The sequence below is a fragment of the Meriones unguiculatus genome, chromosome 3 (assembly GCF_030254825.1).
Source record: "Meriones unguiculatus strain TT.TT164.6M chromosome 3, Bangor_MerUng_6.1, whole genome shotgun sequence".
Classification (NCBI taxonomy): Eukaryota; Metazoa; Chordata; class Mammalia; order Rodentia; family Muridae; genus Meriones; species Meriones unguiculatus.
This window is the reverse complement of record NC_083351.1, coordinates 175,094,760-175,371,791: the sequence shown is the minus strand read 5'-3', so window position 1 is coordinate 175,371,791 and position 277,032 is coordinate 175,094,760. Positions and strand designations below refer to the sequence as shown.

The 277,032-nt window shown below is 45.1% G+C and overlaps 3 protein-coding genes and 2 pseudogenes across 4 annotated transcripts; 2 read left to right on the top strand and 3 right to left on the bottom strand.

The window, feature by feature from the left end:
• Positions 1–25,673: 25,673 nt before the first annotated feature.
• C3H4orf36 (chromosome 3 C4orf36 homolog) lies at positions 25,674–31,631 on the top strand. Its single transcript, XM_021657478.2, has 4 exons — positions 25,674–25,888; positions 26,386–26,519; positions 30,578–30,732; positions 31,125–31,631. The coding sequence occupies exons 2-4, from the start codon at positions 26,455–26,457 to the stop codon at positions 31,256–31,258; spliced, it is 354 nt and encodes a 117-aa protein (XP_021513153.1). The 5' UTR covers positions 25,674–25,888; positions 26,386–26,454; the 3' UTR covers positions 31,259–31,631.
• Positions 31,632–47,502: 15,871 nt separating this feature from the next.
• On the bottom strand, positions 47,503–53,141 carry LOC132652915 (calponin-2-like; annotated as a pseudogene).
• On the top strand, positions 52,223–73,381 carry Slc10a6 (solute carrier family 10 member 6). 2 transcript variants are annotated; one of them, XM_060381049.1, is made up of 6 exons: positions 52,223–53,471; positions 62,889–63,007; positions 63,458–63,546; positions 67,764–67,939; positions 70,823–71,083; positions 71,306–71,443. In XM_060381049.1, exons 1-5 carry the CDS (start codon positions 53,140–53,142, stop codon positions 71,058–71,060), a joined length of 954 nt encoding a protein of 317 aa, XP_060237032.1. In that variant the 5' UTR covers positions 52,223–53,139; the 3' UTR covers positions 71,061–71,083; positions 71,306–71,443. The 2 variants fall into 2 exon arrangements, with proteins under 2 accessions (XP_060237032.1, XP_021513155.2); XM_021657480.2 differs by lacking the exon at positions 70,823–71,083 and adding an exon at positions 72,674–73,381 and having other exon boundaries at positions 52,224–53,471; positions 71,306–71,463.
• Positions 73,382–78,789: 5,408 nt separating this feature from the next.
• On the bottom strand, positions 78,790–236,877 carry Ptpn13 (protein tyrosine phosphatase non-receptor type 13). Its single transcript, XM_060381048.1, is given in 49 exon segments — positions 78,790–79,382; positions 79,384–79,458; positions 81,759–81,821; positions 82,566–82,781; positions 84,858–85,195; positions 86,441–86,531; positions 88,426–88,574; positions 90,421–90,509; positions 91,938–91,975; positions 97,007–97,086; positions 97,739–97,876; positions 98,461–98,554; positions 101,577–101,638; positions 102,951–103,021; positions 105,813–106,023; positions 106,119–106,290; positions 107,677–107,835; positions 111,173–111,350; positions 112,585–112,937; positions 114,462–114,560; positions 114,675–114,889; positions 116,794–116,956; positions 117,629–117,714; positions 118,728–118,821; positions 120,456–120,584; positions 121,458–121,915; positions 125,688–125,819; positions 125,971–126,078; positions 126,472–126,561; positions 132,414–132,470; positions 134,232–134,326; positions 134,469–134,883; positions 138,833–138,995; positions 142,390–142,572; positions 143,940–144,092; positions 145,003–145,141; positions 146,682–146,835; positions 147,642–147,816; positions 147,934–148,008; positions 150,872–151,091; positions 155,017–155,104; positions 155,634–155,729; positions 168,530–169,087; positions 177,858–177,945; positions 180,359–180,544; positions 183,173–183,238; positions 187,147–187,325; positions 200,087–200,206; positions 236,747–236,877. Coding segments are annotated over 48 exon segments (7,506 nt in total). The 5' UTR covers positions 200,202–200,206; positions 236,747–236,877; the 3' UTR covers positions 78,790–79,232.
• Positions 236,878–249,341: 12,464 nt separating this feature from the next.
• On the bottom strand, positions 249,342–249,788 carry LOC110539427 (large ribosomal subunit protein uL15-like; annotated as a pseudogene).
• Between the last annotated feature and the right edge of the window lie 27,244 nt (positions 249,789–277,032).

Here is a 277,032-nt window from a genome sequence, read left to right as displayed (position 1 = left end):
GGTATCAAAGCGAAAGGATAAGGAAAGCCCACGAGAAACCCTGTGGAGGAACGTGAGAGTATCGGAGATAAAGAAGACATTCTGAGACCTAGAAGCAGCGTTTGTGCAATCTTAGACTTCTCAAAGGCCCGCTGGCTGCGAGACAGTAGTATTTATTAAATGCTGCGAGACAAAACTGAAAAGCTTCGGACCTGTAATGCTATACCTAAAATTCTGAATAAACGGTCATCTAAAGTCCGCTTGTCTGATCGGGGCTGTAATGGCTTCACTTGCGGAAACAGCAGGTAGAGACTGGGGAATGATTTTGAGATAAAGGCCAGCCTGGGCTACAGAGTAAGATCATGCCTCAAAGGCAGAAAAAGAAAAGAGCCCCCCACAAGGAGAGCAACGGAACCAGAAAATTTGAACACAGGGGTCTTCCCAGAGACTCATACTCCAACCAAGTACCAGGCATGGAGATAACCTAGAACCCCTGCACAGATGTAGCCCAAGGGCAGCTTAGTGTCCAAGTGGGTTCTATAGTAATGGGAAGAGGGACTGCCTCTGACATGAACTGATTGGCCTGCTCTTTGATCACCTCCCCCTGAGGGGAGAGCAGCCTTACCAGGCCACAGAGGAAGACAATGCAGCCACTTTTGATGAGAACTGATAGACTAAGATCAGAAAGGAGAGGAGAACCTCCCCTATCAGTGGACTTGGGGAGGGGCATTCGTGAAGAAAGGAGAGGGAGGATGGGACCAGGAGGGGAGGAGGGAGGGCCTTATGGGGGGATACAAAGTGAATAAACTGTAATTAATGAAAATAAATATTTTAATTATTAAAAAAAAGAAAAGAGCCAAGCCTCTAGTCGAAGACCTAGGAAGGTAAGCATGAAGATAAGGGGTTCAAAGCCACTCTTAGTTACAAGGTCATCCTCAGTTATGATAATGAGGTGGAGGCCAGCCTCAGCTCTTCGGAACTCCGCCTCAATAAAAAAAAAAAAAAAAAAAAAAAAAAAAACAGCAGCACTCTGGGAGGTAGAGGCAGGAAGATCTCTGTGGGTTCCAGGCCAGGCCAGCCAAGGCTACACAGAGAAACCCTGTCAGAAAGACAAAACAAAGAAGCACACACACACACACACACACTCACATACACGTGGGTGTGGTTGTATAATAAAACTGACACATCTGGCCTATATTCTCAGAAGATTCATCACACAATCTTTTTTTTTTTTTTGAGCTGGGTATGGTGGGACACACCTTTGATCCCACCCGAGGTAGGTGGATCTCTGAGCCCAAGGCCAGCCTGGTCTACAGAGTGTGTTCCAGAACAGCCAGGGCTCCGCAGAGCGAATCCTATCTTGAGAAAACAAGCCAACCCAACCAACTAACCAACCAGCCAAACAAACAAAAAACAACAAAGGAAAGAGAAATGGGAAAATAGATGAGTTACAACTCAGAGTTGAAATCTAAGAAACTGAAATACTAATAAGAGGGACACTTGGGGAGGAAGGAATTGAAAATCAAAACCGGCACAGAGCATGAAAATGTATTTGTTTACTATGTACTTATTTATTTTGTAGTGCTAAGGATTGACCTTGCATTCCTTAGGTAACCAGTCTACCAGTAAATTATGCCTGAAATTTAAGAAATGGTAGGACTAGTCAGTTCCAGGTTAACCTGTGGTTCATAGCACAGCCTGGGCTCTTCCTTAAGAAACCGGGGAACCCGCTGGATGGGGAGGGAAGCCGCAGTATCTCTCTGGTGCCCTCTATTGATGAGGCCTGACATTGCATGAGCTGGCAAAGAGAAAGGGTCACCAGCAAGGAGAAGAAAAATGGAACCAAAAGGCACTCACGTGCACAAACTTACATGCACACATACATACTTGTAATAAAAAGAAATCTCTTCCTTCGTTTGTTTTTGAGAGACATCTGTGTAGCCCTGGCTTTTCTAGAGCTCGCTGTGTAGACTAGGATAGCCTTAGGCTCACAGATCATCTTGCCTCTGCCTCCTGAGTCCTGGGATTAGAGCGTGCACCATCATGCATAGCAAAATAATAATAATGATGATGATGAATTGTTTTTGGTTTTTCAAGATAGAGTTTCCCTGTGTAGCCTTGGCTATCCTGGATTCACTTTGCAGACCAGGCTGGCCTTGAACCCACAGAGATCTGTCTGCCTCTGCCTCCCTGTCTGCTGGGTTTACGGGCCTATACCACTGCACCCAGCTTCAAATAAATATGTATATTTTAAAAGATTTGTACTTTATGTGCATTGATGTTTTCCCTACATGCATATCTATATGAGATTGTTGGATCCCCTGGAACTGGAGTTAGGCTGTGTGGGTTCTGGGATTGAACCCCGGTCCTCTGGAAGAACAGCGAGTGCTCTGAACTGCTGAGCCACCCTCCAGCCCCAAAGTAAATATTTCTAAAGAATCCAGTTACATAGGATCTCAGAATGTGGCTCAGTGGTAGATCGCTTGGCCCTGGCTTCAGTCCCCCACACTCCTCAACTCCCCAAAAGGTGCATTTGCAAGAAGGCAAGCGTTATCTGATTCCAGTTACATAAAATGGCCAGAACGGTGGAATTCACAGACACAGAAGGTAGAAAGGCGGCTGTCACAGCCCAGGTAGGGAAGAGAAAGGAAGCTGGTTGCTTAACACTGACAGAATTTCAGTGAGGGGGGACAGAGAACGTGGCGGAGCTGGGTAGTTGCACAGGGTTGTTGCACAAAATCTGAATGTGTTTCGTGACAAGCGGTTAAAATTGTGGTGGGCTGTTCTTTCACGGTAGTCCGTGTTCGAAGCTCTGTGGCTCCGTAGCCAGTACCAAGCACCCCCCACAGAGGTTAAAGGGATAAACTTTAAGTTTTATGTCTCTTACTAGAAGTTTAAAAAGTAAAAAAAAAAAAAAAAAAAAGTTGCTTGAACACTGACTACTTTGAAAATTACATTTACTGATTGATTTTGTGTCCCTGAGTGCAGGTGGCTGCTGTGGTGAAATATTACCATCACGGCAAGAACGGAAAGGGCTGATTTGCCTTACAGTCCCAGGGCAGGACGGGGAGACTGGCAACAAGAGGCGGACAAGCTGGGACAGAAGACCAGCAGACAGGCCCCAGGTGGGAAGCAGAGAAACTGTGAGTCTTTGCACTCTCACAGCCTCCCCCACTTGACACACTTCCTCTAGCAAGGCCACGCCTCCTAGGCCTCCCCAAAACAGTGACAGCCACTGGGGACCACATATGAAATACCTGAGACTGGGGAACAGAGGGCCATTTGTAGGAGTCAATACTTTCCTTCCACCGCGTGTGTCCTAGGGATTAAAGTCAGGCTTGGCAGCAGGTGCCTTAACCTACTGAGCCATGTCCTTGTCCTGGGCTCCTTGGCCCTGTTTTTTGGGGGGTGGGCTGGGGGTGGGTGAGAGGGAGTTTCCTATAGACTGGCCAGCCTTGGATTCCTGCCTCCACCTCAAAAATGCTGAGTGGAGACACACCTCACCATATCCAGACACTGCTTACTTTTAATTTCAGTTATAGTTCTGCTAGATGTTCTATTTCCCAGAGCCTAAGGTGTAAAACTAACCTCTAACAGCCTGAATATATTTTTTTCCCCATGGAGACAGGGTTTCTCTGTGTAGCCCTGGCTATCCTGGACTCACTTTGTAGACCAGCCTGCCTTCACACTAACAGAGATCCGCCTGCCTCTGCCTCCCTGAGTGCTGGAGTTACAGGTGTGTGCCATCACACCCAGCTCTGAATGTGTGATTTTAATGGACATAAGAGAAAGGAACGATTAATGCTTATGAATCAATGCACACATAATGAAGAGAAACGCAAAACCATCATAACACTTGTTTTTGTAGCCGCTCCTGAGGCTAGAGTCTCGGAGCTGAGACTTCCTCTTCCACAGCTTATTTCCTTTCTCTCAGGAGTCCGGCCTGTTTGCTGGCCTATGAAGTGACCGAAACTTTAAGACATTGCATTTTTAATTCTTTCCTGGCCTCCGGTTTGTGGCACGAGCTTAAGATAGTCAAGCGGTACCATCATCTTCCAAATTCATGGCTATGTGGCTGTATCCTGGTGGAATTCATGGGGCAATAGGTTAGGTCGGCCAACCTCAGAGTCGCCAGGACGAGAAGGAATTTTCTGGGCGGACTGCTCCCAAATAACTGTCCCTCCTGGTCTCACATCCTGGTTTCTAGACCTGTATGCTCTTCCTGTGGAGGTATTGGCTGTAACTGCTCCGACCTAACACGAACCCTGAACCTCGGTGATGAGTCCTGTCTTTAAAGGGGTTGTCACCGCTAAGGTCTCTCTTCAATGCCTACTTCAAAAGCCCCACCCCAAACTATAGAGTATCCAGAAGTGAGGCCTTTGAGAGTTGGTTAGGTCATAGAGTCAGAGCCCCCGAACTTGGGGTGAGCATCAGTTACGTAAAAGAGGCTGGAGATGTCCTTCCCTCCTGCAGCACTCAAGGACAGAGTGGAGAAGATTGAGGTTGTCTTTGAGGCTGGTGTCTGCCTGCCGGTGGCAGATAAGGCTCTCAGCAACAGCCGTAGCCTGGCCACCCAAGATTGTTTGGCATGGAGAGGGTGTTATGTTGTTGGCTACTAAGACAGCATCTTTGCAGGGAGTCTCCTTTGGTGAGCGCTCACGAAGACATAAATATCTTACCAAAGATATATCTTATCAAAGTGTCTTTGCTAAGAAAGGCCCATTGACACACCTCCTGCCCCTACTTCTTTGTCCCTAAACCTTCAGGTCTTCCTCTCTTCTGACCATCTGGCCAGCTTGTTTCCATCTTTACACAAACCAATAGGAGGTTTGCTTCTGCCTTCTCTTTGCAAACATAGAGGGGCTTCGAGGACCAATTTCAGTGTCATAAACACACATCAGAAGTGCATTGAGTTCCGAGGTGAGATATCTCAATGGGGTTGGCTGGACCATGCTCCTTCTGGGGGCTCGGTTCAGTGTCTGGTGACTTTTAGTAAGCCTGGGAGTATGATGGCTTGAACACTGCTCTGGTCTCTGCTTCCATCAGCACATGGAATTTTCCTTAAGAATCTGTCTCCAAATTTCCCTCTAGTATAAGGACAGCTGTCATTGGATTAGAAGCTGCCCTGTCCAGTGTGACTCAATGGCACCTGTAGCGATGTCATTCTCTCTCTGAGGGGGCCACAGTCACACATAGGTGTGTCCTGAGCCACTGGGGGAATGGACTTTACTGTGTGTAATAGGCAGGCTTCCCTTCGGCAAAGTCAGGGTCATTCTGGCCAGGGCTTTGTTTGGGCCCTTTGCAGAGCTGTTGAAGTTTAACTAGAAAAAGCTGTCTTTTCACGTCGTAAAATCTGCTATATATTTTTATTACAGTTGCCTATTTATCATACACTTGTACATACATGTGCGGGTGTGTTCCACAGCAGCAGGTGGAGGTCAGGGGGCAACAGGCAGGACTCCGTTCTCTCCTTCCATCATGGGTCTTTCTACCGTGTGGGTGGGACATGGAAACTGACCTGGGAAGCACGCATCTTTACCTGTTGAGCCAACTTGCTGAGCCCTCGGGATTTTTGTTTGTTTAGTTGTTTAGTTTTGTCTCTCTATGTAGTCTGATTGTCCTGCAACTCACTATTTAGATCAGGCTGTCCTAGAACTCCCAGACATCTGCTTGCCTCTCTGCCTCCTGAGCACTGGAACCAAGGCTCACACCACCACATCTGGCATATATATATATATATATATATATATATATATATATATATATATAATTTTGCATATATCTGTATATACAAAAATCTTCTTTTGTAAGCCAGTGTGTTTTCCAAATCCAACATTTTTCCTACCTCAGCCTCCCAATTGTTACTTACCCTTAAAAAAAGAACTTCTCTGTGCATGCCTGTGTGAGTGTGTGTTTACGCGAGATTCTTCCTGGAGCACAGGCTAGAGTCTATCTTTCTCTGCTCCTCTCTTCCAGGCAGCAACCCCTTAACTGGGCTCATGTTTTCTTGGCTAGGCTGGAAGCCACCGCCGGCTCCTGCTTCTACAGTCTTTGGAGCTGGAGTTACAGGCATGAGCCGGACTGGACCCTGGCTTGTCACAAGGTGCTCACCCGAGGAGCTTGTATTCAGGGTTGTTGAACAGCACTTTATTTATTTATTTAACATGTATAAGTTGTTTTGCCTGCATGTATGTGTGTGCACCATATGTATGCCGGGTCCCTACAGGAGTCAGAAGTCATTAGAGCCTTTTTAACTGGAATTCCAGGAGGGTGTGTGCCACCATGTGGTGCTAGGAACCAAACCTGTGTGTAAAAGGTCTTTTATTTCAATTGTCATCTCTGAGGCTTACTGCCTCTGTCTGCTAACCTAGGCCTGGTCCAGGAATCTTCTAGCCTCCGTATAATCTAACCTAGGCCTAGGATGTGTTCAGCCTCCGAGACTCACTGCTGAATAAGCTCGCCCTTTCTTGCTCTCTCTGAGCTCTGGGCTAGCTGGTTCAACTCAGCTGTTCTGGCTCCAACTCCTCTCCCAGCTGACCGATTCAATCTGGCTTCTCTCTCAGCCCATGAAGTGCTCTGCTTGGCCTCAAACTAACTCCAGCAATTTGTTCTGATCTTCTGGCTTCTTCCCATTCTCTGGCCCGTTCTGCCTTCCACCTCTCTCTGTAAAACTCTCCTGGCAAAACTGCCCCCTCTCTGCATTGCCCATAAAGTAGCTTCTCTTTCCCCTCTCTTCTCATCAGAGTCGGGATTATTTTATTCTATCAAATCTTCTCTGATTTGTCACTTTATTTTTCTGCCACTCAATTAAACACCACTTTCAAATATGGCTGCTTCCTTCTACAAACTAACTTTACCTTCATTGTTTGGGAATAAAGTCGTGTACCACCACGCCTCGACCTAAGCTTTTCTTTACCTAAAACTTGCTGTATACCAGGCTGGCCTTGAACTCAGATCTGCTTGCCTCTGCCTCCTGGATTAAAGGTGTGTTTGTATTCCAGCTGGATGACACAGACCTAGAAGGTCTTTGGATGTGATCTCTTGCCAGAGCACCTATGTTCTGAATTAAAATTCCTCTACACTGGAGTCCTCTGACAGAGCACTAAGTTCTCTTAGGCATGGAATCAACCCTCCATCCCAGGGATACTTTTTCATGGAGAAAAAAATTAAAACTATAGTTAAGACCTCTCTGAGTTCAAGGCCAGCCTAGTTTATACAGTGAGTTCTAAGACAACCAGGCTGGTGTAGAGAAAGCCCAGCTCAAAAATAAATAAATAAAATTTCAAGGAAGTTGATAAATTTTCACAGAATGGGGGGTGGGGTCGGAGGGAAGTCCCTAAATAGCTCAGTCAGTGTTGAAAATGTGGAATAAAAAGTGGCTCCTACTGCTAATAAATACGTATCGAATGTTGTTGGCACAGGAACAGTCAAGTAAATGGGAAGCCGGTGGCCACGTGGGAAGAGAAAAACAGGATCTTTCCCCCACATCAGGTATAAAGGTGGACAGACCACGTAGGACTTAAGTGTATAACAAATGTAAACAAGGAAAGACAAAGGAGTCATACCTCACTGCCCATCTATTTCTTTTTATTTACTTATTTATGTAATTAATTTATTCTTATTTTATTTTATGGTTTGTTTGTTTGTATGTGTGTGTGTGTGTGTTGCCTACATGCATGTCTGTGTGAGGGTGTCAGAAGCCCTGTAATTGGAGTTACAGACAGGTATGAGCTTCCATATGGGTGCTGGGAATTAAATCTGGGTCCTCTCAAAGAGCAGCCATTTCTCCAGCCCCTATTCCTGTATTTTTGATACTGGGTCACTCTAGCCCTTTCTGGCCTAGAACTCGGTGTGTTGAGCAGGCTGGCTTTGAGCTTACTGAGGGGTTGAACTCCTGGTCTTCTTGCTTCTGTCTCCCACGTGTTGAGATCTTTGGCCTGGACCACCATGCCTCACTCAAGTTATCTATGTTTCAAACTGAGGCAGATAAGAACATCTTAAAACCCAGCGAAGCGGGGGCTGGAGAGATGGCTCAGAGGTTAAGAGCACTGGCTGTTCTTCCAAATGGTCCTGAATTCAGCTCCCAGCAACCACAGGCTGGCTCGTAACCAACTGTGAGATCTGGCGCCCTCTTCTGGAATGTAGCCACACACACAGGTATTATATTGTATAAGCGTCCGGAGGGGTTTGATACCCTCCACATTTCTTAGCTAAGTCTCTCTTGGGACCAAAGCCAACAGTGAGTAGCCTTCCTGGCAATGAGCGTTGAGTATTCTCACTGGGAACCGGGGATGTGCGCAGCAGCAGGATCAATCAAGGAAAGAAGCAAAGCCAACCCTCCCCCCACCCCCCGAGAAAACCTTGCAAAATCTTTGTGCGAGCTCAGAAAGCCAAGGACTTCGCGCAGCTCCCGCGGCTCTCCAGCCCTCCAGCCCTCCAGCCCTACAGCCCTCATACCAGCTGGGAGATGAATCCGCAGCGCAGAGTTTTATAGGAATTGACTGTTGATAAGGCTTAGCTCCAGGCGAGTGACCTGTACAGGAAACTCACTACTGTTCAGAGCGAGAGCCTCCTGAGACTCTCCGTTGCCCGTCTGAGCTTCCATCCCGGCAGGCAGCCCTTCTTCGCCTCGGTTTCCCCAAACTGCTCTGCCACACCTCTGCTCCACGCACCTCTGCCTCAATAACTTTTAATCCTGTTCGATGCGAAGCTTCCTTTATTGGCTTTTCAAGACAGTCACATTGATCTAAGGCTGGCCTCAAACTTGGTACGTGGCCGCAGATGGCCCCTTGCTGCCACCTTGATGCTCTCCCCCCAAAAAACAAAACAAAACAAACAAACAAAACAAACAAAAGCCAACTTCCTATCTGGCCTCTCTTCCTCGCCACCCTTGTTCCCACACAGAGTGACCTTCATTTCTTCAACCGTGAGTCTCTTTATTGAGAGGACCTGACTGACTCCATTTTGAGCCTGGGCCCAAAGCCAGGCCAGAGTTCTTGCCACCGTTCCCCCTTCCTGCTTGATGAGTTCCTGAAAAAAACCCACAGGAGATGGGCAGCCAACCAGCAGCTGCCCTGACATCTGGCTGGGGGTTGTATGAGGTGACGGTTCCTTTCCTAAATCTGGAACATACAAGTATCCCTTACCATGAACCCAGCCAGTCCTGGCAAGGATTACCTAACCTCGTCTGGAAACCCCCTCACTGGCTTTAAAGGGAGCCTGTGGGCTCCTCCCAGGGTCATCATTTTGTAAAGTGGCCCACCCTGCGTGGAGGATTCTTGCTCTCTCCAAATAAAATTTAAAACAAACAAACAAACAAACAAAAAACACGCTTGCCGATTGCATGTGAGATTGGGGGCTTCCGTGCGGCGATTTCGGACTTAACATTTATAGAACCTGAATTTCTGATTCTCCTCACAGCTGCTCCATCCTCTCGGCCCTCAGACAGCCTGATGCTTGGGCTGTGTTTCTTGGAGCGCGCTCAGACACAGTGTCCAGCACCCTGGACAAGCATTTGACCGCAGAGCTTTGGGTTCACTCCCCACGCTTTGGAATGGGATAGTGTTTTCACTTTTCCGTAAGACATGTGCCTTACTTCTTTTTTATCTTTGACAATAGATTTGTTTTGGGGGGAGGGGGGAAAGGGGGGTTGAGACAGGGTTTCTCTGTGTAGCCTAGACTGACTGTCCTGGACTCACTTTATAGACCAGGCTGGCCTTGAACTCACAGAGATCCCCCTGCCTCTTCCTCCCTGGGATTAAAGGCTTTCGTTGCTTTTTAGATCTTGCCCTTAATTGTTTTTCATCACAAGTTCTACACCCATAGGAAAACAAAAAGCGCCCCCCTCCCGGCTGTTATATTAAAAAGTAGTCCTTGTCCCTTATCCAGCACAATTTTCCTGTCCTAAGAGACCACTTTTTTTTTCCTTAAAGATTTTATTATCTGGTGGACAACGCCTTTAATCCCAGCACTTGGGAGCCTGAGGCAGAGCAAGCTCCTGGACAGCTAAGGCAGAGACGCCTTATCTCACAAATAAAAAATTATTTGTGCTGGGTGGTGATAGTAAACTGTTGGGTTTAAGATTTTTTCCACGTCTGCTCTAGCTCCCAAATAATGAGTCAGAGACCAGTTATTACACTCATAATAAGTTTTGAAGCACTATAGAATATTGAATAGATTCAATATCCTAACCTGTCCAAGCGAGGCTGGACTATTTCCCAGCCTTGTGCCCTTCACCTGTCCTCTTCCCTAGCCACCTCTGCTCCATCTCTGCCCTCATGTTGACTCTTTCAAGGCTGGTGACCTTCTCCTCCTCCCAGCGTCCACCCGGCACAACCCCTCCCCCAACCGGGATTGCAAGTTCTGCCTTAACCTCTCCTGCTCAGCTACAGGCCGTTCAGCTCTTCATTGACTAATCAGGGATGATAGGGAACGGTTTTTACACAACACTGAGACAGGAGATTCTTCAATAGCAGTGACAGTGCCATAATCTGCTGGCGTCTAGCTCACTGCCAGCTCAGCGGCTAACAGTCAAATATACAGGGGCACACCTTAATCCAGTGTGAATGAAGGTCTCCTCTCCAGCACTCAGGAGGCAGGGGCAGGCAGATCTGGGTGAGCTTTGTCTTCAAGGTGAATTCTAAGACTGCCGGGGCTACCCAGAGACCCTGCTTCAAAAGCAATCAAACAACAACAACAAAAAATTTTATTATGTGTAATTATGCATGTGCCTGTATGTGAGCCAGTGTGTTGGAGTGCTGAGCAGCTAGAGATGGCTGATTCCTGCTGGGCTGGAAGTACATGCAATTCTGCGTTGCTGGATGGGGGAATCGAACCCAGGGCCCCTGGAAGAACAATCTGGGCTCTTCATCACAGAGCCATCCATCCACTCTCACACTTTTTGTTCTTATTTGGTGGCTATTTATGTGATTCCCTGCACACCTCTAAATCTAATGCTTATGTAGCTACTAGCTAGGGATGGAATCTAGCTTCCTCCGTGTCAAGTGCTATGCTACTGAGCTACATCCCTAGGCCCTGTCAGCTTTTTAAACTTTGGGAATTATGTATGGACACCCCCCACCCCCCCTACACACACAATGCTATCTAGATATCCTGGCAATAAAATCACAATTTTACACAAATCAATATCCATCTAAATAGTATTTCAAGTTGAGTCATGCAGTGTACTATTAGGCCGCTTCTGCGCACAGTTCCCTCACACTCTTCCACATGCTGCTCTGTTTGGAACGTTCCTTTTGTCATCTTCAAATACATCAGATCCCAAGAAATCACCTCAGGAATCCTGCACTCTCTCCTTTCACAAATGTTCTGACAGGACTCCTGTGCTCTCTCCTGACACAAATGCTCTGACAGGAATCCTGTGCCCTCTCCTGACACAAATGCTCTGACAGGAATCCTGTGCCCTCTCCTGACACAAATGCTCTGACAGGAATCCTGTGCCCTCTCCTGACACAAATGCTCTGACAGGAATCCTGTGCCCTCTCCTGACACAAATGCTCTGACAGGAATCCTGTGCCCTCTCCTGACACAAATGCTCTGACAGGAATCCTGTGCTCTCTCCTGACACAAATGCTCTGACAGGAATCTTGTGCTCTCTCCTGACACAAATGTTCTGACAGGAATCCTGCGCTCTCTCCTGACACAAGCACTCTGACAGTCTATTTCACAATCACTGGCTGGAGCCCCCTCGATGCCCTTAATGGAAGCCTCATTTCCTGGACCCAGTTCTTCCTCATTCGGTGTTTCCCCCTCATTTTGGAAGAGCACAAGTCTATCAGCTTTTCTCACTGCCGTGACCAAATACTCCACAAGAAGCGAGCTAAGGGAGAAGGGCTTATCTGGGCGCACAGCTTGAGTGGGTGCCCACCATGGTTGCCAGGTGCTGTGGTGGGATTAGGAGGCGGCTGGCTTCGTGGCTCCTGCAGTCAGGAAGCAGAAAGCATACAGAGGGTAGAACAGGATGTGAAACTTCCAGGCCTGCCCCTAGCAGCCCTCTCCGTCCAGCCAGCTTCCACTCCCTAAAGGGGCCCTGGCCTTCTCAGACAGCACTCTAACCGGGAACCGAACAGACACATGAGTCTGTGGGGGCCATTTCTCTTTCAAACCACAAGCAGATTCGGGAAAGGGTTCGTGTGGAGAAGCACATTGTGAGGCTTGTAGTTATCACAGTGTTTTTATTTTTCTTTAGTTCTTGAATGATAAATGCAGGCAGTCTTTCCCTGTGTGGTTTTGTCAGCTAGCACCTGGGGGCATGGCCTTTGGCTTCCCCCACCCCATCCCTCCCGTCCTAGTTAGGAGACCTTCACCATCAAGTGACTGAGACAACTGAAAGCAGCTTACATGGAAGAATTTGTCACAAGAGTGGAGGAGAGTTTTCAAACTGCTTGATTCATTGATGAAAGACTGCGTGTGCGTATGCGTGACACATTGACACATGCGTGCACGTGGATGTCAAGTTTTCCTCAGTTGATCTCACTTTATTTATGAGCGGGGTCACCCCGAGCGCCCCAGTTCTAGCCGGTGTAGCTGGCCAGCTTGCCCCAGGGAAACCCATCTCTGCTTCTCTGCCGCCACACCTGTTCCTTGTGCACTGGAGGCTGGTCTGAACTCACAACCCCATCCCACCCCTACCTCTGCCTCCTGAGGGCTGGGAGTGTGAGCCTTGGCAAAGAATTCTTGCTGTATTGTGTCTTGGTGTAGTTCTCTCACGCTCACAAGATGGCTGCAGCAGCCATCAGATGATGTCTGAATAGATGTGGCAGCGAGCGAGGAGGAGAAAGGACTCAGGAAGACAACCAACAGTGTTTACTACCTTCCAGGACGTGCTTTGCTTAATCATTGATCCTGACTTAATTACAGCTCCCCTGGTGGCCATAGCTTGAGGCCCTTGACTTTTCATTGACTGCCTCTCATCCTGCTAGTCTCCGTAGGACCCTGTAGAGAAGGCTTGGTTTTCCTTTGGAGCCCCCCTGGGAAAGCCTGCTCTCTGGATTGACTTTGTCCTCTGACAGTAAAGAAAGTCAGTCATCACTGGGGGTAGGAGAGGGTTGGCTGGCTTCAGGTTGTCTGGAAGCTTCCTCCCTAGACCTCCACCATCACACCAAGGCTGACATCAGGGGGAAGAAATGCTGAGCCCTGGTTTAAGCAGTGAGATTCTCCCTCTGTGGTACTGGGACAGAAAGTCAGTTCCTATGGCCTTCAAACTAACTTCAAATTCGAGAAGAGCACCTGTGTGCTTTCCATCTTGTGCCCTGAAGAACAGAGCAGTCCAGCTGTCGGGGAAGGAGCAAGCATTCAGCCGTGAAGGCAGAGGGAAGACACAAGACATGGATGGAGTCATGCTAGCTTGCCTTCTGCTGGTTTCAGGTCTTCCTGAGGGCTGGCTGCACCCCTGTCCCGTGCCCAGGGGACAAAACAGTTCTTCCATCATAAGTTCTTTGGTTTAATCTAGTTCTCTGGAAGTTATGTTTTTAAAATCAAGTCGCCTTAATTTAAAGAGTTATGATCGATGCTTGTAGACTAAGATTGTAAAACTTCAGTTTGTGACTTTATTGTACGCTTCAGTCTGATGTCTCTTTCCCTTATTATGAGGTCTTATTAATTTCGAATGTTATGGAAAATCTGAAGAATACTTTGGGAAGTGGACTTCAGGTGATGTAAGTAAAGCATAGTAGGAAGGTGAGTATTTCACAGGGTGATCATCCATGTGGACAGATAGGCAGTCCTATATCTCATAATTCTCCATTTGATAAAACCAATCAGATTAAAATGTGATTGGCCTTCGATACACTGCTGGGTGGAGTCTTTCAGAGCACATGGATGGTAGGCTCCCATCCTGTTCCTTCTCTTCTGTGGCTGCTGGTGTCTATCCTGTTCGCTTTCTGAATGAGAATTAAGCATCCTCCCTATGGTCCTCTTTGTTGCTAAGCTTCTTTAGGCCTGTAGATTTTAGTATGTTTATCCTATATTACATGGCTAATATCTGCTTGTGAGTACATGCCAGGTGTGTCTTTCTCGGTCTGGGTTACCTCACTCAAGATGATCTTTTCTAGTTCCATCCACTTGCCTGAAACTTCATGATTTCCTTGGTTTTTGTTTGTTTGTTTGTTTTTTGTTTTTTGTTTTTTTAAATAGCTGAGTAGTATTCTATTGTATAAATGTACCGCAATTTCTGTATGCACTCTTTGGTTGAGGGACATCTAGGTTGTTTCTAAATTCTATTATGAATAAGGCTACTTTGAACATAGTTGAGCAAATGTCCTTGTTGAATGGTGGAGCATCTTTCAACTCCACCCAGAAGGGATGGAAGTAGATGCAGAGATTCATAGCCAAACTTTGGGCAGAGTGCAGGGAGTCATATGGAAGAAGTGGGGGATAGATCGACATGGAGGGGACAGGAGCATCTCAAGGAGACCAACAGAGCCAACAAATGGGGCCCAGGGGGTTCTGCAGAGACTGATGGAGCAACCTTTTGGCATACTTTTAAAAAACTCTTTTATTTCCATGTCTTATGTCTTTCTCCTTGCTCTACCCCTATCCCTTCCAAAACCCCAACACTAGGTAGGAGAGAGAAAGGCTAGTAGGAGAAGGTGCAGTTCTCCAAGATGCTTCCTACTGCCGCTGCCTTGTTCTTTCTGGGAGCTCCTCCACATTCTCTGGGCTCTGGCATTTATCCTCTCTCCAGAGTCCTCAGATTTAAACTATCTGCAGCTGGCAAAGAGCTCCTCTCAGAGCCCGCATGAGTCAAATAGTCTGCTGCTGTGGACCATCTGAATCAGTCCCACATCCCACACCCCGGATTAAAACAAAAACATGTTTACATCTACAACATCAACCAAGGACCATGCATGGAGAGGACCTAGACCCCCTGCTCAGATGTAGTCCATGGCAGCTCAGTCTCCATGTGGGTTCCCTAGTAAGGGGAGTAGGGGCTGCTTCTAACATGAACTTGGTTGCCTGCCCTTTGATCACTTCCACCTGACAAGGTGACCTTGCCAGCCCACAGAGGAAGAGGATCCAGGCAGTCCTGATGAGACTTGATAGGCTGGGGTCAGAGGGTAGGGGAGGAGGACTCCCCCTTTCAGTGGACTAGGGGAGGAGGATAGAGAGGGAAGAGGAAGGGAGGGTGGGAGAGGAGGGACATGGCTACAATCGAGATATAAAGTGAATAAATTGTTAAAAAAATAATAAATGTGATTACCCAGGGGTGGTGGTGCACACTTTCAGTCTCTGCACACCTAGAGGCAGAGGCAAATGGATCTCTGGGAGTTTGAGGCCAGCCAGTTACACGGTGAGACTCTGCCTCAAAAGAAAAAGAAATTGAAGTTATTAGTAATTGCTGTGTTACATTAATGTATGAAAAACCACGGACTATCCACAATTACTGCCTCTATGGTCAGTATTATGTATCAACTCTGTGTTTCCTAGGTGATAGCTACATCAAATAGCAAGTTTCTCATAGGTAGGTAGGAAATCCGAAGTGCAGACACCAGAGGCCGTTGAGAGAGATGTTCAGGAACTGCAAACAGCTTGGGACCCAGACAACCAAGCTCTCTCACTCTCCTCTTTGATAACCTACCTCAGCCATTTTGCCCCGGTAATTCTCCATCGTCCTCATTTCTTTTTATCTATCATCTATCTATTATACATCATCTATCTATCTACCTACCTACCTATCTTAGCTATCATCTAGCTATTCTCTCTCTCTCTCTCTCTCTCTCTCTCTCTCTCTCTCTCCATCTATCATGTCATCTCTCTCCCTAGCTAATTATCTATGTCTATCATGTATCTATTATATATCTTTCTATTATCTATAATCTATTATTTCTCTCTCTGTGTGTAGCTATCGAGATAGGATTGCTCTATGTAGTTCCGATGTCCTGGAGCTTGCTGCATAGCTCAGGCTAGCTTCAAAGTCAGAGAGATTTTCCCACCTCTGTCTCTTGAGTACTAGAACTAAAGGCATGTGACCCCATGCCCACATCTCATAATTTCTTGGCCAGGCTGGGACTCCAGAACCAAGGACGTCCCAAGCCCCTGAGATTTGGTAGGAAGAATGGAACCATAAACACAGAGGCTAGTGAGTCCCTTGCTCTCTGCCACTTTGAAACAGACGAAGGCAGTGCTGGGCTCCGCCTACCTTTGCCCTCTCCCCACCCCACTCTGTGCCCAGCTCTCCTTGCCATGCACAGGCTCTGCTGACCAGGAGTGGCCCCGGCTGCTGAAGGCTGTCCTTCTTGTATCGCTGCTTTCGGGAGGGTGGGGGTTCTATTCATGACCTCTAACTTCTGCTTTTTGTCCTGGGGATTCTAGTTTCACCAACAGCAAACACATAGGATATAATGAATCCTCAGACAATATTTACTAAATTAAGGACCTCTAATTGAGAGAGAGACAGGCTTAGAAAGAAACATGAGAACAGATGTAGGGCACTGCAGTTCACACTTGTAACCCCAGCTTTGTGCTGGAATTCAGGCAAGCCTGGGCTACACAATGATTCTGAGCTGCAAATGGCTCTGTCTTAAAAACAGGAGGGGGGTACTTTAAAATAGAGAAATGAAAGTAGTTTGCTTAAATTCCCAGAGAATGAGAGGAAAGAAAACCAAACCAAGCAGGACATTAAGCTGTGTTCTTCCTGATGACACCCAAGTCATTCCTTTCACCTGCCTCTTCCCCCCTCCTACAGTCAGCTATTTGGCCATCACCCGTCCCTCTAGACACCACCACCACGTGTGCCCGTGTGAATGTGTGTGTGCGTGCACACAGGTTGAAAAGCTTGCAACCTTTTTGAATTGCTTAGTAAACTCCAGGCTAGCTAGGACTGAATCAGGAAGTCCTGTCTCATCCATGCCCAACCACCAAAAAAACAAAAACAAAAAACAAAAACAAAAAAATCATAAAGTTCAGAGACTCTTTTTTTTTTTTTTTCTTCCTACAGTGCTCTAGGTGGGTGGCCAGTCCCTGACCATCATCTCCCAGTTACTTCTGGTCTGTTACCAACCAACATCATCTGGAAGAGGATGGGGGCACTTATTGATAAAGATCCTGCTCTCGAACTGCCCCACACTGGCTAAATCCAGAGCCAGGGTCTGGAGGTGTGTTTCCTGCCTCACTCAGGAATTCAGGGCATCCAGAATTCATTCTACACTCCCTTACAGCCACAATCCCCTGGAGAGACAAGGAGAGGGAAGCTCCGGTCCTCCCCACTAATAAAATATTGATCTGAAGGTTGTCCCTTCCTGGCCCGTAGGATCTGTGCTCAGCTGCCTGCTGAGCTGAGCATTTCCTGGGAAATGGCCGTGTTCTCAAGGTCAGCCGGCCTGCACAGCCTCCAAGTTGACTGGGGCTGATGTCAGAGGACCTCTGTGAGATAGCCCTGTTGGTGAACTGAGTGTTGTCATGGAGCCCATCAAGTGGCTGTGCATGGGGCTGGTGAAGAGCATTCGCTGTGGACCCAGGTTCCGCTCCTAGAACCTGCATTGAGTGGCCCTCACCAGCCTATAACTCCAGCTCTGGGAGAGCCAAGGCCCGTTTCTGTATCTCTATCACCTGCATGCAAAACCACCAGGCAAATGCACATCACATAAACAATAAAGATCTTAAAAACTGGCTCCAAGAAGCGTTTAAACGCCAAAACAAAATGCAATCTGAACTTCAGAAGCCTGAGTAATGTTGGGAGCTGTCTTTCTGGGTATAGAGGACCCTTTTTTTTTTTTTTTTTTTTTTTTCCTGAGGCTCCTCTCAGGTCACGAGGCTGCTTCTGCTCCAACCCCAAAGCCTTGCCAGACATGCCACAGCAGTTGCCAGTTTTGTGAAGGACTGGCATCCAGATACTTTGACGAGAGTGCTATGGCTGTGTGGGATGGAGCAGGAGCCTGGCAGAGGGATGGGGGGGGAGGGTATGGCCTCCCCCTTGGGTTTGGACAAACACCTGCGCTCAGAGGTTAAGTCCCATGTGATAACATTGCAGCAGGGGGCAGTGTGCGAGGCCAGCGGAGCCCTGGAGAGGGTCTCTCAACCGAGTGCTTCTTCGTAACTCCACACTTCCGTTTCGTCTTACCCCACTCTGACCGGATAACCGTGACTGCCCATAAAATTGGCAGGGGAGTCTCTGGTGCAACAGTTTCCCATGTGTGCCGTCAGAGCACTCATTTGTCTCCCTGGTTTCTCTGACAACGGAGGGGAAGCCTCTGTTACTTGTAAAACTTGCTTCTAGGCTGAGCTGGAGCCCCTGCCTGGCATGAAACCCCTGCCAGTGGCTTGTAGAAGTGCTTAGGGTGTGCCTCTCTTGTTGGGAGAAGCTCAGCTATCCCTTGCCAGTGCTGTGCTCCTCCTTCTCACAGTGAGCCTACAAGTGTGGATCAAGGCCGCAGGTGAATGGTTTTCTTGCATCGAGGCAATTTTCCCTCATTCCTCGTGGCTTTACCTCCAGCTATTAGGACGGCAGTCTGCAATCTCACCTTTGAAAATCTTTTAAAAGTTTATTTTATGTATATGAGTGCTGTACATGCTTGTGTGCCTACGTGCCAGAAGAGGGCATCAGATCCCAGTATAGATAGCTGTGAGCCACGATGCACTTACTGGGAATTGAAATCAGAATCTTTGGAAGAGTAGACTGCTGTCGTACTTTTTAAAAACTCCTTTATTTACGTTTCTTGTATCTCTTACTCCCTACTCCACCCCAGTCCCTTCTAACACCCCAACACCAGGTAGGAGAGAGAAAAGGTTAGTGGGAGAGAGGGCACAGTTCTCTTAGCTGCTTCTTGCTGGTTAGGGTCATCATCAAGTTCCTTGGAGCCAGTCCAATCCTTGTTTCAGGAGATCTCCAATTTCTTGTTTCACTGCCTCAACAGCAACTGAGCCACAGGGGGAAGCAGGAGCAGCCTTGTTCTTTCTCTGAGCTCCTCCTCACTCTCTGGGCTCTGGCATTTATTCTCTCTCCAGAATCCTCAGATTTAAACTATCTGCTGCTGGCACAGATCTCCTCTCAGAGCCCACATGAGGCAAATAGTCTGCTGCTGTGACCATCTGAATCAGCCCCACATCCCCCACCTGGGACCAAAACAAAACCGTGTTTATATCTACAACAGTAGAAGGTGCTCCTAACTGTTGAGCCATCTCTCTAGCCATAGAAAAATGTTTTAAGGCCAGCCAGTGGTGCATTACACCCGTTATCCCAATACTCAGGAGACAGAAGCAGATGGATCTTTGCGTTTGAGGCTAGCCTGGTTTACAGAGCAAGTTCCAGGACACAAAGGACTACACAGAAAAGCCCTGTCTGGAAAACCAACCAAACAACCAACCAACCAACCAACCAAGAAACAGAAAGAAAAAAAAAAAAGAAAAATGTTTTAAAATGGCTAATTCTAGAGATACCTATTTTTAATTTTAAGTAAAAATAAAGTGTCAGGCACAGAGGTGCACACCTTTAATCTCAGCACTTGGGAGGCAGAGGCAGGTGGATCTCTGTGAGTTCAAGGCCAGTTTGGTCTATAGAGTGAATTCACGACAGTCAGAGCTGCAGGGAGAAACCCTGTCTCGAAAAAACAAAACAACAAAAAAAGAGTTCTTCTATCTCCACATCTTTGCCAGCATTTGTTGTTCTTTGCTTTCCCCTTCTTTCTTTTCTTCCTTCCTTCCTTTTTTTGAGACAGAGTCTGCCTATGTAGCTCTGGCTATTCTGGAATTCACTATATAGACCAGGCTGGCTTTGAACTCAAACCCACCTGCCTCCTGACTGCTGGGATTAAAGGTATGTGCCATGACATCCAGAAATTTATTGAAAAGTATTTTTTTTGCCAATTTTTATGCATATTCCAGATAATCCCTTCTTGTCTATGAGAGCTGGCAAGGACTTTCTCGTGTCCTATGGACCAGCTGCTCAGTTTGCTGAGGGTTTCCTCTGCTGTGATTTCATCCTGATTCTTGAGGCTCTTTTCTCCTTCAGTCCTCTTTGGAAACCCTTGTCTGTGACTGCATCTTGAAATGTCCCAAGTCTAGCAAGTTCAGTGCTTTAGCATTAAGTTAAGGTCTTTAATCTGTTTTGAATTGACTTTCCTGCAGAAAGAGAAAACTGAATAAAGTTTAATTATTCTGCCAGCAGATATCCAAGGCTTTTCCATTCCAATACATATATGTATATATGTGTATGATGTGTGTGTATAGTGTTTGTTTGTTTTGTTTTTTTGAGACAGGTTTTCTCCATGTAGCCTTGGCTGTCTTGGATTCACTTTGTAGACCAGGCTGGCCTTGAACTCACAGAGATCTGCCTGCCTCTGCTTGGCAGTGTGCTGGGATTACATGTGGGCTCCACCATGCTGGCTCAGTATGTATTGTTGGCTGTAAGTGTGCTTACTTCTGGGTTCACTGTTTTGTCCCAATGGCCCACGTGTCTGCTTTTGTGCTCACACCATACTGTCCTTGTCACTGTGACTGACTGTAGTTGAGGTTGGTACCGTGATATTTCTTGCAGTTTCTTTCTGCTCAGGATTGCTGTGGCCCTTTTTGTCTCCACATGACTTTCACATTGTTTTTTCTATTTTAGGAAGAACATCATTGGAATTTTGATGGGTTTTCATAGACTGCAAATTAGTCATCTTCACAGTATTAATTCTGCCAAATCAGGAGAACAGGGAGTCTTCCCATAACTCTTCTACTCTTGCTTTTTCATTGTCTTAAAGTTTTTATTGTAGGGTAGTGGTGGCACATACCTTTAATCCCAACACTCAGGTGGGTCTCTGTGAGTTTGAGGCCAGCCTGATCTACAGTGTGAGCATCCAGGACAGCCAAGGCTACACAGAGAAACCCCATTTCAAAAAACAAAACAAAACAAGTTTGTTTGTTTTAAAATTATGGCATCTTTAACTTCTTTGGTTAGTTTTAGCTTAGTCCCATTTTCCCCCATTGTCAGTTGGATACATTTTCTGACTTCTATCTTAGTAAGTTCATTAAGGATGCAGTTACTGTTTTTAATATTACTAGAATGTATTTTTTACACCTTTGTCTAATAAGAAGGCACGAAGAGTTGTTTTATTTATTCATTTATTTGTAAGAGCTTTCTCTGTGTACAAAAATGTGATAAATTTTGGAAAAATTTCCACATGCTTCTGAAAAGAGTGTTTCTGTATGGTCTCTGTGTCAGGCAGGGGAGTGTGTAGATGTCAGTAGACTTGACTGACCTGCGGCTTAATTTCTCTCTGAAGCTTAGTTTAGAAGACCCACTGAAATAGGAAAGTAATAGGGAAGTCATTCAGTGAGCTTTCTTTTTCCTGTAGCACAGGCTTTGACCTCACTCTACAACCAGTGACTTTGAACTTCTGATGTTCTTGCCTCCTGAGTGCTAGGATTAAAGGCAGACAGTATGGTGCTCGGTCTACGAGCTGCTGGAGGCTGACCAGGCCAGCACTCTACCAGCTGAGCTGTATCTCCCGTCCCCAAGGAAATGGACCTCACTGACATTTTGTACCTCATGTTTTTCTTGAGATACTCTTCTGTTCCCTCAGTTCAGTACAATAACTTCTTATGGTTTAAAGCCAATTACATTTATTTATTGTGTGTATGTGTGTGCATGCGGAGGTCAGAGGATGAATTCCAGGAGCTGGTTTTCTCTTTCCATCACATAGGTCCTGGGGACTAAAAGGTTTTCAGGCTTGGTGACAAGTGTCATTGCTTGCTACACCATCTCTCTGGAACTGAGGATAGATTATTAAAGTAATTTTAAAAATAAGATTTACTGAGCTGGGCCTAATGGCACACACCTTTAGGCCTAGCACTTGGGAGGCAGAAGCAGGTGGATCTTTGTGAGTTCAAGGACAGGCCAGCCTGATCTACAAAGTGAGTCCAAGATAGCCAAGGCTACACAGAGAAACCCTGTCTCGAAAACAAAACAAAACAAAGAACACATAATGAAATGAATGCACTTGCAAAGGACAGCGTTCCCAGTGTCCCCATTGGGTAGCTCTGTTAAGTCCAACTCAAGGGGCCTGATGACTCAGGCACCTTAAATCACACACACACCACACACACACACTTAAAAAGAATGCAAATAAATATTAAAACACCGTAATATTATTAAGGCCAGCAATTACGTTATAACCAAATGAGTCAATGTGTGCAGTATCTTGAGCAACATTTAAAACACGGTAAATGTGGGCCAGGCGTAGTGGTGCAGGCCTTTGATCTCAGGGGAGGCAGAGGCAGGCAGATCTCTGTGAGCTTAAGGCCAGCCTGAGTGAGTGAGTCTAGGACATTCAAGGCTACAGAGAAACCCTGTCTGGAAAACAAACAAACAAAGGGTAAATTCTAATCTTAGTTACTGAGTATTGTTTTGATTGGACACTCTTCTGCATTCCTCTTTGTAACTTCATGTTAACACTAGGTGGCAGCGGCGCTCGCTTAAAAAAAATGACTAATGCTAACTTTCTGAAGCACTAGCAAAACAGGAAGAGTGATGGGTGAAGATGAGCACACACAAACATGCAGAAAGAGGAGGGAGGAAGAGGAGAAGCGCGAGAGAGGTAGATCTTGGTTATTTAAAGTTAGCACATAATGGGATTCATTACATTTTGTTCTGGTTTGTTATCTTTTCTTGCTGTCCTTATTTATAAACTTACCCCTCCCCCCCTGAGTTTGGTATTTCCTTCCCTTCTCTTCCTTTTTTAAAAAATATTTTTCTTTGTTTTTTGTGTGCGGGTGTTTTCCTTGCCTGTATGTACGTTCGTGCACCGTGCTCACATAGTATCTGCTGGGGCCAGATGACCTCTTTGGACGGCAGCTGCAGACATAGCCACGAGTGTCGGTGTGGCGGCTGGGATTCACACCTGGGTCCTGAAATGGGGGTCTCTGGTTTCCCTCAAGACTCAGTTTTGTCATGTGATGTGTTGCTGGAGGCTGGCTTGTGAGAGGGCACTCTATGTCTTGCTGTGAGCTCTCTCGTTCGGCCAGCCGAGAAGATCCGTGGGTGGACTCTGAGGAGAGGAGATATACAGAGGCTCACATACAGAATGAGGGATCACTCGTTTTTGGATCGACACGGCTGCGCCCATCTTCCTGCTTTGATTCTTGCACTTCTCAGAGAGAAAGGTCCCAGAGAACGTTCCAACTGAGTCTTGAGGCTTTCGCTGACATGTCCTGCTCATTCCCGTTGCTGCTTGGTGTGGGACTTTGGATTGGGCTGCTGATGAGTCTGGTAATCCCCTAAAGACCCATTGATCCTATTCAGCAGGAAGTAGGCAAGAGAGATCTACAGCCCCTTTCCCTTCTAATCTCGCACCTAAGGAAGGGAGGTAAAGGTGGTTAAGAACCATTAATAAAGTTGGTTTGCTGAAAAATCTAAGCCTGCAGGGTCCTTTGATAGAGCAGTCAGGGCTCTTAACTGCAGAGCCATCTGTCCGTTATTTTATGTTTGGGTATTTTTACCTCATGCACGCCTGCGAACCATGTATATGCAAGCCTGCCACGGCCAGAAGAGGGCAGCAGATCTTCTGGAACTGGAGGTACGGTGGTTGTCAGCCATTGTGTGGGTCCTGGGAACAGACTCCAGGTCTGCTGCCAGCGACAGATGCTCTTCTCCACAGAGGTATCGGGCCAGCCCAGATACTATAGACCCCCACTACCATAAACAATGCAGTTAGAATCTCACATTTGGGAAGTTGCACAGGTCCGACTGTCCAGAGCACAACGGAGAAGCCTCAACCTGGGAAAACCGCCTTTGTGATCATGCTCTCTCCCCGGTCAGTGGAGTGTTTAGTATTCATCTTAATTATAAGATGAGGAATGGGGGCTGGAGAGATGGCTCAGAAGTTAAGAACACTCACTGTTCTTCTAAAGGTCCTGAGTTCAAGTCCCATCAACCACATGGTGGCTCATAACCATCTATAGTAAGATCTGGTGTGCAGGAAGAATGTTGTATAAATAATAAATAAATCTTTAAAAAAAAAGATAAGGATGGGATGGTGAGATGGCTCAGGCATAAATGCTTGTGGTCAAGCCTAAGGACCTGAGATCAGCTCTCAGGATCCCAGTAGTGTGGAAGGAGAGAACTGGTTCTTCCAAGCTGTGCTCTGACTAGCACACTCATGTCATAGCATGGGCACACACACACACGTATACACACACAGAGAGAAAGAGACAAAAACAGAGAGAGATTAATACATGTAAGTTTAACAATAAAAAGTGTATTTTCTTCTATGACGGATATTCTCACAATAAGACAACCCTATATGCAGTATTATCTGCTGTGTAATAATTACCCCAACAGTTAACAGATTAAAACAATGAACATCATCGTTGTTGAGACAGGGTCTCACATAGCTTGGTCTACTCTTGCTTTGTATTTTTTTCAATAACCTCAGGTTTCTGATCCTCCTGCCCCTCCCTCCTGTATGTGCTACCGCGGGTGCTGGGCATGAGCCTAGGGACTCTTGCTTGCTAGACCAGCACTTTAACAACAGAACTATTTCCTAGGTCTGCCTTAGTTTCTGGGAGCCAGAAACCCCAGAGCTGTTTAGCTGACTGTTCTACATTTGGGTCTGTGGAGTTTCCGTCAAGCCTGTATGTGTGTTTGTGCACCACATGCATGTCTGATGCCTTTGGGGTTCAGAAGAGGGGGCCACATCCCCAAGATGGCTGTGAGCCACCATATGGGTGCCTGGAACCAAACTCAGGTTGGTGGGTACACTGTGGTCTCCATTCTACATTAATTAAAATGAAGGTGGGGTGAACTGCGCTGCATCGCTCCCATAATCCATCAGGGCCCCACCCCTGGATAGCCGGTTCCCACTTGGGCTACAGATCCGGATAAGTCAAGCTTCTTTAGCGTCTAGTTTCTTGCAGGTGCAGAAGCACCTTCTAAAGACAAGCCTGCTTGGCAGTCCCTGAGGAGCTTCCCTCAGGCGGCTTGTCTCACATTCCCTCCTGTTACTTTTTTTTTTTTTTCTTCTCTGTTTTTCCTTTTGGATAATGGCTGAAGCCCGGGCATGCTCTCTCAGACATTCTAGGCTTGGGGGTGGATCACTACCCTGGTGTGTGTGTGTGTGTGTGTGTGTGTGTGTGTGTTTGTGCCCGTGTGCCCCGGGAGAATATAGTAGACAGGGCAGGCGGGCCATTGCTGTAGTTCCAGTCTAGCATTTGAGAAGCTGAGACAGGATTGCTGCAAGTTTGAAGCGAGCAAGCCTGTGCTACGTAGCGGTTCTAGGCCAGTCTGGACTGTCACATCATCAACAACAACAACAGAGCAGTGACAGGGAGAGATTCGTGTCCTTAACCCCAGTGCTGTCCCTGAGCTGGCTGTGGACCCGGTGCCATTCCTCCTCCCTGGGTGGAACCCTCCGCCTGTCTCACAGCGCCGTGTCCGGACCGACGTGTCCCCCACGTGGATTTCATCTGGTTCCTACCGTGGGCCGGAGACCCCCAGGCGCTGTCTGCAATCCCCACAACTCACGAAACCTGCCCACCCGACGTTCTCTTTGCTCTATGAAGTCATTTAGGCTCGGAGGACAGACACTGGGAAGGCCCTGGTGTTGGCACACGCCGTCCTGGGCTTGGGACCCCAACGGGTGGCTAAACGGAATCCTCCTCCGCCCACGCGCCCACCTCCCCCCACCCCTGTCACTCCAGTGACGACTGTCGCGCAGGACCCACACGGCCACCGTCCGCTCGTGCCGTGTGACTCCTGTCGCGGGCCGGCCGGGTGAGCAGCCCCAGCGCGCACAATGCCCTTTATTGACGCGGCGGGTGACGCGGGGCGAGCCGGGGGCCATGAGCAAGCAGGAGCACAGACAAACAGGCGCTGGAGCGAGCAAGCAGGCGTGTGTCCGCGGCGGGGCCCACGAGCGCCCAAGGCGCTGCCCTGGTGGCGGGGCGGTGGCCGGCTCGGCTGACCTCCCGCCGGGTACAGGGGCGCGGGGAGCGCGCGGGAGGGCGAGGCGGGCATTTGCTGCTGCACTCCGGCCGGGCCGGCCTGGAACTGCCAGGCGGGAAGGGCCGTGCCCTGCGGCTGGCCAGTGCGTGCTGGGAGAGGGAGGTTTGGAGGCGGGGGTTGGAGGACCCCCAGCCGCTGCTGCAGGCTCGTTGTTCCTGCCACAGCCACCAGGGCGCGCAGCTGAGACGATGGGACTCGGCGATGCCCGCCTACCATGCCAGGGCGCCGGCTGCCAGCTACGACCTCGCCCAGGGCGACCCTCGCCCGGCTTTCTCCCTCCATGTATGGTGGCCGTCCTGACTGAGCTTTTCACGTTCAGGGTTCAGGTCCAGTTTGCGATGTGCTTCCTGACACACACACCCCTCCCCGCCCCACACACAAATGCTTTCTCGAGACCTTTTTGATTCTTTGGCCCTAAACTATATTCAAATGAGAGCCGTTAATTGGGCCCGCTGCTGTTCTTTCAGGCAAAGTGAAGGCAGTGTCAGAAGCATCCCACCAGGCTCCCATGTAAGGAAACTACCGTGACACTCGCCATGGCGTATGGCCTGCCGAGAAGAAACACAGTACAAACCATTTTGAAAGGGAGCTGTTATAATGTGTAAGTATATGTGCATACATCCACACACACACACCTTATATGTAAACATTATATATGCATACATCAGTTATATGTAAATTATATCTATTACATATAGATATATAAACTAGAGCAGCATGTCTGGAGCTTGTGACGGGCCGGACACTTCTGTTCCCATCGAGTTATTAGGGTATTTGAAAGCGCTTCAAAGGATCTAATTTTGTTTTTAAAAAGTTACTTGAAAAAAAAATCACTTTTATTTTATGTTTATACGCGCCTCTTGGTGTGCGTGTTAGGCTTCAGCAGGTGCCAGGAGACGGGGTTGGAGTCCCTGGAATTGGCGTTCTCGGCCTTCCGAAGATGCCAGGAAGCAAACCCCAGGCTTTGCAAAAGCAGAGTGTGCTCTTAGAGGCTGATCCATCGTCTCTCCAGCCTCCCAAGCGGTGCTTTTCATAAGAATTCACAGGGAGCTGGGGAGACGGCTCAGTGGCTAAGAGCACTGAATGCTCTTCCAGAGGACCCAGGCTCAGTTTCCAGCACCTGCATGGCAGCTCACGACTGTCTAGCTCCAAGATCTGACACCCTGACACCTTCAGAGAGACTTGAGTATGTGAAGCAGGCAGAACTCCAATGCATATATAAATACAAACTTAAGGGGGCTGGAGAGATGGCTCAGAGGTTAAAAACACTGGTTGTTCTTCCAAAGGTCCTGAGTTCAATTCCCAGTGCTGGTGGCTCACAACCATCTATAGTGAAATAGGGTGCCCTCTTCTGTCATGCAGGCAGAACACTGTATAAACAATGAATTAATAAATCTTAAAAAAAAGAAATGCTTACAAACAGGGACTAGAGACATGGCTCTTGGATTAAGAGCCGCTTTTGCTGTGGCCAGGGCCTTGGTTCCAGATCCCACAAGGCGCCTCACAGCAGGCTCTCCAGGAGAGGCTGGCTCCTCTTCTGGAACCCAATGGGCACAAGGCATGCCTGAAATACAGACATATATGCAAGCAAAATACCTATGTAAAATGAAGTAATCTGAAACATTAAAATCTGCATACATACAGGGAGAAAAGGGTTTCGTTGGCTGCATTTCCAGGAAACTGTGGGAAATTTGGGCAGAGGCTCACTGCCTCTGTCTGCTGACCTAGGCTTAGTCCTGGATGCTTGCCACCACCACCTTTAAGCACGTCTGTAGAGTGTACTAAAGACACCTGCTGCGTAAGGATGCTTAGCTGGTGCAAAGGGTCAGCGCAGCTTCCTGTCCTCTTGGGGAGGCGGTGATCAGCATGGACTTTTCAGTGTGACGTCCTGAGCGCCAAGCCTGGTGCTCTCTGCACACTGTGTCATAACTGTAAGGCCTACATCTGTTTGTTTTGTTTTGTTTTTAAAGTAAATTGTTTTTATTTTGTGTACATTAGTGTTTTGACCGCACGTATGTCTGTGTGAGGGCATTGGATTCCCTAGAGCTAGTGTTACAGGCAGTTGTGAGCTGCCATATGGATGCTGGGAATGGAAACCAGGTCCTCTGTAAGAGCAGCCATCTTGTAGATGGTAATGAGCCCTCTCTCCATCCTCTGGTTTGTTTTTCTGAGACAGTGTTTCTCCCTGTAACCCTGGTTGTCTTGGAACTCACTTTGTGGACCAGGCTGGCCTCGATCCCGTGGAGATCCACTGGCCTCTGCCTCCTGAGTGCTGAGATTAAAGGCGTGTGCAGCTACCCACCTGGCAATGCCTACATCTGTAGCAAAATGCATACCTATTTATTTTGGTGCGGCTTGCAAATAATATGATGTATAAGACCTGCTTGCTGCCTGAAATACAGAGAACATACAGAGAACACATACAGAGAAATACAGAGAACACATAGTTTGCATTGCTAACATCACACAGTTGCACTCTGTGGTATTTCGATTTTTTTTTTTTTAAGATATAAGCTCTTATCTTAATATGTAATCTTCACTGGCCTGGACAAACTGGCCATATATACCAGGCTGTGTGTGTGGCCTTCCAACTTCTGCCTCTGCCTCCCACATGCTGGGATTAAAAGGCGCACACGGCTCTGCCTGGCTTTTACCTTTTATCCCTCTATTCTGGTTTATGACATTTACTTCTTTGAGTCAAGCAAAGTTTCCTTTTTAAAGAATACTCTAAGATGTCAGTGTGGATCCTTACAGGGCCACAGAGCTAGAGCCTCAGAGAAGTTAAGATTCATTACATTCGGCTTAGTTGTGTCAGTTGCTGTGTGTTCAGACCATGGACTATGGGAAGGTACAGTTCTAGGGGTAGTTTTAGCTGGATCAGGTGGCACAGCCTATAATCCCAGACACTTGGGAGGCGGAGGCAGGAGGATTATAAATTGAAGCACTTCCTAGGCAGTTAGTAAAAACAAACAAAAGAACAAAAGAAGTCACAAAGCACTCCAACTCCCCTCCCCCACCACACACCACTAACACAGTACAGAACTCTATGAAAAAAAAAAATAGGAAATGCTGTTTTTACGTGGGAATTGAAGCCAGGCTCCTGTGCACACTGGGTAAACAGTTCAGTGGCTGAGCTACCTCTCCAGATGCCTAGGTATTTCTTTATTCATAGACTTTGAGGTGATTTCTGTGTTTTCAATAACTTTTATTTAAAATATTCATTTGTGCATGTGAATGCATGTGTGTGTGTGTGTGTGTGTGTGTGTTCACACGCCACGCCACACCACACACATGTCGGAGTTCAGAGACAACTTAAGGAAGCTGGTTCTTCCCCCATCAGTTAGGGATCCTAGGGATCAAGCCTGGATCATCAATCTTGCTGCAAGCACTTTTACTGGCTGAGCCATCTCAAAGTCTGTGATCATTTTTGTTACTACATCATTGTGATTTTTTTTTTTTTAGTTTACGTATGAGCGCTCTATCTTCCTGTACACCTGCATGCCAGAAGAGGGCATCAGATCACATTATAGAGGGTTGAGAGCCACCATGTGGGTGCTGGGAATTGAACTCAGGACCTCTGGAAGAGCAGACAGTGCTCTTAACCTCTGAGACATCTCTCCAGCCCTGGAAGAATCTGTTTGTTTGTTTGCTTTGGGGGTTTTGTTGTTGTTTTTTGTTTTGTTTTTAGAACATTTGTACGAGTGTGGGGGTGGGTGGGCAGGAGTGGAGATCAGAGGACCATTTCTGGAAGCCATGGCTCTCTTCCCACCTTGCAGGTCCTGAGGGGTGAATTCCAGGTAGTCAGGGTTAGCAGCAAGCACGCTTACACTGAGTCCTACTTGTCCCTTTGTTGTTCTTATTTTATTTTAGATTCATTTATTTTACTTTATAAGTCTGAATATTTTGCTTGTGTGCCTGCTGGAGCCCTTGAAACTGGGGTTACAGATGGTTGAGAGCTTCCATATCCGTGCTGGGAACTGAACCTAAGTCATCTCCGAGAGCAGCCAGTGCTCTTACTCACTGAGCCATTTCCCCAGGGATGGGCCTCTCCTTCTGTTATGCTATCATGTGCACTAGGCTGCTCTGGAACTTAGTATACATTCTAGGCTTTCTCCAAACTCACTGCCCCCCTTCTCCCTGTCTCTCTCTCCCAAGTACTAGGATTATAACTGTGTCCCTCTACTCTCAGGGTTGGAAGTATATACTACTATAACCAGCTTGAGATATTTGGTCAGCCGTAAAAGATGGTGTAGTTGTGTGTGATGCTGAAAGCCTTTAGACCCAGTGCTTAGGAGGCAGAAGCAGGCAGATCTCTGGGAATTTGAGGTCAGCCCCGTCTACACAGAAATTCAAGGCTAGCCAGGGTTTCACAGTGAGACCCTGTGTCAAAAATGAATGAACAAATGACTTGTAGCTTATAATTTCTGTTTATAATCTTATTCATGGATTGGCTGGAATTGTAGGCTGCTGAACTGTGAACAGTTCATATTTTCTGGTCCTTTACCAAAATGTCTCTGTGTTAATTAATAGGTTTTCCTTCCTATTTAGGGTAGTAATTCTGGAAAATCTTCCATAAGCGAAAGTGGACGGACAGGTAGCAAGACATTGTATTTCACACAGTGAAAACTGATTAAATAAGTTCATGACATTTTGCCTCAGACAGGAACCATGGGACCTTGCAGAGCTCACAAAGATCTGGTATACAAACTTAACGAATGTAAGGTTGCCTTTCTTGGGAGAAATTGCGTTTGGTAATCCTGTGAAGCTCAAGAGATGTGAAACCAATACGGATGGCATGTTACCTTCAGTGCAATGTGAGTTTTCTTCTTTCTCCGTTTCCTTCCTTCCTTCCTTCCTTCCTTCCTTCCTTCCTTCCTTCCTTCCTTCCTTCCTTCCTCCTTCCTTTTCTCTCTCTCTTCTCTCTCTTGACAGGATTTCTCTTTGTAGACCAGGCTGGCCTCGAACTCACAGAGATCCTCTTCTGCCTCCTGAGTGCTGGGATCCCAGGGTGTGCGCCATCACGCCCGGTGACCACAGGAACTTTTAAGTTTGTTCTCTACCCGTGCCTCCTGTCTGTCCTCAGTCAAGTTGTCAGTTCTTCCGTAGTGTCTGCCTGCTGTGTGATGCTCAGTTTTGAGGGAGTGCTGGGTGAGGACGCCACTCAGATGGCTTCCTTTTCCTCGTTTGTTTATCTATTTATTTTTAGCCATCAGAGTGGAAGAGGAATGTGAATTAAAGCGTCTCACAAAGCTGAAGCTACAGGAGGCAGCACGGGAGGAGATTCAGGTGTCCCTAAGGAAAAAGAAAGCTGGCTTGAGAAGACCACTCCAGCCCAAGTGATCCCAGCTGAATTCGAACCTGCTTTTGGCATCCACGGGATGAAGGTCTCCGACTCTGTCGCTGTGTTCAGTGGATACAGTGGTGCCTATGGGTGACTGGCCTGGTGGACCCGGCAGCAGAGCCCTTGGGCTCCTGTTACACTCTTGTGTCATCCAGCAGCCCTCCCTGCAAGTAGATGAAAAGAGCGCCTGGAATCGAGTCATTGTGTGTTACCTGTTTGCTTCAGTGCTTACGTAAGAGTGCGTGGGGGAAGGACAGGCCTGGTGAGGGGGCGCTCTGAAGAGACGTTGAGCGTGTGTCTTTGAGATTTCAAGGAGCATTTCCAAAACAGAGATCAGAAAAAAAGCTCTCTTAAAAAAAAAAAACGATAAAACTGCAAATTTCCATCCGGTTAAGAAAGCGATAGGTTTCATCTCGTTTGCTCTACAGTTGCCAAATTTCAGTAATGTCTCAGTTATTCTCATGTGGCACTTTATTTTTATTTTATGTTATATCATGTGGTTCTTTATGACTTACTTTGCTTTCATTCTCCTGGGGAAAAAAATGTCAGCTCTCTCTACAGCGGGCCTGGATCGGGGGCCGCGCATGTGTGTGAAAGGGCCTGGAAGGGACAAAGAGGGCCTCGTTTTGAGGAGAGCTCATATTTGCAGAGTGGGGAACGAGCAAGTAACTGGAAAGAACCGAATGTGTATGAGCAAAGTTTTCTAAAATTTGAACACAATAAAGCGTATTTGGACACAAATGGCAGATTTAAGCACAGTTTCTTAAAGGTGGCTGGCTCAGTAGGTGCTTTAGGGCCTTCTCCAGCCCTGGCTTCAGAGAAGGTACCATGACACAGCAGGGCAGCATGGGGGTAGATTGTATGTGAGGATTGGGTCTCCTGCACCGGGAAACGGGAAAGAACACAGGCTCCAGGCTTGCTTGGCTTCGGTTGCCTCCAGCATGTGACTAGGTCAAGGTTAACTCCTCTTCCAAGTCTGTGTGCAAAGTGGTGGTGACTGGTTGATAGGGGTGTCGCCGGGCTGGATGAACAGCCTGGAACAAAGTGAGACTTTGTCTGGTGTTCGGCATTGGCGTGGGCACAGTTCCCCGTGCCACTGCAGTCTAGGTATAAAGGGCAACGTTTGGCTGACACTGCTGACCTTTGTGGAAACCAACCAGAACTACTGAATTTTTGCCAGAATGTCTGTTTTGAAGCCAGCTGTGGTATGGACACCCTTCATTCCAACATGCTGGAGGCTGGGGAGGGGGATTGTGAGTTGGAGGCCAGCCTGGGGCATAGAGTGAGATCTTGCGACTTTTTCAGTATGTGTGTATTTTATTTCAAAGCCTGGCCCTAGACTAGTGAGATGGTGGCTCAGATGGCCAAGATTTTGGTTGCCAAGCCTAATGACCTAAATTTCATTCCTTATGTCTCACATGGGGAAAGATGAGAACTGATTCTTGCCAGTTGTCCTTTGACAACCCCCCAAAAATTTATCATGGCATGCACATGCCATACACATACACATTTGTGTGACAAAACTTTTCTTAGGGAGACTCAACACATGTGTTAGGGAGCCCATCACAGACCAAAATATGGAATGATTGAAGTCCAACCTGGTGAACCAGAAGTTTTATTGTATTACTGTGGTGGGTTGAAAGAAAATGGCCCCCATGAGGCTCATAGGAGGTGGCACCATTAGGAGGTGTGGCCTTGTTGGAAAGATGTAGCTGTTAGGGAAGGTGTGTTACTGGGTGTGTGGGGGGGGCGTTCTGAAGTCTCAGATACTTAATACAGGCCCAGGGGGCCTCCACTTCCGGCTTTCTGCTGATCCAGATGTAGAACTCTCAGCTACCTCTCTGGCCCATCTGCCTGCATGCTGCCATGCTTCCTGCCATGACAACAGTGAACTAAACCTCTAAAACTGTAAGTCAACCGCAATTAAATGTTTTCCTTTTTAAGAGTTGCCATTGTCACGGTGTCTCTTCACAGCCATAAAACCCTAAGACAGCTACTATTTACAGGAATATGGGTGAAGGGTTACCTATAGGACCAGAAGTGACTCACAGACAGCTGTGACACTAAAGTCCACCCTGGCATGGTGAGAACCCACAAAAGCTGTCAGCCTGGAGTGTATTGCACAGTCTGCAGGCAGCTCAACAGTTTGGAGAATGTTCTTTCCAAGTGACTCAGTTGGTCTAGACCTTGTTGGCACCTGGTCTTGTCTCAGAGTCTTCTTTGTGTGTCATCTTGTTGAGTCTTCTGTGCACTTTGGCTTGTCTGTTCTGGAAGGGAGAAGCCTAGTGAATCTAGTTAGCTTCAGGGACTTCCTGAACTTTTTGTTGTTGTTGCTTACCTTCATACTTACGGAGTTTTACTGAAGGATGGAATGTTTCAATATCTCTCTATTTCTCACACTCTCTCTCTCTTTCACACACATGCATACACAGATGGGGGCAGGAGAGAAATACGTGAGCACTGTTATAGAGAGCAAGAAGCAGCCCTGATTGAAGTCCTGAGAGAGTATGTATTGCTGACGTGGGCACAGTCATGACAAGGACCAAGGCCACAGACCCGAGGTATCCCATGGCCCCAAGGGAAGTTGTCAAAGCCTTTCCCTTACGGGTCTGGCCTGAAATTGCTAAAGCCTTCTTCCTCTGGTCCACGTACAGTGTCTGTGGACTGCTGATCAGCATGCACAAAAACATAATTGTAATTTCATCTACCTTCTCCCAGGAAGCTGCGTGCCTCCAGAGAGATGCTCCTGAGAGCAGCTAAGCGCTCCCCCTCTCTGCACACAATAAGCACACGGAGATTCCTGGTTGCTTGTGTGCTGCCCATGAGACAGCCAGCTTTTCTGCACCTGTTCTTCGTGTCCTTGCAGCTCCTGGCAGGGCTCCAGGACCAAGGCACACTCTGCCTTGGCAGTTCTAGGGTATCTTTGTTTAAAACATGATGCAGTCCCTCATAATCACTCATCACGTCTTCCTCTTTTTTTTTTCTTATAATTTTTATTTCATGCACATTGCTGTTTTGCCTGTAAGTATGTCTATGTGAGGGTGTTGGATCCTGGAATTACAGTTGTGAGCTGCCATGTGGTTGCTGGGAATTGAACTTGGGTCGTCTGGAAGAGCAGCCAATGCTCTTAACCACTGAGCCATCTCTCTAGCCCACATGTCTTCCTCTTAAAAGCAGCCTACAGAATGTGTGTGCAGAAAGACCAAAGCCTGCGGTTGGCTCTCAGGACCTTCTGGGGCTCCTATGTGGATGGCGCCTCCCTCAGACAGGTGATGTGAGGCTTCTTTTCCTTTCTCTTTTCTTTTCGAGACAGGGTTTCTCTGTGTGGCCCTGACTGTCCTGGAACTTACTCTGTAGACCAGGCCAGCTTCAGACTCAGAGATCCACCCAAGTGCTGGGATTAAAGGCCTGTGCCATTGCTGCTCCTATTACATTAGATTTCTGTTCTTTGGTGTTGCTGTGAAAGTTAACAAAACATGTATCCTTTTTTTTTTTTGTCAAAAGTTTTGCAGCATAAAACCTATAATACCTTTTCTTGAGAAAAGATGGGATTTGAAGAAAATTGCAGTTCCTTATTAGCTTGAGGGAAAAAAATGTCTTCTGAAGCTGGCAGTCTTGTAATTACATGATATTTTCAGGCACGTGCTTTGGATCTCTTTAAAGTGCTTGTAGAAAAATAAAGACAGCATTGCAAAGTAACTCAAGTGAGGGTTTTATTTTAGGAAATATTTATTTTGTGTGTTTTACCTCCATGTCTGTAGCACACGTATACTGGCATCTCATGAAGCCAGAAGAAGGCATAGGATCTTGTGGTATTGAAGGTGCAGACAGCTGTGACGCTCCATGTGTGTGCTGGGGAACTGAGCCTGGGTCTTCTGGGAGAGCAGCCAGTGCTCTTAGCTGCAGCACCAACTCTCCAGCTTTTTATTATTATTATTATTATTATTATTATTATTATTATTATTATTGACGACAGGGTTTCTATGTATAGTCTTGGCTGTCCTGAACTCACTTTGTAGACCAGGCTGGCCTCCCACTCACAGCAATCCACCTGCCTCTGCCTCCCTGAGTGCTGGGATCAAAGGTGTGCGCTGCCACTGCCTGCTATTCTCCAGCTCTTGAGCGAAGGCTTTAATATTCTTGCCAGGCAGAAAAATCATAAGGGGGATAGGGATTAACAGGGGTGGGGGGGCTCAGTAAGGGAGAGAGATGGAGAGTAAGGCAGTGGGGTAGAGGAAGGGGTAACACCATCTGTGCACAACTGTGGCCACACCTGCCAACTCGTTTGTCTGAGGGTCCAGACGCCACCCCCACAAGAACTTGATCATAAAACCCAGTTGCTCAAGACAGCACAATCCCCCTTCTTCTCTTATTTATTTATTTATAGGCAGGGTTTCTCTATGTAGCCCTGGCTGTTCTGGAATTCATTCTGTAGACTAGGCTGGCCTCAAACTCAGAGATCTGTCTGTCTGTGCCTCCCAAGATGAGTGTCACCACCACCGAGCAACTACTTCTTTTTTGGACCTTGTTTTTTGTTTTTTTTTTCTTTTTAAATTTTATTTTATTTTATTAATTACACTTTATTCACTTTGTATCCCCCCATAAACTCCTCCCTCCTCCCCTCCCGGTCTCATCCTTCCCTCTGCCTTCTTCGCACATGCCCCTCTCCAAGTCCACTGATAGGGGAGGTCCTCCTCTCTTTCCTTCTGATCTTAGTCTATCAGATCACATCAGGAGTGGCTGTATTGTCATCTTCTGTGGCTTGGTAAGGCTGCTCCCCCCTCAGGGGGAGGTGATCAAAGAGCAGGCCAATCAGATTATGTCAGAGGCAGTCCCTGTTCCCATTACTATGTAACCCACTTGGACACTACACTGCCATGGGCTACATCTGTGCAGGGGTTCTAGGTTATCTCCATGCCTGGTACTTGGTTGGAGTATGAGTCTCTGGGAAGACCCCTGTGTTCAAATTTTCTGGTGCTGTTGCTCTCCTTGTGGAGTTCCTGTCCTCTCCAGATCTTACTATTTCCCACTTCTTACGTAAAATTCCATTCACGATGCCCGACAGTTGACAATAAGTCTCAGCGTCTGCTTTGATAGTCTGGAGGGCAGAGCCTTTCAGAGGCCTTCTGTGGCAGGTTTCTAGGTTGTTTCCTGTTTTCTTCTTCTTCTGATGTCCATTCTCTTTGCCTTTCAGTATGAGGATTGAGCATTTTAGTCAGTGTCCTCTCTTTTGATTAGTTTCTTTAGATGTACAGATTTTAGTAGGTTTATCCTATGTTATATGTCTATATGAGTGAGTATACACCGTGTGTGTCTTTCTGCTTCTGGGACAGCTCACTCAGGATGATCCTTTCCAGGTCCCACCATTTACCTGCAATTTTCATGATTTCCTTATTTTTCATTGCAGAGTAATACTCCATTGTGTAGATGTACCACAATTTCTGCATCCATTCTTCAGTTGAGGGGCATCTGGGCTGTTTCCAGCTTCTGGCTATTACAAATAAAGCTGCTACAAACATGGTTGAGTAAATGCCCTTATTGTGTACTTGAGCCTCTTTTGGATATATGCCCAGTAGTGGTACAGCTGGATCTTGAGGAAGCGCTATTCCTAATTGTCTGAGAAAGCGCCAGATTGATTTCCAGAGTGGTTATACAAGTTCACGTTCCCACCAGCAATGGAGGACTGTTCCCCTTTCTCTACAACCTCCCCAGCATGTGTTGACACTTCAGTTTTTGATCTTAGCCATTCTGATGGGTGTAAGGTGAAATCTCAGGGTTGTTTTGATTTACTATGTTTAGATCTGTGCCTTGTATTCCTGATCTCTCCAATCTCTCCAACTTTAAACATGAATGGATGTTGGATTTTGTCAAATCCTTTTTCAGCATCTAGGGAGATTATCATGTTTTTTTCTTTCAGTTTGTTAATATGGTGGATCACATTGATGGATTTCCGTATATTGAACCACTCCTGCATACCTGGGATGAAGCCTACTTGGTCATGGTGGATGATATCTTTGATGTGTTCTTGTATTCGGTTTGCGAGTATTTTGTTGAGTATTTCTGCATCAATGTTCATAAGGGAGATTGGCCTGAGAGTCTCTTTCTTTGTTGGGTCTTTGTGAGGTTTAGGTACCAAGGTGACTGTGGCTTCATAGAATGAGTTTGGTAATGTTCCTTCTGTTTCTATTTTGCAGAATAGTTTGAAGAGAATTGGAATTAGCTTTTCTTTGAAGGTCTGGTAGAATTCTGTGCTGAAACCATTTGGTCCTGGGCTTTTTTTGGATGGGAGACTTTCGATGACTGCTTCTATTTCCTTGGGGGATATAGGGATATAGGTAAATCAATTAAATATTGATTTACCTGGTCCTGATTCAGCTTTAGTAGGTCGAATTGATCAAGAAAATTGTCCATTTCATTTAGATTTTCAAATTTTGTGGCATATAGACTTTTGAAGTAAGTCCTAATGATTGTTTGGATTTCCTCATTGTAGTTATGTCCCCCTTTTCATTTCTGATTTTATTGATTTGGATGGTGTCTCTCTGCCTTGGCTAAGGGTTTGTCTATCTTGTTGATTTTCTCAAAGAACCAGCTCTTGGTTTCGTGGATTCTTTGGACTGTTTTATTTGTTTCTAATTGATTGATTTCAGCCCTGAGTTTGATTATTTCCAGCCATCTACTCCTTTTTGGTGTGTCTGCTTCTTCTTTTTCTAGGGTTTTTAAGTGAGCCATTAAGTTGCTTGAATGAGCTATTTCAAATTTCTTCTTGAAAGCACTTAGTGCTATGAACTTTCCTCTTAGCACTGTTTTCGTTGTGTCCCACAAGTCTGGGTATGTTGTGTCTTCATTTTCATTGAGTTCTAGGAAGACTATAATTTCTTTCTTTACTTCTTCCCTGACCCAGCTGTCATTTAGTAGCAAGTTGTTCAGTTTCCATATGTGTGTAGGCTTTTTGCTATTTCTGTTGTTGTTGAGGTCCAGCCTTATTTCATGGTGATTAGACAGGATACAAGGGATTATTTCAATCTTCTTGTATCTGTTGAGGCTTGCTTTGTGACCAACTATATGGTCTATTTTGGAGGAGGTTCCATGAGGTGCTGAGAAGAAGGTAAATTCTTTTGTGTTTGGGTGTAAGGTTCTGTAAATGTCTGTTAGGTCCATTTGATTCATGACCTCTGTTAGAGACATTGTTTCTTTGTTTAATTTCTGTTTTGTTGACCTGTCCTTTGTTGAGAGTGGGGTGTTGAAGTCTCCCACTATTAATGTGCGGAGATCTATGTGTGGTTTAAGTTTTATCAATGTTTCTTTTACAAATGTGGGTGCCCTTGTATTTGGGGCATAGATGTTCAGGATTGTTATGTCTTCCTGGTGGAATTTTCCCTTGATGAGTATGAAATGTCCTTCCCCATCTCTTTTTATCTTTTTTTTTTCTTATTCTTTGCATGCCTCATAACTTTCCCTTGAAACTTAGGTACTTGAAAAAAGAGCTAGTCCCTGCTTCAGGAATGCATCGTTCTATTTACTTATTTTCTTAGTGGCCTCTAACCTTACATCCAAGCTACCCCTCTCTTGTGAACCAATCCCAAGGGCTTGAGAGATGGCTTAGAAGAGCACTTGTGGCTCTGACATATGACCCTGGTTTGAGTTCCAGCACCTACATGATGTCTCTGGCTGTTCTGGAATTCACTGTGTAGACTGACCCAGAATTCCCAAAGACCCACCTGCCTCTGCCTTCCCAGCAAGCCTGGCATTTCGTTTTTGATTTGAATAATCCTTGATGCACTGACATCCAGTCCAGGAACCTAAGATTCTGCACAACAGGTATTACTGGCCTACTCACCTTAGTATTGAGCAAGACAGGTGTTATGAACCCACTCACCCTGCTATGTAAGATGGTCATGATGAACCCATGCACCCTGGTAAATAAGACAGTCATTATGAACCCACGCACCCTGGTAAGTAAGATGGTCATGATGAACCCACGCATCCTGGTAAATAAGACAGTCATGATAAACCCACGCACCCTGGTCAGTAAGCTGGTCACGATGAACCCATGCACCCTGGTAAGTAAGCTGGTCGTGATAAACCCACCCATCACAGTATAGAGTAAGATGGGCATTGTGAGCACAGGGCTGGTCATCCTGGTATCAAGTAAATAGCACCAAGGAACAAAACAAACCAGCGAAGATATGAAGGAGAAGTGCAAAGACCTGAGAGTTACAGACATGATTCTTGTCGAATCATGTCAAAGGGTGGGCAGCTTCTCAGGTCAGAGTGGTGATGCCACAGTGACGACAGGGAAGAATTTCCAATCCCGTTTTCTCCAAGGGGAAAATCTCCCAAGATTTCAAGAGAAGTTTCAAATAGGAAACATTTTCTTCAGTATTGTAACTTCTGGTAAGGTAGCAAAACTTCTCTGATATTCACTAATATTCCTATAAGCAACTAATGAAATTTATCAGAACACACATACACAGGAATTAAAAAAAAGTCTTATTATTTCTTAATTACGTTGTGTTTTGTACTGTGATGACATGAACGTTGTATATTTATTCTGTAGTCCAGCCTGATTGCTGAGTGAGCATATTTCTTTTAGGTTCCTGCCGCTGGCCCATCAAGTCCCACAGATGATTCTTCCAATCATTTCCTTGGAAACTGCAAATGTTTCCAAAGTCTACAAGTCCACAGAACAAAAATAACTGATAGGACTCTTGGTTTTAATTCCTTACAAAAACAGATTTAGTAAAGATAGTAATAAGATGGGCAGTGGTGGTGTGTGCCTTTAATCCCAGCAGTTGGGAGGCAGAGGCAGGTGGAGCTCTGTGAGTTTGAGGCCAGCCTGTTCCACAGACTGAGTTACAAGACAGCCAAGGTTATACAGAAAGACCCTGTCTCAGAAAAACCAAAAAGAAAAAAAGTAAAAAAATAAATAAATAAATATGAATTTGAAGGGTCAAGTAGAAATTATTTTTTATAAACAACTCACTCTCCGTAAGAGTAAATTTTATTTGCTGATTTAATTGTCTCTGAGGCTTACTGCCTCCGTCTGCCACCCTAGGCCTAGTCCTGGAAACTTCTAGCCTCCATACAATCTAATCTAGAATGTTTTCAGCCTCTGAGACTTACTGATGAATAAGCTCATCCTTTCTTGTTTTTTTTCTGGACTCTGGCTGGTTGGTTCAACTCAGCTGTTCTGGCTCAAACTTCTCTCCCAGCTGACTGATTCAGTCTGGCTTTTTTGAATTGCTCTGTCTGGCCTCAAACTCTTCCAGCAATCTGTTCTAATCTTCTGGCTCCTTCTCATCCTCTGGCTTGTTCTCTCTTCAACCTCTCTCTGTAAAAACTCTCCCAGCTAACTGCCTCTGAACTCCACAAACTGAACTCCACAAACTCAGCTCCACTGCACTGCCTTTCAACTCATTGACTTGACTGAACTGGCTGAACAGCACTGACTAGAACTCAGAGGTCTGCATGCCTGAGTGCTGGGATTAAAGGCATGTGCCACCATGCCTGCACCTAAACTCTTCTTTACCTGAAACTTGTTCTATACCAGGCTGAACTCAGAGATCTGCTTGCCTCTGTCTCCTGGGATTAAGGTGTGTCTGTATTCCAGCCAGAGCAGCCATATTGCTGGATTAAAATTCCTCTACACCTCTCCTCCTCCTGGTTTCCACTCTGGAGACAGAGAAATTTGCCTGCTCATTCTTTTTCTATGTTTTTTCGTGTATCCAAACAACACCATGATATTGTGATGTTGTGTAGAGGAATTTTAGTTCAGAACATGGCTACTCTGGCAAGAGATCACATCCAAAAATCTAGGATTGTGTGATCCAACTGGAATACAGACACACCTTTAATTCTGGGAGACAGGCAATCAGATCTCTGAGTTCAAGGCCAGCCTGATATAGAGCAAATTTCAGATAAAGAAAAGCTTAGGTCCAGGCAAGGTGGTATTCACCTTTAATCTCAACACTCAGGAGACAAAGGATCTTTGAGTTCTGTTCAGTCAATTCTGTTGAGTGAGTTGAAAGGCAGTGCAGTGGGGTTGAGTTTGTGGCAGTTCAGTTTGTGGAATTCAGAGGTAGTTTTACCAGGAGAGTTCTACAGAGCCAAGTTGAGGAAAGAACAAGCTAGACAGAAGTGAAGACAGAATAAGCCAGAGAAGGAGGAGCCAGAAGATTAGAACAGATTGACAATATTAGCATGAAGCCAAGCAGAACAATTCAGACAGAAGCTGAGAGAAGACAGTGTGAATCAGTCAACTTGGAGAGGAGTTTGAGCCAGAATAGCTGAGTTGAGCCAGCCAGCCAGCCAGAGTTCAGAAAGAGCTAGAAAGAGTGAGGTTATTCAGCAGTAAGTCTCAGAGGCTGAAAACATTCTAGGCCTAGGTTAGATTGTATGGAGGCTTAGAAGCTTCCAGGACTAGGCTTAGATTAGCAGAGGCAGTAAGCCTGGGAGATGACAATTAATTAAATCAGGTGAATACAAATTACTTTTACAACATTGTTTTTCTTTTTGGGGACAACATGTTGATTTACTAATACATAACAAAACAAAACAGCAGCAATAACAACAAAAACCCACAGTTTCTCTTTGCCTCAGTGGCAACTTAAAAGTTAGACTGTATTGTAGGTTTTTATTGTAGGTTTTTTTTCCTCAGTCATTTGATTTTGCCAATAAAGACACAGGAGCCGGATACTTGGTGACTGATAGCTCAGAGAGGCAGAGAAAGCACCCAGGTGACCTTTCTACTCAGCCCATGTTCTCAAAAGATGCAATGCTCCTTCCCTTAAACTGAATGTCCCTCCTACTTCCTGTGTGCCCCTCCATCTGTCCTCCTAACTTCCTTTTACACTCTGTTTTCTCCTATGTTCACTCCTGGTCAACTCATTGCTTGCTCTACCTCTTTACCTGTTTACAGTACTTTAATTCTGCTCACAATACTCAGGCAGAAAGCTCTTGGATTAAAGGTGTGTGCTGGGGCTGAGCCACACCACAGCTAGAAACAGGTTTTTCCAGCAAACATGGTGTGATCAAATATCTTGTGATGATTTTTCTCTGTCAATGCTGTTGCTGTGTTTGGACTGCTGTGATAAACATCTCAAAAACTGGCTTATAGTAATTTGTTTTTTCTCTGATAAAGATCAAGCATCTGGGAAGGGCCACTTTCTGGTTCATAGATATCACTGTCCATTGTGTTGCTATACCTGGAAGGCACTAGCTCTGGCAGTAGCTTTGTGACTTCCCTTTTACAAATAATAGAGATATCTGCTCATTTTTACTGTTTGCATGCTTTTATGTGTTTATGATGTATGTTCAAGCATGTACCATAGTGCATGCATGGAGATGAACAGGAGACATTACTGCAGGTACCAATGAAATCCAGAAAATGATGGGACCACACCATAACAACTTACACTGCACTAAAACTGGAAAATCTGAAAGCATACAACTTACCATAGTTAACAAGAGTGAAAAATAAAGATCTATAAAAGTGAGATTGAAGCAGTAATTCAAAATCTCCCAGCTGAAAAACTGCCCTGGTCCAAATGAATTCAGCCAGGCTTTTACCAGTCATGCAGAAAAGAAAAAGAACACTAGCACTTCTCAAATTATTCCATAAAATAGCAAAGGAAGTATATACCTCTAAACTATTCACGAAAATAGTATTCTAATTCTGATGCCAGACAAAACCAAGATTTGCAGACCAGTCTCCCAAGTGAACATAAAATTCTCAAGTTATTTGCAAAGTAAATTCAATATATCAAAAAGTTCTTTCACTGTGAACAAGCTAACTTTATTCCAGGTATACAGTGATGACTCAGCTTAAGCCAGTGAATGTAATTTGTCATGTAATTGTTCTAAATGTCAGATCCCATGAGCATCTCAGTAAATCCGAGAAGACACCTTTAACAAATCTAACAACCTTCATGATGAAATCCCCAGGGAGCCTCGACACGGAGGAAACACATCCCAGCTTAATAAAGGGTACACAGGACAAATCCGTGGATTTGCACAGAAATGCAAAGCGTTCCCTTTAACATTAGGACGAGGGTGCTCATGGTCGTCACACACGCTCAATACAGTGCTAGAAGTCATACCTAGAGCAGGAAGATGAAAGAGATGAGATACAAATATGGAAGGAAGAAACCAAAGCAGTTGTGTAGCTGACATGACTCTACCTGAGGCACCCTGAAGCACCCACGGAGAAACTCCTAGACCTGAAAGACATGTTCGGCAAAGTGGCAGGTTGCAAAATCGACAGCTAAGAACCAATAGTAAGCATACCGAGAGAGTAATCAAGGAATCAGCCCCATTCACGACAGCTGAAACAGGTGCTTGAAGCAAATCTAAGGAGAAGAGGCCCGCAATGAAACGGGAAACATTAAAGAAATTGAAGACGACACTGGAGAAGAACACCCCCGCTACAGATATTTGGAAAAATTCATATGGAAGCCTATTTTATAAGCTCATTGAAAATGCAATAAAAACCATTTTAAATGGAGATACTGGTCATGGCTAGATAATGCTCCTCCCAGAAGCCGTGAGTTATCAGATAATCTCAGTGTCAGGTGTGGGACACTTCCCTAGAAGCTGTTGGCCAGGGAGGTTTCCAAGAACAGTACAGGATAATGACGTTGCTCTCGGGTGCGTGTTGGGACTTGATAAGCTCCCCGTCCTGCAAACGGCACACTGTAGTCACCAGGCAAAGGGAAATCAAACGAGCGGAGCTGGAAGCTCCCATCAACCAGCCTTTGTGGTGTCCGAAGGGGTGTGCAGGCTGCTGGGCAAGGAAAGCTGTCTCCCATCTTGCCCAACTATGGGTACTTTCAAACTACAATAACCACCTACCAGGCAAGGCATGCTCCCTAGCATAATTGTGTATGGCTACTTAGAAGGTCACTGTCTTAGTGAGGATCACTATTGCCCTGAAGAAACACCACGGCCAAAGCAACTCGTGGAGGAAAGGGTTTCCTTGGCTTACACATCACTGTTCATCACGGAAGGAAGTCAGGACAGGAACTCAAACGGGCTGGTGGCAGGGTGGAGGGGCAGAGGAATCTGGAGGCAGGAGCTGATGCAGAGGCCATGGAGAGGCGCTTGCTCCCTTTGGTTTGTTCAGCCTGCCTGCCTTGTAGGACCCAGGACCACTAGCCCAGGGGTGGCCCCACCCACATTAATCACTAATTAAGAAAATGACATACAGGCTTGCCTTCAGCCCAGTTTTATGGAGGCATTTTCTCAATTGGCATTCCCTCCTCAGATGATTCTAGCCTGTGTCATGATGACATAAAATCAGCCGGCACAATTGACCCCTTGTCAACTTGACAAACAATATTTTGTTTAAGATGTAATCTTTCCTGTTTTTGCTCATCCCCAAGATCCTAGGTTAATAAATAGCAACAATGTAAAACATATTACAGACTTAAAAGTTCTACAGTCTTTACCAACTCAAACACTTTAAAAGGTCAGTCTCTCAAAAGCCATAATCTCTCTTTCTTCCCCCCCCCCCCCCCCGCTCCCTGCTCCTTTTTTTCTTTAAGACAGGATTTTTCTGTGTGGCCTTGGTTGTTCTGGACTTGATTTGTAGAGCAGATGGCCCCGAACTCTCAGAGACCCACCTGCCTCTGCCTGCCACGTGCTGGGATTATGGGATTAAAGGCATGCTAAGCCATGACCAGCACAAAATCTCTTAAAATCCAAGTTCTCTTTTAAAAATTTAAAGTCAACTGTGGACTCCTATAATATAAAAGAAATAAGCCAAGCATTTTCTTCAAGAGAGAAGGACCAGGTCACAATCTGAGTGAAACAGAACCAAGCTCCAACAATGTAAATGACTCAGTGTCCACTCACCATCTGGGCTCCTCCAGAGGGATTGGGACATTTAATTTACTTCTTTCCCGCCCTGCCCTCTGTGGCGCACACAGCCTGTCTTCTAAGTCTGGGCCAGCCCCACCCCGCCTTGGCCACAGTTCTCCGAGGTCATCCCATGGTCCTGGCATCTTGACAGTGCTGGGGCCTTCTGCTGTGCTTTCACCAGGAGCCTCTCCCGAGCTCTCTTCATGGTGCCAAGCCGCAGCCTCTCTGCATGAGCCCCTCAGCCCTGGGCCTTCCACCGCTACTGAGGCTGCCCCTTCACCAATGGCTTCTCCTGGCCTCTCACAGTGCCAGGCCTCCGCTGCTCTCCATGACCCCTTCCTGCTACGTGGGTGACTCTTACGCTGCCAAGTTCAGCTGCCATCAGGAGATGCAAATTTGGCTGCTTCTGGAACACAGACTCTGAGGAAACGCTTCCCAGAAGACTTCGAGTCCATGACGCTGGTCTCTTCCCAATCACGGCTGACCCTTCAGCCCCAGCTGGCCAGTATCCATTGTCCCAGAAAAAACAAAGGTTTTACCTATTGGTTCTGGGCCCCAGCTCACCAGAACCACACAGTCTTCACAGAAAGGACCTGAAAGATCCTTTGTTGCTCTCTGAAATGTCACCAGCCAGGCCTCTGTGATCTGCACTGTTCTCAACATTCTTATCTTCCAAGCTCATACAGACCAGCTATCCAAGCTCTCAGCCCTCAGTGAATTTTCTGTCCAAAGTCCCAACCTCATCCCATAATCCTCCCCAAGACAGCATGTTCAGAAACACTCCGCTGTCCTGGTACCAACGTGTCTTAGATTTACTACAGCCGTGATGAAACATTATGATGGAAGCCGGAAGGAAAGGGGTGATTTGGCTCGCATTTCACACCATTGCTCATGGCTGAAGAAAGTCAGGACTCAAACAGGACAGGAACCTGGAGGCAGGAGCAGATGCAGAGTTCATGCTGCTTACCGGCTTGTTCCTCAAGGCTTGCTCATGCGTTCTTATAGAACCCAGGACCACCAACCCAGGGATGGCTCCACCCACAATGGGCTGTGCCCTCCCACATCAATCACTAATTAAGAAAATGCTCTACAGGTTTGTCTGTTTTAGTCTTTTAGTTTTTCAAGAAAGGGTTTCTCTGTGTAGCCTTGGCTGTCCTGGACTGGCTTTGTAGACCAGGCTGGCCTCTGCCCCCCGAGTGCTAGGATTAGAGGCGTGCGCCCCCGTGCCCAGCCTATGGTTTAATCTTATGGAGACATTTTCTCCACATTTTCCCTCCTCTCAGATAACTCTAGCCTGTGTCAAGCTGACATAAGATTAGGCAGCACAGTAACCAACTCTTTTCGGATTGGATTTGAGCTCTGCTGGACAGGAGGGAACTCCTGCTTCTGAGCCTGGCTGTGAAGGCCATAGGCCCCAGGGGAGCCTACTGTCCTCGCTCTGCTAATTGGTTGCCTTGTCAAACTGCCTTTGAATACTCACCTTTCTGCAAACAGATTAAAGCTGTACCTAGGGCTGGAGAGATGGCTCAGAGGTTAAGAGCACTGGCTGTTCTTCCAGAGGTCCTGAGTTCAATTCCCAACAGCCACTTGGTGGGTCACAACTCTCTATAATGAAATCTGTTGCCCTCTTCTGGTGTACATGCAAAACACAACATTGTATACATAATAAATAAATAAATCTAAAAAGAAAAAAAAAAAAGCTGTGCCTATTCTTTTCCAGGAAAGCTTTTTACTATGCAGCACGTGGCCATTAATGCTGAGACGCGTAACTGCGCAGTGGTGGCTATCTGCACACGGCCTATACAAGACTGAGTCCTTGAGGCCCCGCCCCTTCCAGAGGGGCTTCAGCAGCTAACAGCCATGAGGCAGAGAGTCATTTTCTTTAGCGGTGTTGGCTCCGAGTACCCTCCCACTTATGCTCAAGCCAGCGATTTTTTTTCTCCTTAAAAACAGAGGTTTTAATTCTTTTTGGCCACACAGGGTATATCAGATGCGGGGGCCTCTGGGAAAGTCACGTGCAGCACTAGTAGGGCCGGGGGGACCCAGGGCAGTCCATCAAGCTGGTTTTCAGGAAGTTCAAAACCCAGAGGAGCCAGATAACGTGGTGCCTCAAGGGTCCCCCCTCAGTCCTATTCTCTTGTTCCACAGCCTCAGTTTCCTCACTGTAGCCTCCCCCATGCCTGCAGTATTTTACAGTGTTATCCCCACCCCTCACCCCCCACCCCTGCCCCTTTTCCCCGGCACTGGCAGGGATGACCACAAAACACAAAAATCCTGGGAAGGAAGGCAGGAAAGAGGGAAAGCCAGTCACAGATAGTGCTGGCCAGTCATGCCAGCCCCTCAGGAAGCAGAAGTGTAAGGATTGTGGCGAGGTCTAGGCTTGATTTCAAGCCACAAAACGACAGCCACAGTGAAAACACAGAAGATCCGCAAACCCACCCCCGATGGATAGCTCGCACCCTTGGTGTTCAGTAATCCAGGGACTCGCCCCATCATTGCTTCCGGTCCCTCTGGCTGCCTGGCCCTGTGCTCAATATTTGGGGTTTACACATTTGCCTCCGCAGACCAAAGGGCCTGGCTTTCTGGTTGGCATCTTGTGTGTGACCCATCCACAAGGGCGTGGAAGAGGTAATGAGCCGGTTGGTGACAGCCTTGGTGTCATAGATGTGTCCCTAAGGGCATGTTTGATGCTGTCATGCCCACCTGGTTGGCATACTTGTTGGCTCCCATCTTGAAGCTGATGGTGCAGTGGTCCATGGATGGCAAGGGTCCTTGGGGTCATAAAGATTTTGCCTGGGGCCACAGGCCTTCATAGCAGACTGGCCTGGAACATTTGTCGGTGCCCATCTGTAACCCAAAGACACACTGGCTGGCCTTCACGGTGGCATCAGCCTCTGGTGCTTGACCTCAGCATCCACACCGCTCTGCAGCCCTTGGCTTTGGCCTTTGCCGAGGTGAAAGGAGGGATACTTTCACCTGTGGTCTCGTTCCCAGTGGATCACACACAAAAAGAACATACGAAAGGAGGGGGACTCAAGCAGGGCTTCGGCAGCAGAGGGGAACGTAGGGCAGAAAAATAACTAACGTGAATTTATTATTTAAATATGTGAGGCTCTCAAACATTAAAAAAAAATCACCTATAAAACAAGCCGATCTCTATTGGAAGCTGAAAAAAGGAAAGTGTAGAAAGAAAGGGTGAACAGATTTTGTTGTCGGCACTGGTTGCTGGATCAGTCTCTCCTATTTTGCTTATTGGTATGTTTTGAGACAGGGTCCTCTTCTGTAGCTTACAGTGGCCTGGAACTCATGGCAATCCTCCTGCCTCAGCCTCCCTCGTGCAGAGATTAAAGGTGTTGGCGAGCATGCCCAGATTGCTTGTATATTTTAGCAAGGCTTCTGGGAAGCATTCAGAACCCATAACGAATGCTAGGAGGTAATCTTTGCTCTTAGGTGCACGAGTGTTTGAGCCAAGCAATTACTTCAAAGTAGAGAACAAGTTAGGATGCTATCTTTTCCCGTATATTCTTTCAGGATGTTTATTCGTTTATTTATTACATGCCTGCATTTAGTACCTGTATGTCACAGGGGTCAAAGGTTAAGGTAAATAATGACAGGACATGGCATTTAATACAAACTCATCTTCTGTCTAATTTCTGTAAGAACCCGTGGAGTTTTGTTTATTTTAATTTACTTCTATGGAGTTGGACTCAAGCCGTCAGGCTGTCCTGGAACTCACTGTGTAGACCAGGCTGGTCTCAGACTCAGAGATGCAGCTCCCTTGGGAGTGCAGGGATTGAAGGTGCAGCCCTCAGGCCCCATGTGTTTTTACTTATTTTCAGACTCTCAACTTGGAACTGGCTTCCAGATCTTGCCTCATTCACTAGCCCTGCAGGGCAGGCTGTTTAATCTGCTTGGTGGCCATTTCACTCAGGGTAAACAGGAGTCACAATGGCATCTCCTTGACATGGCCGCTGGGAGGACGAAGCGAGAAACGTGCAGTGCCCACGACAGGGCCCCAGGCACAGGGACACTCAGTAACTGTGCTGTTCTCACAGAACATGTGTTAAAATTTGCCATCATGCCGTCAAACCTGATACATTTCTTTTATGACAACATGTGATAATTCCCTCCTCATAATTCCAGCATCTAAGCAACTGTCGAGAATTTGTAGTTACAGTCTAAATAACGTATAATCTGGTAAACTGAGGCCAGAAAAGAAAGCTGGGAAGAGGAATAGAAGCGCTCGTCTGTGGGGCCAGTAGACGCAGGCTGCGTTATTTTGCTCCGAAGGTGGGTCGGGTGCTGTCCAGGTGACACGCCTCGAGAGATTCCATTTTCCACCTCTGCTGACTGGGATGGGCAGGTCGGTGCCCTCCAGACCTGGCTGGCCTTCTGTTTCTGCAGGTGCTGCTACCTGGGAGCTTTTGTTATTTGTTGTCCCTGCAAAGTTAAGAACAGATGGAACTTGTGACTGTCATGGTGACAGTCTGGTTCTCCGTGACCTTAAGCTACTCAGTTGTCATTCTTTAGGGGGCTACCAGAGTGAGCCACTGCTTCCTCATTTCAACTCTCTTTTCCTCTTGGTTATAAAACAGCGATCAGCAGTTCTTTCAAAGATGACAAGTGCTATAAAAAATGCAAAGAAGAATAAAAGAAACCGTTCAGCTAGAAGTAATCACCATTACCTTTCTTTCTGTTCATTTAAAAACAATGATGATAAAGGATAATAAACTATGTGAGTGTGTGTGAGTGTGTGTGTGTGTGAATTTTGATTTCTTTCTAAATACAGAAATGTTATGTGAACATGTTTTTGTTTCAACCCCAGGTGTGGGGAATCTGGTTGCTTCAGATTGTCTATAGCAGCTGTCGTCTGTCTCGTGCTCTGGCAGGGGAGTGATTTTGCCAGGTGAGGGTAGTTTATGTTTGGAATTCTTGGAACTCGTGAGAGGGTAGAAATGCCAGCGCCCTGAGAGAGGCCAGGGGTGCTCGGAAGAAGTCCCTGCTGCTACTTTTGCTGGTTGCTGAGGACTAAGATTAGACTTGTTAAATTCTAAGCAGCTGTTTAACAACTCAAAACAGCCAGAGGGGAAGAGAAAGCACTGGAGTAACGCAGCCTGCACCTGCTGCCCACACAGGCTACAGCATTCCTCTTCCCAGCTTTCTTTTCTGGCCTCAGTATACCAGTTTGTATGTTACTTAGACTGTAACTATAAATTCTCAACAGTTGTTTAGAAGTTGGCACCCCTAATCTGCAGGAAGTAGTCTGAGGAGATCTCTGTCCCCTTCCCCCTTTTATCCTTCCTTCTCTCCTCCCTCGTACGGGGGGTGGGGTGGGGAGGGATAGAACTTATAGAGTTTTAGTTATTTTAATTTACTTATATGGAGTTGAACTCAAATCATCAGGCTTGCCTGGAACTCACTATCTAGACCAGGCTGGTCTCAAACTCAGAGATCCATGTGCCTCGGGAGTGCTGGGATTATTAAAGGTGTGGCCCTTTAATCCCAGGGGGTAGGGGTTGGCGTAGGGAGGTAGGAAAAAGAACCCAATAATGTAACCAAAACCATAATATGTGTGTATGTGTGCATACATGTGTATGCTGTGTGTGTTTTCTGAGGAAGATTCAAACCGGGGCCTTTAACAGGCTAACCCTGCCCTCTACCACTGAGCTAGGCCTCCAGCCCGTCTTCTGTTTATGGTTTTAAGAGAGTTGGGAACAGTATCTTCATGCCATTTGATCTTGAATTTTTTCCCATAACTATCATAAAGTTTTTCCTTGTGAAAATGTTTACCTCTGAAATAGCCTGTAATATTTCACCATTAGTTGTGCCATAATTTACTTAGTCTCTGTTTGGACGTTGGATTCTAGGTTTCTGCTTTATAAACACAACGTCGTTATAGTTAGGAACACATTTCTTAGACACAGCACGGCTGTGGGTAAGTGTCTGCACCAAAGCACAAGCCTGCCTTCGCCAATACTTAAAGTTATTTATCAGGCAACCTCTTAGGCCCATAGTCACTGTAAGCCTGTCCCTTCGTGTTTTTTCTCCCAGAAATACTGTGTGGAGTTTCAGCCTGATGTGTGAGATCAGGAGACTGTCTTGCTTCCCTCAATACCTACAAGCAGGCAATGTTCGCCTCGTCTTATTTTTCAGTGCTGGGAAGAAAAAAAAAACCTAAGGCTGTCAGATTAGGGAAGCCTGTGCCACTGGGATAGACCCCTAGGTCTGGTGTTGATGTTTATTTGTTTGTTTGGTTTTTTCCTAGTCTTTTGCCGCTTTCCTGTGAGATATTAACTTTCTGTTTCTGAGGTTTAGCTGTTAAAAAGCTCTTGAATTAGCCCTTTTACCTTGTATACAGCCTGCCTTTTCTGTGACTGCCAATTTTGAAGTTTCTCTCTCTCTTGGAGGCTTACCTCTGCTTTGTTCTTGGGTGGGAGATGGTCTCTCTATGTAATTCTTGCTGGTCATAGCAGCTTGATGAGAGAACAGGCCGGCCTCTAACTCACAGGGCTCTGCCTGCCTTTGCCTCCAGAGTGTGGAATTAAAGGTTTCCACATTGGACCATTACCTGAGCCCTTTTTGCGCTTATAGAATTTTCTTTCTTTTTCATGTGTGTGTGTGTGTGTGTGTTTTTGCAGCTGTGCTTGCATGCACACGGAAGCCAGAGGTCAACATTGGACATCTCCCTCAGTTGCTCTCTACCTTATTTTTGAGACAAGGTCTTTCACCAAGGTGCTCACCAATTTGGCCAGAGCAGCTGGCCACTGAACTCAAGGGCTTTTCCTGTCTCTGCCTCCCCAGTGGTAGAATTTTTTTCTCTTGTGTGTGTGTGGTGGGTTGAGGCGGGGCCGGTAGAGCTGCTGTCAGGGTGTCTACTGTAGCCTGCCTTGATTTTCACCTGTGCTTCCCCTGTGTACACACATAACCAGCACGCCTCGGTTTTGTCACGGGACACGTTTGATAACTCAAGAACAAGCCACGCACAATGAGCCTCTCTCTTAAGGGAGGGGGGAGGGGTTGACAAAGCTTGCCTTGTTCCCGCTCTCTCTGTCAACACTACAAAAAGACCCTGCTGTGGTGGGAAGAGGGTGGCCGTCGATGGCTTTGGAATGTTGTTTCCAAGAACCATGGTGTCCTCGTCTCACTGCCCTCAGACCTGATTAACGTGGACGGAGAGCCTCCGTGCACTGCAGCAGAGGTGGCCCTGGCACCAAGCTCTCCGGGGAGTGCCTTTGCACAACTTCCAGGGCGTGTGTCTCAAAGCAGACCTAAGTCTCCGGAGGAAAACGAGAGCCGTCTTGAATTATGTTGGGAGAGAAACGAGTTTCCACATGTTTTATGAGACACCAGCAAGTGCTTAATGCCATTTCATTCTCGCAGGGGTTTAATCACCAGCTTCAGACACAGTTCCTCAGAGAAGTCACAGAAGAAGAAGAAGAAAAGGCCAATTGAGAGTCCCCTGAAATGATCTCGAGCCTCTACGACATTTTCCAGGCTGGCCTCGCTTCACTCTCACATCTGAAATGCCTCGTGAAACGCCGTGGGGCGGGGCTCCGTCACAGCTGTCTTTGTTTTCCCCCTGGCTTAGCCGTTCAGACTTCACAGCATTGCATCCCGGCAGCCCTGCTGGATTTGGAGAAACTACCGCCTTGGCATCTGGCCTGCTTCCCGAGAACACGATGCGATGTTGTCAGCACGGGCCAGTCCTAACCCTTGACGGGATGTTTGCCTCATTCCGGGCGCTTGAACACTCGGCGTAGGGAGAAGAGAACGGAAAGCACTGCTTGCCGGCACCTTGCTGCGTTCCCAGCCTGAGCGCGCCGCCCTTCCCATGTCACTTGGTCAGACTGGGGTGAGGGACGCGCTGGGCCAACAGCAGCCGCACGGATTCGCCACGTGCGACTCGGTTGCAGCGTTAGGAAACGTGTCTGGACGGACCTGCTCCTCTGCTCCCTGCGTTGCCGCTGTCTGAGACGAGCCGAGCGCGGACAGCGCGAGCAACTCCACCTGCCCTGCCCGCAGCATGGAGGAAGAGCGGCCCGGGGGACTGGAGGGCCATGGCAACCTGAAGCTTGTCTTCACGGTGGCTTCGGCGGTGATGGTGGGCCTGGTCATGTTCTCTTTCGGATGTTCTGCGGAAATCCGGAAGCTCTGGCTACACCTCAGGAGACCCTGGGGCATCGCGGTGGGATTGCTCTGCCAGTTTGGCCTCATGCCTCTCACGGCCTATCTGCTGGCCGTCGGCTTCAGCCTGAAACCCATCCAAGTCATCGCTGTCCTCATCCTGGGGTGCTGCCCCGGGGGCACCGTCTCCAACATCCTCACCTTCTGGGTTGATGGAGATATGGATCTCAGGTAAGTCACAGCAGGGAAGCGCTGCGGGGTTCTCTGGGAGTCAGGGTCACATCTGTGCTTTAAAAACAAAAAACAAAACAAAACAATCTTGCAATCTCTGGGTAGCCCTGGGTGGGAAGTAATACTAGGATCACGGAGTCTGTCTGGGCACCAGACTCTCTCTGCTGCCATTAGCTTCTGCTTTCTCGGGAGCCTTCTCTATCCTGAGTCGTGGGGCTTGGTTTGAGGGAAGCAACAATTTCCCAGGACATCACCAAAACTCCCACACAGCTAATGATAGCAATAGTGGTGGTGGCGAGAGACAGGGTCAGATCAGATTGAAGGCTGGTGGCCGAGAGAGACAGGGTCAGATCAGATTGAAGGCCTTTTCCTTTTCTTTTTGTCTCTTTGTGCCCACATCACTCTCAGCAGGTGTCTCCGGGAGATCCTTCTTGTGAAACAGAACGACTTCAGGAAGGCCTTCACGGCATCTGACAGGCATGGTTGGCTTGAATTGGGAGCACTGTGGAGCTCCCAGGATGACGAACTGTCCGCTTGCCTTAGCCTCCCTGAGGTTTAAACTAGAGCTTATTTCTATTTATGGGGTAGATGAATACTCCAACAGAAATTAAGCTTTATTATTTATTGACACCTTAATAAAGGTAAATGTACCACGTAATTTTGGGGTGAAATGTTTTGGTGGGAAATGGCATATTTGAAGAAAGCATAGATGAGTCAGTATTGGGAGGAAATGGAGGGTTAAAAACAACGGGTTTTCTAGATTTTTTTTCTTATAAATGCATTTTTACATCCTGCCCAGAGAAAACGCTCCATATAAATTTAAATCTTTGCATTTGAGGTTTACTCCATGATGAATGAATGAATGAATGAATGAATCAGCGAGTCAGCACCGATGACTAAAACGTGGGAGCTGACCTCAGCGAGGTCAGCCTCAGGTTTGGTTGCTGGTTCTCTCGCACACGCTGAGAACATTTAGTGTGTTGGACAGCTCTCACCATACACGGGGGCACGGCACACCTACGAGGTGTGCCCTTTCGTCGCTGACGTCTGAGACTTGAGGTCGTTCTGGGTAGTTTTGTGTCTGCACTCACCTGTCACAACTGGAACTTCAGTGGAGCGAGTGCCCATTATCGCTCCTCTGTCAGCAGTGAGACCCGGGTCCTGAGGGTTTCCGGAAAGAAGGGACAGTACTGTTCATGGGCACGGTGTACGTCTCGGCTTCGCCTTCTCTCCTGGGCTCTCATAATTGCCTGCATTTTCAGTATTCTGAGAGAATGAGTCAGGCTGGTTAAGGAGCCCAAAAAAGCAGAACAGGGCTCACAGCGGAATTCACATCTGGTTTACATCAGTTTGTAACTTGGGGAATTTTTTCCATGACACTTGGCAACACAACTGCATGGTCCTATGAGCAGAGGCCTCTCGCTGTGTTTTGAAACACTTCTGTTCTGGGAAAGAGACTATCATTACCAACACCCCTGATACAGCAGCATTGTCACAGAAACACCCACGAACAGCATGTGTGGAAGAGGAAGTCCATGTTGTTTCTTATCGCCAGCCCTATCACTTTATTTATTTTGCTTTTGTCGTATTGGGACAAGGTCTAGCATGGCCCAGGGTTGCTTTGAGGTTCTAATCCTTTTGACTCCCCAGTGGGTTCCCGGGTGCTGGGATTACAGGCTCACACCACCAGGACTGGCACCAACTCCTCAATCAGCTTTTTTTTGTCGTTTTCTTTTCTGGGTTTTGTTTTGTGACAGGGTTTCTCTGTGTAACCCTGGCTGTCCTTGAACTCACTTTGCAGACTAGGCTGGCCTTGAACTCAGAGATAGCTCTGTTTCTACAGTGCTGGGGATTAAAGGCTTGCCACCGTCACAACTGGCTTAATCAGCTTTTAAACTTACAATAAGTGAATTCTTTTCTAACTTTCTTTCTTTTTTTATAACGTGTGTGGCTGTTTACTTGTACATATGTCTCTGTACCGCGTGCATGCCTGGTTGTAGATGAGGCCACAAGAGGTCATCAAATCCCCTGGAACTGGAGTTAGAGATGGCTGTGAGCCACCCCATGGGGGCTAGGGATGGAACCTGGGACTTCTGGAAGAACAGCCAGTGCTCTCACCACTGAGCCAGCCCTTAGCCTCAGAGCTTAAATGTCGCTCAAAGTCACTTGTCTGAGAATACAAACACCTGTGCATGTGTGACGCAGAGCCAGACACACAGTAGGCATGCAGCGAAGGTTGGCTGCTTCCCCCTCTCCTTGGCAAGCACTCCACCCCTGAGCGGCCTCATCCTGTGCTTTTCCTTTCCCTAAATTTCGATTTTGAGTCTCACAAACACAAACAGTACGAAACAAATTGTAAGCCGTGAAAGAATATTTGCTTTTTCTGTTTTTGAGATAGGGTCGTTCAGTGTTGCCCAGGCTAGCCTCAATCTCAGTATGTAGCCTAGGCTGGCACTGAGCTCATAGCAATCTTTACGGAGATGAAATTTTTTTTCTTGTGTGTTTTGTTTTGTTTTGAGACGGGGTGTGCTTGTGTAGCCCTGGCTGTCCTGGAACTCATTCTGTAGACCAAACTGACCTTGAACTCAGAGATACTCCTGCCTCTGCCTCCAGAGGGTTTGGATTAAAGGCCTGTGCCACCGCCACCGGGCTCTAGAGGTGAAATTTTAAAGTAGGTACTAAAAGTTGGATTTAATTTTGTTTTAAAAGACTTTTATTTATTTTTTATATGGTATTGTGCCTACATGTATGACTGCCTGCCAGAAGAGGGCACCATAGATCATTCTAGATGGTTGTGAGCCACCATGTAGTCACTGGGAATTGAACTCGGGACCTCTGGAGGAGCAGGCAGTACTCTTAACCTCCAAGCCATCTCTCCAGCCCCTAAGAGCTGGATTTTAAATTTTATGGATAACAGGCTAATTAATGCTTTAATCTCAGAAGCAGTATCCAGCACATTGCTTCACAATAACCAACAAAAATCACGTTGTATAAAGCTCAGTGGCCAGGTGTGGACAGTCATTCTGTCCACAGTGCTGGAGGAAATCTAAGTGTGCTTAATCTTACATCTTTGTTTTACAAATGGGGAAACTGGGGCAAAGCTCCTGGAGATGATCCCTAGCGTAGTTTTGTGGCTTTCACTCTGCTTTGTTCGTGTGGCTTTTCGTGTGTCCATCTTAAGGGGGTGTTCCAGACTTGAGCAGGTGTCTACACGCTGAGCATGGCAATGCCAGCTGCCCTCCTAGGCCCCTGGCCTCCTCACCGTAGTCTTTGTCTCTCGGCCTGCTCTCCCCTCCTTCCTTCCTCCGTTCCCTCAGCCTACTAAGGCCCCATCCTCTTGCTGAACCTCCACTGTTCTGGCTTCCTCTTCTCCTCCTCGGTGGCTTCCTCAGGTTAGGCCCTAGTGAATCCTTTCATGGCCATTACTTGTAACTTCACCAGAGTTCTCTCCACATACAGTCTCTCTGTTATCAGCTCGTAGTAGATCAATAAAGCAGACTCTAACTGTAGGCTTTTTAAAAATTTTTTACAGTGAACTTAATTGATAGTGTTTGGCGTTTGAGAAAGTAGGGCTTCCTAAGCCCCTGCCCTTTTTCTGGGGTTCTGGGATGGAAACTGGGAGGGGAGATGCTTGCTGTTTTGGAGGCTGAGTTGGGCTGAGCACTTTCTCTTCTGTTCACGTGCTCGCTGGCATCGGGTTGCCCAGGGCTTGGAGGCCATGAGGCCCGTGAGGTATACCACATAGTTACTGGTGCCAGATTCCTTGTCATACCAGCAAAGGAGTTTGACAAAATGGCTGTCGAGGGTGATGCAGAAGTCGTCATGGATGACTTTGACCAAGGGGACCTGCCTGTCTGATGGAACAGGGAGCCTTGCTCATGACCTTGAGTTTCGTCACAAACATGGGAATGTAAGCCGACAGGGCAGAGATGAGTCTTTTGGCTCCATCCTTTGTGGCGGGGGGGGGGGGTGTGTGACCTTCTCCATGGTGATGAAGACACCAGGGGACTCCACAACATGTTCAGTACCAGCATCGCTCCATTTGATGCTGGAAGATGGAGATGGTTTTCCCATGGATGACAGAGTTCCTGCTTCCAGCCTTGACTGTGCCGTTGACCTCGCTGTGTGTGGACTCATATGGAAACGTGTAGACCCTGGGGTCGAGGTCAGTGAAGGGGTCACTGATGGCAACAATATCCATTTTGCCAGGTTTAAGACAGTCCTGGTGACCGGGAGCCAAGTACGGCCAAGTCAGTTCCCTCTGACCTTTACCCACGGTGTCTCTGTTGAGACTGGCATGACGTGAAATGTGGCTGACCCTGGAAAGAGGAGGAGCAGAGAGTCTGGCTTCCATCCCTGCAATCAGAAATTATAATCCTTCCAGCCGAGGACTGTGTCATAGGTACACAGTTTCGTAGCGCTCACTGAATCCATCAGCTTCCCCAGGTCTCCAGGTTTATTTCCCACGAATTCCTTAGATGCAAGTGGCCTCCAGCCAGAATGAATTATTCACTGTTCACTAAACACACCCTGGTTTTCTCACTACTTGCCCATGCTCTTCACATACCCTTCACTGTCAGCTGGGTAGATCTGTCTGCTCCAGTCATGGTATGAATCTCTTTAATCATTCTGGAGAGAAATGGACTGATAGATACAAAAAGCTTAGATATCATGTGCCAGGGCCCTCCTGAGCAGCCAAGCTGTTCTTTGCTGGGCCCTTTTCGGTGGTGGTATGGGGGGGGAGGGCTAGCTGGATGTGAGCTGACCTTGGATGGCTTCAGCTGGAAGACGACTTCGTTATTGTCTACAGGTGCTCTCTCTGTGTGTATGTGTGTGTGCATATGTCTATCTCTTCGTCTCTGTCAGTCAGTAGTCAGTCAGTCTGTCTGCATCTCTGTGAACAGTGGGGCTCATTCGCCCCTCCATGGGCTGGACTAGAAAGCTGTGTTGCGAGAACACGGATGAGGCCCTGGCAACACTTTCTGCAGTATGCTCTCCTTTCGATTAACAGATCCCTGCCTTCGAGGGGTAAACGGCAGGGTAGTGCCCCCTGCATGGCAGCAGGATACAGCAGCGACTGGCAGAGAAGCTTGGGCAGGCTAGGAAAAGTATCTTTGCTGCAATGTCTTCACTTTTGTTTTTTATGTGTGTGCGTGTGTGTGTGTGTGTGTGTGTGTGTGTGTGTGTGTGTAAGTGTAGCTTTGACTCTTGCCTGGCGCAATTCACCAACTGATCTTTCATCTACAAGGCAGGCAATAGGGCGCCATGTCTGCTCAAGTTGCTGAGCACCTTGGAGCGGCTGATCTCACTGCACCTCAGTGTCTACGTGTGCTTTGCTTTGTTGTGAGGTAGAATCTCATGTAGCTCAGGCTGGCCTCAGACTCGATTTACAGCTAAAGATGTCTTTACATTCGTAATCTTCCTGCTTCTCCCTCCCAAATGCTATTATCACAGCCATGGACCACCAGGCCTGGCTCTCCGCTCCCATATTGATAGAGGACTCTGGGCTTCTCTTTTATCTTGAGACAGGGTTTCTCTGTGTAGCCCTGGCTGTCCAGGAAGTCACTGTCTAGACCAGGATGGCCTCAGACTCACAAAGACCCACCTGTCTCTGCCTCCCGAGTGCTGGGATTAAAGGCGTGTGCTACCACTGCCCAGCTCTCTTTTATCTTTGAAACATTATGAAACACACACAATAAAATGTACCATTGGAGCAATATAAGTGGCACTAGGGACATTCACATAGTTACATACCATTCTGCTTGTGTCTCATGTTTGGCCCCTGGGAGGTCTTACATGACTCACGTGTATTTGTCATTTGGGGTCTGGCTACCTAAGCCGTGTGGGCTCACCCTCCTCAGAGATTCTCTCAGAATTCCATTTCTGATGCCGAGTGCTGTTCCATCATGTGGGTCCCACTTTCCCTGTTCACTCCTCGGAGGCCATTGGGTGGTTTCTCCTGTCTGTTTCTTGTTTTGTGACAGGTATGTACCCTGGCTGGCCTGGAGCTCAGTATGGCAATCAGGCTGTCCTCATCCCCATTGCCTCCGGCTTCCTGAATGCCGGGTTACCAGCGTGTGCCACCTTTGGATTACTGTAAATAATGGGGCATGGCATTATCTGTGAGCCAGCTTGGAGGAGAACTCAAGGGTAGATGTGAGCGGTGGCTCTACAAGCACCACAGAAAATAGATGAGAAAGGAACTTGAATACCCAAGTTCCTCCTTCCCCCGCCCTACTTTTCCTTTTTGAGATAGTCTGACTGTGCATACCTCTGGCTGTCCCAAACTCACCACGGAGACCAGGCTGGCCTCAAACTCATGAAGCTCTTGCCTCTGCCTTCTGAGTGCCCTACCCTGATTTTAATATTGCATCTGACTCTGTCTGATGGGGCTGCCCATTTGCCCTCTGTCCCATAATGCTAAATATGGAACTTTTGAGTCACCTGTTGGGAGGACTTGCAACTGTACCTCTTGACAGCCTCACTTACCAGAGGCGTCAATTTCTTGAGGGTAATTGTTTGCGTGTGCTCCGTGCCAGCGTGGTCCGTGCCAGCCCGGTCCGTGCCAGCCTGGTGGAGGCAAGGGCCCCGATAAACACGAGTGACACAGTGAAAACGTTGCCTACCCCGGAAATGAAAGCTGTTTATTAATGCAGCTCCAGACAGCTCACACCGCCTACTGGTACCAGTGGCGAGGTGTCCGTTGAGGCTGTATGCATGTGCCATTCCATCAGGAAGGATTCTGAACACGCGTGGTGGTATCTGCGTAGTTCCCTGGCCAACTCCGACCAGTGAAGTTTTCTTGTGCTTCCTTCCATTTTTCTATTTATTTATTTTGAGACAGATCTCATGTAGCTGAGGCTGGCATTAAACTTGAAACAGCAAAGGAGGACCTTGAACTTCCGATCCTCCTCTCCGCCCTTTAGAGTTCTGTGACCACAGGAGCGCAGCTGCCATGCCTGGTTCTTTTCTCTCACCAGAAGCTCTTGGCCCCTGGAGAGAGCTGAGAAACCACTCATGATTCTTCAGGTCTGATTCAGCCTTTGGCACTTTGGGATTTTGGAGAGAGAGAGCTGAGATTGAACCTATGCTAGTTACTTTTTTTTTTTTTTTAAGGCTATGACAAAATACCAGACAGAAGCAACTTAAAGGAGAAAAACTTGGTTGTAGCTCACAGTGTCAGAGATTTCAGCCCTTCATTGCAGGGAAGGCATGGCGGCAGGAACATGAGGGCATGGGGCAGAGGCTGTACAGATGGGTAGGAACCTGACATGGGTGTAAGATTTTTAGAGGCCTTCCCTAGGAGGCTATCTCTGTCTGCCTTCTTTTCTCAGGCAGGATCTTGTAGCCCAGGCTGGTCTAGGCTATGTAATCAAATATGACCTTGAACTTCTGACCTTCCCTTCTCTACCTCCCAAATGTGGAGATTCCAGGTACATGAAACCACGCCTGTTTTCGCCCAGTGCTGGGGATCAAACCCAGGACTTCTCGAATGCTAGGTGTACACTGCTGACTGAGGTACATCCCAGCCCAGACCTCCTCTTTCAGAGGCTCCACAGCATTTAACTTAGTGCTGCAAGCTGGGGACAGAATGTTCAAAACACAGCCCAATGGAGGGTCATTCTAGGTTCAAATGACACCGTAATGTCTTCGCTATCAGGGTAGAACGAACATTGCAAGGTTATTGTAAAAGTGAGAAGTGAAAAGATACATGACAGTTTGGGGCACCCAGCAAGCAGCACTGCATAAATGCTCGCCATCCCGATGGGAGGCGGCGCAGGGGGGCACCTCTGTGTGGGTATGGAGAATCAGGCTGTGACCGCTCCTCCGACGGTTTCCACAGAGGTGGCACACTGGTGTCCATTCGGCTAACCGGACTGTTGCCTCTCTTATGCAGGAACGGTTTCGAGAGCTGGAGTTCCTACTTGCACAGGCTGGAAATTAACCTTTGAAAGACTTCAGCCCCCAATGCAGGATGTTACCCACCGCCTGGTGGTGGAATGTGGGCCTGACTGTCCTCACGGGGAGGGAGTTCAGGATCTGCCTGTTTGCCCAGTCGGGCTGGACCCGTCCCATTCTCTGCAATAGCTGCGGATGGTGTCATTCTTTCCGGTGCGAGTGGATTCTTGTTCTATTGAAGTCAGAGAACGCCGGCAGTTCCCACCGTGTGGACAGTGAGGGACGCAGCTCGCCACATCCCCTGTTCACGCCACACTGGAATTTCTTGGCAGGCACGGGAAGGCGAGGCTTCTCTCCGGCTTGGCTGGTGTGTTGGCAGTTGGCAGAGCCCCAGGTCCTCTCTCGCCCTCTGCAAGCATCAAACTAAATGGACAATGGGATCGGGTGATCCCGTGGAGCTTGGGGACAACAACCTCGGGGAACAGGCTTTCACAACCAGGGAGACACCGAGGCTTGGCTCTGTAGTGAGGAATCTCACCCTTTTGTTTTTGGGGCTGACAGTGCGGGGGCGGGGTGCAGCATTCCGCACCCCACGCTTCAAGATTACAGTGATGCAGTGTGGAATTCCTTCCAGGACTCTGTAAAGAGAGAGCCAAGGCATACAGCATTGGTCAAGTATTTGGGAAAGTTCCTTAAGAACCGTCTCTATGGGAACAGAGAGTGTGGCAAAATGCTGGTCTTTCTCTAGCTTAGCAGGAAGACATTGTTTTTTGTGTTTTGCTTCTGGTGTTGGATGACCCCAGAGCCTACTCAGAAAATGATAAAATGGTTTTAGGTCTTATATGGAGTGAAAGATATGCAGGATTTTTTTTTTTTTAGAAGAAAAAGTTTGAAAAGGAAAATGTATGTGGAAATATTAAGCCTATATATATTTTTTAAGGATACAATTTAATTAAAACAGTCTGGTATTTGATTAGGAAAAACCAAAATTACACACCAATGAGTTGTTTGAAAATAAATTGAATAAATTTGGGCATTTAATTAATACGGGATAAAGGAGCCGCTTCAGTTTAGTGAGAAAAGTGTATGCATGCACTTGCCTTTCAAATCAAAATAGTTTCATGTCCTATACCATCTAAAATATAAACTTAAATGAGTTAAAATTATAAACATAGACTATCAAGCCATAAAGAAATGAAATATAGAGGTGATGTCTAGACGCCCCAGAATGGAGGACAACAAGGACGAGAAGCTTCGACGCCATCAAAGACCAACAGCTCTTTACTGTTTTGTCTGTTTGTTTTTTGAGACAGGGTCTCACTGTGTGGCGTTGACTGGCCTGGAACTCAGCATGTAGACCAGGCTAGCCTCACTCTTCCAGAGACCCTCCTGCCTCTGCCTCCTGAGTGCTGGGATAAAGGACTGTGCCCTCACATTTGGCCCACAACTAGGTCGCCACAGCAAGGACCAGGTTGTCTGTCTCTCATCCCCTCCTAAGTCCTTTCCTTTCACTTTCAGCATCAGCATGACAACCTGCTCCACCGTGGCCGCCCTGGGAATGATGCCCCTCTGCCTTTACCTCTACACCCGGACCTGGACACTTGCACAGAACCTCACCATCCCCTATCAGAGCATAGGTCAGTTCCGGGCTCGTGCGATTGAGTAGAACCGGCCGTGGCGATGGGGCCAATGGCAGATAAGGACAAGCCCCTGCATGTGCTTTTCCGCATCGCCTGAACCGGCCCTATCACCTTCTGCTTCTGGTCCCACTCCGTACACCTTCTGGCTCGGAGGGGTTGAGTAGCCCGGTGAAGACCATGGAGCGTAGAGCTGACACACTCACTCAGGCGTCGTGCCTCAGGGCACGTGCCTTTTGCTGGTGTGGTGAACCACCCGAGGCCCGTTCTCTCTGAAGAGGCGAAGTTTATTGAGCCCACAGTGTGTCTCCCACCATGTGACTCACAGTGGCCACACAGCACGTTTTTCCGGGCGCCCTCACTGGCTAGACAGGGAACGGAAGTTGCTGGGAAGGAATGAGTCGTTGGGGGGAGAGGGGACATTGTCTGATGGCTTTTGTTTCTTTTCAGGGATTACCCTCGTGTCCCTGATTGTTCCCGTGGCCTTCGGCGTCTACGTGAATCATAGGTGGCCAAAGCGAGCGAAAGTCATCCTTAAGGTCAGCAACCTCTCCCCCGCGCAGCACTCACCAGATGCAGAGACCAAAAGGCAGAACCAATGGGCTGTCCCGGCCCAGCCCTCTCCTGCCCTCTGGCTGGGAGCCCTGCTCTGTCACTCCCCTTGACACACCCCGGTTGGTGGCACCCTGGGAAACGTGATGCTCCTCGTGACAGAAACGCTAGGGCCTGCCATGGGCTGAGATGGCCAGGAGCTGTCCCTCCCTAGGCTGGGCACCTGTAAGGCTCCCCCCAGCAGTGAGCACAGTGGCGCCCCAGTGCTGGGGAGCATGGCGGTTTCCTAGCACGGGATGAAGGGCCATCTCGCCGGGCATCCCCAGGCACACAGCACTATAGTTGTCATTGGCACACACAGCAAGGGCTGCTGACCTCGTGAGGGACGCTGTGTGAATGAGATCATCCCCCAGGTGCAGAGGGGCGGCCAGGGAAAGGCGGGAACCCACACGTCCTGCCGCCCCTTGCTTTGCCAGGCTGTCATCTGCTTGAGAAACAAGTGCCAGACGACTTTTAAAGTCTCCTCAAAAGACACAAGGCTGTGCCTTTTCCTTCAAAGCTGAAAAGGGATCTCAGCTGCATTTTACATCTATAAGGAAATGAGCGTTAGGCGGTTACTTGGAGGTTCGGCCAAAGCGTCAGCTGGGGCTGTATGTGGTCTGGTCCAGCCGAAGCTCACGCCGCCTCTACGGGCTGCCTTCCCAGATGAGCAGCGAAGACGGGAGAGGGCAGGCGAGGGAGGCTGTGTGTGCGTGGGGCGGAGTGTACGTGGCTTGCACACTCAAGTTCTCTCTTTCTGGGCTGGACTCATGGGACGAGGCCCTTTCCTTCCCACACTTGTCACTGTCACTTTAAAAAGAGAACATTCCCCCCAGAGGGAAATGTTTCCCGAACGAGAGGACAGTGTGATTATGGAAACTGTCAAGTACTTTGTCGTTCATTATTTTTCTTCAAAGGGGCATTAAACGGCGACAACAATTAAAAAGCCTTTCTGCGGGCTTGTCCATGGAGAAGCCAGGGACATCTTCTGTATGTCAGTTTGGTTATCTGGAGAGAACAGGCTTCAAAGCTCCAGTCTTGACTCAGGCACGGAAGCACTTGCACTCCCAGTACTCGGGGCACGGAGGCAGGAGGATATCTCCACTACATACCAATCCCCGCCTGGGCCACGTGAGACTCTACTTACTGTCCTCCTGTCACCAAACAAATTCCTTCAGCATTTCTCCTGGATTGATGTTAAAATATATTAAGTAATACCCATGAACCAGAGCCCAGCGTTTAAGCATTGCTTGTTTTTATTTCTTTTGAGGCCAACGCTCACTGTGGAGCACAGGCTAGCCTCAGGCTCACGGCCCTGCTGCTGCTTCAGCTTCACAAATAGCTAAGAGTAGGCAGTGGGGACAGGCCTGATACAGTGTATCCGTTTGGGTTTCACACACTTTCCAGGTAACTCGCTTCTGAAGGCTTGCTCACGTTGACATTGCTTTTGATAGAGGAAGAGAGATTTTGACAGCGAGAGCTTTGGAGAGAGATTTCGACAGTGAGGGTTTTGTGTGGGTCCTCACTTCCTCACAGGGCTGGAGCCTGTGTGTGTGTGTGTGTGTGTGTGTGTGTGTCCCTGATTTACACCCACCCTCCACTCTATGATACATTTCTTGTTTTATTTCTATACGAGTAACTTTTGCATAATTGTGGCAGCATGCCCGACCTAAGCAACTTAAAAGGAGGAAGCTGGCTGGCAGTTGTGTCACTCAATCTGTGTTCACAGGGCTCTGTGTTCTGGGCCTGTTTGAGGCAGGACATGACTGATGCAGCAGTGTGTGACACAGAAAGCTGGTCACTTCCCAGCAGACAGCTGCAGAGAGGAAGACAGGCCAGGGCCAGGAACAAAACCCTCCCAGGGACCTGCACCCCAGGTGACCTATTTAGCCAGTCCTTGCTTCCTTAAGTTTTCAGGACCTTTTAAAATAGTGCTACCAGCCGGCTGCCTGAGCTTTAACACAGGAACATGCACGGGAGGCTTCCTATTCAAACCATAATAATTTGTTTCCATTTTCTTTAGTACTCCAGGGGCCCCTTTGGGTCTGCATCATTTCAAGTCAAGGCTGATATTGTAACTAAGGTCATCTTCCACCAATGGAGTCTGCTGTCTCCGAGACTGATAAGAGCTTGCTAAGATCCAAATTGCTCTAAGCATTCTGTGATCTCAACTATAGAATGTTTTGGATCTATGTATGTGTGTATGTGTGAATGTATGTATGAGTCTATCTATCTATCTATCTATCTATCTATCTATCTATCTATCTATCATCATCATCATCTATCATCTATCTATCTATCTACTTGAGACAGAGCAGGTGAGGTTTTTGTATGTAGCTCAGGTTGTCTTGGACCCAGGCTGGCCTAGCACTTGGGTCCTCCTGCCTTTATCTCCCGAGTGCTGGGGTTCTAGAGATGGGCCACAGCTCCCAGCCAGATATTGTTCTCATTAATCGCAAAAATAAGATACAGTATTCATGTGAGAGAAAACAGAGTATTTCCCTTCTTGTGTTAGCTCAGACTGTCTAGTGGAAACCAGTACGTTTTTGTTTTGGTTGAGAGGAGCAGGGTTCTAAGTCGTAGGTTGTGACTGGGGTCTCAGAGGGTGACCGTGGGGTCGAATGTCAGGACAGACCATGAAGAGTAAGTTACCAGAAAGGGGGTTTGCTGTTTGGGGTTGTTGGCTGCTGCTGTCATTTTCCCTCCTGAGGTGACAGGCTTGGCCCAGTGTGTGAGCTGGCAATAAGAGGTGGGTGGGGCCTGCTACAAGGTAATCATGGTGTGAAGGTGTCCCTTCTGGAAGGCATGAGTGTAGGCCTGAGGGCCTGGGCCAACTCCTGTGAGGATGAATTGTCCCTTCATCTTGTCGGTCACACCAGACTGTAAATACTGTGGTGACAGGACACCAGGCCCAAGTTCTGAAGGCATCCAAGAAGCCTCGATCATGGCCTTGGGTCATTAGAGTCCTTCCTGGACCACAGGACCTGAGTCATTACCTTCAGCATCTAATTAGCTTTAATTGTCAGCTTGGCACAGTCTAGCGTTATCTGAGAAGCCTCAGGTGAGGAATTTCCTGGATCAGACTGGCCTTTGGGGGTGTCTGTGGGGTTAGTCTTCTTGATTGATGCGGGGGGGGGGGGAGGGTGTCCAGACCACCATGGGCAGCACCAGCCCTGGGCTTTATAAGAAAGCTAGCTGAGCTGGGAGAGAGGGCTTTAGGAGTCCAGCTCCTGAGAGGCCCCATGTGCTCCAGGAGCTGGCCCTGTCACTGTCCCTACACTGGCAGCTCTAGCTGGACCTTGTGGGCGAAAAGAAAGAGAATGAATGAAACTGAGAAGGAAAAGTGGTAGGTTATAGGGGAGAACTGAAAATGGGATGGATTTGATTAAAGCTCATTGTAGGCAGGCACAGCATTCCCAATAAATACAAGGTGAGTTAAAACTTATCTTAAAGTCTTCAACAGTTCCCATGAAAGATTATTATTATAAACGTGTAATATATATATATATATATAATGTATATTTACAAATATGTATTTAAAAAGGAAAGGAAAGAAAGCTAGCTAAGCATGAGGCTGAGAGCAAGCTAGCAAGCAGTGTTTTTCTGTGATTCCTGTCCCCAATTCTTGCCCTGACTTCCTTCAGTAGTGGCCTAGGACCTGGAGGTATGAGCCAAATAAGCTCTTCTCTCTTCTGTGTGGCTTTTGGTTAGGGTGGTTTATCACAGTAAGCGAGAGGAAACTAGGATGTACCTGTACCAAGGTAGCTGCTCTGGACACCTGGTGTTATTTCTATTATTTATTATTTCCTACTCACATGTACTAAGTTTGGATAGGCTTTGCACCATTTCACACTGCGCCTGCTCAGGGACAACTCATGTGTTATCTTACTCTTAGTTGTTGATCTGCTTTGCTGTCGTTTTGCCTGCGCAGCCGGAGCAGGACCTGTGGGATTCAGCACCCACCGCATGTGATTTCAGGAACTCGCTGGGCATTGTGGGGGCACATTCCCAGCGCTCAGGGAAGGGAGGCGACTTTAACAGGAATTCGAGGTGACAGCCTCTGAATTCTAGAAGTCTACTGTCTAAACCTTTACCCTGTGCCGAGCTTAGCATCACGGAAGAGCCTCCATGTTGCTCACGTGCCCGCCTTGTTGCCTTGCTGTAGGTCGGGGCCGCTGCTGGTGGCGTTCTCCTTCTGGTGGTGGCAGTTACCAGTGTGGTCCTGGCAAGGGCATGGAATCTCCCTGACGTCACTCTCCTGATCATCAGCTTCATTTTTCCTTTGGTCGGCCATGTCATGGGCTTCCTGCTGGCATTCCTCACCCACCAGTCTTGGCAAAGGTACAGTTACACAACCTATAAGTGCCTTTAAGTTACATAAGGTGTGCGTGCCTGCCTTCGTTTGCATGTGTGGTGCGCATGTGCTCAGGACACTCAGCAGGAAGAGGGCGAGGAGCTTGTGGTAGCCAAAGCCACACAGATGGGGTTTGTCCTTGCGAGGGCTACTGTCGCTGTGATCAGACACCTTGACCAACACCAACTTGGAGAAAACAGGGTTTATTTGGCTTACATTTCCACATCACTGTTCATCACCAAAGGAAGTCAGGACAGGAACTCACACAGGGCAGGAGCCTCGAGGCAGGAGCTGATGCAGAGGCCATGGAGGGTGCTGCTTCCTGGTTGCCTCCCCATGGCTTGCTCAGCCTGCTTTCTCATAGAACCCAGGCCACCAGCCCAGGGATGGCTCCACCCACCATGGGCGGGGCCCTCCCGCAACAATCACCAATTGGAAAAATACCTCACAGGCCTGCTTACAGCCAGATCTTCTGGAGGCATTTTCTCAATTGAGACGCCCTCCCTTCAGATAATTCTAGCTTGTATAAAACTAGTTGTCACAGAGTTATAATTTATGAAGCTGGGATTAGGGCTTTGGTATGTCTTGCTGATTTCTGAATGGTTCAAGGCCAGCCAGGACTATACCGCAAGAGCCTGCCCCAACTATGAAACTGAGAAGGGTGGTGTGTGAATTCCATGGATCAATGGGAGGAATGAGCTTATCTTGCTCAATACAGAAATCATCGTAGGACTTGAGTGACTTTCAGGAGATTAAATCCTTATTCACTGTGCCAGGTTTTTAAGGAACTACTAGTTAGGCATAATACTTAAAGGGAATTTGTCTTTTTAAATATTACCATCTGGATTGCTGCAGACATTTATAAAAGTTGTACATCATTTAAATGGATACCATCCCACATTTCCCTGAGATGATTGTGCTCACAAAATAAAGACGGGAAATGACGAGAGGAGCTGGAGTAAACTTTCTAAGAGCCAATAGTGTGTTGTGCCAAGAGTCTTATTTGTGCTTATGGTTATTAACAAGGCCCTTTTACTTTGCTTGAGAACAGGATCTTGCTACCAGTGCTGGTGGCCTTGGACTCTGTCCACCTGCCTGAGCCTCTTGAGTGATGGGATTAAAGTTGTGTTGTGCCTGCACTCTGAGGCAATCTGTTCTAGAGTTAGCTCTATCAGATATACACACAGATACTGATATAATTGCAGTGCCAATTATGAAGGCAAAAGCGGAAATCATGTAAATATCTAACAATAGACACATGTTTAATTATGAAGCGTTCGTGTGATGGGTAGGAAGCATCAATCTCAGGATGTCGGACAACACTCCTGAGTGAATTTTTAGTTTAAAATTTTTTATTTCTACACTGTGTGTGTGTTGGGGAACAGAACAAAGAATATGGAAAAGTACTGGAAGAAATGGGCAATTTTCACCGGGGAAGTTTAGGCTGATTTCAATTCCTTTGTGTCTCCTGGGTGTTGTTTTTAACGAAATCTCAAACGTTCAATTTACCAACAAGACTTGGGAGCCAGGTGCTGAGGTGAAAGCCAGGTGCTGAGGTGAAAGCCAGGTGCTGAGGTGAAAGCTCAGAGAGGCAGAGGAAGCTGACGTTCCTCCTCGGCCATGTCCCAGAAGGAAGGCTCTTTCCCCACATTCTCAAAAAAAAACCCTCACACTCAACATCCCTCCCTTCTACTTCCTGTGTGTCTCTCTCTCCATCCTCCTTTCTTTTTACTCTATTGGTTTTTTTTTTCCTGTGTTCACTTCTTGTCAACTGGTTGCTTGCTCTACCTCTTGACCTAGGGTTGACTTTAATCCTGCTCACATAACTCAAGCAGAAAGCTTTGGATTAAAGGTGTGTGCTAGGGCTGAGCCACACCACAACAAGAAACAGGTTTTTCCAGTAAGCAATACAATCTCAGGGTTCACTCCTGGGAATATTTTCTGTTTTTCAGTAAGTGGATTTATTTTTAAATCTAGAGAGTGGCTGGAAAGTGGCTGGATTCTAAGGGCTGGGCTGGGCAGGCTTAGGGTGCTCCTAAGCTGCTCCCATTCCACCTGGAGAACATGGGACATTGCACAAGCACTGGGCGAGGCCCTACCTTGTCCATCCGGCTTCCTTCTTGTTGCAACTTGACAGGCGGCTATGACTATTCCACCAGTGGTCAAGTCCTTCTGAGAGGATCAGGAACATAACCAAGTTCCTAGAGGTAGAAAGTGGTTCAGTTTGCATTTGAACCTGGGTTTGTCTCCAAGGTCAGTAGTTAGGAGCATAGATTGTTGAGCGATGCAGACTGGGGACTGTATCTCCAGAGCAAGGAAGAATTCCTATGACAAGGTATCAGCTGTTCAGGCTTCCTCATGTCTCATAGCCAGACAAAGATGAGGCCAGAGGGAATTGCAGTTTCTCTGTGAATGGTCCAGGTTGAGCTAGGAAGTTTGCAGGAAGGATGCTTGGCATGACGGTAGGAGAAATGCAATGTGGCATGGAGCTTGCCATCCAGGAGTTTCCTTCTTGCACATTGCACCCCCTGTTGGCTCCATGTGGAATCCCAGATCCAGCCCAAGCACCGTAACCTCTCACTTCATGCATGAAGCCTTCAAGTTCCTAATAGACTGGAGCCAAAGGCAAATGCTTAGCCCAACGTCCAACTCCTGCCACTGCTTCCTTTTTCACTCATTTTTGGCTTCATTTCATATTCTGCAATAAAAAAAGCAGCAGATGTAAAAAAAAAAAAATAGAAAGTTTATTTCTGAACCTTTTCACTGAAAGCCACTTTTCTGGCAGCTGTTTCTCATCTGGAGGTTTTGGGGCTTTTTAGTTTGTTCAGTTTCACACCTCTGACTCAGTTTCCTATTCTCCTTTCCTCCAGTCCTCTTCCGCATACGGACTGGCTCGCAGCACAAGACGCACCTCCTGAGGAAGCCACGCTCATGCCTGTGCCTTCGACTTTCCTTGTTGGCACTCCCGCTCACACCTGTGCCTGTGCCTTCCCTTGCTGGCACTCTCCGATGCTGGTCACTGCGTTTCCGCAGCTTCTGGCCTCTCCAATGCTTCTGGGAGCCACTTCTGTCAATTGGCTGAGATTCTATAGCATCTTCTGGCCCTGACCATTGTTGCACATGGTTCTCTGGTGTGTGTCCTGTCCTTTCTCCTCTATCCCTCGGCCAGGGTTCTTGAGGTCCTCTTCCAGGGGCATCCTTGCCATGTATATGAGGACCCCAGTACTAACCGTCAATGAACAAATCCTTCTAACTGCCTGAGCCTGTAGCTTATGTTTGTCGTTATTTGAACGAACACTCAAGGATGGTTCTTTTTTGCTGGTTTGCAGCTCTTGAATCTTTTTCACTCCCAGATGCAGGACGATTTCCATTGAGACGGGAGCTCAGAACATCCAGCTGTGCATTGCCATGCTGCAGCTGTCCTTCACGGCCGAGGACCTGGTCCAGCTGTTTAACTTCGCGTTGGCCTACGGACTCTTCCAAGTGCTGCACGGGCTGCTCATGGTCGCAGGTGATCAATTCCCTCTGCACACCAGTAACCGATTTCTCAACGTCTTCAAGCCAACTTTGCACGTGCTGCTCTTGTGATATGTTTTTAGCCTGATACATTTGGGGATCATAAAAAATAAAGCCAGGACACTGTGATGTGGTGGGTGTTTCACAGAAAATGCTTAAAAGGCCACTTCAGTGAGATCTTATCACCAGAAGCAAATCACTTTACAGACCCATCTCTGGAGCTTTTTACGTCCCGTCTCACACTCAGAGCCTCACGCTTTCCCAAATGCTCAGTTACTTCCGTGATGCAGAGACTAAAACTTGGGCTGGGTGGCTGCAAAGCGTTTTTCAAATACAAACCATAGCACACATGCATAAGTGTAGACACAGTAACATTTATGCACACCTGTACGTACACATGCTACTCTCCTATCTGCTTAGCCAAATATGTATTACTCTGGAGGTAAATCCTCATGTACGGAAGGTAAATTACAAGAAGGTGTGATCACACATACGTACACATACATTTCTTTATATCGATCTTGGGGGGGGGGCACAGCATGACGGTGAGGTGGTGAGGAAGGCAGGGCAGCCGGGGGCAGGAGCAGAACGTTTCATGCACGCAGGGGCCTCCGCATTCTATCCTACCTGCTGAGGTAGACCGCTCGTACATATTTCATCTGCGCACCGGAAGCAGCGAGAGAAAGCACAGGAAGCCAAGCCATACAAACCCTCCGTAAACAGCGCCCCGCACCGGGCCCCAAATATACAAACCCATGAGGTTGTGGGGCACATTCTCATGCAAACCACCACATACACGGATTATCACCCACGGTCGGTGTAGAAAGGATGATGTAAGGAACAGCCGGGCCTGGGGGTCTCCTGTGGGTATGGGAAATATTTCTAGCAGAGCAAACGTTTGGTTCTGAGATCCAAAGTTTTGGAGAGACGTCATGCTGAGCGGCTTTGCAGCTACGTGCTAGCGCTCCTGCAAGTACGAGGCACAGCGAGCACCTCCCAAGCTGAGGGCTCGAGATCTGGTGAAGGAATCGCAGTTCTGGAGAGAAAGAACCACACGCCGCCCCTCCACAGCCTTCTCTTCTCCCTTCTTTCCCCGTGTTCCCACACGTACAAGAACCTCCTCCCAAGCGTGGGGGAGCGTGCAGCGACCCTCAACTGCCCCCTTTGCCAACGTGGTTTTTAACCCTGTCTGTCTTTATACCTAGCATATCAGGCCTACAAGAGGTGGCAGAAGAGCAAAGCCGGGAGGCAGCCCCCGGGGCGGCCGGAGGCCTGCGGTGACAAGAACCCCGGGGAGACCAGTGTTTTCCTGGAGGAAGGTGACGGCGCGGGCGTAGCCCTGGGGCCGCTGAGCTGAGCACCCGGCTTCCTTCCCGTGGATGGTGGGGGCCGAGGTGGACCGCAGTGAGCAGCAGGCGCCTCCCCGCGGAGCTGGCCTCCCGCTGTGGATTTTAACTCCAACTGCAGGACAGAGCGTCCCCGCCACCTCCCGACTTCCGGCAGACGCTTTGGAGCACTAGGGAAGAGAAGATGAGCTTCCACGACGGGACTCCCAAGCGATGAAGCATCCTTTAATAATTTCGAGGACGCGTGTAATGCCAGCGGGCTGGTTCCTTCTCCCGAGAGGGACAGATACGCGCCTGCCCAAAACGAGGGATGTGTGCGCATGCGCAGCCCCCGGGTCGCCTGTGCACCAAACCACCTGAAAAGCCTGGAGCCTGTGTCCTGGGTGCTCTGCCAGTCGATCGCCGACGGCTTCAGAGCATCTTAACACATCCTCGATACCTACCTCACTCTTTAGAACGGCGGCTGCACCCACGGGCGGCGTTCTACAGGACTGTAACTTATTCAGCTGCTCCGGATTACTGCGTCCTTTCGACCTGTGAAACATCTCATTAAAGTCGTGATTTTAAAAATTATGACCTACAACATTTTAATGCTCGTTTCCTTCTGTTTGTCCGCTTTCCCCAACCCCCCCCTTTTTTTCCTGAGATATATTTCTCTTGCCTTCTTTTAAAGACAGGATTTCACAGTGTAGCCCAGGGTAGCTTTAAGCTTTCAAAAATCCTCCCGCCTCAGCCTCTCCAATGCTCCAAACTGCAGTATGAGCCACTGTCCCTGGCCACTTTGCTTTCCGTTGGTGGAGGCCACCGCTCTCTTAGCTTTTGATTTCCTAGTGTGTGTCTTTTGTTTTTAAAACTCATTTCTTGGTGCAGTGTGTTACAGTTCTGTTTTTAAAATCTGTCCTTATTCACCTTTCTTTGTGTGGGGGACTGTGTGTGTGTGTGTGTGTGTGTGTGTTAAGGAGGCTAAGCATGCAGTGTCATGCATACAGAGGCCAGAGGCATCCGTTCTTTCTTTCTGCCTGGCTTGAGATGGGGGCCTCCTGTTAGTCACTGTGTGTGCCGGGGTAGTGCCCAGGAATTGCTGGGTCTCTTCTCTCTCTGCCTCCCATTTCACCACGGGAGCATGGAGATTACAGATGTGCTCCTGCATCTAGTCGCATGTGGGTTCCACGCCCCTAAACGCAGGCCCTTGGGCTTGAGAGAAGAATGCTTATCCAAGCCATCTGCCCAGCCCAAGACTTTCATGTTTACATGTGAGTGTTCTGCCTTGCATGTATGTACGAATGTGCACTATGAGCATCGGGTGCCTTCAGAGGTCAGACGAGGGATTTGAACCCTCTGAGACTGAAGTTACAGCTCACTGTGAACCACCAGATGGGTGCTGGGGACCAACCAGGTCCTTTCCAAGAGCAGCCAATCAAATGCTCTTAACTGCTGAGCCACCTCTACAACCTTGATTCCATCTCTTTATTTGGGGTCCCCAGGAAGAGCAACAAGTGCTCTTAACCACTGAGCCACCTCTTTCCACATATATGTTTATATTTAGGTTATTATACATCATATATCCAATCATTTATCTCTTCTATGCTCAATGATATGTTTCCTTTATATACATGTGAGGTACTTATGAGATACTTTTTATTTTTCATGGTATACTTTTTAATTGATTTTTATTAATTTATTAATTTTAGTGGCAGTAGGGTCTAAACCCAGTGACCCACAAATGCCAGGTAAGCCCTTTGCACAGAACCAGATACACAACCCTCTATATAAGGTGTCCTGATGGGACCCTGACTTACTTGGGACCTATTTTCATTTGTGAATTTTGCAGTGAGGAGGTGTGTAATCTGAGGTTAAATGTTTTATTCATTTATCTTGTAAATTTTCTCAGTATCTTTTGGGTGAATATGACTCCAATGAATCTTCAGGCATTTTTCCAGTTCAGGATATTTCTGTGGCAATATGGACAAACCCCTGACTAGGATTTACACTAACAGATACTCATGTTTGTGACATGATTGCTAGTTCCTAGCTGTTGCTTTACTAAAGCTAGTCTGTACCGTATTTGGTAATACAGGAGAAGGACAAGCAAAACAGAGCAGAAAGAGCTCCTTCTCTTGGGAGTTTAGCTTAGAGGTAGATAGACCACTGAGGAGGACAGGGGCAGGATAGCTCTGAGTTAAGATCCAAAGGAAGCCCCTTCCTGGAGATGTCCCAAGTGACTTGTGTGAGAGGCTGTTTTGTTAAAGAAAATGGTACATCTGAAGACTGCGCTGACAGCCACACCAAGCTGCTTGCAGGCTGGCTGCAGTTCTCAGAACAAAGGGGAAATTGGCAGGCTGATTACGCTTCGCTTTTTAACTCGAGACATATTGGAGTCATCTGGAAAGAGGGAACAGCAACTGAGATGTCTCCATCAGGTTGGCTTGTAGGTAGGTCCGGGATGTTCTCTCTCTTGATTAGTGACGGACGTGGGAGGGCCTCGCCATCTCTGGGGGCTGTGCCACCCTTGGGCAGGGATCTTGGGTTGTATTCAAGCAAACTGTGTCCCTCCACCGTCTCCGCTTCAGTTCTTGACAGGTTCCTGCTTTTAGTCCCTGCCCTGACTTCTCTCAGTGCTGGAGTGTGACCTGGGGCATCTAAGCTAAGTAAACCCTTTCCTCCCTACCATGCTTTTGGTCACCGTCTTTGTCATGGCAACAGAAATGAAACTAGGACACCTCATAAAAGTTTGACTAAATGCACTGCACTCTAGCTGGTGCAACAAATCACAGGCTCCTAAGAACTGGGCCTCACATGACACATGGGCCCTTGTGGCAGAGTGGGGATGGAGGCTGCACGCTGGCAGGAGGGAAGAGCACGCGGCCTTGCGGGGCTGGTTGTGACCCATGCAAACATCTAGGATACTGTGAGCTGAGGCTGAGGCTGGAACTGAGGCAGCCATTTCCAGGCCTCGAGGAATGGCTAGGGCAGTGGCGAAGCTGCTGGCTTTCCTCAGGTACAGGAACAATAACTTTGCTACTCTTATACCCTTGACCTCTATTGGCAGAGGTCATTCTCTCTGACCAATAAGGCAGGAAGCTTCTAGAAGGACCCAGATGGAGAGGTGAGGGGGGGCCATGGGTGATACATCACGGGCCACTTTCACATCCTAGGTTTGCTATTTGGAGGGAGGAAAACAGATCTCCCGCTTGGGTCAGCCTGTTTGGGTGCTTCTTAGTTACCTGCACTAAAACACAAACCAAAATCGGTACATTAAAACTGTATTGGTTTTCAAGTTGTCTTCAGGTTAACTAGTAATCTGTCAAACTTATCTCTAACACAGAAAGGTACCCTGAAGCTGGGCAGTGGTGGCACACACCTTTAGTGCCAGCACTTGGGAGGCAGAGGCAGGCAGATCTCTGAGTTTGAGACGAGCCTGGTCTATAGAGTTCCAGGACAGCCAGGGATACACAGAGAAAGCCTGTGCTGCTGTAAATTTAATGGCATGCTCTAATGTCTAGTATCAGCCCTGTACTTATTATTACTGCATTGCATCTAACCTGCTACCATAGAGACACAGACACCTGTTGTGTTTTAGAACAGCCTTACATAACTTGGGACAGGGCCGATATGAACCCTCTAAGCTACCTTTGCCGCCCAGCCCCATCCCAGGCTACCTCCCACCCATAGTTCCACAAATACTTACTCCACCATCCACGTGCTTCTTCCTCCACCTAACCCACGGCAGCTTCAGCTTCCTTCCTCCTTCTCTTCCTATTCCTCCCATGATCCTTCGGTCCCCAAAGCCATGCCCTTGGTCACGCCCACCTCCATCTGCCCTGCACAGCTTTAGGCCTTTAATCAGCCAATCAGAGATAATTCCTTAGGCAAGGTTACAACTGTTATTTTGAGGTATGGAGTGTCTGCTCATCTGGGCAGTAACCAGGTCTTGGGGGCATCAGAAAACAAAGCACCAGACCAACCCCCAACACCCTGTCTCAAAAATCCCATTATATAGGTATTTACAAATATCTCTATCAGGCACATCTACCAATGTTAGATACAAGCTAACTCATCTTTTGAGACAGTCTCACCAACCTGCCTTGGAACCATGTAGCCTGGATTGGCCTTGAACCCGTGGCAATCCTGGCTGGGTGCTGGGATTATAGGTGCCAGCCACCATGCCTGTTCTCATTCTGCAGTGCTCTTGACCATATACAGTGCCAAGATTAACTGTCCGCAGAATTCACAATGGTGTTTCCATATGAATGTGTAGCAAGCATTGGCCATATCTGGGCAACCCTCTCCACCCTCACCTTGCCCTGTTCCCACTCCTCCCCATTCCCCAGTAATGAGTGCTTCTAAGGGTTCTTTCCTTTTATTTCCAACATAAGGGAGAACTTATCTTTCTCTCCTGTTTTGTTTAACATGTTGTCTCCTGGCTACTTCCATCCCCTGGATGGTGGCAGAGTTCAGTGTTCTTGATAGCTGAGTGATAATCCAACTGTGTGCATAAACTTAAAACATCCACGGATCTGCTGAAGGCCACACGGGCTGTTTCTATATATATTATAGCACAGCTATAATGTATATCAAGAGCTATAATGAACACCCGTGTGCAGGCACTTCTTTTGGCGCTATATAGACTGGTACAGCTAGACCACAGGGAAGCTCGAGTCTAGGCATTTGAGGATGTGGCAGGGAGGTGACATGTGGCCCAGCCTGACTGGGTGCGTGTATCCATTCTGTGTGTGGCCACCTGCACTCTTCTGTCTCTGAGGATGACCTGGAGAGCTACTTTTGGCTCACAGAGCAACCATCAGCCTGGGTTCTTAAAAACGGAGGGGGGAGAGAGGGAGGAGAGAGAGAGGCGGGGAGTGGAGAGAGCCAGCCAGGCTGTCCGATTCCCGGAACTGTTACATAAACTAGAATCAATCATTGCTGAGGCACTGCATGCCTTGGCTGATGCTTCTAGCACACGGAAGACACAGGGCTGTCTTTACTGATCTGACATCTGAGTTCCCTGGCTCTGTGGCCTTCTTTAGCTGGCATTTTAACCACAATGGCCCTGCCAGTCCATGGGGTAGAGCTGGGGCCCAAATGAAGGCAGTGACACATTGCACTAAGCCTCCACTTGGCCGCCAGCCTCAAACCTCAACCTGCATCTTCCTCCCGGTTTCCATTTCTCAGCTACATTCTTTCTAGAAAGTCTCCTCCAGCGCTGCCCTCGCCCAGCTATGCAGGCTTCAGACGGCAGCTAATGGCCTCCAGCTGTGCCAGCTCCTGGCCCTCTGTGGCCTGGCACCTCCTGATACCAGTGGAACCTCCCCCTCCTTCCCCGACCCACAGTGATAGTGGTGGTTACAACTTAACCATGCTTCCGATTAAGGCGGGAAAGCGGATCGAGGACCCTGCAAGGTGTAGAGACAATTCTGAGGCAGGATGAGTGTGCAAACCTGTTCCCCGGTGGGGAGTCAAAGGCGCCGCCGTGACTGTGTGTAGCCTGCAGAGCCTCATCTCCTCAGGAGCGCACCCCAGCCATGGCTGTCCTTGTAAGATCAGAAATGCCTCCGACATGGAGCAGGGTGGGAGCAGCGCAGGAGGTCTGGGTGTTAGAGTGGGGTGGTGTGTGTTGGGGAAATCGGCCAGCCCAGTGCTCAGAGAGTCACTTCCTTCCTGAAAGATCGAACATGAACCCCAGGGAGGAGGTGGCTCTCTCCGACTCGCCTTGGCCAGCTGTGTATAATGAACACCTCCCATTTCAGCACTCCGCGGGGCACAGGGGCTGGGAGTGTGGTGCCACCCAAAGGTAGGGAAGAGCAAGTGAAACCCTGACCCCAAGGCAGCCCTTACGAATCAGTCAGGGCCTGTGACATGCCGCATGCCTGGTCGCTGGCGTGACCAGCCAACTGGGAAAGGGCTGACTGAGGGTCTGCACTTGCAGAGGCATGGAGACTGTTGAAGAGAACACTGAAGATGCCTGAACTGCTTGCCCATGTCTCAAGGTGTAGTTTATTTACAAAGTGAGATAATGCATTAAAAACAATGATTCAGGTACAAACAGGTATACGATAACTCGGTGTTCATGAAAAGTATATAAATATATTACAGGAAGTTGTATATAGTAAACATTAGAAACGGATACAGTAAACATTGCTAGTTTTCTTCTATGCCAATATTACTGTCATTAAAAGCTTAAATACTGGCTTCAAGTATCCCCTAGAAAATAAATCTACTTTATTAAAATACTGGAAATTTTTTGCTATAAACAAGATTTGGTACATTAAAAATAGACTAAGTGTGTCTGTAACAATGTCCGCTCTGATCAAATGCTGCTTCCGGCCCTAAGACTTGACTCATTCAGTTAGGGATGAAGGATTTTGACAGCCATCAGAGGTTAAAGTGACTGTAAAGCACAGCATCTTGACACAGTATCTTACAGGAACAGCCGCTCTGGAAGGACGCGGGACATCGCGGTACTGCAGCCTTGCTGCTCTCGTGTGAGTGGAGAGCAGGAGTCAGTGGGAGGCAGAGCAGGAGGCGAGTGGCGGGGAAAGGCCTGCTCTGCCTCACGGTGGGAGCCCCAGCCGTGCCTTCTGTTCTTCGGCCTGAAGATGAGTCAGGACGTAGAGGACAACCTGATAGCAGAAGACATACTGACCCTGTAGGGGAGGCAGTGGGAAAGGTGGGGGGACACGGATAAATTTTATTTGCATAATGTAAGTTTATACACAATAGGTGTTTGAGAAACTTGAAAAAATAAACTGTTTAAGTGCTGAATGTAAGAGTCAGTGTATAGAATTGTATAGTGTCATAAAACTATAAACAAAAAATTACTAGAAAGGAGAAGGGAAAGGCCCAGTAGGTTATATGGATAATTCTGGGTTGATAAATGTCCTAAGAAATCCTTCTTCCTCTAACCCTGCGTCCGTCCCCACAGCAGCTCACGTTCTAATACAATATTAGAACGATCACTTAAAGTGAGCCCAGTCATGCCACTCCCCACTCCAGGCCTGGGACAGCTTGCCTCTCCCTCAGAGGACGTCACAAGCCCTGGCTCTGTCCCCTCCCAGTCCCTCCTGTCACTCTGCTGCAGGGACCCACCCCTTTGTGGCAGCACTCTGCCCCAGGACTCCTCACATCTCAGCTTCAGCGCTGCTTCCTTTTCAAAACAACGACGTTTATTAGATTTGTTCTTCTACAGTGTCACACACGCATATAATGCTTTGATCCCCTTTGCTCCCCCACACCCCTCTCACTGACCCTGGTTATCACCCTCCCCCCCTCCATGTCCTTTTTGTGATTCACTGACTTTGACCGTGAGTTTGGGGCTGTCTACTGGAACCCAGAGGGCTCATCTGTGGGGAAACACCTGAAGGCAGGGGTTACTTTCTTTTTTAAACTTTGGACAGGGTCTCACCCTGCAGCTCTGACTGGCCTGGGCCTCTCTATATAGACCAAGTCGGCCTCAAACTCAGAGGCATGGGGCATCGAGCCTGGCTGGCGTTGTCTTCCTAATGGTGTCACTCTGTCTAGAACTGTAGCGGCTGGCTTCCTTCACTCCTCCTCATGCAAGTGCCCCTCACTCTCAGAGCTGCATGTGGGCCCGCCACACTCCCCTCCCCCCCCCCCGCCACTGGGGTGGCTCTGGTCCTGCAGCAGGTGTGTCTGGCTCTATGATGCGGCCGGGGCCCTGGGAGAAACTCCTGGCGCAGACCTCAACACACAGGGAAAAGAACAGCGCTTCCACTGATCAAAACAGTGTCCTGAACTAGCTTCGGCACGGCTGCAGATCAGCTTCACGTTTATGGAGCCTTCGTTTAAATCAAAACTGCACGACTGGGAAAGTAGGCAAAGCAAAGACAGCAATGCCAACGTTTTTAAGAGGCAGATAAATGGGATGTGGTGGACATGTGGAAACCTTTTTTTATCTACCTTACAGCCAATATAGAAAAAAGGAAGGTGGAGGGCCTTAGCAATGCTAGGCTCTTAGAACAGTGTGCTTTCTGTAACAGGTGGCTCAGCTGGGCGATGCAATCGTGCTCAGTTTCAGGAAAGAAAAGTGAACACAACAAGAGCTTGTGGGAGCTCCTGGCCAGTGACCGGCAGAGCCCATCCTGGCCCCACTGTGCTGCAGGCCTGCCTCTCCATCCCATCTGGGCTCCAGCAGCCTGCGCTGCCCTGCCTGCCAGGCTGGAGCCCGGGGAAGGCTGTGGCCCCTCCGTAGGGCAGTGTCGGCATCACTCCTACTCCGAGCTTCCAACACACATGGTCTGGGACCTCTCAGCAGACAGGCTAGGGAACCCCAGGAATGTGCCTGAGTCAACTCTTCCAGTCTGTGATCACAAATGTATGCCATCCATCATGCCTGGCTCTGTGTGTGTGTGTATGTGTGTGTGTGTGTGTGTGTGCGCGCGTGCGCGCGCGTGCGCGCCAGGTTTCTCTATGTAGCCTTGGCTGTCCTAGACTTGCTTTGTAGATCAGGCTGGCCTTGAACTCACAAAGATCAGCCTGCCTCTGCCTCTGCCTCCCTGAGTGCTGCCACGCCCAGCTCATGCCTGGGTTTTTCTGTAGTTTTGAGGATCAGACCTAGGACCTCCTGCTGTTGTGACATGTGACAAGCATTTCACTGAAGGAGCTATCTCCTGAGACCCGTTCTCCACATTTTAAAAAAGTAAAGGTAATATCTAAAATGATAAAGTCTAAAATACTTCATTATTTTCTGAATTGGCCCTCAGGCTAAAATAATGGTTCTTTATGACAACAGATGTTGGTTTTATGCTAGAATGTGGAAGAAAATCCTTAAAGAGAGAGAGAGGTTGCTGGGCCGTGGTGGAGCCTTCCTTGATACTCCAGGTACCAGGAAGCCCTACAGTTCCGGGTCAGCCTGGGCAGCACAGCCAGACCACCCCAGGAGGGGAAACACGCAAGAGAGAACAAAGACCGGAGAACAAGGTCTCACCTCCGTCTGCACCATGCCGTGCCGTTGCAGCCTCATGCAGCGCACCAGGTCGGAGATGTCGAACTGCAGGAACAGGGCGGGCGTTACACACAGCCGGAGGACGCACACGTGTGCAGCCGGGGAGGACGCACGCACGTGCACCCCGCACCCTGCTCTCTATGCTGCTGCTCAGAATTAGCGCCGACTATGTTGGAAACCTTCAACAGACGCTCTCTTCCTCTGAAACTTAGCTATTTTCTTACACTATGAAAAATACCGTAAGCCATTCCTCACACGCTGCTGTCCAGAATAAGATTCAGATCTTTTTACTTGAGCTGACACCTAACGGTCTACACAAGGGCAGACGGACTGCTGGGCCTGCCCCCCTTCAATGCTCAGTTTCTGAGAACGGCAAGCACTGGACAGAACTGCTTCATCTGCAATCCTTAAGAGACAGTGGCTTCGATCAGTGTATATGTGGGTAAATGCAAGACAGTTTGGCAACTAAGTAGGTTTTACACTTAGGTTAGAGTGAAAGTAAGTTTACACTGTTAATTGCTTTTTTTAGAACGATAGATTAGCATTTAATTTTCAAACAAAACGATTCATTTCTTATCCACAGGGAACACAAAAACAAAGCCCAGTATTTTCTCTTAAAGAGTGGGCCATCTTTTGGACCTCGGCATTTCCTATAAGCCTGGCAACAGTCGTGAGCGGATCTCACGGAGACGCTCAAGACCGTGAGAGGCGAGAAGGGACAGCGCCACAGAGCTTCAGCGCACAATTAGCTGCTGCACCATCAAACAGCAGATTATGTCTGGTACTCACTTCAAGGTCTTGGCTGATTAATCCTAGGACCACGTCTATGCATATGAGGGTCCCTGAACGTCCAATGCCAGCGCTACAGTGCGTGACGACCGGGCCTGACCGATGGATGTGTCTCATGTAGGAGATGAAAGTGAGCAGGTCGTCTGGCTGGGAAGGCGTGTCGTGGTCTGGCCAGGCGGTGAAGTTCAGATGGGAAATGTGCCGCACCTCTCCTGTCTGAGAGTGTAAACGTGAGAGTAAGCCACAAGGTCGCGTTCTTCCTAAGTCAGGGTCTCATAATGTTATTTTGATCTTTCAAACTTGGGTGGTATACTGGGTCAGGGCAAAAGGAAAATGGAAGAGAGAAAAAGGCGTCATAAATACCCAAAGCTGGGTATGGTGGTGTCCACCTAATTCCAGTGTTTAGACCAAGAGAAGAGGACGGAGTGCTTGAGGCCAGCTGAGGGGTACAAAGCAAGACTGTGACTCCAAACCACAGCAGCAATAGACAGAAAAGATGTAAGTGAAATACACTACCAACACCACTTCCTCCACTTCCACAGCTGCTGTCATCACTGCCACCGCCACCACCATCACCTCCTCTTCCACCACTACCACCACCACCACCTCCTGTACCACCATCACCACCACCTACTCCACCTCCACAGCTGCCGTCACCACCACCACCACCATCACCACCATCATCGCCACCACCATCACTGCCACCTCCTCCACCACCATCATAGTCCTCCTGTCACCACCACCACCTCCTCCACCTCCACAGCTGCCACCTCCACTACCACGGCCGCCACTGCCACCGCTACCACCCTCCTGGCTGGGGATGGTATTCCGGCCCTTGGGCACACTCTGCACGTGTCATACCTAGCTCGTGTGGGCTCATTTAAATAAACACACTGGCAGTGTTGAGTCTCAGAACCTTCATACCCGCTTCCCGATTAGGAGCCCCTCCTGGGTCCCCGACGCTTCATTATCTCCTTCAGTGTCTCTCAGGCCTCCCGGACTCAGTACTCACTGTTCAACCATTTCTTTCCCTGCTTCATTCCCCCTGTAAACAGCAGCATCCCACCCCCCAAGGCAGTAAGCGCCATGGGGTACGGAATGACTTTTTGTTTGCTGTTAAAATGCTCTACCCGGGGTTCCCAGGGCTGGAGTTCAAGCACCACGTATATATGACCAGATCACTCGGGGAACACTAAGCACTGGGCAAGCTTGCATCAGCCAAAGCATGGCATGGTACCCAGGAATGGAAATAATTTCCACATGTCAATTAGAGGCTTAGGTTTCCTAAGAGAGTAAAATCTGAATACTCTGTAAAATAATGAGCTATAAAGAAAATTCCCACACAACACATGATGCTAACAGAAATGAATATATATATATATATTTTTTTTTAAATAAAAAAGTGAAGAAAGGGACTGGACTGGGGACACAGCTCAGTGGGTAAAAGCTTTTCACGCAGGCATGAGAACATGAGTTTGCAGCCCCAGCATCTGCAGAAAAGGCTGGCATGGCGACGCCCCTTTAATCCCAGGGCTAAGGAGATGGAGACGGAGGAGCCTGGGCTTGCTGGCTAGCCAGGGCAGCTCAGTCTGCGAGCTCAGTATTGCGGGAGAGACCCTTTCTCAAGGAGGGTGGAGAGCCACACAGGAAGGTTTGAGCATCAACCTCCAGCCTCCATACATACTTGTGCAATACATACCTGCATACATCTGTGTACACACACAAGCGCACATACACATAGAAAGAAAGAAAACTGAAAGCAAAAGTTGAAGAAAGCTGACTATTGAGTCGCAAACATGGCACCACATAGCTCCTGTTTCTGTGAAGGGGAGCGCAGGCCTATCTCTTGAGTTCAAGGGTAGCCTGGTCTATAGAGCGAGTTACAGGACAGTGAGGACTATAAAGACAAAGCATGTCCCCCCCAAACAATCAATCAAAAAAAGAAAGTCTGTATGCACGCTGTTTGTTTCTAAGAAAGAATGACGGTCACACTGGAAGCTCCCATCTTTCATTCTAATACAGCAGCCACCAGGGGAAGCTGTAAGACGGCCACACTTAATGCTCTCCGGGATGCTGCTGTGTTTACAGGACCACACATTCCTTAAATCCCAGCACCCAGGGGCTAGGGCTCCAGCTTGTCTGTAGCTATGTAGCGGATTTGAGGGTAGCCTGGGCTACATGAGACCTAGTCTCAAAAATAAAACCACAGATGACCTGCTTCCATTGCAGCAGTCACAGACAGTGCCGGCCTGCCTTCTTGGGAGGAGCCAGCCAGGGAGGACCGCTGACTACCTGAATGTCCTCCAGGGCCATCAGCCTCACAGTGAAGCCCTTCAGCTGCTGCATTCTCAGGAGGGCCAGGCGCAGTCTCTCGGTGGCCATGGTCGTTGTGCCGAGGAGGCTGGGCCAGTAGCGTTGGCATTTGACCTTTTCTCCTTCCACCTCCTGAGTCATCATGGCAATCACTGTGGCGTGCTGCTCCCAAACCATCTGCCAGAAATCCCCGACCGTGGTGGGCAAAGGCCCCTGGCAGGCAATGTAGACGAACTCCTGAGTGCCCACTGGGATCCGGATGAAACTGGCATTGATGTATCCGCCGTCATCCCCAAGGGGCACTCTTGTGGTATCATCTGAGAATGTCCAAGATGAAAGAGTTATGTCACACACTGTCACTGCAGCCTTCACAAAAACCAGGGGTGAAAGGGCATAACAGCTCCTTCAGCCCCGCACAGGCTAGCGTCCTTGTGCTTTGACAGGGTACATTTTCAAGTGCATTAGTCAGTCCACGCTGTGCTTACGTTTTTATAACTCTATTCACTCCATGGGTGTGTTTATTGTTACACTGTATCCACACTGCCTGCATTTATTGTTACACTGTAGCTAAACTTGCTATACTGGCCCTCTAGAAGGCTTGCGGTTTAGGAATACAGAGTAAATGTGAATTACTATTGTGAGAACAGATGTAACTGAAAGTAAAAGTAACAAATTCAAGTAGCCCTTCACAGTAAACAATTAGAGAAGCAAACAAACATTTTTGTTATTTCTCTGTCGGAATTTAGTGCCAATTACCGCTGTCCTGAGATGATGGGACAAATACTGTCACAGAACAAAAGTTAGCACTGAATGACACTGTCCAAGCAGCTGCTGGGACATTATTGACAGATCTAACTCACGTATACCTGAGAGGGGGTTTTTATTTTATTTTGTCATTTTTGTATTACTTTATTTATTTGCGTGGTTTCTTTGGTGTGTGTGAGTGGGGGGGTGCCACAGCACACATGTGGAGGACAGAGGACAACTTGACAGGGTCATCTCTCTCCTTCCACCATGTGGTCATCTGGCTCAGCACCTTTCTTTACCTGTTGCGATATTGCCCTGGTCTCATTTTTATTTTAAATATTTATAAGTTTAACAAGTAGTTTTGGTGACAACCAAGGTAAAACCTTTAAAAATAGGTTTCAAAATTTATTGCTTGACTTTTCTTTCTTAGTTCATAGTATGTTTCCTTACAATAAATTTACTATTTTTATATTTATAGTTTGTTCCATTCTGACTTCACAATATAAATCTGAATGTTTTTCGGCCTCATATAACAGCTGCTACTTTTTTTTTTCGAGACAGAGTTTCTCTGTGTGGTGCTGGCTGTCCGGGAACCCACTTTGTTCTCTACTTGATACTGAACCATGATCTACTCCATTTTAAAAACTTTTTCTTTTTTTTTAAACACACGTCCTCTCTATGCAGTCTTGGCTCTTCTAGAACTCACAGCACATACAGTCAATGAGAGCCACATCAGAACCACAGAGAACACACCTCAGTTAGACCCACACCGGAACGCACAGGGAACACACACTTAGACGCACACTGGCACTCACAGGGAAGGATGTTTTTGTATCTGTTCTTCCTTCGGTTTTCCTTAGTCTGTCCAATCAGACACTGATCCAAAGGTTTTAATTCTTGAAGGTTCTACAAGTAACAAAATGGACACGAGGTTAGATAATCCAGTCAGGGAAAATGCTTCTTTTGTCTGTGCTGATCGGGGCTGGCCGCTGCTAACAAACAGAGTCCAGTTCAGATTCTCAAGTCCCTGCTGAGTGTATTAATACAAGCACCTCTGACAGGACAGGTCTCGGCCAGCTAACCGATAGACAGCACTTCTTAACCCAAGTTTTCACGTCGTTTAAGATGTCTATAATTCTAAAAGAAAAAAAATCTACAAAGGCGAGTTTGGCTCAAGGCAACATCTGGAATATTTTCTGGACAGTGTCATCTGTAGGGTCACAGACTATTGCTGCTGAGGACGGTTCACTGTGCAATAGTCAGTTCTTTCTTGTCATCCATCCCCTCACCCTGAAAGGCATCGCTACCACCTCTCGGGCAGATCTGCGAGGTACTGGCAGTGAGCAAAGGGACACTTAGCTCTCAGGGAACTTCATAGAGACAAACAAACATGGTGACATGCTTTTTAGAAATTATAAGATTTTGGGGGAGGGGAAACCATGGTCTACTTTAATGGTGCTGTGATGGACAATGATTTTAACTCCAAACCTTGAAGAAGATACAACTGTTTCTACAAAATGAGACTTATGGAGAGGAGGTGTGCACCCCGTTACTGATGGCCTATGGAACCGTTAGAGTGCAAGCACATAGCACATATGCCATTATGTCTGCATCTTTTTTATGTAAAAAGGTATTTCTACATGAGGAATGCAGGATATCATTAGAAAAATCAGCAGTTAATATGATCTTGTCAAATCAGTATCATTAAGATCCTCAGTGGGAAAACTGATTTATCATTAGATATGGTAAGCCCTTTCTAGAGTGGGGCGTAAGATGGAAGTAATTACAGAGTGGTGCTGGGGAGTGTTGTGGTTTGAATGAACACAGCCACAGGCCCACGGGGAATGGCACTATCGGGAGGTGTGGTTGTGCTGGAGTGGGTGTGGCACTGGGAGGGCTGAGTCTCAGATGTTCAAGCCAGGCCTGGTATCTCACTCTTCCTGATAAAGGTGCAAACTCTCAGCTCCTTCAGCACCAGGTCTGCCTGCATGCCACCATGCTTCCCACCATGACAGTAATGGACTGAACCTCTGAACGGTAAGCCAGCTCCGATGAAATGTTTTCCTTTGTAAGAGTTGCCCTGTACCTAGCCTATCAGGTCTCATCAGGAGTGGCTGCACCATCTTCCTCTGTGGCCTGGTAAGGCTGCTCCCCCCTCAGGGGGAGATGATCAAAGAGCCAGCCACTGAGTTCATGTCAGAGACAGTCCCTGTTCCCCTTCCTAGGGCACCCACTTAGGCACCGAGCTGCCATGGGCTCCATTTGTGCAGGGGTTCTAGGTTATCTCCATGAATGGTCCTTGGTTGGAGTATCAGTCTCAGAAAAGCCCCCTGGGCTCAGATTTTTGTTTCTGTTGCTCTCCTTGTGGATCTCCTGTCCCCTCCAGGTCTTTCTATCTCCTCGTTCTCATAAGATTCCCTGCACTCTGCCCAAAGTTTGGCTATGAGTCTCAGCATCTGCTTTGATACTCCACAGGGCTGAGCCTTTCAGAGGCCCTCTGTGGTAGGATACAAAGGAAATAAACTGTAATTAATAAAAAATAAAAAAATTACAATAAAAATATATAGAATTTGCAGCATTATAATAAACATGTCAAAGCTTTATAAAATATATACTTTCCTAAACTATACTATGGTTTGCTCAAAATATTAAAACCTAAAAAAATAAATAAATAAAAGGAGTTGCCCTGGCCCTGGCATCCCTTCCCAGCAATAGAATTCTACCTAAGACAGAATGCAACCGGAAGTTTCTCCTAACCTTGGGCCAGCCAGGACACTCCGTAGGTGCAGGAGCCACTCACCTCCAGCTCCTTAGACGGGATCCCTTGGTCAAGCAAGCCCTGAAGCGTGCGGATGGCGGCCTGCAACTGAGCGCCGGTGTACTTGCCGGAGGGAGGGACTCTGACCACTGGCAGGGCCGCCAGCTCCTCGTTAGTCAAAAAGAGATGATCTGTGAGAAAAGACCAGATGGCTCTCAGCTCTCCCTGGAGCCTACAGGGAGGGGCTTGTGTGAATGAGAGGCTCAGCAGAGCAGCTCGGCCGAGTGCCGATGACGGCGTCCACACAGCTTTGGCTACTGCACAGCTACCTCGCCACCGCTCACGTCTGGAAGGCTTGCGACTCCCAGTTAGTTACATGTTTGGGTGGAGCATGTGTCCTTTTTGCCTGATTTTAATGGCACTGTTTATATGAGGAAAGCCTGCCCAGGAGCCCTATTCCTGTGCATTAGATTCGAAGTGCTGCGGAAGACGGAGAAGCTGTCAGAAAGAAAGCCACCCCTCAGGAGGCTGCTCAGAACACAGGCTTCCCTCTTTCCTACCTTGGCACTCAGTGCCGCCAGCCGGATCTGGCAGAGAATACTCTCCTCGGGCTGGTCAGGGGTTGAATTAACCGACTACCCTGGAAGGACCTGGTCCAAGTGAGTATCCTCTGTGTGGACTGGTTACTACGGAAGGTCACTACCCTCCTGGCAGTGTAGATGTCTCACTCCTGCAGTGGTTAGGGCATGGTGGCGGCCAGCGTGCAGGAAGGAGGTAGTAATGCTGAGCACCACGAGGAACACAGCTGGGCCAGAGCCCTCAGGGAGCTCAGCGCCTGCTGGGCCAGGTTATCGGGGTGCACAGTTAACTCTGAAAGGCGGTGTGAATGCAATCTGAGCACAAGAGCTAAGCCAGTGTGTGAGCGCTGCAGGAACCCATGGAAGCGCTGGGCCCATCAGCCTACCCAAGCAGAGAAAGGGCTCGAGTCACTGACTCCTTTTAAAATGTTAATAAGTCATTTAACCCCAGCACCCAGGAAGCACAGATGGGCGGACCTCTGTGAGTTCAAGGTCAGCTTGGTCTATGTAGCAAATTCTGGGTTAGCCAGGGGAACATAGTGAGACTCTTGTCTCAAAATCAAAAAACAAAACAAAAATACTAAGACTTTGTGCTTAGTGTTTTTTTTTTGTTTTTGTTTTGTATTTTTGACTTGACACAAGCAAGGGTTATCTGGGAAGAGAGAACTTCGGTTGATTAAATGCCTCTCTCAGACTGGCACGCAGGCAGGCCTGTGTGGTACATTTTCTTGATTGATGTTTAAGGACTCAGCTTAGGGAGGGCAGTGCTACCCCTGGGTGGGTGGTCTGGGTCCTCTGAGAAAGCGGGCTGAGGAAACCATGCAGAGCCAGCCGCCAGCAGCACACTCCTCAGCCTTTGCTTTGGTCCCTTCCTCCAGCTCCTGCCCTGCCCTCCCTCAGGGATGGGCTGTGGTCAGAATTAATAAACCGTTTCCATCACAGGCTGGTTTCCGGTCATGGCGTGTATCACCTTGACCAGAACAGGCATCAAGTAACAAAACTTCACTCCTCATGACACATTAAGAAGCATGAAACAAGAGAAAACTAGTATTTCTCCACGGGTTCTGCTGTACAACGAAATGGTAGAGGACAGCGCCACTACACGCAGAAGAGGCTGGCCTTCAAGGGCAGCTCCTCCCTGCATTTCACACATTCCCCCATTTTAACCCCACAGAAGGCGTTACACAACAGCAAAATCATGACTTTCGCTTCTGTTTAAGTTACTATGCTTTGTGCTCTCCCTAAGCCACAGAGAGCTTTAGCCTCTAACTATGCAAATGATTTGGGTATGGTAACCAAAGTTGGTATTTATGTGATTTAGCTTCATGCATAGAACTAGAGAGCACATACATATGGCCAAGTAACATCCGTACTGTAAAAAAAAAAAAAAAAAAAAAAAAAAAAAAATTACTTAAAGCATCAGTTTTTTTAAAGAAAAAACTGGAAATAAAATTCTTACCTTTGTCAGAATCCTTGTGGTTTGTCGTCTCTATTAGCAACTCATCTTCCATAGATATTTCTTCCTGTGCTGCCTGCGTCAAGCTGTGCCTATGAACACATTCAGAATATTTTTGTCTCCACGATAATTGTAAGTATCACGATTAAAGTCACTTGTTTTCTCTGTGACAACTACAACGCTGTTACTCTTCCTCAACTAGGGAGACGGCTCAGCGGGCAAAGGTGCCATCCAGCCTGCTGACCCAGTTTCATCCCTGGGACCCCCATGAAAGGCAAAGAACTGGCATAGTTGTTCTCTGACCACCATACTTGTGATTTGACATGTGTGCTAACACACATACACGTGCACACACACACACACACACACAATAAGTAAATACATGTTAAAAATTAAAATAATCAGATCCAGTCAGGCCACGGTAGTACATGCTTGCTTGCTGTCAGCTCCTCGGGAGGCTGAGGCAGGAGGATCACCTGGAGTTGGAGGCCGGCCTGGCTAACGTAGCAAGACCTTGTCTAAAATACAAACAAAAATTAAAATAAACACAGAATCTCTAAAGCTAAGTAATTCCCTCCATTCCACGCGTCCTGAAATCCGAGGCAGACATGGAGTCAAGTGCAGTCAAGTGCACAGTAGCAGTTTTGCTTGCAGACAGCCTCCAGGTCTTTGACCCTGAGGCTGCATGGCTTAAAGGAATGTCCTAGGTCAAGCATGGTGGTAGACGCCTCTAGTCTCAACACTGGGGAGGCACTGAAAGCGGATCTCCGCGAGTTTAAGTCCAGCTTAGTCTACACAGCAAGGCCCAGGCCAGATAGTGAGACCTTCTCTTAAACGCAAGCATTTTCTAACATCATTGGTTTCATACGGTTTGAAATATTTTTACTGCATCTCATTTAATCATGTAGTGTTTGTGTTTGCAGGCATGCCACAGTGCACAGGAGCGGGGCAGTCTGAGGAGTCCTCTCTTTCCTGCCAACAGGTGGGTCCCCGGGACTGAGCTCAGGTCATCAGGCTTTGCAGCAAGCTCCTTTACCTGCTGAGCCATCTTGCTGAGCCCCTTTACCTGCTGAGCCATCTTGCTGAGCCTGGCTTCATTTTTTTAGCAATAAAAACTTAAAAAACTTGAAAGTACCAAAAAAAAAAAAGACAAAAATGAAACAACAACAAAAATACCTGTAATCAGCAACAGTCACCATTTTTGGCATATTTTATTTTAGACACTTTCTCTCTCTCTTTTGTTTTTCTTTGACCAACAGGTATATAATAAAGACATTTTCTTATGTCAAGAGAATCTCTGTGAATTTGAGTTCAGCCTGCATTATAAAGTGAGTTCCAAGCCAATCAGAATTATGTGCTAAAGTCTTATCTCAAAAAAATGAGAGAGAGACTTATCTATATTTAACTGTGAGGCCATAATTTAATCAATATTTTTATTAAAAAACAAAAAGCTTCATTTAATTAAAATAAAAAGAAGAAAGTGTTTACACACACATTGAAAAAGGTTTTTATTTTTTTACCTTTCACTGTTTACTGTTTCTTCACAGCCATTCATTAACTGCATTGAAGAGAAATAAAAATCAAATTAGTTTACTGTAATAAAACCAATCTCGTAAAGCTTAATTATTTTCTGTGAATTACTTTTTGTTGTTAATGCTATTATGCTCATGTTACAAGGACACATGGCATTCAATTACCATACTACGAGAAGTGGCTGAGGCGCCTTCTGTGGCCTGTGAAGTTTTGTTGGTTAATAGTAATTACTCTCTTTGCTTAACTTTAGTTAAAGTTATTCTTTACAAGAAAAGATTTACTTTATTTTAATTATATGTAGAGGAATTTTAATTCAGGACATGGCTGTCTTGGCAAGAGAGCATAACCAAAGACCTTCAGCTCCGGGTGATCCCGCTGGAATATGAACAAGCAGATTTGAGTTCAAGGTCAGCCTAACGTAGAAAAAGTTTCAGGTAAAGAAAAGTTTAGGTCCAGGCTTGGTGGTAGACGCCTTTAATCCCAAACAATGAAGGTAAAGTTAATTTGTAGAAGGAAGCACCTATGTTTGAAAGATGTCTAAATTCAGTGGCAGAAAAAGTGATGAATCAGAGAAAAACCAGAAGAGGATACACCTAACTCTCATGAAAGAGAGGGGATTGTGGAGTGGGGAGGGAAAGGGAAACTATCAAGGGAGCAGCACACATAGGGGAGACAGTTTTATAAAGGTTGAAGAGAGAAATTAGACTCAGGTGAAAACAGAACAAGGCAAAGAATGAGAAGGAGCCAGGAGATTAGAGCAGATTGCTGGAGTTAGTTTAAGGGCAAGCAGAGCAACTCAGAGGCAGAAAGAAAGGTCAGATTGAGTAAGTCAGCAGGGAGAGAAGTTTGAATCAGAACAGCTGAGATGAACCACCTAGCCCAGAGTTCAGAAAGAACTAGGAAGGGTGAGCTTATTCACTAGAAAGACTCAGAGGCTGAAAACATTCTAAGCGTAGGTTAGATTGTAGAGAAGCTGGAAGCTTCCAGGACTAGGCCTAGGTTAGCGGATGGAAGCAGTAAGCCTCTGAGAAGACAATTAAACAAGGCGAATAAAAGCTACTTTTACAATTATGTGTGTGTGCAGTGCATTAGTGCAGGTACCTCTGGAGGCCAGTAGGGGGTGTCAGATCTCCTGGAACTAGAGTTACAGGGGTTTTAAGAGTTTCAAAATAGGTTCTGGGAACCAACTTCTGAGCCATCTCTGTAGCTTTAATTATTCCAAAGTACACATTTCATCTATTCAAGTAACACTAATTTATTACTACAGATGGTCTGGCCCCAACTATTTGGTTTTAAGCATTAATAATCATGTGTGTGCACTGTATGTAGGTGTTTGTGTGTGTGTGGACGTGTGCTCATGTGTGTGCATGGTATTTAGGTACGTGTGTGTGTGTGTGTGAACACAGGCATGCACATAGAGGAAGCTACAGGCCAATGTCCCGTGTCTTCATTGGTCCCTCTCCATGTCATGTTTTGAGACAGGAGCTCATGGAATCCAGGGCTCATAAATTCAGCTAGGCTGGCTGTGCAGTGAGCTCCGGAGATGCTGGGATGTGCTCCCTTTGCTCTGCAGGGTACAGGCGCTCCACCTATAGAGTACAGGTCCTCTCCAGTGCAGAAATGTGTGGCTGGCCACCGCTACTCATGTAGGTATCGGGATCTGGATTAAGGGCCTTGCGCTTGCTTCACAGACAGTTCATGATCATCTCCCTTGCCTTGAGCTCTGTATTCTCAGAGCACAGACTTCCAGGATTCAATTACACTTTGGGAAAATGAAAATTATAACACTTGTGATAACTACTACAAATGTTCTCTTCCCATTCATCTTAGTTTTTATGTTTGTTCCAGAGAGTTTCACCTGCTAACTTTCCATCACAGGTGTGCTAAGAGAGATTACAGGTGTACTAAGAGAGCTCATAGCTATGGTAAGACCACAGGTGTCAGCCTTCAGATCAATAAAACTGGTGGCTTATAAGAAGAGGCACAGATACCTGTCGGGTGTCTAGAGGGACAGCTGATCTAGAGGGATGGCCACAGCTAAGAATGTGGTTCACGTGCAAGCCAGTGAGGAATCCGATTGTGTTGATATTATCGTGTTATTATGAGAAAATAATTCTGTTGTGGAGGCCACTCAGTACTGTTATGGCAATGGAAAGACAGTCCACAACTCAAGGGCCCACTCGTGGGAAATGTCTGGCAGGGAAGGACAGGTTGTAAGGAAAATGGTGGGACTGAAGATGTGCTCACACAGCTTGAGCCAGTTTTTATAGTACAGACCCAAAAATCTTTGCCGCATTGTTGTGCAATAACAAAAATGAAAAGTAAAATTTCCAAGTGCATGGCTGATTTAATCTATTACAATATAGCCGTACGACAGAATATTAAAATGAGGCGAATTTGTATATACTTATATGGAAAGAAGGCATGAACAATTGTTAAATGCAAATTTTAAGAATGTGATAAGATGCATGTTAAAAGAATGACCTGTGGGCTCTTGCCATGCAACCAAGCTTTGAGCTCTGTGGACCATAGCCTGAGCACTCCTGATGGCTGCTTTCACATGCATGGTGCAGGGGTAGACAGGAGCCTGTGGGGGTGTGAATGAGATGCCCCACTGTCTTGGGCATTTAGGTCCTGGGTCACCAGCTAGTGCTGCTCTTTGGGGAGATTTAGAGGCGTGGCCTCACTGGAGCAGGTGTGTCACTGGAGGTAGCTTTAGAGTTGAAAGACTCTGCCATTTCTAGTGCTCTTTCTGCTTGAGCTCTAAGATGGAGGCCTCAAGCTTTCTGCTCCAGCTACTATGCCTGCTGCCACAATTCCTGCCATGGCTGACTCAACTCTCTGGGACCATGCGCCCACAAACGCCTCTAAGCTGCCTTGGTCATGACAGTTTTTCACAGCAGAGGGAAAGATAAGTATAAGCAGAAGATTAAAAAAACATTTTACATTAATGGTTACATTTAAAGTAATTTGTACAATGAAAATATATCCTAAAAATCAATATAATAAAGTTTTCTGACATATTTGTTACCGTATGACATAACATACTGTATGTTATGAATCTACATAATATGATTTTGCTCCTTTTCCAAGAGAAAAGAAATTTTAGATGACAATTTTTAAAATAGCAGGCAAAGCTTTTTATTTATTTGTAGCTAAAAGGGACTTTAGAACACCCCTATTAAAGGTCAGTTTTAAAATACTGTAGTAAATCTGGGTGTGGTGGCACAGGCCATTAATCCCAGCACTCAGGAAGCAGAGGTGTTGGTACAATGTTCTTTTAAAATGTATACGCCTTACCCTTGTTCATTCAAAAAAAAGAGAGGAGGAGCCAGAAGGCAGGAGATGAGTGGGAGGAGAGGAGCGAGAGGAGAGTGAGGAGAGCAGAGCTGGAGGAGAGAGCTTGGAGGACGTGGAGCATGAACCAGACCTAAGATTTCACAAAAAGCAAGTATAATGTGGGAAATCTAAATGTTAGGAAACTGAGGGCTTGGAGGTTTAGGAGGGAGTAAATATTGCCCAGCATTGTGTTCTAGGTTAACTAAAAACCCAGTCTCTGTGTGGTGATTTGGTTATACAGCTGTTTAAGATTAACAGCAAGCTTTACCAGAAGATAAACCAGTAGTAAATATTAATCGTCTCTTACAACACAGAGGCAAGAGGATCTCTGTGAGTTCAAGGTCAGCCTGGTCTACAAAGTGCAGGACAGCTAACATTACACAGAGAAACCCTGCCTCGAAAAACAACCAACCAAACAACCAGAAATACTAAAATACTGTAGTGAAAATATAATTATTGTTATGCCTTATAAGAGTCATGCAACCTTTCGAAGAACTTGTGCTACTATTGAAAGGGTTAGACTAACTTTGTAACCTGTATGTCTTCTAAAGCCTATAGCTTTGAGTTTTAGGTTCAGGTTAAGCTAAAGCCTCTTAGTACCTTTCCAGAGAATGGAGGAATGTGACCCTATCTGTGAGGACAGATATAAAAAAAGGCAAGCAAGCAATGACCTTCACTCAGCAAAAAAAAAAAAAAAAAGGACCAGACCCTTGTCTTTGAGATAGCATTTCTTAGCAACAAACCCAGACTTCTTCTGAGTAGCTTTTGACCTGCAGCCAAAAGTCCACAGCCCCTAATCTTCAAGGATGAGCTAACCACCCCCACCTTCAATTGCAGCTGCATCCACACTTGGCAGAACTGGCCAAGCTTGAGCACCTAAGACTAGCCAATTATCTTACTTTATAGCTTCCTCATCCAATCCTAAGTTGCCAAAACTGCAACTTCAAATTTCCCGCAATTTTTCTTTTAAAAACCTAAAGGCCTTTGTCTCCCGGTGCCACTCTTTGCTGACCAGCAGGGGTGACTCCATTGTGCAATGGTTAATAATCCTCTTGCTTTTGCAACGAGTCTTGGTCTGGGGGAGTTTCTGGGAGGGGCGTGATCTTGAACCCCAGGTCTTACACTATAACAATTATTATAACTACTAATACTATGATAGTATAAAAGAATATCTTAAATAAGCCCTCTAGAGAACAGTATTATTTTGAGATAGTCATAAGCTTCTTGGCATCCATCCATACTCCACATTTGTATCTATCTAATGACAATAGCCTTGTGTGTGTTGAGATGGTGTAAGTATAGATGCCGATGGTTGACTTGACAAGCAGTTTGACTTCCTCTCCTTCTCCCCTTTCCTTATTCTTTCTTTCCTTCCTTCCTTTTTCTCTTTTTGTTGGTTTTTCCAGATAAGGTTTCTCTGTATAGCTTTGTGGACCAGGCTGGCCTTGAACTCACAGAGACCCACCTGCCTCTGCTTCCCAAGCGCTGGGATCAAAGGAGGAGTGTGTCACCGTGCCCAGACATTGTTTCAATTGAGAACTGATCCAGAGTTTTGCTGGCAGTGACACTGTAATGTAGTAGCATGAAAGCGGCTCATCGCCCCCAAACATGTTCTGTTGGGAAACATGTGGCCCTGCCGTCTGCTTCACCTGTGTGATTCAAACACCACTCTAGGGAGGCACAGCAGCCAGGCTGTTCACGCAGGCCCAGTCCTCACCTCAGGGACGTCCTCAGGTAACGGAGAACCGTCACAATCGGTATCCTCTGCCCCTCCTTCCCCGTTTGTCCTCAGTGGGTCTGGGAGAGAAACACACAGGTCAAGGAGAGGAAGAAATGTTCAGAGGGCACAGCGGAGGGCTCATTTACCCACAGAGGGCAGCGGTAAACAGACCTCTGCACGGCAGCCCTGTTAGTGCTCTAACTGGGAGAGCAGAGAGTAGGTGAAGGTAGAATGGACTTATCTAAGAAGTGGCCATGCTTTAACAATGACTTACTGTCAACTGGAGGGAGAGACGTTTACACTAACATATTTATAAATAAAAGCTACGATACTTATTGATACTTTCTGGTTTGCTTTTATGTAATCCAGGCCGGCCTTGAATTTGCTATGTAGCTGAAGAGGACAGTGAACTTCTAATATTCCTGCCTCCACACCCAAGCGCTAGGATCATGGGCTTGTAACACCAAGCATGGTTTGCATGGCACTGGGCATGGAACCCGGGGCTTCATGCACTCCAGGCAAGCATTCCACCCACACCTACACCCACAGCCTCGATGGATACACCTGAAATCCCACACACGGAAAGGACAATAAACTATTTCTGAAAACACCTCCTAGAAACTGATGAGTGAAGGTGTCGCTGATGTGTCCCAGCTTTACCCACCAGCCCTGCCCCACATGTGTGTGTGAATTCCTGGGCACACTGGCTTACTCATCTGGCTCACTCACCTGGAGAGCAGGCCCGTCTGGTGGCATGAGTCTGGTCCAAGAGGTTCCGGGCTTCCTCATCCACCACGTCCAGCAGGGACTGGACAACTTCCGCTTCCTGGCGATCATCGTAGCTGTCATCATCCTGTGAGTCAGAGTCTGGGAAAACAGAAATTTGTTTTAAAAGCACTGATGTGAGAAAGGCAGGCATGCTGACGTCCTAAGTGTCGCTCTGGAAGGGAGACAAGGTCACCTAGACCTTTCAGTCGAATTAGGTGAGCTGCCTGCTGTGACAGCCTACAATGACTAGTGAGTCAGTCTGGCAGATATTAACAATCTGATGCTTATTTCATAACATTAATGGCAAGTTATGGGTTCATGAAAGAGATGTTATCTTTGAAGATGAGGGATATAACAGGCCATGTAGAATATCGTCAATATAAAATTTCTAGACTGTTTTGCAGTCTGTGAAGACTGCGCACAGGACCGTGAAATACAGAAACTGTCTTTCCAAGCTCTACGTCAGCTCATCTTTGGAGATGAGGACGGATGCTGGACATTTGCGCAGTAGGCAATCAGCAGTACTAGTTTTATCTTATCTCATTCTCCTCGTTTCTTCGAACAGTCTTCCCTTTCAAAAGCTGCATTAGCATGAGAGGTGGCAGAAGGGGAAAAGTGACCTGCTTTTGTTGCTGAGCTTTTAGATCATTTACAGTGACTGTGATGGCTCATTTGAAAACTACCTTTGGCTTCAGTCAAGTCCGTTGACCCCGAAATCTGAGAAGAAGGGCGTTTTCCTCCTGGGTGCACAGCCTCAGTGGCTTCTTCCCCATTAACCTGAAGTACGAGACCACAGCAAATCACTGTGTTACTGTTGTGTCAACTTCTGGGACTAGCGGGCTGCGCGTGGCTCCGCTCTCCACCTGCTCAGCTCAACACTCCCCTTACATTGTTGTATCTTGCATCTTATTACTAGGAAACATCCGTGGAGTGTGCAAAGTGGATGGGAGTGCCCCTCACTGAACACATCTGGAATTGTGCTATTTCTTTGCACTACACAAAAAGCTCTTACTCGAGACGTGCTTTATGAGAACAGCTTAGAAAAGTCTAAGGATTATAAAAGCCTAGAAGTGGAAAGAAAGGAGGAAAATTATTTTTGGTCTTTTTTCCCTTTTCTCAGATAGTTGCTGTACAGCACAGGGAAGCCTCAGACTCATGCCCCTGTTGCTTCGGCCTTCTTAGTGCGGAGATACACGTACGCACCACCATTCTTAGACTTCACAGTGTGGTCTAACAATGAAGTTTATGGACACAACAAAGGACTGATGACCACGTGATTTTTATACATCTACTGAACTGAACGCAGCCAACAGACTGTGACGCACTTCAGGGGCACAGCCTGGAAGGACGGACAACGTAGCTGCCATGGAGCTAGGCTTGTGCCCAGCGGTTCAATCCCCAGAAGTCTGTAAAAGGACATGGCTTCCGGGTTAGGGACAGGGCGTGTGTCTGCTTCTCCTCTCACACAGAGGCCCGCGCAGGGCCTGCGCACGCTGCCGCAGTCTTCATGAGTCCACACGTGTGTCAGTCCCGCTTCATTTAGACTGCCTTGCTTCCTTGGTGACCTCCATGCCCCTGGCTCTTAGAATTTTCCTACCCCCTCTTCCCAGGATTCCCCGAGGGGAGCGGTTTCAAGGAGGCATCCCACTTGGAACTGAGTGTTCTAAGGTTTGCCACTCTCTCTCCAACTGTGGGTCGCCGTGTTTGCTCTTCTCTACTGCGGGAGGAAGCTTCTCTGATGATGGCTGGGGAAAAACTGATCTGTGCGCATTGCAGAAGGTTGTTAGGAGTTATTTTATGGCCACGTTCCATTAGCGGAACAGTAGCATTTGGTTTTCCCTAAGTCCCCTGGCCTGTCTCGTTTCCAGTTCTGTGTCCAAGTGAGAACCTCTCACAAATGAAAAAACTGGTTCACCCCAGCGTCTCGCTGAGGTACAAACCACTCTTAAGGCCAGGCCCAGTGCCAGCAGTAGATGGACAACACAAAATGAGCTCAGCGGCATCTTTGGAGGCTCTTTGTCTCATAAAGTTTTGACAGGGCCTTACAAATTTTTATTTTATTTTATCTTACAGGTCATTTTCGTATACATTATGACTTTTGGTTTGTATTTTTAAAAGATTCTAGGGTATGCAAACATATGTATCTCATGCGTTTTCTTTGGCTTTCTTCCGTTTGTTTGTTTTATCTTATTTTGTCATTATTCTCCAGATGCCTGTGAGAGACAGGAAGATTTGGATTCTGATAGGAGGGAAGGTGAGGTTAATCTCAGAAGAGTCGGGGAGGGGAAACCATGATCAGAATATACTGTATGGGAAACATTAATGTTCAATAAGAAAAAAGAACAATAATAATTAAAAAAGAGAAAAAAAAGGTGAATTTGGATAAACTGTAAAATTAAATGACTAAGTCACAGTGAGCGTATGCTGAGGTTTGTTCTGAAGGCCTAACTCTTTTATTGAGAAGTTAGATATGACCAAAGTACATCTCCTCAGCTGGTGATGTAATGCTCACTGGTTGTGAAATCCCATTTCTCATGAGGAACCCACAGTCTGGGCATCAGTGCTCAAGGTCAGTGTTGTCAAGGAGACCTTGTGGGAGATTTCAGTTCCAACAGGAAAGCTGGCATCCACAACAATGAAAGTCCTCATTTCTACGGTTTGATGTCAATTCAACAGAAACTCTACACTTGTTCATTTCAGCACACTGCTCCTTAAAACGAAAACAAACATTATCCAGCACGAGTAATGGTAGAAGCCGTGACCATTCAGCTGCTGCAGCTCTGTGAGGCTCAAGAGCTGGATCAACAGGAAGGCAGCTCGGCCACAGTGCAAAGCCAACACAATGCACAAACACTCCGGTGGAGCTATAGCCACTCCTGCCTGACATCATTCCTGCCTCAGCGTGCTTCAGGACTTCTGTGTAGGTACAGCCTGGTGTCAGGAAGTCACAGGATGGGGCTTTTGTTTACTGTACACATTTTCTTCTTCAAAACCCAGCTCGTGTCCAGGAGATGGTGTGGTTCTGTTTAGATTACTACAGAGCAAACTGTTTTACGCGGAAGACACGCCTTTTAAGTTGCCCGAGCAGACACCTGAATAGTGAGAGTTGGACTTCACGCGGTGAGTGTAGGACAAAACAGTTCCGCAGAGTACAAATCTAGCTCTGATCCACTCAGAAAAATCACAAAGCATGGAAGGAAGAAAATAACAAAAATGAACCCTACCCAAACACACAAGGGCGCTGAGAGAGAGAGAGAGAGAGAGAGAGAGAGAGAGAGAGAGCAGAGGTAGACTCACAAAGGATCTGAGCCTTGGCCAAACTCCTGCAGATGCCTCTGTGCTAACAACTGAATGGTTTAAGATCTCATCTTCTTATCCGGCAAAACATGCACAAGGCTTTAAAAGAAGCGAAGCCATTCCTTTGGCTTTCACTGTCGCTCCTTACCGGGGTCATGGGTTTAGCCTTCTCAGGCTCCTGTGGCTAGTACTAATCCAGAAGGGCAGCTCTGCAGCTAACCACACACTCCTCCTGTGGTCCAAGATGGCTGAGGGAACCGTGCACACTAACTAAGCATCGCCAAGTCAAGTCTCGGCCATAAAACAGCTCGCGTGCCAACGGGTGCAGCTTGAGGCCTGTGCTGTGGGTTCCCTTAGCAAAGCCTGTCAGTTCACCACAATGGAGGCGACCGTTAGCGTATGTGTCTGCAGAACATTGAGTGAGGAAACCAATCTGGTATGAAGCACAAGCTCATTGGTTATTAAAAGTAGCTATGACATGAAAGGAGGGTTTTTTCCTTGCCTTGGAGAATGAATTCTTAGGCGTGAGTGCGGGCTGTCCACAGGGCTCCACACTGGAATGGCCTGAAAGGAACAACACAGAACAGTACGTGAGACGACTGAGGATACAAGAGAGACAGGGAAAGTGCTCAAGACACACAGGTGCAAATCAATGAAAACTTCCGATGGGAGTCAGTAAGATGCGCCGGCAGGATCAGCCAGATAAGTGCTAATACCAAGACTGATAGAGCCTGAGATCTCACTTCTGCAGGCTGTGTGTGGCATGACACACACAGACACACACAGACACAGATACACACAGACACAGACACAGACACACACACACACACACACACACACCATACAATACACACAATAAGTCAATGTGAAAATTTTAAGGAATCCTGATCCATATAAAGTAATTAAAGAAACCCAATATTTCTAAGGATGTTACTTGTGATTGTATGAAAAGAGGCCAGAATACACATGATACAAACCAAGAAAGCAGAATAAAATATTTTGAGAAGGTTTAACTTTAAAAAAAGGGCAAAGCAAAACAAAACAGAACTGAAACCAAAAAACCACATTCAGATTCTTTTTATAGGTCCGCCCACGGCCTAGGCTGGCCTCCACATAAGGATGCCTGACTTCATCCTCTTGGAACTCTTGGAAGTACTAGAATTAGGTGTGCACTGCCATGCCAAGGGTAGGGAAACCAAATCCTTAAGAGAAAACAGTTCACATAGAAGCTGACTTGGAGCCAGGCAGTAGTGGTGCCACCTTTAATTGTAATACCCAGAAGCCAAAGGCAGGTGGATCTCTGGGTTCAAGGCCAGCCTGGTCTACAAAGTTAATTCCAGGACAGTCAGGGCTACACAGAGAAACCCTATCTTACAAAGAAAAAAAAATAAAAGTCCATCTGGAGCCAGATAAACTGCATCTATCTGCAGAGGCGGTAAAGACAACCACAGCTCTTCCCTGTCTGTCATTAGGCTAGCATGTGAGATAGATACCTCTTCGCACATTCTCAATTCCACAACACCCAGCTGGGTCCCTGTCACAGGGGGCACATTTTCTAAGTATCCACGAGAGCCTCACCACGTCAGCATCAGTAGGTCTGTACTGACAGGAAACAGTGCTCATATGTGCACTGGGACTTTCTGAGGACACAGCTTCGGGTCCACTGCACTATGCATTTCATCGCCTGCTCTGCACTCCTATTTTTCTAATATACATTGATTTTCAAAGAAGTTATCACTTAAGTAGACTGTTTTCACTTAGTCTAGAAAAACATTCTAGAAACTGAAGAAAAAGAGCTTAGTGACCACATCCAACTTTCTGTTCAGGAAGAAAGCCACACTGACGTAAGCCCTGAAGGTAAACATGTCTTTCCTACCGTTGGCTTTGGTGAACTTGGGTGTTGAAAGGGCGGGCCTCATTGAACTAGGCACCACGGGGCAGCCGTCTCTGCAGGACAGACAAAGAAAGTGCGATTACAAAGGTTTCAAGCGGCTTCAACACCCTTTGGGCCACGTTTTAACAGTTTCAGAAGCTCCACTTTTCAGTGCTGAGTCCAGGTACCCAACAAAGTGTAGGCAGGAGTTAGTGGAACGCTTCCTGTGTGCCTGTGACCCCAGTGCTCCCACAGTCACATGGAAGGCGGATGCAGGACAACCCAACAATCCCAGAAACTCGCAGGCCACCCCGCTGCCTGTGACAGGAAGCCCTCTCACAAACAAAATGGGAAGTGTGGGTCTACCCCCTGTGCCCACACCCCCTCCGCTTCACCTCACAAAGGTTTCTTCTCAGTCCAAGAGGGCCTCGGGCTTATTCTGTGGCAAGGTTATGTGAACTGAGAGCTCCTGGCGCTGGTCCCCGGGGCGGGAGTCACAGGTGTGCACCACACTCTGCAAGCACTGCTGTCCTTAGCGCTACTGGTGTTGACGGAGCTCGAGGCTGAACTCAAGGCCTCAGCCTCTGAGCTTCCCTCCACGCAGAAATGACTTCTCCGCGTGGTCTTTCTTCAGGTTCCAGTCCAGCACATGGCCCTCGTGCCCCTCCCACCACACGGGAATTGTGAGGACTAACAACGTACTTCAGTGTCATTCAGTGTGCAGGTCAAAGGTGCTAACTCAGAGGGCACAGTTTACAAGCTTTATATCTATAAGCCCTTGGCATGAGCATGCTTTTCTTCTAGAGTGAAAATAAAGGTGAAAAACAAACAAAAGAACCAAACCTTTATTCTTAGATTCGATACTACCCAAAGTCAAGAGCAGCCCCACAGGGAGCACACTGGGAATGGGCCAGGCCATCTTACTCGAGGGACACTGTTGGCAGACACACTATGTCACACTCCCGCAGCCCACAAAGTCCTTACGTCTTTAACACAGGCTACCTTCAAGCTTATGTTTTCAGGGGCGATGCTGAGCAATGTGGCAGCCCTTCAACAGACCAACCCAGGCTCTCCTCAGGCTGCTCTGAAATGAGGGCTCCTGAGGTCTAACAGCAACCTTGTCCTGTGCTCTCTATTTGAGCCCCAGCTTCTCTAGGGCCTCTGGACACGTGGCGTTCACACCAGGATCGTGAAGCTTGCTAGTGCATCTTCTGGAATCCATGCCATGTTACAGGCTGGGGGGGCTGGCTTGTAATTAATTAGGGTAAACTCTACCCCCTTTATAGTTCCTGACATACACAGTCATCACAAACATCTACCCTCCCATTACTGTTCAATTATTTATTGTGGACCATAAAGATGGAGAGAACAGAACAGTTGAAGGAAGAACATGAAGGACTTAACTGTGATCTCTGTAGAGACAACAGCTAAGACAAAGACAGAAGAAAGGAACAGAATGTGACTTTAGGACTGAATGAAGAGGCTTCTCCTAATTTTGAGGTAAAACGTTCAACCTGTACTTAAGCTTGGCAGTGATGTTAATTTCCATAAAAAATATTTTCCCCTTCCCATTTATTCTCATTCACTGAGGAAAACAACTGTATGTCAATCCAGAGAGATTTAGGTAAGGGATTAGGGGGAAAAAAAAGCAAACAACCTAAAAAGAACAAGCAGGTTTATCAGTGGTTTTAATAATACATTTTCATTTTGAAAGAAATGATTCATAGACATAACTGTCCATTTCCCCTTCACAAAGCGTGGCCTAGTCTCCAGTCTAGAAAACCTGGATTCATGGGCACCGTGGGAGGCAGATACGTTTCCCAAAGATATCAGGACTCTCAAGATTATGCTGGAGTCCAGAGAACTGTGACGAAGCCACTATACAGAGCAAAAGAAATGGGAACTTAACTTAGATTATTAGGATTCTGTTGTCATTGTTGGAACCCTACCTGGTCAACAATGAGGCAGGAAAGTCAGCAAGCAAGAGAGAGAGACAGAGACAGACAGAGAGACTGGGCAACAGAAGCAGGTTCATGGCAGGTGCTGCCTTTGAACATGGAGGGGGCGAGAAGCCAAGGAGAGTGATAAGGACAAGAAGATTGGATTCCCACAGAAGGAATGGAATCCTGTGGATACTTTGGCTTTATCCTAGTTTGAGCCGTTTATATTTCTGACCTCCAAAACTTCATATGATAATCCTGGTTGTTTGGAGTAATGTTAGAGAAGCCATAGGAAATCAGTCCCCAAGCTTTCTTGTCAGGTTTCTTCCACAAGTGATGGAAGCTGCTCTAGCATTTAATGCTGTGGGCATGGCTCTTCTGGGCCTCAACAGCTGATGTGAGTTCCAGAGGGCTGATTCCACCCTAGTTCTGTCAATGAGGCATGACCGTCCAAAGCCATCTGGTTTATTTCTCTGCAGTCAGAGACTGGCCCTACTGTAGGCCCAAGAACACAGTTACCTGTGGTGGCTGTGGAGGTTTCTGCTTCAAGATGGCTCTAGATGGTGAAACCATCACCTGACTACCACAGACACAACTGATTCAACAGGAATGGCAAACAGCAAAAAGGAACCTAATGACTGAGACAAATCAATAAATTCCCTTCCTTGGCCAAACAGAACTGAGCTTTATTTCTGTCACTTGCCATTGAAGACATTCTGATATGTGCTAATTGTCCGTTAACTGGAACCCTGAAGAAGTACTTACCCGAGTGATTTCTTATAGTCTATCAGGAACTCCGTTCTAAGGTTCGCTGGCTGTGAATTAGTAATTGTGTCATGCCCATAAGGGAATGCAAACATAAGCAAAGACCTGAACTACACACACACACACACCCCAAAGCTGTATGTAAACTACTGCCCAGTACCTTGTTGCTTTCAGCACCACGGAAGGAAGTGACAGGTCCAGCGCTCTGTTTGCTTCTTCCAAGGTCATCCCCTGTGTGCTGAGCCCGTTCACGTAGTGGATGATGTCTAAGAGCTGGAGATTACCGTCTACAGCTGCAGCTGACCTGGGGTTAATGTCGCTAATGTACACCACTCCGTGCGCACTGCCCTGCCCTCCAGACAGAGAAAACCCTTCAAGGAACGGAAAGCAGTTACTTCTCAGTCACGGAAGTCTTACGCTTACTTATGTCAAGAAGGTCATACTGGAAAGCCTGCGCTTCTCTTACCTAAGTCCTCTCCATGGCACATTACTGTGATGTCAGGCAGCAAGTGGGGGAACACGGGCATCCTGGGCACCTCTAGAATCCGCCCGAGAACTAATCTGACTGTCTTGGGTGCAGCTCGCAGCAGATTCACGGCATCAGTGTGTGTCATGCCTGTAACATCCGTACCATTAACCTATGACACGAGAGAGGCATGCTAAGGTTGACGTTCAGAACCGGAGATCTGATCATAAAGTGTATCAGCCGGTAGGAGATTTATGGTGACGTAGTCTCTAATGTATTAGAAGCCCCTTCCCTGTAGAAATTATAGGGACAGTGGTCAAGCCATTACGAACAACATAAAGTTCTTGACAAATAAATGCATACTTCGCTGCCCTTGAGAACCTAAGAAACTTGCTGTCTCGTGGACTTGAGAGACCCTGAAGAGATTAAAAGGACTTTTGGTTTAAGAAGCAACTTGAAACAATTCCCAAAGAGCTATGGATATAAAGGCTGTAGGGAGAATGATCTTCTGACCCTCCTCCTGCTCCCACATCCCAACTGCTGGGATTACAGGTTCCCGTCACCTTGCCAGGTTATGTAGTGCTGGGGCTTGACCCAGGGCTTCATGTATGCTACACACTGATGGACAGATATAGACATAGACACATAGACACACACACACACACACACAACTGAACTACATTCCTAGTTGTACCCCTGGCCCCCTTTTGGCAATAGGGAACTCATGTGGAACTCATTATACAGTCAAGCATGCCCTTGAACTCCTGATCCTTCCACCTCTATCTCCCAAGTGCTGAGATTACAGGCATGTGCCACTCCGCCTTGCTAATGCTTTTGTTTTTAAAGCAGTGGGGAATGAAAGCACACACCAGAGAAACATGTCATATTAACTCAGCCTCCTTCCCCGGGCTGTCCTGCTCTTTGTCACTCCTATGGCCTGGATGCGGCTGAAGTTTGTTCTCCAAAGGCTCCTGTGCTAGCGGCTAGGTCCCCCGTGTGACAGCAGGGCCTCTGAGTGGGGACGTCTAGTCAGTACACTGGCTACACTGGGGGTAAGAGTGCAGAAGGAGCAGCGAGACCCCAGACTTTCTGGCAGCCCTCTGAGGGATGATCTCTTCTTCTCACACGGGTATGACACCTTCACTAGGGTTTAGCTGCTGATGCAATGTCCTTAAAGCTCCCTCACTGTAAGCTAATTAAACTTCCTTTCTTTTTACAGTAGGCAACTGTAGAAGGAATTTCACGACAGTAACAGAAAAGTGGATTGAGACAAGTCACACTTGTATAAGTGTCCCTATTCCCCTTAAATGTCTCACTTTAAAAATATTATTTTATTTTATGCACGTGTTTTATCTGCATTTATGTCTCTGCACCACTTGTGTGCTTGATGACTGCAGATGTCAGGAGAAGGAGTTGACTTCCCTGGAACTAGACTTACAGATAACTGTAAACCAACATGCTGGTGCTGGGAATCAGACCCAGGGCCTCTGGAAGAGCAGCTTCCCCTGAAAGTCCTCTTAAACCACTGAGCCATCCCTCCAGTCCCTAAATGTCTCACCTTTATAAGCCGATCTCCAGGCTTCAGTCTCCCATCACCTTTGGCTGGGTCCTGTATGACATCATGGACGTAACAGCCAATGCTCTGGCTGCCTTTGGTCACCGTAAAACCCAGGCTTCCTTTTTCTGATTTAATCAGGGTAATGAGAAGCTCTACTTCCTAGAGAAAGAACACAGATTGATGTGAGCTTGTCTGCTCTGTCCTGCAGACACATGAATACTGTTGCCTTCAGTTAAAAAGAGAAACCCAAATCTTGACTTAACTTGGCCAAGTCAGGTCTTTTCAACTCTAGATACAATGTTCCTTTCACTCCAAGCATGTGACATATTTTGAAGCATAAAGTTATTATGTGTTTGTTTCAAGAGTCCTTCCTTCCTATAATTTTTTTTTTTCCTATCTGGAAGAGCTGGGATTGGATGTAGAGCCTCACACATGCCAGGCAAGGGTTCTCTCCAGAGCAAACCTTGTATATCCAGGATAAACAAGGAGGCAAAGTGATTACACGATGATAATCAAAGACCACATTTTGAAGAGAAAGTTTAGAAAAATCCTTCACATTTTAAAAAACCAAGACAGAAGCCAAGAGATACAAAAGGAAGCTTTTGTTTATTGTTGTTTTTGTAAATATATTAAGTATTTAGATGATTAAGAATCAAGGCTTCATCTATTAAGATGCACAACAAATTCAAAAGATTTTAGCTTTGAAGGTGAGGACAGACTTTACTGCTAATAATGAAACTGAAAATGTTGATGTACACCTACTCATCTTCTACCTGTCTCTCTCTCTCTCCCTCTCTCTCTCTCACACACACACACACACACACACACACACACACACACACACACGCGTGCGTGCGTGCGTGCGCGCTAAGAGCCCACAACATGATTATAGGAAAATGAAAATTATGAAAAGCCTACTTTGGTCCAAAAGCATCTTCTTACTTGTTTTATGATGTTTTAACATAACAAATTATTACCTGGCTAATAAACAGAGGGCAAAGGCGGACTTTCATTTCATGTAAAGGAATTATCATCCTTAACATTTCCCTAAGCTTGATTTGCAGCCTAAGGAATTTTAAGGCTTTAAAAAAAGTGTGTGTGTGTGTGTGTGTGTTAAACTGGGGAAAGGACTGGGAGAGTAGGGCTGATGGGGAGGGAGGCAGGGGAGGGCCAACCAACACTGAGGCTGTTGAAAGGCCGTATGAGATCTACTATCTTATGAAGTCATGTGTGTATGAACTTGTTTTTACATTAAGAAAGAGTTGAATTGGAATCACAGAGGATAAAATACTTCTTCCGGAAGTCACAGGCTGTCAAATAAAAGTGTGGGCACATGTGCCCATGAATTGATTGCTTCCTATTCATGTCCCAGAGACCCCCAAACAACAAAAGCTTTTGCCACAGCTCTCAGTTACCCACCGGAACTTCACAGTAAGATCCAATTGCTGAAGACACCATACGCTTTAGTCACAGGACATAGACCAAGCAGGAAGCTTCCTCCCTGCTGCCTAGCTTTCATGGTACTGAAAGGTGCTGTGCAGGCTGCCGGGGTCTTATCCAGCATGAACCCTGTACGTTATAATTGTGACCGGCAAGGCAAGATAGAGTATGCTGAGAGTGGCCCAAATGTTTAGGGGGTAGCCATGATCACTGATTGAATTTAGGGCTCCTCACTGGGAGATACATGCCCAGGACTGTAAACTCGACCAAGAACACAGGCCTGGAGAGTTCACAGGCTCCAGGCATCAACCTATGAGGATTATTTTGGTAAACAGACAATCTGCCTTCTAAATGTGCTAACTCTATACCTGATTATCAGTGAGCTTTAAACCTCATCGGGGAAGGTTTTCCCTCATCGGGAAACCTCATCATTTCTCTATACAGTGAAATGCAGATATTTACAACTGGCCAAAATACAGAGACTACGTGTGTGGAGTGTTCAGAAACAAACAGGACACCTACGTTATACCCCTGCTTCCCCAAGGTTCCGGGAACACTGTGGAAGGCTGTGTGTGTGTGTGTGTGTGTGTGTGTGTGTGTGTGTATGTGTCAAAGGTTATGAGGGCCAGAGGCCAGGAAGGACTGGAGTAAAACTGTGTCTTCTGGACACGACAGGAGCACTGTACCCATGAGCTCATGGCACCTGTGGTAGCCTGCCCAAGACTTGTACAAGATTAAGCCAGTCAGCACTGCAGTGTAGGTGAGGGAGGGACTCCTGAGGCCCACCCCTAGCTGAGGAGCCATAGACAGTTGGTGGGGGAAGGGGAGTCCACTTTCTGTAAGGGTGTGTCCACTGCTGAGTCAACCATGCCACAGTGGGTGGCCCCGCTTCCATGAGTCCATGGGCAGCACAAGCTGACCTCGGTGGGTTATCTACAAAAACAGAGGGGTACTTGAGCTTGGGTAGAGATAACTATGAGGGTGTATGTGGGAGAAGCGAGCGTGGGAAGAATAAAGGGTGAATGAGTCAAAATACATTTCATGGAGGTATGAAATTCTCTTATATTTTTGGTTGGGAACCTATAGTGGCTAAGCATCTTTCCAGCCAAACCGTCAACCAGGAAGCTTGCATGGGACTGACCTAGGCCATGTGCACGTTACAGATGTGTAGTTTGGTCTTCTTAGGGGACTCCTAACAGTGGGAGCAGGGGCTGCCTCTCACTCTTGTTGCCCGCCTTTGGGACCCTTTTCTCCTACTGGGCTACTCATATGGCCTTAACAGGGGAGAAGGTGCCTAGTCCCACTGTAACTTGGTATGTCGTGGCAGGTTGATAAACACGGGAGGCCTGCCCTTTTCTGAAGAGAAAAGGACTGGATGGGGAGAACTGGGGGGCAAGAAGAGAAGTGGGGAGGGGGAGGGACCGAGAGGAGAGGAGGAAGTGGACACTGCAGCCGAGGTGTAAAATACACATGCAAGCAAGCAAACAAAAGAAATCCTTAAATAATTACAGAGATTAATAAAAAATCAAAATAAATGGCTATAGAAATGTCTGAGGTCGAGCTCTGTTCTCCGTATGTATGTAGACACACTATATACCCATGCACACTTGTCCATGTGTGTATGGGTGCACATGCGTACACACAAAACCAACAGGCGATTCACAGAAATTCAAGAGATAAAAATAACGACAAGCATCTATCTGTGGCAGTGTTTAAGCACTGTGCCAGTTTTATACTCAGTTCTTCACATAATTACTTCCAGCCTTCTGGAGCAGCAGCCCAGCGGACAGCCGAAGCTACCAGGAATCACAGCAACCAGGTGACTTGTCTGTGGGTGTCTGCCAGAAGGCGGCGAGAAAGTCGGGGTGACACACAACACTTTCTCTTCCCCTAATTTCTCACCCAGAAAACATCAGAGAGGGATATCATTTATCCATTCAGTAAATGCAGTATAAACGGCTCTACAGCACAGCTGACAGAAAATGCATGTGTCGGTGACTTCACTGGGAAAAAGAGAAAAGGTTTTATTGTTTGTGGCACAGAGAAAGCAGCTCACCGGCTCAGAGTCCTCAATGTGGTTTCCCAAGTCATTTTTCAGAGCTGTCAAGTCTTCTTGCTTGTTCAGCGCTGAAGCGAGATGCCTGTAGTATTTACCCAGGGAGTCGCAGGGAGCACGTTCTGACTGGGGCTGGCACATCTGCCCAGGACTGGCATCCGGTGGAGGAGGGGGGTGGCTGCAGGGTGAGAAGCAGCAGTGTGTGGGGACAGGTCAGTGCCGACATTCCGAGAACGGTCAACAGGTGCTCCTGTCTGCTTTTGAGCCTCACTGGCCCTTATCCGACTTTAGACCATCTGTTCAGTGTCTACTGTATGTTAGCAATGTTTGCTCTCTGTGCAGGTGCAACTCAGAATAAGCTCTGCAGGCTATGTAAGGACAGTAAGACAGGCTAGAATTAAGTACACTTTCTATTCCTTGTTGTTATTCAAGATGGATGCTCACGTTACCAGAGATCTAATTCGGATTTCAACCTAGTAAGAAAATGAGAAATAAGAAAATTTTGTACTTATAGACCTATTTTCCAAAATTGGGAATTGAACTTATGTTTTATTCATGCGAACAAGAGCTGTATTATTATCTATTGCTCTTTAAGTTCCTTTTTTTTAATTTGAGAGGGTCTTACAAGGTTGTCTAGGCTGCCCTTTAACGCCTTCCTTAGTCTTCCAAGTACCTGGGATAACAGGCTGATTCCTGTGGTGACTTTGGTTAAAAGAATAGGAGGGACAGAGGGAGGAAGGAAAGATGGACGGATGGAGGAAGGAAAGATGGAAAGAGGGAGGGAGGGGAGAAAAAGCAGGCAAGTATGGACGGACATAGATGCACAGAGACACTAACAAACAGGTGGGAGTGGCGTGCAGGTGTCTTCCCCTGCAGGCTTCTGTGCTCTCACACAGCTCCTCTTTCCCTGTCTCCTGGTCTTCCCGTCTGTAAATCCTCCTGGTCCTCCCCTTGTAATTCTAACCTTCCAGAGTATCATTACCCAAATAAATCTCTTTACTTTCAGGTTAAATTGTACTGAGACACTGCTTTCTCAGTTCCTAACAAATATGCTCAAGAGAGCAGCAAGGGTTAACAGACTGGCTTGACAGCTTACTAGTTTACTAGGATTGTTAGTTGTAACAGCAAGGCCTCTGATAAGCCCCTGTTTGCTAACCATGCTGAATCCAGAGGCATTACATTCTTCAAAAAGTTTATGCATTATGTGTCATGTGTGTGCATGCGCACAGGGGTGCCCTACCCGCTGGAGCTGGAGTTATGTGAGGTTCTGAGCTGCCTGGCATGAGTGCTAGGAGCTGAGGCAGAGTCCTCTCCAAGCACGGAGCCAGGTCTCCAGCTCAGTCCTACAATGGCATATACTGCTGCTGCCATCGCTGCAGCACCCGCTGCTCTGGACACGCGACTGGCCATACCTGCTCTCCAATTCCGCTGTGCTGGCTGTCTTCCGCGGCAGGTAAAACATGGTACATGCGGATTCTTCCCGGCTTCTGGGTGCTTCGTGGTGGTTGTGTGCCTGCAATGCCACGCTGCTCAGCATCTGCGTCACACTGGGTGTCTGTGCTGGAGCTTTCACTGGATCGTCCTCTCCACTCACGCTGCTGTCGCTGTAGCTCTCCCTCCGGGATGGAGACCTGCCCTGTGTCCTGCTTTTGCCAGACACCTCGTTCTCGTCTGAGCTGGTACCTTGCTCCGCCGAGAAGGATGACGGCTGAGGAGGCTCTTTGCTGCTGCTTGGAAATGCTTGTGCTGGAGAGTGCAGCGGGGTCTGAAAGGAACAGTTTGAAGGACGTCAACAGTCAGAACAGTCAACTGATGATGAACCTGCCAAGTAACAGTACTTTATACCGAAATATAAATTTCCTGATAATAAACACAACTGATGCTCTTCAAAGGAAAATATAAAATGACAGCTGCTAGCAAGGTATGGGTTACATTTTACTTATTACACTAATTAATTTTTTTGTGTATAATGGTGTCAGTGTACCAATGCCACGCTGCAGGCATAAAGGTCAGAGAACACCATGGGGTTGGTTCTCTCTTCCGCCCAGGGAGGTTCCAGAGATTGAACTCAAGTCCTCAGGCTTGGCAGCAGGGGCCCGGACCGATGAGCCATCCTGCCAGCCTTATTCATATTGTATGTGTGTATGTGTGGGTGTGTGTGTTTGTATGCACATGCATTTGGCATGTGTATGTGTAGGTAAGAGGACAATTGTGTTAAGCCAGTTCTCTCCTTTCACCTTTACATGATTTCTAGGATCCGACTGATGTCAGACTTTTTACAGCAAGTACCTTTACTCACTGAGCCACCTTGCCAACCCAGAATTGGTGTTGTAGCATACACTGTACTTTGTATCCTATTTTCAAAATTTAAGTATTCTATCATGAATGTTTTCTGACTTTAAAAAAAAAACTGTTAACATATACTGTTCAGATTTATTCATTATTTTGTGAATAGGTGTGCCTGAGGCAGAGGAGAGAGTTGGGTCCTCTGGAACTGAGGTTACAGGCAGCTGTGAGCAGCTTGATGGTTCTGGGAGCTGAACCCAGGTCCTATGGAAGACCAGCATGTGTCTGAGCAGCTCTCCAGCTCTTTTCTGAAGCTGTTAAAGTGCTCTGGAAACAGCTATAATTCCTACAGTTCTCTGGAGGGCTGCCTTTGTTTCGCCTCCTCTCCTGAGCACAGCTGTTCCACTGACAGAACTCTAGCTGAGTTCTCTGCGTGCAAACAGCCCCACATGGCTTGCCCCTTCCTGTAATTCTCTACACTGTCATGCACAGGCCATCTTCAAAGGCCTTGTAAAATATTTCCAAATTGCTTTCTAGACATACTTAATCAAATGTCGTATTCCTCAGGAGTGTTACATTCAGTCCATGCAGTCAATGTAGTCTGTGTGTGTGTACTCAAGGGCGTGAGGAGGACAGAAGTAGGCACCAGGGTCCCTGGAGCTAGAGCTGCAGAAAGTTTCAGTGGACCGCCCCACTCCCCATTTCTTCAAATGCTACATCTAGTTTTAAATACCACTTTGCTTTGCTGTTATGTCCTGCTCACATGACCCCTTCCCCCAGGACACAGGGGAAAGCTCCTGGCTCCAGCTCATCTTCTTTCCAGACCCCTCGAGTGAACTCAGAAGCTGATAGACCAAAGGCAGATTTTCAGCATATAAGATAACACTGTCTAGTTAAATATTGAGGTGTGAATCCCAGTATATCAACCCACGAGGTAACACCTGCAGCTGAATTAGGAAACCGCTATTCTACGAAAACAGAAATCAGCATCCAACGACCTTACCAAAAGCGCAGTATTGATTTCCGGTAGCACGCCAGGTGGGGGTCTGCAGAGGAGCAGGTACACTTCTGGAGCTGTTCCCCTGAGAGCAGATATGACTTCCTGGAGGCACGTGAAGGAAGAGGAGGTTAGGCCGGAAGGAAGTAGAGAGCTGGCACCCACCCGCCCAGCCTCAGATCACTGAAATGCTGCCCCCGCCCTAAGCTCCCAGCTCACCTGCTGAGACAGCCCCTTCAGTGAGGCCCCGTTGACTTTCAGTATAACATCACCAACATCAATCTTCCCACTTTCTGCTGCTGGCTGTCCAGGGAAGAGCTTCTTAACCCTTACTATGCTGGCATTTATTTGTTCCGGTATAAGATTATCTTCTCTAGAAAAACTGAATCCTAGGCCGGAGCTATTTTTAAACAGTTTGACCTCAAATGTATTATCTAGAGGAAAAAAAATTAAAAGTGAAACATTATTTCGCTATGTACATATAACACACAGAGAACATACTCTCAGACATGCTTTGAACAAAGCCTGTTTCGGCACGCTTTCACCAACACTATCACGTTCTCTGCCTACCATTAAGGAAACTTTTCTTATCTTCTGATCTGTGTGTGATGGAGGCAAGTAGGGGTCTGTGTGAGTGTGTGTACAAGGGCCAGAGGTTGATGTCAGGTGTTACCCTCTACCTGTTGTCTGTTATGTTTTATTTCTTGAGATGGGGTCTTCCACTGTTCCTGGAGTGCACTGATTCATTACTTGGCACCTGTTGACAGGTGCCCAGCATGCCCGCTTTTGCAGGGGTGCTGGGCACACTTGCTTCGCACACACCTGACTGACTGAGCCATCTCCCCAGCTAATGAAACTTGAGTGAACTGAAGTGAGATGCTAGAAAGGGAAGCGTGGATAAGCGAGGGTCAGAGGGAAGCTGTGGGTCAGTGTCAAGTACTTTCAGTGGACCACACAAGAGTAAGGTGAAAAAGGGAGGGGAGCATTACAAGAAAATTCAGGTATACCACGAAGAGGGACGTTCCCAAAAAAGGCTAGCCTGGGCTGATGGAGGGTAAGTTGATACTGCAATGCTTTGGTGAAGCCCAATTTAATCCAGGTAAGTTACAATGACATTCTAACGCAAGTGAAATACATGAATAAAATTAAAACCAGAAAAAACGTACACATTTAAAGAAAGAAGGAAAGAAGGATATGATCAAGTAGATCACGCCTTTAAATTCAGTGTCAAAACAGAAATGTAGGTGGTCCATGATTTGGACTGACACAGGGTCACTAAGATTTGTGACATAAACAGAAATTTAAAAAGAAAACATTTCCTGACTCAGCAATTCTAAATAAGAATATGTGAAACGCTTGAGGGATCTCAGAGCAGCGGGCACGCCAGGGTTAACAACATACCGCCTCAGGAGGACTCATTAGGCACCAGCCTTCACCTCGTGGCTCCTTAGCACTTATTATCACGTCTATATAAGCTGGCACATTTTAAGAAGACCAGTACTTGGGAAGTACTCAATAGATTCCTGTTCAGGGAAATCTTAACTGTAGAAATAAAAATTCCATAGCAAGGTGTGACTGCATATGCCTGTAATCTCAGCACTTGGGTGTGATTGCATGTGCCTGTAATCCCAGCACTTGGGTTTGATTGCATGTGCCTGTAATCCCAGCACTTAGGAAACAAAGGCCAAACAAGGTCAATTTGAGTGATGGAGTTAGAGCATGTCTCAAAATCAAAACCCAAAATGAAACAAAATTTAAGAGCAAGAAGGTTTGAAGCCATCCCATTATATAGACATTTTGCCTTACCACATTTCTCTTAAAAATTTAACAACTAGCCAGGTGTGGTGGTGCACATGTTTAATCCCAGCACTCAAGAAGGCAGAGGCAGGTGGATCTCTGTGAGTCTGAGGCCAGCCTGGTCTACCTTGTGAGTTCCAGGACAGCCAGGGCTACACAGAGAAACCCTGTTTTGCAAAACAAAAAATAAATTGACACCTATATATTGTAACTGTTGTATATTCTGCTATTTGAGGTGAGAGGGCTACACTTTTATTAATGAGCCATGATTCATGTCTCAACAAACTAAACGAACATTTCAGAATATATTATTACAGTGTATAATCATTGAAGCTATTTAAGGTATTATTAAATGACCACATTCAGACATGACTTCACTGCCTTGAACCTTCCAGTGTGTGCTGCTCAGCCTGGTGCTGCTTGAGTTCTGTAACTGACAAGAACAGAGATACTCAGGTCTGAATTCTAACTCAACATGTAAAACCCACAGTCTGAAGAGGCTAAGAATTTTAATGGCGTGACCTGAACCTCAAGGCCTGACCTTCAGTGACAAAGCTGTAGTCTTTGACATAAGCTGTTCTCTTCACCGTCTGTTCTGGAGCAGGGCCGTGGGCCTCGTGGTCTGTGGGGGCGCTCTGTGGGCTTGCAGGGTCGTGTTCTCTGGGTGCTGCTGACTGACCTTTTTCTAACAGCAGATGAACCACCTGAGAAAGTGGGCAGCACATCGTTAACTGAGGAGAAGGATAACCTAGGCCAACCTCAGGACTCTGTAGTTGGAGGTAAAATAAAGCAGCTAACAGCCTGGTCCACCAAAATATGGGCAGAGAGAAAAAATAACATAGGAACAGAAGAAGGAAACTGAAGGTCTCAAAATAAAATTTTTTATTATTTTCTGCATGAAAATAAGAGAAAAGGCTATTATAAAACATGTTTAATAAATACAAATGTGTGTGCGCCTGCACGCGCATATTATAGATAATTTTGGGGGAAAAGTCATCAGACAGTAAAAGACAGTTTTAAATAATTTGGTCAACTCCTGATCAAAAGGTATTTGAATACAATGAATCTAACTTTTGGGCTGAAGAACTATAGGAATAAAAAATCATTAGAAATTTGTAGGTGTTTATGAAACATTTAAAAACGCAACCTCCGCCACTTCCCATCAGGCCATTGGCTAAAGCTGCCATTGGCAGAGGGTCAGCCTCCTCAGTGGAGAATCGCCTCAGAAGATTTGCTTTCTGCCTTGCAGGGGCCACAGGGAGAGCTGGGAGGCTGCACGATGGCCTGGCTTCCTAACTGACAGGGCCAGCGAGCCTGGGATTACGTCCTCATTGCTGAGTTCTAGGATCACAGCCGGCTGCTGTCATGACTCTTACCTGTCCTGTGTTTCTTAATATTTCCACAGCGTGCTTGTGGGTAGCTCCCTCCAGACTGACTCCATTGACAGCGAGCACACGGTCACCTGAAACTCAGGAAGTTGTTTTCAAGTGAATCACAAACAAACATTCCATAGGGTCTTTAATGCCGAGTTAATTCCTATTAATTTGGGGAGACTCAGACAGATGCTGGGGAGACTGAATATTGAACAGGTATTCCTGATCATCCAAAAGGATGTGGGAAGGAAACACTGTTAACGCCAGCGATGTAAGAGTGAGACCCTTGCCCTGTCCAGGCTGGCTGTGACGTGCGGCCCCCTGCCTCGGCTTCCCAGGTGCGGGACTGTAGCTGTGCACCACCCACCTGGCTAGAATAACATGAATTTATAGCAGCACACTTAAATCACGAAGAAAGAGAAGCAGAACTATACAAGCACACTCTGAAAGCATGCTGCAAGTAAGCTCTTAGAGACAGTCTGCGATGCCCCACTTTCGCTGTCGACCCTCTGACCAGCACAATGCTGTCGACCACAGTAAGAGGCCATGGAATCCCTCAGCCACTTTCTGATAAGGCATAGGCTGGGGTGAGGCTCACTTGTGGCATATAATATATATATATATTATATAATATATATATATATACTTTGCTTTAGATTTTTTTTTTTTAATTCTGAGTGCTTTGCCTGCACATCTGTCTATGCACTAAACGCATGTCTCGTGCCTGAGGAAGTGATGGGCCTCCGTGTGGTGCTGGGAATCGAACCAGGGCCCTCCGCAAGAACAAGTGCTCCTAACTGCTGGGCCAACTCAACTTTCCAGCGCACAGATTTTAAAATGGAGCTTTAAGGCTGAGCGTGTTCTTGTGTGACTCCGAAACTCTGTAAAGTCTTCTCTCTTCTGGGATTCTGGGACAGGGTCTCTCTATGCGGCCTTGGATGACCCGCAACCCACCATGGGGAGCCCTGAAATCTCAAGAGACCTGCCTGCTTCTGCCGCCCATGTGCTGGGGTTAAAAGCGTGCACCAGCACACTTGCTCTTGATTTCTCATTTTCTGTGATATCTGTGCATGTGATTTCTGTTTCCACATAGACATCATACCTCTGTGAATCCTGCCGTCTGACTCTGCCGCTCCTTTGGGAATAATGGCTTTCACATAAATGCCACCATGGCGGACGCTGGTATTCACACCGCCCTACATGGAAAAGACAGAGCGGCGCATGTTGACATGAAAACACCTGCATGCTTCCAAAGCTGAGCGCTACACACGGGTCGATTCAGAGAAAGCTCTGACTCCACACCAGCAGGTTCAGTTAGTTTAGTGCCCAGCAGCTGTTAGCCACATACAGCCCCCAAACAGCAAAGTCAGTTTGTTCTTTGGCTCCCTCCCACATCTCTCTTTTCTCTCTCTCCCTCTCTTCCTTCCCTCCGCCCTTTCCCCCTCCCCTCTTTATTGAGTCCAGAAAGTGTCAATATGCTGTATTTTGACTAGGTAAGGAACCGTTCCAGAAAGCAAAGTCCATCTAAACAAGTTCAGTGTGAGAACATAAATACCAAGAAACAACCAGGGTATATACATTAGGCTGTATCAATGAATCTAAGAGCAAATCCCTGGAGTTAAAGCAGCTTTTATCTTTAAAAGAGGCCCAGGGTGGTGGATCACACCTTTAATCCCAGCATAGACAGAGGCAGGTGGAGTTACAAGAGGCAAGGCAGGACGACATGGATAGACTCTGTCTCAAAGGACACAACAAAAATCCTAAAACATCGTGTGTGTGTGTGTGTGTGTGTGTGTGTGTGTGTGTGCATATACCCATGCATGCGCAGGCATACATTCACGTGTTTGCATGTTAATCTAGAGGTTCATGTTGGGTGTCTTTTTTAATTGCTTCTCTAATTTTTGAGGTAGGGTCTTCCTCTGAATATGGAATCCACTGCCTGGGCTGGACCAGATGAGCAGCGTGGGTTGGAATGCCCCTGCCTCCCACTGCTGGGGCATGGGTGTGAGCTGTGCATCCTGATTTGTTTTGTTTTTCTTTAAATGAACCCAGTGACTCATCTCCCATGCCCTGGGAAGCTTTTAAAAAATGCTACAGGTAGGATCTAACACATCAGTTTTCTACCTCTTATGAAACGTATTATTCTTTCACCTTGAAACAGTTGTGCAAATTATTTAAAAAGGAGCAAAAGAGAAGCACTATATTCTAACCGTGTGGGGAGCTAGGCTTTTGACGTCCGTACGTTACAGTGCTGAGTCAAGCATGTTTTTAACTGCTTTGTGTAACGATCAGTAACTCTTAGAATGGATAAGTGAGGAAGCCCTAATTCAGGAGTAACCTATTACAGAGTTCTAAAGTAATTTATCAACTAGCTTATGGACATGTATTCACTGTCTGGAAGCTACATGCACAGTTTTGGAACCTCTACTTGTAAGGTTTTAGACACATTACAAGGTAGTATATATTTTGGAGAGAATTAGTACCTAGGATGCACTAAAGATGTAGTAAAGAGACAGCATCTCCTGACCTCACACATGCAAGCACTGGAGATGTGTGTGAGAAACACCCGCTCATATCATGTTCTTCACGTTATTCTGAAATTAAGCAACTATGAAATGTGTGGAGAACAAGGAATTGCCAATTTTTTTTTAACTGCAAGAAAAGAGTAGAGTACAAATTTTTAAAAAGTTTTAAGATAGTCAAGTTTTAGATTTTGGAAACATCCGACAAGTGTCCCATCTGAGGCAAAATAACTCAGCTAATGAGTTAGGCTACCAGAAGTTTGCTGCCAGTGAAGAAGAGAAAATGTGAAAACCTTGTCGAACAGTACCGTGACACTTATTCCCAGGCTGTTCTCATTTTTAGCCAGTTCGACCTCAAAGATTTCTCCGGGCTTAGGAGGTGATGCCGAAGTTTTAAAGCTCATTTTGTTGGATATATTCACTGAGGAGAAAGATTCCTTAACAAAGAAAAACAAAGAGGATTTCTAATTAGTGCCAAAATGAACTGTTAGTGGCAACATAGGTTTTGAAGAAAAAACAAATTTAAGCAAGGTATTAGGGAATAGAATGTATCAAAGCCACAAAGGCCGAGACTTTCCAGACACTATGGTTCAGGGCACTCTTATCTTATTGTTTAGGAAACCGACACCCAGAAGATGAAGCTGGACAAGGCAGAGGGAACCTAGAACTCAGTGTTGGGTTCTGCCTGGGCTTCCTCGGTTCCTGAGTTTGAAGTAGGCGGAACCCTGAGTCTAGGCCAGTCACCTCACGCTTGCTCTGCTGTGCCTGCACACCCGACAAACAAAGGAGTGATGGCCGAGCCTATGCCGAAGGGCAGAAGACTCCTGAGACGAACGCTGCATTTCCTGTGAACAAAGCTGCGAGCTGGCCGTCTGCTGTCCTGAGTGGGAGCGTACATTCCTATCATTTCTAGAATGAGCTATTTCCACCGCTGTTGCTATCACCCACTTGGAACTTCGGAAGAACACTGGTTCTCCATGGCAAATCCATCTGAGCAGTCTTTCAGATACCAAAGTTCTCCTACTGACACATTAAATGTGCAAGTGATGACTTAAATTTTCAGGGATGAAGCTTAATCTGAGCATAGCCCCTCAGGGTTGGTAGTCGGAGCTTCTGACTGCCAGTTGGCATGAACTGCAGCAGCAGGTGGGAGCGAAAAATACAAACTGCTCTTCCTTTCTGGAGTCATGCAAGCATCTTAGTAGGTCATATCACTCTCTAACAGATGTACCTTCTTCTGCTCTGTTCAATGAAAATAAATAAATAAATAGAAAGTACCCCGCCCACAAAGCATTAAAATCAAACCATGCCTTTTTTGGTGTTTGATGCTCCTGACTGCTCGCACAGGTGGGGGCATCTGTGTCGGAATCAGCTCGGTCAGAGTGCTCGGCTGCATCAGAGACACCTGGCCGGTCAGCTCTGCTTTGGTTACTGTCGGAGGGGGCCTTCTTGGTGACCTTGGATGCCACAGATGGAGATGGGCTGCCATGCTGTTGCTCCTGCCAGCCTCGGTCACCTAAGTGGCTGGCAAAGAAGCCATTGACCTGGCTCTGGGACAAGCTGGCACTCTCAGTCCTGGAATCCTGGGAACTGAGGCTTCCCTCCCGCAGGGCCCCAGAGAGCCCAAACGGACTCTCTGTGATGTGCCTCAGGGTGCCACGCGGCCAGGGCTGGTCCTCCACAGGGTCCACAGCATTGTCCTGCATGGAGGATGGCTTCTTCAGGTAGTTTTTCATTCCATTGGCAAAATGCACAGGAGTAGAAGGCACTGAAAGTTCAGATCCAACCAGAATAACAGTCAATGACACACTTGCCTGTAAATACACACTCACACACAGACATGCCTGTAGATACACACACAAACATACACGCATAAGCACACACATTCACATACACAAACACACAAACGTAGGCACACACATATACATGTGCTGCATGTGTCCTAGCCAATAGTAGTCTCTGGTTTCTGCCGTGTCTCCTCAGACTGCTCTTACTCAAGGCGTCCTGGGTCTCAACTCCAGAGCTCCGTCTCCATTCCACATTCTCAAGATTTTCCTGATTCCAGAAATAACTTATACATTTTTAAGTCTCTAAAACTCTTAAGTCTTTTTATTGAACGGTCTGAGTGCGGCGCTGGGCTGAACCCAGGGCCCACACACTCCAGAGAGGCACATCACCACTGAGCTGCATCCCTAGCCAGCCTTTGGGTCCTGTTTAGTGTGTGCCAGCTTCAGATTATCCTGGCAGACTGGTTTGGGACCCTTGCCTTTTTATTTTATTTCATCTTATTTATTTTTGAGGGTATTGAACTTAAACCTAGGCACCTGTGAATACAAATTTCTTCTCTCCCACGGAGGCACAGCTCAGCTAGCCTGTGTGTTCTGGGCTACAGGTGACACTGCAGAAGGGCCATCTACACACAGTCCTCACCAAAGTCACTTATGAGAATTACAGACGTGAATTTAAAGTATTAAAGTTTTTAAATAGTAACTGACACCAAAAATAAAAGTAAACAAATAATGAGCAATCAGCAAGCAGAAGTATTTTTCAACAACAAAAATAATCACAGCTATAAAAAAAAAAAAAAGAAAAACCCCAAACTCCTAAGGAACACAGGAGTAATATACGAATAGTAATAATCTAACGAAGAATTCAAATAAGTAACACATTTTTGCATTTCTCAAGGATATGCAGTTTAACATTAGAAGTCCTTCTTTCCCTCTATTTGGATGAAACACAACAACAACAACAACAACAACAAAAACAAAAAGGAAGTGGTATTTCTAGTCATTAGTCCTGCCCTGCCCCATCTCCTTGGTTAGGCTACAAACTGACAAACTTCCTGCAAGGCAAATTAGTACCACATGTCAGAACCTGAAGGAATATAGTCTTCATTTTCATTTTAGATTTCTAACTTCTAGAAATATATATGTATATATATCATACATAAATTTTTGAGTCAGGGTCTTACATTGTCTAGCTGGCCTGGAACTTGCTATGTGAGCCAGGCTGGCCCCAGACTCAGAGATCTGTCTGCTTCTGCCTTCTGAGTGTTGGCATTAAAGTCATATACCACCATGCCCATAAAATTAAACAAGTTATTTTTATTATTATATCCTACATTTCTCATGATGTAGGATATAATGCCACATTAAGAAGACAGAAACATTAATGAAGTTCAAAGAAATTGGCAGAGAGAGAGATAGGGCAAGAGAACAAGAGAGATAGAGCAGGCAGGAGAGATTGAGAGACAGAGAGCGAGAGCTGTTATAATAGGAATGAGTCCTTTTAGTGCTTGTGGAGACTGAGGCAGCTCTTGATGGCAGTGTTAAGACCACCAGGTCCACCCTCACGTCTATGGGTTACTGCCCGTGTGAGCACAGTTTCACTCCAACATCTCCTGTGCACAAGCTCTGCCATGGGATGGCTTGCGAGAAGTTCTACACCCGATGCAGTCCCTTGCCCATCAGTTCCTAGGCTGCAGAGCTGTAGGAGATAAACCTCCTCTCTAAATTAGCCGTCCTTGCCCAGCATGGTGAATGCTGAGATTTGGGGGCTAAGGCAGAAGGCAGGCTGCTTCAGGCCAGCCTATACTCGTGAATTCCAGGCAAACCTGGGCTACCAAGTGAGCCTATCTTAAAAACTATCCCCCACAGAGAAAACTGGGTGGGGAATTACTATCTGTTGTTATAGCGGCAGCAAATGGACCAACACAAAAACCTCCCTCCTTAGTGACATACATGACTGAGAGGGAAAGGCTACAGCACACACTGGTAAACCTTCTAGCTTGTTTGAGTTTTGTAACATACATCATCATAAAATTAATCTAGCTTCCTGAGGAAAACAATGTACATAATCACATTTCAGTTTAGGAAGACAAAACAACCTTCTTTGGTCACCACACAAGGCAACATTTCACCATGCACTGCTTTATCACCTCACCCCTCACAGAGCAGCTGCAACCAAGCATTTGTCTAGCTGGTGTTTAATGCTCATTTCCACTGATCAAAGTTTCATTTCCACGAAGGCATGCGTGGGTATATTCTACATACTCAATAAACATCTGAACAAATGGATACATTTTTTTTAGAGAGCATCTATCAAAAGAAAAAAAAATCCTTTAGAGGAGGAGTTAGGGGAATGACTTTACTCTGAATTCACATGTATCTCCCTTTTCTACAGCAAGAGTATAGTGGGGACCAATATTATGGTTAAAGAGAGAGAGAGAGAGAGAGAGAGAGAGAGAGATATCATGGTTGCTTGAAACTCAAGAGGCATGCTACAAATTTCCAATTGCAGCTGCATTCCTTCACATAAAACAGTGGGCTTAAGAGTAAGAAGGGCTCTCGTTGGAGTGTGCAGTGTGTATAAGAAAGTGCTTATGCAACATTTACAAACACACACGATCCATATTCACACGCGTCTGTACATGTTTCAGTTACTGAATACAAGAGCAAACCATGGACAAATGCTGTAAAATTTAAGAAACTTTGTGCCATAGCACAGCCCATGAAAGTATGGTTTTGCAACTTTTATCCCTGCATCTAAATTATGCCCAAAACACTATCTAGACTATTTTAAAATGCGTTTTAAGCTATTTTTTTTTTCAGATAAGGTCTTGCAATGTGACCCTCGTTAGCCTGGCATTTGTTCTGTAGCCTAAGATGGTCTCAAACCTGTGGCAGACCTCCTGCCTCCTCCTCCAGAAGGCTGGGATTACAGGTGTGCACCCAATACCAGCTCTAATTTTAAGTTCTTCAACATATTTCCAGTATCTCAAGGAGGAGAGTAACGCACACAGCACCTAGAATTTTGCTAATTTTTGAAAACTACAATTAATAAAGAGAATCAAATGGACATTTTAACGGACACTTTATGTTCTTATCATGTTCCTGGAATGTAGTAATCCTAACTTAATTTTCATCGTTTGCTCTCTGAGTAGAGTGGGGCTTCGTCTGCTCAGGGCATTTGGTGAAGGCAGGAAGTTTGGGTAGTGGGGACTGTGAACTGGTGCCTGGCTTTTGCCTGTGGCACTATTTATCATGTAAGCTGCCTGCTTCAGGGTGTGCTGTCCTCACCAGTCCTCTCAGGGAGCCTGTGTGAGGAAGGCAGGCAGGATGACATGAAGGAGGAAGGCAGGATGAAGACTTTTTTTTTTTAAGCAACAAGAACATGGTCCTTTGGCTTTTGCTACATTTCTGCTTTACTGTTTTCCTGTTCATAAAAGCTGATGTTTGGACAGAACTCTACAGGTCGGCATTATTTAACCCCATCAATAATGACAACCAGCTCTAATTCTCACAGGGCTGAGAGTGAACACAGCAAGTCAGTGGGATGTATGTGACATCAATTTTAAATGGCCGAATTCACTTTTGTACGTATTAATAAGATGTGTGATGCAGAAAAAGGTTATGCTGATGCGTAAATCACGACATTTGGATGGGCATGTGACAAGCTGTCGGAAAGGAAATAAACGGCTTAAATCCATTTTCCTGGGTGAACGCACTGCGGCGCTTCTAAGGTGACTCCGACCGCGTTACCTTTGGACGGCCTTTCTCTGGGCTGGGAGATGACTAGCGTCACATCCTCGGGTGCGTTCTGCAGAATGTCAACGGCGGCGTGGTGACTGACGCCTTCCAGACTCACGCTGTTCACAGATATCAGGCGGTCTCCTGGAAAAGACGCCATCCAGCATGTTCAGCAACCCAGAGCAGACCTTGAAAAGTCTACCCTCTCTCATTATTTTTGCTTTGCCCCAGTTTCGCCCTCTGTACAAATTCGTGTCTTGGAAAGCACATAGGAAGTTATCGAAATGTGAAGTACCAGGCTTTAGGCATCCATCCAAGTCAGCTGGTCCTCCAGGGGTGACCAAACTGATGAACACACCGAGGTCCAGCCTGCCCATCTTTTCCCCACCAATAACTTGAAATCCTGTAAAAGAGCACATTAAGAAGACTTGTATGGTACTGGTTCTTTTAATGCCTCACGATCTGTCTGCTTGAAACAAACATAGGTAAAATTATTAACATGTATGAAATCATTCTGGCATACTGTCTCTACCCTTGATGACCGGGGTGGAGGATAGTAAACTCAAGTGGGCGGCCCAGCATCTTGGTTAGTGCTGATGCCCAGGAGAAGGGCAAAGGAAAGACAGTGAAGGGGCACACCACAATGATACATGCCCCTGAAAACGTCACAAGGAATCCCGCTTGTCTGTATGGTAACCATTAAGCAAATAAAAACAAGGAAAGGGAGAGTGGTGGCTGGTGGCTCCGGTGCTAGGCCGTGTGCCCCTCTCTCCCTCGGACTCTCACGCTGACTCACCTAGGCCATGCTTTGGATCTTTCTTCAGGTTCACCAACGTGATCTCTCTTTCTGGTGAAGACACAACGCTCCATCTTTTGTGTAGTGTATCTATTGAGAGTTTGCAATTTAGAAAGAAAATAAACAGAGTAAGCGTAGGCCTTTATCGGCTTTTTCTCATTTAAACACCAGCAAAAATATTAATAGATTGCTTGATCGCTCGAAAACAAAACCCCAGGTTACTGGGGTTGCTGGCACTTTGCAGTGACTTATCACTTACAAGCACACTGCATCCCACGGATTCCCTAGAAACCGTCCCTCTTGAATCAGCAACGTGCAGCTACACGTGAGTACATGTATCAGGGGACAGATGCTGTGCACTGCGCGACAGCCGGCCGCTGCTGCAGGGGCACCGGACCCCACACTTGGGCTTTCTGATTACATCTTTCTGCTGCAGCCCACAACCGTCATATTAAAGTCTTCTCTCAGGCCCGGGGAGAGGGAGGACCAGCATGAAGTACTCGTTGCTCCTGCAGTTTCTAGCACCACGTGGCAGTGGCTGGGGCACTACATACATGTGCTGTACTGACATACGTGCTGGTAAGACACTCACACAGATAAACGAAAAATACCGTCTGTAAGAAATAAAAACCTCCCCCCAAAACGTGTGGCACATCATTTATAAAGAAGTAAAACATTCCTACGTTCGGAATAAAGTGGTAATGAAATAAACTGGATTTGGCGTTTAAAAATCGTACTACTTGTGTGGACTTAACATAAAATAACTTGTCTAGCACATCTACATTCCAAAGACTTCCAACCACCGGTTTGTAGATGAGGGTAAACAGTGTAACTTTCTCAGTCTTAGAGCTGGGATCACCATCGAGAATAATGACTGAAAAATACTTCGTCAAGGGTAGTTAGCTCAATTATCTAAATGAATTTCAACACCTGAACTACAATTTGCTTTTTCTAATTTCTCCTTAATTGCCTTATCATTTGCAAACATCTTGATTAAGGCAGTAAACATAACACTTAAGTGACTCATTAAGCAAAAATTCAACAACTTAAGCACACAGACAAACAAACATGCACACATGCATGCAAACACACAGGCATGCACACACACAAGCAAGGTAACAGTGACTGTAACGTGACAAAGTATACTGGTCTGCGTATGAAGGTGGTTACAGTGGTGAGTCTTAGCACTCAGAAATATATTTTTATAAATTGAAATTTCAAATTTAAGTCTGTATTATTCTTAAACATACTGATGCTTTTTGAAAAACTAAAACAAGCAAACCAACCCTAAAACAATCCCCAGAGACTATCGTTTCACTATAATCTTTTTTTCCCCTTATGTTCCAACATTTAAGACCATGCATGGACTTAAATTAGTATTTATAAGCTAGTAACTGACAAAATATGCAGTGATGTCCTAGTAATAAAAAGTACACTTCAAAGCCTAGACATAAATTATTTTCCCCCGAGGAAACAATAACCCTTATTTCCTATCTTTTTTGTCTTTTTTGTTTTGTTGTGTTTTTCAAGACAGGGTTTCTCTGTGTAGCCCTGGCTGTCCTAGAGCTCCTCCTGCCTCTGCCTGTCAAGTGTTGGGATTACAGGCGTGTGTCACCATGACAGGCTTTTTATGTTTGTTTGTTAATTTTTTTTGAGACAGAGTTTTTCTCTCTGTAGACCAGGCTGTCCTCGAACTCACAGAGATCTGCCTGCCTCTGCTTCCCGAGCGCTGGGATTACAGGTGTGCCACCACCACCACCCAGCTAGCCTGTGTCTCAATCGCCATATCAATACAAATTTGATGCTCTCTGTAGCTCGTATGCCCTTTTGGAGCTGGGGCTCATTGGTAATCAGCAATAGTACAGCAATGTGGCATGTAAGGAGCTTCCGATGAAATTACCACAGAGCGTCACTAGGTAACGCTGTGAGGGCCCTGAAGGAGAGGCAGTACTGAGGAAAGTGCCCCGGGCTCCTCATGAGAGGAGGATGTGTTATCTACACATCCTCAATTCTTTTCTTCGGGGGGGGGGGAGAATAAAGATAAAACCACACATAACAAGACCCATAGCAATTACAGTAAACAAAAGGCCACATTATAACTGAGGTAAAAAGTACTCAATTAAGGTGGTAAAAGCAACGATATAACTGGAGTACTGCAAAGCCAGTAAGTGGCGTTGGTGCCTTTGAATTTCCACCCCGCCCAAGCCTCGGATTTAGATTCTTAGCGCAAAGGAGCGTGGACATTTACAAGCTGACGAAATTCTTTATTCCATGGTATGTGGTAAGCCCAAATGCATGAAGTTAGTACAAAAGCAAATTCACTGGCAGTTTGGAAAGACAAAATAAAAATTAGACCAGGGGAAATGTGGTTCCTCTCGCTATTGTCGCTTAAGAAGAGAGAGGCATTTAACCATGCCAGGCTTTACACGGCAACAAAGCTCACAACTGGGAAGAAATGGTCCATCTGGTTTACACAGAGTCTTTCTGCCTTTCCTCACTTTTCTGAATGGCCTCCTGAGGTTTAAATGTTCTTTCAAAGAATGAGAAGGCCAGTTTCTTCATTTCCACTTCTACCAGGCTGTTAAGAGAATGATAACATTCTCCTGGTTAATACAGCGTGAGTGTGTGTGTGTGCAAAGTGTGTGTGTGTGTGTGCGCGTGCGTGTGAGCACGTGCGTGCACGAGGGCACAAATACTGCCTAATTAGAAGCAACACAGCTTCCTTATTCAAAGATTCCTGACGGCCACTTCAACACTCAGTTACCTGGTCATTCTATCATTCGCCTATTTACCGAGCAACCTTCTTAGCAGTTTCTACCATTGGAATTCTGGGGAAGTAAAACAAGGCAACAGATACGAAAGCTGCTATTTCAGCAAGTGTGATGAGGTCAAGGTCTAGCTTTAGCACAAAACAGACAGCAGTCAATAATGTCAGGAAAAAAAATGTTTAAAATAAAAGGGAAAAAATAATGTCAATCAAACGGCTGCATTCCGAAAGCAGGCGTCAGGCCTACAGGGGGATCCTAGGAAGTGCTGCTGCCGTGCCAACGGTGACAGCGTCACCCTGGGTGTAAAGGAGGTGATAGGGCAGGATGCTCCCGAGCGCATCCACTGTTCTGCCCCAAGATGTGCACAGGTGAGATGGCCAGAAGACCGGGGACAAAAGGCTGTGAGCAGAGCCTGCGCTTCTGTTGAGCAAGTGTCTGATTAGTCACGGAAGCTCTGCCAACCCTCTCCCTGCTCGGCTCAGCCTCGGTGGTCTCAGATCAGTGAGGAGGCCCGGCCGGCTCACGTGCTCAGGCTGCGATACTTGAGCACACACAAGCTGAGCGTCCTTCTTCAGTCTCTGCACATACCACATGTTCAAAATACTTTTTCATTTTCAGTTTTTCTTAATTGGGAGGAGTTTCTGAGGTATATCTATGCCTATAGTTAATTCAATGAATAGAGTTGGTGAATCTCTGTGAGGCAGATTCTTTACTTATGAAGACATTTCTGAGGCCTATCTGGAAAAAAAAAAGCATGAATATCAGGGTGGCTTATGCTAAGATCCTTAAAATAATTCTCGTCTCCTATTAATATGTACTATCGATACAGCAACTTATTTCAACTATTTGGAAGTTAATAAAAAGGAATCTTAACTTGAGATTTTCAGCTCTTTAGGTAAAACGTGGCGGTGGCATATGCAGTCACACCTACTGTGTGTAAGCCCTCTTGACCAGGACCTGCTTGTCTCTCAGGAAGCTCCTGTGGGTGCTAAGTGGTCTTCATTACTATGCTTTATAGTGATGGATTCACAGTTACCTAGAAACAGCACGATCTGCTTCTGACAAGATTAAAAGCTATCCCGGTGCTGACATCTTCAAGGAAACAGGGCAGTTCTAGCAGGAGGAGTAGTGGGTAACCCCTTTTTAGGCAAGGCAAGCACGTGCGTGCTCTGAGTTGAAGACTGCGCCCGTATCAGGCAGCCTCCGGCTTCCGTGGGCAGAGTGGGTGAGGAGATGCCGCGGGCACATTCTCCCGGGAGGACCCTGCTTCAAACCGTGGGACTGACAGGTCAGTGGCACCATATGGGTCTAAAAACCAGGCTCTTCTCATTGCTGTGCTATTTTTTTTTGTTTGTTTGTTTTGAGACTATGTAGACCTGGTTGGGCTGGAACTCACAAGACCAGGCTGGAGTTTGAACTCAGAAACCCTCCCAGCTCTGCCTCCAAGTGCTGGGAGGCAAGGGATGTACCACCACGCTCAGCTCTGCTGTACTATTTAACCTGGTATCCGCTATGATAGAAAACCCCACATTTTACTTTTGGTGAAGGTACACATTAGTGAAGATGGCAGGACCACACACTAGCTATCGGGCGCACACAGCCCACAAAATGAAAGGCTTGGGGTGACACGCACTTGTCCACAGAGTGAAATGTAACTACCATTCCTCGGTTTACACTTGGGCAGCTGGTGAGCTCTCCTTCTGCTCAGGGTTAGTCCTCACTCTGCGCTTTTATGCTAATTGTAGCATACAGCTTTGCAGGTATTCTAGCAGAACCTGACAGGAAGACCAGCATTTGACATGACAACAGTCCTCACGTCAGACTGAAGAGGGTATATTGTAAAATTTTATTCATTCTTCAACGCTACTACTTTGCATTAAAGGCTGGCCATAAGACCATAATTAGCACTGAAACTGTATAAAGTTAATTTCACAGACTGTCCAATGATAATGTAGACCAGAATAACTTTTTGTTGTTTTGATTTGGCTTTTCGAGACAAGGTTTCTCTGTGTAGTCCATATTGTTCTGGACCTCACTGTGTAACCCAGGATGGCCTTGACCTCAGAGATCTGCCTGCCTTTGCCATTTGAGTACTGGGACTAAGGCAAAAACCTGCAAAAACTAAATTCTCAGCTGAGTTTTAATCCCATTTAGTTGGGCAGGTTCAAAAGGAATTCTAAAGAAAAGGAAAAGCCTGAGTCCCTTCTTAGGCAGGTGACTGGCTGGTGAGATGAGAGTTCTAGAAATTTAAAGGGAAAAAATTCTTAAAATTCATAAATAGTTGGCACAAATTCATACTCTTGTTTATGAGAAGTCAAAACATGTGTGTGCTGTCATCACAGAGTGGTTATTAGCAACCATGTGGGTGCCGGGGACCGCTGAGCCTTCTCTCTAGCCCCGATGACATCACTAACTTTCACTGTAAAACTGCTCCTTTCTCACCAGGCTTTTGATGAATTCAGTGTTCAGGATTTAAGGGTAAGACCTACAGCAAAGTAATATATAGATAGATAATAATGGACTTTTTTTCTACCCATAAAGCTGTTTAAAAGAGCAATTAAGATATAAGAACACTTTAAATTATTAAAAATCTGAATACAGACCCAGGCCACACCTGGTCCTCCTCTTAGCTTCAAGTTTCTTCGGGTCTACATTGGAGAGATTCACCTTTAGAGCCTTCAGTTCTGCTTCTAATATCCAGAATATGCCTCAGAGCTGGTCCCCACGTGTCCTGCGACGTCATTTGGCCCCCACAAGCACCGGCACCCCTGCTACTGTGTTTCCATCCTCTAACTAAAATGCTCACCTCTTGTTCTTTATGAGAAAATCCGCCTCGTGGGAGGCCTCGAGGACAATCCCCCAGTATTTGAAACAGCAACAGAAAAGATTTAGTGTGAGCATCCCTTCAAATGACCTCAAAATGATCTCTCAGCAACTGCCTTGGCCTCTCAAGCAATGCCCTCTCCTGACCTCTCATTCATTTACTTTAGGAGCAACAGCGGAAACCGCAGGTCCCACCACACTGCCACGGCGTGAGAAACACCAAACTCCTTTAACTGTGACCAAGGCCTAAATTCATGGAGTAGTTTCCACGTTGATGCCCGGAACATAATGTACGGTACAAGAAAAGAGAAAAGGTATGATGCAAAGTAGGGAAAACGTTTGTAAACCTACCATTGTCTTTAAAGGGAACTTGGGATGAAGATTTTCCAGAACTAGGCAAACCCATTCCTGTGGTATAAATTAAATTATTAGACATTTTATAAAATGGCCACAAACTATGGAAGTAAATTTTCTTCTGAAAAAATTCACAAACATCAATGCAACATTAAGGCAGCAACGTTTTCTTTGATTTACATTGAGAGAAACATCTTCCCACAAAGGGCACACCTACAATTTTTTAATAGTAATTCAGCATATTGTTTCGGCCCATAAATTTAAACTCAAATGTGCTGTTTCTGACAATGACAGTCATATACATCAAATGTGAATTATTTATAATGAAATGAGTATCAAAAACACTTGTCAAAATGTTAAAAGAAAATGTAATATTTAATGAGAATGGATAAAATAAAAATTAATTCAGAAAATAGATATTATGTTATCTCTGAATTCCTACCACTTTTTTTTTTTTTGAGAGAGAGGGTCTTATATAGCTTAGGCTAGCCTCAAACACAGTACACAGGTTGAGGCTGGCCTTAAACTCCTGACTCTTCTGTGTCTAGCTCCCAAGTGCTGGGATTCTATGTCATGCACCTTCACAGCTGGCAATCCAGTCTTTACTATGTAACAGCCATGACTCTCATGATACACAACGGCTGCTTCATGCAGAATGAAGCCTTCCTAATGAGACACCTTACAGCTCATGAGACCTCACTGTATGTAAACATGTTTTGAAAATCGTTTCCTAACATGCTGATCACTCTCTCTTGCCCTACTCTTCAATACAGGGCTACCCTATGGGATGACATTTTGCCTTTATCTGCTTCAGCCTTTTCTGATCCGTTTCCGTGGATGACGGTGTAATCTGTGAATGATGGGAATGCCTTCTCCCACGGTCGGGTTGCTTCCCACAGGTATGTACCAACTACAGCAAAGAGTTCTCCTGGGACTTCACTTACTTTACACATCCCCAATCCAACTACAAAACAAAAAATAAGTTCGGATAGCTAGGGCCCACTGTGGGTCTAAGGAGAGAAATAAGTAGATTGTGATGACACAGGAGGCGGACTGCTTCCTGTCTCCTCAGCTGTTCCCACTCAGAGCAGCAGTTTAATTTTCTGTGCTGAAATACCTACTCTTATTTAGGGTGGCTTTACCTGACGCTCTCTTTAAGATGCGCAAGGCAATGAGCTATTCAGCTTATGGTGATGCTCAGGTTCACACAGACATAGGCGCATGCACATCTCATACATGCAGCCTCCACGCCTTTAGTGGGGAGAGGCTCTTAGACTCACATCTTCTGACCTCAGTCTCCTTCGGCACCGGGATTACAGGAGTACACCACTGCACCCGGAGTCACACAGGTTCAACACCTACGTAATTAATGGCCCCAAGTAACAAGCTGGTAAGATCTGACAGAGACCGGAGCCAATTAAAAACTATCTACCAAGCACAGCGGTTTCATGAGGTTACCTAAGGGTCTGGAGGTCATGCTATTGTTTTTAAGCTAAAGGAAACTGAAATTTATCCTTCAGAAAGAAAACACAGCACCACTCACACAGGCTGTGGGAGACAGCCAAGGGAAGGCAACGCAGCACTGTGCGTGAAGCCCAGGCGTTCTCTCGGACGCCATGGCCACGTGACTGGCATGAAGCAACCCCAGGCTCAATCAGGTCTTAACTCCGAAGTATTTTAGGCCATTTTAAGTGTTCACAGCCTGAACGATTGCAAGGCCGACTCCACAGCACCAGGCTGGCAATGGACATGGCTCTGTTCACGTCACTAGCAGCAAGAGCTACGGGAGAGAGAGCAAAGCTTGGTAGTGCTGACCTATAACGTATGCTTGACCAGGGTCTTCAATGGATGAGTCTGATTCATGTTTCCTCCTTTCGGGGCTTCTATTTAAACTGGCAACAGACTTTGAACTATAGAGGGAAAAGGAAGGCAGGAGGGGAAGTGTCAATGTAAAAATAATATGACGAAAATAACAAGACGTCTGAACAAACACAAATGCATGAAATGCGGGGTTTACAAGTATCTACGAGGGTTAGTCGACCATGTTCTTACTTATTGAGCTCTGTGAGTCCTGCCAGTGACTCTGTGTCAGATCTCGCCATCGGGGACAACGGTTTTGCCACCAGCTCCACAAAGGCTGGCGGTAAGGACTCGGTGTTAATGACCTGTTTCCGGTGAGGATAGAGAGAAGCCTGACTGAGGTCGTGATAGGATTTACTCATCCCTCTAGGCTTTTCCTCCCATGGAGCTCTGTCTCTCTTCTCTTTTGAGCTGCTCTGCAATGGCTGGTGAAGCGACAGCTCTGAGGTGGATAGCCTCTTCAGGATCTCAGCTTGAACTGACAGGGGTCGGACGGCAAGCTTGTTGAGGGTGCTGCTGGCCAGACTGCCAGTGCTGATTGCGCGGCCCATATTAAATCCTCTAACAGACTCTGCTTGCAGGTTCAGGCTCCTAAACGAAGCTCTCTCTACAAGGAAATAGGATTGCTTTACATGATGGAGACACTGCAGTACCTTTGTGAGAAGAGTTATTTTAATCGGTGCAAGACAGCATGCGGGTTTTAATCATCTCAAAGTTGGCAACTGAGGGTTTTAGGAAAGCGTCAGAAGGTCCTGGCTCTCACACATCTCACCAACCTTAGCCTAAACATTTCCCACTTTACCCACTAAGTCTCTTTCACCCTGTGATGTTTGTGACTTATGCCAGCACATCCCAAATTCCTTATGGCTTTCCACATCGACAAAGAGTGTTTGTGCTAAAATATCAGCAAACTAAGACTGGGGAGATGAAGCCAGGAGGGTTGCCATCTCTGAAAAAGCAGCTGCAGAGGAAAGCTTTCCCAGAGAAGCCCTTGGTTACCATTCCACTTCTCAATGCTTACCACAGATTAATGATACAGCACTCCGTGAACACACACACAGAAATGAATACATCACAACTGTATGCTCTATAGATCAATAATGCTGTTATAGGCCAAACAAAAAACCCTTCAGGACAATTTTTACGTTATTAAACAGCTACGCCAGCCACATCTTCTCAACTCCACTTCAGGAATGAATGAGGCACGAGAGCCAGGGGGACAGAGCTCCAATCTTCTCCCCTTTTCTGTGTCTGTAAGTGTGGGTTTGTCTGTACTTAAACTTTGTCTACTAATAAATGAAGACCAAAGCCTGTGTTTAGAAGTTAAATTTAGAAAACTTCAGGCCAAACCCTTCGTTATTTATTCTATATCATCACAACAGTATTTGACATTTGAAGCTATAAGCAAAACCACCAATGACGGAGGAACAGAGCATCAGACGATTTTGTGTTTGTGAATTAGGCAAACCACGATCACTTGCTGGGCCCTACCGTAACTAGCATGATAGGGGTGCACTCTCTTTTTACTCAAGTGCGGTAAGCATGTCAGATAGCTGACTTAGATTGCTCTTCACTTATTATCTACCGCCTAGAAGATTAACACTATTTCATTTAAGGTGGACAACAGGTAGGAAGGCACTGACATTTTAACATCCACGCATCAAAATGAGCCTTGAATTAGCATGCGTCATTATCACCAGGGAACAGTGGTCCTTCCTTCTCTATGATGAAGCAGAATTCAGGATCTTCATTTGTACCCCAGAATTTCTAGAACCCTCTTAAACTTAATATGTGGGGGTTTTGCTAGAGCAGATAACATTATTTTTATTCTCTTTTACTGTGAGAGGACTCTTTGACAATCAAGTCAAAGATAGCAAACACCCCAACACCCAAAATTTGGCAGCAATAAGGCCAACAAGTTCGGTTTAGGTTCTGTCTCCTGAGCACAGCAAGGGCTGCCCCTTTCACGTCCGCCCACAGCTCACGGCCTCAGATCCACAGGACACGAGGATAACCAGCTGGTGATCTCATCGTTCCGTCTTCTGCCGGGAACATACCTCAGCGTATACCAACAGCTAAGACAGTAGGCGCCGCAGTGTAATACCGGCACTGTGCTTCAGGCTGAAGCTTACAGCCTTGCTAGCCACACACACAGCCCTCAGCCTGCTCCTTACAACCTGCTTCTGCTCCTGCTCCTGGTCAGCCTCCTCAGCACTCTGTACTTCCTCCTATTACTGGCCTTTCCATAGCCTGTTCTGGACAGACTTCAGTTTTCCTGTTATTCCTTAGCACTTACTACCTAAAAGGAAGCGCTCAATAAACAACTTCTCTCTTCATTCTGTGTAGATCAGCTGTACGTAAACTCTTGAAACAGGGGCGAGGAGACAATGTTCCCCCTACGCTGGACTCTTACTATCATTGAATTAGGGAGGCAGTTTCTGCTCCGCACCTATTTCCTCGTTAGTAAAACTGGGACTTAACGGCCTCCAGGGCTCTTCATAGAATTAACATTCTCCAATATTAAAAGGTAATATTCAAGCGTTAGTCCACCGACCTTTTATAGATTACACCAGTGTTCTCACTTGTTCAGTTCGGGTATGCTGGCTACTTCTAACCCAACTCAAAGCAGGGGCATGATCCCTTTCAAGGCTTCTTAAAATATGCGATAGCATAAAAAAGATACCCCTCCAAGTGTCTTCTCCACGAGTTCAGGGATACCTAGCTATCGGAAGTTTGGAACTAGGTTTATGAAATGTGCAGAGCTCTCTTTCATGGAGAAAGAAACTGAGACTCCGAAAACTCAGTTTCTTTCCTGAGGTCATTAGTACGCGAGCATGCTACTTACAGCGCCGTACATGGTATAAGGTACATGGTACAGACACGTACAGCAGAGCTGCAGCAGCAGCACCTACTGATGCTACCGTTACCACTACAGGTACTACTTAGTGGTATCACTTTTGCCGATTAGTAGTAGAGGGAAGTGATAAAACAGTGGTGAGGCTTGAACCCAGGACCTGACTGTGTTGGCAAGTATATTCCCATTCAACCGCGTGTCCTCAGCCCTGGTCTGCTGAATATGCTTGAAGTGTTCTACAGGTATGAATTAACTGAATAGCCTTTTGATATACGGATTATCACTGTGACAAGAAGGGGAACTAGGAAAACTTCTGTGGTATGCCCGAGGCTCCCAAGACTGTGACAGTCTGGTTGAAACATCAGAAATTTTACTTCAGGTGATATCATGCGCAACTATAGGTCAAACATTCCCCCAATATGAAAATACCGAAGCTGAAACTTTAAGTGCTGAATAGACATTTCAAATGGAAACTCACTGCTTGGCTTCATTTGACAGGTCTCAGTCAGAAAACAAAAAGCAGCATATAAAATCCCCTGCAGGCTCATGTGTGGAAGGGGAGGAGACAGAAACAGATACTGTTTAGAGGTAGGCCCATCCCTCACAAGTACCTCCTTATGTGTTTGTAAGGTAGTCCAAACTCTTAAAATAAACCTTAAAAATCTGAAACATTTCTGGTTCCCCCAAAAATCTGGATAGGGGATACCAAGCTGTGTGAAATGCCGAGCAAGGATCAACTTCACACGTTTATCTTCTGATTCTCCCTACTCTATCACATTTTAAAAAGGATGGTCTCTCACTGTTCTCTGGGTCACACATGCATGTTATTAATTCATAACTTCAGAGTATCCACCTAAGTCTGTATGGATTTATTCAGAAGAAGAGATCTCAGATCACGCTAACCTCAGCATGTGCTTGCGCAGAATTAGCTTTAAATATTTCAGGCTCTGAGAGATTTCTGTCCAGAGATGGATTGTTTTTGCAGCTGAAAACCCACTGTCCTGTTGCTATGGTTACTTATAGCAGCCTCCAGACAGGGATGATCCCAAATAAGCCTGGGATCTGTAAATGTAGCGTGCAACTCCTGATGTCACTGCAGGGGTACCACCTGCCCTGCCTGTACCAGGTCTGCCATATTCCTCCCCACACGAATCTCCAAATTATGAAACATCTGTCCTTCAAATCCAAGTCAGCTGTCACCTGTCTGGAGCTCAGACCTTCCTCTTATGAGTTACTCGGATACCAGAGCCTTCATGATACAGTCTGTTCAGAGAGCTCAGCAGTTAGGAGCATTAGCTGCCCTTCCACGGGACCCAGGTTTGATTCCCAACATATAGGATGGTTCACAGCCACCCGTAACTACGTTCCAGAGAGATGCTCTCCTCTGAGGGCCCTGCACACCTGTGGTATACAGATGTACAGTCAGGCAAAATTATTTCATACGAATTATAATGATTAAAAAACTTGCTGCATATTATCATTTCATAGTTAGGACCTAAAACATGGTTAAGTATTTGAAGAGTCTGTGCTAAGCTGTGTCTAGGAAGCTGATCTGACAGCTTTATGGACTAAGCTTGGGCACTTAACAAAGAGATGCCCTGTGAGTCTGCATCCTAAACACTTGCTGTGTTTCTTTTAAAAACCTGTGTCGAAAAGCACGCGTGCGCCCTAGAGCCCCGTGCGGCAGCCCACCTCCCCTTACCGATGTCTTGGGCGTCTTGGCTGCTCTGCCGCGCCCTCATCTGCAGCTGGAACTTGTGCTGGGACGAGCAGAGCTGAAGCAGGTACTGGCACACCTTGCTGCTGTCTGTCTGGAATGCATGTTTGATTCCATCGGATGTGTTCTGTAACGTGATCTTCTTTTTCTGTAACGGTAACCAGAGGTGTCTGTGATTAGGAAGTTTTCCTATGACATTTTATAAATAATTAGTAAGTAGAGATATTTATATTCCCAATTATTAGGATGAGTGCCCTTTAACTAATACCATATATAAATATAGGAATGATAATTCTATAAATAAATTTGATAAATAAGATAGTATCAATTGCCATTTTTACCAGTTGTAGCTTCAATCATACGGTATTCCATTCATCATCGAGGAAAATTTTACAATATTACCCAGGGGGCCTGGAGGGATGACTCAGTGGTTAAGAGCACCAGCTGCTCTTCTAGAGGACCCAAGTTTTAGCACCTAGTATCATATAATATGTAACCCCAGCTTAGGGGATCCAACGCCCTCTTTTAGCCCCCAAAGTCACTATACACAGGTAGTGGAGACATGCATGCAGGTATAACACCCATACACAGTATTCATGGACATCTTTCTCCCACACTGAAATAATTTTTTAAAATCATATTTTTATTCTTACGTGTTTACATGTAATGTAATGGGAATGTTTATAAATACTAATAAAAATGGTAACTACATATTCTACTCCATGAGTAAAGAAGAGTTAAAAAGATGTTTTAACAATTCATAGTAATGGTGAGAGTTATGATTCAGTTAAGGATAATGTCGGTGGTATGAAGGCTGGAATGGTACATTTGGGAAGTCAAGGAAAATGTAGGAAGCTGGGCAGATGTGGTACATCCCTGTGTCCCAGGTACATGGGGGAAGAGGCAAGACGACACTGAGCCTAGAAGCTCAACAACGGTCTCAGCAGCAGGAACACACAGCATTCCAGACAAGAAGGGGGTAGGGATAAAGAAAGGAAATGTGCTAATGGGCTACTAGACGACATAACGTGAGCCTCTAAATACTTCCCTATTTAGAGATGGCTACTGTTACCAAATTAAAGGAAAGTACAAAAAGAATAAGCCAGTTTTATTTGGCTGACGTTTCCTGAAAGAATGTGTATTTTATGGAAGAGGTTCCCCAGAAACTTCGGTCTGTGCTTGCAGATGACCCTAAACCTTAGAAAAGACACATCCAGCAAGCCAGGCCCACAGCTTATGTTAGACATTACTTAAATGCAGTGAGATTCTATTCCACCTATTATCTATTACACAAATCAGTCTCTAGTATATCTTTATTTCAGATGTTGAAACAGGCACACAAAAGTCAAATTTAATTGGAGCTCAAAATTATAGTAAGAGAATATTACCTAGACCTCTTGTGTTCATAAAATATGGCCTTACTGATTTACACTAAAGATCTTTATATAATTTTAACTAGAAACTCATATCAATACCATAAACAAAATGCAACTATAAAAATAAATTATAGGAAAAAGAGAGAGAAAGAAGTAATAAATGCAATAAAATAGAGTCCTTAAGTCCTAGGTAGATGCTGCTGTTCATAAATCTCTGGGGCTGAACCCAATTTCCCTTTGTTAGAAACGAAAGCTGGCATTAAAATCTTTACCCCTAGAGAAGCTAAACAACAAGGAAGACCCTAGGGAAGATGCTCGATCCTCATTCAGAAGGACAAATAAGATAGACATTGAAAGCAGGAGGACAGGATCTTACCACAGACTGCTTCTGAAGGACTCTACTGATCGAGGTATTGAAGCAGATGCTGAGACTCATAGCCAAACTTTGGGCAGAATGCAGGGAATCTTAGGAAAAAGGGGGATATAGAAAGACCTGGAAGAGACAGGAGCTCCAAAAGGAGACCAACAGAGCCAAAACAAAAAAACAAACAAACAAAAAAAAAACCCCAACTCAGACTCCAAATGGACTCTCTAGTAATGGGAACAGGGGCTGTCTCTGACATGAACCCAATGACATGAACTCGGGCTCTCTGATCTGTTTGATTCCATCGGGTGTAGCCTTACCAGGCCACAGAAGAAGACAATGCAGTCAGTCCTGATGAGACCTGACAGACTGGGTCAAATAGAAGGGGAGTCTCTATCAGTGGACTAGGGGAGGGGCATAGGGAAAGGAGAGGGACAGAGGGGGACACAGCCAGGATACAGATTGAATAAATTGTAATAAATGACAATAATAAATTAAAAAAAATAAATTATATATAAAAAAGGAAGTGAAAGCTGGCAAGTTTTAGAACAGGTTAAAAACACAGTGATGTCAAACCAGAGCCTTGACTGTGGGTCCACGCAGCAACTCTCAGACAGCTGGGGGTTTTCTCCCTAACAAATGGGCCACTAACCACTGCCACGTAGTTCCCAAAGACACTAAAAGCACAGGTGCAAATCTACTGGTCACAGCATGAACGTGACAGGAAGAACCTACTCAGACAATCGTCACAAACGCTGCAGACGGGGATCTCGAACGGGCAGAATAAGGCAGAGAGCAGACAGGCCCCAAAGCCCGCCAGAGGGCGGTTACAGGTATGGAGCAGTTACGAAGGCGGCACCACACACAACGTCCTGGCTCTAGACAAACTGGAAGAACGTTTGCTTGAAACTGAATTAGGACTGAACGGACAAGAGCTGCGCCCAAGGGAACTCTGAGAGCGGAGACAGATACAGGGTAAGGTTTATTTACGTTTCCTTCAAATCCTGTTCTACTTAAATCTCCACTTGAAGAAACTAAATTAAATTGTGGCTCTGTCCAGGTCTCAACACTTTTGGGAAGATGAAGGCAGTCTGGGCTTTGCTGGAAAAATGAATTATTACCTAGTAATCTCAGCGGGACCTCTTGATCTCACAGACCCACTAACCGCTGGTCTAGAGCTAATTTTAAAGGTGCCTTATTCAGAATCCAGCATAACTTTTACAGGCTTATGATTTTTGTGAGAACATGTCAGCCCAAATGGCAATAATCCTCAAATACTATTAGGAAATAAATACTTAAACATATTTTTTTTTGTTCATCTTTGAGGTTTGCCAGATGACAACTCAATATTTAGATACTTAAATCACTTTTCTAATTGTATCACTATAGAGAGTAGACATGAAAATCTAAACCTGCAGAAAGTCATAGAACTATTTATAAAATTCCGTGGTCAACGGGCCTCTGAGCTCACATGACAGGTGCTGGGAGAGCCTCCCCTGAGCTCGACAGAGTTCAGCAGGAGGGAAAGAGTGACGGCTGTAGAGTAAGTTTTCATCTAACAGCAAGCTAGACTGGGTTGTGATGTAACTCAAGTTAAATGCACATATCACTACTCAGGAACGCTTCCTGTGCTTTGAAAGTAAGCAAGACGAAACAAAACCACAAACATAAAATCTCAGAAGAGCATCTATAACTGAAAAAGAAAAAGAATGTTAGGTTGTACGGAAAGTCAGTAAATATGTTACAATTAAAAGTGGTTACACCAATTGACAACATAACGAAAAGAGGTTAAACAGACATACTGAAAAGGAAATCTTTTTCGTTTCCCTCCACGGAAAGCGAAGGACCAAGGCACGGACTCCATTGTGAACCTCGAACACAAGCACCCCTTTGGAGCAGACCCCCAGCAGGATGCCGGTCTGGGACTTCTTTTCGGGGTGCACCCGGTGAAAGTGAACGCCATATTCCGTCAGCCTCTGGCAGACCTGTTGGAACACAGAGCGGTGCACTTCCGTAAACAGAGGCTTTCAGGGAAGGAGCTAGACCGTGGTCCATGCACTCAGGGCGGCTGTCAGGCTTTTCAGGCTGTCGGGGCACGTGGGATCCCCATTCCCAAAACTCACATGGAGTGATCAAAGAAAACCAACCAAAAATGCGTCACAGGCCCAAACACTTAACGAGTCTAACACCTCAAGAAGGTTGTAAGTGTGGATTAGGCCAAGTGCTAAGATGGGACAGAAAAACGGGAAAAGAATCAGCAAGTTTACTCCAAAGAGGCAAGAAGTCATGTGAGTGACAATTACAAACCTGGTCATGAGAGGGCAGTGACAAAATAACAGGACAAACTCAAACAGAGAAGTCAGGATATGTAAGGCGTCCAACAAAGGAGCTACATCAGAATATACCACAGAAAGGTGCTTTATTGGCAGTCAATCGGATGTGAATCAAGTTGAAAAGGTTTAAGGATACACATCAAAAAAAGTTATATGAATGGAAAACAAAACATGAGAAATGGCCAATAAAAGTAGTGACCAGGAAAGACAAATTCAAGTTACAATGCTGGGGTGGCAGGGGCAGCTCAGTGGTTAGGATCACACACCGTTCCTGCGGGAGCCTGGGGTTCGAGTCCCAGCACCCATGTCAGGTGATTCTCAGTGTACTCCAGCTCAGACACTGGTTTCCATGGACACCTGCACTCACATGAGCTTGCACACACACACACCCATGCACTTGTGTACACACACGTGTGCACACAAAAACAGTATTAAAAATAAATAAATCTAAAAGCCATTTTTAAAGTTTTCTATATTGAAAGCTTACTTAGTTCTATCTTTTCTGTCAGTAATGCACTTTATTTATGTGAAGGTTAATGAGGAGTTTATGGCAAAACTCAAACCGTGAGCCATTTTTTCTGACTCTTTGCATCCATCTGAATTAATTATTATCAGTACAAAGACCAAGTCACACCTTAGGAGCAAGGGTCAACGGTCCTAGAATGAGCATGAACTTGCCTCTCATTACTCAGTCATCAAGGTCAACCTTTGCCTCTTCATGATGCAGCTTGATTTTTCAGAGAACAGAACAGGATAACGACATGAGATTAACAAGCCAGAGAGATACCGCTAATTTTTGTCCCTCGCAGTGCTACTGACCTCTCAATATCATGTCTTCTTTTTGAGCCCCATTTTCTTTCATAAAGGACACCTAAACTGCTGTAGTTTCAGGCAGGAATCATGCAGCCAGAGGCTGCAAAGTGTCTGCTGTTGCCCCAGCTTTGAGGTGTGTCCTTAGCCCCTTGCCCATCCTGAACAAGCGACGCTGCCCACCACCACTGGTCACACTGTGCGCTTACCTTTAAGAACTCGAGCTCCGTCTCCTTCTCAGAAGCCCCTGAGTAGGTGTTATGCAATTTGGGTAACTCCTCCTTAATGTAGGATAGGTCAAGCTTCTCCATCACTCTGGCAGGCAGATAATGCTCCAGGCGAAAGTAGGACACCCCGTGAACCTAGGAGCAAGAACGCGGCTGTGAGCACGTCCACCTGCCCGCTGATGTGAGGCTCTTCTTCCTGTTCTAATGCCCCTGCCTCTGCCGGGAGCTGAAATGCGGCTCCTCTCCCTGTGGAATGCATCTCTCTTCTCATGAGATTGGCAGGCTTCAGGAGAGGCCTCTGAGGGCCGCGTGGCATTTCAGCTAAGTTACTGTGGTAACGGAGGGTGCTGCGGGCCAGTCCATGCCAAATGCTCCCTCTTGGCCTCTCTCAGTTAGGAAGATAAAGCTTTGAACACGGATTTCCAAACTGTGACTGCTGCTGGATTCCCAGCCCGTCACTGTGTGATTCTGTGAGGAAAGCAGTGTCCTCTAGCCCACGACTGACCAACCCTCCTCTACTGAGTCTCTTTCTCTATTGCTCAAAGCACCAGGATAGAGGGCTTGGAGCTAGAGGGCCCTCAACTGCAAAACAAGACAATTTTAAACAGAAAAACAAAATTCTGCACAGAAAAATAAACCTCACACTACGTGATCATGTAGTTTGGGTATGCACTGCCCTGCCCCCATATTTGGGAATCTTTCTGCCATGATTTTACTGCTTGGGGTTTCTATGAGTTTAGCTATTATCTTACACCACATGAGTTTTTGGATTTGGTGCCTTAATAATGGTCCATAGTTCAGCAGGGCTGTGTGGTGGGCCAGGGTACTTTGAGGAGCCAAAGCAGTTTAAAATAATCGTAAGAGCAACCATGAATTTTCTAAGGATAAGAAGAACAATACAAAGGCTGAGGACAGAACTCCACGGGAATGCTTGTCCAGAATGCCCTGGTTCTGATCCCCATCAGCAAAGCAAAGCACAACACAGAAAACAAGCAAACAAGTCTCCCAGTGCACAGTGCGTCTCTGAGAAGAAAAGCAGTCCTACCTCAGGCTGGTAATCTCCATACTCTGCCTGGAGGGCCAAGGATGCGAGGAGCAGGGATGCGTCGTCATCACAATGCACCCTCTCCTCCAGGATATCTTTTCGCAGCTGCAGGTAATACTGATGGCAGGTTAGGTTGTGTCTGTTGAAACAGAGATGTGCATAGACGCCTTGACTGTTGATGCCAAACCTTGGGGTGATTTTCATTACAGGCACAGTTTCCAACACATGTCTAACTAAGATGGTTATTCACTGCATTGTGTGGTGGACCAGTGCCACACTCCGCCACCATCAAGAGAAGCTTCTCCTCGCAGTAAACAAGAACCAACACAGACACCCACGGCTGGACAGCGTGCAGAGAGTGAGAGGCTTTGGGGCTCGCAGTCCTAAAAGGGCTGTCTCTGTGGAACCCTGCCCTCAGGGCTCAGGGAGCCATGTGGAAGAAGAGGTAGAAAGATTTTAAGATGCTCCAAGGAAACAGTTCCATACATACACAACAGGACTGACAACATGAATCACAGAGACTGGCAGCGCAGCTTCAAGCCAGACAGAGTCCCAGTGCTGAGAGGAGGGAGGAGACACAGGCTCCCACCGCTAACTAAAACACTATGTGCAACTGATATCTGCTTGCAAAGGGAAAATTAGTTTTTTCCAGCGGAGTCTCACTTAAGAGTAGGCTCAGGCCAACACAAAACCAACTCAGAGGTATTTTTGTAGGCCTTTTGCCTCATTTTGCTTTGTTGGGGCTTTCTGGTTTTGTGGGTCTTTATGTTTCTTTCTCTTGTTTGCTTTTTTTTTTTTTTTTTAAGGAAGAGAGAAAGGGAATGGAGTTGAGTAGGTGGGGAGGAGCTAGAGGGAGCTGGGGGAATGGAAATGTGTCATCAGAATTTTAGTTTTGTTTTTTTTTTTTCCTCAACAAAAACATTAAAAAAAAAACCCAAACTCCAAATTGTTTGAGGGTAATACTGACACAACCCTTCATTTGTAAGGAATATATCCATGAGCTTGTGGAAGCCTGAAGGAATGGGAAGGTCCAGACCCTGTACATTTTATTTTCCTAAGTGTACACCTGCAGGATGAAGGCTCACTCACACTTTAGGTGAAGGAGGGGTTAAGCACAGGCGACAGAGAACTCAGCAGTCTACGAGGGCCGTGCTTCCTTATTAAGGTAGGAACGTTTCTGCTCACTTGTGAACAGTACCACACAGCTGGCCCCCTTGGCCTGCCCCAGCTGCCAGTCACCACTCCAGTGAGTTGGAACCACCAGTGAGTGGTGGCTACGTGAACACAAGCACTGCAACGTCACTGGCCTAATAACACGATGCGGTCAGGCAGTTCATAGGCAGAAAGTAGTTCACACCACGGGTACCCGGGAGAAGGGACAACTCATGTCCTCGGCAGGGTACAAAAGGGCGACACAGGTTTCATCAAAACACTCAGAACTCCACACAATTTACAATGAATGAAAACTGCTGATGAGCTTTTCCACAGAGTAGTTTCTGATCATGAATTAGCTACTGAAATGGTGGCAGCGAAAACATGGGTAAAGAGGAACCCCTGCATTTCTTTTAAATGAAGAAGAAATTGTTGGGGATCCAGATCAAGGGGCTCGGTGTCAGCAGGTTAGAAAGGTCAACAGAGCGAGGCCAGAAAGAACAAGAGAGAACCCCTTGTGCACTCACTGTATCAGACTAACATCATCCATGAAAAATTTAATTCGGAAAAACAAAGTAAAATCAACAGCAGCTTTGCCCTTTTTCTTTGGTTCTTCTTTCCATCCCTCTGGGGCCACTTTGGTTAATTTTAAGTCAGGATCAACAAAGAAATATTCATTCTCTGAAACAGAATGAGAAAGGCATTCAGAAAGCATGGAAAGTTTCCCTTTGATGTTTTCATTTCTGCTGAATGTATTAAGCAAGAACAAGGTCTGCCGGAAGCTCAGCAGTGGCTCTGACCGCTGCGTAGGGCCGGGTTCAGTGGGGCTCAGTCTTCAAAGCCAGGCTCGGACAGACAGACCTGGACTCAGCTCCTGGGCACATCCTTTACTGCCTGTGCAAATAAATTACTTTTCCCCCTCAGACATCAATTTCCCTGTCTTTAAGATCAGGATGATGCTGGTTCCTGTGCTATAGGGTTGTTATTAAAATCAAATGACAAGATGGATAGGAAACACCCGGGAAGGCATCCATTCAAGCAGCTCTCTGTAGAGATTAACTATTATTTACTAACTGAATGGCTATTCTACAAAGATGACTTGTACAGAATGTTTAAGAAATACATGGAGGTCTGTCTCAAAAATACCTTACCTGGTCAGTTTTGGGGGAGGGGGAATGAGTAAGGCCTCCAGCTAGGCCCTAGTTTTTTCTACCCCTCCAGGGCCTCTTTTCTTAATTGTAAATAAAGGTAATGAATTATTCACTTTTAAGGCACAGCATTAAAAAAAAAAAAATCTCCATAGATACAGTAAGAACCTCACAAACACAAAGAATGAAACCGGGATGTTCCTAACCCCTCCTGTTCCTCAGCGCTGACCGGCCTGGTCAATTACTCTTTCCCCAGATGAAGCCTGGCATGCTAAGAGACACTGGAGGCTGTCCTGATGCCATGTTTCCTTTCTAAACTCTGAATGAAAACATCGATACCTCTGAGGGCGGCGAGAGCAAACAAGTGATGCTCCACCAAGCCAATGTGGGCCACGACCATGTCAAAGACATCCCTGCACACGGTCTTGGTGTCGCAGGTGAGCTCGAGTCTCTGCCCGTTCAGGAGCATCACATTCACTTTCCTCCGGTGGTCCTCGTTCTTCCCCTTCTTGGTCTACAGCGGAACAGAAATGGTGGCGTTTACTAAAAGCAGCATCCTCACCCTGAGGCTGCTCTAGAGCACCACTGAACCCATCTTCTAGGAGGGACAGAGGTCGGCATTTCTACTTACAAGGATGGACCGCGGCAAATCCAAAGATACAAACGGTTCAATTGTCATCTTCACAAACTCGGGGCCAAAGAAGTTCTGCAAGTCGTAGAAGTAGAATACACTACTTTTACTATTTATCCTAGGTCTTTCTTCAAAACGAAATTAGTGCAAAATAGTAAGTCATCATTAGAACAAGGTGCTACAAAATAAATGTAGGAACTTCTGGTGAAGGACATCAGGTTTTGCTTAGAACAGAAGTAGAGCGTGCTTTATGCAGGTTTTTTTATGGTGTGAGAACCTCTGTGGTATACATTTTCATGGGAGTGTCTGAAACTATGGCTTAGAAAAAAGGTCTGTCTATGTGTGTGCCCTCCATGCTTGTACAGCTATCACACTTGAAGCTCATACTATATTGTATGACATCCTGCTTATCACTTCATTTTGATATAGGTTTGGTTAGAATATTTAACTGGTAAACCTTAATTAAATTTCTTTCACTTAGCTTATAACAGAGTTAGTTCCATTCTATTATCAATCTAAAACTCTGGAACTGTACACGGTCTTAGAAATTAATTCTGCGTACAAAAGATTAGGGCAATGAATGTACCCTTAAGAAAGAAGCCCAAGTTCACTGTATGTTTATAAAAATGTTAACAGCCTAGACTTTAAGGAAACATACTGCAAACAGAACAGCTATCCCGCTTGAAAACGAAGATGCAGAGTTGCTCCTGCCCGCCTTGAGTGTGGAGTGAGAGGACCCAAGGTTTGAGAATCAGCAGGGTCCTGCAGTCAGGGTCACAGGCTGCCCGTTCAGATTGCAGCCCCGATTCCTGCACCCACATGACAGCTCATAACCTTCTGTAGCTCCAGCTCTAGGGATTCAGTGCATCATTTCTTCCTCTACAGATGCAGGCATGCATGCAGTGCAGACATCCAGGCAAGCAACACACCATACACATAAAATGATGATGATGATACATCATTTTACAGAATGGGGAAGTCATGTCAAAATTCTGAGAATGGGTGAACAGAGATATGGAATGCACTTAAGAACATTCCCGCTCCTGAAGTAGCCCTGAACTCCTTAGCGCACCTCCTGATTTATGGGCTAGCGAATTTCTTACTATTAAAAATAATTCCCTGTTATAGTGAATAGAGCCAGTTGCTCTCGAGGATCATGTCTCTGTTATTCATGTTTTCATCTTTTCAAAAATATTTCTTCTGGAGCAGGCCCTGCACCCTGCCTGGGCATCACGGTAGAGCTGGCCCCAAGAGCGAGGGCACAGGGGAGCTGGCCCTGCCACTTATCTCCTGTGCGGTGGCATGGCTGTGGGGTAATGTCCTCTTCCTCTTGCCTGCTGCAATTGCTGTGGGAACTGGCCCCAACGGCATGAGAACAGAAGAGTTAGCCCTGGCCTCTCACCCACGGTAGCCCTTGGGAGAGCAGGCACTGCACCTTGCCTGGGTAACACAGTGGAACTGGTGCTAATGGAGAAGGCACTGGTGAGCCAGCCCCAAGGGTGTGAGGGCAGGAGAGCTTCCATCCCCTCACAGGCTGCAGCACTTGGGAGAGTGGGCTCAGCACCTTGACTGGGCAGCTCCAGCTAGCTCTGGAGGCGGGGGGGTGCCGGTGAGCCAGCCCCCTTGATGGCCTGACAGCAGGGGAGCTGACCCGCCTCCTGTCGATGGTGGCACGGGGTGGCCTAGCCAGGGCAGTGCTGGAGAGCTCACCCTGGTGATGTGGATAAGGGAGAGCTACGGGGCTGGCCAGCTCAGCTGTCACCCAGGACCAGACCCAGGGCTCTGAGTAGACCCACCCAAAATCTGTATCATTTGCTAATGGTTGGGAAGAGTGAAATGGCCAATCTTGCTGTTCCAAAGCTTCAGGATCTCCGTGACACAGGGCAACAACAGGATAACTGGGAGGAGGCCTGTGAGACCAGACCAATGACTCGGTGCAATAAACACAAGTGAAGATGTGGACAGAGTATACTGGGGGACACACAGTGACACACTACAGCTTTGACGATGAGACGTTTTCCATGCTTTCTTCTTGTTGTTGTTGTTGTGCGTGCATGTGGGTGTGTGTGGGTGTTTTATTTTGGGGGGAGGTTGCAAGGTTGAAGGGCAGATATGAGAGGATGGGGAGATGAGCAGGATTGGAGTGCATGATGTGAAACTCACAAAGAATCAATAAAAAGTTAAAAAATTCTTTCTCCTGAAACAGGTTTGCTCTGCTGCTGAGACAGGCTTCTAACTACTACACAATGAGCTTGCTCCAACCTCTTGTGTGGCCAAAGTTATGAGGACAATGTGCCATGCCTGAAAATACATGTACATTTTCTTCTTTAACATACGAGCTTGCTGTGCAACCCAAGGCTCAGGCTAATTACTCAGGCTAATCCCAAAGCAATGATCTGTCTGCCTCAGTTACTTGAGTGTACAGATTACATGCTTGTACCACTGTGCCGAGATTACAGACACGCGCCACTATGCCTAGGTACACAAATAAATCATAAAAGCACAGCCAAGACACTCCAAATCTACCTAATACTATTCTGAAAATGAGATAAGTAGCTAAATACTGACTTTAATATCAATACTGCTTAATCCCAATGAGAATTTATAACTTCAATTTCACCTATAGGCATCTTTAGGCTACCTATAGCAACTTTTTACTAATTAATCAACAACAACAGGTTTCACCATGACATTCCCATACACAGATACACTGTAGTTTGGCCATAACCACACACCATCACCCTCTTTTGTTACCCTCTTCCCAACTTGTATTTCTTCTACTTTCAGATCTTTTAAAAAAATCTGTTCTGTGTGACTGCTGACTGCAGCAAGGGTCTCACACAGGAGAAGCAGGTGTGAGAGGTTATCTACACACCGAAGAAAACCTGCTAACAGACCTCCAAGCACGGCTGGACACAGTGGCCTGACAGCAGCTTACCCTTAGTTTTCTCTGAGTCATGGCTGTCTCCAGGGCGATTTCTCTTAGTGGATCTCTGGAGATGTCTAGCATGGACGCTTTGATTGTGTCCCCGGGATACAGACTCAACCGAGACTGTCGCAGAGCCATCCTGGCTTGCAGCTGCATCATCTCTTCTTCTTGTCGCTTTAGCATCATCTCTTGATTAATTAAGTTGCCTTCAAGGGATATGTCATACTGTCTAATACAGAGAAAAGAGGAAAAAGGAATAAAGGCTGGCATGAAAGCAGCTGTTTCAAAGCCAGCGTAGAGAGTTCCATGTCAAGCAAGGTATCAAGAATGGTTGTGTATACCACATGTGTGCATGTGTCTGTGGGGGCCAAGAGTATGAGATCTCCCGGAACCAGAGTTACAGGTGGCTATAAACAGCCGAATGTGGTCCTAAGAACGGACCCTGACCCGGTACTATACAGTGTGCAATAGCCAGAGAAATAATATATTAAATCTTTATACATAAGTGTATGCATACACACATACACATACACACACACACACACACACACACACACACACACACACACACATATACACACACGTGTATGTCCAGTTCCTGATAAAAAGATTGTGATCTTTTGAAACTTCCTGAGAGAAAAAGTGACGAGAGAATTTTTGTTTTAATGTTTGGTCTTTGACTCTGGTTCTTGTCACATCTCCTTAAAAATAAAACAAAACAACAAACAAAACCCAAGGTTTCCAGGCTGAGTCTCTTGCTCCTGACGCAGCGCTCTTAAATTCCTTGGCATTTTCTGGAAACTGTTGCTCTTTTATTACAGTGAAGAACAACTTGGTAGTTTAAAACCTGGGTAGTTTTTAGTTTAAGGCTGATCCACAAAGACAAGCCTAAATGGGAAGAATCCTACAATCTCCAGCCCCACGGCCCTCCCTGTGGGAAGGGAGCTTAACTGGAGGGAGGTATCAGTCTCGAGAATGGAATGAAACTTCCATACAAGCCCCTCATCCATCCCAATAGAGTCAGGCCTGGGAGGCTGTGGGGACCTGCTCCATGGTCTGCAGGAAGAGCAGAGGTTGAAGGACTACGCTTGGCACCTGTAACGACTCAGGGAAGAACCGACCCTAAGGTGGGGAGCTGGTATTCCCAGTATTCAGCTGCAAAGTTGGGGTCAACTGCAGGACACTCAGCTGGGGTCCAGAGCCTTGGAGAACTGCATGCTGTCGTGTCCCCTGTGTTGGGATGCTTTTCGGGAGTGGTATCAGGATTCCAGCAATGCACTGTTGCAATGCGCTGCTATAATGCTGTCCCGCAGGGCTGACCTGCAGCCCCTGACTGCAGAGGAACCCAGCATCCTCTGACCAACTGTTCTCCCTGCAGTTTCCAGACAGGCCTCTTTCAGTCCTATAGACCTACATCTTGAAGGTCAACGGGCTTCTGCTTTTCTTATATTTTCATACCTGTGAGCACATGTGGTCATGTGGGTAAGGTCAAAGGTCAGCCTCAGGTATTGTTCCTTAGGAGCTGCCCATGTTGTTTTTTTTTGAGATGACCCCAGGCCTGATTTATCACGAGCACCTGCCACAGCTGGCTTTTGCCTGGGGTTTAGAGGCTCTGCCCACTGAGCCAGCTCCTTAACCCCTCTGCTTAATTCTCACTCCAGCTTCCAGGCCTGCTGCCTCCTTTTTGAACAGCTGGTTCCCCCCCTTAAGTACATGGATGGAAGGACACCTGCTGGTCCGCTCTGTTCTGGGAATTTACCCTCCTACTGCTCACTCCCCTTCATTAATAGATGCTGGTACCCGACTCAGGTGTTCCTCTGGCATTACTCCTGTCATCACTCAGGGTTACGGTATGTGGGTCTCTGACGCCCTCCCTTCCTCAGCAGGCGACCCTGCGGCCTCTCCAAGGCACAGCTTCTGTTCTCCATACACCCTATGCTCTTGCCTACTGTGCTCCAGGCTCCCTGGGCGGGCAATTCCCCGGCTCACGCACGGCACTGCCACTCCGCTCGGTGCTCTCCCCTTGTCCCACCGTGCTTGGAACCTATGGTCTGTCACTGCAGTTGCTCCTTTGCTATGACCACGTCACCCATCAAAGTGTGGAGCGAGGCTCCAACAATCTACAGGAACACGGCACTGACGGGAATGAGTCTGCTGGTGGACTCCTCACTCGGGACACGCCACGCGACAGCAGAGGTGCAGAAGCAGTGGGGAAAGATGACGCGAAACGCCACTTCAAAGCTAACACCTGAGAATGCTCAGAGACGGTCTTTGGAAGCAGCTTTCAGTATCTTTTTTAGTCACTGAAAGATACTTGTGATAGCCCAGAATCCAGAAATGACTCATCCTGCTCCGCCTGACTCACTGTTTCCTGTGAGTGCCCTCTCCACCCCATGGCAGAAATCAACAGCGTTCTCCAGCTTTGTTCTGCCGTTTCATTCTAGCCAAGGGGAATGGAAATTTTCTCGTGAGGAAGCATGCAACGTTGAAAACTACAGTGCTACCCTGAAGAACAAATCGGGAGCTCCGGTCGTGTGCTGACAGTGAGGGTGCCATCAGACACCCTGGCCCGCACGCAGGAAAGCTGTGTTTTAGTCAGTGTGTCTTTCCTTGGGCAGGAAATGATGGGACCAGCTGAAAACACAAAGCTCAGCAGTTTCCACTTGACGACACATGCGTTTCTCTGGCTTAGCTGCTGTGAACAGCATATAGGGCCTCTGTCCCGAAGACAGCTAACCCTTAGAACATGGGCTGCGAGTTACGGCAGCCTCGCCATTAACATTTCCTTACAGAAGCCCAGAGGGTTCTCACACTTTTGAGGTTCCTTATTAAGAGAACAGTTCCCAAGATGACTTAACTGTTTTGAAGATAGTATCCTTGAGTGACAGACTGAAATCTGCATTAATACACAATCTCAACAGCCTGTCCAGTTGCTATCTCTAGTCTTTCTTTTACTGACACTCAAAAGGGATATTAACTATTCAGAGCTTTTCTAAATCAGACACACAGAGAAGGAAATTAAAAAAAAATTCTCCTTCAGGTCAACACTGGGCTTAATGATTTAACACTATGATTTAACACTTAATGATTTCTTACTATGCATCCCCAAGGTTTTGGCTTCATCAAGAAAGCATGTAATGTTGACTATAGAACTATCTTTGCCTCCGACTTGTTTTAAAATCATAGAAAAGAGTTCATTATAAGAAAGCAGAAATTAAAATGCCATTATGTAAATAGAAAATTATTTTCTACAAAGAAAAAAATATCACAAGTATTTAAAAAAATGAAAGAAAAGCCTTGCGACATTAATTAAGCAGTAGATTTTCAGGACAGGACCTTCGTCAGCCGACCTCTAAGCCACGGGGACTGTCCTACCGCGGAGCTGGGATCGCACGGTCGAATAACGGTGCACAGGTACAGACGCTGTCGGGCACACTCATTAGCTGAGGGGCAAATGTTTGAAAATTTCCAGATGGTTCTCTTTACAATCTGAGGCCTGTGGAGTACGCACTGAGCATAAAGGGTTTTCACGCTTTGGAAATACACTTTCAAGCTGCTCTGGGCCCTCGAGCTTCATTTTACAAATGTGAAATCGGCGTTCCGGGTTTGTGCAAGGCAGCTGTGCGTGCCTGGCAGCGGTGCACTTTCACACACTGAGCACTTGCCTGAGAAGTCTTTCAGCTTGAGCCGGGCAAAGGACACGTGACCACAGCACAACGCAGGTCTCGCACACGGTCACTAACATGTCCTAAGAAACTTGTCAAGTATTTCAGTCTGAAGCGCCACTACACGGACCCACACGGCTTTGAAATATGCCAGGGAAGCTCTGTAAGCCAGCCAGCCAGTCAATAATTAAGTTTTTACATAACAGCTTACATAGCGGTAATCTAATTAGTCATTCAACCAACGCACACTGAACACTTGAGCCTACCCCGGTCCTTCAGAGCACAGACAACGGTTACTTACATTTTAGGAACAAAGGTTTACTATGTTTCCACAGATTTTTAATGCCATGCCTTATGCTCTTGATTGATATGTCTATTCATACTGACAGTTTACAAAGTCAAGTGCCAAATGTGATTAATAAGAACCAAACCAAACAAAACCAAAGCCACCCACCTGTGACTCCCAACTAGTGCTTTTTAAAGCCATACCTTGGTCGTGACTGGCCCTGACCGGTTTCATCTACTCCAGGAAGACAACTGCTGGATTCAAACCTCTTGGTGGCTTCACTTCTTCTCACTAATTGTGAATAAAAAATACAATAGTGGTAGAAGTGATAAAAATATGAAAGCAACCTTACCTGCATTTAGCAGACATAAGATAATTTGTACAAATCACAACCACATACTCAAATGACATGGTATAAAAATTTTTTAATGTTAAGTCATGTTAGGTTTTATTTGTTTTTCTTGTTTCTCTTTGAGATGGGGTTTCTCTGTGTAGCCTTGGCTGTCCAGGAAGTGGCTCTGTAGACCAGCCTGGCCTTGAATTCACAGAGATCTGCCTGCCTCTCCTTCCTGAGTGCTGGGATTAAAGGTGTGTGCCACCATGCCCAAGTAGTCATGGTAAATTTTAAAGATTGTGACCTTTCCCCTGTAAAGTGAAATAATTATCACTGTTTTAGGAAACTTCTATGATTTGATATAACCCTTTTATAAGAAAACGTTTTACAGTCTTAGTATATTGACAACTTTTGTTTAAACAGTTATTAAACATTGCAATAGTTGCTTTTAAAAAGGAGACTTTGCTGGCATCAGAGGACACTTACCTTGTCTGAAATCTGACTCCGAAGAAACAAGAGAGGGGCTTTCACTGGAGGTGCTAAAGATATCACTGTGGTAAGTTTTGTATCTTCGGACTGGTTCTAAAAGAATATTTAAAAATTAGAAAGTTTATTATCAATGCCACACAAATTTTAAAAAGAACATACTCAATCTTGGAGGATTAGAACATTTTATACATTGCTTTACGTTAAGCCACTTACTAGACTGACTGTATCTGAGAAATGAAAACTGAGCTCCAGGGCCGAGCTGAAGCTCCGGTGCTGAGGTGCTCTGAACATTATGGCCTAGTGCTGAGGTGCTCCCCACACTGGGCTCCAGTGCCGAGCTGTTCCTCACACTGAGCTCCAGTGCCGAGCTGCTCCACACACTGGGCTTCAAGCATGGATTCCAGAACAGACTGCCTAGATTTGAATGTCAGTTCCCTGCAACTCACAACTTACGTTTTGTTTCTTTTTAAAGCCAAAGGGGGGACGTTATAGCAAGCATCCACATCTCATAAGCTTGCTGTGAGAATTAAGTGAATAAACAGTCAAAGCTTAGGACAGTGCAAATGTTAGCGGAGCAACATTCACGACAGTCTTCAGGGTGCTACGTACAGTTTTCTGTTAGGTTCTCACTAACACCCAAGGGCAAACCAAGAGACTTAAAACGTGGAAGTACATGGCTACACAGTGCAAGACAGGAAACAGCTCTACCCGGGTAAGAGAGGAGTCAAGGACAGGCTCCTGCACAGACTCCTCGGAGAGCGGCCCCTCCAAGGAGCTAAGGCCTAGGATGCAAGCACAGGGTAGAACTGAAATCCTGCTCTAAAACCCTTCTTTTTTAAAAAAAATGTTTAAGTGTATGGATGTTGTGCCTGCATGTATGTGTGTGTGCCATATATGTGCTTGGTACCTACGGTGACCAGAAGAGAGTGCTACATCCCCTGGGACTGGAGTTATAGACAATTTGTAAACTGTCATGTGAGTGCTCAGAATTGAACCAGGGTCCTCTGGTAGAGCAGCCAGTGCTCTTAACTGTTGAGCCAGGCCCCACATCCTGCTTTCTAAATACTTCTCTCCCACGCTCTCTTCATCCTCACTGTCCCTGTGGCAGGCGCTATTGATCCATGTCTGTCCCATTCCACTTGTCCTGTGTGAGCACTACCCAACTCTCAAATTTCCTCTCTGCACACTGCCCTGCATATAACCCAGTGCACAGAAAGTGGGCCTGCCAGATTGGAAAATCTGGGCACAGTACCCAAATTCTTTAATTTGGTGTTCCTTATTTCATTTAATTTAAAAATCTCAAATTCTTTAAAACTAGAGTTATTCAAAACACAGTTTACAATCTCCTTAGCTATTCAAAGACTGTCAGCCCCTAGTCCACGCTAAGATTTGTTTCATATCTTGAAGCTGTGGCTTCACTTGTGAGAATCCACATGAAAGTACAAAGCTTTGCTCACAGCCCCAAACTCATTACATAAACATTTGCATCAGAATTTAAAAACTAAACTCAGGTAGAAGACCATCAAGTCCCCTCAGACACTTCTTGGCAGTGCCTGCTGGTATCTTGGTTTCTCTTGTCTTGGTGTCCCCGTTCCCCTTTGATGTGTCTGCTTTTCTTCACAACTGTAAGCTAAGCAGCAAACTGGACGCTGTTTCTCTTACGTTCCAATTCCTCGTGCTTGACTAACGCCATGCCCCCGTCCTTACCCACGCCTCTCACTAAATCACTAGGTATTTCCCATGAACAGCCGAGCTTCCCCTCACGTCCAGCATACGCCCTGTGTGCAGCAATCACAGAACGCTTTCTGAGTCAATGAATGAAAACACGGGCTACATGAAGGGGACCTTTAGGTAACCTCCTCAGTTCATAAACAGAACAGAAAGGTCAGAGGAGGGCTGCTGGCAAGGACTGAGAAAGCATGCACGCTGTTTCCGTCAGTTTGGCGGTTTGGAGGAGAGCCCTTTTGGCCCAGTGGACAGTCTGTGCATGTTTTCAGGTTGACAAAAAGCCCGATTTTGAAGTTGCAGATGATAGTCAGAAAAACTGATGGAAAATGTGCTGAAGGAAATGGGAGATGGAAAAAACGTAAGGGGGAGGCTTCACAAAGAGCAAACACTTTCTTCTCAATAGAAATGGAGGGCAATGAAAAAGGTAGAAATAACAGACAGGAAATCTCAAGACACTGATGCCAGAAGATGTCCTGGTAATAAAGAGTGAGCTGTGTGCTGGGAGCACCGAGGCTGGAGTGGAGGTGCCAGGAGAGACATTCTCCTGGGGCTGCTGCAGGTCAGTGAAACTCACAGCAAATCCTTCATGTGGCCGTAGGGCCAGGATGCATGACTTTCAGTGACGCTTAACCCAACTGTTTTTGTGGCTTTGTTGGTTTTAGAGAAACCGGCCCATGGCAAAGCTCCGATGTGAAGAGGGACGGATGCTGACTGTGGGCCACCAAGCAGTGAGCACCAGCTGTATGCCCAAGAAGTGAGTACCAGCTATATTCCCAAGCAGTCTGCAAATTCGAGGGCAGGAACATCACATAATGAATTGTTTGTGCTAGGTGTTCAAGAGATGGTAAAAGAAAATGAAGTTAATCAGTAATGAAGTGGTTAAACAGCATCACAAGAGCCAGACTTGTGGAACCAGGAGCAAAGTGCTGGGAGAATCCAGGCAGAGCGGGAGTCTTGCTGAGAAAAATAAAAAACTTTAAACAAATGCAAGAAAAATAGATGACTGGCCATGAAGTCAATAGGAAGGAAGTTCCTAGGTCAATACTCATGTGAAGAGCCAGACATACATGGTAGAGGAGTGCACTATCCAGTCTCGTGACAGTCAACATGATTGTCAAATAATATTCTAATTAACGGAAAAAGTTTCAGAATTGAGGAGTATTTCCTAGTCTTCTGTAAACAACTGTATTCTATTACAGAGAAATGTCATGGGAAAATAAGATTTTAAATCCTCTGGTTGAATATGACGTGATTAGAAAGGGTCACGGAGGAACAAAAACCCAGTAGTTTCAATGAAAACAAGTTTCCCCTAATAACAGTATATATTCAATAACTTATTAAATTATGCCCAAGTTGCATAGTTATGTAGGAAGAACTGCTCATTCAAAGGCACCAAAGTACCTTTGTTCTATTGTTACCAACCTCTCGAGCTAATATTCTATGGAATTTTCTGGGGAACCCTAACCAAATCACAAACCCTGAACTGTGAGTTCTGAACAGCTAAACCAGCAAGGTCGAGGAGAAGACCCAGAGTCAATGTGCTGTTTTACAAAGAAAAGCAGGAAGGCACTGTGAACCATTTAACCAACTGCCTAGAGAGGCTTCTTGCACGCGTTTGTCTTACAACGGCAGCTTCTCACACTATACAAAGCAGCACATGAATTTACTGAATTATTTCTGCAAAGTGGGTGCGACTGTAAGAAAACTCTACACTGAACTCCATTTCCCATGCCGTGTTTTGTATCTGTGTTTCCTTTAGTTTATAGTCTGTGCCTTGTCATTTCTCCTCAGCTACGGTTCCTTCTCCAAGACAAAGGCAACTCTGTTTAACCCTCCGGAAAAGTTGTGAATGCAACCTTACTGATAAGCCTTTGTATATAGACGTGTTCTCGGGACCACGCCCAGGTGGGGAGCAGCACCATATGATGAATTCGGCCGGAGGATGGCTCTCTAGAAACTCATGAGATGACACGCTCTGTCTACTAAGGCTAGAGAGGTGCTTTACAATAACTGAAATGGAAGGGATTTATTTTATAAGCTTCTTGTATTCCAAGCATCATTAAACTGCTGTTAGCCACGTTCTGTTCATGCAGCAACATGCTAGATATAACTAGATTAAAATTCTCACAGTGTTTTCTACTCAGCCGTGCTTATAAAAAAAAAAGTTGATAATCAGATTAAAGTTCTAAGCCACAATTTAACAACTAGTCATGCTTAAAATCAAAGTAAAAGGCTCTGGCTTTTGTAAGCATGCACTTTCCCCTTCTAAATTAAATAATTAAATCAACCATTTCAGAAATGTAAAATCACGTGTCCTTTTTCAAGGCTGTCTTCCATGGTATGGAGAGGCCCACGCTCCGCCTTACAGTGCGCTTGGGCTCTGTGCTGATCTACACGAGAGATGGTTCCACAGGCACTGACCAGGAAGAGGCAGTTTTCTTCCTCTGCGCTGGTCTGCAGCAGGCCGGTAAGACCGACTTTTTGGTAAAGCTTCCTAGCACCATCGGACACCTTGACCTTGCAAGACCCAAGTGCCACTTATCTTTGTTTCTTTTAGATATTTTTGAGGCGGGGTCTCTCTGTGTAGTCTTGGATGTCCCTGGTTTGCTGTGTAGACAGAGCTGGCCTTAAACACATAGAAATGCAACTACTGGGGTTCAAGGTGAGCACCACTGCAACTGGCAATGTTTTCTGTCCATAGCTCAGTGTTTAATTCTAGCACTTTAGATTTGCCTCAGGTCCAAGGACTTCAGGATTAAGTGGGCATTTAAGAAAAAAGCCTGATTAATATGGCATTTTTTCAAATACATAGGAAAATAAATAGCATAAATGCCATAGACACATTTCTCAGTGTCAACCAGAATTTTAACTGGTATCAGACCACTTTGTGTGTGTGTGTGTGTGTGTGTGTGTGTGTGTGTGTGTTTGTGTACAAGCCCACTGTGTGCACAGAGGCTGGAGGACAACCTTGGATGCTGCTTTTCAGTGCCATTCACCCTGTTTCTTGAGACAGGGTCTCTTTGGTTTGGAGCCTGCAGATCTGGTAGGCTGGGTGGCGGTGCGCTGAAGACCGCCTGTCCCAACTTTGCCAGCACTGGGATTGCGGGCATGCACTACCACGCCCTGGTGGCTTGGGTCTTTAACAACTGAGCTACATTCCCAAACCTCAACCTGTTTTTAAAAAACCTGGAAGATCCTTCTAAAAGCACATTTACAGAATAGCACAAAGTTTTCTGGATAATAAAAATTGTGGTCATATGCAGTGAACCTACAATACACACATCTAAGCATGCACTTTCTAAAATTCACACGTGGCTACCACCTCCACGGCAATGTTCCTGGTATGCTAGGGGAACTCCGTGCTCTTAGCATACGGCTGAAGAATGTATTCACCTTTGGTGGGTCTTTCCACGTCATTTGTTGCTTTATAATTTTATCACCTATTAAATACGTAGATGAAACCTACAATGAAGGAAGTGATGTTCAAAGGTCCATTTGCTCTAGACTGTCTCATTCTTCAGGGAATTTCCTTTTCTGACTGGCTGTACAAGTGTGGCTTTCAGACACAGAAGATGAAGTCCTAGAAACCATCAGTGTTAAGAACAGTAAGGGTGAAAGGCACATGGGAAGGGCCCATAGGTGTGACCAAAGTCACCAACCTGTGTTTGCAGTACAGACACAGACACATAGACACACACAGACAGACACACACCCACAGGCAGGTACGAACACCCTCTCCAAAGTCATCTGTGTAGTAAGAAACACTGGATCAAAACAGAGAATAAAGAAGAATGACTACGAGAACTCAGTTACATTTTGTAATACCGCATAAACTACTTTTTCAAAAAGCCTTAGTTTCTCATGCTTCTTCAGCATAGCGAGAATATTTTTCCCTTTTTCCTAACAGCTTCACCCTGTGAACAAAATGGACGCCAACTCTACAATCACACCAGCTTCACTGACAAGTAACCAGCAGCGTCTTGTTCTTTACCACCAGGAATCACAATTTCCACTAGTGCAACAGCACACTTGGTGACGTAAGCGCCTGTAATCACGGCATGCGACCAGGAACACCGTGGTTTAAGAGTTTAGGCATCAGATCCCAAGTGTGAAGATTTGCACACGATTCTGGGCGTACACAGAGCTCTTTCAGTCAATCATGTTAAGTTAATGTGAGTCAGCATGATCTATTGCTAACGGTAGCTCACAAGCAACACACCGAGAGGGGAAGGCCACAACACTCAGAAGGTGCCAGTCAACTCTGGCAACAGGAACCACGTTTAGCTCGGCAGTCTTTGCCTTCAATACATGACTCAAATTACACACGTTAGTTTAGAGAGAGTGACGGCAGTGACTGCTTTTGCAGTTCATAACTATCAAACATTTTAAAGCGCACCCGCTCTCGTAAGAAAATGACTCTAATAAATGAAATACTTCAATTTTCCAACAGCAGAGAGACACAGTTGTGTTGCTGGGTGTTTATATGGATGAACCTTCCTGTGCCTCTACTTCAGAGGCGTCACTCCCAGACATCATGCATCATGCTGTGCTCTGATCAGCAGAGTATGGGCTCACAGCCCTGGGAGATGACCATGAGAAACATAAAATTTACCTGGGAGAGAAAGTTTGAATGTTCCGCTACATGCAAGTGAAGAGAGAACACGGAGAAGCGGTGACCCAAACCACTCCGAATGTATACACCGATGAAGAAGTAGGCAGGAAAGACAGCCTCCGGTTCCCCCAGGAGCAGCGTGGAGGCTCATCTGGGCCATGCCTTATGTGGTGATTCCCAGTACTCATCAAGTGTCATCGGGATGTTTTGTTCTCACTGGACCTTCTAAAGTATTCAAAGACTTGAGTCTTACAGTGTTCGACAAAAAGAGAATTCTCACTACTTCCATAATAGACCAGAAAATTTTACTAAATCCCATCTTCAAAGTAGCATCATGGACTACACTAGAGTTCTCGAACAGTCACATGGCAATATGTGGACTCTATCAACAAGCACGTGTGTCCTACCTGGTCAATGTCAGCAGTAGCGGTATGTGCTGGGGAGACAGCTGGGAATTAGGATAAATGTCTGAGGCTTACAGGAAGAGAAGCAAAATAAGTGATTTCACTTAAACAAACATAGGTCACCATCCTGAACTGGGGGGTAAGAGAGAAATATTTCTGAACCAGGCAATGCCTGGAACATTTGACAGGATGAAGGATAAGATGTCCACGTGAGTGCAGGCGTGAAAACATAAACGGCCTCACACGGGTTAGTGGTTAGATGGAGTTTCTCGTATTGTACATATAAATGTATGTAGAAATGGATGGGAAGTTCTTCATACATGACCTATTTACATATAAATGTGTAAGAATATATGCATTCACAAGGCTGTCAAGAACAACAAAATTGGGCCAGGACTAGAGGTCACAGTACTTGAAAGAAGAGCACAATATTTAATTTTGAGGTAGACTGATGTCATAGTTCACTAAATAAATAATATTTAACTGCCATTTCTGTAGAAAATTGCCTCATCTGTTCTTCCTACTTTATGTTTTATACAAAATGCAGAGTAGCTCTGACTGCAGAAGACTGTGTTACCAGTACCCAGCAGGGCGCAGGGAATGGCTCACAGGGCCTCAGTCCTGCTTCTGCAGCCATCTCTCCTTGTGAAGAAGCCGTAGCACAGACATCTGTCAGAGATTCCTAGTGACAACCAGACAATCTCACAGCCGTTAAGACACAGCTGAGAGAGTGGAAATGAGAAATGTCAGCACTGAGAAAGAAAGCAGCAAGAACAGCCTAGGAGAAGCTTGCGCTCAAGTGGAAATGTGACACTAGGGGGTGGAGAGACAGCTTAGTGAAAAGTGCGGGGCGCTCTGGCAGAGGACTGGGACTGGGTTCCCAGCACCCGTGTGACGGCTCACAGATTAAGAGATCTAACTGATCTGGCCTCGGCAGGCATTGCACATATGTGGGACACGGACACACGTGCTGACAAAACACTCAAACTTAAAATAAACAAATCTTTTAAAAAGCCCACGTGTGTAGGTTTCACCTGTGTGGGAATCAGCATGTGCTGGCATATCCACTAAGCCTAAAAGGTGGTGTCAGATCCCCCGGACCACACTGTATGTCAGCAAGCAGGTGTTTGGAAATGAACCTGGCTCCTCTGAAGGAGCAGCAAGAACTGAGCCATCTCTCCAGCAACCCCTTGTAAAAAGTGGAATTAAGCATAAAGAAAATGCCATCAACTTCTACAGCTGGTTCTTGTCCCAGAAACCTTGTGCCTCGTGCCTGGCTTCCTGTGGAGCGCTTTCTGAAAGCTTCAGTGTCAGCCTAATAGTATAGTAATAACTTGTAGTTATTAAGCTGTGATTATAACTTCATAGGATCTTTGTTGACTCTAACTTTCTCACTGTTCCCGAGAAGCTGGAGTTCCCAGGGTCAGCCCCTGCTGTCGACAGGCCTTTCCTCATCACGTCAGCTGCAGCGTTAGCCCCTAATGGTCCTCCCATGGTAGCACCTCACTGGGACGCCCAGGAGAGTAGAGTAAGGCGGTACAGGGTCTTCACCCAGCACAGGAGGGCAGCTGGCAGAAACCCCACAGTCTCCTCCCCAGCCTTTCCCTCCCAGTGCTATCCTCTTTTATTATATTAAAAGTTATACAGCTTTGGAGAGACTGGGGCTTCGTGGGTGATGAGTTCAGTGTCTGTTCCCAGGCAGTAACAACTCCATCAGTATATCTGGTCTCTTTCTGGTATCTGGATGACCAGTGTAAGAATCCTACGGCAGGTTTCAAGAAACCGGGTTCGAAGCACGTGCTGATTGTAAAAAGTGGATCATGTACCACTTTTGTCAGATCAGTTCCTTTTTATGAGCCTTGGGCAATGAGCTTAGAGTCAGCTGTACCCAGATTCTTTCCAGGTGTAGGCTCCATGACTTCCAGGCCCGATCTCCCGGGCAGCTGGGAGGTCAGCTTCACCTGAGGTGCTGTGGAGCTGACTGAGGTTAGACCCTTTTAAGAGGGTCTCTGGCCTGTCTGTACCAGAGAGATGCTGGGGTTGAAGGAGAATGCTGTGTTCACTGTCGGGTCAGTGAGCCTCCGTGCACACCCAAAAAAGAACATTTTATCAAACTTACGGTTGCCACTGAGCTACATCTCCACACATGACACTTTTCTTTTTCTTTCTTTCTTTTTTTTTTTTTTTAGTGAAGCAACAATAGAAAATCTTTAGCCGGAACTGTGAAAACCGTGATGGAAATAACTATCCTCTGATGGACAGAAATTCAATCATCAGACAGTCCTAGAATACTGAGTACACTAAAGCCCAAGACAGTGTTTGGTTAAAGATGTGCTCTAAGACACTGCCCAATCCTAAAATTACTGAAATCCGTTAGTCAGGTTCAGTCAGGTTCAAGATCACAAAAGACTGTACAGAGTATTTTAAAATGCCTCAAATATGAAAATACATAGCTGCACTGTGTACATTATTGGCACACACTTTCTGCCTGGTTATCACCCACAAAGACCCTATTTTCATGGGAATTCAGCGAGACAAATGCAGGATTTATTTTCTGTTCTCCTCTTCCTTTGGGCACTAGTTAGAACATTTGCTGCACTTCCGTTTGCACAGCTTGTGTAACTTGCCTCATCTGCAGAGACAGTCCCTAAACTAAAAAAACCTGTGAGAATTCTTGCTTTTGAATTCCATCCCTCAAACATTCCCACAAATAGTGTGGGAAGAAAGCGTGAAGTCATTGCTAGTTCCGAATATAATAATGCAAGTAAGTATTTGCACAACAAAGCCCTCTTCTCGGGTTTTGTTTACTGGGTGTTAAACTATCTTCTGGAAGAAGAGGGACAGGTTCTCAGTGGCAGCAAATGCTTTTGAAATATTTACAGCAGAAAGGTTCAGAATAGAAATGTCTGGTTATGAACCAACTTGAAGCATGCCGTGTCTTTAAAAGAAGGCTTTCCTGTTCGTGTACATTCCCTAGTAACACAAAATGTCTCGGCCTGCACATGCACACTATCATAGCGAGTTACACCAACAGCTTTAAATACGGTGTAATATCTACACAGAAAATACCTGTTTGGACTTGGGTTGGCGTGCACGCATTCTATTCAGGCGTGTCAACCACCACATCGAGAGATAACCGGATCACACGTATTTTGTTACAGGCGGTCAAATTAAAAGTCACTTGTTCAAACAAAATACATTAAACTGACAATCACAGTACAGTTTAAGGATTTTCATTTCACTATGATTTGATCTCTTTAACTCTCAAACCAAGGTTCAAATATATTAAAAAAATCAATTTTACTAATGTATACTAATATTAACTTTCAAAATATTAAGGCAATCTTTTCAAGCCAACGCATCACAATCAGAGGCAGCACTTTATTTGCTTTTCTTCTGCACGAGTGGTGTGTGTGCAGTGTGTTTGCATGTGTAGTACACAAATGTGTGTGCTTGTGTGTGAGCATGGGTAGGTATGCAAGTGTGTATGGCCCCGTGTGTAAGAAGAAATAAAGAACATGAGACTGCATCTTACTTCTCTTTCTTCTGAGTGTGTGTGTTGTGCGTGCGCATGCAGGTAGGCACACGAGTGTGTGTGCCAGTGTATGTGCGTGTGCAGGCCAGAAGACAGTAAGTCCTTCTACTGTTGCTCTTCACCCTTTCTCCTGAACCTCTGACAACACTAGCAGCTTGCTGTTTCCACTAGGCTGGCTGCATGCTCCCGGCATCTGAGGACTCCATACCCCAGCAATGGGGTTACAGGAGCGCTGAGCCACACCCGGCTTACACTGCTGCTACGAATTCGGGTCATTTGTCCACAGGGCAAATGCTCTTACCCACTGAGCCACTTCAGCTTCATAGTTTTATTATTATTTATTATCTGTTATTATCATTATTGATGATAACACTATGGCTGGCCTGAAACTGTGATCTGCCATCCTCTGCCTCCTAAATGCTAGGATTAAAAACGTAAGCGCACATAGTCATAAGACGTTCAGGCTGAATCACCATTCACACGTGAGCTGCTGGGGAATGACATGACCCCAGAATCCCTTCTCTTAAGCTACAAAAGGTGTCTGCTCTGCTGTCAGAATTCTAAAAGCTAAAATAAACCTAACTTTTATTTCCCCCATCTCAGATCAGGAGTACATAGCACAGAGCTGAACACGGGCTCAGCAGGTGAGGGCACTGGCTGCTTCTGTGGCGGACCAGGGTCTGGTTCCCAGCACCCACACAGCAGCTCCAGCTCCAGGAGATCTGCTGCCCTCTTCTGGCCTCTACAGGCAACAGGCACACACATGGCGCGCAGACACACATCAAACACACAAACAGGTAAAGAACATACTGAATCGCCTTATAAAGTTGGCGAACACTTTATAAGATGCATATTGCAGACAAGCTCGCACTCACATTGTAATTAAATACCCATTATCTCCTCCCTAACTCTAGGGTCTTCACTAATTTGTAATTCCTGAGTTGAAGGAAACACCCCAATGAGCCTTTCATAAGCACAGCACATCTGTTAGCATGAGCAACAGGACCGATCCTTTAGCAGAAAGAAGGCAGTCCATGGACTGACTACCAGAACAATGGCTCTGGGCTTGGGGCACATAGGCAGCTCATGGTTAGTTGCTTCTGTGCACACACAAGGACCTGCAGCTGATCTCCGTGGCGACAAGGCTTGTAATCCCAGCACTGTGGGGCACACGTCGGGCCAGGTGAGGTGGGAAGCCCTGCCTCAGAAAACGCGAGGTGGTGGCTGGAGAGGCGACACAGCAGCTATGAGCACAAACTTCAAGGATGCGAGTTGGGCTCCATGCCTGTGTGTGATGACTCCCAGCTGCGGGGACCTGACGTCCTCTAAGAGGACAGCACTCACACTCACAATGCCCACACTCCCCGCAGACACACACAACAAAAACAAATCTCCTGAGGGAGAACACCCAAGGCTGATCTCTGGCCTCCAGATACACACACAGGCACACACACCCATACACACATGAATGAGCACCCCTCTGTACACACAGAAGATGGCGATACCCTTAGTTATGTCACTCCTGACTCTAAACAGCATCAAGAAGTTCTTCTCTGGCAGCTCTGACAGAGGACAAAGGGGATGACTAGGAAAGAGGGAAGCGTTTTTACATTTGAGGACTTGGCCACCTTTGTCTACAAAAGAGTTCCAGGGCAGGCATGTCTGTGTGTTGCATGTCCTTCCATGGTTTGTGTGTATGTTAAATTGAAAATCTGTTTTCACTTGCATGCATTTATGTGAAAATAGCCACTCTCTGTATGTCTCAAACATAACTTTATTCAGTTCAATGTACTGATCTTCTTCATGCGTGACCCGGGCGTTTTAGAAATGGCTTTAACAGAGAATGATAGGAATTTAGCATGCGCTGGGTATGGTGGTTCCCACCTTTAATACCAGCACTGGTGAGACAGAGGCAACCACATCTCTGAGCCAGGCTAGCCAAACTGACACAGCGAAGACCTCGCTATGTATACCTTATGAGGTTGATTTTATGCTCTTCAGATTAAAAATGTGGTGAGTGCCTTGTTTAATCAGCTCTGTCATTTATCTAATCAGTCTATCTTTGCTAGGTTCATTTTACAGGTGGCAAAATCAGCCCCAGGAAGATCATGCAACACAGACGTGGAGTGACTTTAAGTTTGTACACCTAAAGCTGCGATCTGGGGAACGCAGATCCCAGACCTAATTTCACAGCAACTATGCCTGTTCTCTGGGACTGTCTTAGGGACTGTGTGGCTTGGAGCCCACCCCACACCAAGCTTGTGGCCTTGATGTGACCTGCTGCTTCTCAGGACCAGGAGCCAGCCATTCCCTGAGGCCTCCAAAGAGCCGGCACACGACGCAGAAAGCTGCCTGACCCTTGAGGAGCTCGGGTTTACAAGTGCCCTGTGAAGTCAGAGTGGGGGCATGCTGTCATAGGGCAGAGTGGGGGGGTGGGGAAGGGCTGCTGTCGGATCGGAGGGCTCGCGTGAGTTCTCAGGACTTGAAAGAGCGAACAGAAACACAGGAGTCCATGCGACCTACATGCAAAGGCCTGGCAAGTGGAAATCGAGAGTTGTGGAATACTTTAATGTTTTAATTCACTTATCTCTCAGACACACGCGAGATTACTAACCTTCTACATTCATGGCTTCTCTCAGCACCTGGAGTTTCTTCTGTCGCTCCCGAATTCGGTCCAAAGCACTTGAGACGGCGGAGGAGACCGGAGGTTCTCGGGTGTGGCTCACCGGCTCCACTGTCTGAGGGCCAAAGATATCCAAGGCAATGCTGCCGCCCGAGTAGCGTCCTTCTTTCCTTCTAGGAGTGCTGGAAGCCCGCCCTGTCACTGACTCGGGGTCACAGTACCTGCCAGTCTCTCCAGAAACGTCTCTGTCAGCCGTGCAAAGCAAGTCCATGGACGAAGCCCAGGTCTTCTTCTTAGAAAGCATATCAGTCCCGGGGGTAATCTTTTTCTGTGGACTACTGGTCCTGAACAGGTAAGGGGGAGAGACAGCCTCAGGACCTTCATGCCTGGAATCATTCTCAGGTGGGATATCCTTGAAACGCTCTTCCTCGTCTTGTGGGTCTCTGACGGACAGAAATCCCATAGATTTACTAAGCCCTCTGTTAAGAAAAGTCTGATGAGAGAATGGAGCCTTGTGTATGTCTAGTACATCGGAAGTGGAGCTTCTCCCTGGAATGATAAGAATCTATCATGTATGCGCAGAATGTTTAGAAAGTCAGCTAGAATGTAACCCACCACTGATAATGAAAGCGCTGCCAGGGCCCTAAGTTATCCAAGTGGAGGGTGGGAGACGAGACGACGGCGGACAGCTGGCGAGAGCAGAGACTCTGGAGGCCAACGTCTCTCTGTCTGCTTCACTTTTGCAGCTAGGGACTGGGCCCAGGCCTTCGTACATGCAAGAGCTATGCCTGCATCACTATGCCTGCATCACTATGCCTCACAGAGACGACATAAATAGCAGATTGAAGCACATGGCTTTTGAGTAGTATTATTTCTATCATCAAAGGAAAACTATTTGGTTTTAAAATGAAAATGAAAGTTGTTAGGAATATCTAATTGTAGAACAGTAATTACCTATGAAATGATTTGGGATATTATAATGCCTAAAAGATGCTTTTTAACTTCTAAAAATATAACTTAAACATGTGTTTCCACAGTAAAGAGTCCTGGTATATTCTAATCTTTTAAATAAATATGTTAATTGAAAAAACAGAATTGTTTCTATTATTCTGCACAGGAAGAAAACTGTAATGTTTGGAATTATTAAGTTTAAGATTTTACTATAACTAGGTATGTTTTCAGAAAACTTTACAATAGCTAAACCCCAGATCATTCTTGATTAAACTGTTAAAGAAATCCAATTTTCATAAAAGATTATTGTACAGACTAAAGAATGGAACGGATAAGTGTTTTCCTCTTAGAATGGAACGGATCAGTGTTTGTTAGCTGCTATGTCTTCTGAGTATCGTGAGGAGTGCTTTCTAGTGAGCCAGGGGGAGAAAATGTGAGCAGGAGCCCTCGAGCCCGAGCAATGCACGGACGGAGCAAACACGTCAGGAGATGCACATGCAGAAGAGAAATCAAATGGGAGAAAGTAGGAATTAAAAATAATGCATATGACTTAAAAAATACAGAGATTAAGTGTGCCCGTGAGGTGCCCAATCCTAACTGATGTACCAACAATGCAATCCTTCAGCCTAAGGCTCAAAGAACATCACAGAAGGTGGAGCAGAAACACTGTAAGCACCAGGGGTCACTGGTGTGCCTACTGCTTGACTAGACAGTGTCCCTGAGATATGAGAAAATATACCCTGGACCTAGGTCCACGACACATATGTAACTGATAGGCAGGTGGTCCTCATGTGGGTTTCCTAGCAATGAGGAAAGCATGGGTCATATCTGACATAGACTCGGCTGCCTGCTTTTGGATCATGTTCTTGTAGCTGGCCTGCCTTGCCTGGCCTCAACAGAAGAGGATGTAATAAGTCCTGATGTGATTTGGCGAGCCAGGGTGGGCTTATGTGGGGGGAGGGAGGGAGGCTCCCCTTTTCTGAGGGGGTGGAGGGAGAGAGAGTGGGTGGGACCAGGAGGAGAGGAGGGAGGAGGCTGTGATCGGAATTATAAAATGAATAAATGAGTAAATTTATTTTAAAAAATAATAAGTTAAAAAATACACCTATTAACTCTTAACTATATGGTTGCTTGAACAGTACTGGCAAAATGACAGCACTGGTTTGCATGCCAGCATGGACAGAGGAAATCGAAAAGACCTGTGCCTAGATGAAGAACTATAGCTGGTCAATGGCTGATGAGAGAGGGACAATAAGTTTCCTCCAGTGACAAGATCCCAACTAAGGTGTCCAATTCTGAGGGGTCAGTCCTGGACCCACTTAAAGATAGGCGATGCTGAAGGCACTCAGGAGATTGCATGATGTAAAAGAAACTTTAATTCTCCTGAGGTAGTTGTTGTCTTGAGGCTTACTGCCTCTTTCTGCTAACCTAGGCCTACTCCTGGAAGCTTCTAGGCTCAGTACAATCCAACCTAGGCCTAGGATGTTTTTAGGCTCTGACACTGCTTAATAAGCTCACCCTTTCTTGTTCTTTCTGAACTCTGATTTGCTGGTTCAACTCAGCTGTTCTGGCTCAAACTCCTCTCCCAACTGACTGATTCCCAGCTGGATCACAGTGGTCTCTTGCAGATCACTTCCAGAGCAGCCTTGTTCTGAATTAAAGTTCCTCTACAATGTGTGCCCACATACACATCATATATATACAATGTGACAATACACTATAATACAATACAATATAATTAGTTATAATAATACAATATAACAATAATTAAAATAGGTTGTAATCTTGGGAGGGAAAGGCAGGAGTGATGCAGATGCAATGGTCATGTGTGAAGTTTTCAAATTAAATTAAACATTCATAAAAATAAAATAAATCTTAAAAAATAAAAAATACACGGTGAAAACATAATAATCTACTTAAAAGATTGTTACTTCTTTTGTTTCTGCACATGTCAGATTTAATTTGTGCTATTTGTTCTAAAGTTTTCAAAACCTATCTGCTGATGTGATAATCACAATCTTGAAATCTCACAATTACTTATGAAACATGATCTTGAGTCATAATCGAAACCTTTCAGGTAGCCGATGGGACCATGAGAAGGATGGTGAACCAGGAAGAGGGGGGCAGGGGACTGGGCAAACAGTGGACGTGCGAGACAAGCTTTACAGTTGCCATGCCTGGTGTGATGCGAAAGTCTAGGAGGTATGAAGTCACAAGTTATAAAAATGTTACGGGAGGGAACTGTTGTGGATAAAGAGAATAACACAGCTAAGCTTTTCTCTTGCATCGCTTTGCCCATGACTGGTTTTATTTGCAGTTTGGAATAAAAAGGAGACATGTCCTTAGGTAGGTGGGTAGGTGGGCAGGTAGGGGGCACATGGTAAAAAGGCTGATGTCACCTGGCCCAAACACACCACTTTTAAACTAAATATCTCTTTCTGGACAGATCATGGTCACATTCTATCATGCTAATGATGCCCTTACTATCTTAAACTGCACAACCAGACACATAATTGCCTGCTGTACACATTACAGGACAAAAGTGTCTTTCAAAAAAGGTTTATGTAAAATAAAAGATCTAGTATAAAGTAATAATAAAAATTCTGAGAATGGCAAATCTAAAGAACGTAAAGACATAGTATAGCAGCACAATTACTTTGTGTTGTTAAGGCACTAGGGGAAAATTTACTAACCTAGTAACTTTTATCTGAGTTCAAATATAGAACCTAGCAGTATGGGTTCTTACTCACACCCAAACATGACATCCTAGGCTTATGCTTATTGTTAGATGCTGACCAAAGAGCATGTGTTGATAACAGCAGCACCATTTGATGATCTGTACTTGAGACTAAACAAAATGTATACCAGTCGACTGCTTTCCCAACATTTAACCATGTGAAGCTATTTAAAATATTTTCCCAGTTAGCAATAAATACCACTGCAAACATCAATAATGCTGGACAGCTGTGATCAACTGCCAGGCACTGGAGTTGACGCTTTTGCTGGAAGCAATGCCATTGGGGCTGCTCTTGAGTTTCTGAGGTAGAAAGTTCCTCATCCCAACAGTTACTTACTCCTTCACTGTATTAGCAGAGCACACCAGACCTACCTACATTAGCACACTTATCTCACTATAAAACTTATCCATGACATTATAAGCATTCCATACCCTTACTCCCAAGCAGAACAATAAAAGACAGTGTCTTATATAATTCCCTGTAAAATAGCTTCCAAGAGAATGATGGTCAAATGATTTGACTATGAAACTTTTAAAATCCACTTTAGTCGGTATCATTTAGCAGACAGACAACTGTGAAGAGACTGTGGTTTTAATTCTAGCTTTCTAATCAACCCATAAGCTTGCACAAACCAGTCCCACATGTCTCGTTTCCTCCACCTACACCACTTGAGTATGATTTCCCATCCCCTCTTTTAGAGATGACAGGGTGAGTGAGTGGACATATCTAACTCTTCTTAGCACTCCTGAACAGCAGCCATATAAACTGAATTCCCCCTCTATTTTTTCTTTCTGCTTCATTTTCCTAAGCTTATGATTCTCTAACAAGAGAGGATTTAAAAGTTCTTTTGAGAGAAAATGGTGAAGCCAGATCAAAGGTTCCTATAAAGTGTTAAGCCTACTCTCTAACAACATTACACTGCTCCCAACAGGACAAAAGGTGACTCTCAGGAGGCTCCCCTGTCTCTTCAGGAGGCTCTGAGCTCCGTTTAAAGACACATATTATCACCAATTATAAGCATCCAATTTTTTAAATGGAAGCAAAGGTACTCTCCTTCTGGAGAATGTACAATTTGCTAAAAATCCAAACAGAGAGCAATAAACATAATGAAGAGCTACAAATAAAAGATTTAGGAAAACCAGGGCAGAAGTGGCACACCCTTTAATCCAGCTCTCAGTAGCCAGAGCAGGTGAATCACTTTAATTTGAAGCCAGCCTGGTCCTCAGAGAGAATTATAGGACAAACAGGGCTCCCCAGAGAAAGCTTATCTCGAATGCAAACAAAAAATATTTAAGAATGTAAAACTTCATGGAGTGTATCCTATTTACTTCAATTAAACTGAAAAAAAAATCTTGTAAAACACACCATATTTTAGCTATTTTATTATGTCTTTAATATTATACTTAATTTGGATATGAACATTCACCACCCCCCCCTTCACACAGAGTCAAAACGTCACAGCATCTCTGGGCAGGAAACTTCAAAATGGTCCTTCAATAGTAAAGAGATTCCTCAGCTCCCAGCTGCCCTTAAAAACGTGCTCAGGTACACAGAAAAAAGGAACAGGATGGTATCCCACTCCCAGGCTTCCAAAGCCAACACGCTGGCCTATCTGATGGTGGTGTAGGTTTCCCCTAAAGCTTGGCAGGAAACGTGTGTGTGTGTGTGTGTGTGTGTGTGTGTGTGTGTGTGTGTCTACTGAAAGCCATGCTATCAGTACCAGTAGTATTAAGTAACAAAGTAGGGCGAGATAGCACACCAATTTAGACTTTCACTTTTGTGACAGATTTCAGAAGCAAGATGCAAGAGACACTCTCCACAACCGTTCACTCATTCGAGAAATGGCAAATGCTATTACCTTAGCAGCCCCACAACAGACACAGCCATTTTCCTATCCTGCGTCTCACTGCCTTTCTGTCTTACTGCTTTCTTTATTGAACACCGTGACCAGGGAGCTAGCACACAGAAGCTACACACCCACAGAGACTTCTAACTGGTGAATATTAATGAGAACACTTCACTGGCAATACAGGGTTCATGGTACTAGGCTACCTGTAACCAGAGAGTGAGTAAAAATGCAGAACATCTATTCTTTTAGGGTTTATCTATTTATGTGAATGAGCGCTCTATCTGCAGTATATGTGCATGCCAGAAGAGGGCATCAGATCACATTATAGATGGTTGTGAGCTACCATGTGGGGGCTGGGAATTGAACTCAGGACCTCTAGAAGAACAGCCAGTGTTCTTAAGTGCTGAGCTATCTCTACAGCCCTAAAGTATCTATTTTTTAGCATTTGATTTTTTTCCCCCAGTCTTAAACTTTTGAAATTAGTGTTGCCACAGACAACTGGCTGCTAACTGCTTCTCCCACATGGAAGCTTTAATTAGCACACTTCCATTGAATCAATTTTGTTGAGGTTTTGTACTACTGAAAAGGAACCTAAAGGTTTCCTGTACAGTACTGGTATACTGTGGAAGCTCTGACTAGGAACATCAGAGATTCCTCCTCCATTACACACAACCAAAACAAGGGTGCAACTTCTCCAAATATAACTGGACGAAATGCCTGACTTGATTTGTACGCCAAAATATAAACAGAAAAGAAATTGCTCACACAATGTAATTCTTTACAAATTCTCAGTTTAGATAGAGGACAGATTTTATTCTGATCCAACTTTTACAGAATAAAATCTGTATTGATTAATGATTTCTGTTTGTAAAATCCTGATCGTTCCTTCATTGCCTACATTGAAATAGCCCACGAATCGTAATTCCAAAGAGGTATTAAGCAATGTCACTAAGTCATTTTAGTATAAAATCAAAGTCATAATTAAAAGGGATTAAAATTTATTTTCCAACTTGTGATGCTTTTATTGTTACAGTAAGGACAGAGTCAAGTAAAATAACCCAGAAAGTGAGATGCTGTTTTTCTTTTTGCTCATAACTCATCCAAGGTTTAACAGTAAAATAATAGGCATCTCGTATATTTCTTTATGAAAACATTAAAAAGATGTATTATGAAAACAGGGTTCTATTACACTTCACTGTATAACATTTTGATAAAATTATTTCTCGTGCTCATACAATCAACAGATATTCATTGAACATTCACAAAATCGACTGCACTTAAAATACCAGCAGGTTTATCCTATGTACAGAAAGCTAAGCTCACATAATTTCTTATTTAAAACACATAATACACTGCTAGCCAGGCTCTACCTACGGAGTACACAGAGATTCAGCCCAGTCTCCAGGTGTTACTTCCGAAATGGCCCTGTAACAATTACTGGCTAAACCACCAAAGGTTAATATTTTGCAGCCTTTAAGATTTCACACAGTTCCCATGTCACATCAGGGGCGATTTGTCCCCCAATAGATCCCTGACGAATATGAACTAGAACAAAATTATCACATCATTTTTGGGAGGTCTTGCAAGAACACACACCATTGAAAAGAATTAATCATTAATATATAAAATTATATTTATTAAATGAGCAAGTAACATGTACAACGTGACCACATAACCGGCAGTAGGAGAAGATGCTGGACTCCAGGAAGTCTAGACAGGAAAGAGAGGGGAAGAGGTAGAGAAGGTATCGGGGAGGGGAGCACAGGGGGAGGAAATGCACAGGGAGAGAGGAAAGGAGGGAAGGAACTGGGAAGACAGAACAGAAAGAGGGAAATAAGAGAAATGAAAGCTTTGCCAATCATTTAATGTCTCACTTTTATAAGTATATTTATTTTACTTAATGTCTCACTTTATAAGTGCTCAGTGTGAGTCCTGAAAAAGGGAATTACTGTAGCTTGCTACTGACATTCATAAATAATTTTCAATGATTATTCTGTTCTAAAAAGAAGAGTGACTAAAACTGATGGATTCTTTGCACCAACATATATACCATAGTTTAAATCCTGGTACAGTACAAAGAGAAAAAGGCTTTTTCCCATTAACAGTGTGTCTCACATCCAAGGGACATAAGGACTTGCAGAAAAAGGATTAAAAATACTTTGTTACCAAAACACTCTTAAAGCTAATGAGACAAGCCTCACTTTGAACTTTTTATCCACATATAAATAATGTATATTAGGAAAGAGCCCTCATCTCACCAAACATAAATCTACTGTCTTGAAAGTTAAGATACTTCTTCAGAAACAATAATGATTTTTGTTTACAGCAAGTAAAACAAAACAGCGAACGGACCATTTAGCCAACTGGAACACGGCACAGCATCCCCCAAAAAAAGCATCCGTACTGCTCTTCGCAACTTCAGGAGAAACAGGATCCTCATTTAGAGAACGTTCTTTTTGCTTAAGGAGCTCCTGAACTCTGCAAACAGTCCAGATAATCAAGGATCTACACTTCAATTTTACAAGAAAGATGATTTTTTTTTTTGCTCTTGTTTGTTTTTTAATACAGTAGCTATATGTTGGCTGCCTGATTAAATTAAATCTTAGAAATGCTAATTTTCTAATTTACTTTATTAAATTACATACATCGGAACATATTTGAGTATACTTGTTATTTTTATTTTTTCTTTGTACAAAAAAGGCTTGCTTACCATGCACGGAGATAACCTAGAACCCCTGCACAGATGTAGCCCATGGCAGTTTAGTGTCCAAGTGGGTTACATAGTAATGGGAAGAGGGACTGCCTCTGACATAATCTGATTGGCCTACTCTTTGATCACCTCCCCCTGAGGGGGAGCAGCCTTACCAGGCCACAGAAGATGACAATGCAGCCACTTCTGATGAGATCTGATAGACTAAGATCAAAAAGAAGGAGAGGAAGACCTCCCCTATCAGTGGACTTGGGGAGGGGCATGCGTGAAGAAGGGGGAGGGAAGGTGAGATTAGGAGGGGAGGAGAGGGGGTTTATGAGGGGATACAAAGTGAATAAAGTGTAATTAATAAAAAAAAGCTTGCTAATGTTTGTTACCTAACTTTCAATAATTCTTGATAAGTTAAAATAACAAATATAATCTACGCAATCAAAATTTATTTTAAAATCAAAACCTGACTTCTTAGCACCTAAAAAAAAAAAAATCACATAAATTTTTATATCTACTTTTACTTCAAATATTCAGAATTTCCATGCGTTTAATCATTGTAAGTCCACACTGTACACTATTTGTTTTTATTTAGCGAGCATCCTATAAACTATGGCAGTATTTGACAAGTGCATTTACTCATGGAACCACTTCAGTGGACCCTGCCTGTCATTAAGAGAGCTGGAAATGAGAACAGCAGCGTGCAGTGAGGATGACGCTGTCCGGAGCGCTTCACGGATTTAATGTTCAGAAATACAAGCATGTGCTCATCTGGTCACGCCTGGAAAATCTAACTTTAATATCAACTACTGTGACAGAGGAAGCAAATGGTGGTTCTGCGGAGGACACAGCAAAGGGCAAGGGCATGTGCGGGAGTCCTGACAGGTAAGGATGTCGTGGAACTGTAACGTTCATTTATTACTGTACCTGGCGTTCTTCTCTGTTCCCTGCCTTCCACTCTAAAGCCTTATGTTCTCACAAACTACAGCCACAATTTATCAGATTTCTAAGCCCGGTAAGCACATTTTTATACACCAGAAAACACGATCGAGGCCTGGCGATGTCCTTTTAGCACCGTCTTACCTGTGGGCAATCCTTTTCCTCTCAATCGGTCTCGAATAGCCTGGCTTCGATCAGACTTTTGTTCACTGCTGCTGGAAAGCTGATCCGTCTGCACACAGGTAACCAAAGATCAAGGTTGACAAAATAATACTTTTCTATTGTCAGCGGCTGTCCACAGAACAGCTCGATAGCCAATCTTGAGGTTTAGTATCAAGTTAAGAGACTGCACGTCTGACTGCAGTTTTTATGGCCTGGATAAAAATGGACCAGGACTGGCCAGCACAATTTTGAAAAGTTAAAAGGCAACAAAACTCAGAATGGTCTGTACCTGGGACTAAAATTAGCACTACTTGAAAGCAGCAACTTGAGGCCTTCTGCTTTTCCTTGTTCTGATAACTATTTTCATTTCTCAAGTTAAACCTGTACAATTTTAAAGCTATATTAATTTTGTAAAATAAAACTTCCTCCTGGTTGCAGTTATACATTGAGAATACCAGTTTAAAACATTTCAGAAGTAATTTCCTAGATACTGTGTGCCGTAATTACACGCTCTGTTAAATTCTTAAGCTCGATATGCTAGAAAGTGACAATTTAAATTGATGCCCTAATGAATCCTCTTTTTAACAAAATGTTTCAGCGGTCTGAAATTTCAATGACTTTAACCATGAATATTCGTATAAAATAAGCCATGTCAAATCAGGTCAAAGTCTACATTATACAGGATGAAAAGTTAGAATGCTGCTTTATTCAGATGAGCAGAACAAGGATAAATAACGATTGGAGCTGAGAAGAGAATAGTGGCACCGAGTTAAAGACAGTTCAGAAGGTGTGTACCCACGCTTGCATCTATGCACACACATTTTAATATTACTTTACTACTGAAGGGCGAATATAGATTGAATCTGTCTCAGGTAGCATATTCATGGTTCAAACTATTTTACTTCCTATTTAAAAGAAGATTTAAATGGAAGTATTTCTGAAATGATGCTGTTCTTGGATTGCCTGACTGGCATCAGTCATACTGCATTGTTGGTAACAGCAAAATAGTGAGTATTATAGACAGCCGCTTTGAAGCAGCTGTCAATCACAACTGCCGTTTAGTGGACAGTGATGACACGGCAAGCACCATGCTGTGCATTGCAGATGCTATACCTAGCTCTCAACGCACGCTTGTGCGGTGCAGAGTTCTTCCTTTCATAACCATTACAGATGCTCTGGGAGAGCAAACCCAGTCAGGAGGACCCAAAAGGCCCCCAGTCACCGCAGGCTTACCTGACGGGTGACATGGGCGGCGCGATCTCCTAGTGACCCTGCTGTTAGTCAGTGGAAATGAAGGAAGGTGAATGAAGACCCGAGGTACCGGGCTGGCCTGCTGGCTGGACCCCGGCTGATGAACCTTAGAGTGCCCCGACCACTACAATGGCCACTGTGGGCAGCAATGGCGTCAGTGTGCAGGCGCACATAGGCCTTGTGGTCAGAGATGTGCAGCCTCTGACTGGGTCTCTATTATGCATCACAGCATAGTTCAGTAGCTTTGGTTTTGGTGTTTAAGGAACGTATGGAATGGAAGCAGCCGTGGCAAAGGAGCTCTATGATGAGTCCCGTTACCTGCGTGCCTCCCCATCACAGCATCACTCAAGTCTGGAGGAATTTTGACAGTTCACATTTTGTCTAGGAGAGCTCCAAGCCTGCTTCTCACCATATGGCAAAGTGTGTAGAATATGAATATATCCCATTTACCAGACAGTATCCTGGTTCAGATGGAGGGACTAAACCTCTAAGGGTGAAGGGTGAGGAATTAAGAGGAAGCCAGGAAGAACACCATGTGACAGCATGAACCTGCAGCCCACACAGAGAGGGGACAAGCACAGAAGGGCCGTCACACAGTGAGGGTGCGTAAGTCCATATGCCCATCAGAAAGCCACAGACAGTGACAAACTGCCAGAGAGAACAGGGCAGAACAGGCTGAGGGATGAAGAGCAGAGGTGGGATTATTAGATGCAGATTTTATTCTTGAGTTCTTCACATCCTGGATGACAGAAAATGGAGGCACTCAAATCCCGGGCAGCGAGAGAGCCGCAGCTCCAGAGAACTCGAGGAAGGCTGAGAGGTACCAGGGGATCCCGACACGAGGGGCAGGAAAGCAGTCTAGGAGCAGGAGGTATGTTGAATGTTTCTGAGACTCATTTCCTCAAGGTGCTTGCAAGGACTTGCTAAGAGCGCAACAGGAAAAGATCAGGAGGAAAATAGGGACGGACAGACTACTCCCAACTTAAAAGTGCTATGAATGTAAAATAAAGGTTTTCTAGAATAAAGTTTTTTAAAAACATTAAAAAGATAAAAAGATGCGGAAGACTAACTATAATAGCATTCTAAATTTTAAAGTTATTGTTTGGAGTAAACAATCATAAATTCCATTTTTATCTTACTGTTGAAAAACTGTACTGTACATTTAAAGAAAACTTGTGATGTTATTGAATGTTAACATATGACTATGTTTACAAGTTAGAGCTATAGCTTACCCCTGGAATATTTCCCAGAACCAGCTTGACCAACTGTTTCACGTAGGAAAATGAAGGCGCACAGTTGCTGTTCCTGATGTGGGCACTGCAGGCATCCAGGACAGTTCGAACAGACACCCGGGCATAGATACCATCCTCACACATGCCCAGGAGAATGCTGTTGAGATGATCTCCCAGCTTGATGGGCTAGTGAACGGAAAGACCACATTAATAAACGTAAATACACATACTCCACAAAGGGCCTTTATAGGTGTCTCAGGAACACAGCAAATAATTGGAGAAAATAAATTTTTTCTATTGGCAAACATGTCTTGCCGATCTATTCGATCCAAAAATTTGAACAGAATTTAACATGTCTACCTTAGATATAAAAGTGACCAAAAAAAAAACCTTGATTTTGCAACAAGAAAGTGTTGTTGCCGTTTTCCAGTCATTTGCTTGGCAGGGTCTCACTGTCACAGCCCTGGCTGCCCTGTACTCTCTCTAGACCAGGCTCCTCTTGACTTCACAGACTCAGGCTTCACCTCCCAGGTGCTGGGATTGAAGGTGTGTGCCACGTGACTGGCAGAAATGCAGCTCTTTGATTACTCAACTATATTTTGAAACAGCGACAGAATTTCAATATTCAGTGTTCAATAAGATCTTCTGTATGTAATCTGGTATTTGCATGCTTTGGTGGAAGATTCTGAAATAACACCAGAGCAGCTAAATGAGAGTCTCATTAATCTGATGAAGCAGACCAGAATGTGAAATCATTTGTTAGTTAAAGGAGATTTTTAAATTACTACAACCAATAAGCATATGAAAGGGTGATAAGCATCACTGTTCAGTAAGAATTAAGAAACGCGACAAGAAAGCACTTCCTAGCACTTCTGGGGCGTGGCTCATTGCAGAACTCTTGCTTAGCACAGGTGAGGTCCTAGGCTCAATCTCCAGGACCCCGAGAATGCATTTAACAACTTAAATCTAGCAACACGACATACAGGGCAGTCACTGCGGGGGAGGGGGGATTAGCTCGCACAAGGACTTGGAGACACGTGACCTCTCGCCCGCTGAGATATGGCTATCCCCTCAGCTGCAGTTTAGAGGTGATCCCTTTAAAACCCTGTTCTAACCGTTGGGCAGTCCCACCTTGCTTCTCGCTTCCCCTAACAGAGCATCCGTTACACTGTGCTGTGTCTATGTAGCTATCTGTGTCTTCCAGTGACCCCCACAGGTACGCACAACTGCAGGCCCGGAGTCTCCTCCTTTGTGTGATACAAGATTTACCTACTAAATACTTTACGTTAATATTAAAGTATTTCTAAAATGGTAATTATTTATGACTACGTATGACTTTATATTGCTCCTTTATTCTTTGCATTATTTATATGACTTCATTTCTAGTCAATAGAAAAGAAAATGTTAATTATAGATTGCTGCATTTTATGTGTTATGCTGTATGACAAATAATATCAATATCTCCAGTAACAACTGACTTTCTCATTCATATTTATAGTATTGAAACTAAGGAGAGAAAGAAAATATACAAAAATTTCCAAGAGGTAAATTAAACTGAGCTGAATAAAATCATTTATTTCATTAATTTTAAGATGTGTAAATTTTGGAGTAAAAGCTTTATAGTATTTAATTGTTAATATTCAATAAAAAAATGTATCTGCTTTTGATTTCTAGTTACCTTGGTTTTTTGTTTTTTTGATCTTTTTGTTAGTTTGTCTTTTTTTTTACTCCTCAGAGCTGAGGAACGAATCCAGGGCTCTACCACTGAGCTAAATCTCCAACCCTTCTTTTGATTTCTAAATGAATAAAATATAACCATTTTTCCTTCCTCCTTTTATTTCCGTGTGTCGTGTGTGTGTGTGTGTGTCTGTGTGTGTGTCTGTCTATGTGTCTGTGTGCATGGTGTTTGTGCTATGTGTGAGCGCTATCTGTTTCCACACTGTCATTTGAGGCAAGGTCCCTACTAAAATTGTAGCGTACCCATTAGTCACAAAACTGACCACTGGGCTCTAGAATATGCCTCTCTCCATCCCCCAGGCACTAGCGTTACAAATATGCTCGACCATGCCCTGCTTTTGTGTGACAGAGACCCCAAGACAGGTTGTCATACTTGTGGGGCAAGCAATTCACTGTCTGAGCTACCTGCCCAGCCCTAAATGATTCTAAATGTTACAACTTAGCTTTGAGGAATAAAGCTGTTTCCAGTGCTTTCAGTACCATTTGCTACTGTATTTATACTGAGATTCCAGGAATCAGATACAGAATTACAGAACAGAAATACTAAAACTGGCCCAATGACTGTCTGCAGGAGCACTACAGTGGCACTTGGAAGTGGCAAGGGCCCAGAATTAACAACGTCCCCACAGCCTTAAAGGGCAGAAACAGGAATAGAGCCCCACCTTCCATCCCAAGGCTGACTGGGACAGAGGTGTCACCTCCCTTAACGCAGGCAGACAGCTACAGAACTGCTCCTACCACTACTGTCAGTGCAAGCTTGACTCATCAGCGTTTAAACCAGTAGCTGATAAGAAAGAATGAATTCTAACATTCACCACATCACACGTGCAGAAGAGCCCAGCTCCATCTCACAGGCTCAGTCACTGATACCTAAGCAGTGACGGCCACAATTCTTAGGATATTAGCAGTCACTGCAGTTCATTCTGACACTCCGACAGTATATCTAGGAACAACCAATATAAAACACCCAAGTGCCTGGCAGCATGCTGTAGAATATGGACGTAATCATGGCGAAGAGCTTTGTAAAAAGCATAACTACGTATCAATATAAAAGTCTCACACGTGTGGACAACTTACTTGGCTTTGAGGTACTTCGTGGTCAGCTCCCCAGTACAATGTCATTCCAAGAGAATAAATATGGATCTAGGAAGAGAATTTTCTTTTACAAAAATCACTTTATGATAAAATAAAAAGTTTAACAAGTAGTATATTTCCTTTGCTTCAAAGGAAGTATAACATGCAAATCGATAAAAATCATTTCGCATTTTACATAAAAGCACAGCAGAAATTATAAGGAGAGGAGCGCCGATTAGACCAGACACACACTCAGAGTCCCCTTTCCAGTTTCGCTCGGTTTCTTTATGCAAACGTAAGTAATGTGAAGATATGTTGCTAGCCCTTCTTTTACCTGACATGTAAAATGTACTCTGGCCTTGCTTTCTTAATTCGCCAGCAGAGACATGACCATGCTAACTGTAGGAGAGCTTACACTTAATTCACTGCTACACAGAATTTTAGTCTCTATTGACGTTTTATTTTCTAATACAAGTCTTCTCTTATTAGAGGACAACTAAGATTTTCCCAAACATTATGATACATGTTTCAGCAAACATTATTTTTATATGCAGACATTTCCCTTGAATTAATTCTGAAATTATGTGAAAGCCACACCTGTAGACAACCCCCAAAACACACACACACAGACAATACGACTAAGTAAGAGAATTGCATTTTCCTACAGTTTTATCATTTTCATCTCAACTATGAACATGAAAGAGTTTCCACAGAAGATTTAGATTTTTGCCAGTCTGAAAAGTGAGGGGGAAATACAGTTGAAGTTCTGATTAGCTTATTTGCGGATTTGGGAAAGGAGAAGGAGGATTAAAGCCTCTTCTGTTCCTGGCTGAGAAATAACATATTGTGATGCTGACAAATGCTCCGTGGGGAGGAGGAGAGGGGGGAGCACGGGGTGTCCCTGTAGGCAGGAGGTGGGCGTGTGTAGCCAGGAGGCAGGGAGTGTAGGAATTTACATGCATGTACCAGGAAAGAGATGCTAAGGAAAGTCTGCCTGTGTGTCCCGCTGCTGCTGCTGCTGCTGTTGCTGCTGCTGCTGCTGCTGCTGCTGCTGCCGCCGCCCTTAGCCTTACAACCAGTGACTTACACACCAGCCTGCCCCAGAAACTTGTAACACACACTACAGGGACTGTCCAGGAAACTTGTCACACGCACGCGCGTGCGCACACACACACACACACACACACACACACACACACACACACTACCTATCAGAGACAGCCCAGCAGACTTCCAGGCTTTCGCCCAGGCCTAAGGCTGCTGAAGCCACCAGCTCCGTGGCCTTAGAAGCTAGAGGCGCTCCACGTCTCAGTGTGCAGAAGTTCCTATTGGAGTCCGGCCTCTTCGCCATCAGCCCACCTCGAAAGTCAGCCTCCCTTCTAACACACGCACACCCTGCTCCGTGTGTTCTCCGGAGCCTGACATCCTGGGAGGGTTTTAACTTTAGGTTTTGTTGTTGTTTGTTTGTTTGATGTTTCTGTCCCTACTTTAGCTTTCTCTTATTTTATTGCCTGTGTTTTATTTTGTTCCTGTTTTCTAAACTGTTTTAAAATTCTATAAGCCATATTTAGTTCTCTTTAGGAATTGGCAAAAAAAAAAAAAATCTATGTACAATAAAACGTTAACACTAGTCTTACTGTGTCACGGCACTTCAGCCTATTTCTTGTATTGCCGCCTAGATTTGTTCCCAGTTTATAGATTAGAAGAATTTTTCAGTTTTCAAGTATTTCCAGTACTTCCGATTTCTCTTTATTCTAACTCTTCCTAATGACTTCGAAGGTCACCCTGATCCCCCTCGGTTTCCTTCCAACATGTCAGCGCCTGGCCAGCCTTTCTTCTCTCTTCCATTCCACTGTGCGGGCGTGAGCGCACACGCGTGCACAGTGCACACACAGCCAGCTTTTCTTAACCACAATTCCTTCCACCAAGAATGACCTCTCCTTGTCAACTCCAGTTTTACCCGCTGGTGATGAGCCATGGTTAGTTACGTAACCATGTAACCATGTAAGTCCTTCCACATCGATGACACAGTTTCATGTGCACCTCAAGTGAAGCAGCTGGCTAACACCTCCTTGTGCACAGAGAGCAAGGCTCACACGTCTGCACGCTTCTCGCCACTAGCAGAGGGCGTTCACCGACGCCTGCCGAGTCCAGCACAATGAGTGTGAGATTCAAGAGCAGCACCATGCAGTGTGCTCACATCACGTCTCTTGGGCCTCATCTCAAGACACTTATGAACACGTGTCTTGCTTTGGTCAAGTAATTCTTCATTAGGCTCCTTTTCCTCCATTTTGGAATAGTAATGTATATCCTGTGCCATTATATGTTGGAAGTATGTAATCTGCCTTTTGATTTTATAGAGGATTATGATTAAGAGACCGCATGAATCTCGAGGCTTTGAACTTCTGAAACTATTATAGACTATGGGGACTTTTGAAGTTGGACTTAGTGAATTTCTGAATTATGTTGTGGCCACAAGCCTGTGGGGGCCAGGGAGTGAAACGTGGTGGTTTGACTAGGGATGGCTCCCAGAGACTCATGTATTTGAGCAGCACTATTAGGAAGTGCGGCCTTGTTGGAGGAAGCGTGTCACTGTGGGGGTGGGCTTTGAGGTCTCCTATGCACAGGCTACACCCAGTGTGGCACACGGTCTCTTGCTGCTGCCTGTGGATCAAGATGTAGAACCCTCAGCAACGCCAGTGCCATGCCAGCCTGCATGTCACCATGCTTCCCACCATGCTGAAAACAGACCAAACCTCTGAAACTGTAAGCCAGCCCCAATAAAACATTTTGCTTTATAAGAGTAGCCTTGGTCGTGGTATCTCTTCACAGCAATAGAACCCTAGGACTTTGTTTTCCTTTGTATTAAAACTGAGGTGACAAGATAGACGTTGGGGTTAGTTTTAAGGAGTGGCAGCGACACCCCCACACCCACCATCCTGAGTGGAGCACACGGAGCAACAATGGCAGCCAGTGAGGTGGGATTCAGAGTTCATCAATGAAATTAGATTTGAGCTGGTCAGTGACATCACCATGTTTCTACTATAAACTTTTCCTTCTTTTTCACTGCTCCATTAAATGAGCTGTCAGACTGTGAGAGTTCTGCCTCCACTGTGTCCCCTTCATCCACTTTTTATTTTACGACCAACGTATTACGCTTCTTCTAGCTCTTTTTTCTCCAGATTATGAAGTTCCCCAAATCCTCATAAAATGCTGTAGCTCTCAAAAGTATCAACATCTGTCAAGTTTAATTCATAAAATTTTAACTCCTGTTGTCTCACATAAAAACCGTAGGCTCCTACCCCATTCGTTGAGCCCCAGCCCTGGGGCTCACTCATGCTGACCCTTCCGGTGCCAACGCCTACCTGTTCTGATTGGCCATTTCTAACTACAACGAACACCTTTTATTCTCTAGTCATCATCCAGGCCCATAACCTTGAATGACACACCCTTTGAACCCCAAATTAGGCTTATTCCTCAGAGCAAATGCTACAGTCTTTGGGAATAAAAATTAGCTCCTTCAAGCACTGACTCACAAACACTTGACTCCCCTACCCAGCATCTGTTTCAAACTGCCATATAATATGACTATTCCACACTTAGGACTCAGGCTCCACTTTGTAGTTATCTTTCCCCAAGCAGTTGTTTATAGACAGCAGGCATTAAATAACTACTTGTAATAAGAATTAATAATGATTCATCCTTAAAAATATTTTCCCCAGGTCAGTATGTTTTCCTGGAATTATCCTGAATTATACATACACATATACCACACACACATAAACACACATTTATTTTGAATTTTGAATTATAAGTTACATATATATATATATATATATATATATATGAAATCTTAAAACATGATTATTTTAAATTCAAAGGAATTTTCCATGGACTGGTAAGGGTAGCCCAGGGTTTTGAAGGCCCTACTTCTATCAAAATAACAAACAATAAAAAAGTGAAGACTTAACATTTACCTTCTCAACATCTGAGAGGGAGGTCAGTGAATGGTTTTGAAGAACTTCTGGTGCCGTGAATGCTCGCAGGTCCTGATTGGAGATGTTTTCATCTGTAAAGGACACACTGCCAGATGGCAGCAATAGCAGCGACCATGGAGAGATGATGAAGCCAAGGGCAGCAGGGTCAGCAATGCTCACTGGTTTGTATAGGCACCGAGCAAAAAGAAGAAAAAATGATAATCATTTAAAATTAGAAATGGAAGCATCTACAATCACCTCAATAGTCTGTACAAACAACATATGTGTGGTTTTATGCACAAAATTAATACGGTATGCGAGTAGGTATCACCTAAACATAGCTCCGACCACTGTTCACAATGATACCTGAATCTGGTTCCTCACTTCACATCTGGAAGGAAGGTCCTATACACTGGTCGTAAGAGTTAAACCTGCTTTTATACTGACATACAGAATGGAGAAGGCCCAGTACTGCTCCATCATGGATTCTTTTGAGTACTCAGTGAAAACTATAGTTTCGGGACACTGTCTACAAACAAAAACTTTGTGTAGAAATTCTGGGCACAGGGTTTTTTTCTGAGACTGATACTCCAAGGATTCATTCATTGAGATAACTTAGAACCCCTGCAGAGATGTAGCTCATGGCAGCTCAGTATCCAAGTGGATTTCCTAGTAAGGCTATCTCTGACATGAACTCAGTAGCTGGTTCTTTGATCACTTCCCCGAGTTTTTTTTTTTAATCCACAAAATTATCTTTTGTGTTATCTGTTTCTCAGATGTTTTATGCATTGTCTTCTGTTTATTTATGTACATATTCTGTCTCCCCACTTGAAATTGGGGGACCAGTAGCAGATAACTTTACTGTGCTGATGATTTTATGTTAAAATCTTGTGCAGAAAGCCATTAATATACATTAGATATTTTATAAACATGTGAACACAGCAATTGTATAAGGCAGAAGTTAAAATTAATTAATTTTAACATTTTTTTTTGTTTAATAATAGTGTTAGTGACCTTGACTGTACTGGTGAGTGAATAAATTTCTTCATTTCAGGGTGATAGGCAGAAGTGGACTTTAAAAAATTATTACATTATGTATTTACTTATTTGGTTTTTATTTAATGTGTGTGGACAAGTGCATGAAGAGGCACGGTGTAGAGGTCAGAGGGCAACATTCTGGAGTGGGTCTCTCTCCACCGTGGTCTGAGGTGAACCCAGGTCCTCAGCCTTGGAGCAGGTGCCTTCTCCCGCCGAGCCATCTCACATGCTCATTACTGGACTTTTAAAATTTACTTTTCCTGCCTCAGTCCGTCCCCCCCCACTCTCAACCCCAGGCTGCCAGTGGATTGTTGCATCTTCAATAGCTAATAGTTTAGTCTGCTATGCTGAAGAGAGAGGCTGGTGTGTGGTCAAGGATTAGGAGCATGAGGATAGCAGGCTTTCTTCTGGCATGCATGGACCTAGAGTCCAGGAAAGCAAGACGGCACGGAGGCTCTGGGCAGCGTTTATGCGTCTGTGTTAGCTCTGATCCTCAGTAATCACCCTGAAATCGTAAGGGCTGGCTCTAATCTCAGGGCTGTCGGGAACTGGCCCTGTGCTGAGGGCAGGTTACCTAGGCCCCAGTGAAGACCCCACACCTGTTCAGATGTGGTCAGCACTGACCGGCCTTGAAGATGATGATTATAATAATAATGACAAAAATAGCAGTAGTAATAAAGAAGGCATGAAGTCAGGAGAGGACAGGTTGGTGGGTTCCAGAGAGTACTGGATGAGGGCAGTGGGGGAGGGGAGCTATAGATAAAATACCCTCTATATGTGTATACAGTTTCCAAAGGGAAAATGCAAATGTTATTTTAGAGCAGAATTATGCCTGAAGATGAGAATCGCAGACTCCCATTTCACGTTCAAGCTTATTTGCTGTACAGTGGACAGAAAGGCCACTGTGAGGAACTGAGACAGAGGACGAGACGGGCAGTTTAATGAATGGTAAAGGAGGGCTACAACACCACACTCCCACTCGCTGCGGGAGAAGGGTGGGAAGGAACAGTCAGTCCTCATCATGGGAAAGCTCCAGACTCTCCGTACCGTCCTTTTGCCCCAGCAGCGCCCAAACCGTTCATCAGCCCTGGCTCTATCTCACACGCAGTCCGGCTGCCGACAGGAAGTCTCCATTTGAATCTTAAAAAGGTCTTCAGTTGGATAAGTCCTATGGAAGACTTCTCGTCCCCAGCAGCGCCCTCCTGTTCCCACTTCACGCCTGCCATCTGAGTCTCCTCCATCAAGGAGACGTGACAGTTTTTCAGTCACTCAGGTCAGAACCTCAGCATTACCCCATTCTGCTCCTCCCACACCAGTTCTTCAGGGAGTCCTCTTCACGCCCCCTGAAATAGGGCCTGTTGCCACCAGCCTGGCCGCCCGCCTCCATCCCCTTGCACAGGGTTACAGTCGCCTGCTGTTTGTTCCCTGAGTGGGAACTTTGAAAAGAATTTATTGTAGTGTCTCCAGCATCTCAAGATTCTGAGTAACATCTCTGCCTTGCTTGAGTCATTTTTCTAGCTGGATGATGTCCTGATTGTTCACACCGAAGAGAAAGCTCTTAATGGGGAAAAATGTGTACAGTGCCTTGTATTTATTTTCGGTTTTAAATTATATCTTACTTATTTGTGTGCTTGTGTGTACATGTAGCGCCTGCATGTGTCGCAGCCCATGTTTGGAGGTCAGAGGACAACTTACTGTGGTTATTTCTCTCCTTCCACCACATGGAACCCAGAGACTGACCTCAGTTTGTCGCTCACTGAGCCATCTCACTGGCCTAAATTAATAGTTATTTATGTGAATATTTATGAAAGGCAGCAGTCTGTAGAATTTCCCTGTTGACATGGTTCTTTGAAAGTAAAGCCATGAGAACCTGAGTTTGGATTCCTAGCACCTATGTTACACACACACACACACACACACACACACACGCACACGCACACGCACACGCACACGCACATGCACACACAGCAGCAGCATGCACCTGCCATCCTCTAGCTGTGGACTGAGACAGGAGGTCCCTGGGCTGTACTGGCCATCCATGCTAGCCAGCTGAGCTCAAGGCTCAATAAGAGGCTCCATTCAAAAAACAAGGTGGAAAAGTGCTGCAGAGAAAGGTCCTCAGCATCGACTCTGCTCCCCTCCCCTCACACCTCCAGGTCACCTTCTCTGGGGGCAGCCTTACCAGGCCACAGAGGAAGACAATGCAGCCAGTCCTGAAGAGACCTGATAGGCTAGGGTCATAGGAAAAGGGAGGAGGACCTCTCCTATCAGTGGACCAGGGGAGGGGCATGGGAGGAGAAGAGGGAGGGATGGTGGGATTGGGAGAGGATGAGGGAGGGGGCTACAGCTGGGATACAAAGTGGATAAATTATAATAAATAATTTTTTTAATTTAAGAATAAATAAAAATTAAAAAAAAATCAACCACAATACAGACAAGCTTTCTATCTGTCTTTTTTCACTACATACATGACATGTGGCCCTTTAAATGGAGAATGACCACTTGGATATGGCTTATGGTTGGATTCCAGAGAAAAACAGCCAACTCAAAGGCAGTCAGGAAATTAAGTTTGGAACAGCAATGATTTTGGCAGAGAAATGGTCCTGAACATGGAGAAACCGAATTATAAAATGTGGGAGTGGGGGAGGTGTCATGGTTTTTCTCTTTCAAAAACACACAGAAATGCCACTAATGTTTCCAAAGTGATTTTAAAGTGCCACGTAATAAATCTAGAGCAACTATGACCACAAAAGGCATTGCTGTCAATTTTCAAAACATATACATAACATCTAAGTACTGGATTCTTGAGGTAATGTAGTCAAACCACAGAATATATTTTTAAACAGTTATAAAGGCTTATGCAAACCTACAAGTAAGGGGATTTAAGATTTGTGGCTATAATCAGTCCTTAATTCCTACTTCCTGATAACTAAAAGGAAGGAACTTAAAGCAAATGTCTTCAAAATCCTTCAAAGAATGTTAGCAAAAGAATATTTAAAAAGTAAATTCCAGAAGCTTATGGCGCTATGTCCCACGTTTTAGTTGTGCGCTGACTATACTCCAGGAATGCTATTATGAAAAGTAAGTCTGATATGAACGGACTCCGGTAGCCACCAGGGTTCTTCTCGGAGACCTCTGCTAACACTCCACGGGAGAAGTTGCTGGTCAGAGTTTCAGGCAGCTGGAGCTGAAGCTAGAAATACGCAGAAACTCCATGTGCAAAGAAACAACGTAAAGCATATTCCAGTGTTCTCTTACGTCAAGAACCCGTTTAACACCCACACTTTCTGCCAGGTACCTGCCCGTTGCCTTAGATTTCCACCTTAAACTACGCCCATAAACCCAGCACTCAGGAGGCTGAGGCTGAAAGGCAGGAACATTGTAAGTCTAAAGACAGCCTGGGCTATTTAATAGTTTAACGATGTTTGGAGTTGCCTAGCAAGACTCTTGTCTCAAAACTTTAAAAAAAAAAAAAAAAAAAAAGGTGAATAATTTTAATTAGGTTATAAACATGGTGTAAAGGAATACTCAGCAAAAGGAACAGGGACTAAGTCAGAGATTCAGAATAAAACTATTTCATGTGCAAACTCCCCTAAAAATTCTTATGTGCATTAGAATCAATATTTATAAATCAGTCACCTGATATAAGTTAATGTTGAAACAAAATTGGTTAGCACAGTTACTCTGCATTTTAGTCTTTCCTTGAGGTCATCTTCCTCCACTGTCTTGTCTCTTTCTTTCTCTCTTCCTCTTTCCTTCCCCTCCCCCTTCCTCTTATCTGCCCTCTTCCTTTCTTTTCCTATCTTCCTTTTGTGATAAATATGATCTACTGAAATGATATACTATTGGGCAATTAATTATAAATTGAGAACTTATTTATTCCTAAGATTTGGTTCCCACTTTTAAAATGCCACTTTCTCTAATATGAGATAAAACAGAATAAGAATCCCTTTCTGAAAATAAACTTGCACTGATTCTTTCAAGTGTACCTGCAGCAAGGTGAATTGTAATGACAATCTCCTAGAAGACATTTGACGCCATTTAACCTTCCTGAGATAGCCAATTGCTAAAAAGCATTTCATATAAGCTCCCACTAGCCTGTGAGTCTCCAGCGTGGACACTGTGCTGTAATGGGTCTCAGATCACAGACATCACCCAAATCCACAAGCTTCTCACGAAGTTACAAAGTACTGGAGAAACAATCTGCTTCTCTTCACTCTTTTCAAATACCACCTTCAGCAGAATGGTGCGTGCTTCAGGTAGGGTACAACATAGTCAGTTTGAAGCAGCAGTCACCTCCAAGTCCTCAGCCTGATGTGCAGACCTCACAGCTGGGATCTTAGAAGCGCTCGGCTCCCTGCCCTTCCTTCCACATCTGTAAAGCCGCGCTGAGCCCATAAATCTGCTGTGCGGGTTCCTGGGAAAGGCATGTAGAGCAGCTTCATCCTTACCATGTAATAAACCTTCTCCTCAGAGACAGCAAGTGTGCACACCACATTTAAGAGAGTCACTGTTCAGATTCACTCAGTTACTGGCTGTTTCCCCCAGAGGAAGAGGCGAAGGCACTACAGACAGACAAATCCGGATCATCTCACTGTGTTCTTGATGTCTGGTAATAGCTCTGAGTTTGTTTTTTTATTTTTGCATCTCTCATCGACATGTCATATTAGAAATACAGACAATTTGAAGAACGAAGCTTTGTGAGATGTGAATTTGCTCTTTAGTGAGAAGTAAATTCCCTGGGGAGTCCCGTTCTCTCAGAGGTCTCCTTAAGGCACAGCAGTCCCAGGCAGCAAAGTCCTCAGGCTCATGCCCTTGGTCTAAGAGTTGACAATCACGTCAATTAGTACCTGAGCAGCTAATTATACTGCCTGCCAAATTGACGTTTTACTGTACCTCGCAATTACCCCGAACTATAACAAGATTTAGTTAGTGAAAATATTTACGTGACTGTTAATCACCATGGTATCAGCTTTAGAATTTGTTTCACTTATAAGAGAAGTTGTAGGAGTTGGGAACAAATTATAGAAAATTGTTGCTCCGGTTTCATAGAGCAACTTCATTTATGAGTTCTTTTTTTATTTCACTAGACTAGGATGAAATAATTTATTTCTTTTTTTGTTTTGATTTGAGACAGGGTTTCTCTGTGTAGCCCTGGCTGTCCTGGAAGATGCTCTGTAGACCAGGCTGGCCTCGAACTCAGAGATCCACCTAGAATGCATGGTGCCACCACTGCCTGGTTAAAATATTTTGTTTCTTACAATGACGGTCACACACTGCTTTTTGCTTTCCCTGCCTCCCTTCTTGTTCCCATCAAACAGGCAAGTTATATGCCTCAGCCATAAACACTGTAAAACTGGCTTCTGATCAATGAGGCATCTGATAGTTTGTGTTAATTATTTACAAGATTCTTCAGGGGAACCCAGAATCATGCAACCTGGTAGTACAAAACTGGTGAGATCTGGGCTAATACCGTTTAAAAATAACAGGGCTTAAAGTGTGTGGCCACGGGGAAAGGGAAGCAGGTCTCAACACTGACTTTCCTTCTTGGCAGCCTTATTTGGCCATCTGACTAAAACAGCTTAAGAAGGAGTTCCATTACCCTCTCCCTTCACCAACACATTCCCAGGTTTTCCACATAATACGGCGTTCCTTTCTAATTTTCCTCTGGCTTCCCTGCTGTCCTGTTTAGTTTTTTGTTTTGTTTTTGTTTTGGGTTTTGTTTTTCAAATTGACCTTACTTTGAACCATCTAGGAAGAGGGAATAACAACTAAAGAAGGGTCTCCACAGATTATATTGTAGACAAGCCTGCGGAGCACTTCTTGGTTGCTGTGGGCCTACCCCTGGCAGGCCATCCTGGGTTATATAAGAAAACAGGCTGAGGAAACATTAGGGAGAAGCCTGTAAGCAGTGTTCCTCTGTGATGGTGCCTGCCTGAGTTCCTGTCTCCGGGTTCCTACCCTGCTTGAGTACCTGTCTCCAGGTTCCTGCCTGGACACACTGTTACCAGAAAGTGTAAGAGAAAATAATCCTTTTCATCCTCAGGTCATCCTTTGGTCATAGTGTTTTATCAACAAATTAAACTATAACCCCAACAATCTTCATCATCAATAAAATTTCACCTCCAAAAATTATGACAAGCTATGGATAAATGTTTTTTAAAACATATTTAAGTTTTAAAGAGTTATTTATTATTTATTTTACATATATGAGAGCTCTATCTACATGTGCACCTGCACGCCAGAAGAAGGCATCAGATCCCAGTATAGATGGTTGTGAGCCACCATGTGTTGCTGGCAATTGAACTCAGGACTTCCAGAAGAGCAGACAGTGTTCTTAACCACTGAGCCATCTCTCCAGCCCCTAATAAATGTTTTTCTAAGGTTTATTTATTTATTATGTGTAAAGCCTTCTGCCACATGCCAGAAGAGGGCACCAGATCTCATGATAGATGGTTGTGAGTCACCATGTGGTTGCTGGGAACTGAACTCAGGACCTGTGGAAGAGCAGCCAGTAGAAGCGCTCTTAATCTCTGAGCCACCTCTCCAGTCCTGAATAAAATGTTTTGTAACTCTATTCCACACATTTCTTCTGCAATATAAGTGGGTAAGGATAGAAACGGACTTCTCTGAAAATCAGGTACAACATCATTATACATAAAAATGTCTGAATCCCTGGGTGCTTGATTACACAACCCTTCATGACTGCCAATGTCTGGGAATACTGAAATTCTACATAAAATGGCATGATACTTACATAAAAGCCGTGCACATCTTCCTGTGCCAGTACTTACAATACTGAAGGCTGTGGACACAACTGCTCTACTGCACTGTTCGGGGACACACACAGGACAGAACCCTGCCAAGTTCAACACAGACATAGCCGTGCACTAGCCACGCCTTCAATGCATGTCTGCATTCTTGGGGTGGAACTCACACACGTGGACAGCCGGTGGCACTTGACAGAAACAAATCTGTCTACATGTCCAGTTCTATTCCGCAAGCAGACAAGCTCTTAAAGACGCCCTGCATCCCTGCTCTACTGTGACTAGAATTCCTCAACGCGGACTTTTCATATCACAAACAAACAAACAAACAAAAACCCACTAAATGATTCAAGGAGAGAGCACTGTGTCCGTGTCAGATCCTATGTCTTGTGTGGCTAGATGCTCAGCTGTGATTCAAACATACTATCCCATATCTGATTGCAGGAGCTTGAGCTCCTTAAGAAACATCAGGGGCCTGCACTGCTCAGTCACGAGGCTCGTCCATGCCAAGCCTGGAGAAGGGGCACAGCGTTTCATATGTCCACACCAACCTCCTCCCCAAAACGAGTGGGAACACCAATTCGGGAAATCACTGTTACAGTGAGATGCCCCCAGAGCTCAGCGAACTTGCTTCTTGTTCTTATCCTTACTTCGATTTTATGTCAGCTGAAAAATCCATCATAGGCTAGAGTACCTATGACTTTATATACTCCACAACGCCTTATGTACTTTTGGGCGCAGCTTATAAAGCTACAAGCAGAATGAAATCCAGAGCTATGGCAAGTCAGAAAGTGTAACTCGTAACTACTTTACCCACACTGTAATTAAGTCAAGGTAGAAGAAATCGTTTCAAGTGAGAAATTAGACCTAAATTGTTGTTCTTTAGTTGGTACAATTAAGAATAATACTATTTACTGTAAACATTATGCCAACATTTTAAAAATTCTTCTGGTGTAAAAATGAAAATAAACACGGTGGGTGAAGGTACATTTTGAGCGGGATCTGTAGCAACCTTCCCCTGTAAGCTCCGTACATTTATCCCTCCCGCTGCCTGCTTGGAAGGCATGAAGTCACAGTGACGTCAGCCCACACAGCGCACGGCTGCTGAGTCTGCGGGGCAGTGGCTGTTCTCTGGGAGCGCTTCTCACGCCTGTCGGATGGCCTACACCATGTATTTTCAGAATGCCAAATATTAAATTTAATTTCATGTTTTACAGTTTGTTACCAGGGAACAAATAGGGCAATTTCATCTAGTTCAAACACATTTAACCTGAAGGACCTGTTAATTCTGGCCTTACAAATACGAGGCAAGATACAGCATGTCAAAGACAAGTGACGCTCCCTCTTAATCAACTAAATTATGACGGCAGATAAGTAGGAATGCAATAAAAAGTGAGCAGGTAGGGCTAGTCTTTTGAAAGCTGAACATATTATATAAAAATTTACTTGAAATTTTTCAGTCCATAAAATTTTTTATATTTTTCTATAAAGGCTTTGAAAAAGTCTCAGGAAGCCAAGCTGAAGTTCATCATCAGTGAGGATTTACTTTTGGACTCTACTGTGCTCATTAATCGATTTGCCTATTTTGATTACTACAGCTTTATAGTAAATCTTAAAACTAGGCTATGTGGGTCTTCAACATTTGTCTGTTTCTTCTCAAAGATGTTTTGGCTACTTTTAAGTTCAATGAATTTCTGTGCAAATTTTAGGACACTCTCACTCACTCAGGCCTACATTCACTGTAAGCCCCTTCAGTAAGAAGCCTTCTCACTCAGGAACAAAGCAGAGCTCCCCTTTTATTCTTATCTCTAATTTCATTAAATAGGTCTTCACTTAGTTTTCCCTCAGATTTATTTCTAATTTTTTTCATATTTTAAATTTTCATATTCTGATTGTTACATTTCTACAAAAGGTAACTAAAAAAATTCAGTCTCCAAGTGCTCATTGTTACTATGTAAAGATACATTTTTTTTTTTAGTCAGTGTTCAGGAGAAATTTAGGTTTTTAAAAACATTTATATATTCCCCTACCCATAGAGTTCTGCTTCCCAATTAGCTGTCTAACAGACCAATAGGCATATAATTAGGAAAATAAAAAGTATTGCAACCCTAGATAAAATTCAATACAATTATCACATTCAAGTTAAAGCATAACAACTACTCATCTAGGCAAAAATGTAAAACTATTTTTCCTGCTACTTAATAAAAAAAAATCCAAGTTACAGCACAGACCACATGAAGATGGAGGAAGAAACACACTGTAGAGAATGGCAAAGGGTCACAAGGTGGCAACGGTCAGAAGAGACAAGACAGGACCGAGTGCAAAGAGCAGTTAAAAGGAAAGTTCCAGGCCATTAGTATCATTCACTGTCCCTAAGAATTATTGTAGTGCATGTATTCAAAGTAAGAAGATTACAAACCATCGTAGAGTCAATCATTAACAAACCCCAGTTACAGCCTCAGGACTGACAAGAGTGTTCTTTTCACATCAGCACACAATTACAAAGCTGGGTTACATACGCAAGCAAAAGACATCCTCAAAACTCTGTCAGTTCTCACAGATGGTATATACACATGACGAAAGGAGAGAAGATGGATACATCAAAAGGGGGAACGAACTACCACCATCACTGTCACCCCCCGAAGAGTGAATATTAACAGTTTCAATTTTCCAAGGAGAAACTCCTTTGAAGATGGTGTCTTTCAATAAGGTCATGCTGCAGCATTATTTTTTTCTATGAATCAGAGTAACAAAGATCTTGGCTTTGGAAAATACTAAAAGCTTTAACTTGCTAGAAGGCTGAAAGGGAAGGAAAAGCTGGTTTTTGTTTTTGTTGTTGTTATTGTTTTCTCTTTGCACAATACTCCCCCAGGAGAAGGGCTTCCACCTCTGCCACAGGGACTGTAGCAGTCCACTGCACATGAACGCTGAAAGGGCCCAGGCAACAGGCTCAGGGTAACAGGGGAAAAGCCACCACAGGAACCACAGAAAGGTTTATACAAGGGCATAGGAAGAGGAAGGTGGCCAAGATGGGAAGACAGTTTCAGAGACACAAACTGTTGGAGGATACACATTTCACCTGCTTTCCTACTAACTTCCCAGGGTTACTCATGCACCTATCTAAAGCCTCGGACAACTGCGGCCATCTTCAACTATACTGTATCAGACTCAGGAGGAAAATGATACAATTTCATCAAATGTAAAGCCTTCCTGTCAACCAAACAACACTCGCTTCTTCCCCACACGTGGAAATTCCCAACTGGCAATCACAATAACTGGTAATTTCCCAACTGTCAAAAAAGGCAAACTATTTTTGTTCTTACTACTATTGTTCTACTACTTAGACTGTCCAGAAAGTGACTCCCATTTGACGGTATGAGACACAGCTGCGTCATGGTGAATTTTTTTACAACATATCTAATGTGTCTTCATTGTAAAGTGCCAATCTCTTATGCAACAATCAGCGCTCGGTGACGAGGGCTGTAAATACAAGCTTTCAATCCCTGGCAGCATTATGAAATTTGAAAGAGGAAAACCCCCCCAGGCTACTTAGAGTGGGCAAGATGCCTCACACGCTGGGAGTTGCGGCCAGTTGGTCCAAGAAGGAGCCTCTCTCCCTCCCTCCCTGAACATCTGTAGGGCGCACTGTCTCTCATTCTTCTGGCACACGGTTTGGAAGACACAAGCTTCTCACATGCATCTGTCTGATCTGAATCAATGCCCAAAGGGCGACAATGACACCTTCTATTCATTGGCCCCTCCCACGACACCTCACAAGGAGATGCTTCCTAGCATTAATTGACTATTGTTAACTGCTAATTGAGTATGTCACTTCTGATGATGGCTGTGTGTTCTATACTCTGCACTGCCTATAATTCCGAATTTTCTGAAAAGGGGAAGTGAAGCAGGCAAAACAACAGTGTTTATCTGAAATAAACAGAACTTGTAGCTGATTTTAGGTAAAAAGAATTCTGTTCCTTAGACTAATCCTAGCTGTAAGGAAAGATCTCCCCGCATCTCAGTACGGTTTTCCCAGCCCCTAGGAAACATCAGTAATAGCTGGCTCTAGCTTTTTCTTCAAGTTCCTTCTTGGACTGAAAAGCAACAGTATCGGCCACAAAGCTTCAGCTCTCCACCCCAAGCCCTTGTCTCCAGACATTCTTCCCACCCGCTCCAGACTTTCCTTCCAACTGTGCTCATCCCCATGGCTTTCCAACGGGCTCCCATGGCACATGGCGGTTAGCAATTCTATCCTAAGACAGTTCTCAACCGGCACTAGGGATCATAGTGTCCTCAAGGGCTCGTTAACACACAAACTCCTGGGCGTGTGGTGTGGCCTGAGCATATGCATTCTAACAAGGCTCCACTGAGGCTCTACTGTTGCTCACACTTTGAAGACTATTATTCCCCTCAGTGACACCTTTCTCTGTCACGTTTACTGTGTCTGGTTTATTATTCAACCAAGTTTTAAAGACTTGGTTTTAACGCTCCTTGTCCACATAGGTGGTGACTGTGTAATATGAATGACAGCACAGCAAATAGTTTTAGACAACTCAAGGCCAACTATACCTCCCAAACACAGTGTGACGCACACGGGAAACACTGAACTACTCATTCAGCCTGCATCGCCTAACGCACAGCAACAGGGATGAGACTGCTACACTCTGGAAGGCATGTTTTCTTTACTCCCTCTCACAAGGTCAACTCCTACTTTTCTTTCAGGCAGGCACCCTGGGAAAATTTACGCATGGAAGCTTTTCTTTTCCTCCCTACATCCAACTCAGATCCTCCTCCTGTGTGATCTCACCGCCAATGAATGCCCCGGCTTCATGGCCATTGTTACAATTACATTCGCTTGTATCAGTGTTTTATTAATAGTTATTTTCTGCAATGACACATAAGCTTCCAACAAATAGGAAGCGCTTTTATTTTGAGGACACTTTTCGTCCAGTAGCGGGCATAGGCAGTGTATACAAATTAATACAAGGAGTTGAACTTTTCCAGCCCTGAGGAACACAGTAAGGCATTTCTTTCTACACTCTACCAAAACCAGGAACAAAAATCTAACTTATTATTGGTTACTTGTTTTTCAGTTACTCAACATGCAAAATGAAATGTTTTAAGAAATGATTTACCTCTTCTGAATAATTCTTGCAGACTTTCGGCGCTTTGGTTTAACACAGCCCAGATCTCCTCCTCCTGCAGTGGTCCGCCCCGAACCTCCAGGGCCTCTGCTAGTGACACATGCATATTACCTAGAATAGAAAAGTTAGAAGGTTTAGCTGAGCTCTTATCCTCCATCAGGGAAGAGCTACGCGCTCCCACCTACTTAATTTTTCAGTGTGGCTTTTAATCGAAACGCAACCCTACAGATTTAAACTTGAAAAGGTGAATGCACTGGACTAAGGCCCCTTAAAACACCTTCGCTGATCTGCCTAACATTTTTAGCCGCAAAGACTCTTGGGAAGAGTGCTGGTGAATACTTCATGAGAGAAGACAGAAAGCACGGGGACCAGGAAGTCACCCCACTATAGAGAATGAAACAAGAAGCTCAAGGCTTTCTCAGTGCTCAGTTCAAGGCCTTCTCCTTTCCATTTCAAACACAAAGAGGAACAGAGAAGAACCCACAGCTACACAAGAGGAAGATGGGAATAAGATACATCACATTCCTTGTGCTCATTAACTGCTTTCTATAATCTCTGACATTATCTTATGGAAACTTTTACGCTGAAGAGAATTAACTATTCCTAGACTCAACCACGATGCAAATTCCCCACTTGCTCCTAGAGAGAGGTCTCTTCCCTCAGCACACTCCCATCTGTGGCTTGGGAATGATGATGATGATGATGATACCCTCTGGGCATCTGTGACAAGAAAAGGGGTTATGCCCGAGACTATGCTTTGTAGTCTAACACCATACAGAAACTAAATTAACAAAAGACCAGAAAAGTTTCTCTGAGGCTATATTTTTATAACAAATTTTCTAATGTTTCCATAGGTGATATACTGATAACATTTATGATTTCCTATTGGGCTCAATACTTTAATGTGGAAAGGAGAAAATGTCCCTTCAAAAGATCCTCCCATATGCACTTTCCTGAGCTGACACATCTCAGAGAAATGGATCCTTTAAGTGATGGATAAGACTTGTGCTTCCCCCAAAGCTGCTGAACCATGGTGCTAATGCAGTAAGTAGGTCGTCGCTGGCAGACAAAAGCCAGCGGGCGAGGAGACAGACAAGACCGGATGTGTAAAGTGCTGTAGTCATCTCAGCTACACTCGTTACATTAATCTGTAAAAATTCGCCCATAAAGACATGCGATTTAGACAAACAGGTGACTTGCATTGACCCAACCACCAGGAAAATACTCAAGTGATCCAAAAGACCCATATGAAAAGGAGGTGGGAGAGTGGGGAAGGGGGGGATGGGGAGGTGGCCTCTCATTGGGGAATGGATGATAAATACAGGAGGGAAGAGGGTAAAATAACAGTTAGGATGCGGGCGTGGTGGCGCATGCCTGTAATCCTAGAGCTTGGGAGACAGGCACGTGGATCTTTGTGAGTTCCAGGCCAGCCTGTTCTACAAAGTGAGTCCAGGACATTCAAGGCTACACAGAGAAACCCTGTCTTGAAAAACAAACACAAACAAGCAAACAAAATAATAGTAAGGATGTCTGAAAAAGTTATAAATAATCCTACTATTAGCGACCTACCTGAAAACATCTATAAAGCATGTAAGTTGTATATAAATATGTATATATAATTTAAATGAAAAATTTCCATCTGGGCTGACAATGCTCTCTACAAGAGCCATAGACTAGCTAGCAAAATCCCAACACCAGGCAAGAGAAACCCTCATTTGAGTTGTTGGTCAGGGTTGTCCAAAGGACTACTGAAACATGGGTTATCATTATTGCCATTGGTTTTCTCCCAGAGGTGGATGGCAAGTCCCTACTGTTGAAGACACTGTGCACTTGGGATACAGAGCTCAGAGACCCTGAGGTGGGTCTGACATGAATGCTTCCTCTCTGGGAACTAACTTTCATGGTACCGGAGGTGCCATGGAAGCTTCCAAAGGGGGGAAGCAGCCAACAGTCCTACCCAGCTATGATGCCATGATCCACAACAAGGACCAGCACGGCATGATGCCCACAGGGTATGGTGGTGGCCCATATGCCTGACCGGTAGCCAAAAGCTCTCTAATTGAGCTTAAGGCCCATGCAACAAGAGGGGAAACCAGGACTCTCCCTAACAATAATCTAGCAACATTTGTCCTTATGTCCACATATAAGTGGAGTCTTCACCCCACATCAAGGAAACCTGTCTTTGCAACAAATCATTACCTAAAACCACAACTGGTCAAAATGCAAAACTGTGGAGCCAGTCCCAGCAGATACATCTCCAGTACAACACACAGAAGAGTCGGGTCAGGGGTCACTGGTGTAAGAGGTGGCAAAGAGATCGTAAAAGACAGAGAGGGACTGGGAGTTTACTGGGAGACTGTGCCTCTTATAAATGCCAAAAAGCTACACGCAGAAAGTCTCACCAGCATCGCTGCTTGAACATGAACTGAACAAGGAGGACACCAGTAGACGTGCTAACATGGAGGGATGGGGGCTCCAGCAGCCTCAAGTTACAGGCAACTGAGGAATGCTGAGATCAGGACATAGTCTTCCCCAAAGGAAAGCACACCAATTGGTTACCCAATACTAAATGGTCAGCCCTGAAAACACACACAGACAATTAACATTATACACATGGAGCAGGCTGTACTTACATAGTTAGGAGTACACATGTGTACACACACACACACACACACACACACGGAGACCATGAATTTTAAAGACAGAAAGGGGAATACATGAAAGGGTTTAAAGTAAGGAAGGGGGAAAGATATAATTATAATCCCAAAAATATTTTTAAAAATTTATACTTATAATCTAGTTTGAAGAAAATCAGTTCCAGCTGTAAGTCTATCTATCTACATGTATAGTGTGGAAACCAAAAGGGAAGATGGAAGATTCTGCTGAGAGAGCGAGGTTTTTATTCAGCTTGTATAAGAAATGAGGTGATTTCCTCAGACGTTCTGCCCACACCAAATGTTTCTGGGTTTCCATGTGCTTCATTAGAAGAGCACATCATTATAACAGGAGATGCACTGCTAAGAGATATGGGAGTTATTATCTCCCTCATGAAATGTTTAATAACCTGGAGTTTCAACAGAGGCACCGAGATACTGTTAGCAGGGCTTATGAGAAGGAACGCCCTGTAGCAAGTTTCCAAGGGGCCTTAGAACCGGTTAGACGGCTCCTGGGCCTACACACCCTGCACAAAGAGCTTGCACAAGCAAGGCTTCTTTGAAGAGAGGTATGCTGGTTTTCATGTCTCCCCTAAAGCTGATGGGGTGTGGGAAGGGGCCTTCCTTTCACCTCAAGGGAGTAAAAGAGGCTTCATTTGGAGCACTTGAAGTGCTTGATGTGTCTTCTGGAGTTAGACCAGTATCTGATACGCACTCGGGCATTTAGAGACATTGGTTATCACCCCAAGGTATCACAAGAGTGAGAGGGCATATGGTAGCAAAGCGGGGAGGGGGAAAGGCAGGGAAGCAGGGCTCAGGGGCAAGTTCCGCCCAACAGAAACCCTTCCTAGAGGATGAGAATATTCCAGAGCCAAAATGTTGCTTGAAAAAAATATAAAAAAAACACAAACAGGTTCTCCCTGGCACCGGGGGAGGGGTGGGGACTAGCCCAAAGTACTAACATAAACACACAGAGCCACCAAAAAAAAAAAAAAAAAACCAAAACTGTTCAGAGCAAGAAGAGGAATAAAGGGAGAAGAGAGGGGGAAAGAGGAGGAACAAGGACTTCAACTAAGAGAGGGGCCTGGGAGAGAGGCAGGCTGAGGCCCCCAGTGTCAGGACTGTCTCTTCTGGACTGTCACAGGCAGCGAGGTTCCAGTGAAAAGCTCTTAATGCCATTTGAAACAGCAAGGGCCATCCCTAGCTACATAGCCAGTTCAGCACTGGGGAAACTGCACGAGTCAAGAAGACTACCGTTTTAAGTGTGATGTTGAAAGGCAGGGTGACGCGCAAGGGGGGTGAACAGCCACTCCCATCGCTGCGTCCCACCACGAGGGACAGAAGTTCAGACTTCAGGTGCAAAGACATTGAAATGCTGACCTATGATATGCTGAGAAGGCCCTTTCAGTTAGGGGCTCCACCATGTCTTTCAACTTAAAGGACTGTAATTATTTCTGCTACCAAAGAGTAATGAGAGAAGGATGGAGCCGAGCTTTCATAGAGACAGAGGTGGAGAACTGCCTCTGAGATAAAGACAAAGAGAAGCAACATTATCCAAGGCTGCATGTGAGCCCACCTGAGGAATGTGATTGATTGCAACAGCATCGTGTTTGTGGTGTCTGTGTATGAACACACACCTATCTCACTAAAACTTTTAAAATCTTAAAAGTTTTGTTTATACTTTCAAAGAAACTGGTTTTTAAATTTTAACTAAGTTACTCCTTATACTGAGGAAAAATTGAAAAACTCAAATAACTTTTCCTGCAGTAAAACTTTTCCTGCTTGCTTCCCCACCCACAAAGATCTCTGGTTCTGATGTGGATTCAATGGGTTCTGGATTATATCAACTGTCTGCAATTTCTATTTGAAGTATTACGTTTGTTTGTTCAGTATAAGGTTTCTAGACATTCTGTGGCTAAAATTTAAAACCAGAAAAATATTTGTTTTTTAAAATAGTGGTTATTAAAAATCTTAACTCTTTTTTTCTAGTGAAGCCATAAACTAAATAAAACCCAATCTGAGGACAGTGTTATAGCAACTTTGAAGACAGCAAACAGGTAAAGGAAAGCATTAGTTAAGAAAAATGTAAAGTTTATTGCTTCAGTTATTACCTTTAGAAATACACTGTGCGGTACATGTAAATGACTGCCGTTATTTTCCTATTATCCTCTTTTTCCAGTCAGCAAAACAATCTTATTTCCTTTATGTTCTTGGTATATGGTACATGACAGCTACAAAGTTGGGTTTTGTTTTGTTTGCTGTTGTTTTAATTCTCTCCCAGCAGCAGAAGAGAATGGGCTCTCAAGAAAGGCAATTTACCAGGAAGAACCACATGAACCTCAGGCGTCTACTCTAATTCAACAATTACAAATACCAACACAGAAACATAAAAGGCATAAATAACTGAGTCAACAGGACTTCTCGAAAAGTTCGTAATTCTTTAAAATCTAAGTCCAAAAGCAAGTAAGTGATGCAAATCCTAAAGAATCCAAAACTGTCTAGTTTTTAAAATCATCAATGCCCTCACAGATGTGAAGTCATTCACAAAAAAAGATAATCCAGAATAATGTATGTTTTATTGTTTTTTTTCCCTAATTGAAGATTTTGACCAAAAATGGAACAAAAAGATTCACAAAAACAAAACATCCATAAAAATTTGGAAACAAAAAGTTCAATAAATCAAATCAGCAGTGGAAAGCAATCACCAGAGGGCTAGACCAGAATGACAGAAGAATCCCAAGAAGTGAAGATGAAGTTGGGGAAGAATATTCAGATAACAACAGAGACCAAAACAAGCAAGGCCATACTAGCATGCAAGCCATTTGGAGGGAGCTGGAGAGTGAGTAGAGTGATTGTCTGTATATGTAAAGTTCTGAATTTGACCTACTTATCACACGAAAACAAGACCTAGTGGTGCCTATAATCCTGCATATGGGACAGAGGCAGAAACATTAGAACTTCAAGTTCATTCTCAGTCATATAACAAGATATAATGATAATAGCTGGGCAGTGGCAGAGGCAGGCAAGCTTTGTGACTCCAAGGCCAGCCTGGTCTACAGAGCGAGTCTAGGACAGCCAAGACTACACAAAGAAACAGTGTCTCAGAGAGAGAAAGAGAGAGAAACCAACCAACGAACAAATAAAAACAAAACAAATAACTAAGATAATAGAGACCCTGTCTCAAAAACAAGCAACAAAACAAAACCAGAAATTAGAGAACTGTCAAGTTACTTACCAAAAATAAATAAATAAATAAATAAATAAAACCAGCAGAAACATCAAGTCCAGAAGAACCCAGACTCATATATATTTCAAGCTCTGTAATGAAATAACTGCCAACTAAGATTATTATATACAACAAAATTATCCTTTAAGAGTAAAAGAGAAACAAAGATCTTTGATGATAAAGCAATTCATGGCCATTAAGTACAGCAAATGACATATAAAGGAAAACAGAGAAGCTGAAAAGACAAATGACTACAAAAGTTTGCCAAAGAGTAAATCTCATTAGTAGAAGAAATAAATGAATGAGAACTAAGAAAGAACTAGACATTATTAACTCAGTAAAGCAACAAATCTCCAAAATTAAGGAGAAATCAGTACAGACCTTTCAGTAACTAAATGTAGTCATTAACTTCCCAGTTAAAAGACACAGATTAAAACACAAGATCCAACTATTTGCTGTTTGCAAGAAACTCATCTCCTGCATAAAGATACATGTAGACTAAAAATGAAAAGATGGAAAATTATATCCTAAATAAATATAATCTTTAAAGCAAGGAAGAGCAAATAAACTGGCAACTCAAACCAAATCAAAACTAGAAGTGATGACTCTTACTGTATTATAATAAAGGCAACAAGCCAGTAGATAAAATAATTGACTAGGCTTCAAATATCGATGCACTATTTTTATGCAGCAAGCACTTCTAGAGAGAGAGGTCCAAATACAGTGACAATGGGCAACTTCAACAATCCATTCTCATTACTGTTGAATTAATTCTATCAGACCTGAAAGAACTAACATCAACCCTTCTCAAACTACTCTGTGGAAGAAAAGGCAGAAACATGTCTAAACCATTCTCAAGTCTGCCTTACTTTGATTCTGAAACTTGATAATACAATGAGGAAAAAACTTCAGGTCAATTTCCTCATAAATGCCCCATAAAATTCCTCAACAAATAGGACTGCATGAAATTCAGAAGCTCCTGAAGAGCCAAGGAAACCTTCAATAGAGTGCAGAGGCCACTAAAAAATGAGAGAAAATCTTTGCCAACTCTTATGAAAGAAGATTAGGGGTTGGAGAGGTGACTCAGCAGTTGACAGTACGTGTTGCTCTTGCAAAGGACCCTCATGGTGGCTCACAACCGTCTGTAACCCCAATACCAGCGTATCCAACAGGCACACATGTGGTACATGCATACACACTTCAAAAGTAAAAACAAATTAAACAATAAAGATGTAAAAAGGTTAATATCTAGACTCTATTAAAAAAAAATAAACTAAACCCCAAACACACATAAATCAGGCTACCAATAAAAGGACAAATGAAAAAAATATGTATCTCAAAAGAAAAAGTATAAATGGGGACCACCAGCAAGACGAGTAAGGGTGCTTGCTGCCAAGCCTAACAATCTGAGTTTGATCCCCAGAACCCACAGAGGAGGAGAAAACCGTCCCTTGTAGGTTGTCCTCTGACCTCTGCCAAAGCATGTGTATGGCCACATACATGTACAAGCACACACAACATCAAAATATTACAAATGATTACTAAGCAATGAAAGAAGTTCAACAGCTTTGGTCACCGCGACAATGCAACGTGAAACTACATTGAGATTCTACCTCCTTCATCAAGAATGAATGGAAAAGAAAATGTAAATACCACAAAAGTATATAAAAACACCAAAATTGTGGTTGGAGAGATGACTCAGTGGCTCAGAGCACTGGCTGCTCTTCCAGAAGACCCAGGTTCAATATTCACCCAGACAGAGGATCACAACCCTGAGTACCAGAGGAACTGACACCCTCTTCTGCCTCTTCAGGCTCTGTGTGAACATGCACTGAACAGTCACACACATACAATAAAATAATTTCAAATAAAGCAAAATAGCAACAATAGCATGTTGTTTTCAAGGAAAAAATAGAGATCATTACGTTAACGGAAACAAGCCATAAAAGAAAAAAAGACCCCCAAAAAAAAAACAACAAAAAGTAACTCATGTTTTCTTTTATTTGTGGAAACTATTTTAAAAAGAAGACAGAAAATAAAGGAAAAAGAAGGTAATGAGGAGGGGGAGGTATGGATGAACATCATCATGAAACATTTTCACAGGTATGAAAATGTCATCACAAAACCCATTATTTTTTACAATTACAGTAGGCTAATAAATATATTTAAAAGAATGGGAATGAAAAAGAAAATAGAAACAGGCTAATATATCTGATTCCCAGACAAGACTGCACTGCCTAGGACATCTCTGGACCATCTGTGCTTCAGCCTCTCGGATTATAAAAGTTTGGCAGTGTTTAGGCTATCGACTCTGAGACCAGCCCATCAGAGTTCTGGGCAGCATTCCACAATCCAGCACGTTAACAATCCCACGTTAAGTGGGACAAATACTTCTCTTCTATCAGTTTAGTCAGGTCTAACAAAAAATAAATTAATAACTTTTAAAAATATTTTAGATGAGGCTTGAGTGAGTAACAAGCTGCTCTTACTTCCTCAAGTGACTGTGTTAAGGATGCGTGCTGCCTTTACAGGAAATCCTATTGCATGGAAGGCATGAAGTAATGGCGAGGCCAGAACTGAACCCAATTAACATTTATACGGTAAAACAGAGGATACTGAAAGGTTGCTTTTGAGAAGGGAGGTATAACTTTGAATTACAAGTTCAAGTTCCTACAGTGAAACCAAGAGGTTTTCCTGGGATTGTTAACACTATCATTTCCACAGGCGACTTCTTTCTGCTCCAATACACCTGCCATGCTCTTGCGCCTGCGCTCTGCTTGCTGGGCGCAAGGAAGAGAGGAACTAAATGTACACACCCACTTGCAGGTGCCACACAAAACGCCAGTGTAATTTGTTTTGTGGAGAAACTGGGAAGTTTCATAAGAAACACCCAATTCTTTTAAAGAGACAAGAAAGGAACCTTTACCCAGGATCAACTAGTTATAAACACTGGAGTACTTAGAACCATAGCTGAGGTTACAGGATGGTAACTGTTCTTTGGCATTTATTTTAAGATCACCTCCACTGCAGTAATTTTACTTGGGAACATCTACAGTATCTGAAGGTTCTAGATTGGGAAAATAACTTAACCACTGGAATTTGACTAAGGAGCATGAAGAAATATGACCCCGTATAAACGAACTTTCCCAGTAATTATATTATAGTACAAGAAACACACGCGAGCAACAGAGCCTCACGTGTGAAGCGGCCTAGGAAGAAGCTGCGCTCGCACAAACAAAGGACTCTAGGTATCCAGGTACACGAACGATGGACCATGTATTAACATCCGCACAGAAGCAAAAGAGATAACTGTGCTCCAGGGTTCAAGGGATGTTGATTCTACAAGCTCCATTTCCAAACACTTGACTTTGAGCTTTGGGAAGGGAAGGCCTGATGCCCAAGGTTGCTCCATACACATGCTGCGGCACATGTGTGCCTGCACTCATTAACAACGGCGTGTGCACACGCACACATACACAATTCAATAAAGAGAAGCATTGGTTAGTCGATTTACATGGGATCACATACAGAATTACTGGCTTTTTAAATACATACACACACACACTGGTGTTGATAGTAAAAGCTCATAAGAAAACCATCACTAGGCTTTAGGTCCCTTTACTCATAGTTCTGTGAGAATGAGAGAGAGAGAGAAAACACTACTCTCAAAAAAGCCTGTGAGGAATTTTTTTCTTCAGTATTGCCAAAAATAGGGAAAGGAAGTAGCTGTATTTCCTCTGACCTGTTATAAGAAGTTAATGAGTTCATTAGTTTGTTTGTTTCTCTAAGCCTAAACTTTAAGCCAGCCCCCACGTAAATGCTTTCTCTTATAATAGTTGTCTTCTTCACCGTGTCTCCTCACAGCAACAGAACAGTGACTAAGAACGATCAAAGTACAACTCGGTGAACCATGAGGGGTTTCTTTTTGCAGGAGGGGATGAGAGGTTACTTGTATTAGTAGAAATGACTCACAGACAGTTGGTATCAACACCATCCACCCCGGCGTGGATGACAGCTCACAGAAGCTGGGAACCTGAAGCACACTGCGCAGCCTGCAGGCAGCTCAACAGGTAGGAAAGCGGCCTTTCCAAGTAGGAGCCTTAGCTGGTCTCCACCTCTTCCAGGCAGCTTGGCTGGTTTCTGCTCCCAGGAAGCTGGTGTCTTAGAGTTTTTGCTGGTCTGAGAGAGAATTTCAGCTTTCACTACCTACTCTAGCAGGAAGGGGCTTAGTGAATCTGTTCAGTTTCAGGGACTTCCTGAAGCTATTTTAAGTCGCTTACCTTTCTGCTTAAAGAGCTTCCCCGGAGGAAACTATTATGCAACAGAATGAGAAGTAGATGAATTTGAATTCTTTATCACCATACTACATGTTTCTAACACGTATGACTACCACCTTTGGCTTAAACGGCACTTTTTTTTTTAGAGTGACACTAATGATATGAGAGATAATTTCTCAAACTAAATTCTAGAAAAGCTTGCTAACAATAATTCCCTCCTAGTTTTTCTGATTGGGTAATGGAGGAACTCCCAGTTTGTGGTTGCTGTTGCTAATCTCCTCTTTGAACAAATAGAGACACATCCAGGTTGGAGTGCTACTGCTCAGGCAGGTTACCCTCCCATAGTTCCCATTTAACTACAGAATTGTATTTTCATGTTTCACATTGGTAGTGACTTCATGCTTATTGTCTATTTACAGAAAATTTTACTTCTTTTTCGGTCAAGATAATAATATATAATCTATGATCTCCTTCTTAATTAAAATAATTTCAAATGTATGAGTCATTTCAAATGGTATCTGTACGTGAAGTACAGCTTAAGAAAATCCTTCTTTTCTTTTTCTTTAGAAACTATGGCCCTGGCTGTCTTGGACTCACTTTGTAGTCCAGGCTGGCTTCAAAATCACAGAGATCCACCTGCCTCTGCCTCCCCAAGTGCTGGGATTACAGGCGTGCATCCCTGACACCCAGCTAAGAAAACTCTATTCTTAAGACAAAATTAAGATGTGGCAGGTTGCTTTTTAATGCAGTACATATATTAACGTAGAGGAGTACAGTGAATACTCAAAAACCTTTCTCCAAGGTCCATGACCGAGAACTATACCAGGACTCATGTCTAAATAGCCCACATTGCTGATAGAATGAACATATACTCCATATCTTAACTACAGTTAAATTTCAAGTTTCTTCATGAAGGCTGCTTTTTTTAATATCCATTCTTTAGTTCCTTACTTAACAAATGAAATAGTATGTGTTTTTTTTTTCTAAGTCTCTCTCCTTGGATTTTAGGCTATCCATTTTACCACTGGGGCTTACAGAAAGAATAGAGCTAGCTAGCATAGAGGTAAGATTCTGCTAGCCTGCCCTCAAGGCCCTAGCAACATCTTACGTTATCACCAGCCTCCACTTCCAGGTGTGTGAGGTGTCTGCCACATAGAAGGACCCCCAAAACCCCAGTCCCTCTTTCTGTCTTCTCTGCCCTCATGGTTCTATTCCTATCCGTCTGCCTGCCTACATCCTCACTTGCTGCCTCTATCTCTTCTCCAGACCCGCTTTCCATTCCCACAATAAACTTCCTTATATCAGATCTGTTGTGTGGTATAATTTCTCAGGAGGCACACCTTGGCATGGGCCTGCCAGGGTATCCTCTCGTGGCATCATCATTACATATTATAGCAGAGACAATGAATTATAACAAATTTTCCATACGGTATATAAAAGGCAATTCCGTTAAGAGGTAGCAGAGAAAGAGCTTGAAAATGATTTTGATGTTTAACATTTCATGGCAATTGCCTCCACTGTAAATTCCCCCCAATTGCACCGTGTGTTTTAGTTTGGTTTCCCACTGTGATAGAGGCCGCGACCAACAACAACTTGGGGGGAAGGGTCTCTTTGGCTTACACAGCCCTGTCACTGTCCATCATGAGGAGAAGTCAGGGCAGAAACCAAGGTAGCAACTTGGAGGCTGGAACTAAGCAGAGACCATTCAGGAATGCTGCTTCTTGGCTCACTTCTCATGGCTTGCAGTTTGCTCTGTTGGCTCTCCCAGGACCGCCGGCCCAGGGTGGCACCACCCACACATCAATCATTAACCAAGAAAATGCCCCGCAAACACGACCACAGCACAATCTCACTGGAGCAATTCTTCAGTTTGGATGTCCTCTTCATCTGCTCAGGTTTATGTCAGGTTGACAAAAACCGAGCAGCACAGACTGGGTCTCCGTTTGTAGCTCTGGCCGGTCTGGCACTCCCTACGTATAACAGGCTGGCCTCAACTTTACTAAGTACCCTCCAGCCTGCACTGGCTACCATGCCAGGCTTTCCACTCCTGACACCCCTCATGCCCAGCGCTTCTCATCGTCTCCCTCTCCAGGGTCTGTGGACAAAATGAGTCTGGTTTTGTTGTTGTTTTCTCGTTCTCTGTGTTTGAAGAATGTTACTCTATGCAGTTTCTGCCCACGATTCCCTCCACTTTGCTTCCCTTGTTCCTTATGCCCACTAGGAAGCTCTGAAATTTCCAGGTAGAGTTACTTCGCTTTTTAACTATGAGTTTCTATCTTGTCACTTATAAATCTGCCCAACCTTAAGTTGTTGGAAGTCTGGGGACTTTTCTGATATATTTACAGACCAAATAAATGTATCTTGAGTGACAGGGAAAGTCCATCGTAAACAGACATAGTATATCCGTGTTACAGTGCAGACAGTTAATGCAAAACTTGCAATTGGAAAAGGTTTTACAACACTAAAGTCCACACAGCTAAACCTAGTGATAATCAATCTAACAAATGTCATTTATCAAAACCCAAACTGGAAGGTTTTTAACGTATTCTTCTCTCATACATTACATCCCTCCCTCCATTGCTCCCAGCCCCAGCCATCCCCCAGGTCCCCTCCCCCCGTCAGAAAAGCACAGACCTCCCCGGGGATATCAATGGTCAGGGCTGGAGACTCAACCCCCTGGCAAAGCACCTGCCTCATACGCAGAAGGTCCTGGGGTCATGCTCAGCACCAATCAAAACCAAACAAAACTGACTTTGACCTCAACTACTAACCTTTTCCTCAGCTTTGAATGGTATTAAAGTCATCTACTTCACATCATTCAACGGCTATTTTCCCCCTTAGACTCCATAAGCAATCTGTTAGAAATTTCCATAGGCTCTACTTTCAATTATGTCTGAGGTATAACTGGTTGGCTACAGGCCTCCATTGCTACGCTACAGAGTAAGCAACTCTAACTGTCCAGAACTGCTAGCTGGTACATATCTGTGCTGCTCACCAGTCACAGACTAACAAGGCTCACAAGCCTTTGAAACGTGACTACGTGACCATGGCAATGGAGAAAATACACTTTAGAATTTTATTTAACTCTGATTATGTACATTTCAACGACCATGTGTGATTTCTGAGTAACATAGCACGCGGTGTAGGTCTAGAAGTTAAGGTAACAGGACCATTTCAGGTCTCCGCCCCTCTCACCCACCCTAAGTCTATTCCTCCACAGGGATCCTTTTTTCAGTGTTGCTTCATCATAATATTTCTGTGCTTCATGACATCATCACTTACTTAAAATAAGAATTTATATCCCTACTTCAGTTTACAGCTCCCTACACGATTCTTTATCAGGCTTCTCTCCACTTCAACTACTCACTCTCTCGTTTTGGTACTGACACACGAACTCTAGTCACAGGGACTAGCTGGGACTCCACACTTCATTCAGTAATGCGACCGCTGTTATTTCACAAAGAGGCTTTTCAGTCTAGAGCAGTAGCACTACCCAATCCCCCGCCCCGATCTCTCCTGCAGCATTATCCAATTACATGGAGCTTCACAGCACATTCAATACCTGACAAGATGTTACAGAATCTTTACTGAACGTTTTCACACCAAAATGTAAAGTATACAGTTTGTTTCATTAAATGGTGACCCCATGAGCCTAGGCCAGCGGGATCTTAGTGTAGAGTCTTAACAACTATGTATCAAATGGTGCGAACATCAGGGATTGCTTACTCTCATATTCATACAGCACATATTCAGTTAGTGCTGACTATCTACAGGGCCCACCTTAGACAACGGGCAGCACTCAGGTTGGAAACAGCTTCGATCTTACGAAGCAGATCCACACCGCATCATCCTGAAGGCTCCTAAAAATCAGTTGACAGCAGCGTAACAGCCTTGAGGTTGCCACACGGACGTATAAGCCCAGGCTGGCCTTCCACTCCTGTGCCTCTTGCCTGAGTTTTATGGTCATGAGTGTGTAGCCCCGTGCCTGGCTGAGATGTCTGGTGTTTTGGTGGTAAAGCATCTGCCGTATGGAAAGACAAAGGATGTCCAAGTACTCCTGACAGACGGCAGATCAGAGGTGAACTGGGGTCCTCAGCTCAGCAGGAAACTCTAGAAATGACATCCTACGGAGAAGTGGAGAAGGGAGAAAACCTAAACCTGTCTTTCTGGGAGCTTTGCAGGGTCTCTAACAGGTTTTTCAAGGCAATATTCTATTGTCTATAAAATGCTGTAATTAATGCGAGTTAACACATCAGTCATTTTCTGGCCAGCTGTTTCCTGCTTGATCCAAGTAGAAATTCTCAAGTTTGACAGAAAGGGATGAAAGCAGGAATCCAAAGGGTTAAATACAAACACTCCACTAAATAAGCAAGAACAAGCTGAACCTGTGCATTAAACTCACCTCTATGGAGAGATTGAACCTAGAAAACTGACACTACTTGTCTATATCATGGCTGGATTTTAAAATGAATTGTAGCTTTTATTAGGCCAGCACTCGACTTTCCTTTATCTGTACTGTGGGAGCCAGTCACTCAATATTTGGTTAAATGAGATCAAATCAAATCAATAGTAAAAGTCTTCAACAAAGTCATTTAGACAGGAAAAATACAGTGAGTGCTCACTCAACCAGCAGTGACAGTGAGAGTCACTCCTTCTTTATCCACGGAATAGGTCAGTTACACAAGACCTTGACAAACGAGCTACAGAGTGCTAAAATACATCCCAGTACTGGACACACAGTTCAGTGTCAATTCAAACGTGTCAGGGACCAATCGGACTCTGGCTGGTAACCTCTAAATTCAAAGAGTAATCATGCTCTGGAAATACACGCACTGTATTCCTCCCGAGTTTTGTCTTCCAGTTCTAACTTCAAACATAACGGATGAGGTCAGAGATACTTAGCTTGAGTACAACTTTGTCCTCAACCCCCAGGACTGAGAGTGGCGGGAGGGAGCAAACATTTTATGTGGTATTAGTCAAAAGCTTTTCATCTTTCTTAAACCTAAGTCTACACGTTTGTAGCCTGATGGTACACGGTGCGTCTTGCAAACACGGTCGCGTCTTCCCAGAAGAGGTAGCATTCCTTCTGTACCAAGGTTTTTAGACGTGCGAACTCCACATTCCTCACAGAACTGCTCTGTTCTAGCCCATGCACAATGTCACATGGTGTTCCTAGAGGAATGGATTCTGATCACTTACATTTCCGTAAGTGCCCATTTTACACACACCTGACAGTCACGACTGGCTCTTAGCTTAATTTAAACTGACTACTTATTTAATTGACTACAACCAAAGTATTTTGTCCCAGAACAGAAAATTCCTAAGAGTCAACACACACAAAGTTCAGTTCCCAGCACCCTCTGTAATTCCGGCTTCTGTATCTCTGGCCTCATCACACACACACGAGCATATAGCCCACACAGAAAGTTACACATAAACTAAAAGTAATAAAAATAAGCCTGGAGCACGCCTTTAATCCCAATGCCCGGAGGAGGCAGAGGCAGGCGGATCTCTGAGTTTGAGGCGAGCCTGGTCTACAGAGTGGGTTCTAGGACAGCCAGGGCTACACAGAGAAACCCTGTCTTGATAAACTAAAAAAACAGTCAGACAGACAGACAGATAGATAGATGTCTTTAAAAATAGAGAGAGAGAAAGGGTAGATCTGAAAGATATTTAACTTTTTGGAATCACTGTAGTTAAAGCTGCAATACAAGCAATCCACACCCATCGCCTCCAGCTAATGGCAATGAGACAGAATCTAGTAAGGGAGAAGCTTTCTTGCTAAGAAGACAGGAGAGAAAGGAATTAAAGCAGCAGGCCTGCTCACAACACTGGCTTCTGGCCAGCATCTGGGAGGCCTCGGGAGGCCCCCACCACTTCCAGAACCCCAAACCAGAACTTTTTGAGTGGTTCCGTGTCTAAATGGTTTGTGCAAACAAGGTGGTTTACGTTGAACACAGCACTCCTTCCGGGAATCTGGAATTTAAACATGCGCTAGACCAAGCGTGCCCACGCAGTCAGCTACCAGTAAGAACCTGGGGTACCGACTCTCCGTGAGAGTTCCCAGAAGACAACATCTCACAGACATGGTCTCAGCCACTGCTGAGAATTAGCCACATCTGGTGTGACTCCGCTAGGAGAGAGTTCTTGCAAGTTTGTGATCATTTCCTCCACACTTTGCCCAACTGCCTTTTCTCTTTGCAGTCACTTTGTACTCTGTCATTTAAATTTCTGTGCTAAGTCCTCTTAGAAGATCAGGGAACACCAGGTTGACCTAACTAGAATAATATCTATAGGCAACGACTGAAAAGTGGCAGCTGTATTTATTGCAACTACCAGGATAAAATGAAACAAGTTCAGAAAAACATTTCAGAGCGAATGTGGGGCAGGAAAGCAAGCAAGATTAGAATTATCACTTTTTATTCTTAAGTTTTCATACATGTTTCTCTTCTTTTGCTGATTGTGTGCATGCGTGTACATACATGTGTGCACATGATTGCATCAATATACGCCTCTCCAGATTTTCATTTTGCTGTATAGATCCATTTGGGACCACTGTCACCCTTCCGTTTGGCTTATGATTAATTCTTTTAAGCTACTCTGTCTCTAAACCAGTTTCTCGTTGGAAGCTATTTTCTTTTTTTAAGATTTATTTATTATGTATACAATGTCTGTCTGCACGTACACCTGCCTGCCAGATCTAGATGGCTGTGAGCCACCATGTGATTGCTGGGACTTGAACTCAGGACCTCGGAGGAGCAGTCAGTGCTCTTAACCTCTGAGCCATCCCTCCAGTCCTGGAAGCTACTTCCTATGGATAGAAATTCTTTGCACTTTAAAGGTTTAGCTGCACCGTCTTCCTTTTTGCATTTTTTCAACAAAAACTATCATGTCATCTGTGTCCCTGTTCCTCTATAAATCAGCGTGTCTCTTCTCTTTGATGACATCTTTCTTTTATATCACAGATTTAGAATACTTAGGGATGTACCTCAGAGATGGTTTCTTTTCCTATGTTTGAGGTTCATGCAGTATGATGACTGTTATTGCTTGTCAATGTGACTATATCTAGGACTAACTAAAACCCAACCGGCTGCGTACGCCTGTGAGAGTTTCTGGTTTTGCTTTTTTTTAGTTTTCCATGACAGGGCTTCTCTATGTAGACCAGCCTCGCCTAGAACTTGGAGATCCGCCTGCCTTTGCCTCCCCAGCACTAGGATTCAAGGCATGCGCCACCTCACCCAGCCCCTCTTTTTTAACCTTAGTAAATTTATTGTTATGTTTTTATTGTTGTTGTCATTGCTATGACAAAAATAGCAAAGAAAAACCAATTTAAAAGAGGAAATGACTAATTTTGGCTTGTGGTTTCAGTCCATGGTCATCTGGCCCCATTGACTGTAATGTCCCTCAGCGTAGGGGCCCATGCTGGGACAAAGTATGTCGCAGGGGATGGGAAGAAGAGAGGGACAGGGGAAAAGAAAAAGGAGAGGGGATGAGGAGAAGAGGAAAGAGACAGGGGAAAGAACAGCAGGAGGGGGGGGAAGTTCCCGGATCTATACTCCCAGTGGCCCACTTTCCCTGACTAGGCCATACCTTGTAACAGCTCATTCAGCCCATCACTGAAGTTAGGACCTTCAAAACGTGGTCACCTCAACAGCACCAAATCTTCTGCTGGGGACATTTTATACCAAAACCCTAATGTCCCAAACAGTTAGATCTCTAAATGTTCATTCATACAGAAACATGGTAGACGGCACAAAATTTATTTTAACCTAACATTTTAACTTCTTTGTTATTTATAAGTGAGTCTTGATTACTGATTTATCTTCTCATTATTTTTCTGTCTATTTGAACCCCTGGGCATTTTTTATTAGACGTTATATATGCTCAATTTTTTGTGTTTGAAATTTTCAGTTGTTCAGTCAGTGAAATTATTTGAGGAATTGGAGTCTGATTCTTTCAGGTCTTGTTTTAAAGATGTCTTAGGCTTATCCAGCTCAGTGCGCAGTCGGGCTATCCATTGTTTCTTGTTGGACTACTTGCTCCCTACACACTACCCAACACTTGGGCATCTTGAGATTTCCCAGGCTTCCTGGGAAATCTTCCTTCCATCTTTGGCCTAACATGAACGCAAACGCTGTTTCATCTAGTTCTTTTGTTTGGTTCCTTTTCCAAACTCATGAAGTTTCCTCATGCACACGTCATTCGGTTACTCAGATGGAAACTCAAAGGCCCCTCTGTGGGGCGCCAACACCTCTCTGTAGGCCTCATGTCCACCGCCCAGCCGCCTTGACACCCAGCTACCTGAGCTTTCCTTTCTATCAGGTCTCTCATGGCCGGCACCACACCCTGGAAACTCTCTCAATACAGAAAGCCGCAAAAGCACAAAGCCCATGCTTTGCCCTCGTCTTGGAGATAGTCCCTTTCATTACCTGAAGTTCAGTGTATGGAAATTCTTTCCGAGGGTTTGCCTATATTCTAGTTTTTGCAGGAAGCCAGGTAAAGTTCATCCCTGTTATTCCATTTGTGTTAGAAGCTGAACTCTCACTAGATTCTTGTATTAGGTTCTCTAAACTAAGCCATAGTGAATGGCATCTCAGTCCAATCTTCCCAAATGGACTGGGGTCAGACCTTACATGGTTAAAAGGTTGGCCCTTTAGATTATTTCTGTGGGTCTTTTCATTAGCAGTCTTAAAGCCGGCCATTCTTCTGTTTAAAAGGCACATTTGAAAGGAATAGTATTAAGGCTAAGGAATTTTAATGCTGCGAGGAAGAATGTCTGGAAGTTTGTGCAGCTAAAATCAATTACAACGTGATTTTCCTTGTTCAGAGTTTCTCTAAAAAGGATTTTTCTTTTACAGTTCTTGCCAATGAAAAGAACATTCATAGAAACAGCACAGAGATACTGAATGTGAAGGCAGGAAAAGAATGGCTGGCCTTGAGAAAGACCAACAACAGGAGACTCATGGAAAACAAGCACCTGATGCTTGCACTCTCAGGATCTCTTCCTCGTGTTTTAGGACTGGCCTGATGTCTTTCTACACAAAATCCAGTGTTTACTTCTGTGATATGGGAGAGAGAAATGTAATCAGTCATCTGCAATCAGTGCTATCACTATTATCCTATAATAAGTGTCAAATATATACACACACACACAGTGAGAGAAGCCAGGACAAGCTAGGGCACTTGTTGCCAAGCCATGACCTTGGTTTGACCTAGAAACTTGCTTGGGTTGTCACGCAGAGCAAATGGCCGTACAATATTTTGCAAATAGTATATATTTTAGCCAATAGTCAGAAATTAGGAGATTCCACAAATTAAGAGAGCGTTCATACAAAACTCCTGGAGAAGAATTAGGAGCTGTGGTAGCCCTCAGGATAGGCAGCAGCTAGAATGCTCAGGGTCACTGTCCTCCCTGTCCCTGACCTGCTCAGGTGCCAGTCCTTTTATGCCCCTCCTGGCATTTAGGAGAGAGGCAACTATATTGTGATATCCCCAAAGAGTAAGCTGTCAACTTAGAACCTCACACGAAAGCACATTCAGAACAGCCAATCTCTAAAAGAGAAGATTCTCAGGAAGACATCCTGCTGCCCAGAAAGAGAAGCCATGTTTGAAATGACAAAAATGCTTTCTCACTTCAGAAAGTATTCTAAAATTTTAAGCAGAAAGGTGACTTAGCCTCGGTTTCTGACTGGAAGCCATGAGGCCGATATTTGGAAGGTTCACAGTGGAGGGTACTTAGGAAAGCTGCAGTGATGGTTATCAGAAAAGTAGGCACACAATGAGGTGATGCATACTTAGTCTCCAGGACTGGTATGCATGCCTAAACCAGCCAAAGTGGAAAAGCAAACATGGTTTTAAAAACTGCACGGCTGGGGAGACAGCTCAGCCTGTGAGATGATGCAGGGCTTACGGCCTGAGTTTGATCACCAGAATCCTCTGTGGATGAAGAGAATCAGCTCCCTCAGTTGTCTTCTGATGTCAACACGCACAAACACACACCATACACATATGAATAACAGTTTTAATTTTGTAATTAAAAATGAACAAGCTGGGTGTAGAATTCATGCCTTTCATCCCAGCACACCAGCAGAGGCAGGCAGATCTCTGTAAATTTGTGGCCAGCCTGCTCTACATACATAGCAAGTTCTAGGCTAGCCAGGACTACATAGTGAGAACCTGCCAGCCTCAGGTTTTTGTGACGTTTTTTATTGTTGTTATTTTTGTATAACTTAGGCAGAGTCTTTTATTATTAAACAAGTAGTACTTGAGGCCAGGTGACTGTTTTACAAAGATGTTTAGATAATAATGTTATTGACTTCTAAAATGTACTGCTTAATGTAAAACTTTTATCCCTCAAAGCAAGTTGTGGTACATGGTCTAGAGAAATTTTAATTCGGAACATGGCTGCTCTGGCACGAAATCACATCAAAAGACCCTTCTACGTGATCCCAGCTGGAATGGCAACAACTGGCCAATGGTGACACACACCTTTAATCCCAGGAGACAGAGACAAGCAGATCTCTGAGTTCAAGAGATCATTGTGTAGAGCAAATTTCAGGTAAAAAACAAAACAAAAAAACTTAGGTCCAGGTATGGACCTAATACCTTTAATCCCAAGCAATGAAGGAAAAAATAATTTGTAGAAGGAAGCACCCATATTTGAAAGTGTTGTTTAATTGAGTGGCAGACAAACTGACAAATCAGAGAAGGATTTGACAGAGTAAGTTATACCTAACTCTCATGAGAAGAGAGAAAAAAGGGAAGCAGAGAGAGAGAGGGAGAGAGGAGGCAGTTTTACAGAGAAAGGTTGAAGAGAGAACAAGCTATACACAGGTGATGACAGAATGAGCCAGAGAATAAAAGGAGCCTAAAGAGTAGAACAGATTGTCAAAGTTGGTATAAGGCCAAACGGAGTAATTCAGAGAAGCTAAGAGAAGCCAGTTTGAATCAGTCAACTTGGAGAGGAGTTGGAGCCAGACTGTTGAGTTGAACCAACCAGCCAGAGTTCAGAAAGAAGTAGGTTATTCAGCAGTAAGTCTCAGGGACTGACAACATTCTAGGCCTAGGATAGAAGCCTCCAGGATTAGGTCTAAGTTAATCAGATGAATAACAGTTACTTTTACAACATGGTTTCATTATCTTTCTTTTTACAGATACAGAAATTGAGATGGCACTATATATAATTTAATTTACCAGAGTAATATAGGTAAATGATAAAGCCCACATTTTGATCTATACAATTGGTTCTAAGCCCATACTACACTTAAATGCCTCACACCAAATATTTCAAGTGAAAACCGTTTCTAACTTTGGATTGAGGCTGGAAGCAATGAACTTAGTAAGATATGCCTGTAGGAACAGCTCTGACCACCTTCACACTGGGCACTGCATGCATTTAAAATAGTCCCTTGGTTTGATTGGCAGCTGTTATTTCCTGTACTACAAAGTTTTCTTTCCCTTTGAAACACTTCTTTCAGGGAGCTTGGATCCTTTCTTTGCTCTTCATTTGAGAGGCAGTTTGCACCCTAGAGTTCTTGTCACACTACTTAGTTCAAGACACTAATTACATGAGACCCTATGGTCAAAGTCCTTGGCTGTGGATTCAGAGAGACCTGGGTTCAAATCCCTATCAACAAGCAGTGTGACCTCTCGGGGGCCAATTAAGTATTTCTGAACCTCTGTTCTCATCTATAAAATAGGTAATGACAGTATCTTAGCTTGGTTTCCATTGCTGTGATAAAATGCCCTGACCAAAAGCAGCTTGGGCAGGGGTGGGGGTGGCTTACAGATTACAGTCTATCATCAGGAGAAGCCAAGACAGGGACTCAGGGAAGAAATCTGGAGGCAGGCACTGAAACAGAGGCTGTGGCGGATGATGCCCGCTGGCCTTCCCTCCGTGGTTTGCTGAGCGCGATGTCTTACACCACCAAAGACCAACTGCTCAGCGTGGTGCCACCCGTCATCAATCAAGAAAGTGCCCTGCAGACTTGCTCATAGACCATCTGACGGAGACACTTTCTCAGCTGAGGTTCCTCCTCCTAGACAACTCTAACTTTTGTCGAGTTGAGAAAACACTAAGCAGACCAGACAGCCACCTCACCAGATAGGCATAAAGGCTAACAGCCTATGCATCCTTTTTTGTTGTTAAAAAAAAAAAAAAGGAGGGGGGTTGTTATATAGCCTAAACTGTTCTCAAACTCTCCATGTACTCCAAGTTGGAAATGGCTTCAAAGTTTTTGCAATCTTCCTGCTTTCTGGCCCTCAAGTGCTGGGGTTACAGACATGAGCCAACATGCTTAGCTCAGATTCTCACAAGTGTGCTCCACTCACAGTTTGTCATGATCCTACTATAAGCTTTTCTGGGTCCATTTCAATAGCAGTAGTTTGAAAGGCAATATACATCCATACACACGGATGCTAGAGTGTGTGTTCTTACTGTCTTACTATACAGATTTTGATGGCACCAAAACATATTTATAGATTGCTGCATCAGGAGGACAGTTCAGTTGGGGGATGGTTTTGTGCATCGTGTATTCGAATGCTGATTTCTTTACCCAGAGATCTGGTGGCAGTCCAGATGTTGGCATTGTCATTATGATTGAAGTGTCCCCTGTCTCAATGTTGTGTAAAAATTGTTGTCCATCGCCTGTTACTGGTTAATAAAGAGCTGAACAGCCTATAGTAGGGCAGCAGAGTTAGGGCAAGACTTCCGATCCCAGGGAGAGGGTCCCAGATGGAGGAGAGAGAAGGTCCCTCCAAGGGAGTCATCATAAGGAGATAGAGCAGGAGCAGCCAGGGAGACACTAAGACGGCAGGTAGTGGGGCATGTGGCTGGGAAGTAGACCCGACCAGCATAGTCTGGCTAGAATAAATGAGTATCTGACCAGTTAAAGTGCTGGAAGCTAATTAATAAGTATAACCGGCTTCCATGTCATAATTTGGGAGCTAGAGTGGGAGTAGAAAAGCCCTAATTTTATAGCTTTAAATATATCAAAATTAATGGTAATATGTGGCCAGTGACAGTATTTAACGCCTGGTATTTTAAATAGATTAGGGCTGGGGTTATCATTTTGTGAGACAGCTTACAGAAGAGGAAGAACTCAGAGTATTATATATTTGTATGCTTCACTAACAAGCGTAAAATAAGGTCCAGGCTTCGATTCCTAGTACTGTAAAACAAGATTTTTTTTTCTTAATCTCAAATAAATCATAAAAATGTCTTATTCCTTGTAGCATATAGCATGGTAAATGATTTTTCTTATGACAGAATAAAAAGAAGTCTTGCTTCTTTACCCTCTGAGATGGAAACGTGGTTGCCACACAAGCCAGATAACCTGATTTGCTCCCTGGAGCTCATATAAAAGTAAAGGACTGGACTCCACAGTTATCGTCTGACCTCTACATACAGGTAATAAAGTGCCCTAAGCAGGGCAGATGCTCATCTATTCTAACCGAGCTATGCTGGTCCGCTGCACTTCCCAGCCACATGCCCCACGACGGTACCTGCCCCCCCCCTTACCAATAACAACTATTTGAAAAGGTATCCTTGGTTAAATGTTTTTTTCACATAGTTAAGAAGTAACGTATTTTCAAAGAAGTGAGCCAGGAGTTCATTAATTAAGGTAGTAGGCTAACGTTACTCTCTCTGGAGTTTTTCTTAGCAACACATTCATCTGGGACATTTCTGGCGTTGACAGACAGCTCAGGTGGCAGGGGTGCCACGCCAGATGACCTACGTTACATCACTGGGTTCCACAAGGCGCAAGGAGAAAATCAACCTTCACATTGTCTTTTGACCTCCACAAAGGAGATAAAAAGAACTTTGTTTCAAATCTAACAACACAGGAAGCGCACCAGAGGACTGCTTGATACAAACAAGGCAATGTACACAGACGCTCATGGCTTGCTTGTTAGGATGGTGTTTTAAAATTGTATCACATCTTGCACTTAAAGATTACGTGAATCAATGAGGTCATTATAAGCAAGTAATTAAGTAGTTGTAGATAGTGAAGGAATTTCATGTGTCCATCAAGGACCGAGGGGAGGGCTCAGTGGGTGAAGGGACTTGCTGCTAAGCCTCACAGCCAGAGTTCAAGGCCCAGAGCTTGTATAAAGGTGGAAGGAAGAGTCCGTTCCATAAACTTGTCCCCTAACTTCTACATGTGCTGTGTCACACACGTGAACATACATACACACATACTCACATCATACACACACAATAAATTAAAAAGCTTTAAAAAGTACACATCAAGTATTATTGAGTTATATCACATTGGATGGTGTACCAGACAAAACATTTATCTGGATTTAGATTGAAGTTAGGATTCACTTCAAAACTTAAAAAAAAAAGACATGCCAAGTGCAATGTTAATCTCTAAGAGGAGGGTGGGAAGTTCTTCTATAGTCAAAGCAGTTTTCAGAAAGCATTGCCAATTTTTTTTTCAGATTTGAATCCTAGTGATTATCATCATCATCATCAATAAATAAGCATAAAGGCTGACAGCAAAATCGCTCTAATGGCAAATTAAACCCAGCTATGATAGCAGAGCGCTGGACAACAGAAAGGGATTTGTTTTCACTTAAACCGTTTCTGAATTTACAGCTTGTCTGGTGCATTTCAAGTCCAAGCTCTGGGCCTAGCTTAAGCGGATTAAACGGCAGCTCTTCACAAAGTATTCTCAGTGACCAAACACCTCACACATTCTATCGCGCGTCAGGACCCTCCGGCAGCCTGTGCTAACAACTGCCAGACAGCAGAACGGGGTAAATACATTGAATTCGGCGGCTGGCTTACTGTGCAAACCCAAAGTGCTGGATAAAACTTCCGCTTTGCTCTAGACCGTCAGAGGAGCAGCCTTCCCTGTTTCGGGGGGGTGGGGTGGGGGGAGCCGCCGATCACAGAATACCTCCACCTGACTCTCCTTCCTTCCGGGCGGCGCCCCCCAAAGGGACCCGGGTCTTCCTCTTTCGGCTCCTTGCAATCTCACGGAGTTGGTTCTCCTGGCACTTCCCCGCTACGGAGGACTACTGCTCTGCGCCGCGGCAGCTTCCCACATCACCCAGCTCTCAGGGCCGCGGGGCGCGCACTCCGGTTTTGATTGCTTCCTCCCCCTTCCCGCACCCGCGCATCCCGCTGCGACCCCAGCCGCAGGCAGTCTAAGTCCTTTGTCTTGCACTTGGTTGACCCTCGCAGCAGCCCGCTTGGATCACTGTCCCACAGGACTCCCTAGGGCACTGGCATGAGGCTTCCCTGGGTGTTGGACGGCAGGGGCCCGCCTTTCCCGCCCTCTCCCTTGTCCCCACTTTGTCGGGCTCCATCCAGCACTTCCGGCTTGACACTCCCTGGCTCCCGCAGGCACTGGCGCTGCTCTAGGACACCGCCCTCATTCCCAAGGTTCAGCTCAACAAGCCCTGCCTCCCACGGGAGTCCTCTTTTCATCAGCCCACACTTTGTGAGAACTTTTAGTGAGCTTACTGTTGTACAATAAACAATGGCTTCCTATCTTCTTCTGTGCTAAAAAAAAAAAAAAAAAAACCTATAAACTTGAGTTTGGGGTGGAAAACATCTTTTTCTTTTCTTTGCGCTTTTCCCCCAGCATACCTCAAAATAAAGTAATCCTAAACACAAAGTGGCCAGTGAAAGACTTCACAGCGTCTTACACTATTTATATAAGGAACAAAATGATTTACAGAAACATTTTCAACTGTTGCTGTCTTAGCTATGGTCAAATGATAGTGTGACATTTTCTCATCAGTCTCAAGGCCTTAGGTCACATGTTCAAAGGCACAAGATAGGTTTACCCAATCTTGTTTCCTTTTTAATCCTAAAGTGGCTTAGGTACAGCTAAGCAGAAAAAGCCAATGTGATAACAAAAGCACAGGCAGAGGCGCTAACCTGGGTGATAAGGAGACAGTTAGGTCTCTGGCTCAGCACTACGGCATATTTCTTAGGCTTCAATTTCCTCAAGCATACAGAAGAGTGAAGCGAAAGCAGAAAAGCCTTATAAACCCAACTGGTAGGCTTGTCCAATCATTTATAAATTTTTCATTCAAAAATAAAGCTTACATATCAAATAGATATTTTTTTCCACTTTACAAAACAAACTCAAAAAAATCTCGTGCTAAAATGAGGACTACCTAAACTCAAAAATCAGAAGCCCCCTGCTGAGCTGTGCTTCCCTAACTTCCGAATGTGAATAAACAAAGCGTGACACTCTGGATTCTATCTGCACAAAAAGGAAACATTTATAAACAGCTAGGAATAGACACTGACTTGATCTGTTAGAAGGCTAGCTGGCTCATCTTAGTGACCAGCTCATCTTGGTGGGTCAGCGGTAGGCCAAGTGTTGATGGATCAAATTCATGAACGAATGATACATTTCCAAGAATGAAATACCAAACGGTGCAAAGAACACACGTACCAAGCTGGCCTCCCCAGGTAACACAAGCAAGGTTCCCACTGGAAGCCCTGTGTGGTCGCACGGACATAATCCTAGCTCGGGGGAGACGGATAACAAAGAGCAAAGAATTCAAGGTCAGCCTGGGTGACAAGATGCTGCCTCTCAAAAACAAACACACAGACACACAAACACATACACACAGGATGTTGAATCCAGAGAGGGCAGTAACTGGATCCCCAGGATCTACTATAACGTATTTTAGGACAACCGAATACCCACCAAAAACACTACAATTTTCAGTTTCCCTAACAAATAGAGGTTGCCAAGAGAAATGGAAGCCATTCATCCAGATCGTACCTGCCTGCAAGGAGAACATTTCCAATAGGATGTTAGCAGCCATTTTGCAAGTATGAAGCATTCTGAGGGTGAAAGCTATGTAGTACCAAAATGGAGAAGGAAGACCTATGTCTAGAGAGAGAGTCAATGCCACATTCAGCAGCTGCCAAACCAGTTACAAAGGCCTATGCCTGGTTGATTAGTACAGAAAAACCCCAGCCTTCGACGGCCCATTATTACATCAGGCTTCTTGCATCAGCTACCCACTGCAGCTTCTCCCAGCTATATGAAACACCCTAAGGAGTTCACCGGAAGGGGTCTTAAAAAGAGTGAGCACCGTGAGCACAAGGAGTAAACCCATCCCTGTGTATCACCAGCGGCTGGGCACCTGACAGGAATGGTGGCTCATGAACAAGGGGCCACTTAAAAGCTGAGCCCTGTGACAATGCTGCCATGGCTAAGCCCGGGGCCACCTCATAGGACATCACTGGTCCTAGAGGACCTTGAGTGACTTTCATCCGAAGTGATACTGTGTGGTGCACGTTTGGGCAGAAGGACAATACCCTGTTCCAATGTAATCTTTATGAGTTACATCTGAACTGTATCTTGCATAGAGCTTAGAATTCCTTTGAAGTAAAAGGCTTGATGTACTCAAGTAAACTTCAGGAAAGATCTACAGGAAATGTTCTTTAAAATAGCTCTGTTTACTTCTTAGTTGTACACTGAGTGAGACACACTATGTAACAAATTAAAACACTTTGTTTAACAGTCTAAGTGGCTGGGTGTGGTGGTACACACGCCTTTAACCTCAGCACTCTGAAGGCACAAGTAAGATGATCTCAGTGAGTTCAAGGCCAACCTGATCTTCTACATACTTAATTCCAGGACAACCAAGCATACACAGAGACCCAGTCCTGAAATAGAAAAATGACCTAAAATAAAAAAGTAAATCCTGGTCTGTACCTTAATATTGGAGAATCTATGCAAAATCCCTGGGTGGGTACTGTTCACTGCAACTCTAGGAATTCTGTGCTATAAAGAGAAAAGCAGGACAGCACCCAGCCTGAGTTATAACCGCCATCATCGGGAACTGTGTGGCTGGCAACACCTCTCACTCGCTCACATTGCATGAGGGAGGCAGGGTTGCCAATGAGCAGGGCTGAACACCAAAACGTGGCTTACTCCATTTAGATCTGACACCTGGAACTAAGCCTTTCTTTACTCAACTGCTTTCTTAATTTTCTTAGACTTATAAAGGCTGCTTCTGGATTTTCCTAGATTTAAAAAGGTTGCTATTCCCAACTTATTAGATGAATTACAGCTAAAAGCATATCTTTAAGCATTTGATAAATTTTTATACAGTCTGAGAAGATAAGAGTATATATGAATGCTTGCCAAAAACTCCTTTCTTAAGTTTGTGTTTTACATAGAAAACAGCATAAAACAGCTTGTGTGAGAACCCAGTTGTGTGAGTTTGATCAATACTATGTTCAAGTGAGTCCATGAATTACAATCAGCTCACATCAGGAACGTGAAAAGACGTGAGAGGAACCTCATGGATTATCCAAAGGTGAAATTCCTCTTGCAAGATACTGATTATTCTCTTCCTCTAAAAGTTGGACTACATTAGATTGTTCAGGTAAATACTTTAAATACTACATTTTACTTCAGCTGGATAGCTGAAATATTTACAGGTTATACTCATCTAGAAGGGAAAATAACACAATATCAAGCTCCTTACAAGAGTTCTCTTATTTTAAATAATTCCCAGATCATCTTTCTTCAAAATACAAAGCAAAATGCAACTTTTTAATTGTTAGACAGGCTTTACTGTCTCGATCTGCTAACCTAGGCCTAGTCCTGGGAGCCTCCTTACAATCTAACCTAGGCCTAGAATGTTTTCAGCCTCAGAGACTTAGTTCTGCATAAGCTCACCCTTTCTAGTTTTTTCTGAACTCTGGCTGGCTGGTTCAACCCAGCTGTTCTGGTTCAAACTCCTCTCCAAGATAACTGATTCACTGTGGCTTCTCTCAGCTTCTCACTGAATTACTCCCGGTTGGCCTCAAACTAATTCCAGCGATCTGTTCAAATCTTCTGGCTCCTCCTCATCCTCTGGCTTATTCTCTCTTCAACCTCCCTCTGTAAAACTCTTCCAGTAGAAACTGCCTCTGAATTTCACAAACTGAACTGCCATAAAGTCAGCTCTACTGCACTGCCTTTCATATCACCAACTCAATGTAACTGCCTGAACAGAACTGTCTCTTGTCTCCAGAGTGTTGGGATTGAAGGTGTGTAACACCTTCTCTTTACCTGAAATTTGCTCTATACCAAGCTGGCCTTGAACCCTGAGATCTCCTTGCCTCTGTCTTGGGGAAGACGTGTCTGTATTCCAACTGTACCGTACAGACCTTGAAGAGACCTTTTAATCTCTTACTGGAACAGCCAAATTCTGAATTGAAATTCGGCTACATTTAAGTTCCCCTGCTGTAATTTTGTGTACATAACTGTTCTAACTTAGTTCAGTAAGAATGACTCATTTATACTATATGTGGTGGCACTCACTGTAATCTCATCCCCGAGGCCGGTGGATCATGAGTTCAAGGTCAATCTAGGCTACATTCTGAATCTGTAGCCATTATGGGGTACGCTATAAAGAAAAAGCATAGTATCTGTGGAACCCAGTATTCCGTGTGAACACTATCCCCTGAGTAAGGGGCGGGGGGGGGAGTGGAGGGGGAGTGTATGAAAAAAGGAGTCACCTACCAAGAGAGCAGTTCAACTTCAAAAGAAATTGAAGTTTCTTTTCACTTACGCTGAAAGCACATTAAACCAATAAAACCCTGGCAACAGGACATCCTTTTAAGTGTTCCAAGTGTGGAAGGGTCAATGGTTCGGCTTCTTCCAAGCTCAGTGTCAGCAGGGGATACGTGGCAGTCACCCTTAAATTCAAAGTTTCAATGTCAGGCTCCAACTTTCTGAAATTGTTTGAGAATCTTTTTTTTCCCCCCTAAGGGGAAAGGCTTTCCCAGAGTGGAGGTAGGAGACAGCCACTCTTAAATCTATGTGCTCGTGTTAATACCCAAATAAAAGTTTCCGTTTGAAAATCTGAGCTTGTCATTTGACAACTAAGAGTCTTCCTGGGCAGACGAAAAAAAAAATTGGGAAAAAAAAAAAAGATACTCCTTCAAAACCTCTAATCTGTTCCCGACACTGGAGGCAGAATGATGACTGTTTCTATTTTTGGTGTTTGGGACATTACATTTCCACATGTGAAGCTTAGCATCTGAGAGGAATTAAGCTATTCAGCTGTATCTACAGCACTCAGGAAAGGAGTCAGAACTAGGCACAATGGAGAGAAGCAACACTGTGTGGTGGAGAGTTGCTTTAAGGGAGGAGACACAGTAGTAGCTGGTTAGATGAAGGGGAAGAGGAAAGGCTCAAATGGAAGGACGGGGATGGGAGAAAGTAGAAAACAAGGATTGAGAGGGTTAATCAAAACAAAGGGGCGTGGAAAACCAGTCAGTAACCCAATTTAAAAATGGAAGTGGCGATGAAGGCGACGAGACCTAGAAAGGACAGTCAGTACTGACTGGTTCTAGGTAATGGGTCGCTAAAAATACCCAGTGCCAGATGTGGGATACCTCAACAGGTCCCAAAGGCTCGCAAAAGCACTACTGGTCCTTGTCATACCTCTTGGCTACTGCGCTGGTCACCCAGGAAGAGGGTGTATGTATGGAGGACCTGACCTGTGGGAACATCTTGGGGCATTTCTTCATGAATAACTTCTGAGGGAGGGTCCACTGCAGGTGGCACGCTCCCGGGCAGGTGGCCCCTGAGGTGTATGAGGAAAGCTGCTGAACGAGTAAGTAGCATACCTTTGTGGTCTCTGCTTCAGTCCTGCCTCAGCTTCCCCCACTGATGAACTATGAAGGTGTAAGTTAAATAAACCCTTTCCTCCACAGTGGTTTTTGGTTTGTTATACCACAGGAAGAAAAGGCTAACTAGGAAAGTTACTCACCAGAACTAGTTCACAAGAACCTATTGATGAAAAGGCCACACACCTTGGATGCACGATATAGACATCAGGCTGGAATTGAGCTAGGAGCTTTCTCCCTGCTAGACAGTTTTCATGGTGCCGCACAGTGGGGTCAGAGCCAGTAGAAAGCTTAGGCCGTACAATACCAACTAACTGGCACAATAGAGCAACAGCGGCACAACTGTTATGGGGCGAGCAACCGCTTCATGAGAGGGACCCCAAAACCAACGATGAAGGAGGCCTTACGCCCTAGGTGGGAACTGAGTACAGCCGCTTGGTTGAACTAATACCATCTAATCACATTCTAAATATTAGTGCTTACACCTACAAATAAGGCTATTTAGTCCTCATTAGAGAAACTTACTGACTTTTCTATTGCTGTGGTAAAACACCGTTTAGGACAGTTTTGACATACAGTTCCAGAGGGAGATGACTCCATCATGCCGAAGAGGCAGGCAGGAGGCATGGTAGCCGGAGCAGTAAACTGAGGGTTCGTTTTAACCATGAGCAGGAAGCAGAGAGAAAGAAGTGGGAATGGCACAAGGCCCCCAGTGACGGCCTTTCTCCAGCAAAGTCACGCTCCTGAACCTACCCAATCAGCAAATAGCAACCAAGTCCTCAAACATCTCAGCCTATCAGAACATTCTCATTCAAATATCATTTCTTCTTGCAATTCATTGCGGGGGTGGAGGGGATGCAGAAACCTGCGGCTGTACAAGATGCTGAAAATAAAGGACCCTTGCAGACTCAGCCTCCAAAGTTACACCACCCTTCTAAGGCTCAGGGACACTGTATAATGGAGACAAAGAATGTAAACGCTACAAGATCTGGAGAAGGGCTACACAATGCTATTTTCTCAGCATGACATGGCTGCTGCACTTACTGGGACCAGGCCTACCCAAACTGCACCCACCAAAGGTCAGCTGAGGACGAGGAAGGAGTGACACGGCCCTTTCCCTTCCTGTGAAACTACTGGCAACTGTATTAGTCAGGTTCTCCAAGGAACAGAACTTAAGAAGGAAAATTATATTATATATGTTATACATAATATATACTATATATATGGGGGTTTATTAGAATGGCTTACATGCTGTGGTCCAGCTAATCCAACAATGGCTGTCTACCAACAGAAGGTCTAAGAATCCAGTACTTCTTCAATTTGCAACTGTGGGTCTCTCAGCTCGTCTTCAGTATATGCCAGAGTCCAAAACAGTAGGTTCTGATGCTAATGAAGGAATGGACTTGCCAGTGACTGCAAGAGCAAGCAGGCAAAGAACAAAAACTTCCTTTTCCCTTTCTGTGTACTTTATACAGGCTGTCAGCAGCAGGTGTGACCCAGATTAACGGTGTATATTCCCACCTCAAAGACCTGGAGCAGAAGTGAGTCTTCCCACTTAGGATGATTTAATTAAAAAGAAAAGAATCCCTCACAAGTGTGCACAGCCATTGGTGTTTTAGCTAATTCCACACATAGCCAAGCTGAAGACCAAGAACCCATCACACAACCTGTGAAGAGAAGGGAAAGCACACCAAGTTGCCAAAGGAGAGTTCAGAGCCTGTGATCACAGACAGAGCTGGCTAAACTCCGTGTGATACAGAGCAAAAAGTCACGCATGTGGGGAAGATGTTCGAAAGGAAAAGGAATCGGCAGGTGTGGGAGGGCAGTAAGAGAGATGAGAGAACTGAAACTGGAGTGCATTGCATACTTGAATAGATTTGTCAAAGAAGAGAATGCTAATAAGACAACAAAACCTCACCCTGAAGCGCCCTCCCACCCCCAAAAAAAGTTATGGCATTTATCTTTTCTTGAAAGAATGGTTTTGGAGAGGTAGACAGATGGCTCAGTGGTTTTGGCGCTTGCTGCTCTGACAGAAGATGCAGGTTCAGTTCCCAGGACCCACGTGGAGGCTCACAGGCGTCTGGGATTCCAGTTCCAGGGTATCCAATGCCTCCTTCCAGACTCCATAGACCAGACACAAACATAGTGTACACACACATGTAGACAAAACACTAATACACACAAAATAAAACAAATCTTAGAAACAGCAACTTCAAGGACCTTACTCAGTGCTTGCCTAACCTAAGCAAGGCTCCAAGTTTAACCCCAACACCGGAAAAGACAGTAAATAGGTCTGCACATAGTTTAAATTATACCTGAAGAAAATGACTCAGGGAAGACACATGCACATGCAGATACTCCCCTGAACACACATATATACACGGAGGCCTGGCATTCAGATGCTGCTTGCTGCCTTTGTGAGAATTGAATTTTCTACATTGTGTAGATGAGGCCAGAGCATTGGTATGGCTATGGTATAATCAGGATGCCTGGATTTTACCCTAAGGACTGTTTTATTTAATATGGGCAGATGTCTGAGCATACCAAGTGTTAAAATGTATTAAACTTGTGACTGAGGAGACAGTCACAAGCTTCTAAAGAATGCTATTTCGAGCCAGGCATGGTGGCACACGCCTTTAATCCCAGCACTCAGAGAGGCAGAGGCAGGCAGATTGCTTGAGTTTAAGGCCAGCCTGGTCCAGGACAGCCAAGGTTATACAGAGGAAAAAAAAAACACACAGACATACACACACACACCAAAACAAACAAAAGCGATTTCATTCTGTAAAAGGTTACAAGGAGACAAACAGGCTAAACAAGACTGTGCCAACTTGCACTAAATCATGTCTACACGTACTTAATTTCATCTTCACACTGCATCAGAGGTAGACACTTAAGCTACTCACAGCTGACAGACGTAAGCCTCTCCCAGACAGGCCCTATGAACTCTTCAGCACAGGTTCTGCCCAGGCAGTTGAAAACATTTTCATACTTTTCCATTGTGAAAACAAAACAACAGAAAGGCAAGTTCTTTGGTCAAGCATGTAAGCAAGGAAGAGACCAGCCCCTGTTGCTCATGTTCCTATGTGTCACAGCAAACTAAGGGGAAACACAAAGTTTGAGGGCCATCACATGAGTTCTCTTAGGAGTTACTGTTTTTTGTTGGGTTTTGTAAGAAATTAAACAATTGGCTTCCTACTGCTTCACAAGCTATTAATGATGGCCACACATTTGGGAATGTGAATGGACAGAAGAGGGGATCTGCTCACACTGAGAAGAGGATCCAGAGCAGGGTATGATGATGCATGCCTTTAATCCCAGCACCCAGGAGGCAGAGGCAGGCATAAGCAAAGCTCTGTCAACTCCAGGCCTGCCCAGTGTACACAGTGAGTTCCTGAACAGCCAGGGCTCTGCAGAGACCCTGTGTCAAACAAAACAAAACATAATAGAAGGATCTTTTGAAAACGTTTTCACTTTTCCCTAGGCTCACTATTATAAGGTCCCCCTCTCTCGGTGTTCCCTATTCACTAGTTCACTGATATGACATACAAAGTTTTTAACTTTAACTTAACTCATTAAAAGCCAATTTACTGATGGAAAAACTATCTTTAAAAAATGTGCAGTTCTTGTGTGCTAGACCCACTTTAATTTTTAAATGGAGAAAAACTTGCAAAAGAGGAGAAGGGGCGCTGGGATAGGAGAATCCAGAGTTGCAAACGTCTCCCCTTTCCCATTTCAGAGGACCTGTCAATCCTAACTGCAGTATCTTCCCTCCTCTCCCAGGCTCCTACCATTTAAAGTGACAGGAACTCAACAGAGGAACAGGGTTACATCCGAGGCCTGAGAGCAATACTTCTAACCAGAGGCACAGACACACATCCCAAGAGCTGACAAATGGACCAGCTTACATTACAATTGTGCTTCATTTCAATCTTAAATATCACTAATTGCAACTTGTTTGCACTATAAAAGTGATTCACGTTTTTTTTTTTTTTAATGGCATAAAGAAAAAAAAGTTGTTCTAGTTTTCCCAGATACCCTTTTTCTACAATAGATTTGGGACAATGCTCACCTACCCAATCTTTTTATTTAATCTGTTAAAGGTGAAACACAGCCAGACTCATTTCTCTTGCATAAAAGATAAGCTCTGTAAGATAAAGGCCTAAGGGTGGTATGCAGCTCAGCAGAGCACCCACCTAGCCTGTGCAAGGCCCTGGGTTCCACCCCCACCTTTCTCTCCTCCTCCAATGAACACCTATTATCTACCCCAAAACAAATGGCTAGCCAGTTCTCTTTTGAAATCCTGCATTTAAGAGGCATCTTTAAAAACAAACAGAAAGAAGATAAAACAAGTTTTACAACTTTTGACACCCTCTTGTAGCATTCAAATCTGCCCTTTAAACTGACACTGGTTTTAGTGTGTGTGTGTGTGTGTGTGTGTGTGTGTGTGTGTGTTTGTGCTTGCAGCATGAAAACTCTGGTATGTTTCTGGATGCTGATAATTATCCTCAGCGGGGAGGGGGCTTGGATAGTAGGAAAATGTTCGTGGGATAATGTAAATTCAAAGACAAATTTATGCAATGGTAAAGAAGGTCACAGTTCTCTTATGTTGAAAGTAAAAGACTGTAAAACGTATTCTTTCTCTTAACTAATCCTTAATAGTTTCTGCTCTTAAATTCTAATAGCATCTTCTTCTCCCCACAGGTACTCCCAGGAAACCCGAAGAACACCGAATTCAGAACATAATGTCATAAAAACACTGCACAAGGAGGGCTGGATGACATGGTACTTATCTGTATGAATTTATTGAGTCATTATCTTCATGAACTTACTTAAAACAATTTTTTTTTGCTTCAAGTGAAAAAAAAAATTGTGCCTCGTCACCACTCCTGGCGGCCAATGAGAATGAAGGAGGTTTTCACCCCGACCCTGCCAACCCAGTTCAAGAATTTGGGAAAATACCACAGCCTGTTTCATAATACAGGTACTTTCCCCCCCTTCCCATCCTTTAACAAACTCTCTAGACAGATAGACCTTTTTTAAATCTTCCTAATTAGTTAGCAGCGTCCTTCAACCTACAGATCAGATGTCCCACATTCTGCGCGCAGGACCGGCCTTGAAAACAAACCCGAACGCCCCATTTTCGGAGGTAAACTCAGCTCCAGGCAGCTACCTATGAGGTCACCGCGTTTGTTATTTCAAAGATGCAATTAAACGAAAATGACAGAAGGTTGTCGAAAAGATTAGTCGCAAATACGGGGAGGTGTCGACCTCAGACAGGTAAGGCCAAAGAAGCCTGCACTGACTCCTGCGTCTCCCCATCCTCCTCCCTTCTCTAACACACAACAGAGGGAAATCAAATTTCCAAAGTTCCTCGACTTTGGCTTAACTTTTAACTTCGCAGCCCTCCGCTCTCACGTGAACGAGCAAAGCGGAGAAAGGAAGCCTGACCTGGAGCAAACTAATAAAAAGAGCATGATCAGGCAGTAGCTCCCTGTCCCCCTTGTCCCCACCCCCTTCTCCGAACCCTAACACAGACACATTCTTCTGGGCGGCCTCTAACCGCACCATCTCCACAATCATTTACAGAAATTAGAAACAGACTCCGGGAGCCCTTCCCTCCGCGCGCTCCGGGCAGGGCCGTCCGCGCCAGCTCCACAGAACAGTGTCACTCGCTGGGACCCACACAGCCCTTCGCTCCCACTCGGGGGGTCTCGGCCCGGGGGAGACTGCAGATCGCGCTCCCCAGCCATGGCGCAGCAGGCACCCCGCCACCCGAACCGAGGGGATCCAGGGAACCCGGAGGGATCCGAGGGGACCCGAGGGGACGTCCCACAGGCCCGCACATCCCACCGACCCGGCCGGGCAACGCGTGCATCTTACCGGCGCGTGGGGAGCCCCGGTGCAGCCACCGGAGCGCAGCGCGCGGGCGCCGAGAGCCGCCGCCTCTCCTTCCCCGAACTGCTTCGGGCGTGCGCGGAAAGGGTCTGCAGCGGGCGAAGCAGCATCGCCGGGAGGCGACCCCCGCCGAGCCCCCGCCGAGCGCCCGCCGGGCCCCCTGCTGGCCCGCGGCGACTTCGCTGTGCCTCAACGACGGCCGCCCCCGCGCGGCGCTGCCCGGGCGGCTGAGGCGGACGGAGGAGCCGGGGAGCGCAGCTCGGCGGCAGCGCGGAGACGTCCGAGCTCCGTGACCATGGTGTGTCACCCTAGCCGCGAAGCCGCGGGCCGAGCTCCTCGCGCGGCGCAGCTCCTCCTCGGCCCGACGCGCAGGCCCCGCCCCCGCCCCGTCACTCAACACCGCCCGCGCGCGCGGGTAGGACCGTGCGTCCCGGGCCCCGCGCCCCGCTCCGCCTCATTGGTCCGCCTGGTGCCCCGCCCCGCCCCCCTCCCCAGGGACCCAGTCGCTGGGGAGACCAGCGCCCCGGTTGCCAGGACAACCTGTGCCTGGGGCCTGGGCTCCTAGCTCTTCCCTCGACCTAGCCACGCGCTCAGGTTGATGGCGCCGCGGCGGAGTCCTGCCGCCTGCGCTCCTGCTTGGCGCCCACGTGAGCGTAAAGTCTCGCAGGCTCCCCAACTTCAGAAACGCGACTCTCCTCTCCGGGGCGCGCGGGGCAGAGGGACAGACGCCTAGCCGCCGGCCCCTGCACTAGCCATCTAGATAACCCCTCCCCCGCTCGCAGCCTTGCTTCCAGAGTCTCCCCGGCGACCCGGGCTTGGAGAGGCCGGGGAGAAAGCCAGCGGAGCGCGCTGCGCCAGCTCCCCAGCTCCACGGCAACGCAGAAACGGTGCGGGCAGCGGGGAAGCTCCGCGAGGTTCCCACCGCCGGGAAGAGACTCCTTCAGAGGTGTGCTGCGGTCGCACAGCCCCAGCTGCACCCGGGAAAACTCAAAATACTCGTGTTTTCCTAGGAAGCAAGTAAAATTTGGGAAATTGGCAATCCCAGCGTTTCAAAACTTCCAGGAAAAGGGCATAATTAATAAAACCACTTTTTTCCCCCTATACACGCTACAGCTAGGCGAAGTTGTATCCTGAGAGCGATTTCTTACCTGAAAACTAAAACGTCCTAACTGCAGTTATTCGCGAGGAAATCTTGCAGAATTCATGAGCGGAGTAGCATCGTGTGATTTGGGTTTTAAAAAGGTTTTCTGTTCTCTGAGGCACTAGATGACGTTACTGACACACTTAGTAAAACACAACACACACACACTCGGTTTTGTCTGAGACCCCGAAATGGATCTTCATTTACTTCACGGTTCTCCCCAATATGGAGCTGAGGCCCACCTGTCCTCTTCAGGCACGCTGCAATCCCAGGTTCCCCAGCCCCTGAGGCTTTGGCACAGGTGTGATGAATGAGGGAATTAATGATTTACCTTTGGCTACTATTTGACTTTTCATTATCTCACTAAGTGAATAACTGTGGTGGATGTCTTCAAATATGCCTTGCAGTTATGCACTGAAATACGTGATCCCTCTAACTCTGGAAAATGCACAGCAGAAGTCTACGGTCCTCAAGGAGCTAAACACGGAACCCGACAGAGAAAGCTAGCATTCTAGAAGCAACTTGAAAGCTAGGGCCAAAAGATGTAGCCAGTACGGCAGCAAATAAAAAGCTGTGGAGCAACGGAACTGACTCCGCACTTCGAAGGTAAGTACTGGGGTGAATGAAGCAAAGTGAGGGGACAGCACAAAACGAGGGAGCTGCAGGAGCAAGGAGTGAGCAAGGCCAGCCTGTCCGAGTGGAACCCTTCCCCCAGTTTTGAATGTTCCGGCTCATTTATCAGGGAGGTAAGATAGGAGAGGCCTGTTCAGAGGAACAAAAACAGAGCGCACTTGCCTGTTTGCCATCGAAAGGAAACTGATACATTTATTGGAAAGAAAAAAAAAATTCATAAAGCTTGAGATACCTTGTCGTCAGTCAGAATGAACGTTGAACAGCTCACAGAGACTAGTGGCTGTAAATTTCCACAAAAATGGACAAACTACACTATTGTGAGCCGTTCCTCTCTCCTTTTGCATGAAGCCATTTCAGGTGGCTGCCCTCAAGGCTTCTCTCTGCAGTAATCCACTCTGTTTGGGGGGAGCTGAAAGGCTGGTTTAAAAGTAAAACCAGAAACACAAAAGAGAAGCCTACAGGTTAATCTCTGTTTGAATACGCTAGATGTTTGTATTTAAAAAAAGAAACTAAGAAAGAAAGAAAATGTTAGCAAATAGGACCTAAAACTGTCTTACAAATGATATGACAAATTTAAGAGAAATTATTTCAGGTATATAGAAAGAGCCCAGTAACAGAAAAATAAATTATATAGTTGACTATGTTCCTAGATCAAAGGCAAAATAATAGTATGCCTCAAGTGATGCTGATTATTTTTGTAATACATAACACAATTCTTAATAAAAAATTTAATTTGGAAAAGATAATTTTAAAATAGATATTTTGTAACAAAGCCATCAATGGGCATCATAATGAAACACTGTACTTATTCCCACTGAAAGAGGAATAACGGAAGAATGAGTACAGTCAGACCATGCAATGGTGTAACTGATAGCCAGTGTGATTACATATGAAATGTAACTAAGAAATTAAATAGTGAAAGTTACAATGAGTTTACTTTCTTTTATGCTCTCGAAAGCTATTTTACTTCCTGTTGCCAAAAACAGCCTCCCACATTTTCTTCTAGAACTTTTGTGGATTTGTTCATCATATCTTTCTTATTATTATTATCACCATGTGTGTATATAATGTGCATGTGTGTACACACATGTGGAAGTCAGAGGAAGTTTTGTGGAGTTAGTTCTCTGCTTCCATCATTACACGTACTTGGAATGTAGTGCTGGGGTCTTTCCATTCCACACAGACTATTCTGAGCTTTGTGTGTCCCAAGCAAGGTCTCTGAGTGATAAAATAACAAAGCCCTTATGACACTTTGTACACACTTAAACTCTGTTTCTAAGGAAATCATCTGTATGTTCCCACAAACCCACAGAGGGGTTCTCAGTCTCTCTCAGTTGTTAACATGCATGATTTAAGTGGCAGTCGCTTTAAAATACCACTTTTTTTTTTAACCTTAATAGCTGAAATTAATTCTGAGTTCATCCACATCTGTAAATAGCACTGTTTTCCCAGCTGGCTTCTTGTGCTCTTCTCAGTGTGAAACACTTGTATTCTGGCTTGGACTAGCTATGTTAGTGTTTTTCTCGCTGTTAAGCCCAGAAACATATTGTTCCTTCTTGCTAAACAGACTGAGAACTGTGATGGGAATCTTGCCCAGGTGAGAAGCAGAAGCAAGATAAGTAATCCACCCAGACATGAGCAGGTAATTGGAGCGCTAGCTCAGAGTGCTTGAGAAAGACTTTGTGAGGCACAAGCGCTCCTGCTTCCAAGGGAATGAAGATCACCTGGGGTGGGGGTGGGGTCGGCAATAGAAATCAGATAGGAGAACAGTTACCCTCGGGGCCACTGAATACACAGGTTATTTTCTTTGGGGGAGCTGCTGAACTCTCTTTCAAACAGTAGAATCCCCCTAGGATGTCGAGGGACAAGACAACACGCGCAGATAATCTGAACGCTGAGAGGCAGCCTGGAAGCAGGGCGCTGAAAAGAAGACAGCTCTGTGCTCAGAGGCCTTGGGAGCAGACCTTGGCAAGGCACCTGCCTTCTTTGACCCTCCTTTTCCTACTTGTAAAGTGAAGGAAACAAATCCTGTGGGAATGTTGGGAAACATTCCACAAGGCTCAGAGGGAGGTACGCTGTCTGAGAATCGTTTGTAAACCTGAAAGCAGTGCTTTAAAACATCAAACAACAAAAGCTGTGTGGTTGTGGGGAGGGGTTAATGTTTTCGATGAGATGATTTTTGAAAGTTAGTTTTGCTCTAGGGAAAAACTTTGAAAAATGCCTAGTAAATCCTGGTACTGGCTAGCCTTGTATAAGATAGAAATATTTAATTATGGTGCACCTCAAATTCAGCCTTCCTTTGCGGGAAGGTTCTTATGTGATGCTTTATTCTTGTGCTTGTCCCTCACCTGCCACCTTGACCAGGGATAGCTCATTGCTCAGATTAGTCTGGCAATACTTTTGCTAATGTGGCCCTTCTCCTCCTGCTTGGCCTGGTAGTGCTGAGGGTTCCACCTGCTCCAAAACATTTTCCTCATCCAGATTCCTTGGCTGGGAATTCTCGCTGCAAGTTGCTAATGAGCTAAACTGTTATCTTTAGAAGGTCATGGTTAAAATTCACTCTACCTTCTAGCTCGCTGTCCACGCATTAATATGGACTGCATTATCAGATGAGGTGGTTGTCACTTTAAACCCTGGGGGAGAGAGACACTGGAGCAGTAAAGTTTAATTAGCAAAGAGGCCAGAGGCTAGTCAGTTTCAGAGAAGAGAAGGGGGAGAGAGGAATTTGGTGTGTTGGGGGGGAGGCTCGTGGTATGCCTGTGACCCTCAGGGCTAATGATACCAAGGGAGGAGATGAAGGAGGGGTGTGTGGAACTGTGTGGAGGTGTGTCACAAGTCAAACTGCCTAACTCACAATTTTTCCTGGGGTTGGTCCCGTCCTGACTCATTCTACAACTTGTCCTGGCAAGTTACGCAACTGCCTATTCGAATTGGATGAAGGAAGCAAAGCAAATGAACATAACCCTTCTACTTGTGTTTCAAACTCAGCCAGGCTAGAACACATGCAAAGCAACTTAGTGTTACTATTCTGTCTTCTGAATGTGAGCATAGAGAAAAGCCTTCTGGTTCTTGGCTGCTCACTTTGGGTTTAGATACTCACTCTCCCAAGTGGAGACAGAGTGAAGCCTTCCAGTTCTCAGTTTTAAAGCAGACGCTATAGGAGTGAGGCCTGGGAGAGCTGATCATTAAAGGCTTTGTTGGGTGGAGTTTAATAAACCAAGGCATTGCTTTGTTAGGAAAAAAAAAATTAAAGCTGATTGTCTTGGTTTTTATTTTTCCCCTATAAGAATGTCTAATGGAAAACTCAGAATGAAACTTGTCTCATACAGAGAATGATTAACATTTCAGGGCCAAATCTAGGCTTATGATATTCACGTAAATGGAGAAAAAAAATATTAATGTTTGTTACGTGACAAAACTTTTCCTAGGGAGGAGCAACACGTATCTTCTCAGATAGGAGACCCAACACAGACCAAACCCAACCCCTACCCCTACCCTTTGATACTGTCAAAGTGCAACTTAGTGAACCATGTGGATTTTTGGAGGGCTTATTTACAGGAACATGGGTAAGGGGTTACTTTAGCAGAAATGGCTCAAAGACAGCTGAATGACCAAGGTCCACCCCAGCAAGCACCAGTGACAGCTCACAAAAGCTAGGAAACCTGGCTCTCACTGCACAGCCTGCAGGAGAGTGTCCTGAATCTCTTCCAGAAAGGCAGTAACCAGTTAACTAGTCTGGCCTCAAGAATCTTCTTTGCATTTTGGCTTCTCTGAGAGTGACTCTTAGCTTTTATTACTTATTTAGGCCTCTGGTCAGTTTCAGGGACTTCTGGAACCTATTTTGAGTTGTTTACCGTCCTGCTTAAGGACCTTTCCTGCAGGATGGAATATTACACAACAGTGTTTATTCGAAACCACAGTTAAGCAAAAGAATTTGCCTTAAAGAGCTGAAATTGTAGGAGAAATGATCCTTTAGAGTGAAAACAAAAGTAGAGAAGTATAAAAGGCCAATAATGCATAGCTCAGGAATTTTATTTTTGTTAAAAACCAACCATTACATTCATTAGCTAACCTTCCGATGCTGGGCCAAGGGTGGACCACGGCCCTGTGCTGAGAAGTCTAAGTTGTCCTTCCTCCCAGAGGGCCGTATCTACTATGTTCTATTTTAGTTTTGCTAAAGGGAATGGATAGTGTTGGGACATAGTAAATAATGATGATCAGGCACACAAATTTTATATGAAAGAGGTTTATTAGATGGAGATGAAGAGAGAGAGAAGGGAGAGCAGGACATGATGGGGGGAGAGTGAGAGGGGGAGTCCTGACAGAGAAAGGGGAGAGGGGGAGAAGGCAAGAGGAGCCAAGACAGGCCAAGAAAGGGCCTAAGCCACAGGTTTGCTCCCTTTAAGGAGCAAGGTAACCACGCCTTCCAGGTGTGGCCACCTGGCCCACACCTGATGACATCATAGTTGCTAGGCAACCAAGCATAGGTGCCCAAATACTAACAGCTGGCTTTCGGGAACACATGAGACGACATGAGTTAGGATGCTCTAGCCTTGTGCAGCACATCCCATGCTGCTTGCCCCTGGTTATTGAGGGCAGCCTTTCCACAGTAGTCAGCTCCATGAAGGGACATATGCAGCACATACTGAGATGCTGATTTCATTGATAACAAAGAAGTCATCTTTCACATCACACATTTACTTAAGTACATACTAATCAAATTACCTGTTGGCATCAGCAACATTTTGACTCTGGGAAATCAGTTGGGAAGGGGAATAAGTAGCAAAAAGGATGTTTGAAAAGCCACATGAAAACTATTATTTTACAAACTTACACACACACATATATACATTTAAATGACGTTAACCTAAGTAGGGAGTTATTCTCCTAGAAGCTACAGGCTATCAAACAAGCTCAGTGTCAGGTGTGAGGCTCAGCTCCTTGAGTTATTGCTCAGGGGAGTTAGTTCCAGGGATTTCTCAAAAAAAAAAAAAAAAAAACAAAAAAACAATGCAGGCTGCCACCGCCATTGCTCTGCATGTCCTCACCAGAACCTGTTGATGGGATACTATTGCTGAAGACATCACATACTTTGGTGACAGAGTTTGGAGAAATCAAGCTGGAAGCTTCCTCCCTGCTCACTTTTATGATAGTAGCCAGGCATGGTAGTGCAGGCCTTTAATCTCAGGAGGCAGAGGCAGGCAGATCACTGTGAGTTCAAGGCCAGCCTGGTCTACAAAGCAAGTGCAGGACAACCAGGGCTCTGTTACACAGAGAAACCCTCTCTTGAAAAACAAACAAAAAAAACCTTTTACAATAGTGGAAGGAGCACACACATACACACACACACACACACACACACACACACACACACACTGCTGCAGGAGAAAAGTCATCAACAGTTTCATCTAGCTTTGAGCCAGCTCAATATAGCAACTGTCCTGGCAAGACATGCCCATGGGTACAGCAGTGAAATGGCATAAGTGTTATAGGGACAACCGTGGCTGCTTATCAGATTTAAGGCCTGCTCCACAGGAGAAAATTCACACCTGTAAATCTGGCTGACAGCCCATGACTAGGAACCTCAAAGGTCGTACATGTAAACCTAAAACTATTATTTTGCTAAGCGGACATAGTATCAAACTGCTTTCTGAATACACATCTCTCTCCCCACAGATCACTGCAGCTCTCAATTCTCACCGGAGAGTTTTCATTGCACAGGGGACAGTGGTTAATACTCATAAATGTTCAGAGAACAAAGAAAAGGCTCGGAGAACAAAGCCTCCATAGAGCACTCAGCTATAAAATGCACATCCATATCATAACCCTCCCAACAAGGCTCAGGGAACACCCAGGCGAGAAGAGCGTAAGAGCAGGAGATGAAACAATGCCGCCGGGATGGCTGGACGTAACAGGACCATTGTTCTCATGAGCTCATGACTGCCGTGGTTTACCTGGGTAAGGTAAAGCCGGCCAACATCCCATCGTGGCCTGGGGAGGAGTGCGAAAGTCCGTCAGTTTTCTTCAGGAGTGTGGTGCAGTGGCCCCGCCCCTGTGTGGATATGAACGCCACTAGTTTGAACTCAAAGTGGAATGTCTCTGAAAAAAAGGTAAAAAGAAAAAACAGGCTAAAACTAGAAGTCGGGAGATCAGTAGAATCAAAATATAGTGTCCGAATGTATGAAAGTACCAAAGAGGAAATTTAAAATGTTAATTAGAAAAGAACACGGGGGGGGGGCAGGAAAGATAGCTTAAGAAGAGCGCTTGCTGCTCCTGAAGAGGGTACAGGTTCGGTTCCCAACACCCCACAGGAGCTTACAACCTTCTGTAGCTCCAGTTCCAGGGCATCTAGAATCATCTTCTGGCCTCCACAGGCACCAGGCACAGGAGCAGTGCACCGGCAAAGGTGCAGGCAAAACCACTCACAGACACAAAATTAAAAAGTAACTCTTAATAAAAACAGCATGTGGGAAATTATAGCCAGTTAAGATGCCCCGACAGATGAAGGCGCTTGCTGCCAACGCTGACAAGCTGGACTTGATGCAAGATCCAGACCACCCACTAAAGGAACTGACTCCTGGAAATCGTCCTATGACCTACACACTTACATGCACACATGTACTCCTGCACATACACAGGAGAGGGGATAAAATATAACTTAAGACTCATCTTAAAGAACTGGGAAACTTACTGATTTTAGGTGAGTTTCATAAAGACAGGGATTCTGTCTATGGGTTGTCATCTCCCTCACTTCAGCTCCAGGAGGGTGCTTATGTTGGGCATCTGAACATTAAGGAAATAAATGAAGGGCCCTTGGCACTGATGACCAGACCAAGCATGAGTGTGTGCCCATTTGCCAACATGCAGAGGCCATATCAATAGTCTGGTGCTTTTTAGAGAGAAGGAGAGCATTGGTTAGACAAATGGTTTGAGAAGAAATCACTTAACAGAGCTTCCTTTTGGTCCTAGAAAAAGTTTACCTACATTGCTTAGCACACGTGAAATTACAGTAATGCTAAGCTGAGTTTATACCCTGATGTGGAAGTCAATCCAAGACAAAAAAGGCATTCAATAAAGAGAATTGCAGAAACATTTTAAAAAAGCCAAATTGCTAGGCGGTAGTGGCTCATGCCTTTAATCCCAGCACTCAGGAAGCAGAGACAGGAGGATCTCTGAGTTGGAGACCAGCCTGGGCTGCAGAGCCAGGACGGCCAGGGTTACACAGAAAAACCTTGTCTCAAAAAAAAAAAAAAAAAAACAAGAAAGAAAGAAAGAAAAGCCAAATTGAAATGATGCTAGAAATAAAAGACTCAATAAACCAAATAAAACATCAGTGGAAAAAGCCTCAGTGACAGAAAGATCATGTGGAAAACAGTCAGTGCTTCTAGGTGGAGGAGTTAGATCACTCAGTAAAGATTAATGAGGAAATTCTTTTTTAAAAACTGATTTAATTTAATGTGCATTAGTGTGAAGGTGTCAGATCCTTTGAAATTGGCAGTACAGACAGTTTTGAGCTGCCGTATGGGTGCTGGGAATTGAACCTGGGTCCATCTGGAAGAGCAAACAACGCTCTTAACCACTGAGCCATCTCTCAAGCTCCAGGAGAATCCTTTGAAATATATAAAGAACATGGACCTTTGAGATACCATGAGGAGAGATAACTTTTGAATTATGGACATAGTCTAAGATACCACAGTGAGGCCAGGTGGTGGTACATGCCTTTGATCCAGCGCTTGGGTGGCAGACACAGGCGGATCTCTGCCAGCCTGTTCTACAGAGCAAGTTCCAGGACAGCCAAGGTTACACAGAGAGACCCTGTCTCCAGAAACAAAAAAAAAAAAAAAAAACCACAGTGAAAGGATAGAGAATATTTTCAACAAAATTACAAAGAAAATTCCCCAGCCTAGTATCTTCCTTGCTATGGCCATGATAAATAGCATGCCCAAAAGCAAGCAGAGAAGGAAGGCGTTTATTTTAGGTTACAGCTGTGGTCGATTATGAGGGGATGTCAGGACAGGAATTTGAGGTGGGAGCTGAAGCAGAGACCATGGAGGAATGCCTCTGACTGGCTTGCTCCCCCCCCCCATCTTCGCACAGTCTGCTTTTCACACAGAACCCACACCCACCTGCTCAGGGGTGGCACGGCTCACAGCAGGCTGGTCCCTCCCACAGGACTCACTAATTAAGGAAATGCCCCACAGACTTGCTCCCGGGCAACCTGACTGACATCTTCTCAGGTCAGCTTCCCCATCCCCGGTGGCTCTGGCTGGTTGACATAAAATCTAACCAGGCCTGCAGAGCCAGAGAGACATTCCCCAGGGCTTACACAGTGAAAACAAGGCCGGGGGATCTGTTTGAAATAGGAACCTTTGTTCACCTGATTGCGTTTTTCTCAAAAGTACACGGGTTCTTTGAACACAGTACCAGAGTATCTGCCCAGTACTAGCAGACAAGAGCCCAGAGGGCTTTGTCTCACAAATGAAACAGGTGGTGCCAGCCGAACATCAGGCAGAGCTTAGGGAATCCTGCAGAAGAGGAAGGATGTAGGAGCCAAACACAAGGACACAAGAAAGCCTACAGAATCAAGTAGTCAGGTCTCACAGGGTCCCACAGAGACTGAACCGCCAGCCGGGAGCGTGTGTGCATGGGACTGACCTAGGCTCTCTGTACATATGTAACAGTTATGGGGGGGCTCAGTCTTCACGTGGGACTCTTAACAGCAGGAGCAGGGGCTGTCTCTCACTCTGCTGCCTGTCTTTGGGACGCTTTCCTCCTCCTGGGCAGCCTGGTCTAGCCTCAACAGGATAGAATGCATCTGGTGTTACTGCAAAGGTGACTAAGACTGGTTGGTATCCGTGGGAGGCCTCCATTTGTCTCATAAGAAATGAAGGAGGAGTGGGTGAGGGCGGGGCAAGACTGGGAGGAAAGGAGGAAGGAGAAACTGCAGTCGGATGTCAATTAATTAATTAAAACAGAAATAGGTGGGTGGTACACGTAACGGCAGTCTCATGGCCAGCAGTAGATGGCCAGTACAAAATGAAATGGTATTTTTTTTGTACTTCACTGGTCTTCTGCTTATATATTGTGGCTTCTGGTTTATAGGTTTTGTGTGTGTGTGTGTGTGTGTGTGTGCGCCTGCCTGTATGTATTTCTTGTGCTTTTTCTTTTCTTTTCCTCTTTATTTGTTTTGTTTTGTTTTATTCTGGTTTGTTTATTTCCCTATTTTGTTTTCTAAAGAGGGAGAGAAAGAAGGCCTGGACTTGGATGGATGGGGAGGTGGGGAGGATCTGGGAAGAGATGAGGGAGAGGAACCATGATCAGAATACATTGTATGACAAAAATATCTTCAATAAAAGAGAGAAATGGCGGTGAGCCTCTGATTCTGATGAGGCAGAAGCTCATCCCATCACCACAGGAATCTCGGTAGTCCATCTGGCCTCTCTCCCAACTGGGGGAGGAGTTCCATGGTTCCAGGCTTCTAATCTTCTGTAGTTAAAAGAATAGAGAACTATGATGTTAACATCGGCTCTTCCTTCCAAATATAGAAATGGAAAGCTTTTTCTCAAGGGCTTCTCTGTGGAACGCTCACCTGTACATTGTCAGTATTCTGTCCTATGGCCATTTCTGTGCAAAGAAGAAAGTACTTGGCCCTTCCCAAAGCCACTAGCGAAGGCAGGCAGATAGGCAGGGCCCTGGAATGGACGCTGGGCACCTTAGCATGTAGTACTACATGTGAAGGTAGCACTTGAGGGTGAGTGGACTATGAACAGGTTAGGTTATTTAGACAGTTAAGTTTTTCCATCAATATCTAAGCAAACAAGTCTTATGTGTGATTTCAATTTACAATGGATTTTAAATATTTATTTTTATTATATATGTATGAGTGTTCTGCCTTCAAACATACCAGAAGAAGGAATCAGATCCCATTACAAATTGTCATGAGCCGCATGCTGCAGATTGAAATCTGGACCTCTGGTAAAGCAGATAGTGCTCCTAACCACTGAGCCATCTCTCCAGCCCTACAGTGGGTCTGTCTGTCTATCTATCATCTATCTATCTATCTATCTATCTATCTATCTATCTATCTATCTATCTATATTTGTGTAGTTTCGGCTGTCCTGGACTCACCTTGTAGACCAGGTTAGCCTTGAACTCACAGAGATCCTCCTGCCTCTGCCTCCCAGAGTGTTGGAACCATAGGGGTGTGTCACCATGCCCTTCGTCCAACAATAGATTTTAAAGTAGCTATTTGGTTCTTTAGTAATACAATAATATTTTCACAAGCTAATTGCTAATTTTCATTATATCCCCTCAGTTATATAATTTTATTCCCATTGTAACCACAATAATTCTATAAACTACAAGTATAGGTTAAAATTATATAAAGTTATTCAATTTTTGTGTAAAGTATTCTTAGTTTCTCAACGTCTGTAGAGTATTTTCTATCCTATCAAATCGCTAGCCTATCAAGAGTCTGTCCAGGGTGATCTCAGTTTCTGATGGATGGCCACCAACATCAGTGAGGTTTTTCACTGCAGTGTCTCCTGATGCGATCTGCGATTTTTTAGATGGCACAGATGATTATTTTCATCTTATTTATCTCTATAATGAGCTAAGTAAAGCAGTATTGTTCTAAGACACAGGTGGCCTGTTTGGGAAATGAAATCAAAACGCCACTCGGCAGTCATGGCTGAGGTTAAGGTTGTATTGTTTTGGCAAAACCTAAGTGTGTGTATGTATATATATATATATATATATATATTTTTTTTTTTTTTAAATGTTAGCATTTAACCTCCCTGGCTGACTTTACGCCATCAGGACACAGGCACCTCCCACACCCTTAATCTTCTCTTCAGCTCTTCTGCTGAGGAATTTGGCCTTCACGATGACAGGCTGCTTAGGAAGCTTGCCCTTCCCCAGAACTCTGTAGTAGCCCGATCACACAACATCAATGATGGGAGCAGCCCCGGTCTTGTTTTTTGCAGCATTGAGCCGTGTCTGCTCACTGACCAGTGTCCACAGTTTATCCAGGTTGACAGTTGGGCAGAAGCTCTGGTTCCTCTTTAAGTGGTAATGCCTCATACCAACTTTCCCAAAGTCACCTGGATGATATTTGTCAAAGTTGATCCTGTGGTGATGCATGCCTCCAGCATTCCCGCAGCCTCCTGGGTGTTTGTGGTGCTTACCGATGCGGCCATGACCGTGGCTTACGTGGCCCCGGAATTTCCACGCCTTCCTCAGTCTGGATGGCATGGCGGCAGCAGAAAGGAAAAGCCCACGTCTCTATTTTTAAGCTGCATAATGCGTATAAAAACCCTTGCTTTGTTTCATGCTATTGTTATCATTCTGTGAAATGCTTGTGTTTAAGCTGTTGGTACTGTACCAGGTTTTGAAGATGACAGTTATTTCATGCTGTGTCTGAGAAAGCAGAGAGTGCATGAGCTAATTTGCCTGGGACTTTTACATCCAAAGGATTGTTTTCGATATTAAAGCACATAGGTGCTATTTTTGGCTTATCTTTTCTTTCTTACATTGATTATATATGTTTTTATTACTTTTATGTATATAGATAATGAAATATTCTTTTAAAAGACTTAAATTGATTCTTTGATAATTGTTAACTTACTGAAACAGGGGCACCTTAGCAATGGCTACTGTTATAGAAAATGACTGCCTTCCAGGGTCAACAGTTTCTCAGGGAGAGGCGGGGCCTCGTGAGCCCTTCCCTAATCCATGATGGAATGTTGACTGTTGACTAGCCCAATCTTGTGCAGGTAACCACAGATGCTGTGAGTTCAAGAATGCAGCAGCAAAACTAATTAATTAATTAAAATTTGAAAAAGAATGCAGCAGCTATGTCATGTCCAGTAGGTGTGTTCCCTGGCATCCCTTCCCATCCTCTGGTTCTTACATTCTTCTTGCTCTCTCTTCTGCAATATTACTGGGCCTTTGAGGGAGTCCTATAGGTGACATAGGTATTCTCAGCACCTTGGGGGAAAAAAGCTTCTCTCTCCAAGGCAGAGAGCAATGCTAAACTAATCTGAGAGCATAAACAAAAGTGTTTAGAAGGCAGCTTAAAAATTTGCTAGCCTAGCAAAACAACAGTAGGTTCCCCACCTCTCCTGGGGCCTGTGGCATCCCTGTCTGTGGGCTTCTGATGAGGTTATCGTGCCGGATACAAATTCTCTCCAGTAGAGAAGAGTGCAAGTCCTGTCAGAAAGCAGTTGGCTACCCTCATATAGAAGGCCACTATTGCACCATGGCGCGTGCTGCCTGGCAGGATGGTACCTCAGCACACGAGGTGTACCTCTGCATGAGACTGCTCCTGGCTTTTCTTCCCTGGCTGCCTGCTTGACACTTTCTGGCTCCCTGAAGGCCTGCCATCAAGTAGGAAAGTCAGATACTGCTCGACTTCTCCGCGTCCTGCCTCCAGAGTGTGTGATGTCCTCAGCCATGGGCTCCTATGATTTAGTTCTAGTGAACAACCCAGAGCAGTGACAACAGCCTCTACCATTCCGCACACTTTCCAGACCTGGTCAGCAGCTTGTTGGGAGGTAGCCCGCCCCAGCACGAGGACTTATGCTTAATAATCCCTGACTTTTGGAAGCAGCGTTACCCACTGCATTCAAACTTTTTTTTTTAAATATATATATATATATAGTTATGTTTTAAAAGGAGCTTACAAAATAGTGGCTTGCCATATGGCTTTTTTCGTAATCCTTAGACCCGATGAACTCTCCCTTCCCGGCCGCTTCTCTTACCCATACCATTGCCTCTGTCCACACGTAAACATTTCTGTCTCCAGTACATTTGCCTGTACTTCTCCTTTGTGCTTTTCAAGACAGCTACAGTGAAGTTCCAGAAAAATCTTAACACACTTGACGTGTAAGTGGTTCTTCCATCCATCCATCCATCCATCCATCCATCCATCCATCTATCATTTTGAGTTCCAGGCTGGCCTGAAAATTACTATATAGCACAGGCTGGTCTTGTGATTCTCCTGCCTCACCTCTCAAGTGCTGAGCCATTTTGCCCAGCTTTATAAGTTAGATTTTAACAGCAATAAATTCCTGCATTTGTGTGTGTGTGTGTGTATGTGTGTATAACTCGCTTGTGTAGCATAAATAAAGCTAATGGTTTGATCATCAACACTGCTATGAATGAATGAGTGAATAAGTAAATAAAACAAACAGATAAATATTCCTATCTGAGCAACAGCTGTGCACACCACATAATTCACATGCTCCCTCGGGTGCCTGATATATATATATAAATGGTGGCCATTCTGAAATGTCTGGAAACAATGCTAGGTAGCACTTTAGGAACTATGTCCAATTAATAACATTTAAAGACTAACAGTGGGTTCAGAGGTATCTGGTGGGAATTATCTGAAGGCTTGAACTCTTACATCTAACCCTTACCACACACGCACACATACATTCGCCACTGACAGAATCTCGAGAAGCATCTTGGTTATGCGAAATTGGACGAGAATGAACACAGCAAATTTGTTCCACCAAAAATCCCCGGGAAAGTTTAGCGTGGCTGAATTACCATCAAGTACGTTTTGACAAAGTGCTTGCTATTTCTTTTTTGTTTTTATTTTTAAGCATATGAACACGCGTGACTTTCCTGAAGTAGTCTTTATTTAAGGTCCCTAATTTGAGAGCTGAAACTTGACTACTTTTCATCTGTTTATCAGGGGATTTTGTATTAACTATTATTATTGTTGTGTGCGCATGTACACAGAGAGGTCAGGTTTCAAGAGTTGGTCCTGTCTCTTCACCTTCCGCTCTGGGGATTGAATTCAGGTCACCAGGCTTGTGTGATGAGCGCCCTTACCCACTGAGGAATCTTGCCAGCCAGTTTTAATCTTCTTTCCAAGTACACATTCTTTTTCAAGCTCTAAGAGGCTGACGTGACATCCTTCATCATCTTGCTTTGATTACAATAATTTTCAATGGGTATGGAATTTCTTCAGTCGATTTCACATCTGTGGAAATTGTTTTATTCTGTGTCTTGTCTTGTAGATCTGGTCTTTCCTTTTCTTTCTATAATGTTTTGTTTTGTGTCTTTCTTTCTAGACAAGGACATGCTCATAAGCCTTATGAAATCAAAGCAGGCATTATACAATGGCCCTTCATCTGCTAAGTCTTCTCTTGGTGCCTTAGGAGAGAAGCCCATAAGAGAAAGAGTGAGGGTGATATTCCTAGGTCAGTGTGGTATGTGGCTGTCAGGTGCTAGCACTCTCTTTTTCTCCTCCCTTCCCCTCCCCTCCTCTCCCTCCCCTTCCCTTCTTTCCCCTCCTCTTTTCTCCCTTCCCTCCCCTTCACTCTCCTCTCCTCCCCTCTACCAAATGTCCCTTTTAGACTCCACACAAAGAGATTGATCCCCACTCTGCTGTCCCTGTTGAGGGGGTAAAGGGCGGTTTCATTATCCATGCAATATCAAGCCCCATGGTTCCTGTTAAAACATTAATTAATAATAGGCTAGTGAAATGGCTCAGTAGCTAAAGGCATTTGCTGCTAACCCCGATGACTTGGATTTAATTCCAGAGACCTCCTGGTGGAAGGAGAGAAGTGACTCCCCTCATGTGTTCAGTTGACTTCCCTGTGTCCTTCTCTTTCCCGTATAAATTAATAAAATAAAAAGTTTTTTTTTAATGTTTGTGAATGAATGATGAATTATGTCTTGGATTCTTTGTTTTGTTTTGTGTCGTTTGTTCAGGCAGTGTTTTGCTATGGTTGGCCCCAAACACCTGACCTTCTTGAATCTAGACCCCGAATCCTAGGATCAGAAGTGTACAGCGACACTCCTGGCTTCCAATCTTGCTGCAATAAAGTGATTTCAGCTTGATTAAGTAGGTTTTAAGATTTGCTTTATGGCTGGCAGTGGTGGTACACACCTTTAATCCCAGCACGTGGGAGGCAGAAGCAGGTGATAACTCTGTGAGTTCGAGGCCAGCCTGGTCCACAGGGCAAGTTCCAGAATGGCCAGGGCTACACAGTGTCTTGAAAAACAAAACCAAACCACCAAGGTTTGTTTTATGACCTTTGTGTGTGTGTGCACACACGTGTATTTGTGTGTATGGGTGTGTGCACATGTGCATGCCTCTGTGTGCTCATGCGTGTGTTGATGCTTATCTGTGTGCATGTGTGTGGAGGACAGAAGGTAGCATGTTACTCGGGCACCATCATATTATTCAGTGTCCCTTTGGCCCTACCTGTGCCCAGTGTAGGTCAGGCTGGCTGTCCAGTGAGCCCCAAGTGTCTGACACTAGCTTCCATGCACACACGGTCACACCCATCTCTTCTTCCCGTGGACTTGGGAATTGAGCTCAGGTCCCCCTGCTTACAATACGAGCACTTTACTGCCTCAGCCATCTCGTCAGCCCAGCAATGTATTTCTAATATGAAAAACTGAAATCTAGATGGTTGTGAAGTTGAGGTTACAGTTTTACATTTCAAGCATTTGCTATTTGGAAAGAAAGAAAACAATGCGAAACCAAGGCAAACAGAGACCCGGATTTATTTTACACAAATGATACTTCAGCTCTCATTTTGAGTTTGTTTCCCAATGTGCTAGTTGTAAAAAGGTACGGTTTTCCTTTAAGTTTGCTTTGTTTAGTAACTTTTTAAAATCCTATGAACCTTAGGATATTTTCCTTTTTTTTTTTTTGAGAAATGCAGTCCAAACTGGCCTTGAACTTGGTGTGTAGTTAAGAATGACCTTTACCTCCTGACCCTTCTGCCTTCTCCTCCCGAGTGCTGGGATAACAGGTATATGCCTCTAAGCCCAGCAAATTAATTTTAAACGTATTTTCTCTGAGGTTATCTAAAATAAAACAACAGCAGCAACAACAAAACATTTAAAATGTTGATATAATTAATTAGTTAATTAATTAATATTTTAATTGAGATGTAATCTCTTTATACATAAGTATTTCTAAAGTGACCAGACTTCAATTAATATTAGAATTTATTCTAAAACATTATATGAGAGATATTAAATCATTGAGAAATATAAGAAAAATACATATTTATCTCCATTTTAAATATTTATTATTATTATTATTTTGGTTTTTGAGACAGGGTTTCTCTGTGTAGCCTTGGATGTCCTGGACTCACTTTGTAGACCAGCCTGGCCTTGAACTCACAGCGATCCTCCTGCGTCTGCCTCCCAAAGTGCTGGGATTAAAGGTGTGCAACTAGCCTTTATGTCTCCATTTTTTTTTTTTTTTTTTTTTTTTACATAAAGAGGATTCATAGTATTAAAAGTGTTTTCCTGAGGACTGGGGTGTGGCTGTGCTGGTGGAGTGATTGCCTGCTGTGGGGTAGGCCTGGGTTTGGCACCCCCACCCCAAGAACTACAGTGAGAGTGACAGCAAAAGCCATCTGTGAGTGACAAGGAGAGATGTAGAGAATGGGGACAGTAGCAAGAATAAGACTTCTCACCATATACATGTGATATCTTGCCTTCTGAACCTGTGGAATTACCAAGTCTTGAAGAAAAAAAAAGAAAAAAATAATAAAAAAGCAGGGAAGGAGATAGATAGCAGCCGGAGATTCTAACAGGGCTTTGCTTTCATAAAACAGTGTACAGCTGAGGACAGCCTTGAACTTGTGTCTGCTTTCCTATTTGATGTGAAGCTTCTCTTATATTAAGGGTACAATCATTACAGGTAGAAAATGGTGGGTTTGTGTAAGAGTTTATTAGATTTGTATTTTCCCTATAGACTTTTAAAGGTTATGTTTCCATGTTTAAAAGTAGTTATTATGAAGAAAGGTTTAGCTTGTCTGCACTGTTGCCCTTTTTTAGAAACAATGTCCTTGTCCCGACAGTGTGAGGGCTTCCAGCCCTGTAATGATAGCGCTGGTAACCTGTCATTACTTCAGAGGCCGCTTTTGGTTACATTGTTTGAGCAGCTTTCCACAACAGGCTGGATCTTCAGGACTTTCTGTCTGAAATGCTTCATTATGTTGCAAGTTGGAACTTGATGTGTGAGATGTCAATCAAGACAAGAATTTCCTTTTCCTGTACTCCCTTCTCCACGAACATTTTTCCTTTCTTGCATTTATCACAAATATTTATGGAAGCATAAATCTTTCTCTTTTTTTTCTTTTATTTATAATTTATTTACTTTATATCCCAGTTGTAGCCCCATCCCTTGTCTTCTCCTGGTCCCACCCTCCCTCTCTCTTCCTTCCTATCCCCCTCTAGTTCACAGAAAGGAATAGTTCTCTTCACTTATCATCTGACCCTCGTCTATCAAGTCTCATCAAGATCATCCTGAAACAGAAAGACATACATGGTATATACTCACAAGTGGATATTGGCCATATGATACAGGATAACCTTACTACAATCCACAGACCTCAAGAAGCTAAATAACAAGGAGGACTCTAGGGAGGATGCTTAATTTTCATTCAGAAGGGCAAATCGAATAGATACTCGAAGTGGTTGAAGAGAGGGAACAGGATGGGAGCAGAGTTTACCACAGATGTTCCCTGAAAGAGTCCACCCAACAAGGGATTGAAGCAGATGCTGAGATTCACAGCCAAACTTTGGGCAGAGCACAGGGAGTCTTATGGAAGAGTGGAGGAGGGAGGAATAGAAAGACCCAGAGGAGACAGGAGCTCCACAAAAAGACTAACAAAGCCAACAAATCTGGGTCCAGGGGGCCTGAAGAGACTGATGTACCAACCAAAGACCATGCATGGTAAGGACCCAGGCCTCATGCTCAGATGTAGCAGACAGGCAGCTCAGTGCCCATGTGGGTGCCCGAGTAAGGGGAGCAGGGGCTGTCTCTGACATGGACTCTGTTGCCTGCTCTTTGATCACTTCTCCATGGTAGGGTGGCCTTGCCAGGCCACAGAGGAAGACATAAATCTTTTTTTTAATATTTTTTATTTTTAAATAATTTTATACATTCACTTGTATCCCAGCTGTAGCCCTCTCCCTCTTTCCCTCCCAATCCTCCCCTACCTTCCTCATCTCCTCCCTGCCCCCTTCCGAGTCCACTGAGAGGGGGTGTCCTCCTCTCCTTCCATCTGGCCCTAGCTTATCAGGTATCTTCAGGATGGTTGCAATGTCCTTATCTTTGGCCTAGCAAGGCTGCTCCTCTCTCAGGGGGTAGGGGAAGCTCATGAGTTCATGTCAGAAGCAATTCCTATCCCCCTTATTAGGCAACCCACTTGGATATTGAGCTACTATGGGCTACGTCTGAGCAAGGGTTGTAGGTTATATCCATTCATGGTCCTTGTTTGGATAAACAGTCTCATAGAAGACCCCTGTGCTCAGATATATTTGGACCTTGTGGGGCTCTCTGTCCCCTCTAGGATGTACTAATTCCTCCTTCCTTCATATGATTCCCTACACTCTGCCAAAGGTTTGGTTATGGGTCTCATCATCTGCTTTGATACACTGCTAGGTAGAGTCTTTCAGGTGCCTTCTGTCGTAGGCTACTGTCCTGTTACTTGTTTTCTCCTATGAAGACATAATCTTAACTCCCTTTGTGTGTATGTGTGTGTTTGGTTTTTCAAGACAGGATTTCTATGTGTAACCTTGGCCGTCCTGGAACTAACTATGTTGACCAGGGACCTAGAACTCAGAGATTCACCTGTCTCTTCTTCCCAAGGGCTGGGATTAAAGGTATGTGCTGCTACTGCCCTGATTAAACTGTATTTTAATAAACACTCCTAAGTGTGGAAAATGATAAGCCCAAAACAATTTGTGATCTGAATGTTCACAATTATATTAACATTTTAAAGTAGAATGTTATAATTCTATTTATAGAATAAATATAGATGTTATAAAATAGCACATTATATTAAATAATACAGATATTTCTTGAGGACTTTGAAGAGAATAACTGAAAATATCAAGAAAAAGCCTATTGAAATAGCAGTGGTTCAGGGCCAGAAATTTTTTTGCCTGGCCCAGGCTATCTGTCCACTGAGGTAAGGAGTTTTTCAGCTCTCTTTTCTGATATTCCCTCCCCCCCATTTCTAATATCCTTAGATGACGTTAAAGGTCACAAGAACAAAGTTGTGAGAGTTGGAATGACTTAAATCAGCTCTGACGCCTGTCATTTTTGTTCATTTAAAAAAATTGTAATTCCATTATATGAGTTCTACTGTGTTCATTGTCACTGGGAAATGTTCGTTTTGACATTTCCTTGTGTGTAAGTATCCAGCGTTGATTGTATCCACTCTCCCATGGCCCTCCTCTCTTCTCTTTTCCCCTGATCTCCTTTCTCCAAACTATTTTCCTGCATTTTGGGAATTGAGTATGGGGATTCACCCTCATTAGGCCCAAAATTTTACCATGAAGTTTATCTCAAGCCCATGGCTTATTTTTTATTTTGAGTTGGGATCTTGTTGGCTTACTGGAGCAGGCCTTGAGCTTTGAGCCTTCCTGTACCCACATCAGTGTAGCTTCACTTACTCCACTTGTAGCTCCTGGACTCGGTTTCCATCTTTCTTTCTCTCTCTCCCTGTCTTTCTCCTTCTATCTTTCTCTCCTTCTCCCTGCCTCCCTCCTTTCTTGCTTGCTTTTCAAAGTCTTTATGGTACAAAAGTAAATATGAGCCTTTGGTTCTTTGAGACAGGGTCTCACTATGCAGCCCTGGCTTGCCTGGAACCCTTATGTGGATCAAACTGGCCTCAAACTCACAAGAGAGTTGCCTGCTACTGCCTCCCAAGTTTCTCTTTTAACGTCTGGCTTATTTTGCTTACCACGATGGTCTCTAGTTCCATTCATTTTCCCACATGTGGTTTTGTTGTCCTTTGTGGCTGAATAAAGTTCTGTTGTGTGTGTGCCATGTCTTCTGTGTCCATTCATCTGTGGATGTGCACCTGTACTGATGGGCACCCGTGCTGATGTGCACCTGTGCTGATGTGCACCTGTGCTGATGTGCAGCTGTGCAGATGTGAACCTGTGCTGATGTGCAGCTGTGCAGATGTGAACCTGTGCTGATGTGCAGCTGTGCAGATGTGAGCCTGTGCTGATGTGCACCTGTACAGATGTGCACCTGTGCTGATGTGCACTTATGCTGATGTGCACCTGTGCAGATGTGCGCCTGTGCAGATGTGAGCCTGTGCAGATGTGCACCTGTACTGATATGCACTGTGATAAATGTGGCTGTGCAGCCATTTCTTTCATATGCTGACTTTTCTCCTTCCTTACCTATCCAGGAGTGAGATAGCTTGTATCTTAAATGTACAGCAGCTCTTTCTGGTTGTTTGATCCTATAAAAAAGTATGACACTCTGTTTTCAAACCTATGGTAACTGTCTCACAAACAGTGGTGTTTGTCAATGTTTTTTTACACCTGTTAAATCCACTTTACTCCATGTGTCCTTCTTTCTGTTTGTTTGATTTTGTGTTTCATGGCATCGGCGTCTCTCCAATTTTTCACGATGCTTTTGTCCACCTCTATGTTTGAGTGCCTCATAACCAAGTGAGATCTAGTCCAAAAGTCCAAAATTAGTCAGTTAAAAATCAGTGTAACTCATCACATTAACAGGCAAAAATGATAATACAAGACCATATATGCAAAGCAAATTGTGAATGATTTAAGATCCATTCATGATTTTTTAAAGATTTATTGTCATGCTTTAAGTTATATGCATGTATGTGTGTCTGTGTGTGGATATGCACACCTGCGTATGGGTCCCTAAAGAGGCCAGAGAGAGTGTTGGATGCCGGGGGCTACAGTCTTCGCTACTGTGAGCTGCACAGTGTGAGAGCTGGGAACCAAACTCAGGTGCTCAGGAAGAGCAGCAAATGCCATGAATGAGGAGCTGTTTTTCCAGCCTTCCAATCATTATTTCTAAAAGGCAGCAAATCAGTTGTAGAAGGTGTCACTCCCAATCTGTTTGAATGTTCCCTGTGGTGGTTTTGTGTGTTGAAATATTGATGCTTAGTTTGGTAAAGTTGAGAAATGATGTACACCCATAAGAAGTAAGTTGTAGCCTCCAGTCAGCTGAATCTTTCTCTCCCTCATTCCCCCCACCTCTCTCCTTCTCTTTTCCCCTCTCTCTCTTCTCCTCTATCTCTCCTCCTCTCTCTTCTCTCTCCTCCTCTTTCTCTTCTCCCCTCTCTTCTCTTCCCTCTCTCCTCCTCTCTCTCCTCTTCTCTCCTCTCTTCTCCTCATGATGTCCTCTGGCTCAGCAGAGGCTGAGCTCCAGGGCCATGTACTGTTTATGTACTCCATCAGGAAGCTCCACCTTGAGCCCCAACAAAACTCTTTTCTTTTTATAAGCCAATCCTCTGATTATCTACCATGTGATTCCAGGACAGCCAGGGCTACACAGAGAAACCCTCTCTCGAGAAAGCAAAGCAAACCCAACAAAAACCTCCTACATCCATTCCTTTCATTGTCTTTTATTTTTCCCGTCACCGGGTTTCAGAGAGTCGCAATGAAGGTTAGCTCTAGAAATTCTGAAGGACCACCTATTCCTATGCCTCAAACCTCTCCCCCACACCTTTTAAAACCATATCTATATAAAAAAATTATATGTTAGGTGAATTAAAGTGATAAGCTCTTACAGAAAAATCTGCTTGAGAACATCTTCAAAGTCCATTGTCGTTCGGGAATATTTAATATCTTAGACATTTAAATTTTGTAAAATGTCTATACTTCTAAAATCAATACAGATAGATGTGGTGATACAGGTATGTGATTCCAGCATGTCTGAGGCTGAGGAAGGAACATTTCAAGGCTGGGGCCAGACTCATATATCGAGACTGTTTTCAAAACAAATGACAAGACGTAAAATTGCCAGAACTGAAAACTTCTAGTTCACCTAACAGGGATTTATTTTGACCAAAGTGAGAAAAGTGGGCATGTGTGCTCTGAAAATACTCATTAAATGCACTGGTCTGAGCTCTTAAAAACACATTTACATGCAGAAGTTGGCTTCACTGACGTGTCAGTGCAGGTAGAAGGCCGACCCATCTTCCCCCCTGTCCACACCTCCTTACATTCGGAGTGAACTCAGGGGCCCCCAGAGGTGTCCCAGCTGCGTCTAGCAGGAATGGAGTGTGGGAGAGTCTCACAGAAGCACATTTTAGCCTTAGGCCTTTTCCTGATCTCAGGATGGCAAGTCTGAAGCCACAGTTTCCAGTGTGGGAGGCCCTTGAACCTCCCCATCAGCCCTGGCAGGAACGCACAGGGACTAATTCCACGTGCTTGGGCAAACGAGCCATTGTGTTCTCTCCAGAGAGTCAGCTGACCCTGTGCACTTGACAAATTCTTCCCCAAGACAGTCGGGCCCTACCCAAGTTCACCCTCCTCAGAATTTTGAAGCCTAAAAACAACGTAAATGATCCATGCTTAGATCTGGTGGGTTAATTGCCTAGCTACAAATAACGATAGTGGGAAGGAGAGAGGGGACCCCACGTGACTCCATCCCTGCGTGGGATCAGACATATTTCTCTCCATTGCAGAGCGGGGCCAGCGGGGGGGGGGGAGTGGAGTAGAAAATGGGGTTCCTTTGGAGATGTCTCATCACTTTATTCACAAGCAGGGTGACTGCGTCACACAGCTGCCCCTGATGCTCTGGGTGGGAGTAGCATTCCTTTCAGCCTTGTGCTGTATCTTAAGGCACAAGAGGGAGGAAGACAGCAGAGGGGACACGAAAAGCCTCTAGTCTGGGGGATGGAGTTCAGGTCGGAAAATTTGGGGACAGGGGCCTTTAACCACTGAACCGTGTTGCCGGCTCAGAGAACTTTTCAAAATGGATACTTAAAGGCATAAAGATTGTTAAACATGTTGTATTCTGATTTTGTTTCCTCTCTAGAATTTTCACAGTGACCCATTGACCTCAACAGATTTTTGGCATTTCCTCATTTTATAAGTGAAGTAAATGTTAGTGTGAGAAGTTGAAAGTTTCCTGTAAGGAAACTATGAATCTAGATATTAGTATGAAAGGAATAAAAATTTCCTTTTTAACATGAAATGCTAGCTCTCTCAGTTTAAGAAGTTTTTTTATAATGTATTTTATGATCTATAGCCACCCACAGTTACTCTCATCTTCTGCACGCTTGCTTGCTTCTGTCACTCTGTTCTCTCTACACCTCGAAAACAGCAGGTGGGCCCTCACTATCTATGAGGCAAATGCCAAGGGCTGTGAGTGGCTGGGGCTGTATATTTATAAGAAAGACAGGAATGAGCATGACACTTCGAGGTAGCATTTGGCGTCACATGACCAACACAGGAAGGAACCTAAAGCATCAGAGGGACAGTTTCAGTCAAAAGGATTCTGGGTAGGCATCTCGGAAGAAGGGATGTATGAACTTCATCTTATTATGTGGGTAGGATTTCAACAGGGGGAGTCTAACACAGGGAGCCATGCCGTGCATAGGAGGGGGAAGTATGTGAAACAGGTGCTGGGGGACCTAATTTACAGTGTCTGTGTGGCTGCTGAACTGGCTGAATTGATTTTAGAAACTGAAGCTGAGGGTTCAATTAATAATTCAAACTTTGTTGCAAGGATGTTAATTGCTGAATTTTTTGAAAAAAAAAGTGTCAGCCTAGGAAGAATTACACTCAGGAATTTCTCGCCTTCTGAGACCTTATAGGCAAAGGTTACAGTAATCCAAATATGAATCGGTGGCCCAAGCCAATGAAGTAAAGGAAAATGAAGGGAGAAGAAATGAAAGAGCTGGCAGAAACTGCAAAGGAAGAAGCAGTTGTAATTTCCTCCAAGTAGAACGTCAGTTTTCTGAGGACAACAGCTGAGCCCTTTCTTTATCTTGCCAGTAGAAACCCCATTGCTTGTCATAAAGAAGTATTTCATCACGAAAACATTTCTTTCTTTATTAAGCATTTCATTTACCTCCGGATTGTCCGGTTTTCACTAACCCTGCCTTGCACAGACTGTTGGCCAGGGCAGTGTCTTTTTCCTCCTCCCTGCTGTCTGGGCAGCCGGCACAGCTAGTTTTCCATGAATAAAGCAGATCCCAGCAGCACCAAGGCGGCCATTCATTCACTGTAAATCAACAATGAAGACAGCAAATGTTAGGAACTGATAGTGAATAGAGGGAGGAGGTTCTGGTGAATCGCTCTCAGTGAAAAAAAATGAAAGAGCTTTTGAAACAGAGTTCAAATATGCCTGGAGCACAGCAGAGTCTGGACTGCGAAGGCACGCTGGAGTGGACATTAGAAATGGTGCCACAACTGCTCTCAGGCCTCCTGGTATTCCCATTACATCATAAAGGCTCATCGCAACCCACCCAGTCATTCAGGAAATCGACCAGACCTCCTCCTTCACGTGAGTGGGTCTCCAGGTGCTTTGCTCTGTCTCTAGAGAAGCTTTGTGAGGCAGCCAGATGCATTCCTTCCACAGCCCACCGTCTATTCTGTTCTGTCCAGAGACTGCACAGGAGAAGGATGTCTCTCAGATCAGTCAGGATCATTCCAGTTTCCCCCTTGTTTTGCAACACTGTTTATAGCTTGTTGTATCAGTTGAAAGCAGCGAATGCAAACATATTACTTCTCCAGCCCTTCAGATTAGCTGTTAGAGAGATAAGGGTGATGAATGGTGCTTAGCCCCAAATGGTAAAGCTGGCCTAGTTTTAAGATTCCAGATAGAACTGGCAGGTTTATCAACTACTCCCTAAAATAAATATTTGGGAGTATGTCACAAATGAATGCAACTGATTTGATCCAAATCTTTGAACAAGAATTCCATTATATAAAAAATAAATATTGAAAGAAGATGGATCCTTCTTTTTCAAACACTCTGGAGAAAAGCAGGAGGAAAGGATTATTTTGTAACATGTAAGGGGACTTTGGAAAATGTTTAAAATTTATGCCAATGGAGAGTTGATGGCAACAGATCTTGGTTGGTCTGCCTCTGAAACGCTCAGTAAATTACATTAAGAAGTCTTATCATGTTCCTTAAGACACGCAATGTGCTTTCATATGAAAGTTTTTATGTTCACCATGAATTAATTTAGCAGAACTTAGAAACAAAATATTTCTTCCTGAAGTCACGTATTTATGATATTCTATCTAAAAACTGACTGGTATTGTGTAAGGAAGGTGAGTGGGCGTAAGGAATGAAAAAATATTTGACTAGGTGAGATCTCAAAAATAAAACTGTATGTTCACAAACTTCCCTCTCGCCAGCTTTTCCTCCAAAGTAAACTTTGCTTTATATTATATATAATTCATTCAAAGTACATTTAAGGAAGAGAGGAAGGGAGGGAGGAAGCCATGGAGAGAGGGACTTAAATACTTGGATATAATTTAAATATATAGATAAGAAAACCAAAGAGCCAGAGAGATGGCTCAGTGGGGAAGGGGATTTGCTGTGTAAGTCTAATGACCTGAATTTAATCCCTGAAAGTCATAGAAGAGTGAGATCAAGTACACATACAGACACACAGACATACACCCTCACATGCATACACACGTGCACAAGCACTCACAATATAATGTGTATTATATAATTATATGTTATATTGTATGTGAATGAAATAATATAAACATATTATATTGTTTATATTGTATATATTGTACAATTATATATACAAATATATTATACAATTATAGTACAGTACAATACAATATGCATATATTGTTTGTGAGTGAAAATAAAATGAATTACTAAGAGAAAATTAAAGCACAGAAGGGGTTCAAGCTCGATGTAAGCCCTGTCACAGAACTCTGTTCTAACAGATGTTTCTTTCTAAACAAGGTAAGAGAAAATGGTTTTCGGTTCTGGATTCAGGGCCATGGTTCTGTGTGTGTTAAGTGTGCATTATACCACGGTGCTGTCCCCTGCCCACGGTCTTTTAAATTGTGTGGCTTTTGATCATTTTGGAAAGATGACATTCACTGTCTTAGAAAGAGCTGCTAGGCATCGGGAGCTGAAACCGCGCAGTCTCTGGGTCTGCTTAAGCCCAAGAATAAACTTTTTGGAATATTTCAACAAAATAATGGGAAAGGGGGCAGAAAAAAAAAGTCGAAACCGGCATCGTGAGGTTGTGTGTGGTTCTTGGGTGTGGACATGCTTAGCAGGTGGGGTTCCAGTCGCAGCGCAACAAAAAAGAGCCCTCCCGACCCCCGCATTTCGCTCCCGCAGCGAGGGTTACCCCTGCGCTCTAACAGTGAAAGGGCGTGCAGGGCTATTTTAGACGTGTTCAGTGTGCAGCATTAAGGCAAAAGCGGGGAAACTGGTTGTAACTGGGTTTACAGCAGTTCACAAAGAGCGCAGGCCCGGACAAGACAGCATGAGTCACCGCATGAAGCTGAATCATAATATCACCGCGGGATTTCTAGGCCACTCGTGGACCCCACACCATCCCTGGAAGCTACTGCATGCTGTATCTTATGACTCTTGTATCCATTCACAGGTATGAGTATTCTTAATTCCCTCTTGTTGCCAATCTGATGGCAGCCTGTCAGAAACCCATCCTCTAGCAAACAACGACAAAATCTTCAAAGAAAATATAAAAACTTTTCAGAGTGGCGAAAGCAGTTCAGGAACTTAACTGAGTTTCTAGGCAGGCATGACTTCCTGTTGAGGGTGGTGAGACCCTGAATGGAGACGCCAACAGCGTGGTTAGTGAGGAGCCATTTGTAGCTCAGACTACAAATGGTTTTATTTTGACATTGGGTAAATCTCATGTTAAATTTCTTAATTGTCTCTTGATAATACAGAGAGGATAATATTACTAAATTGTCTCAAAGGGGTCAGTTTAGACGAATTCAGGCCACAAGCCAGGCAGTGGTAGCCCACTCCTTTAATCCCAGCACTTTTGGGTCAGAGGCAGGTAGATCTCTGGGTTTAGAGGCCAGCCTGGTCTACAGAGCAAGTTCAAGGACAGCCAGGGCTACAAAGAGAAAGTTTGCCTCAAAAAAAAAAAAAAAACAAAAACAAAAAACAAAACAAACAAACAAACAAAAAAACACAAGCAAACAAACAAAACAAAAGGCCCACAAAACAGGAAGAATAATTAAGCCTCATCAGTGTTTCAAAGGCTCCATGAAAGGTGTGCTCAAGATGATGGACCGTAAGAATTTGTTTATTGGTAGAGATCGGAAAACCAAATTAAAATGCCCTCTTCCTGGATTCAAGTGACAGATATATAAATTGACCCACAGTATGTTTTGTTTAAGGATCCAATATCTAAAATTTCAAACTTGAGCCATAAAAGAAATGAAGGAACGCTTGAAAATGAAGGAACAATCTGGAGGGCAAAACTATAGCCAGTTATGCTGGATTGTAGCTATGCAGTGGAATATTTGCCTGGCATGTGTCAGAGAACGGGGGTTTCTCAGCACATGCGCACACATGACTCATCCGTGCTCCGCATGTATCGCTGCAGTAACCAGATGTTTAACAAGAAGAATGGTGGGAGTCCAGAGTTCCTTGGGAATACATGAGTTATAGCAACAGCTGAGCATCAAGAGGCCAATGGTCGGCCTTGGAGGAAGATGTTCCCAAGCTACTTAAGTCAAGACACTGAGTCAAGAGAAATATTTTTCTCTGAATTTGGAGTACACAAAAACAGACATTTCATTTTCAGAAACACAATTCCCATCATACTCCCTCCCGCTGGGACTTACTAAGCGCCTTGGTTACGACCGACTAATCTGAGAAAAACCTGTTCTGGCGAATCAGCTGTTTCCAGGTCAGTCTTGCTAACAAACACAACTGGTGCTTTGGTAAATGCAGCTTGACCTTTGAAATGCCAAATTGGTCAGTAGTTTCTGAATGGTCACAACTAGAGCCAATGGCCCTCCTGAGAGAGTATTTTCTAACAAAGGGATCAGCCTGCTGAGCTGTTCAGATGCTGTACATTGACAGCAAGATTCTCATGTCTTGGCCCTACCTTCCAACGCCAGCCCTGGCGGCAGTTAGCTTTCCTGTGTCAGGTCATGGGAACAATTCATTACTGGTGTTTATTTTGCATTGGGTTGGGCTGTAAAACCAGTCCACAATAACATCACTGGGAAGGCTGTTATTTTAGAATTATTATATCCTATGCTGGTTGTGGTCAAGAAAAAGGCTGAGGAAACCAAGCACCAAGACATCTTTGAAACATTTGCTGCTGCTATCGGGTGTGTGTGTGGGGGGGGGGGTTCACTTCAGTTTATCTCATTTAATGGTCCACTTCATAGTGCTTTTGTGAATAGTCGTTTATCTTTTAATCCCAAATTTTGTATGTAAACATTAACTGTCAGGGTTGATAGCTGCACAATTAAGTGGCTTAATATTTCGGTCAGGAGAAATGATTCACTTCTCCCTTGTGTCCGGTGAGTAGGAGGGGCGCTGTGTTTCAAATGGCTGTATCCCAAAGGGCGAATCTTATGGGTTTCACTGCCCAGCCTACTCAGAAAACAAAACCAGGGAGCTTACAGCAGAGCTCAGGCGGAGCATGGCGTTTTAAAGACGACTCATAGCCTGACTTTCTTGCCAGCAATACATGGAAGCGGTTCTGATTTTCCTCATTCCTCTAAAGCTTTAAAGATTTTTAAGACATTCTCCACGTTACCTGTTTGCTTAGTGACTATTTTCTTTTTCCAGACTTGAAAGGACTCCATGAATAAATAAACACATTTTTGCTTTGGTCAGCATCTAGTTCTCTGAGATCACAGTTCTGGGCACTGTGAAACAAAAACAACTCCCTTTCCTCCAGTGTCTGCTGAAAGTATTATCTTTTCAGTTGACAGAAATAAGCCTGCTTTCATCCCAGCGATGGGATCTGAGGCTCCTCTGAAGGCTTTTCTGCCCCAGGACTGGCTAGAAATTGGTCTCTATTTATTTTTGCTTAATATTGCATAAGAGTAAAACTAAGTATTTTTATTCTTTTAGGTTCCTGGGGGTCATATTTGATGACAGCCTGTAAAAGGTTAAGTCAGTTTTATTACAGTATCCAACATTGTGTTCTGAAGGCAATTCAGAATACCTTAGCTCAGGGGGAGGAGGCTCGGTAAAAGTCCTTCATGCAGGAGGAACTTGCATTTACTAGGGCAGCTAATGCAGCTAGTTCAGATTTCCTGTAATTCTCAATCTGTGGATAATGCAATGTCACATTCAATACAAAAAATGCATTTTCTTTTGTCATCTCATAAAGATGGATATAATAAGGGATCTTTACATTAATAGGAAAATAAGCCAGACACAGAAAGATAGATACAAGGCCGGCCATGGTGGTGTAGGTGGCACACGCCTTTAATCCCAGCACTCACGAGGCAGAGTCAGGCGGACCTCTGAGTTCAAGGCCAGCCTGATCTACAAAGTAAGCCCAGGACAGCCAGGAACAAACAGAGAAACCCTATCTTGACAAACAAAAGCAAAAACAACAAAAAAACAAAAGAAAAAATATTATTTAAAGAAAGTTAGATACAGAGTGATCTCACTTGTGTTGATCCCTGGAGAAGTTAAGGGTAGAATGGCGGCGGGTGGAGGCTCAGGAGCGTAGGCGGGAAGAGGAAGAAAGTGAGCAGGGGACACATTATTCTTAGGGGTTCAGTGTTCTGTGTGATGGCACAGCATTGTGACTTTATGTTGTGCGTTTTTCAAAAGTCCAGAAGACCTGGATTTTGATGTTCTCACCACGAAGAAGGGGGAAAAGTTTGGGGGAGGTATGTTTGGTTTTAGTTGAGCAGTACCCAATGTACACATGTATTAGAACACCACACGGTAACGCTGTCCCTCACAAGTACTTGTGATTGTTTAAAAATAGTTTTATCAATTAAGAAGAACTTTAAATAGCTGGGCATGGCACTGCACGGTCTCAATCCCAGCCCTCAGAGGCAGAGGAAAGTGGGTCTGTGAGTACAAGGCCAGCCTGGTCTACAAAATGAGTTCCAGGACAATCAGGGCCACACACAGAAACCGTGTCTGAAAAACAAAACAAAACAAAAAAAAAAATAGCCAAGAAAACAAACAAACAGAACAATGAAGGAAAGCAAAGTGACAACAAGGTTGCCAATAGTGCATGTTCTTGTTCTCATTGCCATCCTTTGTTATTTCCCAAGTTGTTCCTTGTCCCTCATTCCCCACCTTGCTGTCTCTGGGGCAGCACAAGAGGTACTTTGGCTTGATAGAATGACCAATTCTAAAATGCACTGAATTATAAGAAGATGTGGCTCAAGGCACTGGAATCTCCACTTTATGCAGAAGCCAAGCTTAGTGGCTGGAATAATCTCTTGAAATCATTAAGTTAAAATCATTTAGTTTGCCATGGTTCCACTCAGTGTTAAAGCATGCACATGGCTTGTACTTAGCACCCAGTACCACAGAGAACACTCCCTCCCCAGCCCAGCATCTATATTGTATTAGGAGTTCTGTTTGCAGCAAAGGGTGATGTTGAGACATTCACGATTCATGTCTACTTAAACATCTTAATTTCTTTCTGTTTTTTAATCTCTCTTTTTTTTTGGGGGGGGGGCGGTTCGAGACAGGGCTTCTCTATGTAGCCTTGGGTGTCCTGGACTTGCTCTGTAGACCAGACTGGCCTCGAACTCATAGAGATGCACCTGCCTCTGCTTCCCTGAGTGCTGGGACTACAGGCATGTGTCACTGCTCCCGATTGGATCTTAATTTCTTATGACCAGGAAATATGCAAGGATAATTCACAGATGCTCTTCAAGCTTAATTTAATTAATAGTTTCACTGTTGTTTTTTATTCAGTTTCTGATCCTTTTAACATGAGATAAAATTTAAACTTAATTTCCTTCACATGATAGTTCATTGTGCACGATGAACTATTTTAGTTTATTGTGTGTATGTGTGTGCGCGTGTGCGGGTGTGTCCATAGGCCCAAGATTTCTGTTAGGTGTCTTATCCTCACTCATTCTCTCCTTTTACTTTTTGAGACAGGGTCTCTCACTAAGTCTGAAAGTCATGGATTTGGCTAGGCTGTCAGGCCAATGAGTTTTCAGGCATCAGCCTGTCAAGGGTGAGTTTATGAGTACATGCTGCCATGCCTGGCTTTAAATTCTTTTCAGTTATATTTATGTGTGTGTATGCACATGTGCATGTATGTGCCTGTGTATAGAGCAGAGGACAACTTGCAGGAAGAGCTCCTCTACTTCTACCCCGTAGGTTCCAGGCATCAGGCTGGGGGGCAGGTACTTTTATCCACTGAGCCGTCTCTGTGGTCTCATGTCAGATTTCAGGGAGCCAAACTCAGGTCCTCACGTTTATGACGCAAACATCTTATTCACTGAGCTGTCTTTCCAGCTCCTCATTATGTGTGCTGTTTAGATGGCCCAAACGGAAGTACTTCAGGACTGAAAGATGCAAAGATTAAGTTAATACAATATAGAGCATGGCAATGCGTAAAATGCCATTATTTAGTTGGTTTCGGGCAAAGGCATCCATTTATACTCGACTTGGTATACAACATCAAGTCATTAAGCTGATCAGCATTTACTCACCTAAGCTTAAGGCGTGTCTGCGTAGGCGCTCAGGATGGAAGAGTGCAAGACCTATTTGATGCATGTGCTCAGTTTAGTCGAGTGAAAGAGGTAAGCATGGAACAAACAGATATACGGAAGTCCAGGTGTGGGATGGCCGCTCGGAGGCTGGAGAGGCCTGGAAACAGATGGGAGGGAATTCGCTGAGCACAAAGAAGAGGAAAGGGCATTTCAGGCAAAGGCATGGAGATTTGGAAAGATATGTGAGAGGTTCCCTGTGGTTTGAGCTTGGGGTTGTGGTGGGAAGTGGAAGGGAAATGAAATTGGAACAGGCTTACATCATGGAGGGGATTGTACCGGGACAAAAGAGCTTGACTTTAAAGGGCAGCCAGTGGGAAATCGGAGACAATGGGAAAGACAGAATCACATTTGTTTGGTAAGAAAGAAAACTATAACAAGAATGTTGGAAGTCGGATTGCAGGAAACTGATGGGAAAGAGCCCATACAGGACAATGTAGCAGTAGTATAGGGCTGAAACCATAAAAGGTCTCCTTGACTTAGTTGCTGTAGGGATGGAGAGGACTGGTAATGTCTGGGTATGTCTGAAATAAAATTGACAGGATAGAGATGCTGAAGGAGAGGAGGAATTTCTTATTTATTTATTTATTATCTTTAATTAATTTATCTATATTTCTATGTGCATTGGTGTTTTGCCTGCATGTATACCTGTATGAGGGTATTAGATCTTGGAGTTACAGGCAGTTATGAGCTACCATGTGGGTGCTGGGAATTGAACCCAGGTCCATTTGGAAGAGCAATCAGTGCTCTTAACCACTGACCCATCTCTCCAGTCCCAGGGAGAGTTTCTTTATGACTCCTTTCTCTCTCCTTCTTCCTTTCTCCCTCCTCTGTCCCTTCTTTCCTTGTTTTTTTTTTTTTTTTTTTTTTTTTTTTTCTTCCTCACCAGAGTCTTATTAGCTCAGGCTGGGCTTAAACTCAAGGTCTCTCTTGTGATGCTGAGATTAAGAATACTCTCAGAATAAGTTTCTTACTTTGACCATGTTGCCTCATTTAACCATGGTGGCACTATTTAGAGAAATACTGATTATGTCAGTATTTTTATACAAGTATATTTCATAAAGATTTGTGTTTTCTACTCTTTAATGATTATATGATACCAACAGAATGAAGTAACATGATATCCTAAATTTTTTAATTTCTTCTTGTCTATGAGGTATCTAACAGGCTTCCCTCTTGCAATATTTTTGTTGTCATGACAGTTTGGACCAATATTTTATGTTAGTTGGTTTAAAAGTAAAAATCTGTCACTAAGGAGTATTATTTTATTAAAAAAAATAATGTGAGTGGCTTAAGTTATATTTCAAAAGGGAGAAAGTGTATAAAACAGGAAACAGAAGAAGGAATTTCAGAGAGGGAAGAAGAAAGCTCGCCTGAGCTGGCTTACTGGGAGCCAGTTCTCCATGTAGCTCACACGGCTGCACAGCTCGGGGGAGAGGGACTGTGCCCTTGGGATTCTCTTTTCATGACTATTTGTGTAGAGAACAATCCTGGAAGAGGAGCAGATCTGTGGCTCGAGCAGAGGGCAGGTTTGTTTGCTCCCTTTCACAGAGATAAGTTTCCTCCCAGGACAAAGGTTTGCAGGTCTGGCCCTGGCACTAAGCTTGCGCCGGTGTGTGTGCTGGGCTCAGCCCCTCAGCGGGCGTGCAGACCAAGCGCAGGTGCACACACAATTCCCTTCACCTGCTACCCAGCACACTCCCCAGACGTGTGGGGTCCGGTCCAGGCAGCAGGAACGTGAAGCACATGCCGCCTGCTGTCCTGCCAGTGATGGAGTCCTTCCTCCCTAGCCCAGGAGCCTTGTCTTTTGCCAGCGAGTGCAAAACTGTAGCAAGCTAACGTGACAGCCCTGGGATGCTGGCAGACATGGGATCTTGGGGACTGAATGACCTTGGGACTCAGCAGTGGATGCTCAGAGGTAGTAGCTATGGGCAGGGAGGAGGAGCAAGAACTTCCAAACGACCTGTTTGTGAATGTTTGGTCTGAGCGGTCTTGAGTGGCTCTTCACTTCCCGCTGGGAAGAAGAAAGCAGGAGCAAGGACCCTCTAAGTTGGTGAGGATTTGAGTGACTCAAAAAAGACCAGAACTTAGTTTGGGTTGAGCCACCAGTAGCTGCTGGGTCACTAACAGTACAAAACCAGTGTGCTCTGCTCTGTGGCAACGTAGCCACAGTTTCAGGGAGCACTCTAGGGTACTTCCTCCAGCTCCTGTACCCAGACCTCTGTCAAAAAGGGAAGGTGATTAGAAGCATGGTCAAAGTTTCCCTGTTGCCATAGGGACAGAAGAATTTAAGGTAAATGATACACTCAGATTCCAGTGCTTGACTGGACACAGACACTCAAGTTTCTACACAGTTTATCTCTCTTTAAAAATTTTTATTTACCTTTATTTTATGTGCAATGGTATTTTGCCTGCATGCATGTCTATGTGAGAGTCTCAGATCTTGGAGTTACAGGCAGTTGTGAGCTACTGAGTGGGTGCTGGGACTTGAACCGGGTGCTCCGGAGGAGCCCTTAACCAATGAGCCATCTCTCAGGCTCCTCCATCCAGTTTCTTGAGAGCAAACAGAGCCCAGATTAACTTCTTGCAATGCAGTTAGTGTTTACAGCAAGGGTGGGGCGCTAGCATGAACGTGTCTTCTGAGATGCCCTCTGCTCCTTCTTTTCTTCCTAGGGTCTCACTTTTCAGCTCTGCTCCTTCTGCAGTGTTAGAGATGTGACTTTGTTCCCATTTGTGGTGGTTTGGATGAGAGTGCCACTCATAGTCTCAGATATGTGTAAATTTAGAAACTGTTTGGGAAAAAAAAGAAACTGTTTGGGAGGATTGGGAGGTATGTTCTCGTTAGAGGGTGTTTGTCACTGGGGTGGCTTTGAGATTCCAAAAGCCCACGCTGGGCCCAGCATCTCTCTCTGCGCTTTTGGATCAGGATGTAGAGCTCTCAGCTACCGCTCCATACCTGTCTGTGTCCTGCAGATAGCCATGGGCTGACCCTCTACAGCTGTGATCCCAGCACCAACTAAGTGCTTTGGTTATGGTGTCTCTTCACAGCAATGGAACAGTGAGTAAGACATCCTTCTAGAGCCCATTTGTATGATCCCCACATCTCTATCCATTTCCAACTTATAACTTCACATTCTAGATCAATCTTTCCAGGTGAATACGGTTCTGGCCGTCTCACGGGCATACACATGTCAACCAACTTCATTTTTTCAAGTTTTTTACGTGTGTGTGTGTGTGTGTGTGTGTGATTAGATTTGAATTTAGGGCCCTGTGCATTTCTACGCTAGCATTTTGCCATTATCTTACAACAGCACTTGGTCATCCCCTTGAAAATGGGAATGGACACATGGACATCCTGGTGTGTCTGTTAGCGTGTATGTTTGGACAGCTCAGTTTGGATTTGCTGTATTTTAAATGGTCAAGTGTAGACGTTCATTTACATATCACTGTACAGAGTAAGAGACTCGGGCTCCAGCCTTTACTTAAAGGCCTACGTTGCCTGTGGAAGGCCTGAGTCAGTTCCACTCATTGCACTTGCCATAAAGAAGATACAGACACACCAAGAGGCGTGTCTTCTCCCCTTGAGAAATGGAAATGGCTACATACTTCTGGTCAATGTTTTACCACAGGATAGGAAGGTAAAATACGTAAGTCAGGGAGTCTTTGAAAAGTGGCTTTTATGTCAGATGACCATGATCTAGATAAACATTAGAAATTCAGCTGCAAAGACCCTGAATGTCCAAAACAATCCTGAGCAGAAAGAACAATACTGGAGGGATTACCATTCTAGGTCTTAAGATATATTACAGAGCCACAGTAATAAAAACAATAGGATAGCCATACCAAAACAGATGTGTAGAGCAGAGGAAAAAAATCAGAGACCTTAACATGAGTACACACGGCTTTAGTCACTTAATATTTTGCAAAGATACCAAAAACATATGGGGAAAAAGAAAGCGTCTTTAATACATGGTCCTGGGAAAACTGGATGTCTCTATGCAGAAGAATGAAATTAGAACTGGATCTATATTCCTGTATAAATTAGATTTTCATATATTATTTATATAATTATAATTTCTCATACCAACTTCAAATGGATCAAAGGCCTAAACCTGAAACCTGAAACCTGAAACCCTGAAATTTCCAGAAGAAAACAGAATTATCCAACAAGACATGGGTGTAGAAAGAGACTTCCTGAGTAGGACTCCATTTGCCCAAGAATTCAGGTCACCAACTGGCAAGTGGGGCTTCATAAAACTACCAAAGCTTCTGCACAGGTAAAGAATCAGCCAGGAGAAGGGGAAGCTGACGAAATGGGAGAGATTGTCTGTCAGGTATCTGTGAAGGAGCCTTAATATTGAGAATACACAAAGAACTGAAAAAACAAAGAGTCAGAAAACAAAAAAGCCACAAATGCCCCACTTCAAGAGTGGGCCTGGGACCTGAATGGAGGATTCTCAAGGGAAAAAAAGTGGCTAAGAAATATCACAAAAATGTTCACAATCCCTAACAATTAGGAAAATGCAAGTCAAAACACCTTTGAGATTTCATTTTACCCTGGTCAAAATGGCAAAGATCAATGAAATGACTGGAAACAAATGCTGAAAGGGATGTGAAAGGGAACCCTCATTCACCTGGCTGGATTGCCAGCTGATGCGGCACTGTGAAAATCAATGAGGTGAATTCTCAAGAAGTTAAAATCAAATCCTCATATGACCCAGCTATTCCACTTCTTGGCATGTGTCTAAAGGGCTTGACGTCCTATTCCACAGATACGTGCTCAGCCATGTTTATTGCTGCTCTGATATTCACAGTAGCTAGGAAATGGAACCCAGCCTAAGTGTCCTAAACCGACAAATGGATAATGAAAGTGTGGTGCATACAGACAGTGGCATATTATTCAACTGTTAAAAAAAAAATGAAATCGTGAAGGTTGCAGATAGGCAGATGGAATTAGAAAAGGTCATAGTTAGGTAACCCAGACCCAAAAGGCAAATGTTGCATATTTTCTCTTATTAGAGGCTCTTAACTCCAAATCTTCAGGTATGAGTACATGGCCTGTAGTCACTCCAGAAACCAGGAAAGTAAAATAGGACCATTGCCTGTATAAGAGTGTTGGTGAGCAATAGACAGGGAGATAACAGCGAATAAGGAATCCGATCATGGAAATGGGGAAAGGCAGGGCGCCTTAGGGAGGGAGGAAAATGCAGAAGAAGGTGGGAAAAGTGTGTGTGTGTGTGGGGGAATAGCAGAATGTGTGTGATCTAACAGCGAACATTGGAAAGGGTACTTCTTAGAGAAAGAGGTAAATATAGATGGAGGGAGGTGAGTAAAACAACAGAATGGATGGCTGAAAAAGCCATAAGAATCAGACTATTAACTATTTACCTTTAAAAAAGTATAATGCATATAATTCGGTATAAAGGTACATATATAATTTTAATGAACTTTTCTCATCTGGGCTGATGGCGCTCCCTCCAAGAGCCAAAGACCATCAGTCAATCAACCAAACAATAACATCAACAAAAACTACCATACCTGAGAAACCCTGTTTGAAGTTGTTGGCCAGGGCAAAGAGACTATCAAAACTATATCCTATTGTTGCCCTTGGTTCTACCCTAGGATATAGTGTGCTGGGTAAGTCTTTACTGCTGAAGCCACCATGCACTTCAGACACAGTCCTCAGACACCCCTGAGCTGGATCTGACCTGAATGCCTGCTCCCAGAGGACTAGCTTTCATGGTACCAGAAGATGCTGTGTAGCTTCAAAAGAAGGAGGCAACCAACATTTCTACCCAGCTGTGATGCCTCTGAACCTCATCAATGACCACATGGAACTGCACATCAACCATATTAGTAAAGGAGTGGCACCCGTGCCTTGTGGTAACCAATGACTCTCCAGCTGGACTTAAGAGCCATTCATCAAGAAGGAAACCGTGCCTAGTACTGGAGACCTAGCCAACTTCTCAATGATAATGAAGTCACAGTAGTTGGAGGAGACACTGCAACCACTAATCTACTAATCCTGCTTAATCCCTAACAACAATCTATAAACATTTTTCCTTATACCCACAGAGAAGTATAGTCTTCACTTTTCAAGAAACATTCACTTTGGAACAGCTGGAGACCGTTAAAGAAAAGCACAACCAATGAAAATTGAGGGTTGTGGAGCCCAGCCTAACGGACACATCTACCAAACACTCCCACATGCACGGCTCAGGGAACATTTTGAAAGAAGGGCCAGAAAGATTCTAACTGTCAGAGGTCAGGGAGGTTGACGTGTGATTGTGTCTACAGTAACATCAAAAGCTACACCCATAAAGTTCACTAAAACGACCACCCAGAAGTGAGCTGAACAAAGCGGATACCAGCGGACACGCCAACCCCGACAAGGAACAACCCATGAGGCCTCAACCCTGTCTGCAGGGAACTAAGGAAAGCTGGGAAGAAGAGAGGTAGCCCTCCCCAGGCCAACTGGTTGTCCACTGCCAGATAATCAGCCATAAAAATACACATACAAGTAGCATTATAAGAATTCAGCATGTATTTAGGAATATATCTATTTGTATACAAATACATATATACATGCAATAACAATGGAAAAGGAGGCCATGAATTTGAAGGAGAGCAGGGAGGGGCCTGCGGAGGGTTGGGAGGGAGGGAAGGGAAGGGAGAAATGTGTTTCAATGACAATCTGAAAACTAAAAGCACATGAAAAGAATTTTGTTGCTGTGGAACCTACTGAGCAAGACCATGAGTCTTCTGTCAGGCCCTGCCCCTTGGCCCACCTTTCCTGTTCGCTCTCCTAAGATGAATGTCTGCTGCTGTCTCTTTGAGGAATGAGTCTTAGCCCAATCTCACGTCTAGGCTCTAAGTGATGGGTGGTCTTTTCGCTCAGTTCAAATTTGATTTCCCCTTGTCTCGTGACCCACAAGCGGCTGAGATCTTTTCCTGCCTTTCTCGTACTACAGTTGCATAGGAAGAAGGTCACTAAAACAGAAATACCCCATCGGAAAAGGAAGAATGGATGGCGCTG

Excerpts from the sequence above, each read along its gene's own strand:
- Slc10a6 (XM_021657480.2), top strand. The coding sequence starts at position 53,140 with ATGGAGGAAGAGCGGCCCGGGGGACTGGAGGGCCATGGCAACCTGAAG. Across the intron at positions 53,472-62,888 it reads GATGGAGATATGGATCTCAG|CATCAGCATGACAACCTGCT; the intron begins GTAAGTCACAGC and ends TTTCACTTTCAG. Across the intron at positions 63,008-63,457 it reads CATCCCCTATCAGAGCATAG|GGATTACCCTCGTGTCCCTG; the intron begins GTCAGTTCCGGG and ends GTTTCTTTTCAG.
- C3H4orf36 (XM_021657478.2), top strand. The coding sequence starts at position 26,455 with ATGGCGTATGGCCTGCCGAGAAGAAACACAGTACAAACCATTTTGAAA. Across the intron at positions 26,520-30,577 it reads AAAGGGAGCTGTTATAATGT|ACAGGAACCATGGGACCTTG; the intron begins GTAAGTATATGT and ends ATTTTGCCTCAG. Across the intron at positions 30,733-31,124 it reads CATGTTACCTTCAGTGCAAT|CCATCAGAGTGGAAGAGGAA; the intron begins GTGAGTTTTCTT and ends ATTTATTTTTAG.